The sequence below is a fragment of the Diabrotica undecimpunctata genome, chromosome 7, assembly GCF_040954645.1.
Source record: "Diabrotica undecimpunctata isolate CICGRU chromosome 7, icDiaUnde3, whole genome shotgun sequence".
Taxonomy (NCBI): Eukaryota; Metazoa; Arthropoda; class Insecta; order Coleoptera; family Chrysomelidae; genus Diabrotica; species Diabrotica undecimpunctata.
In genome coordinates, this window is record NC_092809.1 from 46,918,836 (window position 1) to 47,207,193 (window position 288,358).

General features: G+C 33.2%; 1 protein-coding gene across 2 annotated transcripts; it reads right to left on the reverse strand.

The window, feature by feature from the left end:
• Nucleotides 1–22,653: 22,653 nt before the first annotated feature.
• LOC140445292 (D-2-hydroxyglutarate dehydrogenase, mitochondrial-like) lies at nt 22,654–233,630 on the reverse strand. Of its 2 annotated transcripts, XM_072537230.1 has the most exons (10): nt 233,328–233,630; nt 144,562–144,661; nt 80,446–80,646; nt 62,108–62,258; nt 49,302–49,499; nt 43,937–44,130; nt 37,909–38,077; nt 33,635–33,921; nt 28,627–28,792; nt 22,654–23,465 (listed from the first exon to the last, which is right to left on the reverse strand). In XM_072537230.1, exons 3-10 carry the CDS (start codon nt 80,590–80,592, stop codon nt 23,212–23,214), a joined length of 1,566 nt encoding a protein of 521 aa, XP_072393331.1. In that variant the 5' UTR covers nt 80,593–80,646; nt 144,562–144,661; nt 233,328–233,630; the 3' UTR covers nt 22,654–23,211. The 2 variants fall into 2 exon arrangements, with proteins under 2 accessions (XP_072393331.1, XP_072393332.1); XM_072537231.1 differs by lacking the exons at nt 144,562–144,661; nt 233,328–233,630 and adding an exon at nt 86,397–86,538.
• Nucleotides 233,631–288,358: the final 54,728 nt, after the last annotated feature.

A 288,358-nucleotide genomic window follows, 5' to 3' on the forward strand; every position in this document is an offset into this window, starting at 1 on the left:
CAAATGATCTACGACCTGTATTATATTTATGTTTCAAAAAAGAAACAATTTTCTACATATTCAAAATGCTTTGTTTTTGATTGATTTTCTTTAAATTTCTTTGAAATTGTTTACAGGTTTTGTATCAGCAGTTAGGAGCGTAAACGAATGATTTGTAAATAAGTATTTTACATAAATAATTGATGGATTCGACCGTTACTTGATGGAAATTCATTTTATGTAACAATAAAACACTGAAAACTTTGTTTTGAAAACAAAGTTTTCAGTGTTTTATTGTTACATTTTACATAAAATTTAGTTTCTCAGGATAATTGTCAACTTAGTATTCTATGTTTATTAATACAGAGTAGTTTGTTGTATTCAATTTATTTTGCAGGTAGAAGAACATTACCTTAAATAGTGTTGCATTCAATTAACACAAAATTGTATTTGGTACGTACTTTTAACTCTTATTAAATTGCGGTTTCACATTACTGCAGAAGCATAATACTGCGGTTTTTAGTTATCATTTTTACTTAGTTAAACACAAATGGATTTTACTGACGACTATAGTAGAAACCCTCAATTCAGAAGAGTGATTTCACAGTTTAAACGCCGAATATCCTCAAATTTAAATGTACACAGCGGCCCTCGAAAACTGCCTGTTTTCTCGATTGCAATTTGCGTATCCTCATAAGAAATTACAGAATATATAAAGTAGTATATTTATTTGTGCTTCTCTATAGTAGACTTAACCAGAAGTTGTCGTACAGTGTAGCCAAATCTTGTTCACAAGTAGTAATTATGGTCATACAAAACCTGTATTCTTCCACGCAGCGATTATTACCGTCATAAAAATACCAAAAAACATGATTTTTTCAATAGTAAAAATTAAGCACAAAATTGTAATAAAATAAATTTTATTTATATGTTCCGTTTCGTTACGTATTTAAATTTATAAAATAAAAATCGATATTTTAAAACATTATTTTTCAATCGTTTGGCAATGTTGGAATTAGCGAGGGAACTCGGTTTTACAATTCGGATCCAGACATGCAGTAAAACTAGTTTTTATTATTTTTTGCCGAAGAAATGAACGAAGAAAACATTGGTGTTTCTATGGGTAAATAGTGCATGTGTTTTTGTGAGTATATTTTATGTGATAAGTTTGTAAACTTATTGTTGTCAATACTGTTTTATCAATACTGTATTGTAGTATTGATAAAACGTGTTATTGATAATAAGAGTGTTATAGTTTGTCGTTTTATAGTAAATATTTAGTTATATTCTTTGAAATTATTGTATATATAGTATATATCCAGATTATTGAAATACAATGGACGAAAAACCGAGTTGTTCCAAGAGAAGACAGCAAAATTCTGATGTTGATTCCAAGAATGAAAAGCCGCAAAAGAGACGGAAAATGTTAACGTCCGAAGAGAAGGTAATGATACGAAACGTTTATGAAGAAATTGTCGGCAGAAAAATGGCATTAAACGTTAGCCAAGCGGTCGACATTTGTAGCAGTTTAACAAAAGTATCCGTTAGCTGTATTTATCGTGTACTTAAAAATACATCGGAAAATAAAAAGCAAGAAAAAGGTAAAACTAGAGGTAGGAAAAGCATTGTTTTGGATGACGAGACAAGGAATATTATACGTCGAAAAATTCATTCATTTTATTTTCGGAGTGAAATTCCAACACTGAAAAAAATTTCTCAAGAGCTCGAAAATGATGACTCTTTACCCAAGATATCTCGTAGGGTCTTAATCAGGACCATGCACGAAATGAACTTTCGATACGTAAAACGCAACAGAAAAAGTATGCTATTAGAAAAAAATGAAATTATTCTGTGGAGAAGAAAATATTTAGAAGAAATACGAAAAATTCGCAGCACTGGATGCAAAATATATTATTTGGATGAAATCTGGATTGACGAAGGTCATACAGCTGGAAAAGTTTGGCAAGATTTAAATGTAAATAGTAAACGCGAAGCATTTATAGAAGGCTGGTCTACAGGATTAAAGGCTCCATCAGGAAAGGGACGGCGTTTAATCATCACCCATATAGGAAGTGATACAGGGTTCCTTGATGATGGTTTGCTTCAATTTGAGTCGAAAAAAACAGGTGATTATCATGAAGAAATGACTTCTGAAGTATTTGAGCGCTGGTTTAAGAGAATCTTACCAAAATTGGAATCTGGGTCTGTGGTTGTTATGGACAATGCGCCATATCATAGCCGCAGACTAGAACAATTACCGACGACGGCATGGCGGAAAGGGAGAATTCAAGAATGGCTTACAGAAAAGGGGATTGCATACGAAGAATCAATGCTCAAAATTCAACTACTTGACATTGCACGGTTAAGGAAAATTGAATATCTTAAATATGCTGTAGATGAAACTGCAAAAGATTATGGTGTCAAAGTTCTGCGTCTACCACCTTATCATTGCGAACTTATTCCCATTGAACTTATCTGGGAGCAAGTGAAAGGAGAAGTAGCACGCAATAACAAAACGTTCAAATTAAACAAAATTAAGAAACTTTTGATTTAAGCAATCCTCCATGTAACTCCAGAGAAATGGGCTAAATGTATAGGCCACATAATTAAAGAAGAACATCGTATGTGGGAACTTGACACTCATATCAAAGTTTTACTAGAGCCAATTATAATTACACCAGGTGGTGAAGATAATGACAGCGATAGCAGCACTGCATCTTCAGGTTTAGACAGCGAATAATATTTTCTAATAGTTTAATAAGAACATCAGCATAAAAAAAAAACTAAAAACAAAAAAAAACGAGAAGAACATAGTAAGTGTGTATAGTGTTTGTGTTTAAACACATCAAACATTATTTTTATTTTGTTTTTATAAAATTTTATTTTGTTTTATAGGATTTTATTTTGTTTTGTTTTATACTGTTTAAGTGTTTTGTTCATTTTATTTAATAAGACAATATGGCTCTTGGCGATTACCCATTTAAAAAAAGTATCGCGCCACAAGACATACCTCTGGGGTGGTGTCTGTCTTAAAAGTTGTTTTAAAAAAATTTCATTGTGTAACTCTTTAAGGACGGGTCACGTCAAAAGACGTTTTAGCGTAACTTCCGCGACAGCCGGTTGGTATCAGTAAACTTTCTGCAAAATTACTTCTTTTTTATAGCTTTTTGTTTGTGGCATTCTGTATTTTTAGGGGAATGTAGGGAATGAGCCACAAACTATTTATTCATATGTTTATTTATTGACGTTTCGATCTCTATATCCAGAGACCGTTTTCAATTATACAAATGATAGTACTATTTATTTTCTATGGCTTTTCGCTTGTCGTTCTGTATTTTTAGAAATAATGTTGGGAATAAGCCACAATATATTTATTCAAATGTTTAATTTACGGACGTTTCGATCTCTATAAAGAGACCGTTTTCAAACATACAAATGACAGATATATTTATTTTTCTATAGCTGCTTGTTTGTGGCATTCTGTATTTTTAGGGAGAAGGTTGGACATAAGCCACAATATATCTATTTACATGTTTAATACATTGACGTTTCGATCTCTATTCCGTTTTTAAAGATAGAAAAAAAAAGAAAATAAACAATATAAGATTATAAAAATATATAATAATAAACAAATAAAAAAAATATTACTATCATTTATATCTTTGAAAGCGGTCTTTGGATATAGAGATCGAAACGTCAGTAAAAACTTGTAAATAAATATATTGTAGCCTATTTCGAAAATTAATATTTGAAAAATAAAATATAATTAACGTTAAAATAAAAGTAAGTGTACGTCACTGGATTTCCAAACGGCTTTCCGCATTTCTGGGTCTTTAACCGATGACTCGCTCTCTCAAATAGTGAAATTATATATGTATATAATTATATATATATATTAAATATACTTTAGACTGTATTAAAAAAAGTAAATACTGGGTGTTTCAAAAAGGTATGTCATAAATTAAATCACGCATTCCGGGAACAAAAATAAATTGATTGAATCCACCTTACCTTAGTACAAAAGTGTACACAAAAACAGTTACAGCTCTTTGAAGTTACAAAATAAAAATTGTTTTTTTGCATTATCTCCTAAACTACTTGACATTTGGTAATAAAAATGAACACCTTACTTTCTTGTTCTGAAAGCATTTTTCATAAAAAAGAAACAACAAAATCTAAGCGCACAGAAAAATTTTAAGGGTGGTGTGCAGCCCTAAATCCCCCCAAACTTTTGAGTACGTTCAAATCAAATGAATTTTGTGATATGATTAGTTTAACACATTATTTTTAAAACTTTTTTGTCTCTTATCACTTTTTTCAAAAAAGAGTTTTTATTGAGTTACGACCCTTTTCATTAACCTTTAAAAAATTACGTGCAACTAAATAAATGGCTTAAATGAATTAACATGTACAAAAAATGTCTATAACCTCTATAAATATGATATTACAATAAATGTTCAAAATGACCCCCATTTTCTTCAATACACATTCGGTATCGTTTTAATAAGGAAAACCGAATGCGCTAAAAAATCATATTTTTCTGACGAAATTGATTTGCAGCTCCAATTATTCTAACCCTCAATTGTTGTTCGTCCTCTATTGTTACAGAATATACTTTCTCTTTCATAAACCCCCAAAAGCAAATACCAAAGACCAAAGACCTGGACTTCTGGGTGGCCAAGAAATAGGTGCGTCACGACTCCTTCCAATCTACCGACCAGGATACTGCCTGCAAAGGTATTCTCGGACTTCATTACTGGAATGCGGTGGAGCGCCATATTGTAGAGACCACATATTTTGCCTTATTGCAATATTCACTTCTTCCAAATACTCTTGTAAATCGTTTGCCAAGAACTGCAAATAATTATCACCATTTAAATTGTTGGGAAGAAATACTGGGTCTATTAGATTGTTATCCACAATTCCTGTCCAAACATTAACTTTGAAAGTCCTTTGGTGATGAGTCGTTTTTTTGGGTGAGGATTTTCGTCGACCCAAATGTGCTCGTTATGATGGTTTGTTATTCCATTTCTACTGAAGGTAGCCTCGTCGGTAAACAAAATATTTCTAATAAAATTAACATTTCGAGTGTTTTTCATTAACAACCAAACGCAAAATCCAATCCTTTTAGGATAATCTTCAACCAATAACTCTTGAACCGTTGTTAAGTGATAGGGTTTAAGCAGCTGATCCTTCAAACGCCTCCAAACCCTTACGTCAGGGAGTTCTTTAATGATTTCTAAAATATCTTCATCAGTTGCATCCATTATTGGACGACCACTATAGCCAGCAACTTGCGGTTGAAATGTACCCGTTTCCCGTAAACCACGATCAATGGTCAGAAATAATCGTCTATCGGGTGTATTTCGATTGGGGTATTTTACTGCATAACGCCTTGCGGCTGCTGCACTATTTCCTTGACATTCACTTACGTTTTTCCACACCAGCATACTCTCCACTGTCATTTTTATGTTGAAATGCATTAAGTATAGAGAAGTTCGATATACACAGAGTTTTGCAAAAGAATTTCTGACACACCTGTTGTTTAGAATCTGTTTTGGTAAAAAAATACGATTTTGCATTACTCCTTTGTTTAGTCTGTTCTCCTTTTCTAGGTGTACGAGTTTGTACTTCTTTTAATATTACATGCATAAGTATAAAGTCTTTTCGTCTCTGATAGGTTAAATTCCAATATGTTTGGCATAATAATTTGCGATCTTCCTCAAAAAATATTGGGCACCTGTATTTTCCCATTGGCACTTTTGTACGGTTGCCCTGTATTTCTCTTTTTCTTTTCCATATTTCTTTTCCACGTTGAAGGTCTTTCTGTATTCCATCTACGCCTTTTTTTGTGTCCCGTTCCTCATTATCTCGATCATTTTTTTCACTACCTACAGAACCCTCGGTTTCATGTTCTGGTATGTAATCGCAGTCTTTGACTGAATCGTCCGAATCATAGTACCTTCTTCTGAACAGGTCTGAGAAGTGGACACTGTAAAAAATTAAGAATTGATATATTCAATATAAAAAAGTTACATGTGATAAGAGCATAACCCTGTGAAAATTTGTCTACCATAACTGCTGTTACCTACTGAATGATGTTCATCTCTCATAACTGCTGGTACTGAAGGGTGTTCGTCTACCATAACAGCTGTAAATGAAGGACATATCTAGAAAACCTTAACAGTTTGTAGTACAAGGGTTGCCTTTTAAGTTTTTAAAATCGAACAATAGGAATAACAAATTGCCCGTATTCACCCGATTTAAGGCCCAAAGACTTTTTCTTGTGCGCGGACACAAATAAAAGATGCGCGGACAGCTATTTCCAAAATTGGGGTTTGAATGTATGCAAACATGTATTATAGACCTTAAAGGCGAATATTTTTAAAAACAATAAAACATTTTATTTTGAACTTGTTCGTTTCTGTTTCAGTCTTTTTAAAAATTTAAAAAGCAGTCCTCGTATATAGTGTGAGCTAGAAATGTTATAAATTATTTCTCCTATTTTCTCTTAAAAACATTTCCTTAATCTAACAAATACTTTGTACAACACAAACAGAATTCAACCGACATTGAATTGGTAATTTTGTTCTCTGGAAAATTATCCTTCATATCATAATTTTTATTTTTCATGTTACCATGAAGATAAAAAATCAGATTGTCAGTCTTATACTCCATTCGGTTAGCTCGGGCATATTTTGACAGATTCATTGTCGGAAACCTACAACACAACAATTCCTACTTCTCAGTATTAATAGCTCAAGTATCCTACTATTGCAGACTTCTTTCTTTAAAAAAAGAAGAATTATTCTAAATAGTGGAAGTGTATACTAAACCCATCAAATTTTGGGTAGTATATATTTAAAAAATATATGTTAGTTGTTATAATTTAACATAACTATTTATTATATGGTGCAGATAAATAAATATTGATTGTCGGTAATTCGCAAAGTTCTATTTTATTTACTATTCAGTTTGTTTACTATTAATATTGGCTATGAGTACCTGTGCTTGGTTGCATAGTAATTTCCAGCCACTTTTGGTCTGTCAAAAAGTAACTAACTTCGCAAAAAAAATTACTAAATTTACTAGACAGTTCGGACTGGGAATAGCGAACCGAGTATACATTGTGGAGTATAATCTGAAATTACAGGTGTTAATAATGTGCAATAACTTTTACTACTATTGTTAACTTCTAAGCAGATCTGCGTAGTGGTTTCTGAAAGAAAAAAAACTTTGATTGTATTAAAGTAGAATGGATCATCATTTTATATAATTTTTACAGTGTAAAGATCCCAACTTAATTTTTGCTTATTAAGGACTTTAACTTAAAGTATCATGGATCATTATTATTTATAATTTTTACAGTGTAACGATTATATCTCTTCAATATAGCTATATTTACTATCCGTTTAATTATAACCAGAACAAAGGGGCTACTGATAGAAGAATGTGATTTTTTTTAAATCAATCATAACACTAATTTTTCCTTAGATCAATTTAGCTTTTGACGTCTTCGATATATATTCAGAATTGTTTTTAACCTATTAAATTTGAAACAATTTTACTTACCTACTACACAACTTTGCTGTTTCTTCTTCATTATATTAAATATTTTATCCGCACGCTTCATTTTGCGATTTACTCTAACACTATACAGTTTACAATACTGAAAAGATGTGAAATCATAATTTTTTATATACCTATATAATTATTGTTTCTGTAGGCTCAGACCTGTCACAGTCAAGCAAAATCCACTAACTCGCAATTCGGGCTCCGTTGTTTTAAATTTTCGTTCAAGTAAAATCCACTAACTTACTTAATGTATTTTTCCTGAACAGGAACATCAATTTTTGATTTAGTGAAAATGTTAATAATCATAACAACTCGGTAAACAGTTATCTGTTGACTTAGTAGGTTTTACTACATGATCTGGAATGCTAGTAAATGCTATTGGTATAAATAAGTCATTTTTACAAAAAAAAATAACTAAGTGTGTTTTGCTTGTAAAGGTAGGTAAAAAAATTAAAACTAGGAGAATAAAATTTTTTACGACTATTTACATCGCGTTTTACTAAATTTTTACGATTGCCAAAATATAAAATAAATAAATATAATAAAATTTAAAAAACGAAATCCTATGTCAATTTTGCAGGCCTTATCTATCCTAGCGCCGGGACTGCACAAAACTTTTCAACAACCCGGTCTTATAATCTATTAAGTTTTTAACTTTTATATACTTATTTTCATCAACAAACTCAGTTGATAAATTCTAAAAAATTAAAGACGGATTTTTGTCATTAATATAAAGCATTATTGTATTATTTACGTAGTGCGTATAAAATGGCTACAACCCGTTGAGCGAGCGCCATCTAGTATTAGTCAATAAATGCTGACACTGTTCAGTGGGTGGTTCAGAGCTTCAGACACCAGACAGTCCTTATTTTCTTATAGTTCGTTTAAAAAATTGTGAAGTGTATATCAATATCAATTAAAATAGAATATAAACAAAAGAAAAAATCAAAAAAGGATCCAGGTCTAGCTGTATTGGTCGGGCTGACGCAGAACTCCCACTCCCAGGCGCGATCCCACTACTGCACGACGCGGAGACTTTTGGCTGCTGAGTTTCCTCCCTGGCCCGGTTCGCCTCTCCTTGGCTGACCTGGCCATCCCGGACTCCTCCAGGATGCCCATATCGACGCCATGCTTAGTGTGGACACCCGGTCGACGTAGGATATCCTACATCAGAGCTCCCGACCTCAAACCATCCGCTGAACCCGGCCTCCAAGTAGCTGGATTACAGGAGACGCCACGCTCCCGGCCAACAAACCTTGTCATATCGGGGTTTATATAGTTAATTTTTTCTAGGTCAATGAACAATTTCTATGTTAAAAGATGAAATATACTAAAATCGTAAATAGTTAAATGTAAATACATATCAGATTATTTAAAAAATATAAAAATATATATATCCTTATATTGATTATTATAATAAGCAAAATACTATAAAAAAACGTCACTCACGTGACTTACTGTGATTGCATTATTTGGAAATGAAAGAACTTTTCTGGCAATTTTTTAGATATAAAGTAGTTTTTTCTAGATAGTAGCGTCAGAAAATATTAAATACGTTTAAATTTTTAAGTATTTATATTTATGTATTTTATTGAAAATTTATGAAGAAATACTAAATACTTCGTAAATGTATTCGTAACGTATTTTGGACATTTGCATTCACTGAATACGACGTATTTATTTAATGAAGTATTTGAATATGTATACATATTTGCATATAAAATAATGCATTAAGTAAATTTCCATCAACCAGCTGTAAAGTTTCTCCAAAAAATCACAATGAGTGATCACCACAAAAAATTCCTTTAGAATTTTATTTTTAGAATAATACATGTAGGTGTAGGTAATAATTATAATTTTATATTAATTGTCACATTATATAATTATGAGCTATATCTTTGTTTTAGATAAAGATTGATATTAATATTTGCACACTTTAATAGCTAGCTATAGGTTAATAAGTTAAAAAATTGGTGTAGCAAATACACGTTTTCTCATTTTATAAGTGCTTGTATCCTCCATAAATTTACAGAATTTCGTTTGTATTTAATGTTTTTTTTTTTAAATAATTGTATTTGTAGAATGTCAACTTTCTGTGTTTGTATCTGGTTTGTGTGTGTATTATAGTGTCATTTTACTTACATTGAATTTTATGTTATATTAGTTTAAGAATCGATGCTTTAAGAAAATATTAGGCAACCCTGCAAGGATGACTGCAAGTTGCCTACATTTGGCGCAACTCAGACAAATTTATAGTGTCCGATAACTTTTCATTATATCATTGTATGCTGCTTGGTAAAAAATTCTTCTAATAATTTAAAAATAATTTTTCTAATAATTTAATTAAGTTTCCGTTGCTCGTATGTCTATTTTGTTTTAATGTTTTCTCTTATATATTAAGATTTATCCATACGGCTATGACTCCCTCTACGGGGAAAATTCACTCATCCCAGATACGGTATCAAAAGGATTATTATTATTATTATCTAGATTTAGCCATACTGCTCACACTCCCTCTGCGGGAAAAATTGACTCATCCCATATACATACGGTATCAAAAGGATTGAGCTCTGGTGGGACTCTTTCCGTGTTATCGAGCCCTAGGTGAGTTGGTATGCTGGAGTATCTTCCAAAAATTTTCGTACACACGTAAATTATTAATGTTGGGTATCACCACATCAATGTGCTGTTTGCCTAGTAGGTTTATTAACTAGTATGAGATCCGGTCTATTATGTGCCACTGGTTGGTCTGTGAGCACAGTGCGCGGTCCCAGTATAGTTTGTAGTTGTCCAGTGGCGCACCTAGAATTTTCCTGTGGGGGAGGGGGAACCGAATTTTTTTTTATGTTACCTCCATTTTGTCATTAAAATTTGTGAGTATCAGTGTCGGAATAGTGCCATGGGAGGGGTTTTAACACCTAAATCCCCCCTGAGTGCGCCACTGTAGTTGTCATTTTCAAGCATTCTGTCAGGGACGTATTGATAATAAGGAATATGGTCGGTTTGGAGAAGTCCCAGTTTGTCAGCTAGTTCTAGGTGAATTATCTTTCCTACTGAGTCATGGCTTTCTTTATAATCAGTACCGACAAATGCCTGGCAGCCCCCGGTAAGATGTTGGATGGTTTCTTGGGCTTGGCATCCATATCGGCATTTGTCATTTTGGATTTAAGGATCTTTAACAATATATTTCAGGTAATTTTTAGTTGGAATAACCTGATCATTAAACATTCTTCCTGATATCAACCAATAGTTGTAGCAGTCGACGCTGTTCTGTCGAAATATTCTTGGCTGATTTCATGAATATGTCGCCCATGCAAAGGTTTACTTAGTTTTTACAAAGGTTTCGAGTGGAAGCCATTAGTTTCAAATCATCTATACAACAGATGATTAAGCTTCGCGACTACAGTATTGTCGTTTTTAATGCCAAAACCTGAGTCAGTGGACATTTTTATTTTAATTATTATATTATTATTATTCGTTTGTTCTTTTAGATTCCATTTTTCTACTGCAAATACCTTTACAGATCAAATGGAATACTTAATCATTTTTTGTCCTAGTTCTATATTTGTCTACATTTTGAATGCTATTGCCAGAAATTTTGTAATTTAATAAAATCAAAGAATGGAAGAGAAAAATATTTTTGAAGTGTGTAAACATTATTTCCTAGCTGAGCTTCGGCTTACAACGTCATCCTCAGAGCTATGATCGAGTTTTAAAAAGTACCACTACTTGAGATATACCATTTTGGTGGAAAAATCCAAAATTTTGCTTTAAGCTATTTTTATTATTAAGTTAATATATCTCTTTTAAAAAAACACATAAAAGATTGTACATTGGACTCAACAAAAAACATATTAATTTTTTTTATTATGGTACGGAAACCTAACCCGACCATTTGTTGAAGTTGAAGTAGCAGATTTTTTTTCCATTTTATTTTTTATGTTTTGTCTAAAGAAATATATTAACTTAAACAATGGCTTACAGCAAAATGGTGGATTTTTCACCAAAATGGGATATTTCTCAAGTAGTGGTACTTTTTAGAACTTGACCATAGCTCTGAGGAGGACTTTTTAACCGAAAGCGTTAGCCTTGAAATAAACGGTTATACACTTCAAAAATACTTTTCTTTTTCATTCTTTGATTTGTCGTAAGTGCGTACAAAAAATATATCAGTCTTTTCATTTAATTAAATAGAACCCATAGTCCGTTTTAGTCATGATAATTCGTGACTCTGTTCATTGCGACGATTGTCTACACCGACTTCTTCCATCTTCACTGGATCTCTCCCTTATAATATATCTTCCTAGTTTATCTATCACTATTGAGTTATCAGATTTTACGTCTGAAAGCACGCATATCTTCCTCTTAAGCCTTAGGAATATTGTTGTGAATTTATTAAAAGGTTCAATATTTATAACACTTACGGATTTAATTTATTTCTTTATTTATTTTAACTTATCTTACAATAATTTATTATATCCGTACGTAACAAATTCGCGTGCGCGGGTCTTGAGAATTAACTGGCCCTCCATATAAAAATGTTGTATTTATATACGAAATCCTGATATACTAGAACAGCATCGAAAGATCGCATTGTCTTGCATCGAAAAATCGAGAAACATCTAGTTGGAGAATTCACCATAATTCGAAATCTAGAACCTCCGGCGAAATTTCTACAACAAAACAGAATATTAGTCATCATATATTTTACAGTAATTTTTAGGCCAGGATTTTTATCGTAACATTGCCCCCCTCTTAAAAGATGGTTCCTCCTGGAACCTTGTCGGGACTGGAACCGGAACTGTATGCTGGTATCGGCAACTGGACCCTCTTTTACAACTTCCAGTTGTATAAAAATGACAAGGGACGGTTTTCTCTCCGCACCAGTAACTATGCGGATTGCAACAGACTAACACCTGGACTTCGGTGTCTTTGAAGATCTCCTCCACCATATTTCGGATAACCCTCCAATCTAATTGGCGGCACTCCAACTTTGGCATGGCTAACTTTTGCACGTCGGACTCTAGTACGTGCTCTCTCAATTGAAGTAAGGCTTCCCATACATCTCGGTAGGTAGGTTGGTCACGGGCAGTGTCTTTTGTTACCAGGTAGAAAAGGTAACGTGATGCATCTTGGAGTTTCAAGGTTTTACCGGGAGCTGGCACCTGGCATTGAAGTTCTGCAACTCGACCAAACTTCCTTCGAAAGACGGATGCCAACCCTGGTGCGTCTTTGATACTGGCCGGGATGGTGAGGGCCAGCGAGTAGTCATCGGGGAGCGCGAGTAGATCTTGCTTTTCTTCAGTGGTAACACCATGTCTCGCTTTACCGGTACCTCCATAGGCACCCATGAATTCCTCAAACGTGAGGTCAGACACATCGTGGACTTGGTTTACTTCCACTTCTTCATCTACGTCGTGGTCACCTTCGAAAGACGCCAGCCGGTTATGGTGTACTATCATCGGCTTTCCCTTCGGAATCTTGCTTATTCGGTAGATGACATCGTTGATCTTCTCCATAATGAGGTATGGACCTTCCCAAAACTGCTGCAATTTGGGAGAACAACCTTTTCGCTTCTTGGGATTATACAGCCATACTTTGTCGTTCTTCTTAAAGCAACCCTTTTCGGCTTGTGTATCGTACCGTTTCTTCATTCGGTCGCTAGCGATCTGAAGGTGGGAACGGACCAACTCATGTACATCGTCCATTCTTCTTCGTAATTCGATCACATAATCTTCACCTGCTACATCTTCTCCAGGTCGACACCCAAACTCTAGATCACAAGGTAGTCGCATTTCGCGTCCGAATAGGACTTTCGCTGGTGTCTGGCCTGATGATTCGTTAACAGCAGATCTGTAGGCCATTGTGAAGAACGGAAGGTATTGGTCCCAGTCTCGCTGATGATCGGACACCATCTTTGTCAAATATTTGCCAACTGTCCTATTCATCCGTTCTACCATACCATCAGATTGCGGATGATATGCTGTAGTTCTTGTTTTCTTCATGCCTAGTCTATCACATATTCCTTGGAATAGATCGCTTTCGAAGTTCCTGCCTTGGTCACTATGGATCTCCAAAGGCACTCCAAATCGGCTGATATATTCTTGGATCAACTTATCTGCAACGGTGGCGGCCTTCTGGTCTGGAAGTGCGTAAATCTCGACCCACTTACTGAAGTAATCCATTACTACCAGCATGTACTTGCCTCCATTTTCACTTTCTGGAAATGGCCCAGCGATGTCCAAAGCTATTCTTTCAAACGGGCTTCCAACATTATATTGTCTCATAGGAGCTCTCCTTTTTCGGTAAGGCCCGTTACTCGTGGCACAAATAGTACATTTCTTACACCAGTCTTTTACATCGTCGGAACTGTTCATCCAATAAAACCGTTCCCGAATTCGCTGAAGGGTTTTCCTTACACCAAAATGCCCTCCCGATGGACTGTCGTGTAACTGACGAAGTACTTCGGCTATTCTGCTCTTTGGGATCACCAACTGTCTTCTCTTCTCTGAACCGTCATCATTTTCCAGGACTCGTTTAAGCAAGCCATCTTCGATGATAAATGAGTCCCACTGGGCCCAATACGTCTTAACTACTGAGCATAGGTTTGATATTTCCTGCCAAGGTGGTCGACGGTTTTCCTCTTTCCATTTTCGGATTTTCTGTATAACTGGATCTCTCTCTTGTTCTTCCCTGATCTTAGTAGGCGTCCAGTCGTCGTTGACAATCGTCGTTCTTAGCACTGCTGCTTCCTTGGATTCCGTTTTGTTGCAGTGGGAACACTCTGCTGAGCATGGCCTTCTGGAAAGAGAATCAGCGTTTCTGTGGCTAACTCCGGCCCGGTGCTCAATCTTAAAATCGTATTCTTGGAGTCGTTCGATCCACCTGGCTATCTGACCCTCTGGATTCTTAAACTGCATCAACCACTTAAGGGCGGCATGGTCGGTTCGGATTAGAAACTTTCTTCCATAGAGGTATTGATAGAAGTGCTCTACTGATTTCACTACTGCCAGAAGTTCTCTTCTCGTGACGCAATAATTCCGCTCAGGTTTTGAAAGAACTTTACTAAAATATCCGAGGACTCGTTCCTGTCCTCCTTGAATCTGAGACAGCACTCCTCCAATTCCCACATTACTTGCATCTGTATCTAAGATGAACTCTCCTTCTGGCAGTGGATACCCTAAAATTGGTGCTGTTATTAAATGCTTTTTCAAGGTCTCAAAGGCATTTTGGCAGTCTATATCCCAGCGGTATTCTCTTGCTTCCTCTGTAAGTCGCGTTAATGGCTTAGCGATATCTGCAAACTTCTTAATAAACCTCCGGTAGTAAGTACATAGTCCAAGAAAACTTCTCACTTGATGTTTGTCAGTTGGTTTTGGCCATTCCTTAATGGAATCGATTTTCCCCTTATCCACGGCCACTCCTTCTTTACTGACTATATGACCCAGATAATTGACTTTACCTTGAAATAGCTGGCACTTCTTGGGGTTTAGCATCAATTGGGCAGCTTTAAGTCGATTAAAAACGTTTTCTAAATTCCTCAAATGATCTTCGAATGTCTCCCCCAAGACGATTATGTCATCTAAATAAACCAGGCATGTTTTCCAAGATAACCCTCTCAACACATTTTCCATAAGCCTCTCAAATGTCGCAGGAGCATTACAAAGTCCAAATGGCATAACGTTGAATTGCCACAATCCAGATCCTGTGGTGAAGGCTGTCTTTTCTTTATCGACTGGGTCCATTTCTACCTGCCAGTATCCAGACTTTAAATCTAAAGTAGAAAACAATTTACTTCCAGCCAATGTGTCCAATGTGTCATCGATCCGAGGCAGAGGATAACTATCTTTCTTGGTAACGTTGTTCAGCAAACGGTAATCCACACAGAACCTCGTCGTTCCGTCTTTCTTCTTAACCAGGACCACCGGAGAGACCCATGGACTCGTAGAAGGTTCTATCACCCCGTCTTTCTTCATTTCCTGAACAATCGTTTCAGCTTCCGCTCTCTTCGCCTGTGGTAATCGTCGAGCTGTTTGACGAATTGGCTTAGCATTACCAGTATCAATTTTATGCTTAACAACGGTAGTTCTTCCCGTCTTTCCTCCTTTCGGTACGAAAATATCACGATACTGCCGAAGAAATTCCCTTAATTTCCTTTTCTCCATCTGATTTAGAGACTGTCCTGCAACTGCAACCATTTGGTCGAATTTGTCGTTGGAATTATCAGATGTTGTCGCCTGACGGATTATGGATGTCACAGGTACACAAGTTCCTACCTTTGTCTCTTTCTTGATGGTCACTGGGTAGTCGTTGACATTGATAAGTCTCACAGGAATTTCTTTAGCCGAAGTCACCAATTCCTTTCCAATTATGATTCCACGGCCAACCTCATCGTCGTGGTTCCAAGGCTCCATCATAACAGGTCTCCCTTCGTCCACAATTCCCTGTAGCCGCGCTACTATGATCGTTTCGCTTCTCGCAGGCACGACTGTATCTTCTTTAATGGCTGCTTGCACAGTGTTGTCATTATGTGGATGGAGAAATACCTCCTCGTTGCCAACTTTGATTACCTTATTCTTAAAATCCAATTGGAATCCATGCATATTCATTACGTCCATTCCTAATATAACATCCTCTTCGATGTCAGCAACTATAACAGTATGGACAAACTTTTCTGCTCCAATTCCCAATTGTACCTGGATTTCCCCATGAATGTTGGCATTTTCACCTGTAGCGGTCCGAAGTCGCAACCTCGTTGGTAACAGTTTCTTTCGGCTGTTTATAACTGTTGGACGTATAATGGTTCTGGTCGCTCCGGTATCCACCAACAACGTATGTCTTTTACCATTTATTTCTCCATCTACATATACACTATCTTCACGACATTTCAAAGAAGCTATTAGTATAAGAGGGTCTTTGGAAAAGTTCCGGGTCGAAGCTGCTCCCCTAAAGCCAACTCGTTCTGGTTTTCCTGATGGTGAGTTTCTTGATTTTATGGTCTTCGTTTTCTTGCATGTAATAATTTTCATCATATTAACGAGCTGGTCAAGTTTATCTTCATCTCCTTCCTCTTTTACAGTCCTAACTTTACTGTATCCTCCAGAGGCCTGCGTAGCTGACTCGTATTCGAGGGCGGCGGATAAGACATCAACCAGCGTCTTGTGACGAGCTAATCGCAGTGTTCTCTGCATTTCATGATCACGAAGACCATCAATAAACGTTTGAACGGCCAATTTTTCCATCATGTCTTCGGGAGCTGTTGGATAAGCATATCGTACTAATCTGGCAATATCTACCTCATATTCTTGAAGAGCCTCATCTTTCTTCTGTCTACGATTTTTAAGCTGCGACTGATATACATGCTCCAAATGTTCGTGGCCATATCGCATATTTAACCTCTTCTTCAGTTGTTCGAAATCATCGGTCTCCTCTACGGCTATGGTCTGAAGCACATCTAAGGCATCTCCTCGAAGAGCGATAGTCAGGTTTACAGCCTTTTCTTTTTCAGACCATCCATTTGCTCTTGCGGCTGATTCGAACTGTTTCATGTAGTTGTTCCATGATGATTTTCCGTCGAAAGTTGGGACTTTCACATGGACAGAACCTCCACTTCCTTCAAATTTCGGTCGTGTTTCCAACTTACATTTCGTCTCGTCTTCTTTTGTCTCCACTGTAATTGGATTGTTTCCTCTCTCTGCTGTCCCTGTTTCCTCCAGCTTCTTTTCTATCTCTTTCCATATCTTTTCTTCGAAGGCCAACATATCGGCAGCAACTTGGTTTTTTAACGAAGACATTCTATCGTCCAGGGCAGACATCTCAGAAGTGACTTTAGAGATTTCCAAAGAGATATTAGCAGAGACTTTGCTTTCCAGCGAAGAAATCTCGTTAGAAACTTTGTCTTCCAAAGAAGCGATGTCGCCGGAAACTTTGTTCTCTAATGATGCGATGTCACCAGAAATTTTCGAAATCGACGAGAGGACAGCATCATGTTTGTCTTCAAATATATAAGTCTCTGGATCTAGTCCTTCTTCTAGCAAAGCGTTCTTTAGTCGTTGGACTAACTCAGCCTTTTTTCCGGTAGAAGCTAATTCTCTGTCTTCAAGATGTCTTCTTAAATTAGTCACTGTCAGCTCATAAATCGTAGCCATTTTCACAATTTATTTTATATTCACTTGTATTATTATTATAAGTCTAATTTATGTTCGATCTCACTCTGACACCATTTGTTGTGAATTTATTAAAAGGTTCAATATTTATAACACTTACGGATTTAATTTATTTCTTTATTTATTTTAACTTATCTTACAATAATTTATTATATCCGTACGTAACAAATTCGCGTGCGCGGGTCTTGAGAATTAACTGGCCCTCCATATAAAAATGTTGTATTTATATACGAAATCCTGATATACTAGAACAGCATCGAAAGATCGCATTGTCTTGCATCGAAAAATCGAGAAACATCTAGTTGGAGAATTCACCATAATTCGAAATCTAGAACCTCCGGCGAAATTTCTACAACAAAACAGAATATTAGTCATCATATATTTTACAGTTATTTTTAGGCCAGGATTTTTATCGTAACAATATATTTCATTATTAAAAATTTCCTTTATTTTTCAGTATACCGTTGTTGCAGACAAATATCAAGTCATACCGCTCGAGTAGTCTGCTCCGAAGCATGTCTAAGCTTTTGAATAACTTCTGTTGAGAAAGAATAAACTGCAGCCTTTTTAGATGCCTCTCAACCTTTTGAGAAAGTGTGGCACACAGGACAACTGTACAAGTTAAAGAAAAACCTTACAATTACTTAGGTACTTACCTTACTCTACGTGATATATACTGATAAATTGCCAACAAACCTAACACTTGTAGATGATACTGCTTTTCTAACCTCTCATACAATCAGACAACAATCAATTTACAACAGTTTTGGAAGAGGGTTTTCTCGAAGTTTCGCCCTTGGTCGGGGTGGCTTTCTAAGGAAACACCAAATTGGCTAAAGAATTTTTATTAAGTACCTCTGTAACGGTAGCAGATTTTTGATTTGCTATCGCATAGGCCTCAGTCCATTTCGTAAAATAATCCATGGCTAACAGGACTTATTTATCTCCATCATCTGTTTTTAGAAATAGACCTGCAATGTCGATTGCTACTCTTTCCATAGGACTACCAACATTGTACTCTTTCATGGGTGTCCTCTTTTTACGAACTGGACCATTACTGGTTGCACACAGTTCAAATTTCTGTCACCATCTTCTTACATCATCTTTACAGTTCACCTAATAAAACCGTTCTAGAAACTTTTGTAGTGTAAAATCCACAAGGAAAATAATTCCTGTAGCTGGCTGTATACCACGTATAACAAAAGAGGTTAGTCTTTGTATGTGGGTATATTTTATTTTAAAATTATTTTATTTAAAAAAAAAAAAAAAAAAAAGTAAAATATACCCACATACAAAGACTAACCTCTTTTCCTTTTTTGTAGTGTCTTCGTAATACCAAAGTGCTCACCTAATGCACCGTCATGCAACTGACGCAATACTTCTGATACTTTACTTTTAGGTACAATCAACTGAAGCTTAGATTATGTATGTGTACCATCATCATTCTCGAAGGTTCTGTACAGAAGATCATCTTTTAGTACTTGGCAATTATATTGGCTCTACTAGGACTTAACTTTTCGACTACATGCACTAATGTCTTGCCAAGGTCTCTCACCTCGACGCATCCAATCCACTACTCTTTTTATAAGTGGATTATCGGATTGGGCGTCTCTTAGCTGTTAAGGCTGCTATTGACCATTAATGACGGTTGTTCCTCTCACGGGGCAAAGTCGTTCCTCTAACTTAATACAGCGATTACAATTTGCACTGCATGGCCGTCTCGAAAGAGCATCAGCATTTGAATAAACTCTTTCAGCCCTGTGTTCGGTTTGTAATACTTTTCCAACTCTTGTATTATTGTCTTGCAATTTACGACGAATGTGGCCTACGTCGCCATCATTCCGACATATACGCTTGCGTCTCTTCGGCATCGTGTTACTACTCTCCGTACGATTTCCTCCAGACGTTTATCGTTTTGTTCGTTGCCTTCTTCAGAGGTTCATACTCGATTACTCCGTGAAGCTTAACTAGCTGTTTCGTGTTAAAAGGTAATAGCGAGAGCTTCATCTAAAAGTTTCGGTCTTGCTTGTCGTAAAGCTTTCTGTAGTTCACTATCTTTCAATCTATTGACGAAGGTATCTACAATTTCTTGCAGAATATTTTCTGGTGCCTCTGGATAGGCCAACCGCACTATACGAGCAACATCTGGTTCAAATTCTTGCAAATTTTCACTTGTTCGTTTAATTCTACTTCTTAGTTGTGCTTTGTAGATTTGTTGTAGATGGGCATCTCCGTTACGTTTTTATAGTCGAATGAAGGTTTGGTAACATTTTTCTTGACCCTTAGGAATCGATGTTAGGATATCCGCAGCATCACCTCGTAAAACAGCAGTCAAGGAAACTGCCTTTTCTTGTTCGGTCCAATGATCGGCTGTCGCAATAGCTTCATTAAGGTATATGGACTAAGAAGACTTCCCATCAAGTGGTGGCAATTTGAATCTGATCTGATGTTTCGTTTAGTTTCTCGGTGATTCTTTTTTTAGTACAGGATATAAAAATACTGCATTTATTGATTGGTGATTTATTGATGATAACCAATACTTTCGTATTGGTTATCATGCTCTCTAATTTTTTTATCTTCTCTTCTTCGTCGTCTACATTTTCTGTATCTTATCGAATGTTCTAGAAACTTATTCAATTTTTCATTGTTCTGTCTACAAACTTCTTTAATATTTCAGAAGTTTCATCGAATCTTTTGGAAACATTTTAAAATTTTCCATCGTTTTGTCTAGCTGCTTGTTTAATGATTTGAGAAGTTTCATTGAATCTTTCATCCTTATTTATAGAAGTTTCCTCAATTTCAATTCAAACTGATTCTTCTGCTAATTGAAAATGGATTGCATCTGAGTGATCTCCATTCTTGTTGAAAACATCTCTCAGTCGTTCTTGAAGGATCTTCTTTGACTCGCTGCAGTTTTCATCCCGTTCTTCTAGTTGTTTACGTAATCGTTTTACCGAAAGTTCTACAAGCCGCTTTTTTGTCCTAGCACACACGTACTGTTTAAAAGTTCTTTTAAGGAACTACATGGATGTTCCCGATCAACAATTTTTTTTAAAAGTTCAAAAGTATTTTCAAGAGTCACTTAATTTATTTTTAAATTAATAAATTATCTCACACCGTGACACCACTGGAACGTGTTTTAAAATAAGACGTGCGGTGTTGATTTATTTAAGACTATTATTTATTTACAAGGTTAGTATCATATTGTGTGGAACTTTCTGAAGCCTCGTGGGATACCAAACATGGAATAACAACTGCAGCAGCATAGCAGATACCATGCAAAACTCAATGGCTGCTTGGAACCACAACGGGTTCGATCCCAGGCATCTCCACCAACTTAAAATCTACTCATTTAGCTACAATCTATCCAACCAGCATCTGAAGCCATCAACAATTTATCCTGCCGACTACATGAATCCATAAGTATCAATTTCAAATTTTTTGTAAAGCCATAGGCAGGATTTGCTTTGTTGACATTAAAATTTCATTTTTTTCTTCTTCTTCCTACTTTATAAATAGGCAAAAGGCCTGTTTTACTTCGGTTTTTAGCCTCAATTGACGTTGTCTGACCATCTTTTCCTCGGTCGTCCCAATGATCTTCGTCCATTTGGCGATTTGTCTCTTGCTGTTCGTACTATTCTATTTTCTGTCATTCTTTCGATGTGTTGATTCCATTCCACCTTTCTTCTTTTGGTCCACGCGTTTATTTCCTCTATACCACATCTCGCTCGTATTTCCTCACTTCTTACTCTGTTTCTTAGAGTTTGGTTTGTTATTTTTCGTAAGACTTTCATTTCTGTTGTTTCCAGTAGTCTTTGTGTTTTCGCCGTGTCTGCTCTTGTTTCCGCTGTGTACGTCATTATCGGTCTTATTGTTGATTTATATATCCTGGTTTTCGTTTCCGTTGTGAGGTATTTGTTTCTCCAGATTGTGTTGTTGAGACATCCTGCTGCTCTGTTTGCCATGTTCACTTGTTTTTGTACTTCTTCTTCCACTTTTCCGTAGCTTGACAGTTTTATTCCCAAGTATTCAGTTTCCATCACTTGTTCTATTATTTTGTTATTTACGACTAGTTTACATCTTCTCGGTTCCGCTGATAACACTATCGCTTTAGTTTTCTCTGTTGATATCTCCATGTTGTATATGAGCGCCGTATCTTCGAATTCTTTAATTAATCTTTGTAGGTCATCTTCATTTTCGGCTGTTATTACGGCGTCGTCGGCGTAGCATATTATCCTTATTTCCTTTTTTCCCATTCTATATGCTCTTATTTTTTTAACTTTCTTTATGATTTCATCCATTATCAGATTAAATATTAATGGGCTCAGCGAATCTCCTTGTCTAATGCCAGTTTCATATTTGATAGGTTGTGATAGTTTTCCTTTACATTTCATTTTTTTTAACCTACAATATTTGTTTCAGCCAAACTCATTTTTCAGATTTGGAGTTAAGATAAGACGTTCTCACATCTAAGAAACTGAGCGACATGGAGCGAAAACAATTGCCCTCCAAAGAAGGTTATTATATTGTTATAGGTTCTTAATTTATCAGATCTTCATCTCACCTATCGCCGAATGATATCTGTTCTATCGTCTCTTGTCATAGATGATGTAACGTAACACTGTTAACGTAACACTGCCGATATGTATGCTCTCAGCCTGTTCCATTTGAAAAATAGACATTCAACCCGTTACACATTCGCTTATTCAACGTTTGACGGTGTATTAGAATGTAGTAGGGACAATTTGCATTCTTCAACTACATACCACCCTATATTTTGCGCTAACAATGTTTTGTTTTCATTCCATCAATATTAAAATGACAATTACACAACAAATTTTCTACTCGAATATCACTTTATTCAGTGATACACGAACGTCCATTCCATTTTTTTTTTAAATGTTTACAATTTCCACATAAATAATCAACTACAAAACATTTAAAATATATTTATTTATTTTTTATAATCAACTTATATACATATAATATCATTAACAAGGAAGATGTTTTCAATTTTCACAGCCTCTTAATATAGTTCTTTTAATATAAGTTTATTTAAGCTATTAATAACGAGGAGTAGGAATTGTTGTGTTGTATGTTTCTGACAATAATTATGTCAAAATATTCCTAAGCTTAGTGAATCGACTATAGACATTTGTCAAGAGCGCTTTCCTGTAGAATACTAGAAAATAACTATTTTCTAGTATTCTGCAGGAATTGCAGAAACTATTGACAAATAACTTTCTATAACCAGATTATAGAAAACATTTTTTGGCATCATTTTGGTACCAGTAATTCTTACTGTCATAAATTTTATGACAGTAATTGACGATACAATAGATATTTGTATCAGTGATTGAATATTTCTTGACTTCTTTCATTAAGCCAAATAAAACTTTTACCTAATGCTGAATCATTCCCATTTTTGTTATATTTAAATCAAATACTCCAGCCAGCCTACACCAACTAATCATAAATAAAAAATCAGTAATTATGGAGGCAACACTTTGTACGGATTAAGTATACCGTTCGGATCCATTAAAACCTTTAATTGTTTCATTAGAGCTATTGCCTCATTGGTTTTAGAGTAATGGATATATTTCGGTTTTCTGAATCCAACGCCATGCTCAGCACTTACACTGCCCTTATATTTGGCTGTCACTTCGTAAATGTAGGGCTCAATTCGCTCTAGAACTTCTTTTGTAAATTCATGTACTGAAATATTAAGATGAATGTTTCCGTCACCTACAAAAAAAAAAGAAATTGTAGATAATGCCTGTAAATGTTTATTAATTTTTAACTGTGAACTAGATTATTTAATAAATAGTGTCTTTCAAAAAAGAATCTCAAAAAGTTTGTAACTATTTTCATAAAGTTTGATTCAAAATTCAAGTTATCACGATATGATCATAAATTGGGAATAGGACTTTGAAAAACGGGCCTTTACCATTAATAATGACGAAAGAAACACGGTACGGCAAAAATTTGAATTAAAGCACGTAGGAAAAAAAAACATTTGGCAGTTAGTTAAATAGTTATAAATAGTGTAAATAATACTAAATTTAATAAGATACCAATATGTTAAAAAGTAAATGCAAATAATACTGTTCTTGTTCTGTACCGCAATTCAGTAATTATCGTTCGGAAGCAATAAGTATGTACTTTTATTCCTCAAGATAAAAATGTACAATGTCGTTAGGCTCGTGAATTAAAAATTGGGAAATCAATAACAAGTGGTATGATCACAACCATTTTTTATCTATAATTTTTATTTTTAAGTAAATTTTCTGAACATAATTGCAATATTTATTATACAGTGTGTTCGTAAAGTGTGGAAATAGTCTATTATCTCATGACTTAATTATTTTCAGAGTTAAAGCTCTAACAGGTCAATTTTTATTTTTGTTTTTTAACTTTTTTGAAAAAAAGAAATAACTTTTAACCCCACTATCTTAGCAGATGTGACGTCATCGATGTGTTTTAAACAGAAAGGGCATATTTTTATTTAAAAAATTAAAAGCCCATATTTTTCTGAGTACAACCGAACCAGACAAATCACATTGAAACTTCAGTATACATAGTGTAAAGAAAACCAGTGATCGTATTTCTTAAAATTCAATTCAAAATTTATTTTACGAAGAAAATTATTAAAGAAGTCATAAATGTTCGAATGGAGTGGCCTATTGTTGTACGATACAGAAGGTAGATTGTTTATCTATTATGGATAACCAATTCCAATCAAATGATAATGACTTTGTAATGTACTGTGTAGATCAACAATACAATAAAATAAAGTGGTAACGACTATGCTCAGTATATTGCAAATTTTAAGTAGGCTGTGAAGACATGTCAAATTGCTTAGCAACCAGAGAGTAGGTTCATAGTTACCATTGGATATGTCAATATTAAATTGATTTGTTGTGTCACATCGATGTAGTAGTGCAGTTGTATCTTTTTGAGAAATATTACCGTAATGGAAATTATTTGAAATTACGATGGTTCTGTCAAAAAAACAGCGAATAGCTTTTGTTTTGTTTTGATGATCTTACGTTACGACGATCGTAAAAGAAGTATTGCGGAAGTAAGCGATATCTTACATGAAAAATATCCTGACCGAGTACCAATAAGTAAAGCAAAATATTGCATAAATTTAATTATATTGGCAATGTTAGAGATAATCTCAAGAGTGGCAGACCCACTGTTTCCGACGACAATCAATTAAATGTATTACTTGAAATTGAAGAAAATCCTCATTCTTCAATTATACCTTTATCAACTAACAATTAGATCTGTTGTGGTGCTGTTCATAAAATTCTAAAAAAGGCCAAATTACATCCATATAAAATTAAACATACATGAACTCAATGAAGAAATAATGGATTTGAATAGAATATCTTGTTTTTCGACGAGGCCACTTTTTGTTTAAATGGTACCGTTAATAGTCAAAAGTGTCGTTATTGGGCAACAGAAAATCCCAATTGAACAATGGAAGTTTATACCCAATATCCCCAAAAAGTAAATGTATGGGCTGGATTGTTAGGAATACCATGGCAGGAACTTATTTTTTGACGGTACTGTGATGGGTGAAAGGTATTTAGAGATGTTGCAAACCTGCGTAGTTCTATTCTTAACCGCAACATTTCCAGATATCAATAATCCTAGTCAAATAGATCCGACCATTTGGATTCACCGGGATGAAGCAAGTCCACATTATGATGTAGTGGTTACCCAATCGCTAAATTGGACGACGTGGCCACATTGACTGGTCTACTAGATCGCCAGATTAAAATCCCATGGACTTTTCTATGTGGGATTATTGGAAAAGTAAGGTATACGTGAACCGACCTATCATCTTGGTAGACCTCAAACAGAGAATTCGTACTGAAATGCAACAAATTACACCAATGATATTGTCAAACTTAACTCAAGAATTCATTGGACTTCTTGGATACTGTCAATTAAGCCAAGGAGCTCAATTCGAGCATTTGTTGTAATTATGTTATTTGTTTGTCTTTAATATAAAATGACTTCTTTAATAATTTTATTTCTAAAATAAATTTTTAATTAAATTTTAAGAAATACGAGCACTGGTTTCCTTTACACTCTGTATACTGAAGTTTGAATGTGATGAATTTGGTACGGTTGTACTCAGGAAAATAATAGCTTTAAATTTTTTAAATAAAAATATGCTCTTTCTTTTATAAAAATTATCGATGACGTCACATCTGCTAAGGTAGAGGGGGTAAAAGCTTTTTTTTCAAAAAGTTTAAAAAATAAAAAAAATCGACCTACTATAGCTTTAACTCTGAAAATAATTAAGTCATAAAATAATAGACCGTTTGCACACTTTATGAACGCACTGTATATGTACTTTATATAATATATTTACACTAATAGAGATCTTAATTGAAATTTCTATTAAAGCTGTAACATTGAAAAAGAAAATTTCAAGGAAAGGTGTTGTTCCCTCTCAATGCCTTCCTGAAGAAAAACATGAAAGAAAAATGAATAAAAAATTGGTAAATGCTAGACTAAGGCGTAATAAAACAAGGGAATTATTACAACGTCTCGCCTTCTGTTAAAGGTCTTACTGTGTTGCCTTCATATTTAAAAATATTCAGAAGACGAACTTTAATGCCTTTATTTTTCATTAATAAGCAAACTTAAAAATAATAAAAGGTAATAAATACATGTTTAACGTGATACGGCTATGACAGCTTGGTTAGTTTTCCTATGTGCACGATCAGCTGAGCACTAAGATCCTTATAGAGACTACGTCTCAGAACTGGCAACTCCAGTTTGGAAATTTTAACGTCCTCTAAAATTATCAGCAACAATGTAATATGAAATCAATGTAATAACATTTAAAGGGTTTTTACCCGTATATTTAGTGGCTTTACACATGTATACTTAGTAGCAGCACTGATGATGGAATAGTCATTCCGAAAATGTTCTGTGTTGTAGCCCGATAGGATTGTTAAATAAATATACCTTTTTTAATTATATTATAAAGCCATTGCATTGATAGCAACTGATAGCAACTGATAGTTGTAGCGATAGCAACTGATAGTTGCTATCAACAAGTCCTCACAGATACTTCGTCTAAGGACTACCAACCCCAGTAGGGGTTTACCCACATATTTAGTGGCTTCAGACATGTACATCCAGATAGCACTTATGATGGAATAGTTATTCCGAAAACGTTCTGTGACGTAGCCCGAGAGGGTTTTTATTATTATACGTTTAATAAAGGAATTTATTAAATAAAATTGTTTTGATAACTTGAAACTTTAACTTTCGAAACGTATGATTAAATGTTACATATGGTCGGTTATCTTATATGTTCTCGAAGCATGCACCTTGAAAATATCCACTATTAACCGCTTAGAGACTTTTGAAATGTGGGTGTCTGGACAAACAATAAAAATATTGTGGACGGCGAAGCAAGCAAACGAAGAAGTTCTTGGAAAATAGCATATCTTGGATATATGATGCGAGGACAGTAGTATAATATTGGAAGGATGCAGGGAAATTGGTAGAAAACAGGCCTTGTGATTGAAGAATATCGGAGAATGGACCAGAATACGGAGTGTAAACAATTGTTCAGCATAGCACAAGACAAAGAGAGAGTTGCCATGTCAATCGCCAACGTCAAGGGAACTTAATAAGACATGTCAATAAGAACAAAGTTGACACTTCATTATATTTTTCCAATTTGAAAAACTGAATATCGTGCAGGGATAGTTTTTTATTTGGTTGGTACAAAAAAAACTTGACCAAATAAAACTTGGTTATGTTTGAAAGTCTATTAGGCCTCTTCACATTTAATTAGAACAGTAGAAAAGTGAGTTTAAATCTGGTCGTATATGTCATAAAAACTAAAGTTTTGGATATTAAAAAGGTGGATACACAATTGGTGCTGCCTTCGCTAGTAAGAAAATTTAAGTAAGAAAATCGACTAAGAAAGTATTTTCATCAGTTTTTTGGAACTCCAACAGAAATTTTATTCGTGGATTATCACCAAAAGGCTCAAGACATTTGAGTATTAATTATTAGAGTCCTAAGACTTCGTAGAAGTATTACCAAAGGCCATAATAGACTTTGTTAAAAAGGTTGGACTGAAAGGACAACTTTAACCTAAGGATGAGCCAAAATAGAACTTTTTGGTCGAATGGAAGTGTGGTTAAGCGCCCACTCATATTAAACCTAACCTAACTTAACCTCCAAACTGTTAAACAATAAACCCAGATTATTTGTTATTTAAAAATTCGTGGAAAAATTAGGTTTACGTAGGAAAATATTTTCATCAACCCTCTCATACATCTCTCTCATACAACTCATCTTGTCGTAACATCATCCCTATTCGCCAGATTTAGCTCGCTCCGACTTTTCATATCTCAAAAAATTCTGGTTTTAATCTAACGAATAAGCAATTGTAGTTGTGGAAGCATATGTTGACAATCTTTCAGACTCTCACTTCAGGAATGGCATCCATAAATTATAAGATTACTAGATCAAGTGCATTAAAGCTCAGGAAGATTATATCAAAAGGGTTGGTAACAAAAGGTGTGTCAAACCATAAAACCATGTTTTTCGTATCGAACAACAAAACTTACTGAACCAACTAAGACATTTTTTGTCTATCACTGCCAGGTACAAGTGTTTTTTCTCCAATTAAAAAAAAACGATCTGCAAATACTAAAATACCTCGTCCCTAGATTACTGTCCCAATAATAAAACAGTCCTTAAATTTTGTTTCCCTATAACTTAAGCAGATCAATAACGACAGCATGAAACTAGTCCTTAACTGGTAGAAACTTAAAACAGTAGGAAATGGACCAGATCTAAGATTGTTGATATACCTTGTTAGTACAATTTTGTACTTACCGCAAAAGTAGATACTTACCAACGTGTCCGTAGCCACATACTCTAAAGGATAGATCCCCGAGTCTTTCCCTCATGATGGGAACTAGCGAGTAAAAGTGTTCCGTGGGAAGGGAAATGTCGTACTTAAACACATACCCATCTCTTGTAAGCGATTCTGTGATTCTCTCCCTCAAATCCCATATGGACTAAAACAGATTTAGACTTAGATTATATTTAATTTACCTGTTGTTATTGATTTATTACGGTATTTTATGATTCATCCATATTTTTAAAGAGATGGGAAGAATGTACAACCATTAAAAGTATGAATTTCTACAGATGGTACTTAAAGCCAATATGTTGTAGAAAAAAAAACTAGAAATATAAAATATATCAAGATTTCGTGATTAAGATAAGCGTATAGTATTATACTAAACGTGGTTTAAAACCACGTTTAGTATTTACATGTCTTTATTAACCACACTGTCTCTATTGGATGCTGTTAGAAGTTGGCGATCCTTACCACTATCCACTAAAGCGTAGTATGCAAAGGATAACTTATATTATCTCCCCTCTTAAGGTTTAAATACAATTTGGTCCTACCTATTATTGACAATAATCTAAGACAAGGAAAGAGACGGAACAGGTAACGCTCATTTAATAAATCTTCGCAAAGTGAGTCCGGTTTCGATGTGACCGGCATATTTTGGTGCCTTATTTTAGTACCCATTACTACCTCTGCAGGATTACGCGGTCTACTGATTTTTCAGTAGATCTACTGATTTCAACTTCAATTTACTGATCTACTGAAACACTACATCGATCTACTAAAAAATCTGTAATGATAAAATCATGTTTAAAAAGTGATCATTATATCAGTATCCAATTATAAATTTTGGAAAAAATCCATTTATTGATTATATATATATATATATATATATATATATATATATATATCCATTATTCTCAATCTACTAAAGAAATAAAATATGATATGGCAACTTCTCTGGTGCCGGTTTAGGCATCAGTCAATTCTATACGATTACGTGTCCACTCTCTTTCCTTCTGACAATAATGAACTAATCTAACCGAACATAGCTATGAATTTATAGTTTCAATATGAATATATTTAATTATTTTGCAGCGAATACATACTGTTCTAAATATTAGGGTTTTTTTTTTAACAAACCTAGCACAATTTTACAAAAAAAAAACGACTAAGCTCTGACATTTTTTGGTGTAGGCATTTGTTTAATGGCTTTTAAACTTATAACAAAACAAATTCATTATACTTAATTTGCCTATTATCACTAGCTACATTAGATATTTCATTACTGTTATAAACCTAACAATATTTCTTTAACAAAATTTGTTAAAATTTTTATACTTATAACAATGCGTACATTGTTTTCCCATGGGAGGACAGGCATTAAAAGCATGTGATCTTCCGCATCTGCCACATTCTTGCTACTGGTTTGATCTCTGATAATTTGTTTTTTATTGACTATTAAACTGATATTTGTTTTGACATATGTTTAAGTTTCATTTTTGGCATCACCTATTGATAATTAAATCTGTGGAACAAATTCTTCCTCACATCTTTCAATCAACAAATCATAACTATGTTTTTCTGTTTTTGTTTGTTCTGTTTAAATTACTTTGTACTCATTTCTGGGTTTGTAGGTTCACTTTATCAAATATCACTGCGCTATGTTATGATTGTCATTAATCAATTAATAAATGATATAAATATATGATGCTAATTAATTGAAACCACGTCTCTACATGTCTTTATTACCATCTCTACCGGAAGCTGTCATAAGCTGGCGATCCTTATGCGACCCACTTTAAATTAGAGAAGAGTTTACAGAGGCCTAATTAGGTTTTTATTTTAAGCCATAATCAAACAGCTCTTGGAATGGAGCTCTTCGTTGGTTTGCTTGACGTTTACCATGATGAGGTGACTAAAGAAATTACCAAATCAAATTATATAATAGCCGTAATTGACGATGAAACTATAGATATCGCTACCGTATATCAGTTAGTCATTATATTACGATATATTGCCTCCAATAAGCTAGTAGAAAGATTTTGGAAATGTAAATCCTCTATTACAGAATGCTATTACAATAGCAAATTGTATTTCAAATGAAATTAATCCTTTAATCAGTGATGTGCCAAATAAGTTAACAGCGCAAAGTTATGATGGAGCGTCAGTAATGAGCGGAGGTGTAAATGGGGTACAAAAAATAATTAAAAATAAATATCCATTTGCAAACTATGAACATTGCCATGCACATCAGATGAATCTGATAATGAGCAGTGCGGCTTCAATTAACGCATCCGGATTTTTTTCGCCTATTTAACTGGAATTTGTTTTTTTACTACATCAATGAACAAAGGTATTGGATGAGAGAGTTCATAAACGAGTCAATACAGTTTATGAATACCGAAATGAGCTGATACAAGTCATGGATATTTTAGAGAATGACAAAAGTATTAAATTGAATTCAACCATTGATCAAACCGTTGAATATAAACTTTGATTACAGAATAAAGATTTTATATTTTGGTTAACCGTTTTTTATAAAATCATGCCACATGTAGAAATAATTTTTAAGCAACTCCCATTAAAACTATACAATATCTGCAAACATTTGAAAAGACAATGCAAAAAATTCGTGATGAAATGGATACAGTTATTGACCAACTAGATTCGGAGCAAGTAGAAACCGATGAACCTTTTCCTCAGAAAAGACGCAACTCGATGAAAGAAGAAAAGCTAAGTGCATTGAGAATTTTATCAGCTGATAAAGTGTTTCTCAACAACATTGAAGACTTTAATAATAAACGAGTTATTGACCGTTTTGCTAGTAAAACAGACCGAAGACTAGATTTGAAATATGTTTCAACAGTGAAAATTTTCATTTTAATAAAAACTTTTGAACTGCCATAAATTACTGCTTGATGCGAGAGAAGTTTTTATTATTGTTTATGATTTAAAAATACTAAGTGCGCACGTTAACCATAAAATGTTGAGTATTTTGTATGTCTTGTTCTTGTTGTCGGTTTGTTATGACACAATATCGTTATTCCTTGCCTTATTTTCATAATTCTTTATCCATGCGGTCATCTAATTATACATTAATGTTAATTTTAATGAAAGTGTGCCAAAAAAATAAAAAAAATCCTTTTTCATCGAGTACCCGGTAAATTTATCTATTTGTGCACTGCCTCTTTTATTAGTCACTAGCTGCCACTGATTATAGGTAGCAAGAGATCATATTTGAAGTCCTTGACAGCTTCATATCAATATGGCAGCTTTCTTCATTAAACAATGAAAGATTGTTTTGTTTACGGTCTTGATGTGAGTGTGGTGCAAAGGTTGCTGACAAGGGACAACTCATTAAAATTTGAATAAACTAGTCAGGAGGCAAATTATGAAATGTCTACATCAGGATCCAGACTAGCCTTTTCACGAAGTTAAGGCACCAAGAATGTCAGTTTTAAAGAAAAGTCAACCAAACTTCATACAGCATTAAGTTAATTAAACAGTCAACCAACTGCACAAAATAAAGTAAGTAAGGTACAAAGAGATTGTTTTCGATGAGAAAGATACCATGTATTGCAAAATACTGGAAACGAATTTCAAGTAAAAGTAAGATTCGCTCATTTATTTAACGTAGACGGAAATCCAGATGAGCTCTTTATCTCCAGCACTAAGTAGCTTGTTGTCTGTTGCATTATTTCTATAGAACCGCAGGATCGGGATCATGAAGGAGCTGTTAGGTCAAGTGGTTAGGCATCTTAGCCCTACGAACCATTTCGTCAGCTTGACACAAAGGTACATAATTCCAAGTAGGTTCATGTATTTCTAGTTCTACTTGTTCTTGCGATATTTACACCTGCTTTGTGGACTACCAAAAAGCATTTGATACAGTTCAACACCAAAAAATGATGGATACTCTAACAAAAGTCCAAATGGATGATAAAGATCGGCGTATAATACAAAATTTATACTGGAACCAATCAGCCACAATAAGAACGAATTTTGGAGGTGAACCAACGGAAATGATCCAGATTCTAAGAGGCGTTAGACAAGGTTGTATACTTTCACCTATATTATTTAATCTATATTCAGAGGAAATATTTAGTGAAGCCTTGGAAAAATGCGAACATGGAATACTTCTAAATGGAGAACGCCTAAACAACATCCGTTATGCAGACGACACCGTTATTTTTGCAGACAGTTTGAACAGTTTACAGCAACTAATAAACAAAGTAAATGAAGTAAGTGAAAGATTTGGACTTCAAGTAAATATAACAAAAACTAAATTTATGATCATTAGCAAAAATAAAGTCAGAGACGCTCAACTACTTATCAATAATACACCAGTGGACCGAGTAAAACAGTATAACTATCTTGGAACAACAGTAAATGAACAATGGGATCACTCACAGGAAATAAAATGTAGAATAGAGAAGGCTAGGAGTGCATTCAATAACATGGCCAAACTCTTTAAAAGCCACAATCTTAATCTGGAGATAAAAGTAAGGCTCCTACGATGTTATATCTTCTCAATATTGTATTACGGAGTTGAATCCTGGACACTAACTGAAGCAATGAAGAAAAAACTTGAAGCCTTCGAGATGTGGCTGTATAGGCGAATTCTAAGGATATCATGGACAGACAAGATAACCAACGAGACCGTATTACGAAGAGTGGGCAAAGAAAGAGAGGTGATGTATACCATTAAAAGGAGAAAGTTGGAATATCTCGGACATATAATGAGAAACAGCACTAAATACAGATTACTGAAGGTAATCCTACAGGGTAAAGTATTCGGAAAGCGAGGAATTGGGAGAAGGAGAATATCATGGTTGAAGAACCTGAGGAAATGGTTCTCCACAACAACAACGAATCAATTTAAAGCATCAGTCAATAAAATAATTATAGCCAGAATGATTGCCAATATTCGGAACGAATAGGCACTGAAAGAAGAAGACTTGTTCTACCCTAGATATCCATCTTTCTAAATTAAACTTACCTTCATTTTATTTACTTCATTAGTGGTTGTTCCGTTCATTACTAACCCCTCTTCCATTATATTTTCTAAGAAGTTGTTCATTTTTTCTTCGTCGTGTTCAGCATTACTACCGTGGGTTTCGATCAACATGTGAAAAGGATAAGGTTCAAATGGTGGTTTAACATTCAGATGAGTGGTTACCAGATCTAAGCTTAAGTCGTCTATTAGTTCACATGATGCCAGGATTTCTCCCAATTCTTGTCGGGCTTTTCTGAGAGTTTTCAGAACATCTTCAAAAGTATTTAAACCTAAAAAATGTATTAAACATAAAGTAAGATTAGAGGAATATATCTTTATTTCACAAAAGCATTAATGCATTGATGAAGTTTTACAGAGAACAGAATAAGGTATGACAAACAATGCTGAAATTAAACAGTATTTAAGAAACTCTTGCATTAGCTTACTTCAACAACAACAATGTAAGTACAAACGCAATTTTCATAGAAATCACCATTCTCTTAAAAAACAAAACGATTTGCTAAAATTAATTAAATAAAAAATCGATAGAGATTCTCTAGTACTTAGCCAGGCTGATAAGAGAAATTGTGTTGTAATCGTAAAACAAATGCAATACATAGAGAAAGTAGAATCTTTCCATTTCGATAACAGTTTTGTAAATTTTGGAAAAAAATCCAGTTAACAAATTTATTATTAAAACAAAAGCAATGGTTAAATTGTTTAATGATGATACTATTACTAAATTTAACAACACAAAAGTTAACTGTATCTAATCATAGAACACCTAGGTTATATGGACTTCCTAAAATCCATAAACATTATTGTCCCATAAGGTCTGTTGTAAGTTTCTATAACACTCCAGTTTATTTCCAACATAATTCAGTTTATCACTAATTTTAAACTTTAGTTTTTCATTACAAATTTTTTAGAGCTAATAGAACGTTTAAATAACATTAAAATAGAAGGTAGTTTTTATTTAGTTTCTTTTGATGTTTCCAATTTGTTTACTTCTGTACCAAGAGATGAAACTTTACCTTTAGTACACAACCTTTTAAACAATTGCAACATATCAGTAAAAGACAAAGATGCCATCTTAACTATGCTTAAATTTTGTCTTGATCAGGACTTCCTCCAATTTAATCAAAAAATACATAAACAACCAACAGGTTTAGCGATGGGTTCTCCATTATTACCTTTTTTTACTGATATTTTCTTAGATAGCTTATAACAGAAATTTGTCAACAACAACAACAAAATAGTTTTTTGGTTAAGATATGTTGATGATTATATAGCTCTCATACAGGCAACCCAAGATGATGCCTTACAGATTCTAGATGATCTTAATAACCTCTATCCTAACATCTCTTTTACATTGGAACCAGAATTTGACAATAGGTTGAACTTCTTGGATATGACTATATCTCGTAAAAAAGATTCTCTAGAGTACAATATTTACAGAAAACCTACTCAAACAGATCATGTTATACATGAAACATCTAATCATCTAACCCTACATAAAATGGCTGCTTTTAACAGTTACATTATAGGCTTCTCAAATGTCCACTTTCTAATGAGAACTTTAACTTAAAACTTGATACTCTCAAGCAAATTACTTTCAATAATGGTTATGATCCCAACATCATCCATAAGCTTCTAAATAGAGCAAAAGTTAAAATTGCAGAAAAGCTTGCATATTCATTACAATGTTTTCTTCAACCTAATACTTCAAACAACATCAGATATTTCTCCTTTATTTATATCAGCAACATTTCCAAAAAAATATCAAAACTTACTTCTACAATTGAAGACATCAAAATTTCCTTCACACAACACTTTAGGTTCCTTTTTAATTAACACCAAAGATAGTATGAACACTCTTGACAAAAGTGGTATTTATAAATTAAAATGTAATGAGTGTGATGCCTCTTGTGTAGGTAGAACCATTCGAAAGTTATTTACTAGAATCACAGAACATTTGAACAGACCAAACTCTTCAAGTTTTGGTCACCATTTATTGTCCAGTAAACATAATTTTAATATCAATACTGGTTCATCTATTTTATATGACACTAGTAGAAAGAAAAACCACATGGAGTTGGATTTATTGGAAGACTTGTAAATGACAAGGGAAACAAATGAAAACTCTCACTGTCTTAATACTCAAATTAATTTAAATTGTACTAAATTTAAACCTATTTTTAAAAATTTTATTGCAGCTTCACCTCGTACGGAACCCAGCTCGATTGTTTAGACTTCCTACACTGAGTATACCCATTAAGAGTTTATTAATTTCATATTTTAATCAATATTAATATTTCATTCTGCAATAACTTGCAAAACAAGCTTGTTCGTGATCAATTGATCTATAGTTGGGGTTTATTACACCCTCCATATTTTCGTAATTTAGATATACCATCTGCGCAGTTGTATATTTTAACATCTCCCACTGTTGGCCAGTTGGTCTTGAGTAATGCTTAGACATTTTTAATTTTATGGTTCTCCCATTGACTGTGGCTTTAACTGAACTAGTGGTATTATACTCCATTTATACACTTTGTTCTCAACTTTGATTTCTTATTCTAAGTATTTCACTTTGTCCTTTTTGAAGAGGAGTATTTGGATGCTTGGTCGTTGAACTCCATTCTTGAGGAATTTTATTTTGTTCTATTATTTTTTGGATTAGTTTTAATTGTTGTTTGGACAGATCTGGTCCTCTGTACTTCAGGAGTTCTTTCGGTATTTTGTCATCTGCTAGTGATTTTCTATTTTTTAATTTCGTTAATGCTTCCTTTACCTCTTTTTCCTCAATATTTATTTCTTCGTTTGAAGTCACCTTTAGTGTTGCTGGTTCATTATCGTCACATTTAGCAAATAGGGATCGAAAGTAGTCTGGCCGTGTTTCCTTCTGAATGTGTTTCGTTTTTATTAGTTCGTTCATCTCTTTTCTTTGTCCTATGCTCATTCTCCATATTTCTTTTTGTGTTCCGTAGAAGTCGTGTTCCATCTGTTTTGAGAAGGTCTGCTAGGGTTCTCTTTTTATTTGTCTAACTAAAGTATTCAATGACCAAATTCAATCATACAAATTAAATTAAAAACATTGCAGAGTTATGACATCACTGGCTTCAATGTCGGTAAGCATTGGATCTGCATTACCGGCCGAGATAGCAGGGTTCACAAGCAGTTACTCAGGACCAAATCCGATGGCGTTATAGTGGCTATGAACTTGTTGCCTCAGAATCGTTCTTCTTCTTTTTTCGTATGTGTATGTGTAAACATAACAGCGTGCATAAAGGACACATAGATGTATCTTCGTTCCTTTTGGTCTAGTGGTGATGTGCAAAATGGCATATTGTAACGGGATTTACGAATAGAACACGATGGCAGAGAAAAAGTAAATTTTTCTGTGTGCCAATGGGTCCTTAGATTTACAGTAGCTAAACGGCTTAACAAAGAGGGGCATCGAGTTGCCACGTGATAGGATTTTAAAGATGACATAGAAATAACCAACATGGCGGTATGCCAAAGGAGACCTTCGTTTCTATTGGTCTAATTTGACGTAGAGTGTATATTACGTAACATTTGACGAAGACGTATATTAGTTGTTAGTCGTCTTCTTTTCGTCCGTCAATTGTTACGTACAATATGACATTGTATCACCACATAGTATACAACGGTCTAAAACGAAAACATTAACGAATAATCGTAGTTTTATTTAGCCTTATATTATTTCATTTACAGTTTGATATCGAGATTCAATTCTTTCGTACTAGCTTATACAGGACCCCGTTCTTCACGCAAATATCTTATCAATGACGCAGCTCACTTAACGTTCTACAATTCTCTCTATGACGCAAGGAGCTCCTTAATATTCTGGCTGGTTGCTGCTAGTTGCACTTAAGTTCGAAGGACCGTGAAAACAAAATACTGGTTAGCACGCTTAAAAAAAGTAACAATTTTTAGACGATCTGGACCGGTTGAATGAATTCAACAAAGCAAAGATGTGGATGACGACGTCGTATAAGCGACGACGTCGTATAAGCGACAGTGTGTAGTGGCTGTCTTTGTTATAGCTGTGAAGAGTGCTTTTGCTTGGCGCGTCACAAATCTAAAATTATTTAAAATAAAATTAATAATCGAATCAGTTCATAACACTAGTTAAAAATAAAAATTATAAAAATAATAATGATATACTTAAGTGAAAAAAACTAAACAAATTTTTTTAAACACACATATTGTTTTTTTTTCAATTGCTCACGAACAAATATTTTATTACGTACCTAAAAACGCCACGTTATAAGCCTTGGGTTTAGGAGGGCAATTAATTGCAATTTTAGTAACGATTCCTAATGTTCCTTCAGATCCCATAAAAAGATGTTTTAAATGATATCCCGTATTGTCTTTCTTTAATGTACTTAAACAGTCCACGACTTCCCCATTAGCTTTAACCTGAAACAGACATACACATTTTTAGTAATAAAAAAACAATGAAACAAAACGTTACAGTTTTATTCCTACTGTTGTATCACTTTTAAAGTCCGTTCTGTATAAAGTATTTCAAATTACATTCTGTATAACCTAGAATATTACAAATTTTCGAAAAATAACCACTTGAATTTCGAACGGGAGACATAATTATAAGTGTTTGTTTATACGGTGTTAATTGCACATAATAACGCTTTTAGAACTGCGTTTCACAACTAAGCACAGTAAGTGTTTGTTTAAATTTGCCAAGATAGACCAGCGATTGGCAGATGCTTTACTACGCGTAAAAGACATAAAACTCTCAAAATTGACCTTAGCGTGGAATTAGTGAGAAGATTTTTTTTTTCCAAAAGTCACTTTTCGTCTGGTCAACGAAGAGACCGGTCGGCGGAGCTATTCGCTGATCTTAGCCAGTTTTTTTAATTTAAAAACATCTTTGGAGATCAAATGTAGTGCTATTTGGCGATAGTATGCAGTTAATGAAATAGTACGAGGTATAACAAAATATGTAGTGACCCAGCAAGTAATGATTAAGTTAGTGAAGAATGGGTCATCCTTAATTGCAGGATACATAGCTAAACAGCCCACATGTCACTGTAAGTCTTTACCTTTTTTTATTTATCCTGCAACAGCAGATTAAATTACAATGCTGAATATTTCAGTGGTGGTGATCTATGCAGGAAGAAAATACCTGTTACCATTTATAATTTTTTTTAACATTTCATGTACTTAGTGTCAGTGCAGTGTTACATTGTTTTTGAATGGGGTATTTCCCCTTAATTTTTTTGCATGTTGAATAATCATTTTTTTTATGTAAAACACTAAATGGATATGTAGATATTAAGAAGCCAAAAAACTACATATCATAATATGACCCAGGTAAATTTTGATTTTTAATTTTTTTTAATAATCTTTCTTTTTGAGGTCATCTTTAATATAAATATTTTTACCACGTCATAGGAAGAAATTAATATTTAAAATTATATAAAGATATAAGAAGGTATCAAATTATAGTGGACATTTTTGTTTGTAAGATGTAAATTATTATGTCCAGTTTAATCCATGTTTCAGCCAATAATAAATATAGCTTGTATTTAACAACATAGTATTTTTGGTTTCTTTAACAATCTTCTTTTGTCTTGAACCACATATAAATAATTAATACTTTACTTTACTTAACGAACATATAAGAAAAGTGTGAATGTTTCTTGGTATTTGTCTATATATGCGATGGTACATCGCAAAAAAGACAAAGTGGCGCCATTGTTCCTTTTTATTTGTTCCAATTTTATTAATGTTCTGTCCGTTAGTAGGATTCATTTTCTTTTTTCTTTCTGATTTCAATATCCGTCGTTCTGAATAAGAGACCTGTAGAACCATGTCACAAATCGCGTAGCTGTCTCCCTCACAACACCTGAGTGCCGTACTTGGACCTGGAATTCTTCATCCATCTTATAGTTTCAATACGAAACTTACCCTTGGGTTAATTTTTATATTACTCACCATAATACTCAACTTCTGGGCATCCTTTATTCCCTACCAGGCCATTGTTACACTGTTAAAAAACCGACCTGTTAAATTTTATATGTAAATTGTTAAACTATGAAATGTCCCTGTCTGTCGTATATCTCTCCCTGTAATATTAATTGAAGCAGTCCATATGGTAAACATATTCCAATATTTATGGTTTTATTGGTATAAATTATTATTTTTTTGTTTCAGTGGATCGTTCAAATTTCTGTATGCTAACTCAGCAAAAAGCGTGGCCTTTAAATAGATAATCATGACAACAATATTTGTTTGATCCAAAATTTTGAACTAGTTAAATAATAAATAATATTTTATTATTATTTAATATTGATCTACTTAATTAATCTTTTTAATACATTTTTTATTTTTTATTTTTTTTTTTAATAAACATCCCGTTTAATTTGCAATCTCTCAAATTTTACAATAGGCAAATGTTAATGACAGTAACAAAACATTTATGAAAACTGTCCAGTGTCAGCATTTACTTATATAAGGTTGGATTTGGGAAACTTAACTCCTACACAACACTACACTATAGAAAAGTACTAAGGTTCGAAAAATCTAACAGGCAGGTCACATGGGAGATGCCTTCTTAAGTTTCGCTGGACGGGACGTCTCATTAGGGGTTGAGCCAATGCGTTGGGGTGAATTTCTATGTGCTCGTCATACTTCTGGGAGAAGTAGGATATTTCTTCTTTGACAGATTTCATTTTAAGATCAAGAACAATAACAATCTTAGTTATGTACCATGGAGCGTTTACGATAATCCTAAGTACTGGGCTGGAATCTTTGTAGGATTTCGATATTTGAGTGGGATGCTGTCCCCCACAATTAAATTCCGTAGCTCCATATCGGTTTTAGAACGACTTTGTAATTTAGCAATTTGTTGGTAACTGTTAATTGTGATTTACGACCTAACATCCAGTATAATGTGCTAAATTTTAGACCCAGTAGCTTTCTCTTAGTAAATATATGTATCCTCCAAGTTAATCGTCGGTCCAGATGGATTCCCAGATATTTTGCATCCTTTTGTTGAAAGAACAGACCATTTAATGCCACAGTTGCACAGGCAACTCTTTTTAGGGTGTAGATCACATGGATAGATTTACTTTCATTTGCTTTAATTCGCCAAGTTTTTAGCCAAGAGGAAATAGCATCCAAGTGAAACTGCAAGATTTGAGAAGCAAAGACATTATCTTTGTAAGATGTCATAATAGCGATACCATCTTCATATGTTGCAATGGTTATATTGTTACTAGTGAGAAGATCAAATGTGTAGATTATATAGAGGATTGGATCAAGTACACTGCCCTGAGGCATACCAGACCTTATTGGGTCTAGAAATATGGTTTTATCTTGATATCTTACTTCAAAGTGTCCATTTTAAAGGTAGAATTGGGGATAAGGAAAATGTTGTTCAGTAAGCTTTTGCTCATTTTGTATAACAAACTTTGTCGAAAGCTTGTGCGATGTCTAAAAAGGCAGCAGAGGAGTATTCTTGATCTTCAAATAATTTATATATATTTTTTATAACTCGGTGGACTTGTTCCAAGTGGGCATGATTCGCTCTAAATCCTAATTAATAGTTAGAAAGTAATTGATTTGATTTCAGAATTGGTTCTACAAGTAATTTTAATAGTAACTTTGCCATATAACTTTGCAGGGAGTAGGCTAATAGGTCTGCATATCTCTTTCTGTATCGATTTTGTAAAGTGTTCCACCATGTTCTCTATTTCATCATTGGTTTTTAGAGGAATATAGAGATCCACAAAGGTATTAAGATATTCACGAAAATTATTCCAATTAGTATATTTGTTGCCTAAGCTTGGTGCTGGTTCTTTTTGTATTATGTCAGTGCTGATTGTAATTAGAATTGGAGAATGATCAGAGGATAATTCAAGACAAGAGTTTGCCAACACGCAATTTTTAGGAATTTCCTTGTAAATTCCAAAGTGAACAAGACCAGGGATTTTAGTCTGTAGGTTGGTCAATAGGTAGGTACTTTTTGCTGTTATTAATCTAGAGTCCCATTGTGTATGTTTGGCATTATAATCACCAGCCGCAATAAATCTGTTGCCAAGTGTAGTAAACAGCTGCTCATATTGTTCACTAGTTATTGAGTGCCTTGGTGGGCTATATATTGCAGAAACTGTCAGTGAACCATGCAAGTCCTCTATGCTTATGTTGGTTGCTTGTATGTGATCTTTTGAATATTGGTTTAATTCGTGATGCTTGATTGTCGACCTAATAATAGGTTCCTCCATGTGCCGTGCCATCTGGATGATTTGTGTAGTAGCTTGTGTATATTTGCGTACTTTGAATGTATTTGAAATATAATATAACTATGTATTTTCATCCCTTTCTTGACATTCCCACTTTTATTCTCCATTTTTCCAGCATATATTCTTAAGGCCTTTCTTTTCTTTGGAAATTTCTTCTAGAATCGTCTTTTCTTCTAAAATAAGTACAGCTATTGATTTATCTAATATGACTTCTACTTCTTTCAATATATCTGCTGAAACTTTCCTTTATCCACGTTATTTTCTAGTTCCTCCAAAACTTCTTCCTCTTCTTCTCATGGATCTTGTATGATTTATTTTTTCTGTATTTTTTGTAATATTGTTATTTTTTCCAAATGTTCTATTGTCATCTGCTATGTCCCCGAAAATAATCTTTTTTTATTTCAACAAAAGTTTGTATAACTCTTCGGTGCCCCTTTTGTCTGTTATTTTCTGTCTTTCTTAAGTTTCCTTCAATTAATTCTAGATGTTTTCCGGATTTTTCCATTTTTGTCTACATATTTGTTTGACATCCCCTATTGATCGTGATCATTTATAATCAATGGGATATGACAACAGAGATCAAATCCAGAATTAAAACGGTGAGTTGTGTTTTATCAAAATTAGGCATATATTTAATAACAGGGACCTTTAGCTACCACTAAAATTCCTGTTTTACTGTATGATATGGAAATATGGTCCATGACAGAACACTACTAAAAAAGCTATCTGCCTATGAAATTTGGTTCAATAGACGAGTTAACGGTTTTTCAGTTAATCAGTTGGCGTACCAATACGTCACTGGTAAACTGGAAACTTTTAGACGTGTCCAATCTCGTCAACACTTTTGAAGGTAAATTCTCTTTCCTGCGCTTTTATATATCCTTAGCACTAACGTTATTATTGATAACTTCTGTGTAATTAAATCTAAAATAACTATTATTGTCAAATAAACCAATTTACGATAGTTTATAAAAAAATATGGGGGAGAGTAATTGATAGACGGATACGTGTAAATAAGTTTGATTTTACGCAAGGCAGATCAACAACAGATGAAATTTTTATTAAAAAGCAGCTGATGGAAAAACACAGGAATAAACAAACGGACGTTCATGGTATTCATTGATCTTAAGAAAGAATATGATAGAGTTCCCCGAGAGATTCTGTTGTGGGCACTTAATAAGAAGGGAGTCCACGGTAAATATGTGAAGATTTTACGAGACATAGACGAGACATACAGTTTATATTATCGTATTTTATATATCTTAAGCTATAACGCTAGGAGTTAGTAATTTCCAGGTATGCAAAAGAACATTTTTTGGATTTTATATTAATGATAGTAATAGGTACGATTAGTTTGTAACTTTTACAACCTGAAGAATCTAAATATAACCAACTGAAGAAACATCTTAGAGCAGCCTAAGATTCATAAAGATTGTTGAGTCAAAGATAATGATGATGTCTATAAAACTACAGAGAATTGCAGAAAACGAGGAAAATTAGAAATACACAAAAGAAAAATGTTTAGCACCACGCAGTCCGATAAATGAAATATAGTAGTACCAAATCTATTTTTAAAAGTGTTTACTGTCGTTGCAAATATAGCGTCTCTATATTGCAGCAGTTTATACCATCAATTTGGTATAATCAGCGCAAATGGAAACCTTACTGAATATATTGAGCGGTAGATTGCTGGTGTATACACAAAAGAGTAGTGGTCCAAGTACTTATCCTTGTCTGATCCCCTCTTGGCTGATTCGTCTAATGAGTAGGCTTCTCCAACACGACCACGGAAGTACCTTTCGATAATTTTCAATCCAAAAGTTTAACTTCCCGAGAATACCACAGTGATTCAATTTAGTTAGAAATAGACGTTTAAAAACACGATCGAAGATTTGGTCGAAGTAGACTACATTAACAGGATGTCGATTGTTTAAAGACGCCGAACAATCGTTGACACAATGGAAGTAAAGTGTTCGACCTTTGACTTAAAACAATTCCTGACCTAACTTACCGCTTCTATGCCTAAAACGCTACCGTGCAAATTTCCATATCGTATTAATCTCAAGCCACCTGCGTTGGTCGAAACATTTCCGCCAATGTGACAGGATCCTTTTGCCCCCAAATCGAGGGGAATCATTAGACCTCGCTCTGATACGTAGCTTTCCAAATTTTCTAATATACATCCAGCTTGACAAGTTAGAACACCTACAACAGAAAATTATTTTGTATAAGTAAATTTCAAACTTGGAAAGTCGAGTTTGGAAAAATTGGATTGGCACGTTTAAAAATTAACATAATAGTCACTAGACGGTATTGCTACAAAGATTTTCAGTCGAAATTGAGGGCGCAGGATTTGGTGTACAGAAAAAGTGTGTAAAATTCTACAAATTAGAGAAAAAACAGATTACTTAAGAAGTACAAGTAAATGGAATTACACAAATGACATGGACTACTTAGTTTGAAAACTTGTCAAGAATCATGTTAAAAAGCTTCCACGTATTTATTCATTTTCTGTCTATTTTTCTAATTTCGTGAGACAAACCTTATATTCAATTATTTCTCCGCTGTGATTTATCAGGATATCTTTTTAATATTTTTATCACCACTCTAAAAATTTTATATATACATATAAAAACTAACAAAAGTTTCGTTAGTCCTAAATAGGTATTTTAAAATATTCTAAATAATCTAGTCATTTTCCATCTGGCGCTAAGGAAGATATAACACCACTTTTCTTCGTCGAGGGATCTCTTTTTTTAATTGGGATAATATTTAATTTTTTTTTAAATATCTGTTTTATTTTTATATTTTTCGATTCTACAGGGTCTTAATTTTGATCGCTGTTCTACAAATTTTTAACGCCAATTAATTACTTGTGGACTTTCTTTGGATTTGAAGCTGAATAATATTTATGGCAGTATATATATATATATATATATATATATATATATATATATATATATATATATATATATATATATGTTCGGAAAGATTTCCGCGGTTAGTACAATTAAACTTAGAGCTAAGATTAATATTATTATAAAAATTAATATTAAACTCACCAGTCTTCCGGGTTGAACCGCGTCGATATCCATTTTGCCGAGCTTTCGACATCCTCTCTGATGTCTTCTTCAGGGCTTCCGAGGTCTCAGTCTCCCGAGCCCCCAGACACTACTACACTCACTAGTCACTTCTAGTTCACTCACTAGTTCACTACTACGACTGGGACCAGGGGACGGTTCATTTATACCGTCGATGGTGACGTGGCCTAGGTGGGGGTTAGGGTGGGGATTGGCGCGAGAGTTGGCGCGAACATTTCCGACAGTGGGATTTTGATTCGAAGATGGAGGGGGCGATATTTTGTTTATGAGAGGTCTCCATGTAGAAGGTAACCGTATGGCGTCATCTCTTTTATTAAGGCAATTTGGTCTTTTTTCTATTTCTATGGCTTCTCGGATAATTCTTGGTTTATAAAAGCGGATGGGGGCTATGGTTCTGGAGTTTTCGAAATCAATTTTGTGACCTGTATGAAGATGGTGTTGACCGAGAGCTGAAATTGAATCGGAATTGCGAACAGAAATGGAATGTTCATAGTGAACTAGTGAGTGAACTAGAAGTGACTAGTGAGTGTAGTAGTGTCTGGGGGCTCGGGAGACTGAGACCTCGGAAGCCCTGAAGAAGACATCAGAGAGGATGTCGAAAGCTCGGCAAAATGGATATCGACGCGGTTCAACCCGGAAGACTGGTGAGTTTAATATTAATTTTTATAATAATATTAATCTTAGCTCTAAGTTTAAATATATATATATATATATATATATATATATATATATATATATATATATATATATATATATATATATATGTATATATGTTTGTCCGGGATGATATCTCCTAGCGCCACCTAGTGAAGAAATCTGAACCACCAACTGACGTTTCAATCATATTTTGTTCTTGAAACGATACGGTTGATTTATTGCTAATTCATTCTACAAATTCGTGATTCCAATATCCAATATCCTTACTCGGAAAATTTACTACTTCATAGTAAATAAGTAATATTATTCAAGTAATAAATAATAAGTAAATGGAGTATATCGTTTCTGCCCCATTTGCCATGCAAAATCCTATAATAAAACGGTAAGGTTGTTCATTTTGCACATTTTTGAGCGTTTTGTGGTGGGGGTAAAATAGTTCGTCGGATCGTGACACATCATTGGACAGAAGAGGGTTATTAAAAGGAGACTATGCCGTATCTTTATTATTAATGAACGTATAGTTGCGTAGGACACTAAGGAAGAAAATAGATTAGCTATAAGACAGATTTTAATTTATTGACTTAAAAAAGACCTCTGACTGAGTACAAAATAAACAACTGATCGAATCCTAACATACGCCATACCAAATGAAAGGAGAGGATATAAAGAATATATTAAGATAGAAAAAATAAACAAGGCGACTACCAAAAGTGCACTACACAATATCTTCGTTATTAATGAACTTATAACAACATACGAGATATCACATGAAGCTATGGATGACAATGGACAGACTGTAAGGAAAATTTGCTTTGTTGACTTAAAGAAAGCCTGTGACTGAGTACAAAATAAACAACTAGCCAATTCCTAGGATATAACACATCAAATCAAATCAAACGAAGTGAGACGTATAGTACATATAATGTATATAGCGTACCATCAAAAAAAAAAAAAAAAAAAAAAAAAAAAAATATATATATATATATATATATATATATATATATATATATATATAGGGTATACTAAAAAACATTATGTCAGGTCAGAAGTGCACCAGACCATACTTTATATTTACTTGGTTTACGTGCAAGAAGTTTATTATTTTAGCAACAGAGATGGAATGCCTGCGAAGATGCTGCAGAGTAACAAGAATGGATAGGAGAAGTAATGACGAAATAAAGCAAAGAACATCAATAGAAACAGACATACTAACATACATAGAACGAAAAAGACAAAAGTGGTATGGACATGTAAGAAGACCTAGTGACAGCAGATGGATAAAGAGAATAACCGAATGGGGCCCCATAGGAAGGAGGAAAAGAGGACGACCCCCAAAATCCTGGAGGAACGAAGTAGACGACGCCATGAGTAAGACAGGCCTAAACGATGGAGAATGGTACAACAGAGAGACATGGAAACGGTTGAGCGAGGGAAGGCAGTGAATACTGTAGAATCTCTGAATATATAAGTTTATTATTTTAAAAATTTAATAAGTCACTGTAGATGGCAAATATGTGACTGGCAAAATCAAATATATATATATATATATATATATATATATATATATATATATATATATATATATATATATATATATATATGTATGGCCTAGTTTGTTAAGCGTATCCCTGCCTCATCAGACACTCGGGCTGATACAAATTCAAACTCGGAGAGTCCAACGAATCTCTCCTAAAACTTGAACACTGCAGTGGTTAGCCTACAGAGGTACCACCTGCTTTGGCGGCCATGAACGAAAACGATTTAATAATATCGTTTTCTGTCCTCTGGACTATACGAAATGTGTAAAAGATTAAATATTTTAGCAAAAGCTGCTGTCGCTTTGTTGATTTGTTTAAAGAAATTACCATTGAACAAAAAGATGTTAGAGTCAAGTATAAATGTTAAAATTCTTATGAAATCACTTTGGCACTCCACTGGGCAGCAAAATATCCCCCATACTATGTAACTTTGTTTTGGATGAACTTATAACAACGTGTAAAGAAAAGATACCTTTTTTAAGAAGACAAAGTAACTGATGTTTTAAACACCTTTAACGCCCAATGTCAACACCTAAAGTTTACGGTTAAGAGAGAGGCTAATATGATTCCTTTTTTAGACATGCTAATCCATCGTGGCAATGATGGCATGCTACGGACGGAGTGGTATCGTAAACCTTGTTTTAGTAACTACTGTTTTATAAACTTTCATTCTCAACATCCATCTAAGATGAAAACAAATTTGGTTTTGGCCCTGAAAACTAGGGTTATCAACTTGTCACACATCGAGTTCAAAGGGACTAAAAAAGCTGAGATCTACATTACAAGAGAACTCCTATTCTATAGGGCTGTTAAATAAACGCATTTTCGGTTTTCCTTTTCCTTTGCAATTTTCTGACAACCAAAATTTTCATAACAATGAGGTCTGACAATTGACATTGACACGTAACACATCAGTGATACCATCTAAAATAACTTATGGTTGCCTATCCTACATTCCAGTTCTGACACCGAAGCTAATGAACATCTTCAAAAATATTAGTGGTTTAAAAATTACAACCAAAAATGTGAAAACGGTATCGAAGTTATACACAAAAACAAAAGATCCTATCACAATACAGGAGTCATCGAATGTTGCTTATTCTATACCGTGTACCAATTGTAACAAAATATACATAGGAAAATCATCTCGTAATTTTCACAGTAGGGTGATCTCACATCGTAGTGATATAAAAACCAAAAAAAATAAATGCATGTGCACTGACAGAACATGCATTAACGTTGAAACATGAATTTAATTTCGAGGATTCCTGTATTTTGACAAAGGAAAAGAACCATTTAAAACGTGTTTTCTTGGAAATGTGTTCCATAAAATCTAGTACATCTTGCATCAATAAAAAGTCTGACATAGATAAACTGAGGAACATTTATTTTTACTTACTGGAAAAACGTCCAAAATAAAATAAATATTTACCTGTACATAAATTACACTTCTATGCATAACATGTTGCATACCATTAAGAGGTTTAAAAATTAAAAAGTAAAATCACCTAAGATGGGCCTCTAGTATTTCTTAAAAAGAAATATAATATTAAGTACACCTAATTACTTTTTAATCATAGGGTTTTTACTTTCTGTTCTCTATGTGTCAGAGTTAAAACACACCAGTAAAAGATGCCATAAACTAAGTTTTACTATTTTTACCTAAATTTTAAAAATTTTAGAATGTATTTTCTCCATTATTTTATATTTTATATTTGTGGTATTAATGTTGAGTGTCAATGCTTTTATAAATAATCTCAACGACTAGTAAGTTGCACTGAAGAATTGTGATATTTTATTAATATTTAGGTACATATTTTTCTTATTACAGTGTCTTGAAAAAGGAATAAAACCATTCCGAAAGCTAGACAAAAAGTCAAAAGAGTGTTTCATTAACATCCCGGCCAATTTTCTGGCCAATTTTCTGACTGCAACCCTAATAAACTGTGTTGTTTGTATATATATATATATATATATATATATATATATATATATATATATATATATATATATATATATATATATATATATATATATTATATGATTTCTAAAACTCTAAAAATTGCATTCAATAACATACCTGAAGTTTCGTCTAAATTCACAATTTCGTTCATAAGTCCAGTCCACAAAACCACTTCATCAAAAACTGGAACAGATCCCCCAACAAGCCCAGTATTACCTCCTTGCGGACAAACGGCGATTCGGTGCTCATTACAATAAGATAGAATTTTTGATACTTCCTCGGTAGTTTTGGGTTTAAGAACGCACTGACTATAACCTGAAAAATAAGGTGTTAAATATAAAAAATCTAAGTAAGCAACGGGAATATTCAATTATAATTACTAGACAGCTGTATTTACTAACAATGCTGAAAATTACAATACTTAATACTCTCGCTCTCTTTGTCTTCTTCTTCCCTTCTTGTGGCTATCCGTTTCGGATGTTGGCGACCATCATGGCAATCTGTATTTTGCAAACTGCGTATGTGAGAATCCACGACTCAACTCCGTACGACAGTATAGGAAAGATATAATATCGTAGTAACCTAATTTTTATGGGTACTGATAAATTGTGTCATCGTGTACTGAAGTATATTACATATAACTTTAAAAATCAAGATTATTCTGTGCTATGATCTGCATTTAAAGAGTTTAGATCCTTTAGATATGAGTGAGATCTCATATCGCTATGAAATACAAAATTATATCCAGATGTATCGAAAATTTTAGTACCGACCTGCACCAACCGACATATCCCGTGTACAATGGAAGGATATAAATAAAGCACATCTTCGAGAATCACTCAGTAGAGCATAACAACACAGACAATAGCAATAAAACTGCGTGGGTCTCATTAATTAGGATTTTATTTTCAGGACATATTTGCAGGACATCCTGCCAAAAAAAATTACAAATAAAAAAATGCTTTGGTCGCCAAAAAAATTAAAAAAAAGCCACCAAAAAAATTAACAAAACCTAAAAAATCCGGGCACATAGGACCCAAACCCTTGAACACCAAGGAGGCTGCGTCAAGTTCAGAGGCTTGAGGTCCAAGCAAGCAATTTCAGTTTCGCGGAAAAGTCACAAGAAAATAACAGGAATAAAGCTCTTAACGATAGCCTGAATTTGAATCGGTTAGGGAACCATATTGGAGTTCTATTACCCAGGACTTCCATCTGAAGAGCATTTGGCTGATAGCTGTGTCCCTATCGCGCATCAGAGTGCTATAAGAGAGAAAATTATAGTCTGGAGCATTGGAGCGCGGTTTTCTGCTTACACACGAATTAATACACCTCGCTCCAATGAATTGTTACACCCGAACGTAATTTCAAGGGGTGAATAAGTCTCTTAGGCTGGGTTTAATTAAATTGCTTGCTTGCTTGAATCACCCTCAGTCAGGAAGAGAATTTCGACCAATATCGCATCGCTTCTGTTAGCTTTGACTGTTTCGAATTATTATTTGACATAACAAAGGAACTATTAAAAACATTCTAATGAAACCATAGATTCATTTCATTTTAATAAGATTTCATTTAGAACTGCATCGGCACTGTATCCACCGCATCCAACGTGATTATCATAATATGTTTTACATATGCCCCAGATGTGTTCGATGGAATTAAACTGACAGTGATACGACAGTAACTATAGTACTTGATGTCCATAACTGGATACAATTTGGTTAACTATATAAACTGTTGGTTTTTCATTACGTTTCGAAATTTCCAGTAACTCTGATTTGAAAGCGTATTCCGGTTGTTTCTCCAAAATCTCCGAATGGTAAGGTCTTCTTCTTCTTACGATGCCTATCCGTTCCGGATGTTGGCGATCAACATGGCTATCCTAACTTTGCTTGCTGCTATTCTGAATAGTCCGGTTGTCGATGTATTAAACCACTTTCTCAGGTTTTGAAGCCAAGATATTCTTCTTCTCCCTGGTCCTCTCTTTCCAAATACCTTGCCCTGAAGAATGAGTTGCAACAAGCCGTATCTCTGTTCATTCCTCATAACATGGCCAAGATATTCTAGTTTGCGCTCTTTAATGGTGTTAATAATCTCGCATTCCTTGCCTATTCTACGTAGGACCTCAACATTAGTCACAGGATCCACCCATGAAATTCTTAAAATACGTCTGTAACACCACATCTCGAATGCCTCGAGTTTTCTTAAAGAAGCTTCGGAAAGTGTCCAGGCCTCTACTCCGTATAATAACGTAGAAAATACATAGCATCTAATGAGAGAGATTTTGGTAGCAAGTGGTAAATCGTGACTTCTGAAAAGAGACTTCATCATTATTGACGCCGATCTCGCTTTTCCTATGCGTTGTTTTATTTCACTGGAGTGATCCCATTGGCTGTTAATGTTGGTACCAAGGTATGTGTAGCTGTCCACTCTGTCAATTGGATATTGGTTAACCAAAAGCTGTGTATTTAATATTTCGCGCTTACTGACTACCATTTACTTTGTTTTCTTCGTATTAAGATCAAGTCCGTGTTCTCTACTTATATCTGATATACGCGACATTATTCTTTGCAAACCGTCCAGACTATCTGCAAAAACTACTGCTATATATATCTAATGTTGTTTAGACGTATTCCGTTGACTAATACGCCTTCTTGTAGTTCGCCTAGCGCTTGCTCGAAGATATATTCAGAGTATATATTAAATAACACCGGGGACAGAATGCATCCTTGCCTCGCTCCTCTATCTATGAAGACTGCCTCTGTCAATTGGTCATCCACTTTAATATTGGCTGTCTGGTTGTAGTATAAATTATAGATGATTCTTAAGTCCCTATCATCTAACCCCACTTCTTTCAAGATGTTTATAAGTTTATCATGCTTTACTCTATCAAATGCCTTTTTGTAGTCGATAAAACAAGTATACACATCACAGTTAATATCCCTGAATGGTAAGGTGCATTATCTAAAACTATAACTGATGGTTCACTCAGACTAGGTAACGATTTCTCCTCAAGCCATGTAACAAACATATCTGCATTCACGTTTTCATGGTAATCAGCAGATTTTGATTTTGAAGAAAAAATCAAATCTGCGTTTTCTATAAAGCCTTCTTTCCCTCCTGCATGAAGAATGATGTGTCTTTTGCCTTTGCTATCTGTGTGTTTTATTAATTTTATGCTGTCGTCTTGCCAAATTCTTTTAATTCCACCCTTTGCAAATATCCATGTCTCATCTAAGTATACGAATATTGCATTTTCAGATTTAAGTCTAGTTTATTCTCTCAAAAATTTAATTCTTTTGTGAACCACACTACTCCTTTCGCATAAAAGTAACCTATTATTTTCTTAATTTCAGAAACTTGTCTTTCTCTTATTTTGGCCAATAAAGTATCTAAACTGACATGTTGATTGTTTTCACGCATTAAATTCAAAATATTGCGAATTTCAAATTTTTTTCCATCAGGTAAGTCAATGCTCCTAGAATGTTTACGAGTTGTTTTCTTGTCTTTGTGATACCTAGTCATAGTAAGATCTTCTTGAGAATCTCTGACAGTCTTCATTACAGTTTTTAGCTTACTTTCACTTATCCCGAGTGCGTCACAAACGCGTTGATTTATACATAATAATGACTTTTAAAGTCCACCATTGTCTATTTCCGTGGTGAAGTATTTATGCACATTTGCCATTAATTTATCAATATCCAACATACGTCTAGACATGATGGTCACTTGAATTAGAATATACTAAGTTTAGATCAATATGACAGAAACTTTCTAACTGTTGTGCTTGAGAGGTAAAATATAATATAACCGCTTACAAAGATCCTAAACACATTAAGCAAATTATCCTAATGATTATTGGGAATGCCGATTGTAATTTAATTATGTCTGATAAAAAGTTTAGAAATGGTTGGAAACCGTACATAAACAAATTAAAATGTTTCCCACAATTATTTTATTTTTAGTACAAGTACACTCAGGTGCAAAAAAATCGATCCATGGGTATTATTATTCGTTCCACAGATAAGGAGTATCTGTTACAACTTAAGACAAATTTGGATTTACTATTTTTGCCTGGTTTTTTCTTTGGACTTTTTATCTGTGGTTCAGAGGAATATCATAATCAGAATCGTCAGAATTCCCAATCACCTGTATTTCATATGTACCTGCAATATCCGATTTTATTGATGCTTCACAAATAATATTATTATCAATGTCTTCTACATTAGAAACTTTCTAATCTAATCTCGGCGGCAAATAAACCACATTAAGTGAGTCAGCATTTTCACAATCTAACAAAGCTATTAAATCTTTAGTAGTTAGTGCCATCTTAATTTCATAATTCGAGAATTTACTGAAATAAACAAATGCACTACTATATACACGCATTCACATGATAATAGTTTAGCTTACTTCATTTTAATTTATATGAACTTCATAATATATTTTTATATTTATATAAACAAATAAACACAAGGAAACTTTCAAATTAAGTAAAAAACAAATATAACGTTTAGAGCACACAGTAATTTTATAAATAGAGAATGATTTGTAATGACGAGATCGTATGTTAAAATTTTAGATTGTTTAGCCTATTAAAAAAATAAGTATTTTCCAAAGTTTTCTGTTTTTTTGAAGTTCTGTATTAGGTACTCTCTAATAAAAATAAAATTTTACTTTAATTTGTTAAACAACTATGTATAAGATACCTGTCAAAAGACACATGATAATTTAACAATTATATCGGTCTTAGATTTAATTTTTACGTAATTACTTATGTGTTTAAATAAATATTTAATTTTTTCTTGGTACGCCTCTGCAAAATTGATAAGTGGAATATAATTTCGTTGAAAAGTTATCGTTAAGGGCTTCGTTAAGTGCGATGTTGCCAAGTAATCACCTTCAAATAAAAATTGTTTTAGTATAACATAAAATCGGTTATTAATGTAATATAAGTTACATAATATAATTGATGATATAATAATATATAAGATGTAATAGATTTTAGTAAACTAAGCAAGTTAACGATAATTTAATTACTACAAGAATTTATTGACCTCTTTCATGTATCATAAATTCTTATTCTCCCTGTGGATGTTTACATATATTATTAAGTTGTAGCCCTGGTAGAGGTAATGGATTTTGACAAGAGCTATGAGTCATCCCGATGCAGTACACAAGTTTACCTGTAATTTACAATGTCAAAATCCATTACGTATAGCCATTATAGCTACTTATTTTCTGTCCGTCCGTCTAAACACAGGTTTCTTTTGGGACAAAGAAGAAACCTATTGAATTTGGGGTCAACATGTACTCTTTTTCTGTTATTATTATGCCTTTTTTCTTGGAAGAAAAATCCTCAAATATTAAGTACACCTTGTTGTAAGGAAGAACCCTATTGACTTTGAGGCAATAGTTCTTCGTGTTCTCATATCTCTTATCACTACTAATTTTGTCAAATTTACCTACTCATTATACATTGTCGAAGGAATTGCCATAAAGCACGAAGTATTATTCGGAATTTCTTATCGTTTACTACCAGTCAACGACGAAGGAGATATAACTACTGGAAAATCACAAGAAAAAGATATTCAAGAAACTGTAGCCTTTTAATTAGTTTGAAAGCATGAGTGAACAGCATAAAAAAGATAGTATCTAGTTTTTAATTATAAAAATAAACACAAAACCAGTTTTGTATGTCTTGAAATATAGAAGCACACCCAAGTTATCGAAAATTTAGTCGTTATAGCTCGTAGAACAGAAAGTATTTCTCGGTAACTGTGTAGGAATAAGGGGATTGTATATCAAGGGGTCATCATATCTCTCGCCACTCCATAGGGCTGTACAAATTAAGTGCCGTTGGTAACGACGCCGATGTGGCGTAAACTGGATAATATAGGGGATATTGCTTGACACCTTAATGGTGTAGCCGATACAAGGATGCCTTTTATGACCGAAAATGTGCAATACTCTTTTATTAGTTACCATAATGCTCGTTTCATATATGGGCAAAAATGGAAATTTCGGTGCTTAATTAAACAAAAGGTAGAAATAAAAAAAAATACTATTATCATCAATATAGGAGAGTAAAAATTAAGATACAAGAGGAAGACCTAAAGCTATGTGAGTGCCGAGTGAGTGAGTGATATGAAGTAGAAAACATGACAGAGAACACGTAGTTCCACGATAAAACTAGAATAACGATTTAAAGCTCTGTTAAATAAGAAAAAGTTTGATAGTATTTAATATTACCTGAATAATTTATCAGCAACGGAAATCAAATGGTAAATTTTTTGACATCGCCCACTCAGTTTGAAAGGCAATACGGAAGCTTAATCGGCCTCAGCTAGACTGGTCAATTTCTCTTGTCAAATATAAGGGGTTAAATTTCTTTGTCAAAAATACAGGAAAGGGTACAATTAGTATAAGCAAGGGCTCAATTAAAAACATTGACAAGCAAAGAAATTATATTGAATATAGTAAATTTTCGTCCTTCCATACAAAAGCTTATAAACACCATAAAGAGGAGAAAAACAGAATACTTCGGCCATATAATTAGAGGACCTAAATACCATCTACTTCGCCTTATAATACAAGGAAAAGTGGAAGGAAAGAGATAAATTGGTCGAAAGAAACTTTCATGGCTGCGTAATATTAGACAATGGTGTGGTTCCACAGTAGAAGAATTATTTCGCGCAGCAGCCGACAGAGAAAGGTTTCAGGAAATTGTAAACATGATGACGGCCAACGTCTGAATACGGACACGGCACCCAAAGAAGAAGATACAAAAGCTTCCCAGCTATTTGAAATTGATATATACAAATAATAACAGCACCTACTGCTCGAGGTAAACCTTTTAAAATCCCTATATCAACTTAATTAAACACAATGCTAGAAAATGCTCAGAATATCGATTAATTAGCCTAATGTGCCACGCTATCAATGTTCAATATTGATACCTTACGCCTTACAGAGATTTCAATCAAAAATCCCCGCATCGTTACCAATGCACTTTGATATTTGAGTGACAGTCACAGGTCACAGTGTAATATCGAGGAGTAGGCTGATTGAGACCTCAGTGCCGTTTGACGGTTCTTGTATTTTTGCAGAACAAGATACCGGTACGTCACGAGTGAGGGGAGTAGGCAGATTGAGACCCCGAACTCGAACGGAACCAAATCTCTCTTGATAATGGCTCCAAAATGGGTGCCGAACGTGTCGAATTTCAAATTCTCAACGCGGTTCTTTCCGAGAACTTAGTAATTTTCATTTACCTGACCGCGGAAATTTATCCGAAGATAATATATATATATATATATATATATATATATATATATATATATATATATATATATATATATATATATATATATATATATATATATATGTTCAGAAGCTATAGCCAGCAGCCCTGGCACTGGACCCGGGTGCAATAGGCCGATAACCTGTTCACCTTAAACTCAGCTATCACGAATGATACGAACAATGAACTAACCGGACGGACCAACGGACAACGACCAAAGCTACGGAATAAGGACTTAATGATGGATTTGCGACTGGGAACCTGGAATGTCCAAACCATGCTGCAGGCAGGCAAAATGCAAAGTATTGCACAGGAACTATTGAAGTACGAAGTAGACATAGCAGCTCTCCAAGAAATCAGATTTAAAGGGCATGGTTGCATAAATAAAAAAGAATACAGTATGTACTACTGTGGAGCAGAAAGACAAGGAGACTTTGGAGTGGGTTTTACGGTAAACCATAAATGACGCAGGTCAGTATTGGGTTTTACTCCAGTTAATGAAAGAATATGCAAAATACGTCTAAGGGGAAAATTTCATAATGTTACAATTATTAATATCCATGCCCCAACAGAAGCAGCAGATGAACTAGTAACCGACCAATTCTATGACCAACTACAAGTAGAATGTGAAAACGCACAGAAGAGAGATGCAGTTATAGTTCTGGGTGATATGAACGCGAAGCTGGGAAAAGAGAAAATATATGCAGAATCCTTTGGTAAGAATAGTTTACATGATATTACCAGCAACAACGGTATGAGAGTGGCACAGTTGGCAATGGCAAACAAACTAAGAGTTGTTAGTACGTGTTTTCCTCATAAAAATATTCATAAAGGAACCTGGATGATACCTGGTACTAATAAATTTAATCAAATTGATCACATATTAATATCTAAGCGGTGGGAAACCTCCGTAACAGATGTTAGAACATATAGAGGCGCAAATTGCGATTCGGACCATTTCTTGGTTATATCGAAGATAAAGTTATGGTGAGAATAGATGGAGATATGACGCAGGCATTTGAGATTGAAAATGGAGTTAGACAAGGGGATGCCTTATCAACAACACTTTTTAATCTAACTTTAGAAGCTGTTGTTAGAAAACTGGATGTAAACGGCTGTATTAATACAAGATCTATGCAAATATGCGCATAGGCGGATGATGTTGCCATAATAAGCCGCAACAAAAGGGTATTGAGCGAAAAAGTTATAGAACTGAAACGAGAAGCTGCTACGTTTGGTCTATATATAAATGAAAGTAAAACAAAATATATGGAGTGCACAAAATCGAATGAACATGAGAATCTGAAGGTAGACAACCATACCTACAAATATGCCTCCACTTTTCCCTACCTAGGCTCCGATCTTACTGTATGGTGTGGAGGCCTGGACGCTGACGGAGACGCTCACGAGAAAACTAGAAGCATTCGAAATGTGGGTGTACCGACGCATTCTTCGTATATCCTGGACCGAACATGTCACCAACACAGAGGTAATCCAAAGAATCGGAAAGGAGAAAGAAATCGTGAACACAATTAAACAAAGAAAGCTTGAATATCTAGGCCACATATTGAGACACGATAAGTACCGTCTACTGCAATTGATTGTCCAGGGAAAAATAGACAGTAAGCGAGGGCCAGGCAGGAGAAGACACTCGTGGCTCCAAAATCTGAGGAAGTGGTTCGGGCTCACATCGGTCGAACTATTCAGAAGCGCCGCAAATAAGATCAGAATTGCCATGTTAATAGCCAACGTTCGCAACGGACAGGGCACTTGAAGAAGAAGAAGGCTCAATAATAAATGACAACAACAACATCAGTCAAGAAATACAAGCACGGATTCTTAGCGGTAATAAGTGCTTTTATGCATACAAAGACTTAATGAAAAGTAAGTTACTGAATCGTGAGTCTAAGCTGAGAATCTACAAAACAGTAATTAGACCAGTGGTCACATATGGATGTGAAATGTGGACCCTCTCAACCACTGATGAAAATCAATTGAGAATATTTGAGCGCAAAATACTAAGGAAGATATTTGGACCAACCCAATGCAGCGATAGTTCGTGGAGAATTAAAATGAACCACGAGCTGGATGAACTAATGCAGAGCGCAGATATTGTCAGTTTTGTAAAATCACAAAGACTAAACTGGCTTGGTCACCTAGAAAGAATGCCAGATAATCGAGCTGTAAAAGTAGTCCAGAGATGGAAGCCCCAAGGAAACAGGACAAGAGGAAGGCCCCGTAAAAGATGGATACACGACGTAGAGAGGGATCTTAAAACCATGAACATCAGGCAGTGGCGAAGGAAAGTATCCGACAGGGCAGAATGGAAGAACATTGTTAAGCAGGCCAAGACTCACAAAGGGTTGTAGCGCCATTAGAAGAAGAAGAAGATATATATATATATATATATATATATATATATATATATATATATATATATATATATATATATATATATATATAATATATATATATATATATATATATATATATATAATATATATATATATATATATATATATATATATATATATATATATATATATATATTGTGACGATTGGGGTTTATAGAAAATAATTTATAAGTTATATACTACATAATATTAGATATAAAAAAGTATTTGATAATTTTAATGAATTTTATAAAAATATATCTATGTGAGGGCAATTTTTAAGAAATTAGCATATAATAATTGTAAAAAGTTGTATTTTAATGTTGTAAATATATTTAAGTGAGCCATGTGCATAGGCAACCAAAAATACTCTCGAAGTGACAGATAGAAATTAAGAATTATAGGGAATATAAAGTGGGGTTATAATAATATATTGTTTGAAATGTGTATTTTATTAAATTAGAGTGTTAGTTACTAATTTGAATGTTTATTCTGATCTGAAAAGCCTAAATGTCAACAAAATTATCAATGGAACATTAACGAATTCTCCAGAGTGCAGAGTGTGACCATTGTTTACGGTCGAACATTCTGGAATAATGATTATGTCGGTGGATGGAACAGATATTTTTTCGAGAACATCCATATCGAAGAAATAGAACGGGATGGAACATGATCTCTTGCCAGATGATTCTGGAATATCCAAAAAGATATAAATACCCGTGATTTGGATTCAAGATGGAAGTTTTTAGTCAGAAGTCAGGCCAGTTCATTATGAAAGTTAGTAGACACATTTAGTTAGTGAATAGTGAAGTAAATTGTTCAGAATTTTCAAGAAGTCAGTCAGAAAAGTTTAGTAAGAAATATGAAAGTTAGTTGGAGTCAGTGAATCAGGTACAAATAGTCAAATTGTTTAATATAGTGAGTTAAATGAAGATTAAAAATTATGCATATATTTAATGCACATTTATAATTATACACAAATAATTATTGAAGATTATAAAAGTATATTAGAAGAATATTTGATGGACATTGGAAGGAATTAAAATTATATTATGATTGGAGATTAGTATAAATCAACTTATAATAATTGGATATTGGTATATTGAAAAGAAGAATAAATATAAATGGTGTTTGCTGGTTTGGTTGGTGGTGTATAAATGCTGGTGAAGAAAACTATATCTTAAATTGGTAGAAGCTGATAATTGGAAAAAGTAATTTCACAAAAAAACAAGGATAACTGAAGTACGAAGACATTCAGTGGTGATTAGAATCTATATACTTAGTGGAAAACAGTTCATTTAGGCATTCAGTGAAAGAAAGGTACAAAATTTTGTTAATATAATTTAGTTAGTGTCATAACAATTTCAATTTTGAAGATAGTTTGTTTAAATTTAACATTGTCTATAGAATTTAATTAGTTTTATAAGAACATCAATTTAAAGATAGTTTATTTTAAATTTGAAGAGAACCGCGATAAAAACCCTATATTATTAAAAATACTCATTGCTCATCATTCAAACAAAAAACACATCATAACAATATATATATATATATATATATATATATATATATATATATATATATATATATATATATATATATATTATATACCTTTTTCTTGTTGTTTGAAACGTTCTAGACGTTTGGCAGGTTTTTCAGGTAGCTTAGCTTCCTCCGTGGATGTTAGTTGTTGCTCTGGAAACCTCAGAGTCTTGTAACATTATTACCACAAATTGGTCGCATTGCTCCTGTAGTGACCCTTTCCCAAGTTAACACGCTCCTTTTCTAACTTGGCTGCACTGTACTGAAGACGACCAATAGTAAGAAATACGTATATACGGTTGCTTTCCATCTTATACGCATATTTTATTATATTTGTTTCCTTTGTTGCGAGCTATGCCGATACCTTTTACGTTTATTTTACTATTAACTCGCATTAACCTTTTCTTTTATATAAGTATATATATATATATATATATATATATATATATATATATATATATATATATATATATATATATATATATATATATATAAATATAAACTAAGGTACACTCGAAGAGTGGTGGGTTTTTCGGTCAAAGTGGAGAAATAAAAGACAAAGAAGGTGGCTACTTCATCTATTTATTGAAGACGTTTCGCTTTCTGCTCAGAAAGCATCATCAGTTCATCTAAAAAGAACAATATGAAACCAAACATCCATAGAGAAGTTACAATAAAAGTGTGTTACCTTACAAAGACATGTAGCAGTCAATGATGTTAAAAATATGAAAAAGCTTACGAAACTGGACATTCAGAGTTAACGTTGTATAAAACAATTAATTGAAACTTGGTATAGTTTGCAATTTAACAAAATTAGCACAGCAAAAGAACATGTGAATAACATACATGTATATAAAAAAGTTATTATAAAAACTTAAGTAAAAAACATTAAGGTTTATTTTAAAGTGTAAAGAACTAGAAAGATCGTGAGAAAGCACTTCCAACAATTTATTTAATAAATTAGATTTTAATTTTAACTTTAGGTAACATTATAAGTTATTTAAGATTAATATAGTAATAAAGATTTATAAAGAAAGATAATAAACTTTATTACTATATTAATCTTAAATAACTTATAATGTTACGTAAAGTTAAAATTAAAATCTAATTTATTAAATAAATTGTTGGAAGTGCTTTCTCATGATCTTTCTAGTTCTTTACACTTTAAAATAAACCTTAATGTTTTTTACTTAAGTTTTTATAATAACTTTTTTATATACATGTATGTTTATCACATGTTCTTTTGCTGTGGTAATTTTGTTAAATTGTAAACTATACCAAGTTTCAATTAATTGTTTTATACAACGTTAACTCTGAATGTCCAGTTTCATAAGCTTTTTCATATTTTTAACATCATTGACTGCTACATGTCTTTGTAAGGTAACACACTTTGATTGTAACTTCTCTATGGATGTTTGGTTTCATATTGTTCTTTTTAGATGAACTGAGGATGCTTTCTGAGCAGAAAGCGAAACGTCTTCAATAAATAGATGAAGTAGCCACCTTCTTTGTCTTTTATTTCTCCACTTTGACCGAAAAACCCACCACTCTTCGAGTGTACCTTAGTTTATTTTGGACTGACGGTCGTACTCCTTTTCTCGATATATATATATATATATATATATATATATATATATATATATATATATATATATATATATATATATATAATAAAATATCACACCTACCTCTTACTCCTTTGATCCAGTCGACGTTAAAGGCCTCGCATTCGTCACTATCCGTGATGACTCGATTGGGTCCGAGAAGATCCTTGAAGAATCCCACATGCTGTTGGTCTAAGTTGGCGTACTCTCCCCTTTTCACGTGTGGGTATCGATCCTGTAATGAGAATTTCGGTCGTTTCTTTGTGCTTTGTACTTTCATTATATTGCATGGGCGGACACAAAATAATTTTTGGTATTATTCGGGATTTAATATATTTTATGTCATACTAGTTTAATATGGTGTTTTTATTGCTTAGTTACCAATTACATACTAGTATAGTTTATGCCAGTGCGGGCATAAAGTACACTTTATGACCCCACAGACATAAAGACAAAAAAAAATTGATAACTTCTTAACAACATTTATTATAAAAGTTACAAAATATAGAATTAAATTATTATAACTGCATAACATTATTTAGTAGAATTTGCATGAAACTGACAATTCTTGGAAAATCCGGTGATAAATAGATCTGACATTTTCACTTTTTAGGTTTGACAGTCGCAGATGTTCATTCATTACCTATATGTTTGTATGCACCGTGGGCATTAATAGATGTGTATACCCTCGGGCGACTTACAAACACTCGGGCAAGAGGCCCTCGTGTTTGCAAGACAGTCGCCCTCGGGTATAAACATCTATTTAATGCCCTTGGTACATAAATAACTATTTTAAATTAATTTTCATAGTATTTACATTTTTTAGATATTACATTTATTTGTTACAATAATGTACTTTCTTATTATATACCTACTCGCACAAGATATTCTCAAATATTTATTAAATAAATGATTTAAAAATTTGTTGTCTCTCGTGTTGCAGTAATTGTGATAAACAAATAATGTGGGTACATGCATAATATGTTTAAGTTTATAAAATATCATTAAGAAGCACAAAGTTTCTGAGGAATGATTAAAATTTCAACATAAAAGTTCTCATTGTCAATTATTTCTGATCAGATTTACGTTTGTGTCTGTTTAGACCTTTAAACATAACTTACAGGTTTGTTGTTTGTTATAGAATTTTTCATATAAAAATGATTGCACGTCATTCAAGATTTACGACGTCATAACCCCACAGCGTTGCCAAAACATCAGAATAGTTAGTAAGTGAGGAATTTTTAAAATGTAATTCATATTTATTAAATATATACAAACATATAATATAACAAATATTATAAATATAACAAATATTTACTATTTGTCAAACTGTTATATTAATAGTAAATATACTTAGTTTAAGACTACTGCAACACACTAAAATACTTAAGAAAATATTTTAATTCAAAATGATATATTCTAAATGTTAAACTTACCTCTTTTAGAGTATTAATAGTAAAAACGTCCCGCCATTATTTCTTGTTCAAAATAATCTATCTTATATGAAAGCTTATCAGCTTTCTACAGACTACTTATTTAGTTGTTTTGGCATAGCACAATCACAATACACAACAATAATTAGTTTTTAAAGCTATTAATCTAAATTTAATATGTATTTATAAATAGAATTTATTAATATATAATATATTATGATCAAATTGTGTAAGAAATCAAAACATAAACAAAATTCTTACTCTAAAAAATCGGCAATACTTTAAACCATTTTGCCACACGCTGAACTGTCATTAAAATTTGAAGTATTCCCGTATCAGTTGCGTACAATTGTCTAATCTATTTAATTAAAATTATTATTTTGTGGAATATTAGACTTAAAGAGTTATTTTATAAAATTTATATTATTAATAATAACAAACGTTTTTGGTTATTTAATCAATATACCCTAATTCTAAAATTCCCAATATAATAATGATTACATTTTTCTGATTATTACACCATGTTGACGCCTATGAAAGATCGAGCAGATCCATATGGGTTTCTTATTATTAGCTGTGGTAGGAAAATTTGAACTCTAAGGTTGACGTTCTGGAAATTTTAAATATAAGTGACGTCACTTTATATAAATTGTGACGTGCAACGTTTTTACTTTGAAAAATGGTATAGTTCTATTCTAATAACGGCAAAAACAATATTAACCCTTAACTACCATGGCCAAAAATAGTAACATTTGTACCATGGCAGGGTCAAATTTAACCGCCCATTGTTTTTTGTATCAAAAAATATTCTTTTTTTAACTTGTTTTATTTTAAATTATTTTGTTGACAGCTACTTTTACATTTATATAAAAATAAACGAATTTGGTTAATTAGATATAACTTTATTTAAAAAAAAAAAACTTTTGTATTCAGTCAAATTAACATAGCTATGCCTTTCTCGAATTATAAGAAAAATAATAACAATGTGCAGTTTTTTTATATCCAATGGTGAAATCTAGGTATCATAGCTCCTACCTAAAATAAAAAAAAATCGATTTAGATTTCGTATCTCAAAAATGACAAGCATGATTTTACCTTAATTTTCAACAAAGCTTATGCATAACGTCTGTATGCGGGAATGATTTTTGCAAATAAAATCTCGACGTTTATCGCACGATGAGCTTTCTTTCTTTTGGTTTTTGGAATATGGACATATTTTACACCTTCCCCTCTTTTTTCGTCGTTGTGGCTCTGGATTTGCGGCAGGCATTGGTTCCTGAAGTCCGGAAACTTTAAAAATGGCACTACGAATTTCTCTCGGTAAACAAGTTCGTTGAGCTCTACGAGTTAAATGGGCCTTAATAAGTTCTTGACCTAAAGTGGTTAGAAACAATCTTCTTTCCATTATTTGATTTTGCTGAACTCCATTAAAAATTACGTTAGCATTTAATCCTGCAATGTCCAAAATGCGAAACCATATTACTTGAGGCCATCTATGAGTTCTTCTGCCAGTTTTATAGCATGCACATTTCTTATCCAATGAATCCACCCCATCTTTTGTCTCGTTGTAAAAATTTATAATCTCTGGCTTTCCATTAACCATTGTATTGGAATGATGCATAGTTGACACTAACAACACTGCACGATTTTTCTTAGGAACAAAAGATACAAGGCTCTCGCAATTATCTGCTGTTATGTTTCTATTTGTACCAGAAATTGGTGGAATAAGTGTCAAAACATCTAGAGTGGGGATGGATAACTTTTTTGGATTTGCTCTGCGTGTATCTTTTCCAATATATATAAAACCAATTAGCAAATAATGTGTCTTAGAGTCTACCAAACACTGCATTTTCAGACCGTATTTGTCTGGCTTATTTTTGAGATACATCCTGAATTGGCACCTTCCTCTAAATGCAATAAGCATTTCATCTATTGTGAGATATTCACCACAGCTATAATTGGACTGGCAATTAATTATAAACATATTAAAAATATTGGATATAGTTGCCAGTTTATCTCCGTGCGCAATACGTTCTTGTCTAGGAGCTGGGTCATCAAAACAAAGGCTTTCAAGCAAAAAATAAAATCGGTTTAGTGACATGGTTGCTCGAAATATATCACGTCCAGTACCATTCGTAGCAAATAAAGACCTTAAATCTTCATTATTGGATTTAAATACCCCAGCTAAATATAATAAGCCTAAGAAGGCCTTTAATTCAATTATGTCAAGATGATTGGTATATTGACACGATAAATTGTGTAAATTATATTTAGAAGCCATATTAGTTATTCGTTCATTGGTTTTCTCAAGAATTTCTTGCAATATATCGTGGCTAATAATACATTCCCAAGCATCAACTGGTTTCTCTGGCATACTAGCTCGAGCTTTTCCAATAACACCAGGTAAATGACTAATTAAATTATGCTTACGTGTACGAGAAAAGGTGGGAGAAGTTTTAGACCACTTGTACCTATTTTTGCCATAAAACACATCCCTTGAGTCAGCTATATCACTTTCTTCACCAGAATATTCACTACCAGTTTCGGAATTATTAATTTGCCAATTTTTTTCGTCATCATCGTCCCATTCCTTTTCACTGTCTGTTTCGTGATCACTGTGTTCACTAGCCTGGTCTAAAAACTCACTGTCACTATCTAGTCCATTGTCCATAATTTTTTGTCCCTCCTCTTCAAGTTCTTTCTGTGTCAGAGGACGTTTATTGCGACTACATCCCGCCATTTCAAATTACTCGTTAATTGCACTAGAAACACTTATACCATAAGCGGGTCAAAATTGACCCTATGCGTGTCTAACTCTGCAGTAGTAACCGATAAACTAACGGAATTTTCGTAGATCGATAAATTACCTACCGGTCGAAGATTAGCAGAAAGCGCGCAATGCTCAATCTATGTTTCGGTAGCGAAACTTGGCATTAAAAACGCGGGGGGTCAATTTTGACCCCGCCATGGTACTTAAGAGTTAAGTGATATCGTGCAATAAAAATGACACAAACGTATAATTTAATTCCTGTAAAATTTAAGTGTCTTTTATAAGTGCATTTGAAGATGGTAATTTTAAATCTTAAAACTTCAAATTAAACTTATTTTACATGCGTTGGATTTTAATTTAATTCAATGCCAAACCTTATATTAGAAATATAATTGGTAAATAAGAGAATGTAAATGTTATCGTAATCCAATAGATATTTACTGTTTCTAACTTTGTGTAAAAAATGCAAATGTTTCAAAGCGAAAAAAGTAAATACACAGTTCATATTTTTCAATTCAGTAGTATTGCTGACGCCGTTTGTAATGTAGTTTGAGACCCGACCTGAATCAACTGTACGTGTATTAAGTCTGATAATAAATTAAAAGTTCAATACGTTCAATTCAGTTGGGTTATTGTAGCGGGAGCCTAGTCTAAACCTAGAGAAAGTCTTACATCATGACAAGAGTTAGAGAAGCAACGATTTATTCTTTTTGAAACAACGAAAGCAAGGAACTATAAAAGAAACGCCGAAAAAACCTACTTTGGAAAGACTTTTCTTCTTCTTCTTCCTATGCCGTCCCCATTAACGGAGGTTGGCGACCACATTTGTAAAAGCTTCTCTGTCTTTTGCAACGTGGAATAATTCGTCTACAGTCATGTTTGTCCAGTCTCGAATATTTCGCAGCCTTTATAAAGACTTTTAGAAGACATTAATAGTGACGGAATTTTGCCAAATATAACAAGTCACAATTTATGAAAAATTTTGCATGAATTAGAGTTTGTTTGGGAAAAGCACGATAGAAAATCACATATCAAGAAAGTTATCATATATTATAAGAACACAATCAATTTCAAAGCCCTCTTTGCGTGGATAACTGTATACGCAAATAAAACATAACATGCAATTAAATAAATACCAAAAAGAAAAAACAGATTTTACTGTTTCGTTAATTCATTCCGATTTAAACATGTTTAATAGAGACCTGCACACAATTATTATTTATTTTTAAATATGTAATAAAGAATCATTAAATATGTATATCAACATATATAACAAAAGATTGAAAAAAATAACGTCTATATCCAGTCTCTCGTATTATTGTGTAACTTTCTTAATTGGAAAGTACCACCACTGGAATCGGCTGACATTATAAGGACAAGTACTCACAATAAAGGTCTCACTATATTAGGACCCACTTTGTTTCTTATTTATCTGAACAATTTATGTCACTATACGTTTCCTTTAAAATGTGTATACTTTGCAGACTCTTACTTACAACTCTCATTAATACTAATATGAATCAACAAAATTTAAAAATTTAAATATGATAGTGATACTCATAAAGCAAAAAGCTGGTTTTTGTATAATTGACTGAAGCTAGATGAAAACAAAAATCAGAATTTGATTTTTAGTTTCAATTGGAAGTATTACTTAAGTTCTAAACTTGCCACATGTATATTTTAAATACGCTAATTAGATTATATGATTTCTAAAAGTACCCTTAGAATGTACTACTTTGCACTATTCCATAGCCATGTATAGTACGTAATAACTGGATGGTTCTTGCCACGCAGAAAGAAATTTTAAACTACAAAAAAGACATAAACTCCAACCGCCATGACCACGTTACAATAGTTTTGTGTACATAGGTATAACTTTTTGCCAGATGAAGTAAAAAGTCTTCACTTATTATCGTTTAAGCTCAAAATCAAATCACACTTTTTAAAACATTGTTTCTATTCAAAAACAGAGTACCTAAGTACAACTTTTAAACAATAGCACTAGTTTGGTCAGGGTATTTGCCTATTATGACAATATTTCATGTTTTTATAGTTTTATTTAGTGTTTGTTGTTTCTTAAATTGTTAGTACTAAATATCTGTTTGTAATATTTAAATTCGAAAAATTTTACTTAAATTTTATAATGTATGTATGTAATTATTGTCACTATTCCTTTGACTTGTCAAAAACAAAACTATTTTTGTAAACGACCAAATAATTGAGTTGTAAGACAGATCAATGGAATGTTGACCTTCGGTGCCGTCAAATTACACTTGAATACAAAGGCTTCAGATATGAGAGGAACTGTGATTAAAACCTGGGCTAGACTGGGGCTTAAACTTATAATAAACTTGTACTAACACTGGACTTCCAACGGGATCCTTAAGTATACTTAGGTTACCTACTTAAAATTACCTGAGATACATTTGAACTCTCTTTGGTAATCTAATCAGGGCGAGCCTCGGATTAACTCAGACAAACTGGGACTTTAATTAGATGGAAAAAATACAAAGTCAAATAGGCGAATAAACATAAGATAAAAATATAAAGAATACAAAAAGATACAAAAAATATCTTACTCTTTGACAGGGGTCTCGAAAACACAAATAGATCTTCACTTACATCTGGCACAGCAGAAAATGAAATAGAAATGAAAAGGTATTCCTTTTTATAGAAAAATATTTACATAGAAAATATATCGTCACTTCGTTTGTGGCTGATTGGGATATTTTTTGGTAAATCCTTTACATGGATTGTTAGTTAGCAACAGCTGATCGAGCATTCCATTGTATTATTTTGAGTTTAGCTATGAAAGTAATTAGACTAGTTATTTTTTTAAAATATTATCTAAAACATTATTAATACCTTTTTATAACTTATTGATATCAATTGATTTTGTCTGTTCTAAACAATTAATATTTTGAATAAAATCTGAGAAAAGAATTACTAAAGAATCTACTAATTTATTTTTATTATTGTCTACATTTGAAAAACTTTCCTTGTTTAAGGGTGGTAAAGGTTGAGATGGTCCAAATCTGAAAGGGATGTGAGGAGATGTAGGATATTCCGAAGTTGGAGATGATACTTTTCTTTTTTTATTTTCCCTATAATCAGTGCTTGATTTACTACAACTTGGTTGACTAATATTTTTGGTTTTCTGTAAATGAGGCCTCAATAGGTTGGAATAAGCAGGTATATTAACTTCAGATGTGTTAGTTAATTTTGGAAATTATTTATTTGAATTTGACAATATTTCAAATCTGTTATTACAAATAAGACCAGAAAAAGAAGAATCGTTCAAATTTTTGGCCTCCAAATATGAAATTTTATGTTGAATCATGATATTTTTTATTTTTTTTTTGATGTTCGAAAAAAGGACAGTTTTTAGAGATCGATATATGCTTATCACTTTTACAGTGTATGCAATACATTTTTTTTCATCACATGTATGTGTATCAGTTTTAATTTCTCCACATCGGATGCAGTATTCCTGTGTACCTTTACATTGTCTAGAAATGTGTCCAAATTTGAGGCATTTATAACATTGTGTAACTTTACCTAACAATGTTTCAACTTGAAAATATACATAATTAATTACAAAATAGTTTGGCAAACAATTGCCTTCAAATGTAATTATAACATTACGTCTATGTACATATTCTGTATTTCCATCATTTTCTATTTTCCTGTGCATTCTTTTAATATCAATAATTTGTGAACTAGAGGTCATATATTTTTTCAAATATTCAATGTTATATTTTGTATCGACATCACGTATCAGCCCTTTGATTTCTAAGAGGTGATTGGGAATGTACGCCTTTAAATTATCGTCTTTTAAATGACTATTACTGACTAATTTATTTGCATCCAAAATAGACAAAAACAGCCTTCTCAACTTTTTAATAACCGAAGATATTGATATAGCTTTAATAAGTGAAACCTGGTTTAAGCGGGATGTTGTTTATAGTTATAGAGGTTATAATGTAATACGCGAAGATCGGTATGACGGCTATTCCGGAGTTGCTATTTTAATTAAAAGTGGTATTCCGTTTGAAAACATAAAAATTTTAAAAAATTATAATAAAGAATTGCTTGCTTGTGGTATTAAAATCAACTATAACAAAAGTCATTTAACTTTACTCTCTGTATATAGGTGTCCGAAAGCTAAAACTAACACCGAAGATTGGGATAAGTTATTTTCTCAATTAAAACACCCTTGTATCATTGGAGGAGCTATGAATGCACATAATTCTCTGTGGGGCTCATCTAAAAATGATAAAACAGAATTCAGAATCTAGATTATGTGGTAATGAATAATGGACAACCAACTTGCCAAACGAGACCAGGAAACACAGATTCCGTGATTGATGTCACATTTTGCTAACCTTCTACTCTTTGATAAAATTTCGTGGTCTGTAGATACTGATACTTTGGGATCAAATCACTTCGTTATAAGGGTTGTAATCGATATCTTGGGAACTGATGCGAATATCATTTATCCCAGTAGTAAGTGGAACATTAAAAAAGTCAATTGGACATTATACTCTCAGTTAATTGAAACCTTATTAACTAACAACCCTTACGCCTACTCAGACACGCAAGAAAAATATAATTTCCTTATTGAGTGTATTAATGAAGCTTCTAAACAATTAATTTGCCAATATAAATCATTTAAATGTAAACGTACTCCCCCTCCGTGGTGGGATTCGGAATGTGATGAATCCGTTGTGGAAAGAAAGAAAGCATTAGTAAACTACAAAAAAAATCCTTCTCCAGAAAATTTTTGTAAATGCAAAGAAGTGAATGCTAGTGTCAAAAAAGTCCTGAAATTAAAGGCCAAACAAAGTTGAGTTGAATGGTGTTCAAAATTAAATAAACAAACTCCATCTAGTTTTATTTGGAACCAAGCAAGGAAAATGAACAGGAAAAAAGTTAACTTTCCACTGCCTCTAAGTAACTCATGGGTAGACGACTTTTTTGATAAAATAGCTCCACCTTACGTAAATAACCAGATAGATGTAATGCCATCTGAAACTCTCTCATCTGATCAGAATCATTTTCTCTTAACACCTTTTTCAAGAGCTGAATTAGAGTTTGCCCTTGATAATCGCGTTAGTACCTCACCAGGATATGATGCAGTCAAATATCCTATGATACAAAATTTGCCAGATAACGCAAAAGAATTACTTTTAAATATATTTAACTAGATAATTATTGAGGGTAACGGCATAATCGATTTTAAGCATATTATAGTTGTCCCTATTCCCAAACCGGGAAAAAACCATAAATTAGCTGAAGCTTACCGACCTATATCATTATTATCATGTATATTGAAGACTCTTGAACAGATGATTAAAATTAGGTTAGATTGGTGGCTAAGGGATCAAAGTCCCTTACCCGCTAACCAACATGGCTTTAAGAAAGGTTATGGAACTTTAGATTCCTTAACAACTCTTGTTGTAGACATTCAGAATAGTTTTTCCAGGAACAGTTATGTACCTGCTTTATTTTTAGACATCGAAGGTGCTTACGACTCGGTATCTCTTGCAATTCTCCAAGAAAAAATGATTAAATTTTTTCATATTCCAGCACAGTTTTCTTCTAACGTTGTGAACCTGTACACAAATAGGATAATTTATTTAAAAGACAATCATACTCTTATAGGACCTAGACTTAATAACAAAGGATTACCTCAGGGCTCCGTTTTGAGTCCTATTTTGTTTAACATGTACACAGCAGATCTACACGACATCACTATTACTAATATTGCATTTAATATTGTACAATATGCTAACGATTTCTGTTTGTATACAGAACACAAAAAATATCAGCAATCCATTAAAAACCTGAATGAAGTGTACGGATTCCATCAAAAATGGTTTATAGAAAATGGTTTCGAATTATCCTGCAGTAAATCACAAGTTTGTTTATTTACCAAACATAACTTTCCTAATGCCAGTACAATCAATTTAGGTGGCACCAATTTTCCCTTAAAAACACAATTAAATATCTGGGAATGATACTCGACCAGAAATTGACCTGGAAGTTACATATTGATGACATGTTGAACAGATGCAATAAATATCAATTGAATGAACAAATAATTGTTTAAATGGTTATCTAAAATAAGATATAGACTTAATACTAATTCTTCATCCAATCCTACTCTACATCTATATCAATCTCCTCTAAACCTGTCCTAACACTAGTTGTTACTCCCTCATACAAGTCTCTCACAATATTCACATACTCTTATAATTACTACTTTAATATTGAGTGTTCACAACAAAATCTTTCGTGGGACTCGATCATATGCTTCCACAAGATCGATCGTAGTAGTTTAGTTTAGTACTTTCACAAAAATATCGATTAGTAGTTTTTCGCTACGCCAATGGAAGGTGAAAAGCGTGTTAGAAGACTAATGGAGGCAATTGTATTAAGAGTGCGTGGGGTTTTGGATTTCGGAAGGGTTCATGCGGAAAAATATAACAAGGAATAATAAAAGCGAACGAGCCGTTGTTGAAAGTAGGTTTCTGATAGTTAACGGGGCGTGTGCGCGACGTTGTTGAAAACTTTGACATTTAACACATTGACAATGCCAAAATACTATTATACTCGATTTGGAAATGTGTTGCGATAGCCCAGTTTTTAGGACAGAAGATTACGACGGTCAATTGTTACAATTATCTCGAGCTGTATGTGAAGCAGGACTAGCATTCCGTAAATACAAGAATAATAGGACATTAAGACTAACACAATTCGTAGAACACAAACTCGAGCATTTTACAGGAAAGAAAGAGAAACTACAAATAATATATTTATTTTAAGAAACAATAGGAAAGAGTAGAGACAGGGGAGAAATCGTACAGGGTATTAATGGAGGTCATACTTGATCTCCTTCCATTACATATATGGATGGGGAAGGAGGCGAAGGTAGGAGAATTCAGAAGGCGGCTAAAACAGCAGAAAGCAGGCCAAAGGATACTGGGATCAAATCTGGAGAAATAATTAAAAATCACTAGAGTTAGTAATGGTACCAGATAGAATGCAATCTAAATATAATTTCGAAAAGCCGGTTACCGTCCTCTTTCCAGGAACGGCCGAATGAGAATCGAATAAAATGAATCTTATAATGGCAGATCAATGATGTTATGCAGAGGGCAGCCGAGAAAGAAGTTGGAGCTGGAGTATACGGAGGGACAAGCGGAAATTTATGCTACAGAGATGTGCCTGCAGGAACTAAAACAAAAGAGCTGTACTGGAAAAAAGTAATAAAGGAAAAAGTAATAAAGGAAGTTTACTCTGGATGCCTCGACATACAAGTATTAAAGGAAACGAAAAAGTGAACCTCCTTGACAGGCGAGGGGCAAAAGAAACATTTATAGGCCTAGAACCTTTCGTTGATCAAAGACAACCAGAAACAAAACAAAGATCTACTAGATAGGAATAGAAATGATCAGCGAATCCTCATAGGTCTTCCTAATTGGACACTGTCGCCTCAAGGGGCACATGAACAAAGTCGGACTGACAAAAAGTACGAATTGCAGATTCTATCAGGCTGATGACGAGAAGGCGGAATACGTTCTGTGCAACCGCTCAGGGTTGGATAGGATGAGGCTCACTACATTAGAGCATTATCAACTCGAGCCCTACGACTTCGTAGAAGTGTCACCTAAGGCTATAATAAATAGACTTTATTAAAAAGGCTGGGCGGAAGGGACAATAACGTAGAGGTGAGCCACAATAAAACTCCTATGTCGAGTGGAAGGGTGCCCACTCGTATTGAACCTAAACTAACCTAATAAAGAAACTTTTGATGGGATAGATAGAAAGATACTTTGGAATTGCCTTAGAGGCTTAAAGATGTCGGAATACTTGCTGTAAATTATGAAAGTACGACAAAACAAGAAACTAAATAAGCAGGCAGAACTTACACCAAGAACTCATAATAAAAGTTATTGAAAGAAACGAATTAGGGTGGTATGGCTCTACGTATGGAGGAAATTAGATTGGTCAAAAGAATTTTTGGTACGGCAGATATTCAAGATCAAAGAGAAAGGAGGAAAATCGATAGAAGAAATTAAACATTTATCAACGGACAGGAAAAATGGAAAGAATGGATAAAATAATAGCTAAAAGCAGCTTCAATGTCTTTTATAGGGCTTGAGAAGAAGCTGAAACAAAAAGGATGGAATATATGATTAGATTAGGTTGGACGAAATGATTTGTGATGATAAAGACGAAATGACTAAAAGGTTTATAAATTTCAGACGAGCTTCGCTACGGCTTTGATGAATTGAGACGCCGAATATATAAAAATAAACGGCGAAAGGAACACATTTCGTCAAACTTTCCGTGTATGAATTGGTATCAATAGACTGTGATAACGTTACTTCTGTATGTCCTAAGTCTTCAGACAGTCAGGAAGATACAAACTTAAACACGGAAAGCCAGAGAATGTGTCCTGCTATTTTACATTATTCTAGTGTAAGCGTACGTGTAATAGTGTACCTATTTTGATATATATATATATACATATATATATATATATATATATATATATATTATATATATATATATATGTATATATATAATATATATATATACATATATATATATATATATATATATGTATATATATATATATATATAAATATATATATTATATATATACATATATATATATATATATATATATATATATATATATATATATATATATATATATATATATGTATATATATACAGGGTATAGTAAAAAAACATATCAGGTGAAGTACATCAGATCATACTATATTTGCGACAAGCAATATCACTAGTATCAGTATAAGCGTATTACTCTTACTATTACTTAAGTATATGTCTTTTCTTTTTCTCTACACCAGATCCGTGTCTTCCTTGAAGAACTTTCAAATGTATGCTGATTTAAAAATATTTCAAATAGACTAATTTAAACCACAAAGGGACTTATTATAGGTCTTATAAGGTCTCATTCTTTCTTACTTTTTATCAAAGAAGAAGTATCGACATAACTAATTCCGTCAATTCAGATAATCGTTATATTCTTCCCTCAGTTCCCAATTCTCCAATCATTATCAATAAACCTACAATCCGATTAAAGATACAGTTCAGCAGCGTTGCCAGTAGTCAATGAAGTTCAGTGAAAATTAGATTATATTATGTGGTTCGTTTCAATTCAGTTCTTATAACGATGAAGCATGTTTGTTTCCATCTTCTCCTTCTTTCTTCCTTCCAATTAAAAATGTAACTGGGTAACAGGAATGGTTTAAATACTGAAAAACTTACTTAAATAGTTAAAAGGATGACAGAAGTCCTTCTTTTCCTAATATGTAGGTTTTAGCAGATGTGTAGTGATGATGAAAGTTGGTGTTCTTTCAAGGTTCTCTTTTGATAGTGGTTCTATATATTTCTCTGGTATGTGTTGATAGTAATGCACTCGTTAAGTTTATATCTTCTAGTTTTTTCATTGTGTCAGTACATATGGATATATGATATACATGTTGCTCTCTACCACCCTTTTCCTATAATTTCCATGGATCATTATCTTCGCGCCACATTGCCGATACTGGTAGTATCGCTAAAGAAGGTTGTTAACCTCAAGTACTTATATGTGTGGCCTGTTTTCAATATTTTGTCAATATTCTGCCTCAAATAGGTCCATTATTTTATTACCTGCTGTTCTAATGATATAGGTTTCAGAGCCATAAGTGAATTTTGAGAAGTTTTTCCTCAGGCGGAATCTAAACCTGAGACATAAAATCTGAATACTATGTTACTAGCTGGAAACTCTAACTCTTGCTAAGAAAACCCATTAAAAATTTCGAAATCTACCATTATATGACAATATTAAGTATTTTCTGGACCAAGAGATAACAAACACCGAAGTTCTGGATGGAATGTAGGAGGTACATCGGACACCTAATGAGAGTAGATGGATACGAGATACTTCGGTTGATCATCGAAGAAAATTTCATGGAAAAGCTCAATAGGAGGAAGACCGAATTCCTAGCTCAAAGATGTAATTCGACAGCTCGGCATAATTAATAATATCAAAAATACTTATTGTCTAGCGGACAGAATATGAAAGAAATGATTTCTTATCAATTTAAAAGAAACATAGTAGGCTATGTTTTTGTTAAATGTCATTATTTGTTTAGTAATTTATTGATGTTCTGTGACAGTTTAGTACTACAACATTTTTGGTATTTGTGAATGGTTTAATTATTGCTTAGATTTAATTTGAAGTAGAAATGGAGTTAAGTGTAAAGCAAAGAATTAAAATACTTATGATGATTGGGTATGGAGACAGATCGCGAACTCAGATGAAAGTGTGCAATTTGTTTAATGATAAATATCCAGAAAGACCTATAACGCGTTCAACAGTAAGATTGAAAAAAAATTTCGAGAAACTGGTACGGTTGAAAATGCACGGAAATCAGGTCGTCCCTCTGCAAATGCTGATACAGCATTAGATGTTTTACTTAGTTTTGAAGAAGATGCGCACACTTCTGTGCGTAAAAGTAGTCGCGATATCGGTGTTAGAAAAACAACGGTACACAAACTCTTAAAGCTTGAAAAATGGCATCCTTATAAAATCAAACTTGTGCAGGAATTAAACGAAGATGATCCCGATAAAAGAATGCAATTTTGCGAAGCAATGATGGATAACTGCTACCAAGACCCTCTCTTGGTACAAACCATTATTTTTTCTGATGAGGCCACTTTCACGTTAAATGGCGAGGTTAACCGTCAGAATTGTAGATACTGGGCAAAAGAAAACTCCCACTGGATGCGTGAGCATCATACACAATACTCGCAAAAGGTAAAGGTATGGGCTGCAATTGGAAGAAATCGAATCATCGGACCCTACTTTTTCAAAGGTAATTTAAACGGGGCAACGTACCTTGAGTATTTAAGGGGTATCTCGTACTTGCTGTACATAATTTGTTTCCCAGCAGACGTAATCCTGGAGGTTTTGATGAAAGTTTATGGTTTCAACAGGATAGTGCACCTACACATTATGCTGTAGATGTTAGAAGGTACCTAGATGAAATTTTTCCGAACAGGTGGATTGGTAGACGTGGACCTATTGAATGGCCAACGAGGTCACCAGATTTCAATCATTTGGATTATTTTATGTGGGGCCATCTGAAGAATGTTGTGTATCAAACGAAACCAGCAAATATTCAAGAATTACACCAGAGAATGCGGACAGCAATAAACAATATTTCTCAAGAGACAATAAACAAGGTTCAACAAGAATTTGTACAACGTTTGGGTTACTGTCAAATACAGCAAGGGCTGCAGTCCGAACATTTATAAAGTCATGTATTTCATCATATTCTGTCCGCTAGACAATAAGTATTTTTGATAATATTGTTAATTTAACTAACGCGTTACTTTATGAACACACACAAAATTATTGTATTTTTGTCCACCCTGTACCAATTTGAATCAACATGTGATACATTTTTGGAATCAGCTCAGCTAGAGTAATCCGAAAATTGAGACAAAATGGGGGTGTTCCATTAAAAAAAATGACTGTGACGTCACTACTCGAAAGTAATTCATCCTGTATATTAGAATATTATTTTAAAATACGGTAAATTAAAATCAAAATCGACGTGTTTCAGGATTATTTCTTAAAATGCTCTATTTAGCTAAAAAAGAATTTGTTCCATACTTTACGGACACAGTATATATATATATATATATATATATATATATATATATATATATATATATATATATATATATAAGGCAGACGGAGCAATAAGAAGAAGAAGGACTGTAAGACTTGTTCTACTACTGTTCTGCACCATACAAATCACATTTTCTCTATAGTATATAGTACTTAGTGTAATCTTATTAAATATCTGTCTATACTTAAAGCCACACTGAGAGTGCAGTACGGTTAAAATAGGAATGCGCATTTGCCGGATTTCACGCAATGTACTTGGCAGCAAACAGGTTCAAGTATTGATCAGTGGTATAGGTCCTTCCAAAGATCTTTACGACGGGGCTCTATTAAGACTAAAACTACCTTTTTTATTTTATTTTGTAATTATGTAAATATTATAATGCAAATTAGAATAAAACAGAGAGACTTTAGATCTCTATTATAAAATATATATATTTACAAATACTTTTATTTAAGTAGTCAAATAAGAGGCATAAATTTTAATTAAAAAAGATTTAAATTTTTAGCGGGAATTTTATTTTAAAATTGAATACTTTATTAAACTAACACATACATATATTTTAAATTACATTTTTTGATAGTTATATAGAGTGGGACCTCCGGGTACGACTGCATCTATCAATTATGGAAAAACTATAGTTTCGGCAGGTAATAGATTTCGTGTATCATGTCTAATTCAATTGTTTTTTAATTATTGACGTTTGTTAAGTGGCCATTTTTACATTTTCTACAGTTGTGTGATATCCAAACTGTTTGACTTGAACAAAACAGTTTGCACATTCCTACTCCAACGTTTCCTAAGCTATCGAAAAGCTTTCCAACGAAAAAATACCTAAAAATACTCGATTTCTATGCACCCAGCCCAATACCCGGAAAGCTTGTACTCTGATTGGACTGATAAATGCATTTCATTAGTTATAGAATAATCGAAGTTACTCAAAGATATTTAATTATATTAATGTCGCCCTCTACATCCGAGATGTCGCTTTAGCTACTCTCCCTTGTGTTCTCGTGTATAATCAATTGGTCTACTTTTTTACTAATAGGTGGTATTATGGGTAGTTACATATCGCTTATCTTGGTTCCACACCATTTCTATAGGATTTAATTCGCAATGATACATAGGAAGCCTTAAAATAGAAATATGTTGTATAACATATTCATCAAGATTATGCTTACTATAAATCTTTAAAAGCACGCGCTGCTTCTAATATCACTCATCATCGTCTCTTTCCACTAGCCATTCCTTTTTAGAACGATTAAAATTTGTAACTACTCATCCTAAGAAAAGATGGAACTAATAAAAATAGGTATTTGTTGTTTCCAAGTAAATCCTGTATGTATATACAATTCAAGATACGTAATAATGTTCTTTTTATTAAATTTGCATTTTTCCTAAAGTCCAACAGCATTTATCTAGATGCACCTACATTCCAGATTATCATATACTGCTGCACTTATTCATATTAAGTTAGTGTTTGTGATATTGAAGCCACTTATCTACTTCAATCAAGTCCTATTCCACATTATTTTAAACATAAAACATGGATTGTAGTTGTTAAAATGGATCTAGAATTCATATAAATCAGAAAAAGTGTTGGTCTCAATATAGATCTCTCAGGAATTTCACATACAATATTTTCTGTTATGTGTTCCAGAAATGAATAGTTTAGAACAAATGAATTGTTTTAAAATATAAAATAAAAATGTAATTCTTTAGACTTTTCTTAGTGTAGAATAACAAGAATAGTCACTTCATCAAGTTTGTTCGCGACACCCGACTGACTGGCGTCTGACCCTCTTAAATATTTTTTCACACCTAAATAAAATAGGAGTAATCTTCACGTTCACGCATCAAGTAGTGATTTATCAGTTCAAGTTCACACATCGCCATCGAGACATCGAGTATTTAAAAACTCTCAATTCACGTATTAAATATTTCTCTCCGCTGAAATCGGGCATTTTCTCATACCGGTTTTCTTTTACGTGTTATAAAGAAAGAATTTTTGATATTGTATAGTAAGCTACGGCCGTGTTGGGCCTCTCTACTCTTAAAAGATTTAATTATAAATCGATAAACTCAAAAGTGCTTTTATTTCTCTGGAGCTATATTTGCTCATATTAAGAATCCTTATCCTTCAACGGTCACTGAAGAACCAAACCTATAGAGATACATCCATTCACAAGTCCTTTGAAGTAAGGCTTGGAATCCAAAGATTTCCAACCCTCTTATGTAGGTAGCCAGTTACAAGGCTCCCTCAGTTATGAAAGTTAGATTTTTCTTCTAAAATATTGATTGCGGATTCTTATGTGGTGTTCGGTATTGTTGTCATTGTTATGTGAGCAGGTTTTCAAAATAGTGATATCGATTATTGAGAAGAATAGTTTCTAAAGTAGATGTTATTTTAGTTTTTTAAAGTCCTTATTGAGGGAATACAAATTTAAGGTAGAAACTTGGCATCATCGCAGCGCAGTAACTTCGCTGTCTCATACATACCTTAGTAAGTTGCGGCAGCGAGCCCAAACTGGCGAGTTGTCTGCGAAAGTAGAAGGGCCGCCCTGGCGAGGGTCTTGCTGGGAAAGGGCGACTCCCTGGGGAACGGGAGAGCAGCCCGATCAACTGACGGGCTCCCTTGACGAACATGTGCTCTGCTGCCGTCGGTTAGAGGAAGGGAGAATTCTGGATTAGACGCTGAATCTGGAAAAACAGAAACTTTATTAGTTTTGCGTGCGGCGCTCTTTTGTTGGATGAATACCAATATTAACTTGGGAGGTTCTTTTAATAAAAAAACTATATTAAGTTTTAATTCTCAAAAGAATTACCAATACATTATTATAAAGTAAGATAATAATAATTATATATATATATATATATATATCGAGAAAAGGAGTACGACCGTCAATCCAAAATAAACTAAGGTACACTCGAAGAGTGGTGGGTTTTTCGGTCAAAGTGGAGAAATAAAAGACAAAGAAGGTGGCTACTTCATCTATTTATTGAAGACGTTTCGCTTTCTGCTCAGAAAGCATCATCAGTTCATCTAAAAAGAACAATATGAAACCAAACATCCATAGAGAAGTTACAACAAAAGTGTGTTACCTTACAAAGACATGTAGCAGTCAATGATGTTAAAAATATGAAAAAACTTACGAAACTGGACATTCAGAGTTAACGTTGTATAAAATAATTAATTGAAACTAGGTATAGTTTGCAATTTAACAAAATTAGCACAGCAAAAGAACATGTGATAAAAATACATGTATTAAAAAGTTATTATAAAAACTTAAGTAAAAAACATTAAGGTTTATTTTTAAAGTGTAAAGAACTAAAAAGATCATACGAATGCACTTCCAACAAATTTATTTAATAAATTAGATTTTAATTTTAACTTTAGGTAACATTATAAGTTATTTAGAATAATAGTAATAAGATAAAATGAAGTTACCAGTCTTTTGCTTACTGAGACTCGCCGATAAATGAATTTACAAGTTTAACACCCACGAAAACACGTGAAAATAGATGGCCTTGAGGTCAGAGTGACATAAACAGCAAGGCAACCTACCAACTTCTATATATAAGGCGGTATATTCAAAATTTATGATAAATTTGGTTGACAGCTTGTCGTTAAAAAACCAAACAATGAGAGCAAAAGGTGGTTAAAATCACCACTCACCCCAACAGTGATTGATCTGTCAACAAAGAACAAAGCATGCGAAGTCAATCCAAAATATCACATATTATAATATTATGACGTCACTAGTTAGCCAGCTAACAGGTGAAGATTAATACAACTTCCACAGTCCAAAGGTTCAAACATTTAGGACCGTAATGAGAAAGATTCTATGAATCAATTTCAGTTTAATTTTATCAAACAAGTTTATCAAAAAGAACAATTACTTAATTATGTAAAAGTGATATTGACAAATATTAATAAAATATAAGTTGATAAAACTAAGTTAAGGAAGGAATAATTTATTTTATTTTATTTTTATTTAAATTTATTATATGAAAATGTAATAACAAAACCCCAATGTGGGACAAAATTTAAGTAAACAACATATCAAACCTAATTCTGTAAAATTAATGCATGATAAATTTGACTCAAATTACTAATGTGGGTTCTCTTATTAAGGGTATTAGGATGTTTTAATATTGAACACATTTCTAAAAACTGTCTTTTTACGAGATTGCGTTCAGTGCCAAGAATTTTAACTTCATTAAAATATTGCTAAATTTTTAACTGACATCTTATCTAAATCTTATAATTATAATAACAACTTTGATATTGTTGATTCTTTTCATTTTAGTGAATTTATTAATAATTTTGAACTTCCACAAGGTTACATTTTAGTGAGTTTTGATGTGGTATCTCTTTTCACTAATTTACCTCTTTCCAGCGTTATTACCTCCTTAAGAAATCACTGGAACTCCATCCAACCTAACTGTCCTGTATCCTGGGATGTATTTGCAGAACTTTTACAATTAGTATTTGACACTAATTTTTTGGTCTTTAATGACAAATATTACCTTCAAATTTTTGGGACACCTATGGGTTCCTCAATCTCTCCCATCCTGGTTAATTATGTACTGGATGATTTAGTATCTGACCGGCTTGGTCGTTTAGATTTCCAAATCCCTTTTATTAAACGGTATGTTGATGACTTATTACTAGCCTTACCTCCAGACAAGATTCAGGCCACCTTGTCTTTATTCAATGAGTTTGATCCTCATTTACAGTTCACTGTTGAACTTGAGGACTCCAACACAAATAGTATTCCCTTCTTAGACATGCGTGTCATTAGAATGGGAGATAACACCCTTACTACAAGTTGGTACAGGAAACCAATGGCCTCTAATAGGTTTCTCAACTACCACTCTTGTCATCCCTTTAAATATAAATTAAACCTTATTAAAGCTTTAAGCTGCAGGCTAAATAGACTGATACATCCGATTAATCGAAGGGAATCCTTTCAATTACTTAAAAATATTCTGATTGAGAATTCCTATCCATCCTCCCTTATTAATAAATACCTTTATACTCAAAGTTATGGTTCTTCTTTAAATGACATACCCAATGGTGACAAACTCAGAACAATATCAAATAATTCAATTAATAACACTGTTCTGCCTAATAATGTACTTGGGAATCAAACTACCCATTACTCATCTTTACCTTATTTTCCTCAAGTTACTGAGAAACTCGTTAAACTGTACAAAAATAACAACGTACCGGTTAAAATTGCTATTAAGAATGCTAAGACTGTCAGGAATTTGTTTTCTAAAACTAAAACACCTCTGTCCCTTCTGGAACAAGTTAATGTAATATATCATATACCTTGTGCTGAGTGTGACTCATGTTACATCGGTCAGACAGGGAGATCACTGAGAGGGCGTCTCACGACTCACCGCAGTGATATTAATTTATCTAAGCATACTTGTGCTCTTGCCCAACATGCTATCAACACTAAGCACGAAGTAAACTTTAATGAAGTTAAAATTCTTGGCACTGAACGCAATCTCGTAAAAAGACAGTTTTTAGAAATGTGTTCAATATTAAAACATCCTAATACCCTTAATAAGAGAACCCACATTAGTAATTTGAGTCAAATTTATCATGCATTAATTTTACAGAATTAGGTTTGATATGTTGTTTACTTAAATTTTGTCCCACATTGGGGTTTTGTTATTACATTTTCATATAATAAATTTAAATAAAAATAAAATAAAATAAATTATTCCTTCCTTAACTTAGTTTTATCAACTTATATTTTATTAATATTTGTCAATATCACTTTTACATAATTAAGTAATTGTTCTTTTTGATAAACTTGTTTGATAAAATTAAACTGAAATTGATTCATAGAATCTTTCTCATTACGGTCCTAAATGTTTGAACCTTTGGACTGTGGAAGTTGTATTAATCTTCACCTGTTAGCTGGCTAACTAGTGACGTCATAATATTATAATATGTGATATTTTGGATTGACTTCGCATGCTTTGTTCTTTGTTGACAGATCAATCACTGTTGGGGTGAGTGGTGATTTTAACCACCTTTTGCTCTCATTGTTTGGTTTTTTAACGACAAGCTGTCAACCAAATTTATCATAAATTTTGAATATACCGCCTTATATATAGAAGTTGGTAGGTTGCCTTGCTGTTTATGTCACTCTGACCTCAAGGCCATCTATTTTCACGTGTTTTCGTGGGTGTTAAACTTGTAAATTCATTTATCGGCGAGTCTCAGTAAGCAAAAGACTGGTAACTTCATTTTATCTTATTACTATTATTCTAAATAACTTATAATGTTACCTAAAGTTAAAATTAAAATCTAATTTATTAAATAAATTTGTTGGAAGTGCATTCGTATGATCTTTTTAGTTCTTTACACTTTAAAAATAAACCTTAATGTTTTTTACTTAAGTTTTTATAATAACTTTTTAATACATGTATTTTTATCACATGTTCTTTTGCTGTGCTAATTTTGTTAAATTGCAAACTATACCTAGTTTCAATTAATTATTTTATACAACGTTAACTCTGAATGTCCAGTTTCGTAAGTTTTTTCATATTTTTAACATCATTGACTGCTACATGTCTTTGTAAGGTAACACACTTTTGTTGTAACTTCTCTATGGATGTTTGGTTTCATATTGTTCTTTTTAGATGAACTGATGATGCTTTCTGAGCAGAAAGCGAAACGTCTTCAATAAATAGATGAAGTAGCCACCTTCTTTGTCTTTTATTTCTCCACTTTGACCGAAAAACCCACCACTCTTCGAGTGTACCTTAGTTTATATATATATATATATATATATATATATATATATATATATATATATATATATATATATATATATATATATATATATAGGCCGAGAAACTTTAAGAACGAGGGGCCTTTTCCGAAGCTTATAAAAGCCACATCTCCCTTCGAACGCCTTAGTATCCGACCAGTGCCTTCCAATACCAATAACCGGTTATTCTTACAGTAAAAGATGAGTATTCTTTATGGTAATAAACAATTTAAATAACTTATGAATGGTGTTTAAAACATCTCAACATACTCAAGGAAATGGTCAAAAAGAGAAGTTGAACTTTACTGTCCGGAAATCTATTAACTGGCCTATAAATCACATAAAACACCCATTGAGACTTGGGAACAATTCGTACCACTTGCGTTGCATTCCAATCGTTCATTGTTATGTATCCCAACTAAGTGTACGCCGTATAAAAGAATGTTCGTGCTCACACGTCGATTTCTGAATAGGAATACAATACCGTCATGGCTAGCAGAATTAGAACATGTCTTGATTAAAAGGCTCGACCGGAAAAACAAGTACCAGCCTATCGTAGAAAATATAAAGGTAGTAGAGGCAAATCCTGAGTACTCTTTTGTTAAATTGAAAGACGAACAGAAGACTACAGTGTCTAATCGCCATCTGGCCCTAATTGGACGAGGTGAAGTAGAAATATTAGATATACCAGGTCAAGAATCAGTGTTGGTAAAGGACCCACATGAGTTACATTCGAGCCTCAATGATTCCTCATTCAATTATCTTCTTCTTGCAGTACCGTCTCCTATCGGAGCTTGGCTACCATCACAGCAATCTTTACTTTGTTGGCTGCAGCTCTGAACAACTGTATTGAACTGCACCCATACCACTCCCTTAAATTTCGCAACCAGGAAATCCTCCTACGTCCCACATTTCTCTTTTCCGAGATTTTTCCTTGGATTATGAGTCTAAGTAGAGAGTACTTTTCTCCTCTCATTATGTGGCCCAGATATTCCAGTTTTTTCGTTTGTATGGTTTTTATGACTTCGCATTCCTTCCCCATCTTCAGCAGAACATCTTGATTTGTTACTCTTTCTGTCCATGGTATTTTCCACATTCTCCTGTAACACCACATCTCGAATGCCTCAATGTTTTTGATGTTTATCTTTTTCAGTGTCCAGGCTTCCATGCCGTGCCGTGCCGTGCATTCAATTATACGACCACGCAAATTCTCCTCCAGATTCACTACTTCTTGAAGGACTACGGTATTTGGAAGACGTCTCATTTAGTACGGTATATGAAAGACTATAGTGTGGAAGAATATTGTAGACCACTTTAGCCTGTAGGTTTGTAAGTGTTTGGCATATGAGTCAGTGTCACTTCCAAGTTATTCACCTATTGTTTTTGTTGGATTATGTACAATATGTTGATTAAAACCTTATCACATAGATTTTGCTTTCTAATTTTAATAGTCTACAATGACTAGTTCACAGATTTAACAAAAGAGCAAACCAATTCAATGTGACTATCTCAACTCAGAAAACCAAAACAATAGTAATCAGCAAATAACCAACCAGATGTAAACTAGAAATCGATGGCATCAGTATTGAATAAGTAATGCAATCGGTAGCACAATTAACTTTTAAGAAAACAATATATTAAACTTATATTTACCTGTTTACAAATCACACCTTATATTTTACAATTCATATATTATACCATTTTAATAAATAATTAAGCACATATACGACTAAAAATTTTCGACATCAAACGTTGAACTCTTGAAGGTCACACTGATAAGATAAAGAAGAGATTAACTAAATTGTAAATAACATTAGGTAGCATGTAAATAATAATATAGCATTAGTGTTAATATCTGTGTTGATAAAAACTTTGACATAATGATTGATAAAAATGTATATACAGGGTGAGTTTTTAGTGCGACATTAGTCGATAATTTCATTATGATACATAATATCTAAAACAGTTATTTAGAAAAAATAGACATTGATATTCTCCAGACATGGATAATATGCTGAATTCTACAGGGTGATTAATAACTACATGGTAAGGCCAACATACAATTTTTTTAAATTAATAGGATACCCTGTATATTTTCTCATATTTAGATTTGTCTCATAATCCATGTTCTTACAATATGGGGTTTTACACTACTATACAGGGTATTCAACAGTTATCGAGTTAGGTTAGGTTATCGACAATGACGACCAATTATTAATAAGTAAAAGGCCACTCGTATTAGTTCTTCTTCTTAAAGTGCCTATCCGTTCCGGATGTTGGCGATCATCACGGCTATCTTTACTTTGTTTATTGCAGCGCGGAACAGTTCAGTGGTAGTCGTGTTATACCACTTTCGTAAATTTTGAAGCCAGGAAATGCGTCTTCTTCCCGGTCCCCTCTTACCATTTACTTTCCCTTGGAGAATCAGTTGGAGAAGGCCGTAACGTTCTTGATTTCTCATTACATGTCCTAGATATTCCAACTTTTTAGTTTTGACGGTCATGAGAATTTCACATTTTTCCCCATTCTACACAGGACCTCCACATTTCGTATTAGTTAACTACTGTAAAACGGTAGGCTTTAAAAAATACCAGAACAGTTACAAAAATAGAAAGTTTTCATATTATCACCTTTTAAGCAGTCTGTGTGACTTGTCTTTAGTTTTAAAAATGAATTGTTCTGTAGAAGAAATAACAGATATGATCTGGGTATTAGGAGAAAATTCAAGAAATTGCCTATTTGTATTAACAATATATCAATAGCGATATCCTGAACGGAGGAAGATAAACGTAAGAACTTTTAATGTTCGCACTGTGTCAGTTGCATATAAAGCGTGCCATATGCAAAACGTTGTAAGTGCCACTTTGTCGCAAATGCGGATTGTAAGCTAAATAGGTAGTATGTGTCATGCTTTACTTGCCCAATAAAATTTATATCGATGGCGCTTTGCCCAGCGGCGATATAAGGAATTAAATATCAAAACGTAGTAAGTGCCCAAGAACGGTTGACTACATAGGATAGTTCCATCGCCCAAATTTGTCTGTCACTGCAACACGCAGCTGTGTCGTAGGTGTGGGGATGACAAGCCATTATCGACCTTATTGTTACTATTAACTTTTACGGTATATGAGCTTAATTTGAGATTAAAAAGTTTAAAACGAAAAATTTACGTTTTTTTTCTGTAAATAGATGGCAGATAATCAGATTTTTAACAGTACCTAAGACATTCATACTTATAAATTCTTAATTATCTGTTTTATATGGCAAATAAAATTTATTTTCGAAATGATTAAATTAATAAATGTCAGTTTACTCTCAAAATAAATATTTCTGGTAAATAAAATCTATAAATCCGTGTTTTACTTACGTAGTCAGAGCACAAATTGATATCCAAAAACATTTGATGATAAATAAAACTATTCAATACTGAACCATTTATTTCATAAACATACCTACATAGGTAAAACTAAACAGTATACAATACTAGGAAAGTTTAGAAACATTTCTTACCGAACAATTTTATTTAATTTTCTAATTTTTGACCTAGTTGAATCCAACACGGATAAGTTTTTTTGCTTCAAATTTTCAGCTTCCTTGAATTTAAATTTCTATAATTTATTCTAATTAATGTTCTAAGTTTACAAAAGTTTTTAGTAAGCGCATATGGCAAAACTTTTTCTTTTTTTTTAAATCCTTTTTGAAATGTCTCAAACACACTCTATATTAATCCAACATTATTTTTCCTATAGGATCAATATATTTTTAATAATATTTATTCCATAATTTTTTTTTTATGAACTACTCATCTGTAGGCTTGATAAGACCTCCATAAGAGAGTTGCTGCACCCATGATGGTAAACTATAAGTTGTGTTTACGGAGACAGTCCCTGACTAGTTCACTAACTGTGTATGTGATATTACCTAAATCAGGTAAACTATCCTTAAATTTTTTGCTAAATACCCAGCAATGTATTCTAAGGCATCTTCTGTAGTTTCCTGCAAATCACTGACAACACAATATGAGGTGGTAGACTGATTAGAAGATGATTCTTGGGAAGAAAAAGAACTACTATTGTTAGATACATCAGGTTCTTCTATTTTTTCTTGAGGAATTTTAAGATTGGTTTTTTGGAATACTTTTGGACTAATAAATTGATCTACACTCAGAAAAAAGTGCAAAATTTGGTTTGTGGTTAACACTTTATTTAACAAAATTTTAGCAAAAATTTCAGATTTTTTTGATTTTTTCTGAACATTCATATTTTTTGCTTTAGAATACCTCAACTTACTTTGAGGGTCAACTGACTATTTTCAGTTGACCCTTTTTCTTCAAATTGGAATGATCAGCTATTAATTTTTCATATTTGTTTAATATATAATTCGTTGTATTTTGCTTCAAAATCTACTTCAGGCTTTAAATCTATATTGTCACCAGTTTGTTCAAATCAGTAATATTATGTTCATGTTGATTAGATGCAATATTCAAAATATTTGAATCAACCTTTGTAATTTCTGCTCCAAGTTGCCTTCTGTTTCTAACATCTAATCTACCTTCACGAGTAGAGACAGAAGGTGTATCAAAGGTATGTTTATATAAACAAAGTGTTAAAACTGCAGTTTTCTTTAAAAGGCGTTTAGTAGGTAAACCTAAAATACATTAAAAAATTTTTATAGACATTTTATTGCTTAATCATTTTACCTAATAATTCATTTTGAAGATCTCTTTCATAGTCATTCATAGCATATTGTACTCTTAGAATCAAGATTAAAATTATCAGCTCTTCTGCATCGGTTATCCCATTCAGCTCTTCTTTTGGAAAACTGTGAAAAATAACAGGCATATTCTTGGTTTTCACACTCTTAAAATTATTGTCACAACCATATATGGCACATCTATTAGCACCCATTTTGTTTATACAAGTAAATTGATATAGAAACAATAATTAAATAGTCTTAAATTAAGGCCGTTAAATCGCTAGTACAACAAAAAAATTGGCAGCAGGCACAACTATTTTATATAAAACAATAAGAAATGTCAACCATTTCTTACATTAGAGCATAGGACAAAATCAATCCTATCTGTGTTTAGTGTCCTTGGTAAGTGCCTACGAACAGTTGCTTATTTAACTTTGGAGCGGTATTTGGGTGTACTGTTTTCGAAAAAAAAAAAATGGATATTCCTGAAGAAATACGTGCCAAAAAAAGAAAAATTACTGGAAATGTAAGAGAAGACGTAAAACGCAATAAAAACTCTGGAAGTCCATACCTAACTTTAAAGCAAAAGCGAGCAATACCTGGCAAAGTTTTTTGCGAAGAGGTAAAGTAAAAAGTTTCAATTTTTTTTGAGAGCGTATAGTGCTCAGTTGCCCGAAGGGAATTGATAAATTTTATTAAAATATTCTTCTAGCAGCTACCAGTACCCTTGTAAGCTAATTACTGTTGTTGCAAGAAAAAGAGTATTTAAGCAGTTTTGGAAACTGGCAGATTATAATGAGCAGCAGAACTTTTTACGTTCCCTTATTTGACCTACTTTAATCAAACGTAGAAGACATGGAAATTACGATAATCACAACCAGAGCAGATGACAACACTCATTTAAATATTTTCTACCACTTCCAAAAGAATCTGAAGTTCAGATATGTAAAAGTACTTTGTGTTTCACTTTGGCTATTACACAAAGAAGATTGGAGGTACTTAGTCAGCGATTACTCTCCTCCGGCATATCTGTTCAAGACAGACGAGGTGGTAAACGTCCTACCAGAAACAAAACCCTATGGAAACAAAAAATTATTGATTTTATTGCGTCAATTCCTAGCAGAGAAAGCCATTAGAGTCGAGAAAAAGTTACAAACCGAAGATACCTGTCTGAAGATTTAACTGCTCGCAAGCTATATAATGCCTTTCTTGAAAAACATCGGCTTGATAGAACAAAGCCCCCAGTTTTCCGACAATGGTTTAATGAAATTTTCAACAAAGAATTCAGTTTAGCCTTCGGAGCCCCAAGAGTGGACATCTGTCCTACTTGCGACCAGTACAAAAGTTCATGTGTGTGTGTGCTGTCTTACAATATACAAAAGCAGCTATATATTCCAGCTTTGATTCATACGTAGATGTACTATAGTCGGCAGTTTACTTGTATTAATCTGGGAATACATTTTGAAGAGGAAGGAAAGGTTTTATGTACCTATGGGATGAAACAGCTGGAAAACGAGGTTGTAACGAAATCGGTAGTTGTTTGTATGATCACGTTACAGCTCAGCTTAATATTACAAAGCCAAAATTGGTTCTATGGTCCGATAACTGCGGATGGCAGAATAAAAACCAGGGTATTTTGGCTGTTTATATTACCCTGGTAGCTAAAGGGTATTTCGACGAAATAGTGCATAAGTTTCCACAAAGTGGCCACACATTCCTATTATGTGATCGGGACTTTGGCTGCATTGAAAAAGCCAAAAAAGGTCTTAAGCCTGAAGTACCTACGCATTTGGTGCGTATAATGGCAAGTGCGCGTTTAAACAATCCATTTGTAATTAAATTCACTACTAGATTTTTCATTACCATTCAATCCATTTGTAATTAAATTCACTACTAGATTTTTCAACTGGATGGAAATTGCAAAAACTACCCAAGTAACCTCCAGCCTGGGCATCTCCCAAGCTGTTATGATGAAAATATCTAAGGACAACTTAGAGCAAATTGAAGTTAAAACGTCGTACTCGGAGGTCGCATCATGGCGCAAATGCGTGTGTTTGATCCAAAGGTTACACCACAATATTTTGAAAATTTAAACATTGAATTGGTGGGACAGGCACCCCGTAAATGGAACAAAGAAAAAATTAAAGAAATTAGGAGTATGATCCCTTTCATTTCACCCGCCAATCAAGAATTTTATCAAAAACTGGTGGAGAGTCAGGAGGCCCTACAAAATGAATAAAAAAAGTTACAACTTATAAGTTTATAATAAAATGTGTTGTATTAGCATTATAATATTAACATTGTATTTAACTGTTTTGTATAGTAAAGGCATCAGAAAACCAATACATGTTCATCTTTTGTTTAAAATACGATTTTTACCATCCATTATACATGTCCAACTTTATTGGCACATACTAGGTTTTGATAATTAATGGCAAATAGTAAATGTATTACCAATGTTTCCAATAAAGTATGTGTTTTATTACTTGCCTATATGTAAAATGATATCAGAAATAGCTACAAATATTTTGTATTTCTTAGTAGGGGAGAGTTGTCAAAAAGGGGGACATCAGATCAAACGAGGTCAGGCGACCTCTGTCAAAGGACGTTACAAAGAGAGGCTAAAGTTGGTATTACTAGCAGCAGGCGTTCGGCGTTCATATTGCCATTACAAGTTGGTTTTCGAACAGTTAGTGACCTCTGCTTGGTTCAGCGAGTATTCGGAAGTTTTTCTAAATTTATTTAACTATTTTCTTGTGTTTTGTGGGTTTTGTAGGCGGTTAATACAGGCAGGAGTAAACTCGGTAAGTACTTCTTTGAATTTGTTAGATTTTAAGCTTTCAATTTCACATTTATGTTGCTTGGTAATCTCACGAGGAGTGCGCTGAACGCCATGTTTTTACAATGTAGCACTGTCGGACAAAACGGGGACATTTGAAGTTGTTAAAAACGGTGACGTCCCCGTTTTACCCGACGCTAGACTATAAAATGTGTTGATTATTAAATAGTTTTACATCAATCTATAATAATATTCTAAGATATCCTATGTCTATAAAACTTTATTTAAGTTATGTGGTTTTTTTTTCAGACAATGGGCCGGTACAAAAGGACGACGAATAGACAGAGCTGGAATGAAGAGAGCATAAAATTCGCTGTGCAAGCCGTTTTAGATGGGCAAATGGGGTACCGAAAGGCTTCTGCTATTTTCCACGTTTCTCAGACAACACTTGAGAGACGCATAAAAAAGGCTCGTGAACTTGGGTTGTCAGATAGTGAATCGTCTAGAAAAATTGTTGGACGTTATAAAAGTGTTTTTTTCCAAGGAACAGGAAGAAGAATTAGCCCAACATATTGTCAATTTGGAAGAGAGGCTGTTTGGCCTTACACTAATGGATCTAGGCCATTTAGCGTTTGAATTAGCTGAAGTCAATGGAATTGATCACACCTTTAACAGGAGCAAAAAAGCTGCTGGCAAAGATTGGCTGTATGCATTTCTAAAAAATAATCCAAGACTTTCGCTGCGCTCTCCGGAATGTTTGGAAACTACATGCCCACAATATTTATATTTCCACGAAAAAGAGAAAATCCTGCATTAATGGACGATGCTCCAGCAGGATCCTTTGCTTTTTTTTCCATGAAACAGAATGGATTACAACAGAAAGCTTTTTAGTTTGGTTTCACATACCTTTTAGTAAGCGATATGGTAGATGATTTGATTTTATCGGTCCCTGAAAACAAAGTAACTGATGTTTTAAACACCTTTAACGCCCAATGTGAACACCTAAAGTTTACGGTTGAGAGGAAAGCTGATAGTATGATTCCTTTTTTGGACATGCTTATCCATCGTGGCAGTGATGGCATGCTAAGGACCGAGTGGTATCGTAAGCTTTGTTTTACTAACCGTTTCATACATTTTTATTCTCAACATCCATCTAAGATGAAAACAAATTTAGTTTTGGCCTTAAAAACTAGGGTTACCAACTTCGAGTTGCACATCGAGTTCAGGGACAAGGGACTAAAAAAGTTGAGATCTATACTACTAGAGAACTCCTATCCCATAGGGCTTTTAAATAAACTCATTTGCGGTTCTCCTTTTCCTTCGCAATTTTCGGTATCTAAGTTATACACAAAAACAAAGGATCCCTTCACAATACAGGACTCTTCGAATGTTGTTTATTATATACCGTGTACCAATTTTAACAACGTATATATCGGAGAATCATCTCGTAATTTCCACAGTAGGGTGATCTCACATCGTAGTGACCTAAAAACCAATAAAATAAATGCGTGTGCACTTACAGAACATGCATTAACTTTGAAACATTAGTTTAATTTCGAAGATTCCTGTATTTTGGTAAAAGAAAAAAACCATTCAAAACTTTTTTTCTGGGAAATGTGTAAAATCTAGTACGTCTTGCATAAATAAAAAGTCTGACAGATAAACTGAGCAACATTTATTGTTATTTACTGGAAAAACATCAAAAATAAATTAAATATTTACTTATACATATACACTTCAAAATACACCTGTGTGCATAACATGTTGCATACCATTAAGACAGGTTTAAAAATTAAAAGTTACCCAGTATGGGCCTCTTGGTTTTTTGAAAAGAAATACAATATTAAGAACACCTAACTACTTTTTAATCTTATTGTTTTTTCCTTCTGTTCTCTATGTATCAGACCTCTATGAGTTAAAACACGCCATCAAAAGATGCCATAGAATTAACAAAATTTTTACTATCATTACCAAAATTTTAGAATGTATTTTGTCCATTATTTTATGTTTGTGTTATTAATGTTGAGGGGCAAAGATTATTATATATAATCTCAACGACTATTAAGTTAAACTGACGAATTGTGATATTTTGTAAATATTTACATATTCTTTTTATCTATATTACAGCGTCTTGAAAAAGTAATAAAACAATTCCGAAAGCTAGACAAAAAGTAAAAAGAGTGTTTCTTTAACATCCCAGCCAACCTTCAACTGCAGCCCTAATAGATTGGTTGTTCGTATATATATATATATATATATATATATATATATATATATATATATATATATATATATATATATATATATACATATATATACATGTGTCATGTTTTGCCTTCAAAGACACTGTCTTTTCAGGTGGTAGCTATGTGGATCTGAAATGTGCTTTCATTTGCCAGGTATCTCCTGATAGCATTGGAAGCTTTTGTGGTAACTTCATTACACCTTTTATATTACTAATAAACTCTAATCTTTTCATGTTACCTAAAGTAAAAATAAAATTAAATTAATAAGTGTGATCTTATGATCTTGTTAATTCTCGGCAAATACTTATTTTTTACATAAGTTTTTTACATAGTTTTTTAAATTACATGTAATACAATAACCACATAGTCTTTTGCTGTGCTATGTTTGAATCAAATTGTAAACTGTATCTAGTTTCAATTTATTGTTTATACAACTAATTATTGATGTCTATTATCTTACGCTTCTTTACATTTTACACCATTGACTGCTACATGTCTTTTTAAGGTAACACATTTGTATTGACTTGTCTATGGATGTTTGTGTTTTCATATTGTGCTTTTTAGATGAACTGATGATGCTTTCTGATTAGAGAGCGAAACGTCTTCAATAAATAGATGAAGTAGCCAACTTCTTGGTCTTTTTTCTCCACCCTTTGACCGAGAAACCCACCACTCTTCGAGTGATCCTTATATATATATTGATACGATTAGGGTTTATAGAAAATAATTTATAAGTTATATACTACATAATATTAGATATTTGGTTGTTTTAAATAAGTTATATACTAGAGAATTTAATAAAAATATATTTATGTGAGGGCATTTTTAATAAATTAGCATATAATAATTGTAAAAAGTTGTATTTTAATGTTGTAAATATATTTAAGTGAGCCATGTGCATAGGCAACCAACTATACAGTGAGTGATAGACAGATATACATACTCTGAAGTGACGTTTAAGAATATTTACGAATATAAAGTGGGGTTATAATAATAATGTTAGTTTAAAATGTTTAATTTATATATATTTAATGATTTAAATGTTTATTCTGATCTGAAAAGCCTAAATGTCAACAAAATTATCAATGGAACATTAACGAATTCTCCAGAGTGCAGAGTGTGACCATTGTTTACGGTCGAACATTCTGGAATAATGATTATGTCGGTGGATGGAACAGATATTTTTTTCGAGAACATCCATATCGAAGAAATAGAACGAAATTGGAACATGATCTCTTACCAGATGGTTCTAGAATATCCAAAAAGATATAAATACCCGTGATTTGGATTCAAGATGGCAGTTTTTAGTCAGAAGTCAGGCCAGTTTATTATGAAAGTTAGTAGACACATGTAGTTAGTGAAGTAAATTGTTCAGAATTTTCAAGAAGTCAGTCAGAAAAGTTTAGTAAGAAATATGAAAGTTAGTTGGAGTCAGTGAATCAGTTACAAATAGTCAAATTGTTTAATATAGTGAGTTAAATGAAGATTAAAAATTATGCCTATATTTAATGCACATTTATAATTATACACAAATAATTATTGAAGATTATAAAAGTATATTAGAAGAATATTGGATGGACATTGGAAGGAATTAAAATTATATTATGATTGGAGATTAGTATAAATCAACTTATAATAATTGGATATTGGTATATTGAAAAGAAGAATAAATATAAATGGTGTTTGCTGGTTTGTTTGGTGGTTTATAAATGTTGGTGAAGAAAAATATATCTTAAATTGGTAGAAGCTGATAATTGGGAAAAGTAATTTCACAAAAACAAGGATAACCGAAGTACGAAGACATTCAGTGGTGATTAGAATCTATATAGTGGAAAACAGTTCATTTAGGCATTCAGTGAAAGAAAGGTACAAAATTTTGTTAATATAATTTAGTTAATGTCATAACAATTTCAATTTTGAAGTTAGTTTGTTTAAATTTTACATTGTCTATAGAATTTAATTAGTTTTATAAGAGTATCAATTTTAAGATAGTTTATTTTAAATTTACATTGGCTAGGTTAGATATATATGTGTGTTTCATAATAGTTATAATAAAGAAAATTTAAAAAAGTACTTACAAACTAATTCTTTGAGAACCGCGATAAAAACCCTATATATTATATTATTAAAAATACTCATTGCTCATCATTCAAACAAAAAACACATCATAACAATTTGGCACCCAACGCGGTGGCTCTCTATTTAAAAGAATTAGTTTGGGAAGATAAGTGCTCTCATATAATTAAATTAATTATCAGTAGAAAGGAAAAATTATAGATTTTATTTTTAATTATATTTGAACAAGTAAAGTCTCAAAATGTCTCAAGGAAAGAAAGGTACAAGAAGCAAAAAGAATGAAGAAGATGTGGAAGTAGAAACACAACCTATACAAGAGGAGAGTTTAGTTCAAGTTCCACAAGATACTGCAGAAATGAATCCAGAAAGAGAGGAAAATGTCAATATGGCAGCTTTGATGTCATTAATGATGCAGATGAACAAGACAATGGAAGAGAATACGAAAAAAATGGAAGAGAATACGAAAAAAATGGAAGAGAATTCAAAAGAAGTCAAAGAAGACATAAAAAAAATAGAACAGAAAATGGAAGAGAATACGAAAAAAATGGAAGAGAATTCAAAAGAAGTCAAAGAGGACATGAAAAAAATGGAACAGAAATTGGAAGAGAATTATAGAAAATTAGAAAAGAAAATAGAAGATAATAATAATAAAATTGTAAAACAAATGGATAAAAAACTTGAAGCTGCAGAGAAAAAAGTAGCAAATGAAATAAAAAGTATACGGAATGACTACAAGAAAAGGATAGACAATGAGAGGACAGAAGTAAAGAGGATTATTCAAGATAATAAGATATATATAGAACAGAAAATAGAGTTGCAAAAATGTAACTTAGAAGTAAAAATTAACGAAGACAGGAGAAACACAGAAGAAAAATTAGACGATATACAACAAAATATCCAAATAAATTGTAATCAAATAAGAAATGTGGAACAGAGAATAGATGATATTTCACAAATGAGAGACATAGGGAGACCTTACTTAAATTTAACAAATGAGACTGGGATTAAATTCTCTGGTAATATAAAAAATTTGCATCCTAGAGTATACATAAATAGTTTAAAACATAAATTAAGATTTGTGAATAATATTAATGATATTAAAGATTATATTAGAATGACATTAAATGACAATGCAGCAACTTGGTTTGCTAGTATTGAGAATGATTTAGATAATTTTCAAACATTTGAAAATAAATTTTTAAATTATTATTGGGGTGAATTAGAGCAAGCCAAGTTTAGAGAAATTCTATATTTTGGAAAGTATAATCAAAATTTAAAATCAAATATGGTAGATTATGCATTGAAATTGATAACAGTTGCAAAATATTTAGAACCACCACTTAGAGAGGATGAAACAGTCTTAAATGTATCTAGACATTTTGATGCTGATGTTGTGCAAACCGTAACTGTACAAAATATTCAAACAATAGATAGTTTTATTAATTTTATTCAAAGAATACAAAGAGGCAATATGACAAGTAATAATAACAACAGAAAAAACAATAATAACTTTCAATATAATAAAAATGATAATCAACAATATAGACAATCATATAACAATAATACCAGGTATGGTGATAGTTTACAAAATTTTAATAATAATAACAGTAATCCAAATAGACAGAACTTTAATAATAATACTAGTTATAATAGACAAAATTTTAATAATAATACTAATTATAATAGACAACATTTTAATAACAGTACTAATAATAATAGACAAGATTTTAACAATAGAAAAAATACAGAGCGACCTAACTATAACAGACAGGTAAATTATGTTCGAAGGAATAGAAGCTGCGAAGACAGGGAACGAAGTAGTACAAGGCAGGAAAATGTGAGTAGAAGTCATAGTAGGGAAAGACATAGGACATCAGATCCAAGTGGTCAGATACAATCTGACAATTCTAATAATCAAAATTTTGTGCAGTAAGCTTTCTGAATTACAAGTTAGGCCATTGCTATTATGAAAAACCTTCTGAATTTATTTCTTTAGATGAAGATAAAATTATTGAATCTATTAATTTAATTTATATAAATGCTTTGTCCAAAAATAAAATGATTAAAATTATGATAGATACTGGTTCAGAAAGTACTTTAGTCTCGGAGAATTTTATTTTTAATACATTAAAACTATCAGATATAATAAAGATTCCAAAAATTAAAATTGTTGGTGCAAATAATAAGAAGTTGGGTGAAATTGATAAACTAGCCAATTTTAAAATTAATATTCTTAATAAAGAAATTAATATGCAAGGATTTATTGTCAAGGATTTATGTGTTGATATATTAATGGGAAATGATGAATTGGAAAAGAAGAAAGTAAAGATAGATTTTGAAGAAAAAATGGTAACTTTGGAAGGGCAAATAATTAAATTTATGCAGAAAGATGAGGTAGAAGAAGGAATAAGAGTTGATAGGATATTATTAAAAGAAAATAATGATGTTTATGAAGAAGAAATGTATTTTGATGATAGGGAAATGTCCCAAAAGAATATAAAGAATAATTATTGTAGTGAATATTTAAGGAATGGAAATTTTAAGCAGATGGATGCCTACGAGGCGGAGTGCGTAAAATTGGAAGCAAGGAATAATGAGTACATAATGAAGAATAATTTTATTTGTAAAGAAGAAGATATGATGAAAGTTTTAAATTGCCTTGAAGAATATAAATCAATAGTCATTTCCATATTGCAGCAACACAAGGGACTTGTCAATAAAGAAAATAGAATTGCACAAAATTATATCCATAGTATAAAAGTTAAAGAAGAAAAAGATTTTAAAACAAAATCATACCCAATACCATATAAATACAGAGAAGAAGTAAACAAAACAATTAATAATATGTTAGAAGATGGGATCATTGAGAAGGCAGACACACGTTTTATTAACCCCATAGTAGTAGTACGAAAAAGATCAGGTGAAATCAGGTTATGTTTGGATGCAAGGAATATTAACAAGATTACTGAAAAGCAATTTGAAGCACCAATGAGTATAGATGGAATATTAGGAAGAATTACAGGAATGTCATTTTTCACTAAAATCGATTTACAGCATAGTTTCTGGTTAATACCTCTAGAAAGAAAAAGTAGACAGTATACAGGATTTCAGATAGATGGAGTAGTATATCAATTCAAAGTAGTACCATTTGGACTTCAATCATCTTGCAGTGCTCTATGTAGATGTCTTCATGATATTTTGGATCAATATGAACATTTTGTAATTCACTACATTGATGATATATTAATTTTTTCTAAAACGGCTGAAGATCATGAGAAACACCTAAAAATTATAATAAATAGATTAGACAAAGTTGGACTAAAAATAAATCAAGAAAAATGTACATTTTTTCAAAAAGAAGTCATATATCTAGGTTATAAACTTAACACTAAGGTAATCGAAATGGATCCAGAACGGACACAAGTCATTCAGGAATATAAAACACCACACAATTTAAGAACTTTAAGAGGATTTATTGGAATAATTAATTATTATAAAAGGATGATACCAGATCTAAGTATAAAAGAAATTCCATTACTTGAACTACTGAGAAAAGGTGTAAAATGGAGATGGGATCAGAGAAGAGAACTAGCATTCCAAGAAATTAAAAACATTTTTCTGTCAAATTTGAAAATATACTATCCTGACTACACACAGCCATTCATATTAAGAACAGATGCATCAATAGAGAGATTATCAGGGGTATTATTACAAATACATGATGGGGTCGAATACCCAATACAATTCATTTCAAGAATTACAAAGCCACATGAAAAGGGTTACTCGGTTTCATAATTAGAACTAGCAAGTATAATACACTGTGTCACAAAATTAAGATTTTATTTGTTGGGTAATGAATTTACAATAGAAACAGATCACCAAGCTTTAACGTCTATATTAAATAACAAATATGGAAACAGTAGAATACATCGGTGGAGTCTAATACTTAGTGAATACTGCTTTGAAATCAAATACATTTCTGGAAAATCCAATATAGTGGCAGATGCTTTATCAAGGTTAGAAAATACACCACAAAAAGGGCAGCGAACAATAAAAATTGGATTAAATCAATTAGTAGAAAGTACTGGATTATATTCTAAAGAAGAAATTATAAGAGATCAGATCAATTTGAGTGAAAAACAAAAAGTCCTTAGGAAAGATGGGGTATATTATAAAATAATAAATGGCATAGAAGTATATGTAATAACTAGAACTTTAGCAAAGAAAATATTGAAAAATTTACATAACAATTATATGCATATTGGTTCAAGAAAGCTATGGATGCTATTTAGGGACAATTATTTTGCAAAGAATGACATAAGTATAGCAAAAGAAATTACTACCCAATGCCCAATATGTCAACTAAACAAAGAAAAGAATTTCAAAAACCAGAACACATATAAATCTAATGTTGTATATGAAAAACTAAATACAGTTTCCATGGATTTTATTTCAAATTTAGTTCTCAGTCCAACAGGAAAAAAGCATATACTAGTGATAGTTGATTTATATACAAAATTTATTAAACTATATCCCTGCTCCAGAACAAATGTTAAAACATTAAAATTATATATTAATCAATTTTTCGAAGAAATAGGACCATTTAGAAATTGCATAATAGATAATGCTACATATTTTAACAACCAAAAATTTCGGACATTTTGTGAGAAAAAGGGAATCAACATTCATTTTACAAGTATCAGACATCCTCAGGCAAATCCTGCAGAAAGATATATTAAAGAAGTTATAAAATATTTAAGGATACTGTGCCAAAATCAACACGAAACTTGGCAGCAACATATACCACAAGTAGAGTATTTTTTAAATAATACACATAATTTGAATACAGAGGAAGTACCAGAATATTTAATGTTTGGCCATATAGGAAACAGAAAGTGGATTAGTGAATATAATCAGGAAATGTTAGAACAAGTAATGCAGAAAGTGAATAACCGAATTAGGAGGAAAGCTGAAAAATATATCAGAAGACAAAATCGAAATATAAAAAAACCAATCACATTTCAAAAAGGAGACCTAGTGTTAATTCGTTCACTTAGAAAAAGTAATGTTAAAGAAAATCGCTGTAAGAAATTACAACCAATGTTTGAAGGTCCATATACAATTGAAAATCAAAATGGACTAAATAGTTATGTGTTAATAGATGCAGAGAACAGACTAAGAGGCATATTTCATATCAACGACATTTTTCAATATCATGAAGAGATTGAATAATGTTTTCTATACCTTTAACACAAATATAATAACACTAATAACTTACTGATAGATCCATTTCATAGATAGATGGTAGATTTCTTTGTTGTGAATAAATTTGACATCATACTTGTTGAATTTTGTACATATGGAAATTGTTTGGTACCCTAAAAATCATAATTTGGGGTTAGATACAGAATTGATTGTGTAAATGTCTTTATAAAAAGTGTAAAACTTACCAATTCATATGGAGGAAAGCCTGTTGAATGGAAATAATTCCTAGATTTTGTTTATAAATAAACAATAGATGATTAGATTATATGTTTATTTTCTGATAGCCTCCATTTTCAATTGCTTTATTTGACATGACAGTTTGATATAGACAGCGAACAGGGATGTATTTAACACATTTTAATTTAAAAAAAAATTTATCTATTAAATTTAATAAGGTATGAGAAAATTAATATTTAAAAAAATAATAAGTAAATTATTTATTTTAAATATTATTTTGGGGTATTGATACGATTAGGGTTTATAGAAAATAATTTATAAGTTATATACTAGAGAATTTAATAAAAATATATTTATGTGAGGGCATTTTTAATAAATTAGCATATAATAATTGTAAAAAGTTGTATTTTAATGTTGTAAATATATTTAAGTGAGCCATGTGCATAGGCAACCAACTATACAGTGAGTGATAGACAGATATACATACTCTGAAGTGACGTTTAAGAATATTTACGAATATAAAGTGGGGTTATAATAATAATGTTAGTTTAAAATGTTTAATTTATATATATTTAATGATTTAAATGTTTATTCTGATCTGAAAAGCCTAAATGTCAACAAAATTATCAATGGAACATTAACGAATTCTCCAGAGTGCAGAGTGTGACCATTGTTTACGGTCGAACATTCTGGAATAATGATTATGTCGGTGGATGGAACAGATATTTTTTTCGAGAACATCCATATCGAAGAAATAGAACGAAATTGGAACATGATCTCTTACCAGATGGTTCTAGAATATCCAAAAAGATATAAATACCCGTGATTTGGATTCAAGATGGCAGTTTTTAGTCAGAAGTCAGGCCAGTTTATTATGAAAGTTAGTAGACACATGTAGTTAGTGAAGTAAATTGTTCAGAATTTTCAAGAAGTCAGTCAGAAAAGTTTAGTAAGAAATATGAAAGTTAGTTGGAGTCAGTGAATCAGTTACAAATAGTCAAATTGTTTAATATAGTGAGTTAAATGAAGATTAAAAATTATGCCTATATTTAATGCACATTTATAATTATACACAAATAATTATTGAAGATTATATCATTTAGGCATTCAGTGAAAGAAAGGTACAAAATTTTGTTAATATAATTTAGTTAATGTCATAACAATTTCAATTTTGAAGTTAGTTTGTTTAAATTTTACATTGTCTATAGAATTTAATTAGTTTTATAAGAGTATCAATTTTAAGATAGTTTATTTTAAATTTACATTGGCTAGGTTAGATATATATGTGTGTTTCATAATAGTTATAATAAAGATAATTTAAAAAAGTACTTACAAACTAATTCTTTGAGAACCGCGATAAAAACCCTATATATTATATTATTAAAAATACTCATTGCTCATCATTCAAACAAAAAACACATCATAACAATATATATATATATATATATATATATATATATATATATATATATATATATATATATATATATATATATTGTTATGATGTATTGTTTGTGAATGATGAGCAATGAGTGGTTTTACTAATATAGGGTTTTTATCGCGGTTCTCAAAGAATTAGTTTGTAAGTACTTTTTTAAATTATCTTTATTATATCTATTATGAAACACACATATATATCTAAACTAGCCAATGTAAATTTAAAATAAACTATCTTTAAATTGAAATTCTTATGAAACTAATTAAATTCTATAGACAATGTAAAATTTAAACAAACTATCTTCAAAATTGTTATGACACTAACTAAATTATATTAACAAAATTTTGTACCTTTCTGTCACTGAATGCCTAAATGAAATGTTTTCCACTATATAGATTATAATCACCACTCAATGTCTTCTTCTCAGCTTCGGTTATCCTTGTTTTTGTGAAATTACTTTTTCCAATTATCAGCTTCCACCAATTTAAGATATTTTTCTTCTTAAGCATTTATAAACCACCTAGCAAACCAGCAAACAGCATTTATATTTATTCTTCTTTTCAGTATACCAATATCCAATCACCAAATATATTATATAATTTTAATTTTCAATTAATACTTCTTGCATTATCCAATCACCATTTATACATAACATAATTTTTAATCTTCAATAATATTTTCTTTATACTGTTTCTTAATCTTCATTTAACTCACTATATTGAACAATTGGACCTTCTGTCTTACTGATTGACTGACTCTAACTAACTTTCATACTAAAACTGGCTTCATAGTAACTGTAACTCATAACTGATAACTGATGCCTTGAATCCAAATCACCGTGTATTTATATCTTTTTCCATGTTCCAGAATCATCTAGCAAGAAATCCTGTTCGATTTGTTCCATTAAACACATGTCTGAATTCTCTGGAACAATCCATTTTGCAACAAGACCATCTTTGGTGATCTAGAGAATTCCTTACTTTTTAATCGAGAATTTTGTCGACATTTAGGCTTTTCAGATCAGAATATACACTTAAATCAGTAACTTAACATTCTAATTTAATAAACTACACATTTTAAACAACATATTATTATAACCCCACTTTATATTCGCAACCATTCCTTAAATGTCACTTGGAGAGTATGTATATCTGGTTGCCTAATCACATGGCTCACTTAAATATATGTATTTACAACATTATAATTATAAAAAAATACTTTTTATATGCTAATTTCTTAAAAATGCCCTCACATAAATAATTTTTCTTAAATTCTCTAGTATATAACTTATTAAAATAACCAAATACTTTTTATATCTAATATTATCTAGTATATAAATTATAAATTATTTTAAATTATTTTCTTTAAACACCAATCATCTCAATATATATATATATATATATATATATATATATATATATATATATATATATATATATATATGCTTGTTATGTTCTATTGATTTTTCGGTCAATTGTCTTACGACAAAACTGACATCTGTGCAAGCTCAGCCTGATCCGAATCCTTGTTAGATCATTAGGTTAGGTATATAAGACCATTAATCTTGTTTGTTGTAACCTTTGTCGTAAGTTTTAATGTTGTACTAAGTAAGTTTATGCCTCTAGAATTCTAGAAGAATTGCTTATCCCCCCTTTTAGACACGAGTATGGCGGTGCTACTTCGCCACTAATATTGGATTCTAGGTAGGTAGAGTATTTTCTGAATTAATTACAAGGAAGACACTAATAAAATTTCGCTCGTAATAAAATTTCTTCTGCATCGTTTCGTTTATATCGGAATAATTAATAGAAATGATACAATAAACTATACAATTTGAATAACAAGATCGTTAAAACACACTACACTTTCCAATTATGACGTTAGAAACCAAATTCTTACATGTGTACTTTTGATGGTGATCTAAATTGACTCACATTAGGGGCGGTCTTTACAAATGAGCAATTCATTCGTCAATTAAGAACCCTCGAAACCCATTAACCCATTTCGGAAATATAGGCCAGGAGGATTGATTTGCTTACGACTAGACGAATACGATTTTTGACGGGGAAATTGGTCGCATTTTCACGAGGGTTGGGGTTGGTCGCATGCGAGGGTAGGATTTGTTGAGTTTACAGGGTGGCTCCTACGTATCTTATAATGTAGTATAGGCAGTGATAATGGCCGTATAGCTGCAACATTATCAAGCATACGCGGTTAACAAAAAAAAAATTAAATGTAAAAATGTTTAAGAAAAAAATAAATAATATAAAGAAATTTAACTTTCAAAATGGTTATTGCTGGACAAAAATTCATTCACGTATAATATAGCAAATACGTTGGTTGAAGCAATAACAGGCAACAATAAAACCGTTTTTTATTTTTATGTAATGTTGTGTTAAAATATTCACTACTTATAGACATATCTTACTAAAATGGAATCCCGAAGATTTTAAAGAACATTCAAAGTCCAATTTGCTACATACTACAGTCATTACGAAATTCGTAAATCTTAAAAAAATGTGCGTGATATACGAACTATAAAATTTAGAAGTAACATAACCCTAAATACCAATACTATTTTTCTAACACCACTAACCATTAATGAGGCAACTTATAAAGAGAACATTCACAGTGCTTGACAGTCTGTCTTATCAGACAATCATCAGTAATATTTAAAATTAAGTAATTCCATTTTAATTTAAAGAAAAGGGGTAAAATTTTGACTATTAATAAACGCATGTTATATTATTACTTACTTGAATATTTACAAAAAGCCACTTAACCCTTTCGCCACTATCGGGACATATATGTCCCGACATATATTTCAAAATAACTGTTGGACTATATTCTCCCAAAAATACGTAAAAGTTGATGTATTCAGTGTTTCTAAGTCTTTGTGGAGGTAGGCAATATAAAATACAAAGTATATTATGATTCATTTTCAGTTATGGCGGCAGAAATAGTACACGTGTTATATCGCTGAAGTATAAAAGTGAGATTTTTGTAGAAATTAAACTGCTGACGCTTTGAAAAGCCAATTCTATATATTGTACTATTTTTATTAATCTAATTTATTGCCTTTATTTATTATCAAAGGTTCTACATTTATAACACTTACAAGTTTATTTAAAGTCTTTATTTGTACAATATAACTAATTTATTTCACACTAATAATTATATAATTTATTTACATTTATTACAATACGTGCGTTACATTTTAAAAACTCGACGCGATGTTATTTTCGGACTAACTGTTTCCAACAAAATTCCCTCATTAAATATAAAATACAGTTATTCGAGAATCCCTTCGATTTCGGACGGCGACCTTCTCGAAAATTCAACAGGTGTTTCAGTTGAGCGGCGAAATTACTAGAATAGAATAGAATTAGAAATAATATATTTACAGTTTTATGCGTCATAATATTTATCGTAACAATATACTAGTGGATTTAACAGTTACAGGTAAATGTCACTATAGATAAAAACATTTGGTTCTTTGTTGTAAATGTAAGTTTTTCTGCATAATAATGTGTGTGGGACATATACGTCCCAATAGTAATATTAAAAGGGATTATTTGTCCCAATCGTAGGGAAATATATTAAAATGATTTCTACATTTTTGCTGTTATTACGTGTTTTGTTGATTTGTTCTTTTTTAGGATGAGCCGCAAAGCATTGACAGAAAAAGATTTAGTGGAAATAGCTGGGCATTTGAGTGATATCTCTATATCCGCTGAATCCGATGAGCCATTTGATTGTTCTGCTGAATATAAAAATCCTGGGTTAATCGATAATAGTATAAAAGGCCCGGTTTCAGGTAACAATGGTTTACCTGAGGTACAATGTCTTAACAGTGGGCCAAGTCAGATAAATTTAATAATATTTACGACCGCACTAATTGAAGTCAACCATTTTCTGCTAAACAAACTTTACAAGTCTCAATTAAACATGTTTAATCGGAATAAATTAACGAAAGAGTAATTTTTTTATTCTCCTTTGCGTTTTATCACTGTTTTCATATTTTATTTTAGATTAGATTAGCTCTCATTGTTCCTTATAACATCTGATAAATTTACTGATATGTAGAGAAGGCAGCTAAAATTTGATTTCAGTATATTGCTTCGCTTATACGTATTTCGTCCTATCAGGTCTCCTCAGAGCGACAAGAGCTTATACTTAGTCACTCTGAGGAGTCCTGATAGGACGAAATACGGATAAGCGAATAGTGAAACACTAGACTGAAATCAAATCTTAATTGGCTTTTCTGTATTTTTATTTACTCACGTTTAGAGTGTACGAAATCAGTTCACGAAAGGTTCTTGCCTAGATAAATTGATATGTTGTGGAACCCATATTGTAGATTCCCCATGTCAGTCTATTTATCGTCTCTTTTGATTTGAAATTTGTAGAAAGCACAGATGTGGGCAATTGTCTGAATTTTTGCTGTTCTCACCTCTATGAACAGCCCCGCTCATAATCGACCGGTACTGAACAACAAAGCCTTCTAGCCTATTATTGAAATTTCCTCTTTGTCGGGTATCAAAAGAAACTAAGTATTACGTAATATTCACAGATAGATAAATAGAAAAGTGCAGTCCAAAAATTAAGTATAATCAATAAATGTAAAAAATTATTTTCCATATAAAGTATTAGCCTCCTAGTGGCTGGAAACAGGCAACAATATATTGGCTTATAGGGTAATGTTTATAGTAGGGATCCTGGTCTGTACAGAAAAAGTAAGCGGATGTGGGATAATACTGCACTTTTGTTGCATGGATAGTGTGTTAGAGAAATCGTGCAATGTGTAATGGGCATAATGCTGATAGTAAAGGTAAATGCTCCTAAAGTAAAATATGGAAGCAAACTGAGCTTCTGTTTGGATTTTCGGCTGAGGACTATTTCAGGGGGAACAACATTACAGGTTATAAAAATCAGAATAGACTCTTGAAATCACGAAGTTGTACAGCTAACTGTTAGGTTAAAAGAAGTATGGAAAGATTACATTCAAGAGACGACGTGAAAAGGATAAATGGCAAAAGACCTACTTAGGTGAAGGATACAAATTGTAGTATGTAGGTAAAGGTAACACTAGGGAGTAGTAGGGAGTTGGTATAATTGCTGATAGCGAAATGAAAGATAACGTAGTAGAAGTTGTAAGAACGACTGAACGAGTTTAGACGATACTTAAAAATATCCAGAAGAGACATAATTGGATATAATGACGTCAGACAGCCTACGGGAGTGAGCAGCTCATGGATCGTGAGAGCAATGGACAAAAACAGGCTGCTGGAATTGACCATACAGTGGATATCAATATACCAATTTACGGTTTTGAAACCGATCCAGATTTAAGCGATACGGCTTTTCACTCTAAGGAAAATATTTACTCATCCCAGATATCTAGGGCATCAAAAGGATTGAGCTCGGGTAGGGCTATTTCCGTGTTATCGAGCCCTACATGACTTGGTGCGTCGGAGTGACTAGCAAAAATTTTCGTACACATCTGAACGACGAGGATAGTACAGCTTTCTGCGTAATTTTATAAAGATGTTCACTCAGACCCAGCTATTTTATGTTTTTAGGAGGTTTTTCGGGATAACACCAGTAGTAGGGAAAATAATATGTACTGATTGGGTCTTTTCCATTCTACATTTTCTCCTTATTTGTATTTCCAGATATCTGTACTTGGCGATCTTTTTGTTGTATTTAACACGCTGATTACTATTGTTAGGCATCGCCTCATCAATTAGTATTGGCTGTATAGTTAATTGATTAACTAGTATAAGATCTGGTCTATTATGTGTCACTGGTTGGTCTGTAAATACAGTGCGGTCCCAAAATAGCGTTTAGTTGTCACCTTCAAGGATACACTCAGGGACGTATTATGGGAGAAGTTTGGTTCGAACAAGTCCCAGTGTGTTAGCTATTTCTTGATGAAGGAACGTTCCCCCTGGTAAGATATTGGATGTTTTCTTGTGCTTGACATCCATATCAGCATTTGTCATTTTGGATCTGAGGGTCTTTGACGATAGGTCATTTTTGGTTGATATCACCTGATCCTGAATGGCGAATAAGAAACCTTCTGTTTCAGGCAACATCTTTCCTGATGTTAACCAATAGTTTGACGCTGTATTGCTGACATAGTCGGCTGACCTCATTGGAATGTCGACCGTGCAGAAGTTTACTCATCATAGTGTCCATTTTTTCGTCCTTAGAAAGGTGGTTTATGTTTATATCAGTTTAAGTGAAGTTGTGTCATATACTGCGCAAATCGCCTGATGTGAAATAGATGTCTTAGCCTGCATTCAAAACTAAATTCTTAAATTAGCAATCTACTTTTCAAATTGCTCACATATATCCATTCCCTAAGAAGTCCTCTTTCCCTTAAAAAATACCGCGGTAATGTTGTTCTCTCCACTGCACAACGAGTATGATGTTTTGGGCCTTTGTGAAGTGTGTTCGTACTTTTTTACCAATCTATTATTATTATTAGATAAAAAAACGTTCCTCCTATTTATTTGTAATGGAATCAACATGAAACACAACATTTTATCAGCAGTGCCACTCTGTACAAAAGTACCTTTTTTCTTCTCCCTCCTCTCTACTCCCCATCGCACGCGCAGGGTTTCCCTTTATATGTGTGGGGGTGAGATTTACGAGGGAAGTTTTGGGGATGCTTGGAGTTCGAGTGGTGATTTGACGTTTTACTGCAGTTGTAAAATTGGAGAGGGTAGTTGTGAATTGGGTTTTCGATGGGGCTGTATGCAATTTGTATACCTATTGAGGTGATATTCCTTTAAATTTTATTGGATTTATATATCGGTACAAAAACCAATGAAATAAAAAGGGAAAAGCCAATTCCGCTCATTTAATTTTTTTAATCATTTTCAATTGTATATTTTTTAATATTGTTCTGAAACTATTTTTTGTTGCATTAATTATAAGTCTAGTTTGTAAGTTGTATGTTACTACAAAAACTAAATATAATTGATGAAAATAAGAATATTTAAAGGTATTACATTTGTTGATTAATTTGTTGATGATACAGTTATAACTGCAAAGAGCTCAGAAGCATATTCAACAGGATATCAGCTGGAAAAGTTCGATGAGGTGTAAAAATCAATACCGAAAAAGCAGATATTAACGGTTTTTTTCTATATACCCGGGTACAATCATCAAATGGCACTAACCGCTTAGGTTCTACCACGAGATAGCATGCAGAATTTTTACTGACTAAAAACCCATTAATATAGGGATGAAATGGAATCATCTATCACGACATATACGTCATTTATCCTGGACAATTTGATGATAAATTTAACTTTTTAAGGCTCTCTCTTTTGCTTCTTTGTTTTTAATTAGCTTCGATATTAATTGGTACGCTCGTTACAAATTTTACCAAATCTTTAGCATGTAATTTATCAATCCCTTATCTGAGTGGTAACCCTCTGTTTCAATAATAAAATCCTGTCTGTCTTTGGCCCATCTATCGCACTCAAAAATCACGTCACAAAAACTGCGTAAAATGATAACTCAGGCCCATGTTTGTACCCTATCCATTATGTGATGACCGGTATCAACTGCCGTCTTCACTGCCCCTTATCGGTGTTGTTCCATAAATTCTGCCATCTTTTCATGGCCGCCTATATGGCTTATTTCCTATTTTCACCACCGCTGCGCTGTTCAATATTTCTCCAAGTTATGAGTTGTAGAGCCGCCATATTGTGCTAAATCCACTGACTATACGTAACATTATTTTTCTTTAAGCACCCTCGAGCTTATTTCTATGTGACTTCGAGTGCAGTGCTCTTGACCACACTGAGGCTCCATGTCGCTTACTTGATGTTCGTCCTCCTACGTTGGGTATAACTCTCGAGAGTGTTTTAGTCTTAAGGACTTTCTTTATTACGCTGCTTATATTTTGTCTTAAAGAAAGATTGATATCTATATCGATCTCAGGTACTTTACAGAGGATTTTGGCACTATATTTCACTGCTCTATTTCAAATACTATGTCTTCTCTGCCTCTCCTACTTGAAAGAATTACAGCCTCCGTCTTTTCGGGTGACACTTTCAAGCCATCCTGCTTTAGCCAGTGATTTATTTTCCACAGTATTTACAACAAAATACTTTTATATAAACAGATTCGGCAAAATTTGTATAGGCATGGCATCCAGCTGTGGGGTTGTGCTCATAAGAGTAATTTAGACATTATCCAATAATTCCAAAACAAAGTACTAAGGAGCATTGTCAACGCTTCTTGGTACTATAGGAACAGTGATCTCCATAGGCACCTAGAAATGGATACTGATAACAAAACTATTGGAAAGTTTGCCAAGAGTCACAAACAACGACTTCTTTAACACGTCAATGTTGAGGCCATTCAGCTCCTTGACGACACAGATCTAGTTAGAAGGCTCAAGAGGAAGCAATCCTTCGAGTTAGGTAAGTGAAAAGTAGCAGAGTATAGTGCAAGTGATGGTACAGGTTAATATTTGTGGAAATAACTTAAGGGACACTAGTGAGTTTGCCCTTAGTCTCCAGTTTTTAGCAATCATTTAGGCTAGAAAAAGTTGCTCATTGATCATATTGTTTGATCAGATTGTAACGGCCTTAAGCCTCTTACTGGTGTTTATTTAAAAAATTAGAAAAACAACATATACATGGATTTTGAGTTCATTGATAAACAGAAGGTCAGAATAAAGTGTTAGAGACGAAGATATTTGCACATATAAACAATATATCTATTCTCTGTTTTTTTTTGTGAGAAAAACCATACTCTTATATTTTACGTGCATATCTGTCCTGTTTTAGTTAAAATACAAAGTGACTTAAAAAAAGAAGAGTTCAGTATGATATAAAACGCCGTCAATCCACTGATAATATAGATAAATAATAATGATGGAATGTAAAGGCGATTTTATCTATAATCGCTTCCCTCCACTCCATCAGCCATCCACCAGACTCCAACCGAGACGATGTGACAGGCCATAATGAAAAAATTCTTCCATATCAAATCCCCGCCTGCCATTTCCGATTATACCACACATTAAATTCAACGCCATATCGCCATATACTGTATGCAAATATGATTAATGATACCCCGTGGGGTCTCGGCTGCGCCATATGTCACAATCACAGACGTACGATCAATTTACCGTTTACCAGGGAATGGGTAATAGCGTGTCAACGGTACATGGTATATACGATACGGAGCGGAGAATAGTCTCTCCCTATCCTATATTAATTCTTACTGGGAATAACACGTCAAGCTCAGAAACTACATCGCTTTACAAGCTCTAGATAATTAGGAGTGGGAGCAACATCGGCCACAGATAATTACTGTAAAGGTACAAGACTTACAAGATTTATAATATTGTATTAAAAGTACGTTAGAATTTTTTTCTGTGAAAATTATAAAGGCATAACACTTTTAAATGCCGTCTATATTATCAGGAATTATGCACCGTTAGGGAATTCAATATCCCACTATACATTTGTTTTATCGGTTATCGCAAAGCGTTCGACAGTGTCAAATGGCAACACTTATGGTAGATATTAAAAGAAGTAGGTGTACCACAGTACTTAATTTCGCTTATAACTGAACTAGAAGAACACACTACTGGAGCTTTACACACTCTCAAATGAATTCTATATATAACACGGTGTCATATATGGGGAGCATATTATGAGAAGAGCGCTTGAAGGATGGGAAAAGGTTATCTCAATAAATAGCCAAAAAATAAACAACCTACGGGCCTGCGTAGCGCAAGCGGTAGGATGCTTGACTCGCAAGCCGGTGGTCCGGGGTTCGAATCCCACCGCCGGCAAGAACATCTAGACATTTTAAAAATGTCTATAGGCCCCAGGTCGACTCAGCCTGAATAAAAATGAGTACCTTGGGTAAAACCAGGGGTAATAATAGACGGTTGAAGCGTAGCACTGGCCATGTTACCTTCCTTGTATACCGTAGGCCCTAGATATAGCAGACTACCCTGCTATACTCCCAAAGCCACGACAGCGGTATAAAACGGGAGACTATTATTATAAACAACCTACGTTTTGCAGATGACACAGCCCTTCTTGAAAATAGTTAAGAAGAGTTAATTGATCTCATACGGGCGGTTAAAAAAAAAGAGCGGATCATTAATTACAAACACAGGGTCACTACAGGAAGAAATACAACGTAAAGGTGATCTAGCAAAAGTAGTCGTAAGAAAGATGGCCAAAATATGGAAGGACTCTCAAATTTCATGAACTGTAAGAATGAGGTTAATCAACTACTTACCATTCCCAATACTGACAGATGGATGTGAATCTTGGACCCTACGACAAGCAGAAAGAAGAAAGTTAGACGCCACTGAAATGTTTTGTTGGAGAAGAATGTAACGAATTTCTTTGGACCGACCACAGGACAAATATTTCAATTTTAAATTGTACATGTTATGAGAGCCGACACAGAAAACATGGAAAGACTTATTATCCAAGGAAAGGTAAAAAGGCCGAAGATCACCAGAAAGATCCCAACAAGATGGATCGATCAAATTACAGGAATATGCAAAAGACCTATGCATGAGTTAAAAGAAATAACCAGAGACAGAGATCTTTGGAGACGGACGATACACGACATCACGATGACCACTACACTCCATTCGGGGGGCCAAGATTGAAGGGAACACCGTTAACTGGAGCCAGGACAAAGGATTAAATATCATCTATTTATATCCTCACAAACAAGGAGCTACTACCAGATATGAAAACTACCGTACATTGTCACTAAAACACATGCCAGTAAAATCTTGTTGCATATCATGAAAACAGATTAAAAACTTACCTACAGTATCAAATACTGCAGGAATAAGCGGGGTTTGTAAAAAGAACAGGTACACGTGAGCAAATACTGAAGCTGTGACCACTCATCTCTATCTCTTTAATAGTTTTAGTGTTAGAAGGGAGTAAATAAATTAAAAATAAAATATTACACAATATTTATAGATCTGAAATATGCGCATATATCAATCATAATAATATCATTTCTTGTATGCTTTTTATTGCTTTATGCTTTTTATTATAATTCATTCATAATGAATTATAATGAATTATAATAAAACGAAAATTATGACAATAGGGATGTTCACTAATTTTTAAATATTGTTAAATTCAATAGGTTATAACATATATAAAAACATAGCAAACATAAAATTGTTTAAAAATATATATTTCTTAAGATAAATCAATTCTTAATTTCAATTCTGATGGAGGCTAGAAAAACGGCTCCTCGCAGCGAGGCTACAGTGTGTGACGTCAGCAGTCGTATCGACAACTTGTTTTGTATACGTATTTACGAAGTGTGAGCAGTTCTTTAAGTATTTAATCACTGATAATGAAGCCAACTAAGTGGTGTTTTGTTCCTGGGTGTCTAAATACATCTAAAAACAATTCTGAGAATATTTGTATTACAGTTCCAAACAATTTAACACCATATTCACACACCATGACACAAATTGTCAAACCACAGGTTTTTATATCTGTACCTCGGAGGGATACAACACTATGTCCATTTTTTCAATTTTGACACTTTTACAGACTAATAATTAACTTTTATAACTTTATTTAAAGGAATAGAGCACTAAGTCCTAAACCATTTGCTGATAAAGAAAGTGATCTTTAAAAGAACACCAAGTCCATTTTTACTTAGAGGGATAAAACACCATGTGGACTTAATGTTTTGTCCCTCTACGCATCTGAATTACCGCAGCGTATATCTCTATGATGAGGGGTAGACTGTTAGTGATCTAATAATAATACTTTTGCCATTTATGGTGTGTTTACAGTGGTTTGTTACTAATAAGAAGAACAATGAACCATAATTCTCGTAGGAGAAAGATTCTTGAAGTACCTACTAAAAAGTTCTGCGAATTCTTCTACTGCATTTTCAGGTAAGCTACCTTTTTGCTCATTATTTTTAAATTATCATTAAATCTTTTACAACAAATATTATACGCCTTGTTTAATTTCAGAATCAAATAATACACCAAGCAATGATGTTTTAAATGAAGAGCATATTATTAGAGATGCCTTGAGTTTTGATAACGAAGATCAGTCTGATATAGACAAAAGTTTTGATAAACTATTCGTAGTGGAAATGAAATAAGATCTGCATTACTAAAATGGGCAGATACCGTCATTCCTGATAGTAACATAGAAGAAATCATACTACGGTCTTACAAATGTTACGGCCAGAATAAAAATGTTAGCATTAATACTTGTTTAAAAAAGTAAAAATTATCATCCAGAAGTTTCTACTAATGAGTAATACCCACATGGAGGTGGACACTGTCCATGCGCCGATAGAGCGAAAGAGAAAAAACTTAACATTTCTATTTACACGCCCTGGGACTGGTAGCAGTTTGTCAGTTAAACCTCAATGAAATATACCGTACATACTATGGAACTAGAAGAATTTAAAAATTTAAGGTCTTTGTATGATGTCAAAACATCTTAAAATCCGCCTTTGATTAATAGAAAAGAGACATTAACAAACAACAAGTTCTTCTGTCAAACTGTGTTTAACTGCAAGTTAAACAAAACAGCATTGGAACTCTGTTTTTAAAAAGTATTTTTCATGACGAAAACCAGAAGATTGACCTTGTTAGGTTTCGAAGGCGACACCTTACATTGCCAAAAGATTTGCAACTGGTATCACAAAGTCCAATACTTATATCACAACAAAAGTATAACGATCTATTGGCATTACTGTCAAATGTTCCTACATTTTGCCATGATTTTTATCAAAACTTAAAGCATACCTACTAGTAATACTAATAGTGACTATCCAGAAGGAGACTTACTTGAGGATGACTGAGTGGTTTGTACCTAAAATGCCATTTTTACATACATATTTGTATTTGTAAAGGTAAATTGTATGGTTAAATAAATTTTGTCAGTAAAAGTCAAATAGGATTGTAGTTGTTATTGAATACCCCATACTAATTCTTACAGTACAATAACTTTATTAGATGGATACAACACCATGTCCGTTAAAAGGGTTAAAAAACACAGGAACAAATTTGTTTTTAATTATAACAAATGTATATGTAAATAACAATAAACAGAATGTTGTAGTAAAATATTGTTTCGATATCTCAATAAATAGGTGCAGCAATAATACTTTTTGGTGAAAAAAAGTTTAAAACTGCTCTCCTGTAAAGTTTTAAAAATGAACATAGTGTTGATTCCTTCCGAAGTACAGATATTTGCATTTATTTTTTTTCTAACTTGCATAATAACTGCCTTTTCTAGTTTTTCCCTCTCTTTGTAGTAAACACCACTTATTTGGCTTCATTATCACTGTATAAATACTTAAAGAACTGATTACACTTCGTAAATACGTATACACAACAAGTTGTCGATACGACTGCTGACGTCACACACCGTAGCCTCGTTGCGAGGAGCCGTTTTTCTAGCCTCCACCAAAATTAAAATTAAGAATTGATTTATCTTAAAAAATATATATTTTTAAACAATTTCATGTTTACTATATTTTTATATATTTTATAATCTATTGAATTTAATTGAATTTAACTATATTTAAAAATTTGTGAACATCCCTATTGCACAAACAACTATATAACAAGTAAAAGAATGTGTCTATTTGGGACAACTAGTTAAATTAAATAAAGAAAATCAGACCGAAGAAATAAAGAGAAGGATACGGTTGGCTTGGGTATCCTTCGGAAAACTTGCCTATATACTAAAAAATGGAAAATACCCCCAATATTTAAAAACAAGAGTCTTCAACCAATGTATACTTTCTGTTCTCACCTACGGTTCTCAAAACTTGGACGTTTACAAAGGAAAACATGGAAAAAATAGCAAAGACCCAAAGAGCCATGGAAAGGCAAATGCTAACCATCAGGCTATCAGACAAGAAAAGAAATACTTGGATCCGCAACAAAACAAAAGTGACCGATGTATTAACGCAGATAGCAAAACTGAAGTGAAAGTTCGCTGGACAACGTGGAAGAAGGAAGAGGAGGCCTATGTCCAAATTTGGACAGCCAGGGCTGTATAGATAGATAGATAGATGCTTTTTATTAGACTTCTTCTCAATCGTTGATTAGGTGATAGGTAGCGTGGTGTCAAGTATTGGTATTTCTGATATATCTCCATTGTTCCCAGTCTTTTGTCATCCTTGCATATTCTGAAATTGAAGATCAGATGGTCACAACGATGCGGTCAGCTTATCTTATAAAAATATCTGCCTCAACTTCTTTTATCTTCCAGTTTTCCCTGTATTACAAACATTTCAAGACTGGGTCCTACAAAAAATATACCAAAAATGGTTTCTGTTTTGTATATCTTTAGCACCCTTTTAATTGTTAACATAATTCAAGAATTACAGTATTTCATATATCTAATACATTTTCAAAACATATCTAGATAATAATTCATCTCCATCATTTACAATCAGTAAGCGGTCGTTAGTCATCTTAGAACCGAAGGGTATAGAGAGCAGTGACATCCAATTCTGATTGCTTGTCATTTCGTATCCTCCTATTACGAAGGATTGCATTGTGTGTATTTTACAGAAGATCGATGTATCTGTACTAAGAAATACTTCATGATTTTGATTTGTTGTGATCATAAATACTTTATTGTATAGGAGACGTAGATGACTTTTAATGTTTAAGAGGAGAAGAAAAAGAAAACAGATAATTTTTTGTAAAGGCTTGTTTTTTCTCATGTTTGTCGTAATCGTCTCTTCGTTTTCTTAATTTTTACTTATACTTCCAGCGCTTTGTATTTGCCATCATTTCGAAGGGTTTTTACCTATTTAATATCTTTTCTCGATAAATTATAATGCTGATTCAACCTGCATAATTTCCTTTGTTATCGTATTTCTTAAGATATCCCTGTTAAAATATCAACATACTTTTTTGCTAATTTGGTTTCCCCTCGTAGTTAGTCAAAATTTCGTTTACCGAAAAAACCGTCCACTATCGAAAAATAGACTTATGTTGTTGAACAATGAACAATAGACAATGAATGTCGTTTCGCTGAAAATGCAGATACGTGGGCAGTTATGATGTCTGGACATCGCTCGTCTCGATATAATCAAAATACAGACCCTCTTTGTAAAAGAGTTAACTATTAATTAGAAATAATTATATATTGATTCATTATTTCACCGCCGTTCAGTCAGTACATAAAATCAGATTTAAATACACTCTCGCATTTTTACACATAAAGATAACTTGCGTTTTTGAATAATATATAAGTAATATATTATAAGAGTTTTAATTAGTTAGAACAAAGATTAGTTTGTTTGCATTTTGCATCTGGTGCTTATTAATTTGGAGAATTCGTAATCGAAGAACAAATATTTCAACCCATCTTATGTCTGTGAGAGTAGAACAAGGTTTCCGCACAATCCCTTCTGTAACTTTTATGCCTCAATATGTTTGCTATTATTGTTGCTTGTGTAACATTGTTCAAATTTACTTTTTTAATTTTAATGTGTAATTTTTCCAGCTCCACTCACTACCACTACTACCATAATTTTTGTGATATTTTTGTTTAATGCCATTCCACATCCCTTAAAAAGTTCTGTAGACACTTCTTTCAATAGAGAATGGGCTGTATGCTGGCTGAAATGCTCTTTCTGCAATACGATGGTGTTTCAAATTAAAGACAATATAGAAATTACTATAAAATGTCCAACCAGTTTGTTTGAAACATCATATATAAGTTTTACTATAGTCGGTTTTAGTTTTCTGCTGGAATTAGTCACTCACAGATTTGCGAGTGACTCATTAAACATATCTGCTCCATCACGTTTCCATGTTATACAATTTTTTGTGTTTAGTGATCATATTTTAGATATTCCTTCTTCTAGGGTATCTATCTTAGATATTCCTTGATATGCCATGACAAGAAAAGAAGATATACGTGAATGTCTGGATTGCAAAGTAATAGTTAGTGAGACTTTAAGCCAACAACATCAAACTCACTTATGCTGTATATCAAAGTAAAAGAGCGAAACTTAACAAAAATATCGGAAAAAATCACAAAAAAATCAAGTGGTTGATGTTAAAAAATGAGAAAGGAGGTTTTATTGAAAAATTTCTGTCATACAATATACCACTTGCCCTTCCATTTCATTCCATTCATTCCGCTGTCACTATATTGCAAGCGTCTCCATCAATTTCTCCATTACTCTGTAATACCGATTCTAGGTACTTAAAACTATTACTTTTCATTATCATTAGGCATCATCTAAAGTTATCATTGTTTTTGTAGTAGTATCCCAATCTTTAAATGAACATAGTCCTATTAATTTTATTCCTCAATATCCACTGATCTAGTCTTTGTTCAAAATGATATAGTGTTAGTAGGAAATATCATAAGCATACATTACCACAGAATTTTACATTGTAGTTTTCCTGTTATCCGATCTAACACTAATGAGAGTAGCTAAGGACTAAAGGTCACGGCATATTATCGTGCTCGTAGCGTTTCGGGCACGTAGCGTTTCCACTCCAGCAATTGGGCTGCGCGTTCACATTTTCATACATCTGTACATAGAACGTTTCAGTTTGGTTCGGTGAAGATATGATCTAGCCTTTCTCGACAAAAATTATGTGCAATTGCTCTTCTACTTAACGATGAAGAATGAAAAACTGTGTTAAAAAGAAGGCTTGAAGTACATCCAATACTAAGAGAAAGGAAGAAGGAATGTGAATACTGGACTTTATACAGAGAATTAATTGATGACGATAAAAAATATTATGGATATTTTAGAACGAATAGGATTCAGTTTAAATATGTTTTAAATTTAATTTCACCTTCAGTTAAAAACAAAATACTACATTTAACGAAGCCATACATATCAAACCAAAAAGTATTTTTAAAAAGAAGAGGTATCACTTCCGTACAAAAGTCCTAATTGTTTATCACTTCCGTGATTAATTGTCACAAAGCAATAAAAACACATGCATAAATGACAAAATAGCCTCGAAAATTATTTTTTTAAATACTCTGTATCAAAATCAAACAAATACCTAAATAAACAAGGGGAAAACGACGGACATCTAATTCACATTATCCTTACCAACCGGTTACAGCTCGTTACGTAGCCGTCGGCATCAGTAAAATATTGTTTTCAAATATACTGAACGGAAACGTTAAGTGTCTGAAACGTTATGTTCCGGACAGTGTGCGTTGTTCATATTTAAAACCATTTAAATTATAATTTTCGGAAACTAAACGCTATGTGCTGGAAACGCAACGTTCACGATAATATGCCACGACCTTAAGCGTTGAGTTGTGATGCAATCCTACTTTCACAAGAATTTTATTAGTTTCGTCCACATATATCCCAACACTTGTCGATGCTTCCTCTTTATTACATATCTATTATAATCCTAATATTCACCGAGAATTATTTTCGTATTGAGAGTTCAGCACAGAAGCGCTCGAGGAACTCTATCATACGTCGAAGTCTTATGACGAAAGAGCAAACCACATTAAATGGGAAATATATTGTATTGGTACCCTTTTTAAAACTTTATTTAGAAATCACAACTCCCGACATTAATTTAATAGCCCTTATTTACATGAATTCCCAAACAATCAACACCCTCCAACCAATAAAAGCCCAATTCAAAAAATAAAAAGCAATGTCAACACTCTTAATAACAACCCTTGATTAACCTACCCCTCGTTTCATTCATACGCAATCTTCACCCCTTCCACCCCAAATCTCAAAGGTCCTTCATAAAGAAGCCAATGCTCGTTGATCCCTTAGGGCGCGTACTCACTCGCCCCTCTTACGTCGCTTCGTTCCTCGGACGCCTTGCTTTTCACGACCCTTCCATTGGCCTTACGGAGTATTGAAAACTCCGCCACGTTTTGAGGGGAATGCGGAAGTCGGGAGTTACGTGTTTTTTGATGAATGAAAGTTCCGGATAGGCGTGTTTGAATTGTTTGGGATTTATTTCCCTTTGTTATTTAAAATAGAGATAGAGAATGTGAGACGAGGCTTCGGGTATGAAAAATGATATTTTAGTTTTAGTTTTACGCGATCGTAAACACGACAACTTCTGCAAAAATTATTCAAAAAATCTACAGTGATACCAGCACATTTTATCAATGAATAGTTTAGATTGAGACTCGTACCATCTATTCGGAGGGACACTAAAAAAAATAATACTTAGAACGTGATAAAAATATTGAAATCCAATATGAGGTTGAATATTGTTGGAGTTGGACTTAATGAGTCTTCCTGTTCCATTACAGTTGTTATTTCGATGTGTTCTCTTGTTGCTATCTGAACCTTTACAGCAGTTTTGTTTCTTACGTCTTCATTTTCTACTATAAGTTTTATTTTTATGGTATCAAACGGTACTTGTCTATTCTATAGAAGATGTCGCACTCTGTTGAATGAATTTTCTAGATCGACGAAGCAAATGTTTGAAATGAAAGAACATTTGAAAGAAGATATGATATATGAAATTATATGATACAAAGGTATGATATATGAAAGAAGAATAACATGAAAAGAAGAATACAGAGTATTGGGTAAAAGGGAACTAGAAGAAAGCACAAAATTGAATACAAATATAAGTAAAGAGGAACTTTTATTAAACATTTAAAAGAAGATGAGTATCAGTGGAAAATACAAGTCCTAAATGAACCATACACAAAAGGACCCATCCAAATCATTGAAATATATTATTTCCAAAACCAAACCCAACAACACACACGAGAGATTAAGGAACTTCATTTATAAAATACCTTGTAAATGCAACAAATTTTATCTGTGAGAAACTTCAATACCACCAAGTGTTAAGATAAATAAGCATAAATCATGCATTAAAAGCAGGATGGGTAATAGAGATTAACCATAACAGCCAGGGTTTTAAAACTAACACAGCACCAGACCACAAGGAATACTCTTTAAATATAGCGAGGTAGGTAAGCAGTGGATGAGAATTGCCAAGAGTAGAAATCAATGGAAGCAAATGGAAGAGGCCTATGTCCAGCAGTGGACGAATACAGGCTGAAGAAGAAGGGAACTGATAGTCAACTTCACAAATACAACTACTGCTTTAATATCGGACAAGAGGCCCAAAACCTCATATATAAGAGGAGAATATTGGGATGAACTAAGATAAAAACTTCTCTGTTTATGATAATGTCAAAACTGGTTGAGAAACTCTAAAATATTACTTGAGTTAGTATGCATAAAACCTTAATAAGATCTGACGTAAATCTCTCATATGAAACAAACACGTAATCTCAGGACAACAAAACGACAGCACACAGTTCACGGCAGAGGTAGAACAAAAAAAGCATAAGACGGATCAAAGACACCTCTTGAATGACCACTAAATCATTATCATCCAAGCAGACTAAAGTCCCGGAAAAAAGATTGATTTTTGAAAAAAATCAAGATTCGTCCCCAAAGCACCTGAAACGTGCCGAATAATCTATGGCAAACGTCAGCTACAACAACACGTTTTGTCCCTTCAGAGGAAACGACTGCTGGACACAAATTGCCTTACCCGACATGGAGAGAGCTAAACAGACTTAGAACTGGCATCTCATGTTGTTGTGCTAGTAACCCAAGAAAAGTAGTCACCACCTACTAACATACACAAACAAAAGAGAGACCTGCTCAGATAAAGACCTAATTTAAGCAAATGGCAGGGCCATTTGCTTTCTAGACCTTCCAACCTTCCAACGATTGGAAATATAGGATTTAAGTTGTTAGTGTTCCGGACAAGGAAAGTTGTAAAGTAACTTTGCCTGGAAGGAATACTGGGGATTTAAAGTCAAATAAGAATTCCAGCTGTAAGTATGTTCACCTTGCAAACCGGCGCTCAAGTGTTTTGAAGGACACAACGATGAGCTTTGGGACGTGGATCCTGCATGGGGGATATTTAGATCAAAAATAATTCAAACGTACCAATGGAAATAGACACCATTTGGTACAAAAAAAAAAAGGGGAAAATGAATGGTGCCACCTTGTCCTTTTTCGAGGGACGAAGAAAACTCGAAATTTGACATATGAGAAAATTGTTTTAAGAAAGATACTAAAAAAATGACAAATATCCTAACCTCTCTTTAAAACCAAAATGTATACTACATAGTCAAAAAAAAAACGAGAAACCAACACATGTACCTTATATGGTCGCTCTACAGTCCTGTCAGAGTTATCTTATTATTTCCCAAAAGAAAAGAAGATTATGAGAGAATAATAGATAAATAATTCCTACTAATTAAGAACTGTTATTTCTGATATGATGGAAAGTTTAGCCAAGTAAAAGTTAATATAGAAATACCAACATATTAATAAAAATTACCTCAGATATTAGCCCATAATGATATGTAAGTATGACAATATATTATCTAGTAAATCATACCTACAAATATAACCGAACAAAAAGTATAGTAATTATCCTTTCATTACTAGAGTATTGAACATACAAAATTTTGGGTTGTACATTAAAAACAAAGGTTATTCTGAAATACATAAAGATTGGGGGACATACTCTATACAAAAAACGAACCACTGCACTGCACTAAATACATATGGAACAAAAATTAAAAATAAAATCAAGCAGGTATATTTCCTTCGTTCGCCATAAGAAAATATTCAGCCTTGTGTTTCCAACTGTTTTTACAGTTGAAAAGGCTTTCTATCTCGGCCGTTCAAGGCAAAATGACGCAATGTAAAAATTGATTCTCTCACGAGAATGAAATGGAAAATCCTTAAGTGGATTTTTATTTATTCTAAGCGTAAAGAGCTGGTGTGATAACTCAGCGTTTAGTTTAAAATCTCTATAGCCGAAAAAGAGACAAAACGAATTGAAAAGTGAGACAGTTAATATTTCATCTTGGAAGCAGCACTTGGCTAATTATAAACAGACTCCAACTGTCCAACATTCAGCTCCGTACATCATAGCTGGTCTTATGGCTGTTTTATAGAATTTTCCCTTCAGCTTCATTGCTCTGTATATGCCTTCATCTGTTCATATGCTTTCCATCACTCCGTAATACCGATCCTGGGTACTTAAAACTATTACTTTTCACAATGTTACTAAGGTAACATGGAATACACGAACCCTGTACCGAGCTGGAGCACTCACATCTTTACTAGACATAGTGAACACGTACAAAGTAGATTTTTTAACTTTTAAATGAAAGTCAACACATAGTATGGGGTGGAATTTATTGTAAATCAAAGAACAAAAATTCTTTTGCCCAATTGACTTTAAAGCCCAAAGTCAAAGAATGTGCTATTTAAGTTAAAAGGGAAATTCTTTAATTACAGTTTGACCCACATGCCCCAACTAATGGCAAACCAGACGAAATAAAAGAACAGTTCTTCGAAGTCCTAGAGCAAGTCTACAGAAGATGTACCAGACATGACACTAAGATTGTGTTAGGTGACATGAATGCAAGAATAGGACGAGAGCGAGTTTTCATGCTTACTATAGGAATGCACAGCCTACACAACATCAGTAGCGATAATGGATTACGACTGATAAACTTAGCAGCAGCACTAAATATATCAGTAGCTAGCGCCCATTTTAAAGACAAGAATATACGCACGGTAACCTGGACTTAGATGCAAATACTAAAAGAAGCAGGAATTAACAACTAAGATCTGAAAATAATTAGAAATCTTTACTGGAATCAGACAGCAAATCTCAGAGTTGAAGGTGAACACACTGACTATGTGAAAATCATGCGTGGAGTGAGGCAAGGCTGTGTTTTGTCTCCTCTAATCTTCAATCTGTACTCTGAAAGAATATTTATCGAAGCTTTGCACGAAACTGAAAAAGGTATTCTACTAAATGGTCTACTAAATTAGCAAGAAAAGGATAACAGAGTGTCAACTATACGTCAACCAATCCCCTGTAGAAAGAGTGACGCACTACAACTACCTTGGCACCATAATAAATGAAGAATGGACCAACAACCAGGAGATTTGAGCACGCATCGGAAAAGCTAGATCCACCTTCAATCGGATAGGGGCCTTCTTCAAGAGTCACAACCTCTCTCTTGATACAAAAGTAAGAATGCTACGATGCTACGTCTTCTCTGTCCTTTTTTATGGTGTTGAATCGTGGACCTTGAACGAAGCTTGGGCCGAAAACTGGAAGCATTTGAGATGTGGCTATATCGGAGAATACTTAAGATCCCGTGGACTGACCGAGTCACAAATGAGGAGGTCCTCCGAAGAATAAATAAGAACCGAGGGGTACTGACCACCATCAAATCTCGAAAGTTACAATTCTTTGGATATATTATGCGAAATGAATCCAGATATGCTCTCCTTCAAGCCATCCTGCAAAGAAAAATATTTGGAAAACGAGGTCCAGGAAGAAGAAGAACATCTTGGTTAAAGAACCTCAGAATCTGGTTCAATACAACATCTGTGCAGCTTTTCCGCGCTGCTGCAGATAAGATAAAGATTGCCATGATGATCGCCAACATTCGTAACGGATAGACACATCAAGAAGAAGAAGAACCTGCACCTCCCCTGATCGAAGAACAACGAGTCAAATTAATCACATCGCGAATTGCACATCGCGAATGTGCAAAGGCTGAGATGCGAATAAAGGAAAATATTGAGGCAGCAGCAAAAGATGAAATATGAACAGAAAATTGTGTCCGTAAAAATCATTGGTTTGACGATTAATGCAAGAATGCAACAAAAGAAAAAAAATAAGCCTACAGAAAGATGCGACGAACTACAATAAATGTAGAGAATTGCCAGACAAAGAGAAGAGAAGAAAAGAGAATACACAAAAGAAAAAAAAAACAAAATCACTTAAATAAGGAACTTAAATATATAGAAAACCTCAACAGAGAGAAATAATTCAAAACATTCTATAAGAAAGTTAACATGAACAGAAAAGAATTCAAGGCAACCACAAGAGAATGCAGAAGTCAGAATTTCGACCTATTAACAACAAGTAAAGATGTATTGAATAGATGGGTAGAATACTTTAACCAGGCACTTAATATGGGGAAGAAGAAGCAAACCTAGAAGACGAAAGAGATGAGGTAAGCGAAACAGACAAGAGGGGAGAGGAAACACCAATAAATCTTGAAGTTTAAGATGCTGTTAAAAAACTATGCAGAAACAAATCACCCGGAATAGATCATCTCCCAGCTGAACTATATAATGAAGGTGGCCACGATACGAAATATGGACAGAGAAATCCCTCCCCAGCGATTGGAATACTTTGCACCATACACAAAAAAGGAGATATCTAACCACAGAGGAATTACGCTTCTAAATGGAGCGTATAAAATATTTTCCACAGTACTAAGCCACCGTTTGGCAGCATCTGCATAATGAATAGTAGGAAGATACCAGGCTGTAACCATCAGATTGTAACCTTTTATATCACATATTTATAGACTACAAAGCAGCCTACGACTCTGTGAATAGAAGAGAAATGTTCAAAACAATGAAAGAGCTAGGAATACTAAATTAGTTGGTAAATTTAACAAAACTAACTTGAAAAAGTTAAGTGTAGAGTACGAATCCACAGGGAACTATCTTAATCTTTTTAAACAAACAACGGGCTGCGCCAGGGAAATCCTCTCTCCTGTGTACTGTTCAATCTGGCTCTGAAAGAAGTAATAGTTAATTAGGTATGTCACAAATCACAACCACCGGTTCAATTTATAATAAATCAGTGCAAATCCTTGCCTATGCTGATGATATCAATATTGCTGAGAGAACAGAAAACGGTATACGAGAGGCGTATGTAGCACTAAAAGAATCAGCTACAAAAATAGGTTTAATAATAAACACCAACAAAATGAATTAAGTGTATGAAAATAAGCACGCAACCACAAATTCTACGACCACTTGTTATAGAAAATGAAGTCATCGAATGACTGAACAAATTTATACACCTGGGAGCGCTCCTTAACACTCATAATATAAGGAAATTCTAGAAATACAAAAGTAAAACTCTACAAAAGAATAATGCCCCGTCCTAACATATGGTTCAGAGACTTGGACTCTAACAAGAAGTAATGAAGACATATTAGGATGTTTCGAAAGAAAAGTACTAACACGAATCTATGGAGTGATGTATAACAATGGAGTGTGAAGTAGCCTTCAGGCTTTTGAGCTATGGTCATACAGAAGGATCCTGAAGATACCATGGACAGACAAAGTCACCAATGAAGAAGTACTGAGGAGGATGAACATAACCACGGATTTGGTCAACATCGTGAAGGGCCGTAAGCTGCAGTACTTGGGACATATAATGAGAAATCAAGGAAGATACGAGATACTTCAATGCATTTTGCAAGGTAAAATTGAAGGAAAAAGGGCCCCAGGACAAAGAAGAATATCCTGGCTTGCTAACCTGAGAGCATGGTATAGAAAGACCTCAACACAGCTATTTCGTATAGCAACCAACAAAGTCATCATAGCCAAGATGATCGCCAACGTTCGGAACGGACAGGCACCCTAAGAAGAAGTGAAGTAGCCGATAGAATTTCATTGAGTATACCAGGAACCAGATATAGTAAAACATATTAAGATCGGGTGTCTAAAGGGCATGTTATGTGGATTACCCAACTAGAAAAACGTTCCTTGATAGACCCATTGGTTAGACAAGAAGAGTAAGACTCAGAACAAGGTATTGTTTCGCCTTCCCTGGTATTAAGTTGATCGTATAGATTTATATACGTTCTGCTTTAGCTACTTTTGCTTCCTTTTTGGCGATCGCCTAGTTTCTAGTAAAGACCTGTGCCCGATCAATTTTCTTGCCACTGTTTATATAATTTTCTCTTCTCTTTTTTCTAGTATATCGTTTAACCACCATCAGGTCATTTGAAATGATGAAAGAACTGCACGTAGAAGCTGGAAAGATAGGTCTTAATATGAATTACAGCAAGACCAAAACAGCATAGATAAAAAGACTAGTTAGACTGGCGTGGGCGGCATTTGGCAAACTAAGCTACATTCTTAAAAACAAAAGATATCCACAGCATCTTAAGACCAAAGTATACAATCAATGCGTACTCCATGTTCTCACTTAAACGTGGACATTTACAAAAGCAAACATGGACAAAATCATAAAAACCCAAAGAGCAATGGAAAGACAAATGTTGCACATAAGACTAATGGATAAAAAATAGAGACAGACATAGAAGAATGAAAAAGGATTGGGGAGGCCTATGTTCAAAGATGGACCGAAAAAGGCTAATTAGATAGATAGACCATCAGGTCTCTTTAATTTCAAACGTCTTTCCTGGCGATTTTCGGGAAGTATTTCAATAGCAGTATCTCTAATGATACTGGCCATTTTCCTCCAAATTGTATAATTCCTTTCATGTTCCAATATATTTGTTCGACTAGTCTTGCCCTGAATAAACCTTCTTTCTTATCTTTTAACATCCATCACTTGATTTTTGTAGTTCCTCTCCGATATTTTGGTTTAGCTTCGCTTTTTATTTCGATGTCCAGCACAACTGGTTTACTGTCTCAGTAACTATTACCTTTCAGTCCTTACATTCATTTAGGTATTTCTTCTTTTGTTATCATGAAATAATCTATCAGGGAGTGATTTTGTCCACTTTGCCAAGTTGGGTTTCTCTCTTCTGAAAGAATGTGTTAACAATTGCCATATCTAATGATGTTGCTAATTCCAGCACATCATCTCTAGCTTCATTTCTAGTTCCAAAGCAGTATTCCATGTATTAATTCATATCTTGTATTGGATTGGCCCACTTTTCTTCTTCTTCAGCCTTAAGTAATCCAACTTTGGACATAGGCCTCCCCCAAATCAATCCAGTGTTTTGTATTTTGCGCCACTTGCTTCCAGTTGTCCTCCGATCTTCTTAATGTCATCAGCCCATATCATTTGTGGTCTTCCTCTGCTTCTCTTTCCTAACCATGGTCTCCATTGTTGTATTTCGTGGTTCCATCTTTTATCCTTCAGTTGGGCATTGTGTCCTGCGAAGCTCCATTTTAATTTGCCTGCATGTTCTCCTGCGTCTTTTATTTTGGTTTTGCTTCTAATCCGTTTGTTTGTTTTTTTGCCAAGGCTCACCCCGATTATTGATCTTTCCATCGCTCTTTGTGCCTTTACTATTTTATCCATATTAGACTTGGTGAGTGTCCACGTTTGTGAACCATACTTGAGTATAGGGAGGATACATTGATCGTAAATTGATGATGTGTGATTGGCCCACATGTGCATTAAAATCACCTTCTATAACTTTCTCCTCCGATGGAATTTCACTCAATATGTCTCCTAATTGATCATAGAAAACTTTTCTTTGATTCTCACCCAGCCCTGTTTGAGAAGCATACAAACACAACATTTAATACTTCTTTATCACTTACAAATTTCACTGACATTATGGTATGTCTGGTACCTATATAAAATGTTAAGAACTCGTCCAAACCACCTCTAATCTATCTCAAATAGGAGTATCTTTCATCCTGGTTAAGTTGCGTAGTGTAAACTTATTTTCTTGACGCTTTATAATGTGCTTATTTTATTTTTTCTTAGACGTCGTTTGAGAATCATATATTAGGTACGTCAACTATTCGACAATCATATATAGACGAAATATTTTATATAAATTCATTCTAAAATAAAGATCAAAGAACTGCATTTTTGTTTTGCTAAGGTTAAAATATTTTTTCTTCAAGAGTTTGTTTTCACTGTTCCTGTCTTTGATCTACCTTTAATTTTTTTTACTTAACCACATATCATAATTAATAATAATAATACTTTAATTAACATATATAATACCTAAAAATGCCTTCATTAAAAACACCTTGTATCCTTTGTATAAGTATAAATTTCTTTCCATAAAAGGTTAAACGTACCGATACCTATATACAAACACATACACAATCTAATCAGTGTGTGCATATAAATTACAATATCAACATGGTGACTATTATCTTAAAGATGTTTTCTTATAGGTCCCTGTCACAAATGAATATCCTCCAGGAGTGGTCAAAACATGTCAGGTAATTTGTGTTTGTGACATTATCCGATCCCAACATCCTCGCACGCCCAATCATATCAATCAGCCATTAGCAGATAATAATAAAAGAGAACATACACTCATTCTTTCTCGCGATACACCCTACCCCTTCACAGTCTAACCGCCCGCATTCCTCAACGAATTCCCACGGATGTGCTTAGACTTTAAAACGCGGTTCTTTTCTCGCTATCGACTCATGCGCGGTCGGTTGCCCCAATCGGTCGGCGCTGGTGATGGAGCGCAAGCGCGAGTATGTCAACAGCCATGCTCGGGCGTTGTCTGGGAACCATTTACGGGGATACGCAACATCTGTCGCCAAGTTGGCAACTATTGGTTGGGTCTCCCCACTACTCCATACAGCGGCGGAGGAATTTTAAGGGTTACGACAGGGAATTTCAATGACGGGTTTGGAAGTTGCACTTTTATATAGTATAAAATGGGTTGGTATTCGTTAGAAGGGAAAGAGGAGCTTTATAGCCAATGAACACAAGGATTATATCTGACAGTAGGATTAATATTTACCTCTATTGTGTGTTATGTACAACGATTCTATATATTATTATAACTTTGTACACTACGTAACGAAATATATATTCAGATATTTATTCAGTAAAATAATTTTCTTCTCAGTTACCTACAGACTCGATATTACGAAGCATTGGGGGACTTGGAGAAAGGTAAGATATCTGAATGGAAATAGGGACTGTTGACGAAATCTCTTGGATGCACTACGCATCTTAGTGAATTTAACTTTCAAGTTTGTTCTGAGAAATTTAAATAAAAACCTTATAAGTTGTTATCAACATAATGCAAACAAAAACACTTCTGGACTTATTATTATTGTGACAGAAACATTCGAATGTTGAAGATGTATACTTGACTATAGTTTTGTAGCGTTACCAGACCCAACCGTCTTTGAAAATAGGATAAATTAAAAAAATATATTGATTTTTATATGATAAAAATACATTTTTTAAAAGTACTTGTGTGATAAACAAGAATTCTATATTGTAATAAAATAACTGGGTGTAAAACATCGTATAGGTTAATAAACATCTGTACTAAAGAAGAAAATAAATATTTTATACTGTATAATTATAATATATCACAAATTTCTTCTATTCCTAAACATAATCTCCATCATTTTTCTTCTTCTTCTGGTTCCTATCCGTTTCGGATGTTGGAAATCATATTGGCAATCATGACCTTGCTCGCTGCGGCTCGAAACAGCTCCGTTGAGGTTTTCTTAAACCATGTTCTTAAATTCCGCAGCCATGATATTCTCCTTCTACCTGGTCCTCGCTTACCTTTGACTTTACCTTGCAATATAGACTGCAGCAGGGAGTAACGGTGCTGATTTCTCATAACGTGTCCCAGATATTGCAATTTTATGCGTTTGATCGTAAACACAATCTCTGGTTCCTTCTTCATTTTTTCTAGAACTTCCTTGTTCGTGATCCTTGCTGTCCATGATATTCTCAGCATTCTTCTATAAAGCCACATCTCCATCTAAATCTCCATCATAAGAACTCGATATGTCTGTATTTCCCTATTATATGCCAAATTCCTTCAATTTTTCTGTCATATCGGTATAGTTGTGGTAACATAATATATTGTTGAACGCTTTAAATGCGGCGACGTTTGATCCTTTCTTTTTTACAACCGACCGAATGCCGTTTAGTAAGATAAGCGTTTTAGTTGGGAAGCAGTTCTTTAGTAGTGTGTAGATTGTTTGCCGTAATTTAATTATTTTCAATAGTGATGTGACGACCATGGGACAATATGGTTGAAAATATTGTGTACAATAACAACACTAATTTTGTAGAAAGTATCAGTGCCACTGCCGCTTTTAATGTAATTCTAAAAAAATTGTACGCGTAAAGAAGATTCGAATGCGTTTAAATGCTGAAACACAGCAAGTATGTTTCAATGTCTAAAAAAATCTACAAAAGAAATTCGCAAACAAGCAGAAAAGCAACTTCTGATTTAACAGAAATTCCACTTTCATCTATATACAATATAGTTAAAAATGAAGTCTATCATTGGAAGAAGCAATGGGACTACAAATTTTTAAGACCTATAGATGTTTCACTTATAAAACTATTGAAAACTACAATATACGATTGCGAATAAAAATATTAAGAAAAAAATTGGAAACAACCGGTCGGAACATGAAGTGCTGTGAGAAAACTCTTCAAAATTGGATAAAGAAAATGGGCTTTAAATTTAAAACTATAAATAAACGTCAAGCAGTTAAGTAAAGCCAAAGAACAGTCAACGGACGTAATACTTATATGCTTAGAACAAATTACTAAATATAGACAAGAAAGCAGGTGAATTTATTATTTAGACAAAAAATAAAGGATGGCTGCTAATTTTTGTACATTGCGGAGAAAGTAAGAGATGGGTTCCGAATGCTTTAAAATTATGTGGGAAGAAAATAGAGAATTGTTACGTTTGTAAAGATTGGTTTGAAAACTTACTATCTCAAACTTGGAACTAAATATTGTGAAATAGTGCTTGACAACGTTTCCTATCATTCCTGACAGCTCACTAAGATGCCAAATAGGAGAGAGTGGCCAATATTGTACCACTTAACATATTTTGAATTTTAATTCAAAATAATATACGTAATAATATACGTCAAATTTTAATACAATTAAATACAATTTTAATACAATTTTGTTTAATACAATTTATTTTCCAATATCAGAAATTATTCAGTTTGAACGTATAGTTTATTTCACGAAAAATGGTTGAGTGCGTAATGATTCCAATAAAACCCGACCGCAAGTACCCCAGCTTAGTCAACATTGGTTGAGCAGGTACGTATTCAGGTAAAATTGAAGCTACTGTGGAATGTCGTTATCTTGTTTGTATAATAAATTCCTGGTTAAATAATAAAATTATAAAAACGATTAGAATACATTTTATTTCATAAAGTTGTAAACATTTGAACAGTGAGTTTCACTATCAATGGTTGATCTTTTAATGACCACAATAAATTTGTTGATCGTTAAATATTTCCTGGAATAATTATACAGGTTCCCTCTATTCTGTATAATTTGTAAAAGTATATAAAACCGATAAGAAATTTTTAAATATACATTTTGTTTCATTTAGTTGAAAGTGTTAAAAGTGTTACCAGTGTTATACCTATTTATACCTATAAAACAGCATTATGTGGCGTCCGTGGAAAAACATTGATGGTGCTTCTTCCAGTGTTCCAGTAAAGAAAAAGCATTTATCTGCTGACGCTAGAGAAATCGTAAAAACAATATATAGTTCTTTACTTACAAGAGGACTTACTGCTAATACTGCTGCCAGTGAAATATCTGATTTAACGAAAATACCTCTAACCACAGTGAAAAGAATTACATCAAATCCCATCATTAATTCCCATCCTTACGCTTCCTTAATTCAAGAAGGAAGCGTAAGGATGCCGGTTCTACCAAATGTATTGACGAAAGTGATAAGGACTTAATAAGACGAAAAATTTACACAATGTACGAAGAGCAACGGATACTTACATTAGATGCTTTAAAACAACGGCTTACTAATGATCATACACAAATAAACTGTAGCCGCATTAGTCTTTGGAGGATTTTGTCTAAAATGGGCTTCAGATATCGTACAATGGACAAAAGGCAAGTGCTTATGGAGTCCCATCGTTTACAAAAGTGGCATACTGAATATATAACTTCCATAAGAAAGTACCGTACAGAAGATCGACCAATAATTTATCTGGACGAGACATGGTTTGACACTCATGAAACACCATCCAAAGGATAGTCCGATTCTTCAACAGGTGTCAAACAAAAGTTCCATCAAACAAAGAGAAAAGAATAACAATTTTACATGCAGGATCAGAAAATGGTTGGGTCCTAAATGCCTTATGGCTTTCTGCAAAGAACATTAAAGACTCCTGCGTAGACTACCATGAGGATACAACGGCAGAGCTTTTTGAGCAATGGTTTAAGAATTGTCTTATACCTAACCTTCCTCAAAATAGTGTGATAGTAATGGACAATGTAAGTTACCACAGTCGTCAATTACATAAGTCTCCAAGTGCAAATAACACGAAAATTGAAATTCAAAACTACCTCTTACAAAACGATATATATTTTGAAGAAAGTTATTTAAAAAATGAACTGTTAGAAGTGTTAAAATCATTTTCTATTAAAAAAGTATATGTTTGTGACGCATTGGCCGAGGACATGGGACATACAATGTTACGGCTTCTGCCCTACTATTGTTTATTTAATCCCATAGAGCATATGTGGCACCAACTAAAGTCAAATGTTAGGTCACAGAATGTTTCTCCGACTTTAAGTGGTAGTGTAGTCGAATTAATCAGGAAATGTGTTGATGATATCTCCCCAGAAAGTTGGAAAAATTCAGTACGCCATGTAATGAACGTAGACAATTCATATGCTACTTTGAATCGCATAATTAAACCAATTGTTATTAATCTTAAAGAGGATAGCGACAGCGAAACAGAATTAGGTATTTAGGAATTCATAAATATATTTTGGTTATTTTGGGTATTTTTTTTTGTAAATATTAACTTGTATATATTTTTCTATATTTTTTTTTTCAATTCATCTATTTTTTGTACATTATGTATTCGTTTGTATGTATATACTGTAAATAGAACTATTATTACTGTATATTTTTAACCATATCCGATAAGGAAGAGCAAAAACTTTTAAAAACGCCAGTTTTTTGCTGACAGTCCTAAGCCTGTAAAAAGTGTGAAGGAAAGTACCTTTCTAAATTTAGATCCATATACTACAATTATTCACGTAGAACAAAAAAACTACTTTCTTCATGTTAAAATTATTCAATTATCAAGTATATTCACTTGAACAACCTGAAAATACCATATGAAATAATTTAATAAATTTTTATAATCGTGTATTACACAGCTACCAATGAAATATATTAAATAACAAACTTTCTGAAGTGCGACCCTGTGTACTTCGGTAGTTTATTGAGAGACTCTTGTATACACAATAGGATCAACTCAGGTAACCATTAAGCAATCAACCATTTTTCATGAAACAAACTTTACATAATATTTTTATTTACATTCAAAGCAAGGAGTTCCAGGTTGGACTCCAGTACAAAGATCGTGGCTCTATGAACGGCATTTGGTACATTGGATCATGTCTTCAATTCTTTTTTCCTCGTAAATTAAACAGAATCACTCATCAACACACATCTCTATAACAACGTCAGGTTGATTTGAGCTTGAAGCGGCATTTAGAAGAACAGACTGTAGGATTTCACCTTTATTTTAAGTTTTTCTTGACAGCTTATTTGTTCCTTATAAGACTAGTTTTAGTTTCTAGTTTTCTTTTTGAAGCACTTACAAGTTTCTTGGACGACTTCGGTTTAACCTTCCCCAATTTCATTTTTATTTTGTTTTGTCAGTTCCTGCGCTAACTGTAGCTGTTTAGCTAATTCTAATTCATTTCTATAGGGACTTCCCGTCAAAACCATTGATTTTGTTCTATTCCCTTCTTGGATTTTGGATGAGGCTTCGGTATCGGGGAAATTGAATCAATTAAAATATTAAATTTTGGACTTGCTTCGCGAGTTTTTCTAATAGGGCTAGTGGGTGTAGTAGTCGTAGCTAAACTCTATTTAGTTGTTCAGGCCAGATTATTTCGTACTCTACATTAGCTCGTAATGTAGACCTAAGCGTTTCCTTTATTGTCTCATTAGACTCTTCATTTTCACCATCTTCCCAAGTTTCACTGCCTTCATGGTCATTTAAATTTTCAGCCGCACGAAAGTCAGGATCTTTGAAGACGATGAGATCAACAGGCTATACTCCACTAGTTCGGAAACCATTGACTGTAATTTCAATGATTACTGCTCTCTTATAGGCTTCAGAAATCAAGCCAGCTACGTGAAGTTGTGTAACACATAATCCGGGGTTAGAACGAAGCCACTTTTTAACTAAAAAAGTGCCAATTTTCTCGTTTTAATTAAAACAAGAAAATTGGAATATCTCGGACATATTACACGTGGAGAGAAATACACCTTGCTCCAACTAATTATGCAGGGAAAGATCCAAGGAAAGAGAAGCATAGGGAGGCGTAGAATGTCATGGCTGCGCAACCTGAGAGAGTGGTACGGATGTACATCAATGAACTTTTCAGAGCAGCCGTCTCAAAAGTCCGAATAGCTATGATGATTGCCGACCTCCGCCGCGGAGATGGCACTTGAAGAAGACTTTTTAACTGATTGAGTGTAGTAGCCTTTGAAAGGCTTAATGAATAATCTACCCAAAGGCGGCACGCGATGGGTCGTATGCCTAGGCAATTGTAGCATTATTACACCGTGCTCTCTAGCATGTAAAATTGCTTTAAGATTCTTGGAGTGCGTTGTATGTCCATCCGGTACCAAAAGAACTTTTTTTTCTACTGTTGTGTTTACAGAATCAATCAAATGCTGGAGCCATTTTACAAAGAGATCACTAGTCATGTAGCCTGATTCATATATTCATATTTATATATATCTCAACTATAGGTGCATAGGTGGAACGTAAATTCCTGAAGCACTCGCACAGCAAACAACTGTCGTGTTGACTCCACGTTCTCCACTGGACACTGACCCAACCTTCCTTTTACCTTTTTGTGTGAGAACCTTTTAGCATTTGTTCTGCACAGTGCTGACACCCGTTTCGTAAAACGTTAAATATGCGAGTTGCATCAGTATTATTCTCATCAAAATTTTTTTTCCAGAAGGTCGAAAAAAACGTAAACATTGCTTTTATTGAATCCTTTTACGCGCATCATGGACGTTGCTTGACGTTCTCTCAGTGAGATTATGTCCTTATGACGAGCTCTAAAAGCATAAAAGCACTTCTTTCCTGTCATTTGGGATTCTTTATTAAAATTATGTAGTATTTGATTTCTCTCGACGATTTGAAATACAAGCCGTCGAACATTATTGATCGTGAAGCCAAATATCAACGTCTCCAGTTTTAAAATGTGATCAACTAGCTCCTTCTCAACTGCTGTTTGTAACACACTCCTTCGGCCATAAGCCTTCGTTTCTTCATTTGCCTTGACATTGATCCAGTTAAGGTGACGGAGCAAGGTAGGCTTAGGGACTCGGTACTGCCTGCAGCATTCATTTAAACCCATTTGAAGAGCCCGGCTCATGTCGTCCACATTTCAAGTCCCATATTTTCCCTTGGGCATCTAAAACACACAAGAACGGTGTGTGTTATTTATTTATTTTTGAAAATAAGTAGATCTTAAATACCCATTGGTATCTAAAATTATACCGGTACAATATAGGCAACTCGGCGTGGAACAATATGGGAAACTTGCACTTTATGTAAATAAACTACGATTCCTAACCTAAAAATGGTCCGGCAAAGAGAAACAACTCAGTTTTATACACCTAAATATATGGTTTTCTTGTATTTGTGAATCAAAATTGTTTGCACATACCTTTACAGGTGCTGTAACCTGTAACTGTATGGAAGATGATTTGTATTTCATAGATTTTTTTACAAAAAAAAACAACTTATTAAAGTACTACACACGAAACAAATTATACGCCCCGTATAGAGACTAGTGTTAAGTTGGCACAGACCTGGGATAGCGACGAGAGCCATTAGACAACTACAAAAATATAACATGGATATAACAGCAATACAGGAAATAAGATGGACAGCAACAGGAATTCTGGAAATGGAAGATACTATAGTCTTTTGGTCGGGTAGTGAGAATAGACATGAATACGGATGTGGCTTTGTCATTGCAAAAAGACTAAAATCAGCAGTGATAGATTTCAAGCCAATGAATAAACGAACGAATCTGCTATATTAGACTCAAGAGTACGTGGTTCAATCTCACAATATTCTCAATATATGCCCCAACAGAAGATGCCGAAGAAGATAGGAAGGATGAATTTTATGAACTATAAAGCTGCCACAAAACACGACGTAAAAATAGTGATGGGAAATTGCAACGCTAAACTAGGTAAGGAAGATTATTTAAGAGAAGTAATTGGTAAGCATAGCTTGCACGACACAACAAATGATAATGGACACCTGCTAACACAATTCGCAATATCTAATAACATGATCGTTAAATCCACCCAATTCGAGAGAAAGGACATTTACATGGTCACATGGGCTTCAAATGATGGAAGAACACGAAATCAAATAGATCATGTCCTCATTGACGCAAGACACTCTAGTAGCATTACTAATTCGGGAAGTATGAGAGGAGCTGACAGCGACAGCGATCACTTTCTGTTGAAATCTAAGTTAAAAACGCGATTATCAATACAGAAACTGGAACAACAAGAAAAAAAAGAAATATGGAACATAGAAGCCCTACAAACACCAAATAAAGAACTGGATTATCAAGTGGCAATAAGCAACAGATTTAAATTGCTGGAAGAGGAAGAGCATAATGTAGAGTTAGAACAAGCATGGCAGCAAGTGGCATCAGCTATAGAACAAGCAGCCAAGGAAACCATTGAAAAAAAGAGGATTCGCCCAAAACGGAAATGGTTTGACAAAGTATGCGAGGAAATTCTGGAAATAAAAATGAAAAAAAGATTGAAAATGCTACAAGACCCCACAGATAAGAACAAAGCAGATTTTAACAGAACAAGAGCACAAACAAGGCGACTATTTAGAACTAAAAAGAGGAGCTACCTAGAACAGCAAATTCGAGAAATGGACAGAAGTGGCGAGAGGAATCAAATAAGGAAATTCTTTAGCGAAGTGAAGTCAGTCAGAAAAGGTGCAAGTGTTGGAGTAACACAGCCTATGAGAAATGAAGCAGGTGAACTTACAATGATAGAAACGGAAATCGTCGAACGATGGAAGGAATATTTTCAGAATTTACTAAATATTGAAAGTGAGAGGGAGGAAGCAGATATTACTTTTCTTTCTGCAGATTTTACACCAAAAATTGTATGACATAATTTTGAGAGTATGGCAACAACAGAAAATGCCTAAAGATTGGAAAGGAAGCGTTATAATTCCCATATAGGTACCTATAAGAAAAGAAACAAAGAACAATTCCGAAACTATAAAGGCATATCACTTATTAGCACATCATATAAAGTGCTATCAATTATCTTGCTAAAGAGACTCACACCATATTCGGAAGATATTCTAGGCAACTACCAATGCGGCTTTCGTGCTGGAAGGTCAACTATAGATCAGATATTTACCATCCGGCAAATATTAGAGAAAAACTGGGAATTCAACCGCGATGTGTACCAAATTTTCATAGATTTCCAGCAAGCATATGATTCCATAAAAGAAGCAAATTGTGGATAGCAATGTTAGAAATGGGAATACCAAGAAAATTAGTTGAATTAACGCAAATGTGCGTGACAGATTCATATGCGCAAGTAAAGATAGGAAGCAGAATATCGATGCCATTTGGTATAAATTCAGGACTTAGACAGGGGGACCTCTTGTCACCGTTGCTGTTCAATTTTGCTTTAGAATATGCAATAAGTAAAATATCGTCTGAGCTGACAGGAGGATTTGCTGATCAAGGATCAAAACTGTTGTTGGCCTTTGCTGATGATATAGATGCAGTCACGCATCCGACAAGAGACGTGAGAGAGGTGTTTTCACAGCTCGAGGAGGAAACAGGTGGTCTGGGTCTACGAATAAATGAAGAAAAGACGAAATACATGGTAGTAACCAAAAATTCAAGACCAAGAGTTAGGCAGAACATCAGTATTAATGATCACAACTTCGAAGTAGTAAAGAAGTTTAAATACCTGAGGACGATAATCACAGCGGACAACCACATAGAAAAAGAGGTCTCAGCAAGGATAGCTGCGGGAAATAGAGCATTATACTCCCTTTCAACATTATTAAGATCGAAGCTGCTGAAAAGAAAATCTAAATTAACACTGTACGTGTGGATTATTCGCCCAATTATTACATATGGCACTGAAACATGGACTCTCAATCAGCGGGAAATCAATAAGGTTCTAGTATTTGAAAGAAAGGTTCTCAGAATAATATTTGGCTCTCAAAGTGATGAATTCACAGGGGATTGGAGAAGACGACGCAATTCTTAATTGATGACTCTGTATGGAACTGAAAACATAGTTAGACATATCAAGGCAAACCGAATAAGATGGGGAGGTCACGTGGTACGATCAGAGGATGACAGAGTGTTAAAGACAGTGTTTTTTGAAACACCAGATGGTAGATCAGTAGGCCGACCGAGAAAAGAAGGATAATGTTGAAGCCGATTTATCTAGAATTTGGGTACAATAATGGGAAATAGAAGCGCAAGATCGTAGAGGATGGAGAGCGATAGTGGATGCGGCGAAGACTCACCCCGAGTTGTAAAGCCAGTGAAGAAGAAGAAGATATAGAGACTATTGGCGAAAAACATGGACCCCTATTTTTGTTTTTTCAATGCTATAGAGTTAATTAGGGGACTTGATAAGGCTCTTTTGCCTACTTCTCTTCGGCCTTCTATTTTTCCTTCAATTATTATTTGTAAAAGGTTATGATTGTCATTTCTCATTATGTGGCCTAGGTACGAGGTCTTTCTTTTCTTAATCGTTGTTATAAGTTCTAATTCTCTATTTATGGTGTTTAATACTGTTCGATTCGTAATATGTTGTGTCCATGATATTCTGAGCATTCTGCGGCAAAGTTTCATTGCAAAGGCTTCTAGCCGTCTCATGGTATTTAATTTTAATGTCCAGGCTTCCACTCCATACGTCCAGACGTGCAAATACATTTCCTAAATTTAGTAAGAACAAATATTTCTCGAACAAAAATAATTGAGATTTCTGATCACTAGGATCAATAACAACCGACTTAATGTCATGAATATTTAAAGAATAAGAATAAAACTACACAAAAAAGAAAAAAAATGACAATTGTCATGGTCTTTACCATCTAGATCTGAATATTATACACCTACAGAAAACAAAATTTCATGATAAATGGGATAAATTTGGGAGCTATAAAAAACAAGTAAGAAATGTTATAAGAATAAGTATTAAGTAATCTAAGAATTTAAATCTATGGCTATTTGTCAAAAAGACATGTCAAGTTTTGGTTACCAGCTAACAGATAACAACCTAATTTTATTGCGCATTTTACTAAAATAAAGTGATTCTTTGGTTCTTTAAGAAAACTATTGGTAAAAAGTATGTCGCGTGGAAAGCTGTTAGTTGATATGGTTATTAGCCAAAGTGAAAATTCGGCGGTTCTAGTAAATATCGAAGAAACAGTAATATAAATAATAATAAACAGAATAGCCGTCTCTGATGATCCATATTAGGGTGAAATACGTATAAGCGGATATACAGACGCACTATACGTGAAATCAAATCTTAACTGTCTTTTTCCTTTTATTCCGGTACACTCTTTATGAGTACTAGAAACCAATTCGCTAAGGATTTTTGCTTATTTGAGGAGATATGTTGTGGAATGCAATTTTAGATTCCCCATGTCTCTAATAACATCTTTATCAACGTCTGTTTTGCCTTTGCAATTTTTAGAAGGCACAGATTAAAGCAAAAATCTGAATTTGGTTTCGAAAAATTAGTTTACGGATTTATTATAAGATGTCGCTATTTGCGTCCATTCAAAGCCATGTTAGAGTTGCTTCCCAAGACAGGAAAGATTTATTTTCAAGTTCAGGCGTCTAAGAATATCTAACTCTGATGATCCCTATTAGGGTGAAATACGTATAAGCGGATATACAGACGCACTGTACGTGAAATCAACTGTTAACTGTCTTTTTCCTTTTAAACAGTATTACACTGAAAGTGAGGATTTTAAAAAATCAGAGGGAAGTGATATAAGAGGACTGAAAAGATGTTTAGTTGATGCCGCAATTAAAGAAATAAGTTCAACTTCTAGAGCAACTGGTCATTCTAAAGAATTAGTGTCATATTTGGATAGTGATAGTTCAGATGTAGATGAAAATTATATTTCTTCGGACACTTCATCTGACACAAGTGACAATGAGAGGCCAGGTAAATATCAAGCAATTCAATCTAAAAAGTGTAAAATAACAGCTACTACCAGTAATAATATGAGTGACAAAGTAAGTAATGATAATTTTACAAATAAAAGTGATAATAGCAAAGACCAAACAAATAACTCTAATGTTTAACCTAAAAAACCAAAATATAACAGAGTAGACATGAAAGAAAAGAAGGTGTTAGCATAAGAACACATTAAAAGAAAAGGTATACAAAAACCTGCAAAAGTATTTCAAGTGCTTACTACATGCTATCGCAATAAATGTCACGAGAAACTCTCCCTAGATAAACAAAAAGAAATTTTTTATGATTTTCTTAAAAAAAGTGCAAGACAAAGACCAAGTAATTTCTGAAAAAATGAAGATACAGTCAAAGAAGACAGAAAGAAAAGATAAAGGAGAATGCGGAAATAATAGAAACAGACAAAATGTGGTTTCATATTATATCACATATAACGACCAAACATTAAAAATTTGCAAAGAAATGTTCCAGAATCTACTAGTATCACAACAAGAAAAATATTTTGATAAAGATATTTTGATAAAAAAGAAACAAATATCACCCACAGGTTTTATAGAACCTAATGGATCTGAAAAACGCAAACCACATAACGCTCGACCAGATGAAAAAGCTGAAGTTATAAAACATATAGAATCTTTCCCAAAATATGAGAGCCACTAGTCTCGAAGACACACAAGTCGACTTTATCTAGCTTCCAACCTAAATATTAAACTCATGTATGATCTTTATGCATCAAACAGAACTGTGTTAGAACTGTCCCTGGTAGAAAGAAATATTAAGTTATCGATATGCAGAGGAAAGATTTTCTAGCGTATTCAAAAATTTTCCAAAATGGCATGATATAAAAGTTTTGCGTTTTGGTAAAGAGTTGGATGATATAGACATTAAATATTAACATAACGGCTTTAACGTTTCTAAGCTTAATATTAAACGCAGAGGACAGCAGATGGATCCTACATTAGAAACTGTTTGTAGTGGACCTAAATGCATGAAATATCAAAAAAAAGACTTGCTTTTCCTGCTGCAATACCTTGATCCAGTATACCATCCATTTTACCAAGAACTCAACACAAGTGAGTTTTAAAGTCCCAAGCGGCCCTGGGAGGGACCGTACCTGGTTACTAAGAAGATAAATGACCTTGCATATAGGGTGCCACTAACGGCACGAAGTAAGCTGAAGGTCGTCCACCTGGAGAGACTGTGTAATTACGATCCTGTCCTTCGCGAAGTTCTTTTCTTTCGAGATAATTCCAGTCAGCAGTTTTCGGCTTTCAGTGTAATCGACACGCAAAAACTAGAAATTAGGATCTAATTATTTAAGGCGGTGATCCAGCGTTTGAAGTTAGTTTTTATGCTAGCAGCAAAGTGTTTACTTTGTAAAGCGATATACGATAATTTATTATTAATGAGATATTTGTTATTTAGTTATTATTAGTTGTTTTTTTTGTAGTGAGTTAAATAAAATTAGTTTAGGTACGTGTACTTCACTTAATCCATGAACCCACAGAAAAACGTAACAATATTATATTTGTCCCAGCCAAGCTCATTTTTCAAATTTGCAATTAAGATAAGACGTTCCCACAATTGAGAAACTGAGCTAGACGAAGCCTTACACAATTGACTCCCAAAGAAAGTATATTGTTACAATATCTTAGATTAGATTAAATAATCTTAAGAAATATGCGGGAATAAGATGGATAATAACAATACGTAGAAATATTAGAGGTCTGGAAATGGATGTAGTGTAAATTTATAATCTACTAAATAGTCAGTTATTAAAAATACTAGTTTTTTGTATCTTAGCTCTAAAACTAGAGAGGGACTAAACATTAAGAATGATATTATGATTAAATAAACAGGTGTGACGTTGAAATCATTATTATATTGCAAAAAGATCCAGAAGTCGATTGCAAATTAGACGTAGCGATGATAATTTAAATAATAAGTTAAATGTATGAGGAATTATACATTTACTCCTATCCATAATATATGTAGATAAGGGGATATAGATAGATATAACTTTTGCTTTTAAAATAGATGTTTGATTTACCGTATTTAGGGCTTTCTTCCTTGATAACTCTTCCTTTCGGTGCTATGGTCCACAAGTTCAGGAAATGTTTATCCAAGTTTCCAATTCACTGAGAAGTAATCTATAACAAAAAGAAACACTAAAAAAATAATATGTATGAACAAAAATGTTACTAAATCTTACAGAAATATATTACTAACTAGAGATATTAATTGACCTTATATCCCGACAAGTCCTTATAACGTTTCTCTCTAAAAATATTCGATGAACTTTAAAGCAGACAAACTGCGCATTTTTTCATTGTCCTTCTTGTTTGTCTCGTCTTTTAACTGTCATTTTTTTTTGTTATTATTTTGTTAATTTTTAATAAACCTGTATACTTAAAAAAAACTCAGGCTATGATACTTAAAAGAAAATAGAAAAGTAGAAGCTTCCATTTGAAACTCTCACAATGTCCAGCGCTTCTTGAAAGGAATATAAATGGGCGAGGTACTATAATATAAAAAATCTTACCTGAAGTACATATCATACAAGACACAACAAGCGTACGAAGATTACAAGAGAATAAGAAACCAAACACATGCACTTCTAGGAACAATTAAAAACTAGCACTGGGAAAGCTTCTCCAAAGAACTGGATCATGATTTTTCTGGTTTATAAAAAGAAATATGGTGCTTTCTAAGAGTCAAAGAGCGGAGGTCAAGGAATTAATAGACCCGAAAAGCAGAGGAACAACAAATGACGTTGGAACCACAAACACCAGAAATTACCATAAACGAAGAAGTTCACATAAGAACGGAAAAGCTCCAGGTAAAGATGCGACACCAAATAATTTATTGAAATATCGTGGAGCAGCAATGACGGATCAACTGACAACGTTAACAAGAATATTAGACACAATAAAATACCAGAAGAATGGAGGACAAGCAAGATAATCTTACTATTCAAAACAGTGATAAGAAAAAACTAGAAAATTACAGAAGTGGGTATTAATTTGCTAAATACTACCATGAAACTTACAACTAAACTTTTGTAAGAACCAATAAATCAGCTCATAAACTTAGCAGATGAGCAACAATGTTTCCGTAAAAAAATTGTCATAAAACGGATTACAAAGAAAGAACTAGAATACTTCTTCTTCTTTAGGTGCCGTGTCCGTATTCAGACGTTGTCCGTCATCATGTTTACAAGTTCCTAAACCTTTGGCTATCGGTTGTTGCGCGAAATAATTCTTCTAATGTGGTAACCATATCATTGTCTAATATTACGCAGCCATGAAAGTTTTTTTTTCGACCAATCCACCTCTTTCCCTCCATTGTTCCTTGTATTATAAGGCGAAATAGAAGACATTCTGAATTCATCATTTTAAGAACATCTTCATTGGAAGTTCAGAATCAAACAAGAAGACGTTTACACAGATTTAAAAGAAATTAAAGCAGGAGTCCTTCAAAAAAGTGTATTAGGTCCGGTCCTCTACCTGTTATACACATGCGACATACCTGAACTAGAAAATGATGATATAGACACCTTTGCAGATGATACTGCCATTCTAGCAGTAGGTGATACCAGTGAAGAAGTAGCAGAAAAATTACAGTTGTCAATAGATAAAATCCATGAGTGGACAAAAAAAATGGAAAATCAAACTAAACGAGTCTAAATCAATTCATGTTAATTTTACAAACAAAAATATCCAAAACATTCCAATTAGAATAAATGATGCCCAAATACCGCACGCATCTACTGCAAAATACTTGGGTATCACACTTAATGCAAAGCTTCGCTAGAAAGCCCATATCCGTTACAAGAAAATGTATTGGCTGATGGGAAGAAATTCAGTTTTGTCCACACATAATAAACAACTGATATACAAGCAAATACTGAGACCAGTATTTATGTATATGTATGGTTGCCAACTCTGGGGCTGTGCTAATACAAGTAATATCCTGATCATCCAGAGATTCCAGAATAAAGTACTAAGGAACATCGTTGATGCCCCTTGGTACATCAGAAATGTCGACCTCCGCAAGGACCTTGAGATGGAAGATGTAAATTAAATTATCAAGAAGATGGCAGGTAGTCAGGAACAAGGCTCCATAAACACGTAAACATCGAGGCCATCCAGCTCCTCGATAATACTGGGTTAGAAAGAAGACTTAAACGAACAAAACCATTTGAGTTAGCGTAAGGTGTAATTAGTGTTAAAGCAGAGCATAGTGCTGTGTTGTGAATTTGCATGTTAGGTATTAGTGCATAGCTGTTAGATAAAATAAGAGGACGCCATAGGGTAAGCTCTTAGAATGCATATAAAAATTGATAATTGGTCATCTTTGACCAGATTCCAATGGTATAAACACAGTAGGTGTTTAATATAAAAAAAAAATCTTCATTGGAAGTGTGAATATATTTTTAGGATCCGTCGATAGCACAATTGGAATACTTCTAATTTGTTAAGCATTGTGGTTTTTAATGTCCATGTCTCACAACCATATAATAGAATAGACTACACATAACATTTCAGGTCCGTCATGGGAATATGCATCGACAAGTTTCTGTTACATAAAACTGGTTTCTAGGTTATAAAAGCCTTACGTGATATTTCGATCCTGGTTATTATCTCTTCATTAGAGTCACAATTTACATTTAACCAGCTATTCTATTTCCTCTCCCTTAAGGGAAAGCAGACCTTGATCTATATTAATCTTTCCAACCGCCATCCACTTTGTCTTTGAAATGTTAATTTTAAGACCTCTCCGATAACTTGCTTCACTTACTAGATTTACTAATTTCTGAAGATCTTATAAATTTTCTTTAAGAACATTTGTATCGTCAACTTATCTGACATTGTTGATTACTTCTCCGCCTAGTCTTACTCCCTTTTGTCTGTTATCCAAAGACTCCCTAAAGATTTCTTCGGAGTAAAAATGACTGGGTGACAAAAGTTTAAGGGTTAGTTAAAAGGACTGGGTGACAAAAAACAACCCTATCTTACTCAATGTTTGATTGGTAGTTTTTCAGTACGACTATCTTCAATTTGGTTAGAGGCTACTTGATTGCTGCCCGCAGGCAATCGAAAAGTGTATCGTGTTGTACTCGGTCCAATGAATTCTCGAAGTCGAAGAAACAAACATAAACGTTCTTTCGAAACTTACAGCTTTTTGTAAGAGAACGCGTATACAAAATAGTGCCTCTCTAGTTCCTAGACCATTCCTAAATCTAAATTATTTATTACCCATTCTACTTTTGAATACTCGGTTTAGTATAATTCGTAAAAGTATCTTAAGTGTGTGGCTCATCAAACTGATTAGTCTAAAATCGGTGCATTTGGTGGGCCTCCTTCTCTATGGTAATGTTATAAACGATTACTCCAACCAATCATCTGGTATTTTTCCTTCGTTGTAAATTTTGTTAAAGAAAGTGGTTAAGTACGTAATGTTTTCCCCGTCCAAAAGTTTAAGTAGCTCAGCAGGGATTAGATCTGTTCCAGGTGCTTTATTTGTTTGCTTGCTGTATTGCTTTTCTGTCTTCTGATTTCAGTATACTGGGACCTGTGTCTAACTGGTTGTCACAGGTAGTATTCGTATGTGTAGCATTTTCTCGCGAAGCATCACCAGGAAGGTCACTCAGGTATCTCTAACATTATTTGCACTGTTGTTCGTGATCGTAAATTTTTTCGTCTGCATTTTTAAGTACGTGAGCATTTTTCAGTTTCCTAATTCGGGAGGTAGGTAAATATAATCAAGTTTCTTGTGGAGGTTGAAACTGTCGTATTTGTTTTAGATGTCTTCCATTTCTATATATAAATTTTATAGTCAAGATTCTTTGGCTTGCTTAATTTTTCTTTTTATGTGTTTATTAATTTCGTTTTATTTGTTAATATTTCTATTTTTATGTTTCCGTCGAACTTTCATCAGGTCTAGGATTTCCTGTGTCATCCACATATTTTTTGCCAATATTGTAGGTGTTTTCAAAGACTCTCTTACTTCCTCTAAAATCGAGTTTTGTTGTCGTACCTACCAACATTGGTATACAATAGACCCATATTCCTATCTTTGATGGACTTGAAGAAGGCATTTGACAGAGTAAGATTTAAAGACATAATAGACCTCTTGTATCAAAGAGATCCCGCTGGATATTATAAAAACAATTGAAAACGTGTATCTAAACAATAACATGGAAGTCAGAATAGATGTATAACTTACGAAACCTATAGATACAAGGAATGTAATAAGACATTATTAATGTAATTACAATGAAATTAACATTCTCTGTTAAGAATAAAATGCAATATTGATAGTCCAAAAGGAAGATAGCCTTCAAAGATTAGTTGACAAATTTAATATAAGAACAAGAGCAAAAGAATTTAACATGACGATTTCAACTAAGGACACTAGAAAAATTGTAATCAGTAAAGAGTCAATAAAATGTAAACTGGAAGTCTATAGAGTAGGTAGTAGCAAGTAATGGAAATCAAGTAGGGATTACATTGTCCAGCTAGTTGATACATTGAAAAAGAAGTAAGAGATCAAATATACAGAGACAATAGATTAGCGTGATGCCTTAATCACACTATATAGGGTAATCGACATATTAACTGTGAGATGACATCAAGTATTTATAAGGCTGGTATAAGATAAATAATGACGTACATATCAGAAACAAGACCCGACACTACCAAAACACAGAGAGTGCTGGAAACAGCAGAAATGAAAATACTCAGAAGAATTATAGGAAACAACTGAGAGACCGATAAGGACGAGATTAGAACAATGTGTAAAATACAAGCTGTAAATGAGTGGAAAATAAATAATAAAAGAAAAGAATGAAACAATCATCATCATCATCATCATTTGGCTCTACAACTCTATGTGAGTCTTGGCCGCGTTTACTATTTCCCTCCATTGTTGTCGGTACTGAGCAGCTATTTCCCATTGCTGTATTCCCATTTTGCGTAGATCACTGGCTACTGCGTCCTTCCATCTCTTTCTTGGGCGACCAACTGACCTTCTACCATCGGGAATTTCCCAGAATGTGGCGTTCAGGAGTCTTTCGTCACTCGATCTTAGTACGTGACCCGCCCATCATATTCGGTTTCCTTTAATGTAGCGTACTATGTTTTCATCTCCATATACTGTCTGGAGTTCATCATTGTGTCTTCTTCTCCATTCTCTTGTTGTCTCTTCTCTGCAAGGCCCATAGATAGTCCGCAGTATCTTTCTTTCCAGTACCAGTAATTTTGTCGTTTCCTGCTGGTTCAGAGTCCACGTCTCGCTTCCATACGTTATTGTGGGACGAATTATTGTCTTGTACACTCTTATTTTTGCTGGTATTGAGAGTATTTTTGATTTAAGTACGGTCATTAATGAGTAATATGCCCTGTTTCCTGCAATGATCCTGGCTGCCACGTCCTTTTCATATTTATTTTCAGATGTTATGATCGCTCCCAGGTACTTGAATTCTTTGACGACTTCAAAGTTGTATTTATTGATTGTTACGTTTTGTCTAACCCTTGGTCTTGGGTTCTTCGTAACCATCATGTACTTGGTCTTGCCCTCGTTGACCTTCAGACCAACTTCCTTGGCTCCGTTTTCGAATAGGGTGAAAACTTCTTTTGCATCTCTGGTGGATTGTGCAATTGTGTCCACGTCATCCGCAAACGCCAATAATATTTTTGATCCTTGGGCGGCAAATCCGTTTGTCAGTTGTGGTTGAGCATTCCTTAATGCATGTTCCAGTGCAAAATTAAATAGCAGGGGGGCGAGAGGATCTCCTTGTCTAAGCCCGGTGTCAATGAGGAATTCCTCCGACGTGGTGCTGCCAATTCTGATCCGTGCGGAAGCGTTCTCTGTGCTCACCTGTGCTAATCGTACCAGCTTTCCAGGTACTCCCATTTCTACCATGGTCTCCCACAATGCTTCTCTGTTAACAGAATCGTAAACTTGTTTAAAGTCCACGAAGATTTGGTGTACCTACATCGCGGTTGAATTCCCAGTTTTTTTCCAACACCTGGCGTAGGACGAATATCTGGTCTATGGTCGACCTTCCCGGTCTGAATCCGCTTTGGTAGTCGCCTATTATTTCCTCTGCGTATGGAGTTAGCCTTCTAGACAGTATTATGGATATAATTTTGTACGTTGTATTGATATTCCTCTATAGTTCCGACATATTTGTTTGTCTCCCTTCTTGTGGATAGGTACTACATGGCTTACATGCCAGTGTTTCGGTATTTCTTCTCTTTCCCAGACTTCTCTTATAAGATATATCTCAAGTTGGAGCTTTTCTCCCCCGTTTTTTAGTAGTTCCGCCTGGGCCTGGGGCTTTATGGTTTTTTAGGGACGAAATTGCGGAGTTTACTTCAGCTAGTGTGGGCCCTGGTATTTCAATAGAACACTCACATGAGTATAATGGTGGAGACAAGAGTCGTTAAAATAGCAAGGGACAAATCACCACTCGGGAGAAGAAGTATCTGCCGACCGCGCAAGAGATGGAGTGACAATCTTCCATAGAGGCAACAACCCGCCAACGAACAAGCACAATTGCTTATGTAAAAAGAAGAAGAAGAGTTACTATATTCACTGCGAATTTACCAGAAAAATGGTACTGAACTGCTGAACATGTCCTTCCATTGAAATCCAAAAAACTTTAATGTCATAGACAAACTGCGCCTTAAGAGTTATTTCAAAAATTAGAAAATATTTAGACTGGATTTCGTACAGTATAATATAAAACAACGACCATTTACAATGTTTGAATTTCATGATGGTATTTCCGGAAAACATTTGACTCTGTGCAACTTATTACTGACCACAGATATACCCAATGCACTTATCATCATCATCAGTTGGCGCTACAGCCCTTCGTGAGCCATGGTCTGCCTCAAAACAGTGTCGGTCTTGACCGGAAGAGTAGTTTAAAAATGGACAAAACTTACCTATTCTTGAAGAAATGTTAGTCGAACAAGCTGCAAGAATACCCCGTCTTATCGGTAAAGATGGAACTACCAGGTGACGAAAATATCCTGTAACAGCACGGAATGTTCGAACACGCGCTGAAAATATTTACAACCATTTACCTGGACTTAAGGTATAAATAAAGCTTCAGAAATTTGGGAATGCTTCTTCCCACCAAACATAATGGAAAAAATTGTTACACCAACAAATTTATAGAAATGCAAGCCTATGACATTTCGCAAAATCGTTCTTTTAGACCAACTGATTTATTAGAAATAAAAGCATTATTTGGAGTTTTATATATTTCTGGTGCTAGTAAAAATAATCGGAGAAACGCTGAAGATTACTTTAGGACAGACGGAATGGGTATGGACATATTCAGACTTACTATGTCCCGGATACGATTTCAGTTTTTGTTAAAACATATTCGTTTCGATGATAAAGCTACCAGGCAAGAAAGAGTACAAGTCGACAAATTGTTCCAATTAGGGAAATTTACGATGAGTTTGTATCCAATGTTTCCCAGCATTACAGTATGTCAGCATACACCACTATTGACGAAAAACTGCGAATTTGGTAGTTTATATAGGCAAACAGCATGCCGGACCATTTAAACGGGATAATTCGAATTTGGCATTAGTGCCCCGTCTTCGTTCACCTATCTTGGGATTAAATAGAAATGTCACGCTTGACAACTTTTTTACCAGCTTACCTATGACGGAGATACTAAGGCAACACCGTCTTACTACAGTTGGGGCATTACGTCAAAATAAACGTGAGATACCTTCTCAAATGTTATTAGTAAGACCAGAAAAATCCATTATGTTTGCTTTTAGAGATAAATGTACGCTCGTTTCGTATTCTCCAAAACGAAAAAGAAATGTCCAGTTAGTATCAACTATGCATTATGATGGTGCTGTTGACGAGAAAACTGGCAAACCAGAAATAATCATGGACTACGACAAAACGAAAGGTGTCGATGTTGTTGACAAAATGTGCGAAGCCTACAACTGCGCTCGTGCAACTCGTCGTTGGCCGATGGTCATTTTTTATAGTGTCATGAACGTTGCTGGAATAAATAGTTACGTCATTTATACCACGAATACCCAAACAAAAATCGATAGAAGAAAATTCTTAGAAAATTTAGGATTTCAATTACTTAACCCACATATTCTTCGATGAGCACAACAGCAAAACATTCCCAGGAAAATCTGTTTGCGTCTTTCTGAAATATGTGGAATAGAAACTGAGAATGTTGCTCCCCAGAATCAAACTCATGGACGATGTACTTATTGCAGCACTAAAAAAATTCGAAGAACAAGATATTCTTGCAAAAACTGTAAAATTTTTTTTTGTCTAGAACATCTGACGGGATTATGTAGGAATTGTTTTGAAAATCATGATGCTCAAAATTTGGAAAAGTTCCAGTAATCTGTATGAATTTCGAGAGTAAATTTTGATTTTTTCTGTTTGTTAACATTCAAGTAACTGTTTTATGCTTTAGTGGAACCAGTGGGTTTTTTGTTAGAATTATTTTGATTTTATTAAAAGCCTGTTCATAAAAATGACACTTTTTTTAATACCCCCTTAAAATTGTTAAAATAACAAAAATTCAATAACATCAATTAATATGTGTATAGAGAATAAGGTACACAATGATATTATTACAAATATTTGTCACCTACAGCTAAATTTCTGTTTTTTTTATTTTAGAAAAAGTCAGTTTGTTAGACCGACGTTATCAAAAATTTAAAATTTTTTCACGTTATCTGCGGAAGGTTAATGCCAGAAATAACACCATACGAAGTCAAAACAACACTTTTAGAAATAAAAAATAACAAATCCCCTGGCGATGACGAAGTAGAAATCGAGGCGATCAAACAAGGTGAAAATAAAATTATCCAGGCTTTGGCCAAACTTTTCATCGAGTGCATTTAGCAAAGAAAAACCCCTTCTTCATCGAACAATTATTTTATAACACAAGAAAAGAGACATAACAGATCTAAAAAAAACTACCATCAGTTTGCTATCACACATTTATAAACTTTTCACAAAAATTATGAAAAAAAAAGACTGGAGGCTAAGTTAGACTTCTGTCAGCCTAGGGAACAAGCTGGATTTAGATCGGGATACAACACTGACAGAATACAGAACGACCACTCACTAGTGATAAAGAACCTGATAGAGAAGTCTGCAGAGCACAACAAACCATTGGCACTGATATTCTTGGCTACCAGAAAGTATTCCATACCATAAGCCAGCAAAAAATGTTAAAATCATTAACAGAATGCCGAATAGACCATAGCTACACTAACATAATCAAACCAAAATGTCACATCTAGCGTAAGATTATGTGAACAAGAAACAAATAAATTCTGTATACAGCGAGGAGTACGACCAGGGGACACCGTGTCTCCAAAGCTAGGTACGACGCTTTTGGAACGTACCTACTTGTAAGAAGGCAGATCTAAACGAGTATGGTATCAACATAAATGGAGAGAAGCTCAGTAATTTGAGATTCACAGATGACATCGTCCTTATAGCCAAACGTATGGACAATGCAATAATAAATGAAAAAATTATATAACGCTTCCTTGGAGGTCAGACTAAAGATTAACATAAACAAGAGATAAATAATGACTAATCCGGTACTATACTGATGGATATTGCTGTTGATAGAAGGGATATTGAGCAGATTGCATCGTATAAGTACCTAATTAGAACATGAAATTTGGTTGTGCAGAGATAACCAGACATGTCAACTCGCTCCCACGTCGCACAGGACTAGCCTGGGCAGCGTTTGGTAAATTAAACTATAGAAACACTACAAAATAGCATTACTTTTGGAAAAAGAAGATAAAGTGGGGTCTCGTCGAGAATGGGTACACAAAATATTTTTATCGAGGAGAGAAGGAGATTTCGCAAAACTATACCCACAACTAGTGGACGATGACACAAAATTCGTACAGTACTTTCGCATGTCGCATTGTGATTTCCTTAATTTTCTGTCTCTGATTAAAGACGACATAACGACGATGGACACTCACTATAGAAGAGTAGTATGTCCAGCCGAAATGCTTATTAATAGCTACCTTGTTTTAGTATTTTCTCAATTTCCTGCCATGTTTTTAATTTTCGCTGAGAATCAGACTATAATGGATGTGATAAATCCTAGAGTTATACCATACCAATACTTACTTATGGAGCGGAAATATTAACTCACAAAAAAGGTAGTTAATAAGATTAGCGTGACTCGGAGAGCTATGGAGCGCCAGATGTTGGATGTATCTCTGAGAGAACGAATCCCTTATGAAGAAATACGTCGTAGAACAAAAACAACAGACGCTATCGAAAAAATGGCGTCGCTAAAATAGAATCGGACAGGACAGGTCGCCAGATCATTAGACAACCGATGGAAAAAACGTATCGTCGAGTGAAGGCGACTACACAAAAAGCACTACGGAGCAGAGGAAGTCCACCAACAGATGGATTAACGACCTGAAGCGTGTTAGCAGTAATTGGATGGAAGCAGCGCAAGACAGAGACAGATGAAAAGAGCTGAGGCAGGCCCATGTCTAGCAGATTCAACGTCAATATAATATCATTATCATGATCTTGATCATGATTAATCAATCACTATCATGATCAATCAAGATATATAGGCATGTTTTATTGACTATAATAAAGTATTCGATAGAGTACGACATAAACATTTAATGAATGTCCTGAAATCAAAGAAGATTGACTACAACGACCTCAGGATCATATCAAATTTATACTATAAACAGCGAGCAAAAGTACGTGTTAACGAACAGCTGTCAGAAGAAATTGAAATTAGATGTGGAGTAAGACAGGGATGCGCATTGTCGCCAATTCTTTTCAATGACTACTTCGAAGAGGTCCTGAAAAAAGCTCTTGAGGGTGAAACAGCTGGAATAAAGGTAAATGGAGTTCCCATTAACAACATTAGATATGCGGACGACACTGTGATCTTAGCCGAAAACATTGAAGATCTTCAGAGACTGGTGACCAGAATAGCGGAGTATGGAAAAGAGTATGGTCTAACAATGAATGTCAAGAAGACGAAATTTATGAGAATATCGAAAACTCAAAGAAATAACGAGAATCTTCTAATAAACGAAACCAACGTCGAACAAGTGGACAAATATGCATACCTGGGAACAATGATTAACTCCACAAATGATTACAATCAGGAGATAAAAATAAGAATAGAAAAGGCTAGAGCAAATTTCAACAAAATGAGAAGAGTTCTATGTACCAGGGATTTAAAACTGGAACTAAGAGTTAGGTTGGCGAAGTGCTATGTTTTTTCGACTTTATTTTATGGAATGGAATCTTGGACCTTGAATGCAATAAAAAAACTGGAATCATTTGAGCTGTGGGTGTACAGAAGAATTCTGAAAATATCATGGACAGAACACGTCACAAACAAAGAGGTTCTGGGAAAGATGAACAAAGAAATGGACATTTTAAATTCAATAAAAACAAGAAAATTAGAATATCTCGGACATATTACACGTGGAGAGAAATACACCTTGCTCCAACTGATTATGCAGGGAAAGATCCAAGGAAAGAGAAGCATAGAGAGGCGTAGAATGTCATGGCTGCGCAACCTGAGAGAGTGGTACGGATGTACATCAAATGAACTTTTCAGAGCAGCCGTCTCAAAAGTCCGAATAGCTATGATGATTGCCGACCTCCGCCGCGGAGATGGCACTTGAAGAAGAAGAAGATCATGATCTTCATACTGTTTGTATGAAGAGTTCTGTGTTTATATTGTCATATGCGCTTTCGAAGTCTATGAGAAGATGATGTGTGTCGGTGTTATATTAACTTGTTTTTTCGTGAATGTCATAAAACAAATATCTGGTCTATCGTTAAAATCTGTCTGCAGAAGCCACATTGGTATTTTCCAAATGTTTTTTTCAGCTTATGGTCTAAGCCTTTCATAAATGACGTTGAACATTCTTCTGTATACTGCATTTAGCAGCGTGATTCCACGGTAGTGTCCACATTCCAACTGGTCCCCTTTTTTATTTAATGGTACAATATAATGAATTTTTAATTAAAATTGTGATTTATTCCCATTAATGATAGTAAATACTATAGAAATTACATAATCAACTAGTTTCAGAATCAGTGAAACCTTTGCCTTTCTAATAATGTTTGTGCCTGTGCCATGTTACCAATATTTACTTGTGTAGATAAATCATAAATGAAAAAATGGTAGTATGTCAAAAACAGTATATTATAAAAAGGAAGTAAAAATAAAAAACCCACAGTACAAAATGTATTCAATAACAGAAAATATTACAACCTTATTCTAATAGTTGTAAAAAATGAATAGGTACTATAAAACATGTCTACATTCTTCTTGCATTGAGTGGAGTCTTCTGTGGAGGTTGATGATCAACATGGATATTTGAACTTTCGAAACTGTTGCACAAAATAATTCGATCTTTGTCATCCCGAACCATTCGCGAAAGTTTCGCAGATAAAAAATTCTACATCCTTCTTCGTCCATTTATTTTTCCTGCATTATGAGCGGTATTAACTCATAACTTGTGCCTCTAGAGAAGTGACCAAGGAATTTAAGTTTTCTCTTCTTTACAGTAAATATAGTTTCGGGTGTTAAATATTCAGTCTTTTCAGCACTGTCTGATTTTTGAGTTTATCCGTCTAGGACACTTTGATTACGTGTACGTAGACCCACATTTCAAAGGCCTCTATTCTTTTTAAGCAGTTCCTTATTTAGTGTCCAGCTTTTCACACCGTAGAGCAGAAGGATACAGTTCTGTCAATAGTTTTTATATTTTGACGAACGCAATTCGTGCTTGTTCAATGCGTGAACACATTTCTTCTGAATGTTGGTTAGACTCGTTGACAATAATTTCAAGAGATTTGTACCGAGAAATACGAAATGACCTTTCGATTAAAAACTGGTTGTCCACAATTATTGTTAACTTTTTTTGAAACGACCATCATTTTGGTTTTCCTGATAGTGATTCATACTAAACATAGATACTTTATCAAACAGTCTCTGGCAATTATACATAATACGTATACGACACACAATACATAAACATATAATACATAAACACGCAAAACAACCTGAATTTGATATCATCCTGAGAGTACAAACATCACCCTGAGAATTATCATTTAAAAACATAGCTGTATGCCTACAAGATCGAGGCTAAGTAAGTCAATCGTCAGTTGAAAAATAATGTCGGCTTCCGGAGTGGAAATCGAAACGTCAAATAACAATTATAAAATGTAATTTTCATTACAATCAATTGTGGCGTATTCCCTTATAAACATAATATTTAATTGTCTCTCAAATTGTAGGCTATTATAACTGCATCGTCTGCATATCTGATGTAGTCCGGTCGTCAGAGAGTTGACCCCTAAAAATCATACGAACAAGCTGAATTTTGCCGAGAATATTAAGTTTACCACTTTTTACCCCCCCCCCCCCCGTAACACAAAAAAAGAGAAAAGGTATTAAATATATAGTAATATATAATATAATATATAATCATAGTAAAATTTCCAGTTTTAGAGATCAATATTTAAAACCTATGACATTAAATTTCAATTTTGATTTCAATTGAGATATGAATAAAAAACGCAGAATTTAATGTTTTACATTTTAAACGATCGCATGTCACGGGAAATGTCTCTACGAACACGAATTTGGCTGTAGTTTATAACAGAAGTTTGGTTCTTTTGAAAACCGTACTAGTTTTATTGAAAAAAAAGTTTTAAACGTTTTAAATTGTTTGTTATGTGAAAGTTTAAATCCAGCGTTTTTTAAGCATATTTCAAATGCGTCACATTTGTTGCCAAAACTGAAATTGCATGCTATATGTTTTGAATGTTAGGCTCTAGTAATCGAAACTTTATAGTGGCCAGGCAATAAAAGGGATATATTGTATTGATCTCAAGAGAATCATAAAAAATGGCAAATATTGCGCCACGTTTATTTAATTAACACCAAAAAATGCGTACTAAAGCTGAACTCTCTGACTGTAAAACGCATTTTACATTTTGTTGATAGGACACTTGGATCAAAAGATATCGAATTTTTACTGTTGAGCTAATAAAAATTTTATTGAACATTGATTTCGCGCACGTAACTGACATTTAAAATCGACGGTCGCTTCAAGCGTTGTTTCTGAGAGAACGGTTAATTCTACACAAAAAGTGCTAATAAACATTTTGGTTTAAAATTACCTCAGCTACATTTTTATTTGGTTTTCTGTGTGTTTATTTTTAATCCCAAGTATATGTATTGTACTAGATCAGGCAACCAGATACATAGACTATTAACTGATGATCTGGAACTGGAAAGTGTGGACACCTTCATCTACCTGGGCTGACCACAGACAACAATGTCAGCGAAGAAATTAAAAGAAGAATAGTGCTTGCCAATAAGTGCTATTATGGCTTGAGGAAACATATGGCCCCAAAACTACCCAGAAAAATTAAAGTTACCATATATAAAACACTAATAAGGCCAGTGTTAACATACGGGTCTGAAACGTGGTCACTTACACAGAACGACCAAGAATTGCTTAAACGTTTCGAGAGAAAATTCTAAGGAAAATATATGGAGGAATCCAAGAACAGGGTTTGTGGCCTAATCGCTACAACTTTGAGTTATATAGAAGTTTTGGGGAACCTGACGTTGTAAAATGTATTAAATTAGCACGCCTTCGATGGGTAGGACATGTAATTAGGCGAGATGAAGATGCAACGATCAGAAAAATTTTCGACCGAAGAGGACCAGTGGGAAGACGAGCCAGAGGAAGACCAAAACTTAGGTATCAAGATAACATAGAGGATGATCTAAAATCCATCGGAGTTAAAGCATGGAGAAGAGTTGCTAGAGACAGGGGCGAATAGAAGACTGTTCTGAAGAAGGCTTTGGCTCATCTCATAACGAGCTGTAATGCCACTGATGATGATGACATTTTTTATTTGAAACATTTTTTTCTACGGCGTACAGATTCTTGGTTAATCGATTTTTTTTGCTATTTTACCACCCTACGAAGGAGGTTTTAGGGGGAGCCCGGGGATGAAAGTGGTAAAATTTTTTGCATCTTTTTTGGGGTCACAAAATTAATATTCTCCTCAAAATTCAGCTTGTTTGTATGATTTTTAGAGGTTGAGTGGCATTCTCGTCTCTGACGACTAGAGTAGATGTTGTTGAGAAGAACTCCATTTATCGCTGTTCCAGTCGACTCATCGTCTAATGTTACACGAAAAATATATTCAGAGTATACATTGTTATCATTGGCGAGAGAGTGCATGCCTGTCATACACCCTTCTGAATAATTATTTCCTCTGATATGATATGGAGCCTTCGTCTTTTATTCATGCTGTTTGACCCCAGCATAATCTTGATATTATTTGAACACCTTGATAATCAATGTTTAGTTTTTGCAAGGTTACCAGTAGCTTTTCCTGCTTACATTATCAAATGCCTTAAAAATTCAATAAAGCGGACATAAATATCTTGGTTGACATCTGCGCATCTCTGTGCTACTACATTAAAGGCAAATAGGTCATCTCTGGTTCCCAAACCATTGAGGAATCTGAACTATGTATGTGATGTATTAAATTTATTGTAAATTCTGGTATTTAGGTATAATTATTCTTAGGAATTCTTTTAATATATGACTCATTAGGTTTATAAGCCATTCACCATCACAGTTGGTAGGGCGAGACGAAAAGTGGTGATGAGGCATTCTTTTCCTTCATTCATCAATCCTCTTTTAATAATTTTCTTATGATTCACTTCCTGTTTTGCCCATCTCTATTAGCTTTCTTCTTTCTCTCATTAACATTTTCGTTGTATGTATTAGAAATGTAGTTTTCTGAGGTTTATCTTTTTGTGCTTCTTTTTCACAAGCCTGCAATAGGATATTTGTTACTGCGGTATTAAGTTCTTCGATATCTGTTTATTCTGTATCTATTGCGGTCAGTTTCTTCTGAATGGTTTTTCTATCCTCATTTTATTGTTCTTTTAATTTCGCTATGTCGAACATTTCTAGTTTGATACCTTGCATCTGCTTTTTTGTGGAGTATAACTATAAAAATTATAAAATAGAGGTAAAACCATAAGAAACAAAAAGGGAGAAACTCTATAAAGAAGGGTTATATGCCACAAACCTACATAGTGAAGAAAGTGCTGATCTTATTACTTTGCCAAACAGAGATAACCAAAATTTTGAAAGCCTGCAAAGAATAGGTACTTATATTAAAGACCAAGGAGTACAACCAACATCGTAAGTAGAATATACCAGAGAGCAGAATAACGGATATAAATTTCAGTACCAACCGAGATTAAAAAACCAACCCAATGGTAAGAGAGGACCGGGAAGAAGACGCATTTCCTGGCTTCAAAATTTACGAAAGTGGTATAACACGACTAACACTGAATTGTTCCGCGCTGCAATAAACAAAGTAAAGATAGCCCTGATGATCGCCAACATCCGGAACGGATAGGCACTTTAAGAAGAAGAAGAACAGCTAAAAAATAGCAAAATTCCATAAAATATGGAGAAGAGCAGTTGCATGAACCGATATAAAAGATAATTATTTTGCTATTTTATTGATCGCTAAACATAAAAACTAGGTGCTATTAAATATATTAAGTAGAATACGCATATGCAGAAGAGAACTTCTAGGAGTACCAGTGTAGCTTACTGATGAACAAACAAAGTTCCAAAGGTAGCACAGATATTACTTCATAATAGAAATTGTATTACTTTAATTAATTTTTTATTTTATTTCTCTATACCTATATATTTGATAATTTTTTGGCAGTGTAGGTATATATGTATATACCTATATATTTGATAATATCTGTTAAGAAATTTCACAACTTAATATAATATATTTCTTTGAATAATATGTGTACATTTTTATCTAAAAATCCAACAATCTATTTACGGATTTATTACACCATTTTGAATTTAAAAGCAACACATCCCTACTACAATGAATTCCCCACGGCGCGCCACTGACCTCTTCATTCTGGAAGCTCCGATTCCCCCTCTCGAACTCCCTCTCCGCTCGACTCTGACTTGCTGACCACGCCTTTACTTGGACGACAAGCTCTAACTCTACTGGCTGCGTTATCAACCAATAAAATTTCCCGACAGTCTTCAACGAGAGGGTCTTTTTACAGGGCAAAGACACCAAACGGTTCGCGTACGGTATATAGCTTCTATACCGTAGAAAATCTATTTGCGCAAGTCCAAATAGTATCGCTAAGACCGATAGTGATGTGTTGAATCCTGTATTAATAATTTTGGATTATTTTCGAAGCGGTTTTGGCCGAAAAACTTGAGGAGATCGGTGAGTAAATACTGAATTTACTTGTCACAGTTGGGTATCAGACAGCCATAAGCCGAACAACAGGAAAAGGGGGCCGTGTTAACTCGGACGAGTCCATTATCAATGAAAACTGGTTCGACGGGTGTGGTTGGTAGGTTTATTCGGAACACGTGACGCTTAGAACGTTAACTTCCAAATGTTTTCGCTGAATATACAGTTTAGTCTAAGCGTGCATAGTAGAGTCTAGACGTCGCCTAACTTTTTTTAGGTACACAAAAGTTTGGATCACATATTTTTGCATGTCGAGATTGTCTAACAAACACGCAGAATCCATATTGTAAACAGCAGGAGGGTTATGATTAGTTAATAGGCAGGGGGCGTTAGGTCAGGTGACCTTAAAGACGACATTCGCTTGCTCGCATTTTATTTGCAGATTGCTTTATCATATAATGTGTTGATACATGTTGATGAGGCATGGCTGACTGAGTTTTTTGTCCTCGTACCTATTCGCTAACAGCGTTTATGCGCATTTGGGTTTTAATTTTATGAGTTTTGTTATAATCTGATACTGGTGGCTCCGTTACTAGGGTTCATTGTATGCCATCGAGTGTATGTGTTATATAAAACTACTCTTTTGAAAACAATTTCGTCAAACGGAAATTTTTAATGAAACTGGTGAAAGTACTTATAGGCTGTGGAAGAAAATATTTATGTTTCGTAATGATCACTGATAAAATATTTGTAAATATTATTATTTGATGTACTTACAGAACATTTTAAATTTGCTAAGTATAGATATATATTTTATATCGATAGGTTTAGAGTTGGTCCATTAATTAAATTGCATTGGAATATTAGTTACTACAATACTATACCAACACGGCTAAAAAATATAATATAGAACCTTAGGAGACTGACAGATGAGGTTTAAACTAAAACCAAATTTATGATAAGACCACGATCTTTACAGTAGTTTTCGGTTTAACCGTATAATATGTGGATAACGGATAATTTTGTTTCGCTGTTAACCTATCTTAATGTTATAGACTTTTCTTGTTCTTTTATTTGTGTTTAGTGTTGTTCTTTGCAGGTGACATCATTTTAAATATTTTTCAGATATATTATCGTGTGCCTTTCCTTCTCTTATTCCTGTCACCTCTTTTTACATTTAGTGTTTTGATAATTTATTTTTAGTCTAATGCACTTGTACCGTTTAACCTTTGTTTTTTCTTTCGATGTGTTTTTCTATGCCACCTATATCGAGCCACCTTGCCTAAGCATATATACCACCTATTTCAAGTTCATTTTGTGAATTCTTTTTATCGGTTTTATATTATATACGTCTTGAGCTAAAACCATCTAATTATCTATAAAAAGGTTGTATACATGAATTTGTACACCTATTCTCATTAGGCTGCATTTTTTGGTCCAGTATTGTAAAGGCAAATCTTAAATAGGGCTGGCTAGAGACTAAAGAATCCTTGTTTTACAATGAAAAAATTGTCATTCATAGACTTAACTTTTCGAAAATAGTATTATGATACACGATGTTCGTGATTTTTAATTTGTTCTCGGTAGTGAATTGTTTCAAATTTATGTTCTTTATTATTTAAGTGCCGTTTTCTATTAGTTCACAGTACTTGTAGGGTTGGTTTCGAGCATTTAAGTAACCTTCAATAAGGATATGGCCTGTTTTATTGCATTTGCTAAATATTTTGAAAGTTATTTATGTAGATATATTCTTTCTTTTTTTAATGTGTTATTAATATACAGAAGTTGTTCTTATAAATATTTTAAACAAACAAACAACAAAAAATGCACCGATGAAGTTGTAGGACTGACTGTTTGTCTATAACTCAAGAATACATAAACAATTAAAAAAAAAAACCTGGTATCAATGTAGGTTAGTGTAGTGATTTTTAGATGGCAGACGATAATAATAATTGGTTCAATGGGATTACGTATTGAAATACGCTTAAAAATAAATTGATTCAGACTCATGATTCAGATCTAGAATTCCTTGATGTTTTAGATCTAGAACGCCATCTATGGTAGGTTCAATTATGTAAATCACCACTGGATCAAAAAACAACACAACAAACATTCATTCATTGAAAACTTCGCTGAAATTGTTCAAAAAGTGTAAACACAATCATATAGGTATAACATAAAACAACAAAGCATGAAGAAGAGCAGATGTGAAATAGCAACCGGCAACAGGTGGCGCATCTGTCCCTTACTAGAGAAACTAAAAAAATAATAAAAGGCGGGGTAGGGATGAAGTATCAACCGAAATAAACAATAACATAATATACGGAAGGATCAGACTGAGGTGTCTTTTCAGACAATGATGTAACACAATGGACCAAATTTTCCTGTTGCGACAAAATCCAGAAAAACCTTCGAATAATGGAAACTACGGGTAGCCGTATTGAATGATTTTAAACAAGCATTTTTCACACAGTTAAAAGAAAAAATATATATACTTAGCAGTAAAAAAATGAGTATTAGTAAAAAGTTCAAAGAATGGCAAACTTACACTCCAAAAAACAGTGAACACAATCAAGATATGTAAATTAATTGAAAATTCAGTGGAAGTGTGCGACAAGAACACTTAGTGTCGTCACTGTGATTTAATATTCTCTTGAAAAGATAAGAAGAGAATCAGAAATTAACAAATCACGTCACATATTACAAATCACATCGAAAACACCAATGCCTAGGATTTGCTATACTCCATTCGTAAGATGAAAATGCCACTTGTGCGGAAATCTTGTTCTAGTCTAGCACACATAAGATGGGTTGAAATATTTGTTCTTCGATTGGGAAAACTGCTACCAAATTAATAAGTACCATATGTAAAATGCAAATTACCAAATCTTTATTTTGACTAATTAATAACAAACTATTCACACTTCATTATACTACTTTACAATATATACCTTTTAGTCAAAACGAACGAAAATAGAGACAAATTTATCTATGTGTGAAAAAATGTGAAATTATGGATTGAATGTTCCATTCTTTTTAACAAGTAACCTTTCAAAGAGAATAAGAGGGTCTATGTTGTAATTACGACGCAAGGTCTGGATATCATAACTGCCCCCGCAATCTGCATTTTCAGAGAAACGACACTCATTGTCTATTGTTCATTGTTCAACAACTTAAGTCTATTGTTCGGGAGCCGAATGTTTTTTAGGTAAACAAAAATTCTGACTAACTACGAGCGGAAACCAAAATAGCAATTAAATTTATATCAACTCGACGGTAAAAATTCGATATCTTTAGATTAGAATGCCCTATCGAAAAGGTCAAAATGCATCAAAATGGTAAAGAATGCAACTTTCGTATAGAATTTTTGCATTTTACCGCAAATGAAGTCAGTCCCTATAAAGCTGTTACATAAATAAACGTTGCGAGATTTTTGCCATTTTTTACGATTCTCATCATTAAAATTTATGACTTCTATTGATCAACCTGGTCATTGATTCAAAGATACCGAATTTTTACCGACGAGTTGATACAAATTTTATTTAAAATTGATTTCGCGCGCGTAACTGACATTTAAAATCTCCGGTCGCTTTAAGCGTTGTTTCTGAGAGAACGGTTACTTCGAGATAAAAAGTGGATAAACATTTTTGTTTAAAATTATTTCAGCTACATTTTTGTTTTCCGTTTTTCCCTCCTACGAGAGGAGTTTTAGGGGGAAGCCTGGGAATAAAAGTGGCATCTTTTTTGGACTCTAAAAATGGACGTTCCTAGCAAGATTCAGCTTGTTCATCTCATTTTTAGAGATCAAATCTCTGACGACAGGACTATAATAGAGACTAGGGACAAATAAGAAATAAAAACAATAATATAAAGACAGGAAGAAAGGGCAATAACAATACATAATTAAAGCAAAGACGAAATTAATGGAGTAGAGTCCCAGGAGTACATATAAGGATAAAACTTAACGATAACAACAGTAAAAGGAAAAACCTACAGGTTTAGAAGAGGTAGAAATATTTGAATATTTATGGTCAGTGTTTATAAGGACCTGAAACTATTTTGTTGTGGCGTTTCTATATTATCTGCTAAAATTCTTGTTAATTCCTTTTTAATAGGACATTAGATAACTTATAAGAAAGCCTGCTATGCGAAAAGTAATCCAAAAGGGAATTATAACCGACAATCATTGCACAATTGCTGTGAATAATATATTACTAAGAAGTAAAACGAGTGATAACAACTCTAGTTTTAAATAGTGGCGAAACATGGACAATGAATAAATAAGGACACATCTTGGTTCAAGTCTATAAAAGAAAAATCTTTGGAGGAACACTCGTAGACAGCATAGATAAAAAGAACAAATACAGAGTTCAAGAAGATATGAGAATTGAATATTTCAGAAGACACAAAAATACAACAGTTGGTTGGTTGGGACGTATCTAAACAATGCCAGAAACAAAATTACGTAGAAACTAACTGGGGAGTTAATTGGAAAAAGAAGAGAGGTAGAGCTAAAACCCGGTGATTGAAAATTACTAGAAGAACTTACATTATAAACGCGAAAAATAAATCAAGAAACAAGAGAGAACGAAAAAGAATATTCCATCAGGCCATCGGGTAACTAGGTCTGAATAGTTAATTTATATATAACTTGAAACATACGGTTCTCCCCTTCTAAATCAGTTCACCACTGACCCAATAATAATCGTACACATGTTGAAACACATCACTTGTTAACAGATCACGGCAGCTGCCGTGAGTTTGATATTATTTTGTGAAAATTAAAAATTCGTACGCGTTAGTATTTATTCTATTATGTTATAAATAGTTACACTAATATAATATGTATTGCTGATACAAAATAATTTTATAGCCATATAAAGATTTACTATCACTGTTTACAGTAAGTTTTTAATAAGACATTCTTTCTTTTATATTTATGACACAAAATTGTGATCACGTCCTCTCCTTCCCTCATATAATAGGTAATTTTATTATTTTGGAATAAAATAACACTAGGACCTTGATAAAAAAAACCTTAAGAATTGTCACTAATGGATGAACTTATTGACATTGTGCCTCATCGATTCGCTGCATTGATAAACCAGCACCGGGCCTTATTAGTCATTAATATTGGACATTTATCCACCATATCGGACATTTTTGTGGATTTGCGGGTAATACGGCTTTATCTACACCATTCTAAAATATCTAAGTTACGAATTTATAAGCTGCAATTCCACCTTCCACATAATCCCAATCTAGTCTGTAGTCTATCATTATACTTCTATCGTAAATGGGTATAGTGTAATGTTACTGTTAGAGTTTTTATAGTTAAATTTAAAATAACACAGCCGATATGACTTCTACCAGGACTATACTTTTGCAAAATGTGCATATAGTCCAGTCATCAGAAATTTTATCTTTAAAAATCATACAAAAAGCTGAATTTTGCTGCGAATGTAAATTTTGAGACCCCAAAAAAGATGCAAAAAAGTTTACCACTCCTACTCCCGGGCTTCCCCCTAAAGCCCCCCCCCTCGTAAGGGGGGAGGAAAAAAAATGTTCAAATCAAACAAGAAATATAGCTGAGATAATTTTGAACAAAAATGTTAATTAGTACTTTTGTGTAGAATGAACCGTTCTTTCAGAAACACTTCTTGAAGTGACCGGTGATTTTAACTGTCATGAAACAATTTGTATGAACTCGACGGTAAAAATTCGATATCTTTTGATCAGAATGTGCTATCAATAAAAATTAATATGGCTTTTAAAGGTGAAGAGTGCAGATTTTGTATGCAATTTTTGCATTTTGCCTCAAATGAAGTCAGTTACTATAAAGTTGTTAAATAAATAAACGTTGCGCATTTTTTACGATTCTCATGAAATCAATAAAATTCATACTTCCATTGACCGGTCACTATGTAATTAAAGCCATTTTTAAAGCCCAATCTTCAAAGCTTGTGAACATGAAACATGAAATTGTGATTTTGAGTTTGTAACACAACAAGCTATAGACAGGCACACAAAATGAACGAGGTTGTGTTGCTCAGAATCGGAAAAGATGTGGGTGTCCTTCTTTGGATCAGTCTTACTATAGTCCAGTCGTCAGAGCGTTGACCCCTAAAAATCATACGAACAAGCTGAATTTTGCCGAGAATATTAATTTTGGGACCTCAAAAAAGTTTACCACTTTTACCCCCGGGCGTTCCCCTTAAACCCCCGTGAAGTGGGGTAAAAGCGCAATAAATCGATTTACCAAGAATCTATAAGCCGTAGATAAAAATGTTGCAAATGTTGTAGGGTGAGGGGGAGGGAAAACATCGGTTTATCAAGTATCTGTACGTAAAAAAATTTTCTAAACAAGAACTGTAGCTGAGAAAATTTTGAACAAAAATGTTTATTACCACTTTTTATGTAGAATGAACAGTTCTCTCAGAAACAACGCTTGAAGCGACCGTCGATTTTGAATGTCAGTTACGCGCGCGAAATCAATGTTCAGTAAAATTTGTCAGCTCGACGGTCAAAATTTGATATCTATTGATCCAAGTGTTTTATTGACAAAACTCAAGATGCGTTTTAAAAGTAAATAGTGCAGCTTTTGTATTTTGCCGCAAATAAACTCAGTTTTTATAAAAATGTTAAATAAATAAACGTGGCGCGATTTTTGCCATTTTTGTACGAATCTCGTGCGATCAATAAACTTGATCACTTTCATTGACCAGTCGTAGTAAAACTAGCATTTTGAGAGATCAATCTTTAAAAAATTTGACACGGAATTTTAATTTTGAGTTGTGACAATAAATATAAGGCATTTGAAATATGAATAAAAAATGCAGAATTTAATGTTTTACATTACAAACGATCGCACGTCACGAGAAATGCCTTCAAGAAGACGGTGTTTGGGTGTAGTTTATAGCAAAAGTTTAATTCTTTTGAAAAACGTACTAGTGTAATTGAAAAAAAAAAGTTTTAAATGTTTTAGATCGTTTGTTATATGAAAGTTAGAAGAGCGTTTTTTAAGCATATTTCAAATGCCTTACATATACTAACAAAACTAAAATTTCATGCTATAGGTTTTGAAGGTTAGGCTCGAGTAATCGAAACGTTATAGTGGTTAGTCAATGAAAGGTACAGAATGTATTGATCTCATGAGAATTATAAAAAATGGAAAAAATCGCGCCAGGTTTATGTATTTAACACCTTTATAAAATCTGAGTTTAATTGCAGCAAAATACAAAAATTGCATACGAAAGCTGAACTCTTTACCTTTAAAACGAATCTTCATTTTTGACATTAGGGCATTTAAATCAAAAGATATCAAATTTTTACGATCAAGCTGATACAAATATTATTCATTTCGCGCGGCTAACTGATATTCAAAATCAACGGTCGCTTTAAGCGTTGTTTGTGATAACAACGTTCATTCTACACAAAAAGTGCTAATAAACATTTTTGTTTAAAATTATCTCAGCTACATTTTTTATTTAAAACATTTTTTTACGGCGTACAGATTCTTGGTAAATCCATTTTTTTGCGTTTTTACCCCACTACGAGGGAGGTTTTAGGGGGAAGCCCGTAGGTAAAAGTGGTAAATTTTTTTGCATATTTTTTGCGATCCCAAATTGAATATTTTCAGCAAAATTCAGCGTGTTCGGATGCTTTTTAGAGGTTTAGTGGTATTTTCGTCTCTGACGACTGGAGTACTAGCACATAAATAAAACAAAAATTGAAAAGAAGAAAAATTAGCAAATATTAGCTACTAGAGCTAAACCAGAAATATTGAATAAACAATAGAAACAAAAATAATAAATAATAATTTGTCATAAAGGGCTCCACTTTGTCTTTTCTGCGGGGGACAAAGAAAACTCTTAAATCCAAAATATATACATAGCAACAAAAAAAAAAACAGGAAACAATCACGCCTACCCTATATGTTCGTTTAACAAACTTATTAGCAATTATTTATATATGGTCCAAAAGAAAAAAAGAGTTATAGAGAAATCACAAATATTATGCTATTGCATACAAGCTATATTTATCTTTAGCTGAAACAGCTTTAAATGGACATAGCTAGACATAATAAATTATATCTTACAATCAAAAATGTCCATTACAATTTGATACTTTCTTACATCTTTAGAAAAAATTTAATATAAATTTCTCCCGATGACCTGGTAAAAATATTTAAAAATGATCTTAATATTAAATGTTATTAAAAAAAAATAGAAAAATTAGAATTTAAAATTAATCTGGGTCATAATTATATCATGTTATGTAGTTTTTCGGTTTTTAAAATTTACGCACAAGTTCAGTGTTGTATATAAATAAACAATGATGGTAAAATATACAAAAAAAATTACGGGATGTACCTCTTTTAAAAACATTAACACTGCACTGCACTGGATACATGTAGAAAAAAAAATATAAAAAATAAGGTGTGTCCTTTTTCATATTGACCATTAAACGAAAATATTCAGCATAGCTATTGTCTGTTGTTGCAGGATACATAAAAAGGTAAGAACTTACAATGACTTGTGGGCTTGTTTAATATATCCACTGCGATTCTGCACTTAATGAATCTTTACTTCTGATTTACCTCGTATTATTTTATTGACTGGACACTGTCACTAATACTACTGGCAAAAATGCTTTTTATCTCCAAAAATGAGCATACATCGCCCTATCGGTGAAAAGGCAGTAACGAATTAAAGCTAGGTACAAGTTTTGGCAACAAATATGAAACATCTAAAATATGCCTTAAAAAACGCTGAATTTAAACTTTTACATTCTCACATTCTTACATTCTTACTTTTATAAGGATCTCACGTCACGGGAAATACTTCCACGTAGACGGCATTAGGTGGAATTTGAAGCTGAAGTTGTGTAGTTTTGAAAAAGGTACTTGCGCAATTGATAAGAAGGAGACTTAAACGATTTAGACCGTTTGTAATGTGAAAGTTTAAAATTCAGCGTTTTTTAGGCATATTTCTAATGCCACGTAAGTATTTGTTGTAAAAACCCAAAATCGAATCTTTCGTGCTATAGGTTTTGAAGATTAAGCTCTAGCAATAGAAATTTCATAGTGGTCGATCAATTAAAGCGATACCTTGTTTTGATCTCAAGAGAATCGTAAAATAGTTACTATTTTAAATGGAATAAGCCACAATTGAAGGTTAAAATACGCTTCAATCGCCACTTCGGAAATCGTTCTCAATATACAAACATTAATAAATTAAACATTTTTTTTTTTAAATTAAATTAAACAACAATGAATATTTTGCGTTTTTACCCCCCTGCGAGGGGCGTTTTAGGAGGAAGCCTGGAAGTAAAAGTGGTAAACTTTTTTGCATCTTTTTTGGGGTCTCAAGATTAATACGCTCGGCAAAATTCAGCTTGTTTGTACGATTTTTAGAGGTTCAGTGGCATTTTCGTCTCTGACGACTGGAGTAACTCTTTGTATGTTCGACAAATTCGCAATAACCCAATGTAAGATTTGATAATGACACTACTCCCCTTTAGTCAACATTTGACTGGTTAGTTAGATTTGACCTTTCACGGTCGATTTTTACCTTTGATTTATAAATATAAATATAAATCGTGTGACGCTATGAGACTATGAGTGTGAGTTCACCACTACTCTATGCAGGATAGATTGGGTAAGGAACTGTTTATCCTCGACAAGGCGAACTTCAACCTTTCTTGCGTATCATAGCAGACTACCCTGCTATGCTCCAAAATTAGACTAAGTGGTATAAAGAAAGATGTGACCTTTATCACGTTCTGACATTTTAAAGTTACGAATAATGTACCTATTCTAGTAGGTACAAACATTTACGTAACTTGCTTTAAATTTGACAAGCATGCCCTCTTGGTGGCAATTTTTTTGATAAAATAAGCACAACAATTATAAATTTAATACTTCAGCTGCTTAAAACAAAGTAAAAAATATTAAGATATTGAACCAATAAGAAGTTTTCTGTGAATTTTTTATATTTCATTTAAAATATACAGTTTTATGGCCAGTCACAATATGAGTACAGAGGAAAATACAATAATTAATGACAATATTTAATAAATACCTTATTTACAATTGTGAGATCTCTTAATGTTTAATTATACGTACGAGGGCGGTACGCTAAGTACTTAGTCCACAAAAAAAAACAAAAATTTTGGAAAAGCGGCGATTTATTTCTCACCATAGTCTCCTTTTAGCTCGATCCACTTGATTCAGCGATGCTCCTGAACTTCTTTAACCCTTCTGAAAAATACGTTGTCTCGAGATCGGAAGAGTAGGCCTCCATGGCGGCGATGACCTACTCATTCGACTCAAATTTCTACCCAGCGAGTGATTTCTTCAATCTTGAAAACAAAAAAATCACACGGAGCCAAATCTGAAACATACGGTAGATGGAGCTGCAGTTCGTAGAAGAATTCGACCAATTTGGCCATGGCGACGGCGGAGGTGTAAACCTGTACTTTTTCATGGTGAAATAGCACTTTTTTGTTCACCAACGGCGGCCGTTTTTTTTTCTGCAATTCTGTAGAGTCCTGTAAGTGTTTTGCTCTTCGGATCGACAGAAAACGGTAACCATCACCTTTCTTGCCGATAGGACAGTTCCTTGGACGGTGGTGTGTACCAGTACATCAAAGTTACATCAAAGGTTATGAAACGACACATAAACTCCTTATAATTGCGCTTAAACAGCTTCAAACACTGCTCTGAAGTGATATCACGGTTGCGTTTGTTGTTCGGGGTGATCAAACACGGTACTTATCGCGCCGACAGCTTTCTCATGCCCAACATTTCTCATGCACCTTCAATCTACGGCTTGCCAATAAGAAATAGTGGATTTTGTCACGTCAAATCACATCCAAGTTCTCTTTGATTTCGCTGTGAAAAACAAGAATCGAATCACCGACCATTTGCTCTTTTTCCGATTTAGCTGCAATTTTGACAGTAGGCGTCTACGAGAATTTACTATACATACAGCGTTCCACATTAAGAAAATAACATTGCGGAGGTAGGGCCATGTATTTCTTATGGACGATAGAAGCACAGCGATGCCACGATGAACGCAAGCACGATTCAGGGTTGTATAATTTGTATTTTCGTTTTCACAGACATGAATTAAATTAACGTTTTTTAACGTAATTGACCAAAAGTGCCCATTCGAAACAAGAGATGAAAAGTAGGGAAAATGATTTTAATTAAATAAATAGATTCCCCATGTCTCTCTTAACATCTTTATCAACGTCTGTTTTGCCTTGCAATTCTTAGAAGGCACAGATTAAAGCGGAATTCTTGAATTTGGTTTCGAAAATTAGTCTACGATTTTATTATTAGACGCTACATTGCGTCTATACGAAGCCATGTTAGAGTTGCTTCCTAAGACAGAAAAGATTTATTTCACGTTCAGAGCGTTTGCGAAAGCCGTTCTGATGATGCCTATTGGGCTGAAATACGTATACACGGATGCGCAAGCTCCCTATACGTGAAATAAAATCTGTCTTTTCCTTTTTAAATAAATAGGATTTACAAAAGATTTGTTTTTCGGTAAGAATATCATATACCATGAATCATAGAAATCAGTAGAAAATATTGCTTAGTTAAATCATGCACTTTGCCGGCTATTAAAGATTTAAAAGCAAATAAACGGACCGCTTGGAATGCATATATCTAATTACTAATTGCAACTTAAAATAATACGGTGTGCGTATGTCAGCGATTTTATGTCGTTCTCTGAGACTACATAATGATAATAAGGCTTTGTGGTTCTTCAGTTGTTATTCTGACTTTACAGTTAAATGTTAATTGAAAATGGAAATTCGAAAAATATATCGACAGTCGAGTAAACCGCATTCCTGAGAGTTTTGGCAACACTGATCTCCATAAGCCTAATGTTATTTTCTTAACGTGAAACGCTCTATACATGATAGTAAATTTCTTTTGCAAGAGTGACGCCATCGGGCGGTAAGGATAAGTACTTATCGGACCGCCCTCATATATATATATATATATATATATATATATATATAATTCCGGTGACAACTGTATGTGAAACTAAAATTATACATTATTAAAAAATTACAAATATGAACTGTTAATATTAGAACCTCTAATTTGAAGTAAGTTTTACTAATATGTCAGTCTAATTTGAATCTTATACCGCAGTTATGTCTTCCCACCTTGTATCCACATTCAAATTTAAGACAGATAGTAAATCGCGAAAGTAGAAATCCGAAAATTTCTATTGAAGAAACCAAAATTCAGATTTTTGCTTTAATCTGTGTCATCTAAGAATATTAAGACAAAACAAACAGACAGAAAATCATTCCTGTTAGGATGAAATACGTATAAGCGAATATACAGAGACACTATACGTGAAATCAAATCTTAACTGTCTTTCTTTAAGACAGATACTTTTCTGACACATAACTCGCCTCTATGTATTAGTAAAATAATTAAAATGACTTATTACATAAGTGGGACAAGTTAGGTTATTTTATATAATATTCTTGTGTCACTAACCTTCTAACTGAATAAAGGTTTACTGCATAGCCTACTCTAATTACGTTTTTTTTTGTTGCTCGATATTAAGGTGCAAATGTAAGCAGCATTTCAAATGACTTTGTAATTGTCGATTACATTATTTCTAATAAACATATTTAGACTCACGTTAGGATTATGTATCTCACTAACGATTTACAAAAAGCTGTAAATTTCTCTTACGGTTTACATATCAGGGATAAGGCTTTCTCCCAACTAGCGGTTATTTGGCAAACAAGAAATTTTAAGTTTTAGCTTATGAAGAGCTTATCGTTAATGTGTATATAGGGTCGTGTACGTTTTAGGAGCTTTGTATAGTTGTTTAGTTTGTTTAGGGTTTAGGGCCAAACATAAAATCGTGCTGAAACGTTGTAAAATGTTATCTAATTCCCTGTGCCTAATTCCAAACGTTGGCCGACGCAACGGTTGAAATGTCTCACGTTTGTACCGATTATATCCCCTTCATGTGGAACTTGAAAACTAAAAACCCTAATTATAGGCCACACATACAAAATATATCTTTTAGAGCATGGATGAACAAGCCTTTGGAAACAGAAAAGGTGAAAAAAAAGACAGTTTTACGTATTATTTAGACTATTCATAGTTTCAATTAGATTTGTGCAATATTTAATAAATATATAGGTATATGAAGGTGGTTTGACATTAAGCTAGCTTCGTATAGATGGCGAAACACTAGAAAAAATTGTTTCCGCTGTGACATATGCCATCCAACGCATAGCACAATTTCAGTTAAAAAGAACATTCAACAAAATTATGTATTATGGACAATCTACATCATCATTAGCAATAATATTTGACATTCAACGTCCTGACGCTCCAGATTCACTACTCCAGAAATGATCATTTAAATTCCCTGATATAACCATGAGAGATCGTACAATCAAAATTCGCTCAAAGTATCGCATTTGCTCATTTCCGGAGGATTGATGGCGACTGTTTTCTGGGATGCGAATGGTATTACTTATATTGATTACATAATTGCTCGACCGTCCACCGTGCTTACCAGATTTAGGCCCATGTGACTATTTCCTGATACACAGCTTAAAAAATGGTTCTGAGTACGCCGTTTTGCAATTAACGATGAGACATTCCAAAACTTCAGGGGTCGAAAAAAATCATTTTTCGAAAGTGATTAAAACCTTTGAAAAGTGTTTTATCGAATGTATTATGGCAAACTGTCCTCCTATTGGGTTTAAAGGTTTATACAAAAGTAAAAATTTTAAGTAAATTTAGCAAATAAATTTTCAAATTTTCGCTTTCCTGATCAACTATTATAGCATTATCTGGTCTCAAAAGTCCACTGCTGAACATATGCCTCCTTGTATTTTTAACTCCGTCTATCTTGAGTCACTCTCATCCAGTTTTTATCTTCTTAAATCGTCAGCCCATCGTGTAGATGGTCGACCGACGCTTCTCTTGTCTTCGCTTGGTCTCCATTCCAATAACCTCTTTGTCAACTTGGGTTTTCTCCTGATCTCTTTGTTTTTTACTCCTCGCAGAATTATTCCTAACATGGATCGCTCTATTCTTCTCTGTGTGACTCTCAGTTTGTTAGCTAAGACTTTAGTTAAGGTAAGTGTTTCTGTTACGTATGTCAACACTGAGAGGGCGCATGGATCAAACACTTTTCTCTTCAGGCATGTGGGCAGCTTACTTTTAAAAGTTGCTCTCAGTTTTCCATATGCTGCCCACCCAAGACCGATTCTTCTCTTCAGTTCATGGGTCTGATTATCCCTGCCAATCATAATTTCATGTCCTAGGTATTTATATTTATCTACAAGTTCTATGTCTTGCTCACTAATACTGATGTTCTGGTTGGGTACCAAATTTGTCATTATTTTTGTTTTCTAGATATTTATATTTAAAGCTAAATTTTATGTAGCCACAACGAGCATTATTGTAGCATTATTACATGTAGACGATTATTGATTGATTTCAATAACAGACCTAGTTAAAGCTATAACTAAAAGATAATAATAAAGATCCTAGATAGGGTAATCATCGATATTTTTAATACGATCCATATTGTAATTTTAACGAAACTGACTTATTATAACTACTTATTTATTTAAATCGTCGAATTAATGTTATGATATTCTACAATCTACGGCGTCAACACTATCCGCTATATTAGAGTGAAAAAATAAATTTAAACTTGAGTTTTAGATCATTCATCCGGACGATGGACAGGTCTAGACTGGCCACAATATGTTACTATCTTGTATAAAGTCAAGATTGATCCCCATTATTTTTCTTCTCTGGAAACAGTCTATTCTACAAATGTACCGCGGTCAATTGGTTTATTGTAGATATAGAGATACTGTAGCGAAAACTTATGCCTGAACTATGCTGAAGGTTCGGCCGTAAGTCACTAATTAAGTCATTGGTACCTATTTGGGGCAGAGTTAGAGTCCGCAACCAAGGACTGGACCATATTTTTTCCTTTTATCGTCTTATCCATTTTATTCTCACGAGTTCTGACGAAATGCTGGCCTGCCAAGGCTATAGAGTTCTTCACCTCTCTGAGACATCACTTAATGAAAACTTTTTCTCCTGTTTCTTACATCCACTAGGTACGATGGTGTTATAACTCGGGATTGGGGTGAACTGTATGATAAGCAGTTGAGGTGCGGCTGTCTAGTGATGCCGATTGAGCATAGCTTAGGTGTGCATGCTCATATGTGTATTTTTGTTTTATTTTGATTTGTTTTATTTAAATATATAGTTAATATGACTTTCATGTTCCCAGTTGATTTACGGTCACATTCACCATTCACATCCCATTGTATATCTTGCGCGGAAGACTCACAATGTCAGACCAAGTCTTTGTTCCATTGTCTCATATATATCTACATATTTTCTCCATGTTCCATGTCTATATATATATATATATATATATATATATATATATATATATATATATATATATATATATATATATATATATATATATATATATTATTTATTATTTCCTGATCGTGAATGTTTAAATAGAAACTATTAATTCCTGGGTTTGTCGGTCTGTTATAAAATAAAACACTTAATTGTTGCTTAAACGTTTCGGCTATTTGCCATTTTCAATAAGCACTTTAACTATTTAACATTACGTTGGGTACACAATTATATTTTATGTCTACACCATTTGGTGGTTCTACATGAAATGCAGAAATGGTATCTGACCTTAGAATACATATGGCAGGTACTTCAAAATAAGAGTGGTTCTGGGTCGTATCTTATAGTTTATTTTTATAAACGAGAGAGTAATTAGCATAATTTTAACTGGTAGCTCCGACCACTCCATGGGCGTGCTCAAGATTAATTGAAAAAATACTTTGAATAATTGTAAAAAATAAATGAATTATTTCAGTGTTATAAAGTGTTATGTGTATGTAAACAAAAGTGACCTCTTTTATCACACACTATATTAGAACTGACTGGCCTACATTAAAAAGGGTTTTTAAAAAATTCACATTTTTTTTAATTTTTAAAAATTACAAAAGAGAAAAAGAGTTTTTAAAACCGTCTAAGGTATGTTAAATAGATGAATAAAAATATTAATATAAAACTTACAGCTACTTGTTACAAATCCAAATCAGATTCAGAAGATGAACTTTCAGAACCAAGATTTATAATAACTGGCTCGATCATTTTATCAGTAATATTGTCCAGCTTCCACATTTTTTCCTCTTCTTTTTTAGTGTGATTTACTGCCTTTTCCCAGTTTTCAGGTTTTACATTATTTACGGCCTCCAAAAACAACTGTTTAACATCATGAATTTTAAAAGTGGTATTTTTTCTTGAAACTTCACTCTTTATCTGTGCCCATACCAGTTCAATCGGGTTTAATTCACAATGATATGGTGGGGATCTAAGTACTGTCATTCCACGATTTTTGGCAATTTCATCAATTTCGTATTTTTTAAATTTTTCTTTATGAAGGGCACACAACGAATAAAGTTCCTTTCTTATAGATCCGGGATGGTACGTAATATTTTTTGAACTCAGCCAATTCTGCAAGTCTTTTTTTAACCACTTGGTTGTGGGCAGTCCTTCTATAAGTCTGGAGTGATAACTTGCATTATCCATTACTATTACACAGTTCTTAGGAAGAAGATCTATCATTTGTTCGAACCATTCTTGAAAGACATCAGCGTTCATGTCTTCATGGTAGTCACCGGTACGAGTTGATTCAAAAGTTAATAAACCACCTTCAACAAAACCGTCTGAACTGCCAATGTGTACTATTATCAGCCTGCGTCCCTTTCCTGATGGTGGGTTTAAACCAGTAGATAAGTTATTTACAAAAGCGTGCCTTTGACTTGTAACAGTTTCATCCTGCCAAAATTTATTTGGTGTATGACCCTCGTTGATCCATGTTTCATCAAGATAAAATATTTTTCTTTTTTGGTTTCTCATTTCCTTTATGGTTCTTAGAAAATGTCTTCTCCATATGACAATATCGCTTCTTTCTAATAAAATAGACTTTCTGGGATTCTTTTTCCAGCGGAAGCCTATTTCTTTTAAAAGTTTCCATAACGTACTTCGACTCATTTCTGGGTAATCCTTATCATCTCGAACTGAGACAAGAACTTTATCCAATGTTGGAAATTCTTGTCTAAAGAAGAATTCATGCACTTTCCGTCGAAGTCCTTCTTTAAAATGATATTCTATTTGAAATTTTGGTTTCCCTGGAGCATTACGTGGCATTTGAAAACTACTAAACACCAAGTGTACTGCTAACTAACTCAACGGTCTCATCAACACTTTCACATAAACGTTTGTCTGTAAATGATTTAAAACAATTAAATATTAATGTTTTTTCATTAACTGTTGTAACTATTGTTACAATGTTGTTGTACTAATTAACTAGTATACACAGTAAACTGCACCTTGCAACTGAAGTACCTACTTTTAGTGAACTGTTAAGAATTTAATGGAAAAACCCACTATCACATTTTCTGTGGAATAAGTTTAGAAGGTAATTATCTAGTCAATTACTGTCGTAGATTCCTGGAATTAAAGAATTAAATGTTTGATTGTTGAAACCCTTACTTCGTGGAATGCACTCATTTCAGATAAAATAAAACGTTTTATTTTATCTAAAGAATTAAACTTTATTTTGCAAATAGGTAGGTACTTATTAAACTTTTATTGGTTATATATAACCAATAAAATAAACATCTTACATTTCTTGCAAATTCATTAGTACCTGTTAACCTCCATCACTCCGACACTGGCAACCTTATTTAGGGATTAGTAATCCTCACAACTATTGTATTCTATTCTGCTCCAACCTTTATACCTGGTGGTCATACTCAATTTAAAATTGTTTTCCTATATACTTCGGTAAACTTGTTGACAAATATCTGTTTTTCATTGAGTCACCCGTATCAACAGTTTAGGGATTTGCATACATAATTTATTGTTTTATTACTCTCTCATACATAAAAATACACTATAAATATCTGCCAATGTTGCATTTAAAAAACAATTCAATTTATTATATTATGATTCGTATTGGAAAGATCTTTGATATACGTCTTATTATTAATAGAATGTTAATGTTTTTTTTGTGAATTATCTCCAATATGCATCTTTTGTTGTAATTTTGTTCTTTTTCCAAAATCTGTACATTTTCAAAATCAAAAGAATGGCTATTTTCTAGAGAAATCGAAGTCACAGTGGTTTTGTAACGTCATCTATGACTATTACGTCAGCTGTTATAACTAGTTTCCTCCATCAAAATTGCACTATTATACGTATAACCTTTGAAAAGATACGAGGGGAGGAGAGGACTTATGCTTTATGGAAATCAATAAACACCTATACTAAGGGTTTGTTATATTCCATAGACTTTTCTATCGGACATATCCGTTTGCTTTTGCTTGAAGATGATCATTTACCTCGTACCCTGACAATAAAATCTGCTTGTTCTCTTAAAGTTCAGTTTACCTTCCGAGCGTTTGTAAATGATTTTGGAGAAAAAAGCTATCTTTTTCTCCAAAATCAGCTAAAAAAGGTGAAAAGAAGGCTTATCGGTCACTAGTTCTCAAGCTCGACGATATCGCTTTTTATGCACAATTGTTTTGACTTTGTTCTACTGAGATGGGCTTATTCCATTTTCAAAACATACGTTAAATAAGCCTTTAATCCGTTTTAATAATGTTTCTCCTCCAAGTTTTACACCTTCTATCACTAAGCCGTCCTCGCCCGGGCTTTTTTATTTTTTATTTATCGTGAAGAGTTTCTGATTTCTTCTCGAGTTATATCCGGTGTAAGCTCTGATCTTTGGTTGATTATTCTTTTTCGCCGATTCTGTTGACTGTCCCGTATTTGTTGACTACTTGTATATAGTTCAGCGTAGAAGTTTTCTGATATTTTCAGCAGTTTTTTTCAATTTGTTGTTGGGAAACCTTGGTTATCTTTTAGTTTACAAATATGTCTCTCTTTCAATTTAACAGCTTTCTCAGCAACACCTTCATATTTTTATTCCCTTCTAGCTTGTTTTATACTTTCAGTATTGAATTTTCTTACGTCTTTCCTGATTTGTTTCGATATTCTTTTGTTCGGGTGTTTTGCGTTGTCAGAGTTTCTGTCGTTACCTTTTAACATTTCCCGTCATAAAGATATCATATTTTTCATATTTTGAGCGAGTTTCTTTAATCTTTATAAACTAAAGTACACATCTCATCACACCATTCTTTAAAAACTTATAATTTAAATTTTCTCAGGAATCAATACAAAGAACATAATGATTGTTCAGTCATTAGCAATCAACAACAGTTTATACAGTAGCTCAGAAAATGATAATATCGAATTTCATAAAATCATGTCTGCCGAAGCGGAAGGTACCTCTTAAGCTGTCATTATCTCGATCTCCTTTTATACTTACCTACACCCACTAATTCTAAACGATTAGACATCCCAAAACTGAGCTTTTGCCAAAAAATAAAAAACGAAGAACCAAATTTCCGCAGACCTGCAATTTATTGCTACCTACCAGCTATTTCAAAATCTATTACGAACATAATTTACGATAAAAACCGTACAAATTTTGATGAATTTCCAATAATAATAAGTTCTGGTCAGCTACCTTAATCGAAGTTTCTCTTCATTGCAGTTATTTTACGGTTACCGGAGCCAATCTACCGTCAAGGCAACAAAATAGTAATCAACTATTTTTTGTGCTTTTTCATGCACCAAGAAAGAGTAACGGTGGAGTTGTGAGAAAGGTGTACGCTGTGATAGGAAAGTGCTAATCATGTACATTTTTTCTATTGTCGTGTGTTTTATACAATAACTTAATAGGGAAAATTATTTTGCTCGTTATTGACAATGAAACGTTAAAATTTATATTGTTCTGAAGCTATTTTCTTGTGGCAACTTATTTTAAAGTACAATTGTAGCTTATTCACAACAAAAATAGTAAATTGCGTTAAAACTTACTGGGAACTGTCACTTTATCGTAAATTCACGAATCTCCTTACTTTCATTTCAAGTTCACATACTGCTTTACCGACTTATTATACCCATCAAGGACGGAGTTTTAAAATTTTTTAAAAGTAATTTTAAACAAATTTATTTTGTAAATTATTAGTTATGCTTAAAACAACTAGAAATAATTATGTTTTTTATTTAATTTTCTCCAAACAATATGCTGCCATATGGCAACGCTAGTCTCCTGTAGGGTCAAAAAGCACATTTGTATTTAGTACACATTGTAGGCATGATGGGTTTGCAGTTTTTAGCTGTACATCTCTTCTTTTTTCCATTAGGGTGTTTGATAATAAATGTCCTATATTGTCAAAAAGCACGTCAACGAAAACTCTGCTAAACGATCTTGCCTTGCCGGATTCTGTACCCTTGTCAATTAGCCAAGTAAAACACCACCACCACCATTTTTTCCATGGATATGTTTTCTCCCATAAGATCAGTGCCTTCCATTGCGGAATTATATTTCTGTTATCTGCCCAACTTACTAATATTATCCCGTTTTTCTTTTCAACTACTAAATCAAACTCATCTCTTCTCGTTTTTTTTTCATCATCTCGGCCTTTGACATCAAAGGGCAATTTTTCGGATGACGATTATCTCTAATGGTACCTGTAGCAGCATACCCCATTTATTTTAGATGCCAAAATGAACTGAAACCTGTAACGAGATTGTAAAAGTACAAGGAGTAGCTCAATTTTTTTTTCTCTTCAGGCAAATTTTGTAGCATGTAAATTAGAGGAGAAATTGCTTTACCAAACACTGGGTGATATTTAGGATTAATGTTGGGATCAGTTCCTTGGTATGGCATAAAATTTATTAAATAGCCAGATTTTGTATTTAAACTACAGACTTTATATCCAAACCCTATAGGTTTGCCCCTAATAAATTGTTTGCATGAATGCTTTCCATAATACTTTATCATGGATTCATCGTAGCACAGTTTTTCTTAAGGAACATAATATTGCATAAATTTATCCTGCATCTTTTTAATTAGGGGTCGTAGTTTGGCAAATTTGTCACGAGGATTTAAATTATCATTAGCCGCACTGTGCAAGTACCAGAAAATAGTCAAAAATCTGTCTCTCCGCATAGCTTCTTTGATCAACATGTTACCGAGATCTCCAATGGAGTCCCAATAAAATTTTTTACCAGGAAGAGTATTGTAAACTTCTTCAATGCTGGTCTTGAGATCGAAAATATTTTTTTGTTTTGCATGCCTTTCAGTTTCCGAAATCAAAAATTTTACCAAGTCATCGTCGAAAAATAGCTTGAATATTTCCCTAGGTGTTAAGTTTTCATAAGTAGGGTGTGGAAAAGGTTTGTCAAATTTGTCAAATCAACTTTTAAATATTCCTCATCCCCAATACTTTCAGAATCTATCTCCTCAAACGGACCATTTTTGATCACATTTGCTCTTCTTCTGTATCATTCTTGCTAGAAAGAATAACTTCGGCCTGTGCTCGAAGTTGATTTTTTGACAAGTTTTGACCACCGTCTTCGTCGCTTGAGTCCCCATCTGTCAGTTTATCCTCAAGAGGCTTAATGTAGATTTCGTCCACTTCTATATCATCATCATACGCAATTTGTAACGCGTGTGTAAAAAGTCGGTAAAAGTGCGTCCTAGGGTTGCCATATGGCAACACTCATATTTAGGATATAATATGACAAGTAAAAACTAAAATAATTAGTCTCACAATATGGGATATCTTAAACACGTTATTTTGACTTTACATTTTATAAATATCAAACACTTTAACGAATTTTTAGTATTATTATTTTACTTACGCAAATCTGACGTGTCTCTTGAAGTAACAATTTCACAAAAGCTCTCACAAACAATTGATTTGAAAAACTACTTTCCGTTTTAGCGACACCCTAAATTAGACAACCAACCTAACAACGTTAAAGTACTAACTAGTAGTGCCATCTCTGTTTTCCGGCAACAGTGTTTTGCATCAGAACAATTAGAACAATTCTACCTAATATATTGGAAGAATTTGGCATACCATCAAAATTAATACGACTAGTGCAAATGACAATGACAGAAACACAAGCACAGGTATGTATTCAGGGACAGATCACTGATGCGTTTACGATAACGCAAGGACTGAAACAAGGCGACGGACTGGCCCCAACGCTCTTTAATCTTGTTCTTGAATATGTAATTAGACGGTTGACGGTGAGCGGAAATAACATACTTACAAACAAATCTACCCAATTAGCAGCATACGCAGATGATAAGTATAAACATAATGAGCAGAACAGTGAATGCAGCGGAAGAAACCAACGTTGAGTTGAAACAGAGTGCAGAAGCAGTAGGGCTAGCAATAAATACAAACAAAATAAAACTACTCTTACAAACCAGATCAAATAGACCGGAGCAACAACACTTTATTGACGATACAGAACATGTGAATAGATTCATATACCTAGGAATGGATCATATCTATATCACATATTCAAATCACGAGACGTACACCTGAAAACAAAACTCCGGGTCTATAAAACAATAATCAGGCCCATAGTAAGTTATGGTTGTGAAACATGGGTGGTGACACAGGAATCTGCCAATGCATTAGATGTGTTTGAAAGAAATATATTACGTAGGATACTGGGCAGAATAAGTGAAAACAACAACTGGCGAATTAGGTATAATAGAGAAATATACGAGCAATATAGCGAACCAACTCTAGCACAATACACTAAACTGCAGAGATTACGGTGGGCAGGACACGTGGTCCGCATGCATGAGAATAGAATCTGCAGAAAATTACTAAATGCAAAAATGCAGTGAAAAAGAAATGACGGAAGACCTAAAAAGAGATGAGAATACGAAGTCGATGAGGATGCCAGGAATTGCCTGGGAACGCGTCCATGGAAAAGAACAGCGGTAAATCGAGATGATTGGAGAAGCCTGTTGAAGGAGGCCAAGGCCCGATTTGGGCTGTAGTGCCATTGGATGAATGAATGGATGAATATTTGTTGTAAAACTCAAAATCGAAATTTGATGCTATAGGTTTTAAAGATTAGGCTCTAACAATGGAAATTCTACAGCAAAAGGTCAATGGAAGTCATAAATTTTATTGACCTGATGAGAATCGTAACAAATGCCACAAATCGCACAACATCTATTTATTTAACAGCTTTATAGAAACTGGCTTCATTTGCGGCAAAATGCAAAACTTGCATACGAAAGCTGGACTCTTCATCTTTAAAACTTTTAATTTTTGTCGATAGGACACTATGATCAGAAGATATCGAATTTTTACCGTCGAGTTGATACAAATTCTATTTAAAAAATTGTTTTCGGCGCTCCTAACTGACATTCCAAATCGCTGGTCGCTTTAAGCGTTGTTTCTGAGAGAAAAGTTCATTCTACACAAACATTGCGACGTAACATTTTTGTTCAAACTTATCTCAGCTACATTTCTTTAGCTTACTATTTTATTGCGATTAAAAAAACTTCACACAAACATCTGTTTAACTATTGGCTATATCCAAAAATATCCGTATTGGAAAAATATATCAAAAGCAATGTTAATTTTCTCTAATGGAATGACAGATTAAAATGATCTCTAATGTACAAATTTATCATTATAATTAATTAAATCAAAATTAAATATGTAATGTATGATTAAAGGCTGAGATCAAAGCAATTTTTACACAGTCTAGATAAACGGGACAAAGTTGTAGAACAATTTAGTCCTTTATGTGGATTGTTGTCATAACTATTGAAGGGAATGTCAGGGTTGATAATTAATCATGACTAAAATACACCAACGGTAGCCACTTTATGATAATTGAGCATTCTATAGTTGTTTGTCATTGGATCACTTTGATGATATCATAAAGAGAGCAAGGTTAAAAGAAATTGAAATTATACTAAAAAGAATGTTATTTAAATACAATAATCGATATAAAGAAGCCAAAGACAATATATTTTGTTAAAGACGTAAATTAAAACAAATAAGAAATTTCTACTTCTCTTTATTTAGGACTATGATCAGTTCATGCTTATAACTAAGTCTTGGGACTCCGAAAGATATTCAGCTCTCGTAACATCGTTTTGGAGGTTTCCCAGACAGTCTCTGTGTATTGGGTTTTTCAGAGCTTGCAATTTTTGCGAGCATCTCATCGTCCATAGTACTGATTTGGTCTCTCCTCTCTCTACACCTCTGTCTAGCCCATATTACGATATCCCGGACGTATAATTTTTCATTTTAGAAAGTAATTTCGTCATTATGCCCCTAAGTAACTAAATAGCAATGGATCTCAGCGTTTTCATTTCAGTTGTCCTTAGGAGCTTCTTAGTTGTAGCTGTGTTCGCTCTAGTTTCGATCGCATAGATCATTACTGACCTCACGCAGGTCTTATATTACTCCAGTCGTCAGAGACGAAAATGCCACTGAACCTGTAAAAATCATACGAACAAGCTGAATTTTGCCGAGAATATTAATTTTGAGACCCCAAAAAATAAACAAAAAATCGGTTGCCTGTAAAGTCGGTTTTACGGGCGAAGATTTTACGTGACAACGTCTTTTTCTCGGTAGAATGTTTATTGATATGAATATTATTAAATTGCACAATAGGAACAAGGAATTGAATGAAAATAAGAATTGCATTACCGATTTATTAGGTATTTTATATATTATTTATATTTTATATATTATATTTTTATATATTATTTTATATATTATTTATTTTATATTATATTATTGATCTTATTATTTTCTACAAAATTTATTTGAAAATTTTTTCGATATATCAATTAGTTGCGGAGATATCGATCATTGAAGTTATTGTTTGCTACCAGTATTTTATATATTTATTTTTTTCAGTTATAAAAAATTACTATTTCCAATTGTGTCTACCAAGTATGGTCACATGTATTTGCCTACATATTAAATAATAATAAGTACAGATAATGTTATGTGACGTTCACTTCTGATTATATATATTTTAATATTTTTAATTTTAAAGAATCCATTTGAATTAAATTCTAACTCCGCGCGTGGTGATTGGTCGGTTTAGTTCGTTTGTTTGGTCGCCCTGTTTTGACAGGTTAGAAGTTATAATTTGTTATTTTAAATGTTTGACTAGCAATACGCGCTGTTTCTTCTCAATCGACTGAATTACGATTGATTGCAGAGTGATTTAAACTAATAATTTACTTAACACTATCAACATTTGTCAATAGTATGACATAACCTATAAACTCAGTTTCTCAACTTTTGTGTCAATCTAACAATTAATCAATCAATCATAGTTTACGATAATGAAATATTAGTGTACAATTATTTACCTTTATTGTTATAGTTGTTGTAAATGACGAATCTAAGCACTCCACATTTTCACTACAGACACAGCTGACGATACTTTCAACGATTTTCAACTTTAGCGATTCAACGCGCCTAATTCTCTAGTGCCGCGCGCAGCGGACCGATCATATTTGAGTGGGAGAGAGACGCAAGGCATTCGCCGGTCCGGCGGGCCTCTCTCTCGTTCGGCGACTCACTGTAACAGACGTGAGCGGGCGTTACACTTTTTCTTAAATGACTCCGAGCCACAACCTAATTTAAGACGTTGTCAGTTTAAGAATGTCAGTTACGCGCGCGAAATCAATGTTCAATCAAATTTGTATCAGCTCGACAAGAAAAATTCGATAGTTATAGTTATTATGTTATAATTATTTTAAAGTGTTTAGTATTAAGTTTTATAGTGTGTAGTGAACTTTTAGTATCCAAAAACAAAGTATTTGTTAATCAAAAGTAAAAATAGTTTGCGGTAATCACTTTAATAAAGGTAAGAGAAACCAATATTTTAATTTATTGATGTTTCGAAAAGTTTTATTTCCTTTTTAGTCCATTATTTATTAACGGTTTTTGCTGTAAATATTAAAAGAACCGCTTGGATTGACATGAAATTTGGCATATACATAGCTAACGGCAAAGAAAAAAAGTTATATTGTGCTTTTGCCATGGGGGTGAGTTTCACCCCTTCTCAAGTGTGAAAAAACATGCGTTCAAAATAAGTCCAGAATTGAATAAACTGACTAATTCTAAGCAACCTTTGTTCTATAGAGTTTTTTCACTGAGCCAATACTTTTCGAGTGAATATGTTCATTTTTCAACAACAAAAAAACAAGGTTTTTAGACGGTTTTTGCAAATAACTCAAAAAGTAAATATTTTATCGAAAAAATATTCTTAGCAAAAATATAGCTTATAAAAAAGTTAAAAAAAAAAAATGATGTACTTATACCTGTATGAAGTCTGTAGACTCAGTAAAAGCGGAGTTGTAGCTAATGAAAAGAAATTCAGATTTCAAATCGAATATTTCAACCAGAAATATCAAAAAAATGAAGCACTTTTCGGGGAAAACTCGCTGTCGGGGAAAGTGCTTGTTTTTTTTTATTCTTTCACGTTAAAATATTCGATTTGGAATTTGACGAATAAGAACCTACTTTTCATTAGCTACAAATGTTCTTCTAGCTTTATACGTACACCACTTTTTTGCTATTTTATAAGCTATATTTTTGCTAAGAATATTTTTTCGATAAAATACTTACTTTTTGAGTTATTTGCAAAAACCGTCTAAAAACCTTGTTTTTTTGTTGTTGAAAAATGAACATATTCACTCGAAAAGTATTGGCTTAGTGAAAAAACTCTATAGAACAAAGGTTGCTTAGAATTAGTCAGTTTATCCAATCCCTGACTTATTTTGAAAATATGTTTTTTCACCCCTGAAAATGGGTGAAACTCACCCCTAGGGCAAAAACACACATCGGCACAATATAACTTTTTTTTTTTAAACATGTTAGCTATGTGTATGCCAAATGTCATGTCAATCCAAGCTGTTGTTTGGGGAGTTTTATCGTAAGTGAATGGAATATTTCTGGACTTGAAAAAGTATACAGAATGCAGTTTCATAACTTTACCGATATTTTCGATGATGCTGGTTTTTTACAATACATATTATTTTTCTCTAGGCTATTTTGACATTCCCTCAATCAACTAAGTCCATTAAGTTATTGAAGATAAATAGAATAAAAAAAAATGTCAAGCACTGATACAGCCGATGAACTCCTTGATATTGATTTAACTCTCACTCCACCTAAAAAAGACCAGTAAAGGGACATTTTGACGTTAAAACGAAGGAAATGATTATAAATGTATTTAAAACGGAAATGCAGGAGAACCCTACAATGTCGAAAAGTGCGATTTCTATTAAACTAGCAGATAAAACAGGTACTGCTATTGTTTCTCCATTATTTATTTTAGAGTGCGCATTTTCACTATATTTAACAAATATTGTTACTTTTTATCTATTGTAGGCGTGTGTAGCCGTAGTATACGCAATGTGGTTCATGAATATGAAATTACGGGAACATTGTCGACACCAAAATCAGTTGAGCATCGTAAAAGTATTGTTAACTCGCTGGATGAATTTGACAGAGAAGCAATAAGAAGAATAATCCATCAATTCTTTCTTCGAAATTGAAATACCCACAATAAACAAAGTTCTGAGGGTGGTTAATGAAGATCCGGTTTTGCCTAACTTCAAAAGAACTACGTTTTTTAAATTATTGAAAGAAATAAATTTTAAGTTTCAACGTCGTCAGCGAAACAGCATTTTGATGGACAGGGACGAAATTGTCTTGTGGAGACGAGAATTTCTGATAAAAATTAAGTCCTACAGAAATGAAAACCGCAAAATTTACTACTTAGATGAGACTTGGCTAAACGCTGGTCACACCAAATCTAAATTATGGGTCGACAATTCGGTAATGTCTTATAAACAAGAGTTTTTAGATGATTTTTCTACGGGGTTAAAAATCCTGCAGGTAAATGTTTATGTGCTTTTTCACTTCAAGTAAATTTTAAAATAATAAAATTTTCAGGAAAATGAAAAAGACTAATAATCTGTCACATTGGCAGTGAAGATGGGTTTGTTCCAGAAGGGCTGTGGGGAAAAAAGTGGGGACTACCATGAAGAGATGGACGGGAAATCTTTCGAAAATTGGTTCAAAAATATACTGCCCCGGTTAGAAGACAACTCCATCATCGTATTGGACAACGCGTCTTATCATTCCAGAAAATTGGAAAAAATTTCAACTACTGCTCCTAGAAAAACTGACATCCAAGCGTGGCTGAAATCAAAAAATATAGGGTTTGAGGACTCCATGTTTAAAGTGCAACTGCTGGCTATCGTTAAGGAACATAAGGGGCAATATAATAAATATATCATTGATGAGATGGCAAAAAGCCAAAACAAAGTAGTGTTAAGGTGGGACCATTGTGAGCTCATCTGGGCAGAAGTAAAAAATTATGTAGCAGCCAAAAACAATACTTTTAAATTTACAGATATGAAAAATATTCTTTATGATGCAATACATAATATTAGTCTAACTACGTGGCAAAAATGTGTGCAACACGTTCAACAAAAAGTCGAGTCCAAAATGTGGAAGTTGGACAATATAATAGAGAACCATATCGAACCCATAATAATAAATCCAGACGAAGACAGCAGCACATGTAGCTCCTCAGACTCTGAGTAATTTAAATGGTATGTTTTTATGCTTTGATAAACTTTATTCATCACTTTATTCAAAATGTTCACTTTGTTATGTCTCTCTCAGTTAATGAATATTTTATTTTAGCACATTTTTCTTCAATGGAACATTAAATTTTGCTCACAATGATTAAATTTCAAGAAATTCTTACACTAATAGCTTCAAAAGAAAATATTTTTAAAAATCATATGATACACCTCAGTACGACCCTGTTTGGCTTTCACGTGCGTTTGTTGACAATTGGGAATATGTAAAATGAATGTAGTTTATACTGTATTTTTAAATTTTAAAAATTTTTAAAATTTAAAAATGTTATTACCTATTTATTATTTATATTTTAAACAAATTATATAGGTATGTATATACTAAAGTAATATTTTTAAAATTCAATAAAAGTAATTTTCTTATATATTTATTATTAAGATTTTAAACAAATTATATTGTATTACTTAGAATAATTCAGTAAATTATTGTGTGCTCCTAACGCCACCTGCTAACGTATCGACAAAGCATACGTTGTTGACTTCTGACAGATTTTTCAAAGTCAGACTAAATATTAAATTATTAATAAAATAGAAATACTTATCATTTGATAGTAAATTTAATTATCATATAAAAAAAGTGGGTATATTTAATTCGATTTTCTCTATAAATCAAAAATTGACAGGTATTCATTATGAAAATATCAAATTCATGTCAATACATGTAAAAGCAACTCTTGAACACTAATATTTACACTAATAATGCAATCATTGATTTGTTTTTTACGTTCCCTATAAACTTTAGAACGTTCAGCAGCAGTTTTTGTTGGTGTATCTTTTTTAAGCTTTTCACATGCTTTATCGCATTCTAGTTAGTAAAATCTTTTTTATGTTTCCTGTACAAAAAAGATAACAGTTCAAACAAAACAAGAACAAAAATCAAAATAAAAAATTATGGTCAGTTTTGACATTTTGTATAACGGACACTCCCTCGTTATGTGCATAAATGGACTCTTCCGCTGTCACTGTATAAATATGCAAATTTTTAAAATGTTTTAGTAATAACTTTTTTTTATCGCACTTTAATACAACAGTCGAACTAATAATTGCAAAAGACCAAACATTGAATTTATATAAAATTTAATTATTGTACATATAAACTATAGTGTATTTTTATGTATGAGAGAGTAATAAAACAATAAATTATGTATACAAATCCCTAAACTGTTGATACGGGTGACTCAATGAAAAACAGATATTTGTCAACAAGTTTACAGAAGTATATAGGAAAACAATTTTAAATTGAGTATGATCACCAGGTATAAAGGTTGGAGCAGAATAGAATACAATAGTTGTGAGGTTTACTAATCCCTAAATAAGGTTGCCAGTGTCGGAGTGATGGAGGTTAACAGGTACTAATGAATTTGCAAGAAATGTAAGATGTTTATTTTATTGGTTATATATAACCAATAAAAGTTTAATAAGTACCTACCTATTTGCAAAATAAAGTTTAATTCTTTAGATAAAATAAAACGTTTTATTTTATCTATTTGCAAAATAAAGTTTAATTCTTTGCCTATTTGCAAAATAAAGTTTAATTCTTTAGATAAAATAAAACGTTTTATTTTATCTGAAATGAGTGCATTCCACGAAGTAAGGGTTTCAACAATCAAACATTTAATTCTTTAATTCCAGGAATCTACGACAGTAATTGACTAGATAATTACCTTCTAAACTTATTCCACAGAAAATGTGATAGTGGGTTTTTCCATTTTGTATATAGGAAGGTCCAAGTGGCGTATTCAAAATTCTTAACAGTTCACTAAAAGTAGGTACTTCAGTTGCAAGGTGCAGTTTATTGTGTATACTAGTGTTATGGAAAATTTGGAAGTGCCGTGTAAACGCCGAAAAATTGGTCCTCTAACAGTTAATGAAAAAACATTAATATTTAATTGTTTTAAATCATTTACAGACAAACGTTTATGTGAAAGTGTTGATGAGACCGTTGAGTTAGTTAGCAGTACACTTGGTGTTGGGAAATCTACGATTTACAGAGTTATTAAAGAAGAGAAATGTGATAGTTTTCAAATGCCACGTAATGCTCCAGGGAAACCAAAATTTCAAATAGAATATCATTTTAAAGAAGGACTTCGACGGAAAGTGCATGAATTCTTCTTTAAACAAGAATTTCCCAAATTGGCTAAAGTTCTTGTCTCAGTTCGAGATGATAAGGATTACCCAGAAATGAGTCGAAGTACGTTATGGAAACTTTTAAAAGAAATAGGCTTCCGCTGGAAAAAGAATCCCAGAAAGTCTATTTTATTAGAAAGAAGCGATATTGTCATATGGAGAAGACATTTTCTAAGAACCATAAAGGAAATGAGAAACCAAAAAAGAAAACTCCAGACTTATAGAAGGACTGCCCACAACCAAGTGGTTAAAAAAAGACTTGCAGAATTGGCTGAGTTCAAAAAATATTACGTACCATCCCGGATCTATAAGAAAGGAACTTTATTCGTTGTGTGCCCTTCATAAAGAAAAATTTAAAAAATACGAAATTGATGAAATTGCCAAAAATCGTGGAATGACAGTACTTAGATCCCCACCATATCATTGTGAATTAAACCCGATTGAACTGGTATGGGCACAGATAAAGAGTGAAGTTTCAAGAAAAAATACCACTTTTAAAATTCATGATGTTAAACAGTTGTTTTTGGAGGCCGTAAATAATGTAAAACCTGAAAACTGGGAAAAGGCAGTAAATCACACTATTAAAGAAGAGGAAAAAATGTGGAAACTGGACAATATTACTGATAAAATGATCGAGCCAGTTATTATAAATCTTGGTTCTGAAAGTTCATCTTCTGAATCTGATTTGGATTTGTAACAAGTAGCTGTAAGTTTTATATTAATATTTTTATTCATCTATTTAACATACCTTAGACGGTTTTAAAAACTCTTGTTCTCTTTTGTAATTTTTAAAAATTAAAAAAAATGTGAATTTTTTAAAACCCTTTTTAATGTAGGCCAGTCAGTTCTAATATAGTGTGTGATAAAAGTTTACACTTTTGTTTACATACACATAACACTTTATAACACTGAAATAATTCATTTATTTTTTACAATTATTCAAAGTAATTTTTCAATTAATCTTGAGCACGCCCATGGAGTGGTCGGAGCTACCAGTTAAAATTATGCTAATTACTCCCTCGTTCATAAAAATAAACTATAAATACAATACGCAAAACCGAAGAAAGGAAGTCCGAAATAAAAGAAAAAATATTAGCAGCGAATAAAGCTTATTTTGCAAACAAAAGATTACTTAAAAGCAAAACACTGACTAAGAAAACTAAGATGAACATTTATAATACCATAGTTATGCCAATATTATTATATGCAGGAGAAACAATGACGATGGTCAAAAAAGATGAAGAAGACTTGAGAATAGCGGAGAGAAAGATTATGAGAACCATACTGGGACCAATCAGAACAAAGCAAAATGAATATAGAAGCAGAACGAATGCAAAGCTTAAGGAAGAACTTAAGGAAGATATCGTGACTAAAACAAAGCAATGCAGAGTTAGATGGTTAGGTCACATTTGGCGAGCAGGAGATGAAGTAGTGACATACGAAATTAAAGAATGGAATCCAGGGGTAGACCAAGATCAAAGAAATAGAATCTAGAAAGCATTCGCGGTTTAACCCCACGCTGGAGGTGTATAAATTACAAAATATTAAAATAATTTAATAAATTATTATGTTTGCTCTTAACGCCACCTGGTAACGTATTAACAAAGCATACGTTGTCTGCTTCTGACAGACCTGTCAAATTCAGACGAATTATTAAATTAATAATAAAATAGAAATAAATATTATTTGATAGTAAATTTAATTATTTAATTAAAAATAATAATTGTATTTACATGAAATTATTTTAAACGGAGAATTTAAACAGATTATTTTTATTAATTGCATGACATTTATGACTTTTAGATTTTGATAATCGTTGCGAATTGAATCTTTTATTAACAGATTTTTCATTTAATGTCTGTATGTTCTTAGTTATTTTTCATATAGTTTTTAATTGAAACTTGCTTAGACTAAATATATGACTAGAAACGAATTGATCGAGAGTAGTAAATCGATGTGAAGAACCGCTGACTTTTGTGACGCTACTCGTGACGATGCCATCTTGTGGCTCTACACCATCTCGTGGCGCTAGTTCCGTAACGATACTTGTGACGATACCACCTTGTGGCGCTAGTTCCGTGACGATGCCATCTTGTGACGCTAGTTCCGTGACGCTCGCCTAAACATTTTACTATAGAGAAAAAAAGTAATACAACGATAGTATAGAAGCTTCACTTCAAAAAAAAAATAATTTTCGTTGATTCGAACTGAAGATAGTGCGACTTTTAAAAATTTAAATTTATGATTTCAGTTTTTGAAATAGTAAAATCGTTCCACTTTTAAACCCTCTATCTTTGGAGCATCATGGACGGCTCATGTTTAAAGAAATCGTATTTAATTTTTTTTTGTCTAAACTTGAACTCTTAATCTTTCAAATGGTTTTTTAATTTTTTATTGTTTATAAATAAAGAACTAACTGGGGTATTAAGGGTCGAGGACATAATGTTTTTTTAATTCATGTAAATGGCGAATAAAAAAAATTGCTTCTTACATGCTTATTTTAAAATATTCCTATTTTAAAATATTTAATATAAACTTTTAGTAGTTAAATTATTTAATTTGATACAATAAACTTTTTTCTTCAATTTCTTGCTTTCAGAATTTATGTAGAGCCCATAGTTGACGCATAATAACGTTGTAGATAAAAGCTTTTTGGGATAAATAATTAAATTTTTGGAATAACTATGAAGTGAAGCTTATTGAAATTTTTAAAGTTGAATATTTATGAAATTGTCCGTATTCTCACGCGAAATCAAAGTGTTTTGTACATTTTTAGAAAAGTTATTATTACTTTTCAAAAAATCGACTTTTGAAGCTCTTGAAGATTTTCAGTAAATTTTTCTGTTTTCAGTTTTCTGTCAATTAAGTTTCACGGAACGAAATATTGATGTTGGCGGTGTTGACACGTCCTTATAATGTATATGTTATAATTATATGCTTCAAATACAAAGAAAGAAAGCTTTTATAAAGGACTAAAGGACTTATATTTTTATTACACTATTACACTATTTTATGGATTCTGCAATTTTATAATTTATATAAAACACAAATAAATAAATATTTGTTTCATTCGATATTAATCGCATTTAAATATTAGAAATTTTTTTGGCAATTGTCCTTTGAGAGGTTTGCCGATAGATTTGGCAATAGTGTCAGAACCCTCAAACCACCAGTTGCCATATTGCAACAGACGTATTTTTAACTTTATTATTTATACTGACATTTTACTTACTATTTACTTTTTAAAAACTGTCTTATTTACTTTTTCTTTTTTGATATTTCTAAACTATTAATTTGTATATATCTTATTGCTTTTGGTTGCATATATTACATTTTTAATGTAAATTTCAACACTTCCAAACATCAATATGTCGTTCTGTCACACTCATTTGAGGCTATCTTCATCAAGATCAAATGTGACAGATGTCCGGATTTTCTATGCTTTGTCTGTAAATTTATGTCAATTTTCCCTATAATTTACCAGTATTCACCTTTAGTATTTAAAATCAAATAGCGATTTTACATTGTTTTTATATTGTTTACAAGAAAAAAATGACGTTTAACCTTTTGCATATTTTGTTTATTACATATTGATATCTCCAAATTTGTCAAAAGCAGTTGTTAGATACCTGTATCAACGAGTGGCATGGAAAAATAGTTTGTTTTCTAGCCTATATTTAAACTTTAATCAGACATTTCTGTATCACCATCGTCATTTCGTTTTGTATTCCCTCTTCTTCAGGGGTATTATTTTTGTTTCTAATTTTTCTATTTCTTTTATAAGTACTGTCTTTTTCTTTGCCATAATGATCAAATCATGTATATGCTATCATTTGATGTCGTTCTGTGATATTTTTATGCACGAGGTTTGCTTTTCTTCCATTTCTTCCAAGATCAGATTGTGAATACTGACGTGGAGACAATATGAATTTAATGTATCTAAAACACTATCAGAAACTTTTCCTAGTGTCAACTATTTAATTAAATAATATAAACGGAATTTATATTGTAAGTTTTCTGCTTTTTGTCTGAAATTCAAATTTAAAACTGATCCTTTTTTATATACACCACTTTTCTAATTTATTTTTTGTTGGACTTTACAAATTGCGGTAATCATTCACAACTATTATCTGTGCAAAATAGTGGACAGCCTCATAAAAGCAAGGTCACATATATACGAGGAAAAATGGTGCCAGTCGTTTACTTTATTAATTGTCATAGCTCCCAACAGGTTTCTAGGCCAATTCCAGGTAGAATTTTATAGAAATTTCGTACCCGGTTTTAAAGATCCGCACAGGGTCATAACAGATATGTGTAGGTGCGGCAAGATATAATATTCGCCATTAATAAGCATCCAATAAATTATACCAGATGATTGAACTGCATAATAAATGAACGAAGACACATCAATAGCAATAATGAAAAATCTAAATAAAGGATTCAATCTTGTATTTGAAAACACGAAAATTTCTATTATCTTATGAAACATTGTATATAGTATGGTGAAGAAACATATTGTGGGAAAACATAAAATTCATACATTTTTTGTTTCGAATATTTGTTGTTTGTTTCGAAGAAGCCAAGGTAATAATCAACTCTTTTGTTAGCAGTTCTAGTCACGATTTCCAGTCTATCCAGTCCAGATTTTTCCATTTAATTTTATTTGTTGGATGTATAAAATTATAGTTTATTTTTATGAACGAGAGAGTAATTAGCATAATTTTAACTTTTAGCTCCGACCACTCCATGGGCGTGCTCAAGATTAATTGAAAAATTACTTTGAATAATTGTAAAAAATAAATGAATTATTTCAGTGTTATAAAGTGTTATGTGTATGTAAACAAAAGTGACCTCTTTTATCACACACTATATTAGAACTGACTGGCCTACATTAAAAAGGGTTTTAAAAAATTCACATTTTTTTTTTAATTTTTAAAAATTACAAAAGAGAAAAAGAGTTTTTAAAACCGTCTAAAGTATGTTAAATAGATGAATAAAAATATTAATATAAAACTTACAGCTACTTGTTACAAATCCAAATCAGATTCAGAAGATGAACTTTCAGAACCAAGATGTATAATAACTGGCTCGATCATTTTATCAGTAATATTGTCCAGCTTCCACATTTTTTCCTCTTCTTTAATAGTGTGATTTACTGCCTTTTCCCAGTTTTCAGGTTTTACATTATTTACGGCCTCCAAAAACAACTGTTTAACATCATGAATTTTAAAAGTGGTATTTTTTCTTGAAACTTCACTCTTTATCTGTGCCCATACCAGTTCAATCGGGTTTAATTCACAATGATATGGTGGGGATCTAAGTACTGTCATTCCACGATTTTTGGCAATTTCATCAATTTCGTATTTTTTAAATTTTTCTTTATGAAGGGCACACAACAAATAAAGTTCCTTTCTTATAGATCCGGGATGGTACGTAATATTTTTTGAACTCAGCCAATTCTGCAACTCTTTTTTTAACCACTTGGTTGTGGGCAGTCCTTCTATAAGTCTGGAGTGATAACTTGCATTATCCATTACTATTACACAGTTCTTAGGAAGAAGATCTATCATCTGTTCGAACCATTCTTGAAAGACATCAGCGTTCATGTCTTCATGGTAGTCACCGGTACGAGTTGATTCAAAAGTTAATAAACCACCTTCAACAAAACCGTCTGAACTGCCAATGTGTACTATTATCAGCCTGCGTCCCTTTCCTGATGGTGGGTTTAAACCAGTAGATAAGTTATTTACAAAAGCGTGCCTTTGACTTGTAACAGTTTCATCCTGCCAAAATTTATTTGGTGTATGACCCTCGTTGATCCATGTTTCATCAAGATAAAATATTTTTCTTTTTTGGTTTCTCATTTCCTTTATGGTTCTTAGAAAATGTCTTCTCCATATGACAATATCGCTTCTTTCTAATAAAATAGACTTTCTGGGATTCTTTTTCCAGCGGAAGCCTATTTCTTTTAAAAGTTTCCATAACGTACTTCGACTCATTTCTGGGTAATCATCTCGAACTGAGACAAGAACTTTATCCAATGTTGTCTAAAGAAGAATTCATGCACTTTCCGTCGAAGTCCTTCTTTAAAATGATATTCTATTTGAAATTTTGGTTTCCCTGGAGCATTACGTGGCATTTGAAAACTACCACATTTCTCTTCTTTAATAACTCTGTAAATCGTAGATTTCCCAACACCAAGTGTACTGCTAACTAACTCAACGGTCTCATCAACACTTTCACATAAACGTTTGTCTGTAAATGATTTAAAACAATTAAATATTAATGTTTTTTCATTAACTGTTAGAGGACCAATTTTTCGGCGTTTACACGGCACTTCCAAATTTTCCATAACACTAGTATACACAATAAACTGCACCTTGCAACTGAAGTACCTACTTTTAGTGAACTGTTAAGAATTTTGAATACGCCACTTGGACCTTCCTATATACAAAATGGAAAAACCCACTATCACATTTTCTGTGGAATAAGTTTAGAAGGTAATTATCTAGTCAATTACTGTCGTAGATTCCTGGAATTAAAGAATTAAATGTTTGATTGTTGAAACCCTTACTTCGTGGAATGCACTCATTTCAGATAAAATAAAACGTTTTATTTTATCTAAAGAATTAAACTTTATTTTGCAAATAGGCAAAGAATTAAACTTTATTTTGAAAATAGATAAAATAAAACGTTTTATTTTATCTAAAGAATTAAACTTTATTTTGCAAATAGGTAGGTACTTATTAAACTTTTATTGGTTATATATAACCAATAAAATAAACATCTTGCAAATTCATTAGTACCTGTTAACCTCCATCACTCCGACACTGGCAACCTTATTTAGGGATTAGTAACCCTCACAAGTATTGTATTCTATTCTGCTCGAACCTTTATACCTGGTGGTCATACTCAATTTAAAATTGTTTTCCTATATACTTCTGTAAACTTGTTGACAAATATCTGTTTTTCATTGAGTCGCCCGTATCAACAGTTTAGGGATTTGCATACATAATTTATTGTTTTATTACTCTCTCATACATAAAAATACACTATAGTTCTCCTATCCTAACCTATCGAGACTTTATCCATCATATCACTAGCGTACCCTTTTATCTCACCTATACACAGATCCCTGAATATTTTCCTCAAATTATTATAATCAGGCGTCTCGCAGAAATCCAGCTGCCTGACATATCAAGTAAGTTGCCGGTTTTCGCACAAGATCGTCATGCGTCTTTTCGTTTCGCAGATTTTTTAATACCGCTCATTTAGTATCATTTAAAGTATCAGTATAAAAAAAATTAAAAAAAAATTTGGATTCCGGGAGGGATATGGAACTCGCGAAGCATTATTTGGCTTTAACATCTTGACACAGAGGTGTTTGGATGTGAATCAAGATGTATTTGCTTGTTTCATTGATTACAACAAGGCGTTTGATAACGTCAAGCATGACCAACTTTTAGATATCTTGGAAGCTGAACAGTTAGACACTCGCGATATAAGAATATCTACTCTGTATTATAATCAGAAAGCAGTCGCACGCATCGAAAATAGCACAACAAATGAAATTCAAATTAAAAAAGGAGTTAGACAAGGATGTGTGCTGTCACCAATGCTATTTAATCTCTATTCGGAAGAAATTATGAAGAAAGCATTGGAGGAAGAAGAGATTGGGATAAAAGTTAACAGCCAACCAATTAATAATATTATATACGCAGATGATACGGTTTTAATGGCGGAGACAGTAGAAGACCTGCAAGCCATTTTAAACAAGGTAGTCACAGCTAGTGAAGAATGTGTTAACAATGAACGTCAAGAAGACGAAATTCATGATTATTTCAAAAAAACAAACATTGAATGCAAACCTGTACATTCACAATACCGAAATCGAACGGGTGCACAAATATAAATATTTGGAAACAAGCGTTAATAACAACAATGACATCACAGAAGAAATAAAAACTAGAATTGGAAAGGCTCGAGCTGCTTTTGTTAATATGAAGGACATTCTGGGAAGTCATGACATTAACTTAAACCTGAAAATGAGATTGGGTAGATGCTACATCTTCTCGATACTGCTGTACGGAGTAGAGACTTATACTTTAAACAAGAGCAATACCGATAAACTAGAGGCCTTCGAAATGTGGATATACAGAAGAATTTTAAAAATACCTTGGACAGACAAAATAACAAATAGTGTAGTTCTTCGAAGAATAAACAAAGAACGGGAGCTGTTGATCACCATCAAGAGAAGAAAGTTGGAATATCTTGGTCATATGATGAGAGGAAAAAAGTACCGATTTCTCCAGTTAATTATCCAAGGAAAGATTCAGGGCAAACGAAGCGTGGGGAGACGACGTATATCTTGGCTGCGCAATTTAAGAGACTGGTTCCAGTGCACATCTAACCAATTATTTAGAGCAACAGTTTCAAAGATACGAATAGCAATGATGATTGCCAAACTCCGTAGCGGAGAGGGCACTTGAAGAAGAAGAAGAAAGTATCAGCTTTAAGGCCCTTCCTCGGAAGCGAACCCCTAAAAAATTAGGTGAACATGTGTCCAAAATTATCTCGACACATGTGGGTGTTTATGCTCCTGTAGCGGGCTGTGCCCTTTAATTATTATATTCCTTAGATGGTATATATCTCCCAATAAAAGCATCTATATATTTCTTTGCCAAATCGAAACCAATAGTATGAATACAGTTATCCTCCTCCGTTTTCTATCGTCCGATAAAGAACTTTTCAGGCTTAATGGCACGAAATATCAGTCGTTTGGTGTGAACATACTTTAAGCGAGCCATTAACTGCTTACCTATAAGTTGTAGTACTGTTTAAATCGTCTGCAAAGGTGTAACATACATATACAGTGCTGAGTCGTTATAGATGATGGGCGAGGTCGTTTAGAGAGGTGAGGAACACGTGAAAACATAAACAAGAAAACAAAAAAGAAAAGTAAATGAATAATTGACAAAAAAAAAATAGTCGCCACCGTTTTTAAATACATTTTAAATCACAAAAAAAACGGAAATGGGATGCTCGTAATACAAAAATGAAATGTGAAATAGCAGAGGTTTGATCGGTCAATTATTGGCATATGAAAGATGTCAACTACCCCATTAGTTTAATAGAATAAGTTTCATTTTTTTTATTCTTTAAAATCCTCAGTTCTCTACAAAAAGTAATGATGTAAGAATATAAACGAACGGGGTTCATACTTACATAACAATTTGTAGGCTGTTGTGATGTTATGGCTTTTGTATCAAGCATATATATATATATATATATATATATATATATATATATATATATATATATATATATATATATATATATATATATATATATATAATGCATTTTACTGAATGAAAAACTGCATGAAAAAGTAATGACAGTTTGCTATATAAGCGTATGTCCGCAAATGCTTCGCTTCGAGATACGAGGTGTTGAAATTATTCTTACAAATTGATGATTTATTTATTATTCTGAAACCGATTACTTAATATATGCAATTTGGTGGGTTTTAAGAGGTAGTTATTGCGCATTTTTAGACATACGAATTTTATATTCATCATTGGCACTCATCCGGTTCCAATATATTTAAAAAAAAAAATTTTTTTTGAACTCCTCGTTAACTTGTGACAAAAAATCTCTATTCTCTTTTTCCATATGATACGCCGTTTTTATGCAAGAAAATAAAACACTTATACACGCGTATTTTTCATTTCTTTAATATATTATCAAGAACTGTCTAATACAATAATATTAAACCAGAACAATGACAGAAAGTAACACTAATAAAATTTTAAATAGGCGCATAGAGCTACAACAAAAGTTCAAAATGATCTACTTCAGGCATGACACAAGATTCAGCACTTCGCCCTCATTTCATTGTAATACTCCCGCTAATATTCCTAGTGTATTTCTTATTGTCTCACAGCCCGGCTATAATTAGATTCCAACATCTATTCAATCAACCACAAATGCAAAAATTTCGAAAATTTAAATCCGGCAATCGAGCAGGTCAATGTTCCGTACCTCTCCTATCTTCTAACAATAATGTTATAGCAAACTGAAACCTTCGTCGAAAATAAGTACCTACTTGGAAAATAAACGTTCTTTTTCTTGATGTCCCACCCGTGACGAATGTTGGCGATCATCATGGCAATCTTTATCTTATCTGCAGTAGCGCGGAAAAGCTGCACAGATGTTGTGTTAAAACCAAGTGTTGAGGTTCTTTAACCAGCATGTTTTTGTTCTTAATGAACTTAGCTTTCTAAATATCTTTGCAGGATGACTTGTAGGAGGGCATATCTGGATTCATTTCGGATGTGTCCGAAGTATTGTAACTTTCAGATTTGATGGTGGTCAGTACTTCTTGGTTCTTCATTGTTCTGAGGACTTCCTCATTTGTGACTTAGTCCACAGGATGTTAAGTATTCTCCGATATAGCCACATCTCAAATACTCTCAATCTTCTGCACATGTCTTCGTTCAAGGTCCACGATTCAACACCATAAAAAAGGACAGAAAAGACTTATCATCACAGCATTCTTATTTTTATACCAATTAGTTGTAGTGCGTCACTCTCTCTACTGGGGTTTGGTTGACGTACAGTTAGCCTTCTGTTATCTTTTTCTTGCTAATTATCATGATGTTGGTCTTCTTTACGTTTATATTGAATCCATATTGATTATAATACGTGATTTTGTTCATAAGGACTTATAGGTTTCCCAGGTTGTCCGCAAATATTATGGTGTCATCTGAATATCTGATGTTGTTTAGCCGGTACCCATTTAGAGGATAAACCCGTGTAAAATGAATGTTGCATAGATGTAATAACTGAAGAATTAAGGATTAATAATATTGTAATACGTGTTGTTTAAAATATACAAAAATGTTTTTAATGCATTGTATTTATTTTGTATATATCCGCAACAATTTGACCCATTGTAAATCATAAATATTTTTTGGAACGCCCCTGCTTCGTTAGGCTAGGCATTACTGTTCCGAGAAATTCTCGCCACTGCATCTGAAACCAGCTATAGCTGGCAGTCAACGTCAAAATTATGACTACAGCATTAATATCGGACAAGAACAGCCCTAAGGCCTAATATAAGAAAGTATTTTATTTTTTATTGTATAATTATTGCAGTATTTTTATTTTTCGTTATAACTTATCATAATAATAATTATTTTTATTTTTATGAAATAATGATTTTGTGTACTGTGTATGTAGAATAAATACCTTGCTACTCAGCAAAGTCACCTCAAATATGAGAATAGGGTATTGAGAAGATGAAGATGCTTCTTTTTAAATTGTTTTTGACTCTTTAAATTCTCTATATTAAATAACGGCACTCAAATTTGTTATATTTATTGATTCCTTTATTTTTATATTACTTTATACGACTAAAACAATAGATCTTGCAACTGTAACTGAGAAGTCTAACAAATCAACCACAAATGCCGCCCTGAACATAAACTGACTAGTGTATTCTATTAAAACCCCGACCAGATTTAGCCGATTTGCATATTCGTTGTTCGGAATCAGAAATCGTAATGCTAGGATGACCGAAGCCTTCTCCCAGGAAGTTCCCAGGTTAAAGACCCTAAAGGTGTTTATGGCTTAGATACCTTCGACAAAAACACCATTTGAATTTCAATTCGGGCTTTGATCCATCTGATTAGGAGGCCATTTACATAACCCACGGTATCCACCATTGGAATTTAATTGTTGACGGAAAGGTTGACATATAGATTTGAAGTAAAAATGTGTATTAATTTAAGTTACTCTTTGTGTGTTAATTTTTTTATTAAAATAAGCTTAAACGGCATTAGTACGGCAACAATAAGTGACGAATGGAAGTTTAGTGGCTTTAAAGTGAGAATAAACGAATCAAGACAAACATAAATATGAAAATTCAAATATAATTTCGAAATACTATAAGGGGAGGTAAATGTGTAAGAGACAACAGTAATGACAAGACATAAGAATAAAATATGAGTCTCAGATAAAAGATCTTCTTCTCCTTCTTTTTATGTAGACATTACTGTCTGTTTTTCAATGTGCGTCCAGTAAGTTGTCGTTCCATCGTTTTCGTGGTATTCCTACTGATCGTCTTCCTATTAGGGAACCGTCTCTTGTCGTCTTTACTACTCTATTTGTTCATTCGGTTTATATGATCGTTCGATTCTACTCTTCTATTTCTTACCCAGTTCTAGATGTTTTTCACCTTGCATTTACGTCGTATATCTGTACTTCTAGCTCTGTCCCATAGTGTTTTATCAATTTTTCCAAGTATTATCATCTCTCTTGTTTCTAACAACCTTTTTGTCTTCTTTGTGTCAGCTCGTGTCTTTGTCGCGTACGTCATTATTGGTCTGATGAATATGTTGTAAATTCTGCCGTTCATTTCTTTCCCGATATTTTTATTTTTCCATATTGGTTCATTTAAACAACCGGTTGCTCTGTTTGCTCTATTCCCTTGATTTTACACTTCTGTTTGAAGCTTTCCGTAGCTAGGTAATGTAATGACTAGATATTTAAACATCACTACTTGTTCTATTACCTGACCTTCCAGCTCCAATTTACATCTAAGTAAATCTGCTGTTATAACCATGCATTTCGTCTTTTTTGTTGAAATTAACTTGTTAAATGTTTCCTGCGGTTATATTAAATTGGTGCAGCATACGTCGTAAATCATCTTCACTTTGAGGGAGTAGTATTGCGTCGTCTGCATAACAGATTATTTTAAGTTGTTTTTCTCCCATTTGGTATCCTCCTTTAGTTCTTACTTTTTTTATTATTTCATCCATAATCAGGTTGAACAATAGAGAACTCGGGGAATCTTTCTGTCTTATCCCATTGCCAACTTCAACAGGGTCAGTTAGTTTTTCTTCTACTTTTACTTTTATTGTGTTGTTTTGGTAGATATTTTCGATCGTTTTGATTATACCTAGAGGTATCTCTCTTCGGTACAATAAGTGGATAACGTCCTTTAATTTTATTCGGTTAAATGCCTTCTTAACAACATAGATATGCCAGTTTGTTGTATTCTAATGATATCTCTTGAACTTGCCTCATTAAAAATATAGCGTCGGTGCAGGATCTTCCCGACCTAAATCATTGTTGTCCTTCTGCTGGTGTTATAATTTCATTCAGTGTATTTGTTATCACTTTGGTTGTTAATTTTAGTGTTGTGTTTAATAAATTAATTCTTCTGTAATTTTCCGGGTCTGATTTGGCTCCCCTTTTGACGAGAGGTATTAAGATGCTTGATCTCCATTCTTGAGGAATTCTGTTTTGTTCTATTATTTTTTGGATTAGTTTTAAGCTGTTTAGTTAGATCTGGTCCCGTACTTTAGGAGTTCGTTCGGTATTCTGTCCTCTCCTAGTGATTTTCTATTTTTATAATTTCCCTAATGCTCCCTTTACCTCTTCCTCCTCAATATTTATTTTTTCGCTTGCCGTCACCTCTGGTGTTGGTGGTTCATTATCGTCGCTTTTAGCAAATAGGGATCGAAAGTAGTCTGCCCATGTTTACTTCTGAATGTGTTTCGTTTTTATTAGTTCGTTCATCTCTTTTCTTTGTCCGCTGATCATTCTTCATATTTATTTTTGTGTTCCGTAGAAGTCGTGTTCCATCTGTTTTGAGAAGCTCTGCCAGTGTTCCTTTTTATTTGTCTAACTAAAGTATTCGTTTCACTTCTGACTCGTTTATTGTGGTAAGAAGATAAGATAAGTTAATGTCTGTTGTGGTTTTATTTTGGTTTTTCTTCGTGATGAAAAAGCAAGAAGCTTCAAATAGAAAACTAAAAGGTATTTTACTCTGAAACTACCAACGAACTACATGATCATGGAGTTTGTATAATGGTCAATAAGAAAATAAGCAAATTTGTAACGAATTTCTCCCCCATAGTTAAGTAGGATCATGACTGAATTAGAATTAATTTGTAATTTCAGGATACTTGTTTAAGACTCTACTTAGTGACAAGGCATTTATTTAACACACACATCATCTTTTAAAAAGGTTTCCTGGTAATCTGGTTTCTCTTGTTATTCGTACTAGTCTATCACTATTCATTCGTGTAACATGGTGGTTTTTTTGGCTAATTTCTATTAAAAAGGTAAGATCGGAACAGATTGGTTACGTTGTGGGATAATATAAACTTTGACGGTCACTTTTTCGTCAAATAAGATCCTTTTTCCCTCCAGTGCAAAAACTATATGGTCTCTGGCTCTCGGAAACTTGAGGATCATAGATTCAGTTTTCTCGGTCGCCAGTCGCCAGTATGAGGTCCTTGCTTCCCATCCAAGTATTCGCTTTGCTGAGGGCTCGGTTCACTCTATGCATGATTGACCAGTTTTTGTTGTGCTCCACCAGTACCACCAGGTCGTCCTCATAAGCGATTTCCTGTATACCAATGCCCAGGTCGGCCTCCAAAATCTCGTTGTAAAGAACGTTCCAAAGGAATGGCACGAAGACGGGGCCCTGCGGTACCTCCGCCGTGGTCCTCATAGAGTTACCCCTCGCAATATTGATGCACCTATCCGTGAAGTAATTCCCGACCAAGTTCTGCAAAAAGGGAGATATCTCCAAGTCGCCCAGTAGTCTGACGATAATTTTCTAGCTAGCACTATTAAAAGCATTTCTTATATCAGGTAAGAATGTCATCATCCACCTGCTCCTACATATAGATATCTCCCTCTTGAGCCTACTTATAGCGTCTACCGTAGATTTTCCTTTTCTGAACCCATACTTGCGGTCGGATATGCCATATTTCTCCATTATCTCCCTCTCCAGCCTTATCTTCACAAGAATCTCAAAGACCTTACTTAAGGTATTTAACATGCATATAGGTCTTTGTGCCCCAGGCTCCTCTAATTCCTTTCCTGGTTTCAGGATAAGTATGAGATTTGCCGTTTTCAGAACTCCTGGTAACTCTTGCCTTCTTAGAATGTTGTTCATAATATCCTGTGCCCATTGCACTTTCTCCTCTATGATTATTTTTATTATCTCCGGTGCTACCTTATCAGGTCCAGGCGCTTTTCCTGCTTTGAGCATTTTGCCAGCTTCCGTCACTTCTTCCTTCGTAAATTCAGTTACGTGTGTCTCTACTTGGAGTGGCGTAAAGATTATTTCCTCCCTCTATGGAAAAAGAGCCTTGGCCAGTTCTTCTCTTTGACTCTCCTCGATTTTAAAGAAGCTTCTTGTCTCTTTAAAATATTTGACAACTATTCCCCACATATCCCTTTCAAAATTATCGCAACAAGGATAGTGCTGCTACGACTTCTTTTCTAATGTACTGTTTGTCTGAATATGTCATATATCATTGAATTAAATTTTTCAAAACTGTCTTACTGTCATTTTGTTCAAGAAAAAATATCCAGTATTGATTTTATTATCTTCTTCTTTGACACCAAAAATTAAATATTTGGAAAAACCACGGGAAATAAATTTGAAGTTGTAATGGCAAACGAAGTTCGCGAAAACGTCTAAAAGGTGTTATGAAAATAGGTTTAAGAAATATATTCAAAATTATCAAGATTACGGAAACGCGTATAAAAATCTAAAACTTCGCATATTTTGATACATAACCTTTTGCAAAAGTTATACCGTCGCCCCTTACACTATTTTTATGTAGCATACTACTTGTACATTCCTACATTGAATTAAAAAAGCTAACGCTAGATAACGGCAGCTTAATTTTCACGGAAATATGTAGATGTGTCTGCAGTGCGAATGGATTTAACTTTTATCAGATTTCTTGTTAAAAAAAATCACAGGAAACGGCTACCAACTGACATAAACATAAAAAAAGAATCGTGTTAAATCAGCGGATGTACTTGTTGCATTCAACTGTTTGAATCTATAAAACATGCTAAGTAGGCAGGTAGGTAGTTGCGCTTTTGTTTTATGAACCCGTCGTGGGTACAATGCTCGGGCATGGGCATGGGTTGACGAGTGTCACACTCAAATGTCTGTTAATTAATCTTGAGGCGAGGTGACAATGCTTATTTTCCTTTAGTTGGACACCGGATGTTGCCTACTCCAATTATGAATGGTGTACATAATTTTAGAATTGCATGGTTGGAGATGTTTAACACGATATTCGTAGATTAAGAATATTTCTACAATTGGGGGTACATTTAACACAGGGAAAACTTAACCTGGTGATGTATAGTTTATTCAAAAACTTTCGGTCAGATACAGTATTTACCAAGATTCGGAGGGATTCTAAAAAAGCTATTTAAACAGTATTTTTTAGTTCTTCTGTTTGTTATTACGGATACAAAAAAGAGAAAGGAAATGTAACATTAAATACAGAAAAATAATACAAGATAATGCAATTAGTATTTTTATTGGGAATAAGTCACAATTTAAGTTTATAATAAGTTTATTGACGTTTTAATTTCCACAGCGGAAATCGTTTTCAAAATACAAAACATTAATGAATTTAACAAATTTTGTTTTTTGTTACTTGGTGAAAAATTCTTCTAATAATTTAATTTGAACTGATTCATTCAGACATGTATTATACGTTTTAAAGTAGACGACTTTAAAATAATATTGCTAATAGTGCTGAGTTGCGTTCTTGGGGAGACTTTATTGTAAGATAGACAGTTCATTCGATTACATGAAATCAACTATAACTTGAGAATAACTGTCAGAAAAATCATATCATGTGATTCGTTTTTAAAAAGACAACCACATGCAATGATGACAGTAAAATTCTCCTGTTAGTGATTCCATAATCATAACATGAGGAAAAGACCAGGAAAAAAAACTCATAATACTATCCAGGCATGGTAAGTATTTGGTCTTACTTTTAGTTTACTCTCAAAAAACACCAAACTCTGATTTTATATTATGTATGTTATTTAAAAGCATAATTATATGATTGGCAACCTTGATATGTTCATTTGCCGAAGAATTTGCAAGGCAATTGGTCTCATTTAGAGCAACTACTTTGATTTTTCTCTTTTTATCATCTGTTTCTTTTAGGACTATACTTGAATCGTTCCATTGAACCCTATGTTCATTTCCCATGCGTGTTTACTTATTTGAGATCTTCAAATCCTCTATTTGTAGTATAAGATTAATGTTCACTTATTCTAACATTTAATGATCTTGATTTTTCACCTAAATAAAAACTATCGCATTAACCAGGCATATATACAATTATTTGTTCTTTCTTCTTCATTGTTAGGTTTAGTTTTAGATAAAATAGATCTCCATGTGTTTGTGTTTTGAATGTTGTTGAAATGTTGAATCTATTTCCTATCTTTTTAAGTTTTTCTGATAATCCTTTCATTGTTATTTGGTATTGTTATTTTCCTCATTTATTCCTTGTGTATGCTGTAGGATCTCGTTCTAAGTTATTCTGTCCCATTCGGCCGATTTTTGAAAATTCTGTATTAATAAACGATAAAGGATAATCAATCATTTTTTAATAAAATAGATGGTAACGAATGTTTTTCCTCTAAGAACTATCAAAGATTAAAAAAAAATAATTTAAAAATAACTTTAATCACTAACTAACAAAGGATCCAACGAAACCTTTGGAAAACAGAATATATAGAACTTTATTCATATTTAAAGATTACTTAACAAATTATCAAAGACGATTAATTACAAATAATTACAGTAAGACACCTCAGTTTTATGGACTACCGAAAGTTCATAAAACAAATACACCACTTAGACCTATTTGTAGTGCCATGAATTCTTCTTGTAGTGAACTGTTAAAATTTTTATTAAATATTATACAACCATTTGCAAATAAAAATGACACATTTATAAAAAATACACAACAGGTATAAAATTAGAGAATTTTGATACATTGGCAACGCCATCATCAGAACAGGCTATTTTCCGAGTCAATGGAAAAATTCACAGATTATCCTGACACCAAAACTTGGAAAAACACCAGAAGACCTAAAATTCTATAGACCTATAAGTTGGCTGCCTATTCTATCAAAGGTATTCAAAAAGCTTCTATTGACAAGATTGATTCCAATCTTAGAAGAAACTAAACTTATTCCTGACCACCAATTCGGCTTCAGGCTAAAGCATGGGACAATCGAGCAGGTGCTCAGAATAGTAAAAAAATCTCCTACGCGCTGGAAAATAAATCCTACCTCTCAGCAGCCTTCTTAGACGTCATCCAAGCCTTCGATAAGGGGTTTGGCTTATAAGATAAAGAAACAATTGCCACATCGTTTCTTTCCACTCCTAAAATCCTACCTATCAGATAGATGCTTCCTGGTAAAGCAGTAGAAGTTGCCATTTTTGCAGACGACACTGCAGTACTGGCCGTGGACTCTAATCCCACAAAAGCATCAAAAAATTTACAAGAAAACCTAAATAAAATAGAAACTTGGCTAAAAAAATGTCGAATTAGAGTAAATGAGACCAAGTCAACACATGTAACCTTCACAATGAAACGAGGTGAATGCCCTCCGGTCACACTCAATGGCAAGCAATTAAATAAAGCGAACGACACAAAATACTTAGGTATCTTGACAGGTATCTATGATCTTGACAAACGACGAACCTGGCAGAAGCACATCTTTACCAAAAGAAAACAACTGGGCATTAAATTTAAACATATGTACTGGTCGATTGGTCCAAACTCTAAATTAACATTGGATAACAAACTGCTTACATACAAGGTGATCCTCAAACCCATGTGGACATATGGTATTCAGCTATGGGGCACCGCTAGCGATTCTAAGCTTGCAATTCTCTAACGCTTCCAGAATAAAGTGTTAAGGTAAATAGTAAATGCTCCATGCTATGTTACATCCTCCTCTATAGAAAAATATCTGGAAGTGCCTTCGGTAAAAGAAGTTATAGCAAGTTACAGTGTCAAATATGGTGAACGGATAAAAGTGCACCCCAATGTCTCGTAAAGCGGTTATTCGATGACAATAATGAAGTGCGTAGGCTGAAACGTTTTAAACCAAATGACCTACCAAACAGATTTAATAATTAATCAAAACCTGGTTTTAACGTCAATACCTATACAATTAAATTTAATTGATGATATTATTAAAATTATAACACTATTCCAGTAAAAATGATTGTGTATGAGTGTAGGGGTTGACAATGTTATTGATATATATGTACTTAGTTGATCAATCAGGATGACTCTGGATTATCATATTTAATCAATAAAAATATGGTTCTGAAGCTATTTTCTTGTGGCATTTTAAAGTAATTACTATTTAAATGGGAATAAGCCACAATTAAAGGTTAAAGTACGTTTATTGACGTTTCAATTTCCACTTCCGAAATCGTTCTCAAAATATAAACATTAGTAAATTAAACAAATTTTGTTTTTTTGTTACTTAGTGAAAAATTCTTCTGAAAAATAATTTAATTTTATCTGACTTATCTATATTGACAATTCAGACATACATTATACATTTTAAAGTAGACGAGTTTAAAATAATATTGCCAATATTGTTGAGTTGCGTTCCTGGGGCGACTTTATTTATAAGTTCATTCGATTACATGAAATCAACTTTAACTTGAGAATAAAAATATTAATACTTTGAGAAAGGACAAAGAATTGCATTTATAAAATACCTTGTGAATGCGATCAGTTTTATTTAGGTGAAACATCAAGGCCATTAAATGTTAGAATAAGTGAACATCAATCCTATATTAAAAATAGAGAATTTGATAGATCTCAAATATGTAAACACGCATGGGATAATGAACATAGGGTTCAATGGAATGATTCAAATATAGTCCTAAAAGAAACGGATAGTAAAAAGAGAAAAATCAAAGAAGCGGCTCTAATTATGCTAAATGAGACCAATTGTGTCGCGAATTCCTCGGCAGAATTTAGTAGGATCTGGTTACCCATATTGAAAGAGGAAGTTATTAAGAGGAAAATACCAGTATTGGTAAGTCAGTAACATATATAGGATACATCATTTATGTTTTTTAAATAACAAACATATAAAATCAGAATTTGGTGTTTATTGAAGGTAAATTAAGTGCACAACCAAATACTTACCATGTCGGGATAGTATTATGAGGTTTTTTCCTGGTTTTTCCCTCATAATTTACAATGGAATCACTAACAGGAGAATTTTACTGTCATCATGGCATGTGTTTGTCTTTTTAAAGACGAATTACATGCTATGATCTTTTCTGACGGATATTCTCAAGTTAAAGTTGATTTCATGTAATCGAATGAACTATCTTATAAGTAAAGTCGTCACAGGAACGCAACTCAACAATATTGGCAATATTATTTTAAAGTCGTCTACTTTAAAATGTATAATGTATGTCTGAATTGTCAATATAGATGAGTCAGATAAAATTAAATTATTAGAAGAATTTTTCACTAAATAACAAAAAAACAAAATTTGTTTAATTTACTAATGTTTATATTTTGAGAACGATTTCCGAAGTGGAAATTGAAACGTCAATAAACGTACTTTAACCTTTAATTGTGGCTTATTCCCATTTAAATAGTAATTACTAATAAAAATATGAACCTACAAAACGATAATGAAGATTTTGGTCCATGTTAGACTATGCAGTTAATTATCTGACAACCCTCGTACTCATTGTTTTTAATAATTTTAAATAAACGCTTGCTCATCCACCGTGAAGCCAATTTCTGTATTAATTTGTAACGACTGCAACAATCACTCTATTTATAGATGTTTACTGTTAACAATTTATTGTACTCCTAATTAGATCTACTAATGCTAATATTAAACAAGTAAATTGGTTGAACTTTCTCCATATCTCTAGTTGATTTATAAACAAATCTGATTTATGTATGATGTATATAAACGACGGGTGGAGCAAACATCATTAAGACAAAAATTCCTCAAAACAAAAACATCTAATGATAGAATAGTTGTGGGAAAAGTAAACATAAAGATCGTATTTTCCTGAAGATACTCACTAGATTGTTATTAAGAACATTAAAAAAAGAGTTATAGGTAGAAAACTGTACAGAAAATCCCGTTGAAAACGGACATATTTTAATGAGGCATATCGTCTTCTGCATGTATTTATGTTGTGTATACTTAAATTTACATTTTTTTTAATGTAAACTTTTTCGCCAGAGATAGTGTTTTTAATTGATTGGTTTATTCTGAACAAAAAGGAGGTATCGAACTCTTTATCTTATCGTTTTCGAGTTAAGTTTTGTACAAATTAAAAAGTGTAAAATACTCATGATCAAGGCTAAAATAAAATTTTTTTTTAAATTCATGTTGCGCCAAAGATGAAGGGATCAAAAGCAAAGCAATTTGCACCCTCGATTTTACTTTTCTTTAATTTCAAATAAAAAATTAATTTTTATGTAAAATTTATTCTTAAAAGATATTATTGATAACTATAATACATACATATTTAAGTTACCTACCATTTCATAACCTTTTCTACTAATATTTATTTTAAATTGTTTAAAGAAATTACTAGGTTCAATAAAATATTCACAGATTAACTAATTGCACTTTTATTATAATCTATGCAATGAGGTAGGTACCCCAAACTAAAAAAATCGTCAATATTCATTGATTAGAACCGGAGTTATGCGGCTTTTATAAATTCGAAGATATGAATTCAGTTTTTGAATTAGTAAAATTGTTAATAGCTACTATAGTTTATTTTTATGAACGAGAGAGTAATTAGCATAATTTTAACTGGTAGCTCCGACCACTCCATGGGTGTGCTCAAGATTAATTGAAAAATTACTTTGAATAATTGTAAAAAATAAATGAATTATTTCAGTGTTATAAAGTGTTATGTGTATGTAAACAAAAGTGACCTCTTTTATCACACACTATATTAGAACTGACTGGCCTACATTAAAAAGGGTTTTAAAAAATTCACATTTTTTTAAAATTTTTAAAAATTACAAAAGAGAAAAAGAGTTTTTAAAACCGTCTAAGGTATGTTAAATAGATGAATAAAAATATTAATATAAAACTTACAGCTACTTGTTACAAATCCAAATCAGATTCAGAAGATGAACTTCCAGAGGAACCAAGAATTATAATAACTGGCTCGATCATTTTATCAGTAATATTGTCCAGCTTCCACATTTTTTCCTCTTCTTTAATAGTGTGATTTACTGCCTTTTCCCAGTTTTCAGGTTTTAAATTATTTACGGACTCCAAAAACAACTGTTTAACATCATGAATTTTAAAAGTGGTATTTTTTCTTGAAACTTCACTCTTTATTTGTGCCCATACCAGTTCAATCGGGTTTAATTCACAATGATATGGTGGGGATCTAAGTACTGTCATTCCTCGATTTTTGGCAATTTCATCAATTTCGTATTTTTTAAATTTTTCTTTATGAAGGGCACACAACGAATAAAATTCCTTTCTTATAGATCCGGGATGGTACGTAATATTTTTTGAACTCAGCCAATTCTGCAAGTCTTTTTTTAACCACTTGGTTGTGGGCAGTCCTTCTATAAGTCTGGAGTGATAACTTGCATTATCCATTACTATTACACAGTTCTTAGGAAGAAGATCTATCATTTGTTCGAACCATTCTTGAAAGACATCAGCGTTCATGTCTTCATGGTAGTCACCGGTACGAGTTGATTCAAAAGTTAATAAACCACCTTCAACAAAACCGTCTGAACTGGCAATGTGTACTATTATCAGCCTGCGTCCCTTTCCTGATGGTGGGTTTAAACCAGTAGATAAGTTATTTACAAAAGCGTGCCTTTGACTTGTAACAGTTTCATCCTGCCAAAATTTATTTGGTGTATGACCCTCGTTGATCCATGTTTCATCAAGATAAAATATTTTTCTTTTTTGGTTTCTCATTTCCTTTATGGTTCTTAGAAAATGTCTTCTCCATATGACAATATCGCTTCTTTCTAATAAAATAGACTTTCTGGGATTCTTTTTCCAGCGGAAGCCTATTTCTTTTAAAAGTTTCCATAACGTACTTCGACTCATTTCTGGGTAATCCTTATCATCTCGAACTGAGACAAGAACTTTATCCAATGTTGGAAATTCTTGTCTAAAGAAGAATTCATGCACTTTCCGTCGAAGTCCTTCTTTAAAATGATATTCTATTTGAAATTTTGGTTTCCCTGGAGCATTACGTGGCATTTGAAAACTACCACATTTCTCTTCTTTAATAACTCTGTAAATCGTAGATTTCCCAACACCAAGTGTACTGCTAACTAACTCAACGGTCTCATCAACACTTTCACATAAACGTTTGTCTGTAAATGATTTAAAACAATTAAATATTAATGTTTTTTCATTAACTGTTAGAGGACCAATTTTTCGGCGTTTACACGGCACTTCCAAATTTTCCATAACACTAGTATACACAATAAACTGCACCTTGCAACTGAAGTACCTACTTTTAGTGAACTGTTAAGAATTTTGAATACGCCACTTGGACCTTCCTATATACAAAATGGAAAAACCCACTATCACATTTTCTGTGGAATAAGTTTAGAAGGTAATTATCTAGTCAATTACTGTCGTAGATTCCTGGAATTAAAGAATTAAATGTTTGATTCTTGAAACCCTTACTTCGTGGAATGCACTCATTTCAGATAAAATAAAACGTTTTATTTTATCTAAAGAATTAAACTTTATTTTGCAAATAGGCAAAGAATTAAACTTTATTTTGCAAATAGATAAAATAAAACGTTTTATTTTATCTAAAGAATTAAACTTTATTTTGCAAATAGGTAGGTACTTATTAAACTTTTATTGGTTATATATAACCAATAAAATAAACATCTTACATTTCTTGCAAATTCATTAGTACGTGTTAACCTCCATCACTCCGACACTGGCAACCTTATTTAGGGATTAGTAATCCTCACAACTATTGTATTCTATTCTGCTCCAACCTTTATACCTGGTGGTCATACTCAATTTAAAATTGTTTTCCTATATACTTCTGTAAACTTGTTGACAAATATCTGTTTTTCATTGAGTCACCCGTATCAACAGTTTAGGGATTTGCATACATAATTTATTGTTTTATTACTCTCTCATACATAAAAATACACTATAGGACGATCTTGGTCTAGGAAAAAATTTCCCAACCCAACGTTTTCGCCATGTCCAAATAACGTTTTTACGTTATCAAAGTTTCTTTCTCATTTTAAGTACTTCTTAAAAAAAAGTACAATTAACAGTTTCAAACAAAGTAAAATTTCACAAAAATACTCCGTGTGAATTTTCTGGTCCAGTTATTATTAACATAACCGTAAAACATTGTCGCACCACGACAATGTAAGTGTGGCTCTGACTGTGGATCTGTGACCGATTCCGATTACATTTTTTGCGCTGCTACTGTTTACACGTCGCCGGAGCAAACTGGGTCAACACATCGAGTTGGCCTTGAAAGTAAGGAGCGACGGTTTGATCGTTCCGGCAAACATGGATTGCACTGGTTCAGCTGAACATAATCCGATAGATCGGATATGATTGTGCAATCATAATGAAATCTCCCAATCCACTTGTTGCTCATATTCTTCCGCTAATTAAAAATCTGATGTACAGCTTATAATTAACACGTCATAATTTTTGTTATTTATATATTTTTGTTTTTTGGTCAAAAATTTTTATGATAGGTATTCTAATGTAATTTTAAAATGTTATTTACTACAGACTGATCCTTATGCAACAAAAAATGATAATAATATACAGGATCTTATGCAGTTACTCTAATTTTAAAATTAACGTCTTCTCTCGGTGTTCCTATCGGAGATTAGAAATCATCAAGTACCTTGAGGTTATTTAGAGATGATCTAAAGAGCTTTTTTATAATGAAGCAAAACTATGCTGACAAATTTTGTATTCTCAACTTTCTTCCATAGCTCGAATTTATTTTTACATTCTCCTTCAATTTTGCCTTGCGTGCAATTTTTCATTTCTATACATTCTATACATTTCTAATACATTCTCAAGAACTATCTAATACAATTACATTAAAAATCAAAAAATGGGAAGAAGGAAAGTATTTTTGAAGTGTGTAAACATTTAATTCCTAACTAAATGCTTTCGGCTTACAAAGTCATCTTTATCTTGTAAGCAGAAAGCACACAACTAGGAATTCAATGTTTACACAGTTTAAAAATACTTTCCTTTTTCCATTTTTTGATTTGTTATAAGTGTGTACAAAAACATATTAGTCTTTTCATTGAATAACATTAAACCAGAACAATAATAGAAATTACCTTTAAAGACCCCCTGAATAGTGACACAAGATTCAGCTCTTATCCTCATTGATTGTCGTATTCGTGCAAATATTCCTGGTGTATTTCTTATGACTAAAACTTTGTAGAGAGGTAGCTTTGGTCATATTGATTAAACCCTATTCATTTTACAAATTCCCAGTCGTCAATAGAACCACGTGTAAGCCAAACAGGGTCGTACTGATATACGACCTATGTATCATATGATTTTTAAAAATATTTACTTTTGAAACTGATAGTGTAAGAATTTCTTGAAATTAAATCATTATATCACAATTAAACTAAACTCTAAAAAATAACACGACCAGTAAATAACTTAACAATAACTAATAACATAAATATAACACAATATATTAACTTAAAAATCAACACGATACAATTTGAATTTAAAATGCTCGCAAGTTGGGATCTGTAACATGAGAATCTGGCTGGCTTAAGGTAATAAATTATATTTAATAGCCTCTTGGCGAATGAGATGGCGAATATCAACACGTGCTCATATTTACTGATGGGAATTTGCTAAATGAATGAACTTTAGTGTTGTATCAATCGCGATTGATTCGTTTGTTTTGATTCAATCACTTCAAAGTATTGAACGACCGAATCCCGCTAGTTCATAACGATCCAATCGTACGGTGAAAAAAATCTATTGATCGACCGACGATGGCGCCGATCGAAATCGAACCAAAACAAAATCCCACAGCCAATACTCATTACTTTCGGTCCTCGGTCGTTTCTCACTTGCGACGAAGACCGATATATGCCATGCGGCTGAATGATTGCGTTCATGCAGCACATATTTCTATATAAATTTATAATTTTAGTGCCCCAAGACTCAGAAATCAACTATTTATAGAGTTATAGAGCTTCAGTGTCGGTTTTTACTCAATTTTTCAGAATCATAAATTTTGGAACATATCGTCCCATACATTCAATATACGGCATCTGAATCCCAATAAACACGAATATGGGACCTGAATAACTGTTTTCGACAGTGAAAACTTAAGAAATGTCATTCCGATATGCGGAATAGGTGATACACGGATGCCAAAAACGGGAATAGAAAGAAACATCAAGGCGAAAATGTTCAAGAAGATTTTGGGAAACTAGGAGTGAATAATTATAGAGAAAAAGCAACAAATAGTGCAGAATGCACTAAAATAGTGTACCAGTTCAGCAGTTAAGGAGCAAGACTTGGTTAGCAGATTTTGAATGAAAAGAAAGTATGTAAGAGTATATTAAATGTATTCAGTTTATGCCAAAAGTCTAAATAAAAACAGCTGACTTCTAACATAAAAGAGAGAAAAACTTCATACATTGGCCATGCTATAAGCAACAGTATTGCAAATATTTTAACATTACTTATCGAAGGAAAAATACACACAATAAAAAAAAGAAATCTTTTTTTTTAAGTATTGTACGTTTTTATTAAAGATAGTTTTTTTTATTTAAGTAAGTAGGATACAGAACTGTTCTGCAAAGGTTAAATAGAACACTCAGGTGCAATTTTCGTCGACCCAACATCACTCTCGTCTACTCTCACCCTCCCCGCGCGCCCCTTTTTGAATGTATACTGTGATTTTCGAGGACGTTGACCCGCGGATCACTTTAGAGTTGGTAATGACTTTCGAACCCTTTCCTTTCCGACGTACTAGGCGACGGCGAAGAGGTTTTTCTAAACTTTGTGACATTTAGAAATGCTCGACGGGCGGGAGCGATGAGGCGGCCTTGAAAGTTTCCCGGGAAGTTTTATTTGATGTTGTGAGAGATAGGTAACTGACGTCGCGGCTGGCAACTTGCTTGAATTTAGTACTGTTTACTTAAAACTTCCTAATGAAGAAAATGTGTACACGCCTGGATTGATATTAAAATCGAAAATCGTTCAAATAAAGTAAAGAAATGTAATCAAATAAATACTTAATTTAAAAATTTACAGATTTTAGAAACTTTCACTTCATCTTCCAAAATTCCTTCACAAGATTCTCTAGCTGTAATAATTTAAAATATCTATAAGACTGATACATTATAAAGGTATAATTTTTCATCAAAGATGAAGATCGATCGAGAAGGCCAGTTTCCTGGAAGGCCTAAGAAGTTTCGTGTTCAAGAGTCTGCTCGAAAAGTTCTTGCTTCTGTGATTGATTTTCTATATGAGGGTAGAATGATTCATTGGGAATTACTATTCGCCTATACTAACCCTGTACGAGAAAAGAGTATGGAGAAAAGACGTGGAAAGTTGCCGAAAGATATTTGGTTTTTGCACGGCAATGTTCCCGCACTCACATCGCATGTTGCTATGCAAACAATTTCTGATTTAAATCGGGCTCCGTTAGAGTATCATGCCTTTCGTTAACTGAAAAAAGTCTACAAGATTGTAAATTTTCTGACAACGCAGAGGAGGAGCTGTGGATGCTTGGTTTGCAGAGGAAGTGATAATGAATTTGTATTGGAAATTTGATGGTCAAAAGTAGGGTTAGTTGTGTATGTACAAGGAGAATAATTAGAGTTGTAACCTTTGTAAAATAAGGATTATTTAAATTTGCTTGAAAAATTAAGGTTTTCTAGGATTATTGATGGTAAGAGTTATAAGTTGGTAATGTAAATTGTGAAATGGAATGAAAATTAATTAAAGAGAAAAGAAAGAGTGGTGAACATAAAGATTCCAGAAGTTAGGGTGTGTTAGTAAAATGTATGGATGCGAAAACATATTAAGTGATTGGATATAATTTCATTAATGGTCTAAGAAATTGTGAATGGAAAGAAATTATCTACTTATTGTATTATGAAATTTTATGGATATGTATTTTTAGACGTTTTTATGAAAAGTGTAACAGATATTCAGTGTAGGTAATAAGATAAACTATTAACGAAATTGAGAAGGGTAAGAAGAAGATCATTAATGAGGACTGGGAACATTTTTTTATTTGAAAAAAATTATTAAGATTTGTTTTTTATTAACCGTTTTAAATATAAATATGGTTCATGTATGATTTATTTTTATATTTAAACTCATAGGTATCTATAATTAGGTTATTTCTAAAATACCTTTACAAAAAAATCAGTGAATTTTCTAGCAACATCAAATAACACATTTTCATTCTCACAAAATTATATTTTATGTAAATGGATCAATTATTTTAACCACATTTAAAAATTTTTATTTCAAAATTACAATACGAGAAACAACAGCATGGCAACGTCCAAGCCAATGCATGGACATAAAGATCCGAACTATTATGACATTAAGATAAGACTGTTTATGTTATTGTCACATTCATAAGAACTATTATCTGTTATCTGAGGTTAATTGGCATTTCTTTTTTTAAACTACTCAGTCCATCCCATTCACAAAATAATAAATATATGATCTCTTGAGACACAATCTATAATGCAAATCGTTCGCAGTGAACTAGTTAATGTTAATTAATATTATATAATTTCTTAGTTAGAAAATTAATGAACTAGTTCAATTAGTTCAGTTGAAAGAATCGTTCATTTGAACTATTTCGATGGTGAACTACACATCTCTACTGGGAAGAACTGCATAAGTTAAGTACTATGGATGACATTAGTATGAGGTGGGTTGTTAGTTTTCGTTAATGTAAGAAGGAATACGGAAATAAGAGGGAAAGTTGATGATGAAAAATTATAGAAATGTAATTATATGTAGTTATCAAGAGATTAAGAAGAAGGAGAGACACGGTGTAGTAACAGGAGAAATATATGCGAAGAGTTACCGTATACATGGCCTATTTTGCCCAGAAAATGTCAGTTCTATTTAAATATTTCTTTTCTTAGCACATATAAATAAATACAAAAATTATTTTGAAAACTCGCGAGATATTAACAGAAAATGGACTTCTATCATTTTTTATCACAATCTTTAACACAGCCGAGAAAAAAAACTAAATACAAGGTGGGCAAAGTTGCCCGAAAAGTTCAACATTGCCCACCTATTTTAAATTCACTGTACGGCAAAATTGAAACGTAATAGGAGTATTTTGCCTACGGCATACGTTTTGATTTGACTACTTTGCCCACGATATACGTTTTAAATTTTATTTTTTAATAAAAACTAGAACAAAAAAGCTCTCTTTTTCTGAGTTTTTTATTAAAAAACTTTTATTACAAAAATACAAGAAAGATTATTACACTTTTATTAAAAAAAAAGAAACATACAGAAAAATTATAACTGAAAACAACTTAAATTTTCTTTAAAAGAAAAATATCCTGTTCTAATTTTGGAAGGTTCCTTTAATATTTTTCCAATGTCTTCAAAATTGACGTCCGATATCTCTGATATGTTTGGATAAACAAAACCATTTATATTTTATTCTTAAAAATTTTATGGTATAGTATGTATTGCCGTCATCAGTGGCGCACCCAGAATTTGTTTGAGGGGGGATGTTTTGAAATTTTTTTGTCTCTTTTCTACTACTAACACATGCAGAGGATCACAAGGCCAGCCGCAGATTCAGTGCTGTAGGCGCATGCTTCTCGCAATAGAGTCGTTCTGCCTACTTTTGTCATAAGCCTAATATTAGGTATTTATATCTAAATATAATGAAAAATACTATTAATTATTGTGTATTGATACAATAATTATTGTGTTCTACATATTTAAAGTGGTAATTTAATTATTTAATTAGCGTTTTGGATTTTTTGTATTGTGTGTGAAACACAAGTTACATTTTCCTACTATTCTTTATATATTCTTTACTTTATATGCCCTGGGGGGGGGGGGGGGTTTAACCCCCCAACCCACCCCCCCGGGTGCGCCAAGGTCGTCATTTATTTCTAGTATAATCCCGATGAAATGCTTAACTTTTTTTGTAGGAAATTGGACCACCACAAAAGTATCAATTTTTAGATTATTTCCATCTACTTCGATATTTTTATATGGACTTATCACTGTTATTCATCTCCATTTCTTCTACAAAATTTTCGTCGTCATTCGTCTCCAGCTCTATTTCTCTTTCTAAATCCTCGTTCCCACTTCCCTCTTGATTCTGATTAAATTCTTCAAATTGAACTGATTGACCGGGTTCAGTATTAAGCAACTTTTTCTTTCCTTTTTTAATGGTAAGTATCCCCTTTCTTTTTTTGTTGTAACAAATTTAATAATGCATTATCAACTTCAGAGCTTACTCTTTTCGCAAACCTCCCATTCGGCATTTTTTTAACAATTCATATGGGTCAAAGGGACAAATTCCAGTTGCGCGAAATGAACTTTGAAGATTTTTTTGAAAGTTTGGTTCAATCGCGTCTATTAGTTTGGTTAGCAATTGAGGAAAGATGTTTTTTTCAACTGAATTTAAGTTAAGTTGACTAGTTTTAAATCAGTAAGAATCTTTTTCCAGGCTACTTTTAAAGGCCGAAAAAATCCAACATCAAGTCGTTGTGTAAGCCCTGTAGAATTAGGTGGCAGAAATACAAACCTTATATTTGACCTTATTATCTCAATATTCAGATGTTGTTGTTGATTCATTTCGCATAATGTGTCCGAAGTATTTTAACTTTCGAGATTTGATAGTGGTCGGTACTTCTTGGTTCTTCTCCATTCTTGTAAGAACCTCCTCATTTGTGACTCGGTCAGTCCACGGTATCTTAAGTATTCTCCGATACAGCCACATCTCAAATGCTTTCAATCTTCTGCACATATCTCCATTCAAGGTCCATGATTCAACACCATAAAAAGGACAGGGAAGATGTAGCATCGCGGCATTGTTACTTTTATACCAAAAGAGGGGTTGTGGCTCTTGACGAAGACCCCCATCCGGTTGAAGGTGGATGTAACTTTTCCGATGCGCCCTTTCATCTCCTGGTTGTTGGTCCATTCTTCATTTATTAAAGTGCCGAGGTAGTTGTAGCGCGTCACTTTTTCTACTGGGGTTTGGTTGACGTACTTCTGTTATCGTTTTCTTGCTAATTATCACGAGATTGGTCTTCTTTACGTTTATATTGAGTCTATATTGTTGACTGTAATACGTGATTTTGCACAGAAGAGTTGACATATGACCTCATAAATTTCAGAAATAAGTATTTTATGAAGAAATACCTTAGCTTTAGGACTAGGTTTGTATCGGTAATCTCTAAGTTTGTACGGTAATGTTTAAGTCTATAATTAGCAAAGTGATCAGCAAAAATAGCTACAATATATTGAGCATTATCTTCAGACTGATTAGGTACATTTTATTTGGTATGATACTCAATTTTGTAGAAAGTTCTTGAATTTATTACTAGAATCGTAATCTTTGAGTGTATCAGAGAGTTTCTTAAAGATCTTTGTATTTGCATACCTTCTTCTAAGTGCCTCGTGAGGTTGAGAATTTGGTTGGTGCATGATTCACTGATCTGGACCTAGTTTGTGGTATGAGATTCTGGTCGACTATGTTTCCTATGCGATTTAGGATGAATCTTTCATATATCTTGGGAAGCTGGCATGGACAAGTTGTCCCCAATCAAAACCTTGGTGCTGTTATCCCATTTTGACCACGGTAAGACAACTTTAAAAAACAGTCTTGGAAAGTTGATGTATCAAACCATCCATTCCATCGCAAATTCAGTTAATACAATACTAAATAAGACGTACAAACAAAAATTTAGTCAATATTCCTACTACATATTGTATACCCAGCAGTGCTTAGCTTTTATCATAAAAAACTACAAAAACGTGTTCAAATTCTTACCTTACTACCAGAGTTACACTTCAGTCATGCAGATTAGATCACACTGGCCTTGATTTCCCCATGTGCATGTTTCTTAGTGCGCGCGTAAACGTCTGTGGTACTTTGCTATGTTGCCAAGTATTTTTTTTACAAATATTATAACCTTTACAGTGTTGTACAAAGTTGAACCCACTGGGCAAAGTAAGCCATGTTTACTGTGATACGGTTAAGATTAATATACGCTAGGTACCTTAATTGTAGTTAATGAGGTGAAGGAGTATGCTGGAAATAGAAGGAGTAGGATGAACAATCGTTGGTAGGTAGATAAGCAAAAGAAGATATGAAAGGTTAGTGAGTAAAATTAAGAATGTATGGAGATTATCAAAACAATTCGATGGATGAGAACAAAGTTACGGTTGAGGGAAGTCTGTCTTGTGACAAGTTAGGACTGTTCTTTATATCTTTAATGATCTCTAAATCTTCATACAGGTCTAAACGTAATATGTTTCTTTATTGTATATTATAAATTAATTGTACCTCTTCAGGAATCTTAAGTTGATGTTTGTTGACAATCTTAAGATGGTATTACAGTCTAAATGATTAAAAATAATGGGGAAGTTACAAAAGAAGTTCTGCATATCTTAATGATAAAGAACTAAAAAAATATACCTAGACCAATTACTCTACTTCAGGTTATGTCTAAACTGCTAACTAAAATAATAAACAACAGACTAACTTATAAATTTGTCTCAAGGCTAATAGATAGGTAGTTAGTTAGAGATTGAACCTTGGAGATAATATGCAGAACTAGACTGTGCCTTTTCTAATCTTGCACAATTCAGACATAAAGGAAGATTCACAATACAATAATAAACTGAGGACACATCGAATAGAGACAAGGATTACTCTTGTTGGAGGTAATTCAAGGATGGTATAACACTATAACGGGGATTTTATATACGATATACGACGTATTTTTTAAGATAGTTTAATAAGATAAAACAAGATTAGACAACATATACCAATCGACATTGACACGTTATAATGTTAATAAATATTTGTCAAACACGTTATCGAAGACTTTCTCGACATCTATGAAAAAGGGATACATGGGGACTTTATACTATTCTCTTGGTTTTTCGATAAATCGTTGTAGATTCAATATTAGAACTTTTGTTCTTCTTGTCATTACGAACCGAGTTTATTCAGATGCTATTTGACGAGTAGTAAATTGATCTAACCTACTGTATATTATCTTTAACAGGGTGTGGTGTATCTTTCTTGTGTTATCGGTGAAATTAGTCTATCGTTGTTACATTCTATAGATTGTTTCAATGTGACTAGTCTGTACAGGGTAAATGCACAACATCGATGCCATACTTCTTTGCAAACTTGTATTAAAATAAACGTCACTTCTTACTACTTAGCCTAATCCATCTTTTGTGTTGAGGGTGGCTTAACTACTAATGCCCACTAACGACCCTGCCTGACATCCTTCTCCCAGTGGTTCTCAAACATAAATAATATTTGCTACAACATACTTGGGTTAAATTAAAATAAAATAGAAATTAAGAAATGCCTTTTATTTATGTCACACAAGCCGTTTGTTTTTAATTCTACAGTATGTGCTAGCGATACAAACCATTTGTTTATAGATTTAAATAAAATCGAATAAAATAAAACTAAAATATAAAGAAACATTTTATTTATGTATTGTTCCGTTCAAAAGTTAAGGGGGAAGGACTTGTAAAAACCGCACTGTATATGTTGGCAGTAACAAAACGTAGAAATATCCGAAAATAAAACTAATAAATAAGTTGAACATAAAAGAAGTCATTGTATTTAATTTCGTGTGTAATTAATCGTAATTGTACACCATTATATTTAGTTCCTTTTTCTGTCAATCGCTGTCACATTTAGTTTCTGCTTCACTATCATCATCATCATTATTATCGTCACTGTCATCGCTATCTCCGTTATTTATATTTATAATAATTGGTTCGATATCATCCAACAAATTGTCAATTTCCCAATTTTTTTTTTCTGTTGCTATTACGTGGTTTACGTAGTTTTTCCCTTTCTCTGGCGTAATGACCTGGTACGCTGCTGTAATTAAATTTCGCATTTCAGCTTCTTTAAAATTCGCGTATACCGTTATATACGCGATATAACGTTATACCGTTTCACTTCACTCCAAATCATTTCGATGGGATTGAGTTCACAGTGATAGGGTGACAGAAGCCATTCTTTAATATCTTTTTTTAGTGTTGAACTGTTGGGAATTTGTTCTGACTTTCTGCTGTGATAGGAGGCATTGTCCATTACCACAACAGTTTTTTCTGGCAAATTTAGCATTAAGTTATTTTCGAACCAATCTTCGAAGGTCTGTCCATCCATTTCGTCGTGGTAGTCCTGAGTATTTTCTTTGCCAAAAACGTGAGCTCTGCTCCATCAACAAATCCAGTGGTAGATCCTGCGTGCAATAAAACGAACCGTGCACTACGAGCTGTTGGAGCATTTAATCCTGTTGTCAGACCACGAACAAAAGCATCGCGATGAGATTGTTTTATCAACCAATTCTTTTTAGCATTGCATATCTTACCCTGTACAGATTAGTCACTTTGAGACGATGTATAGTGTACAACCTTTTTATGGATCGTCCAGTCAACAGTCCATTTCAGGGTTATCCATATGAGTTGACATAAGAAATAATGACTTCTAAAGCAGTCTCCTCTACATTTTTAACACTTCGGATGTAATTGCGCCTATATCGTGAGACTTATTTTGCGCTATTGTCTTTATAGTAGCTTTAGTTTCTTGTAACATGATATCCGGTTGTGGTTAGTAATTATATTGATCACATCAATTAAAAAATTCAGTAATAAATACCCACCACATTGTTTTCAAAGGCCTATTAGTTAATAACCTTTATAATATTCGATAATTTAAAAAAAGTCTTACAAAGTAAGGGTTTTTTTATTTAAAAAGCAGTTATATATTATTATTATTAGTTAATCAATTAATTAGTATTATTATTAACAAATTATTAAAGAATTGTGATAACATTCACACGGTATCTGTCAACTAATTTTCATTTATTTGTTACAGGCTGAATCGTTAATCATAAATTGTAAGTAAATTATTAATTATATAGGTATGTATATTATCCTGTTGTTTTTTTTTTAATTGATTTTTACGTAGGTATTCTTGTGGCATAGTATGTTTTAATTGTTATATTTTCTTGAAATTAATCACTTATGTAATTATAAATGTATTTCATGTGTCCACTTAAGTTGGAAAATCATTTTCAAATTTTTAATTAGACAGAATGTTACTGTCTCCGGCTTCTGCACGCAATGTAGCTATTCTTCAATAATTTTAAAGTGTTTGTTTGTCCTTTTGTAGTGTAGTGTGATGTACAATTATATGTTTATGACATTTTATTCTTGTCGGATAGGCCGCAATTGACGAAATGCCCCTGAAGATGATCTAGTGATCGAAAGTACTTGGGCAAGATTAAATTAAACTGTGCTCGATATATGCCTTTTATTTGATCAAAGTTCATTTATTCGAGCATTCAACCTTATATTTAAATAACATTAAACTTTTCGTCAAAGTAAGTGTTCGATATGTCCTCCATTTTCTTTAATGAATTTATCAATAGGTTCCATAAAAGATTGTCTCATATTAAATAGCATCATTGGTTTAAAAGAAACTTCTGCAGTATTTATTTCTTCCCAAAGTTGGTTGTGAGTGTTTATGGGATTCTTTTAAAGATATTGCGCCCCATACACCAAAATCGGGCGGGTTAAATTTTGGGTTTCGTGATGGCCAAAGAAAATGACTAACACCAATCCAGCGTTCAGGAAAGTTGTGTATTTAAGTATATTCTCACTTCCCTCATATAATATGGGGGTGCACCATCTTGCATGAACCACATATTTTGCCTTAAGTTTAATGGCAATTCTTCCAACAAATCAATAAAATAATTTTGTAAAAAATGTAAATATTCTCTACATTTAAATTACGGGGTAGAGATAGTGCAAGCACTCGTTACCATGGCGCAGTAGACGAAATTTGGTTAAGTCCCCACTTCCATGCGAAACGCATTGTACACTTGTACAATGTACACATTGTACACATTGTACACTGTATAATTCCACTTACAATAGAACCTTTCTGCCTTTACGTGAATTTGACTCCGCCTTCGCGCAGCTCCATGGTGAGGAGTGTTTGAACTATCTTTAACTCGCATGGCAATAAAACATGGTTATGATTCCGCATCATCCGTTTATTTTGAATTCATGTTGGAAATATCTTTCTCTCTTAACATAAGGGTTTTCAGTGTCCTAGAAATGATTGTTCCTTAAATTAAAACACCACGGGGTGTAAATGCAACTTCGTCCGTAAATTTCTTCTTCAAATCTGCATGTTAAAGGTAAATCTGCTGGCAATAGATTTTCCACAGTTGTAAAATGGTAAGGGTGAAAACACTCACGGTGTAGGATTTTCAAAACTAAAGTTTTGCTGATTCCTAACGCTGAAGATAAACGTCGTATACTTACTGGAGAATCATCGTCAACGCGAACCATTACTTCATCTGCTTGATCAGGCGTAATGATTTTGCGTCGGCATAAGTTGTCACGTTTAGGACAAAATAAACTATTTTCACCTAAATTCCGAATATATGTTTAAGTGATTGGGGATTAGGTTGCAGCCTTTTTGGGTATCTGCTTAAATATTCCTTTTCCGCTGCACGCCCGTTAAAATATCGCTGACAATAAATAACAAGAATATCTCTCATATCGATATTAGAAAAATTACGCTCAGCATTTTAGGCTTTTCTTTATTACTTAAACCAAAATAAACTAGATACTTAGATATTACAAAAGTCATTGATTAATCGAAACAAGCCTTATTTTAGTTGTCAAAATCACTCGTGACATCAGCCTACTATGTTAAGATTTCCAGTAATACATTAAATAAGATTGGGGTTGGCTAATGATGACATCAAAACTGGCTTCAAATAAAAAACATTTAGCAGCCGTAACAAAGCATTTTGTGGTGTTAAATACCCATCTTTGAGCTCTGTTTATAAGAATAAACTATTAATTATGTTATCCACATGTATTCAGTGCTTTAGCGCACAAATATCACAACTAAGAATTATTATGCAGCTGATTTTTAAAATGCGACTATCTCGAAAACTGTTAAGTTTTGAAGTTATTACTTAACAGGTATATCTTTTTTTTTAATAATGAATCGTTAATATTTTTTGACAAAAATAGCGCTAATTTAAAGATCAACAAAGTTAGCGCAAATTTATACCACGTATGTGGCGTCCCCTATTAGCTACATTAAAGTATGCATCAAATTATAATTCCTCATACTCAAAAGCCACCAGTTATAAATTTTTATACATAAATAAATGTTCACAAACACACAAGTTATAGCGAAAAATTAAATTTTTAACACCCTGTATCTTTCTTAATATCAACATTTTATTAAAGCAAGTTGGTTGAAATCGTAATATTTTAAAGTGTAGAATCTACTGCTTCTTTTTTTACAATTATTTAAGGACCACCCTGTATATTCAATTCTCTTCTGACGTCCTTATTTCTCTATCTATCGAGTCTTGCAAATCTTTCACTCTTCTGAGCAATCTCATTTCGCTACATAAGAGAATATGTAAGTATCCTTTCTTTCATAATTTCAAATAATTTGTGTCATTTTAGTCCAGTCAGTCCAGAGGGTATTTGGTTCCGAATTCCGTCCTAATGCATCAATTTACTTGATATTTTCACAGTAAATAGAATGACTTAAGAATCAAAGTCTACCCTATGCCAAAATATGCTTTTATCTAGGGGGTGCTTCCCACCCCTTCTCGGAGGTAGAAATTTTTTGGTCAAAATAACCCAGGGCGTCCTTAGAAGACCTAATTCTAAGCAAACAATATTCTCTAATTTGTTTTTTGAAAACTCGATACTTTTTGAGTTATTTGTGATTTAAAATTTGTTATTTTCATTGAAAAATGACCTCTTGTTAGACGGTTTTTTGTAAGAAACAATTTTGTAGCTTATGAAAAACAAAGAGAGATAAGGTAGGTGAACAGAGACTTTTTTGTGAATGCTCGAATCTGTGCATTCAGCTTGAAATAGCAGAAAAATTATCAATTTTACGGGTATTTTTATAGTGCTTGAAAAGACCTTTAAAATGAGCACTGTTAAGTGTCGATTGCCTTCAAACTGCATATTTTAAGAAGAAATGAGCAGTAACAATTTAAATACATCGTTTTCCTTCTACAATATCTTTTATTTTAGTGTTATTTTATGCTCAAAAAGTTGAACTGGTTTAAAATGCATGATTTTTGAAAAAATAAGATCAAATTATAAAGCGTGCATCACTTTTAAAATTTCGAAAAGAGATACGAAAAAAAAATGATCCAGTACAAAAATGTTTTTTTTTGTTGACAAAAATTTTGATTTTTTCTTTACAGTAGCCACTACTACTACGTACTCTGAGATACCTACCACCTTTCTTGCGCCCTTTAACCCTTTACCTTTTAAAAACTAAATATTTTGAATTCATGTGATCAATGTGATTTTATAGTCCTCCAAATTTCCTTTCAAATATTTTTGGAATTTATACTGTATCTTTAAAATTAACAGTTATTGTAAAAAATCCAAACAACTTTTTTTTCGACACATTAGAGACAAGCACATAAGAAAGCTTATTACCAAATTTAAATTTGGCTAGGTGATAAAGCTCTCACTCCAATTGATTGGGGATGGAATAATGCTAATGCATATTTGCAGCCTACAAAAATGCATAAATCACCTGCGCTGCAGGAATTAATAGAAATAATTTTTTGCAACTCCAAAAAGGATGCAGTGCGTCATGTACCTGCAGAAAGATCAAAGATGAGGAAGGAACAGATGACAGTGGCGACAGTGATACAGTTGGAATAAGTTAGTGACATGAGTGACTGACTGTTTTTCTTTAAATGTCTAAAATTTTTTACATATTTTTCTATACATCTTTGTATAAATTTTATTATTTTTTTTTCTGCAAAGATAATTTTTTTCTCTACTTTTATATTTTCCATCATGAGGGGTCTTAAGGGATGTACAATTACAAAAAGATATTTTTATTGTAAATGACAAAAAAGTATCAATGTCATGTAAATAAAGCGATAAATAAATTATATGTTCAAATTTATTTTTTTTTATAAAGATAGGGGTTGTTTTTTGGGGGTTGAAAAATGAAAAATAACATTGACCCAAAATACTTATATAAATTTAATTAAGTAAGTACTTAAGTAAATTAGATATTAAATTATTTAAAAATATTAATAAATCACTTTTTACACATTTTATGGTCAAGGGGGATGAGCTATAAGGGTTAAATTATTCAGCCTATCAACAATAATGTCTTAAAGTATAAAAAGTCCTTTATTTAATTTCATCAAACTATCAAACGCTATTAAAATCTAAAAAGTACTTTGATTTATGTTACAACTAGTTTTATTCAATTTTGTAAATACGGGTTAGATATTATTACCCCTAAAAAATAATAAGCATATATCAGCACAAGGTAGACTTTGAATTGGGAGGTAAGTAGACTCATTGTTTAATTTTAAACAATGGTAGAGCCTATTCCCAAAATTTCATCAAAATCGATGCATTAGGATAAAAATCGGATGTAATATCCTATTTTTGCTCTCATTGATTGATTTATTCAATTCAATTCAATTTATTTTGAATTTGACTAATAAAATTTTCTCATGATTGCTAATATGTCTCTTAAAATCCTCTTTTTATCAATACCATTTTATTACAGTATCATTGTACAGAAAACAATAATCATAAAAACATGTAACGTCGTGGCATTCTCGAGCAATGATTTTGTTTTACTTTCAATTGAAAAAAAAAAGAGAAACGACTACATCGATGATCTAAAACTGTATTTCATGATATGATAACCGTGTCTCGGTAGTACCCAGAATTAAATTTTATCACAGAATAATGCAATATAAATATAACGAACCTTCTTATGTCATTTGCTTTTGTAACTGAAGTTACTGAAGACAGAATACACAATGAAATGAAAAACAAACAATAAGAAAGATTGAAGAATAATTGTTCATAATCATGTCATGGAATTATTAGGTTTCGTGATGAGCTTTTTTGATTGTAGTTTGTTTTTGTATTATAATGATCACAATTCACAATGTTCCTAAATTCATACCGTGTGTACCTTTATCCATATTTTTAGATTTTTTGAAGAAATTTAATTGCAAAATTTTTACCAGTAAGTAGTTGTCTTGAGTAAATTGGCTTTTTTAGATTCAGACATCAACACATTCTTTAAATATAACTATTCAAGTATAACGGTATCATGAGATACAAACATATTATCGATAATCTATGTTAATTATCTGAATATGAACATAGCAATTAGCATAATTAACGCTATCTTTCACCTAAAAAATAATTTAATACAAGAGACTAATTTGCTTTTGTTAAGGTATGCCTGGTTGCATATCTCCGTTAAGACTAAGCATAATTTTCAAAAATAATTAATAAAATACATACTGAACGCTACTTTATAATTGATTTGAATATATTTATTATACAATAAAATAGATAAGACTGTATTTTCTATCGAAACTGAACAGAAAGGCCTTGTTCTAAAACTGTTAAAGGTCATAAGGGTGAGATACAAATAAGGAGTCAACACATATTTAGCCGATTTATTGATTCGAAATCTACCTACCAAGTATTCAATATCCTTTCTCTCTATTCGAGGAATAACTTAGTTTTCACAACACAAACTTAATCAATCTAAACAACTACACAGTACACACATAACCTCACTATCGTGGAGAACTTAACAGCACCAAAACACGCCAAGTTTACAGTTGCAAGTTATTTTTGTTGTGAATTGAGAAAACCGTCAGTTCATCACGCAAGTTTGCAATCGCATTTTGTAATCACATTGCTCGTACTTCGATAAATACGGATGTATTTCGCCGAATTTGTAACTAAGTTAAGTTGTATGGCGGGACTGTTACTCGGGTCTCGGGTTTTGTTTGCTCCGAACAACGCGGCGGTGTTGCCAAACACGTAATCGTAATAGTAGGAGTGTAAATTATTTCTTTTGTTCTCGTTCTCTTTCATGTTTGGGGCATTAATCAAAATAGTTGGCTTAAATAGTAACTGTTAGTATTTGAATACGTGAGTTATTTTATTATTTTCCTATAAATTATTAAATTAAATTACTGGATTATAGATTATCCAATTTTAATATATTGTTTATTAGGTATAGTGTGGTGCAAAGTATAGGAGGTGGGATTCTCAAAGGAATTTAGAGTATCTTTCTGTACCATTTTCAACCATTCTGTTTATATGTTATTGAATGCCGTTCTTCATTATCTCATTGATCGACTAAATATATTCAACTTTTGTGTTAGCTCTTCATTACTCTGGATATAAAATCTACTTTTACCCTTATGAGACTTCTTATTTTGCTAGCTTAGATCCTAGAGAAATCTCCTTACGTCATTACCCAGGGTTCAGATGCATACTTTGTTCAGCATACATAATGAAACAGGCTAAAAAATTAAACATAATACAACAATATTCAATTGACTTCTGAAGTCGCTAGTGTAAGTTTGGACAGAGGAATCTTTAACCATAGACAACGTTTTATTGATTAATTTTGTGGAAAGAAAACGTCCGAAGGTATAAAAATCTTACTATCATATCGTTTCTCAGCTTTTTGTAATCTTTTCAAATGTTTTGGTACATTCTACTTCGTGATTTATTGGACGCACCCAAAATCATCTGTTTCGCCTGCGGTGAAGTCGTCTGTTTCTGAAATAATAAATTTATTCCATACTTTGGCATCATACTGTATAAGCGACACCCACAGAATTTCACTCAAAATATTGCTTAATGTCTGTAAGATAGAGGCCAAGTAAGTCAACTGTCAAATTGGTATTACCACCCGCAGGAAGTTATAAACACAGGTTAAGATCTTTCCCATCCTCATCCTATGCTATGGCTCTACAGCCTAATTCGAGCCCTGGCCTCCCTCATCAAACATCTCCATCCGTTATGATCAGTAGCCATTCTCCTCTATGATCGACTGGCAAGGAGATTCCTAGCGTCCTTGTCCATATCTTCCTCCCATTGCTTTCTCGGTCTTATAATAGGTCTCTTTCCCTGCATTGTTGCATTTAACAGTTTTTTGCGAAACCTGTTTTCTTCCTTCCTTTATACATGGCCTACCCATTGAAGTCGCGAAGGCGGACATACTGAGATAAAGATCGTTCTTATCTCAGTTCTGATTAACTGCTATTCTATAACGATGACAAAAGTTTAGAGGTACATTCGTGTACATACATATAATAATATGTATTCATAATGTGAATTAATCAATCTTTTGAAAAAACTGTATTATAATGGTTTGCTTCAAAGCACATTGTTGCTGCTCAGACTGCTCAATAATTTTTTTTAAGAGAAAAAGTGCCTCAATTGCTTTTTCATCACTTTCGTTTTGTAGACAGAAGGTTTGTAAGGTATCGAATGAGGATCTTGCTTCCTTAACTGACACCTCTGCCAAAGGTTCTGATGTATCGTACTCATCTTCATCGTTACTTTTTTCATTCATATCTGTCGCAGATAAAATTTCGCCATCGGTTAGTGAACCTGAGACAGCAACATCTTCATCCACTTGAATAAAGTCAGAAAAACTCACACCGCTGATGTCAACTAATGGTTCAATTGCTGCTTCTTCATCATCCATAAGTGTTGGAAACCATCGCTTAAGCAAGCTTTGTAAGTGTTTTAAATGATTTTGTACTTTTTGTGATGCTACATTAGGGTCAATACTGTGCCCACTGCCAAGTTTCCCGTGTCTAAGTTCCCTGATTTAAGTTCCGTATACGTATTCTCACCTGTTACTTTGGTTCTGCCATGATATTTATGTCGTCTACATATGCTGCCAGTTGGACTGATTTATTGATAACTACCTTCTGATGTTTTTCTCATTACGTATTCCAGTGCTAAATTAAACAATGTTGGTGCCAGCCCATCACCCTGTTTTAATCCTTGTGTTATTTGAAATGGGTCTGTCATCTCATGTTGTATCTGTACCTGAGCAACTGTGTCGGACATCGTCATTCGGATGAGCCTAGCTAATTTAGCCGGAGTATTTCAAATTCACGAATATTTTGTATCAGTGTGCCCTGTTTATTGAGTCATATGCCTGTTTAAAGTCGACGAAAATATTATAGACATCGGCCATGTTCCCAGGCTTTGCTTAAGGCCTGTTTAACCGTAAATAGTTGGTCAATGGTTGATCTTCTCTGCCTAAATCCTACTATGTACTCGTACTACCCTATTCGTAGTCACTCATTCATGCCGTGTGACCGTAACTTTGCTGTAGCAAAGACAATAATAAAAAAGGCTGATAGGATTTACACATTAAAAGAGTATGTAGAACTCATTATAACTGCTAGTACTAAAAGAAGTTTCACTGTCCATCTGATCGAGAATGATAATAGTATTATCGAAGATTATAAGTCCTGGTGAACTAGATCTTACAAAAGAAATGTTTTATCACACGGATCACTAGGTAGGCAGGCATATGCCCAAAGAACAAAAAGTTTCTTTTTCTATCAGCAAGTTCATGCACTTTTCTTGTAACTCTCAGGCAAAAGGTCAAATTGTTGCTCATGAATTTATTGATGGAATTGTTCACCATACAATTCATGTTTCTACACGCACCAAACTAGAGTCACTACCTGTTAACTTGGCCTATCCTCAAGTCAGAGTTCCGATTAAGAAAAAGAAATTAGAACATCTATTGAAATTTGCACCCTAATTGGATGGGAACATTCCTGGATGCAAGATATTTTATGATTCCTTATTTACATGGCCAACTGCAAAAGGTGAAGATGAATCCGAAAAACTTTGATTTATTCCTTTTTATCTTGGTATTTTGTGTTGTATTGTTGATATCATAATAAATAATCCTAAAATAATAATGTCTAAAAACCGGATATGTCCAAATGGTATTTTGTGTTGTATTGTTGATATCATAATAAATAATCCTAAAATAATAATGTCTAAAAACCGGATATGTCCAAAAAATAAATATTTATTTTCTGTCCTCTGATAGTTGCCTTCAATAAATTTTGTATCAATATTTATCAGTGATGGATTGCTCCATACAGTGGTAATTAAAATTATGTTAAATACTGGATAGTTTCAATACAGGAAGTTTTTTCTTCCCACTGATTCTCTTCTCTTCTTTCTCTTCCCACTGATTCACATATCCTTTTCGTTATTTCTCTTCCTCCCAATTTGAACAATTCTGCGGGTATTATATCACATCCAGGGGCCGTGTTATTTTTCTGCAGGTTAATTGCCCTTTCAACCTCTTCTATCGTTGCCGGTTTTGTTATTTCATTCTCTTCATTTTCTGCCTGTTCCGCTAGCTCATGTTCTGTGTATTCTACATCATCATTGTGAGAGTTTTCGGTCAGTAGTTTTTCAAAATATGTTTTCCAAGTTTCTTTAAATTCTTTAGTGTTTTCGCGTTACGATCAGTTGTGGTTTAACCCCATATAAAATATATAATTAATTGAAATTCTTTTAAAACTGAAACATGTGTTTCAAAGTTGTAATAAATTTGCAAACAATAGAATGTTTCTTAAAATATAGTTTTAATAATCAAATGATGCTTTTTATCCATTTATGGTATAATACACAGTACATTATGCACTAAAATTTATTATACTCCCAGTACTACTTGTGTTAACGAATCTTAGTTCTCATACAACTCATATTTCATTGTAGCACGTTGCTGATATCATTTAGGCTCCGCAAGCACGAATAAATTGTTAAAAATTGCACGCTAAATCTATACCATTGATAGCAGTGCGTGATAACACTCAAGTTTTGCTGTAATACCGAAGTAAAATGTAAAGTATGCGGTTATAAAAAATACTAAGTCGAGCTTAGGAATGTTATTAAGGTTGTAGATCTCTTTTTTCATTGTTGGCGTGTGAGAAAATGTGCTTTATAGGATGGTTCAACAAAGGTCCATCAAAAATAATAGAATATTTCTGGAGAACAGATCTGAAGTTTTAAAGTTTAATACTATCATTAAAAAATAACTACAGAATTTTATAGATAACTTTATATATAACAATGATAAAGAAATCAAATAGGCAACAGTAAAACACTGAAAACTTTGTTTTCAAAAACTTCCACAAAATTTATTATAAACTCTTATCACTACAGCTGTTTCGGCTGATTGCCTTTCTCAAGTGATCTATTTTTGGCATACGTTTACACTTTATAGTCTTTAATGAAATAGGTTGAGGAGGGGAGAACTGTTTGTCTCAAGTTGGTCATTCAGAATTATATTTGTGTTTTTTAATTTGTTAATTTCCGTAGATTCTAACAAAGATAGTTTAAGGCCTTTATTTTGAATGTGAAGAACTTTAAATTCGTCATTAAAAGAATGATTATGATCTAGAAGGTGAAGTGCGTATGTAGAATCTGTTTTTCTATTATTGAAAGCCCTTTTATGTTCTGCTATTCGTTTATTAAAATTTGTACCAGTTTGACCGATGTAAGTTTTTGGGCAGTCGCCACATTTAAGTTTGTATATGTTACGAGCAAAGCCCGAAATTGGACAATCCTAACATTGTACACAAATTATTGTCCACTTCTAGCATTGTACCCCCAAACTGTACAATGTCCGAAATAATCAAAATAATTGTCGAAACGCTCATCGGTTCGAATCGATTATTATTGACAAGCTACACACCAAATCAAAAATTGAAAAATCGAATCGAAGAAGAAATTGTTCTACAATAGAGATATTGTTAGTGAAACATTTCAAAGCTTCAAGAGATAGATACATTACTATAATATAGGGAAGATGTTTGTAAAACATCTTAGATTTTCAAGAGATATGTATGATAATTTAAAATAATTTAATTGTACGAATCCAAAAGTCAAAAACGCTGATTAATTATGGATTGATGTTTGTTTGTGGTTAATAACAAATGGGGAATAATCGTAAAAATCGATATGAATCGATATCTGATATATTATCTCAAACTTTGACTTATGGCTACTTATTGAAATTCGAACATTGTACAGCAATTCTTTTATACAAAGTCCGCCGATTATATATATTTCGGAGATTGTACAGTAAAGGGGTACAATGCTAGAAGTGGACAAGATTTTCTGTACAATGCTAAGATTGTCCAATTTCGGACATTGCTCGTAACATATACACCACTGTGTAAGTGCTTTTTACTTTGGCTCTTGTTGTTTTTAATATTTTTGCCTAAGTTGTTATTTGTTCTGAAAGCTGGTGTTATTCCTTTCTTTTTTATGTGTTTGGCTATTTTTGTTGATATTTTGCCTGTATATGTAATCGAGCAGCAGGTACTGGGTTTTTTTCTCTGGTGGTGGAAATACTAATTTCAGGGCTTTCTTGTGTAGTTTTTGATTTAAAAGTTTATTAATTGTTTGTACGTTGTATCCATTGTTTACTGCTATTTGCTTAATGATATTTAATTCTGTCTCGAAGTTGTATTTTGACATCGGAATTTCTGTTAATCTATGTAAGATACTATGATAGGCAGCCAGTTTATGTTGTGTGGGATGGGATGATGAATTGTGTAATGTTCGTGTCGGTATGGGTAGTCTTATGAAATATGGAGAAGTCATGTTTGTCTATTGTAAATTCAATATGACTATGGAGTGAATTAATATACGATAAAAATGGGTCGAGATGCCTGTTAGTTCCTGTGAAACATACCAGTACGTCGTCTACGTATCTCCATCAATATAAAAACTGTTTGAATATGGGATGTTTTGAAATCTTTGTCTCTAGATGATCCATAAAAATATCTGATAGTAATGGGCTTAGAGGATTGCCCATTATAAGTCCTGCACTGTTATTTGTATATATTTGATTATTAAATTCAAAGTAGTCCTGGTTTATGCAAATTTCAAGAAGATGTAAAATTTCAGATGTAATGATTGGATTTGTACTATTTTGGTCTAAAAGGTTTTTTACTAGAATAAAAGTTTCTGTAGGAGGAATACTAGGAAATAGATTTTTTACGTCAAATGAAATTAATCTGGAGTTGTTAGGTAATTGAAAATGTTGTATTTTATAACCTAGTTCTATTGTATTTTTTATGGTAAATTTAGGTGAACATTTAGTGTGTTCTAAAATAATCTCTAACAGTTTTTTTGAAAGTTTATATGACGGAGCTGTCTAAAAAGAAACTACAGGTCTTATTGGGTAATCCGGTTTGTGTAGTTTAATAAAAGAGTATAATTTAGGAGGCTGTGGTTTTATGCTCTAGAGGTATTTCTGTTCCGTTGGATTTACTATCGATTTTGAATTTTCTAACGCTAGCTTAATTTGTTTTTGATACTTTTCTATCGGATCTTTGTGTAACGTTTCAATATTTTGATTATTTAAAAATTCTATTGTTTTGTTATTATATTCTATTTTATCTATAGCAATAGTAGTGTTACCTTTGTCTGCTTTTGTAAACACTATGTTGTTTTCTATTGATTAATTTTTAATTGAAATGGCTGTTTTATTCTCTTTGTAACAGGAATTTTTGGTTTCACTACACACATCTGTAATAGATTTTGCAATTATACTTTTTTCGATATTGTTAGCAGTTTTGTTTAATGCTACTTCACCACTGCCAACAATATCGAAAAAAGTATAATTGCAAAATCTATTACAGATGTGTGTAGTGAAACCAAAAATTCCTGTTACAAAGAGAATAAAACAGCCATTTCAATGAAAAGAAATTTTAATAAACGAATAGCAGAACATAAAAGGGCTTTCAATAATAGAAAAACAGATTCTACATACGCACTTCACCTTCTAGATCTAGATCATAATCATTCTTTTAATGACGAATTTAAAATTATTCACATTCAAAATAAAGGCCTTAAGAATCTATGGAAATTAACAAATTAAAAAACACAAATATAATTCTGAATGACCAACTTGAGACAAACAGTTCTCCCCTCTCAACCTATTTCATTAAAGACTATAAATTATAAACACATGCCAAAAATAGATCACTTGAGAAAGGCAATCAGCCGAAACATCTGTAGTGATAAGTGCTTGTTTCTTTAATATAAGGATAAGTTTTTATAATAAATTTTGTGGAAGTTTTTGAAAACAAAGTTTTCAGTGTTTTGTCACATAAAATGAATTTCCATCAAGTAACGATCGAATCCATCAATTAAATCAAATAGGGTTAAAAACCACTGAAAAATTTTGGAGTACGGTCACAAGAGATCGCAGAAATCACTACTACGATACGGTGACCAAATCATAAACTTAAAAAGACGGAAAACAACCAAAGAGAGCTTGGGGACGATACCCTCCACCTAAAATGGGGCAAGAGAGACTTCCTTTTAGACGTATCATTGAAACATGCTCTTTTAGTTAATTTGAGACCTATAAATATTTTTCAATTTACCTGTGAATATATGTAATTTAAACTGTGAGACGTATAGTAAATAAAAACAACAATTTTGTAGCGAATACTTATTTATTAATACATACTTCAAAACATACTTTAACAAGATAATTAAAATTGTGAGTCAAAGTTATGTTAAAAATGTTTAGGATTTGAATTGGAGATATTTTTCGTTTGTTCCAACTAATTTTAAAACCTCTTTCTTATCTAAAATAAAGTGGTAAAAACTAGAACAATCCATTTTAAAATTGTAGAGTACCTGCAATATTGCAGAAAGCGTATCTACTCCCATCTTGTTCCTTTCGTCCGTACATTAATGTTCATGAGTGAAAAGATTCTTTCAGTATTACCATTATGCACAGGGATCCCAAACAGATACTAGCATATATTCAAAATTCCAAAGTGCTATTCTGGCCTGGTATGCGTTTTAAAAAATCAAAATCATTTTTCGTGACACTAAGATGGTTTTTTTTTATCTCCATCAGTTCATTCTTTAATTTTTTTATCTACACTATCCACTAAGGGTGTCAGTTGATCAAGTAGCCAAAGTATCATTTATGTCGGTACTTTCTACGTTGAAGTAACAAATAATTTCTTCAGTTTGTTCCCAATTGGGGATCTCCTTCAAAACCAGCCATTTAAACTTAAAAAAAGCAGACAACGGTACACTCCGTCTTTCCAGATACTGTATGCAAGTTTCATAAAAGTCATTAAATTCAGTTCAGAAGTTAATTTTGTCTTGTTGCATAATACTGCCTACGCTTGAAAATGGATTTTACATTAAATGATCAGAACCGTTTCTCTTTTCTTCTGGTCAAAGCTGTGAGAATAGATTCCAATACATCATTAACTTCCATAACACTTTTTGTATTTCCTTCAATCGTTTAAAAATATTAAATTGACTATGGACACACCATAGGTAAGCCTCGGTTAAGGGATTATTAAGAAATGTTATGCTTGGACCTTTTTTCCTGTTTAACCTTTATATTACTGAGAAGGTACGCATTTAACTATAGCTGTTTAGTTTCTATTTATTTGGTCTTTAAAAATGATCTAGGTGACTGATTTCTTAGGAGAACTCAAAATAATATAAAACAGATTTGAATAAACATTTTTAGACTTTTTCATTTGGTCCAAAGTTGCAAAAATCTTGGATGATATTTTTTATGGACGTGAATTACTAAAAAAGTACAGATGTAACTTGGTATAGTATAGATTGAATTGAATTAAAACAAGTTTATGTGAACTATTCCTTTTTTTATTATAAGTACACCAATTCTAATGCACAGCTCAATTTTAATACAATGGTTGCATGTTGGTTATTGAATATTGATCACACACTGGCTTTGAATAGAATTTGCAACTTTTTCTTGTCATTCGCTGTTTGTGCGAAAAGCGTTTCGTTGTGGCCCTTTTTGAACTTGTTATGTAGTAGCAATAGTTGATGTACCTACAAGACTTCTATAGCACTTTTTGTAAAGTAATTTTCTACTACCTTTGAAATTATAGTAGCGCGGGTCTAGGAGAGTTAGGATTATAATATATATATATATATATATATATATATATATATACTTACTTTGGTTGTATTGTAATACAGAATTTTTTCTTATATCGCAATGTGTTTTATATTTTTGGAGTCTTGTATATTGGTGACAGCAACACCACCGATTTATTCTTTTTGGGAATATAAGAACAAACTGTGACCTCTTTTGCATATGCAAAGTTACTTCGTTTACAAAGTGTAGAAATAAATGTTTCGAGTTTTCGAAGATTTGAAGTCTCCCAAGAATTCAATGTATCAGCAATTTGGAGTGTTTTCTAAGAATCCAAAAAATTTGTAATTTTTTGTTTTATTTAATTCAGAAGTCATTTTATGTCAACTTTGTTTGTTTCAAATAATGTAAACATTAAATTTGTGTTGTTCAAACGATCCTTAAGGTATAACGGAAACTTTTTCTAGAACTTCTTTTTTTTGGTCGGATTTAATCATATGCTGACATCATTTCGATGGAGAAATGATGCCGTTCGTGGCGGAGCCGCCGTTATTCTGTTCGAGACTACATAACGAATCACGAACGAATGTGTTGTTTTTCACGAAGATTTCCGTCAGGTGAGCCGTTATAATTTTTCTCTAAGCTATATTAATAAAAAGAAGAGTAGAATAGAACGATCGTATAAGCCGAATGACAAATAGAGTAGCAAAGACGGCAAGAGATGGTTCCCTCAATAGGAAGACGATCAGTAGAAAGACCACGAAAACGATGGAATGACAACTTACTGGAGGCACATTGAAAAACAGAGTTATGTCTACATAAAAAGAAGAAGAGATTTAGTTAGGTAAGTTCCAGGTCATTTGCCTGTTGGCTGTTGGGGTTGCGATGCAGTTCATCATAAAAATAATATTAAAATAATAAAACCATTTTGAACTTATATAGGTACAGGTATACGTTTTACGTAATCTACGTGTAAAAAAAATGTTAGTAACATAAAGGTTAAAAAGAAATCATTTAGAGCATCAAACAGTTTTAAAATCCGTTCTCTTTCAGACATCAAACGAATATATAAACGCTATATTCCATGGCGACCATTTCACAAAATTCTTTTAGTCTCTCTGTTCACACCGTATATAGAAAAATAAGAGAAGAGTTTTACAACACCTGCGATGTCACGATGTTTTTAATACATGAGCAGGGCAACATACACCTTCAATGCCACCATGTAATCATCATCATCATTCTGGCTTTACAACCCTACGTGGGTCCTAGCCTCCTCAAGAATTTCTCTCCAGTCGTCCCTATCCATCGCCTTTCTCCGCCAAGCACTTATTCCCATATTGTATTTTCATGTCTTCATCGATGTTATCAAGAATCCTTGTTCTAGGTCTTTCTCTTCTTTTCTGACCAATGAGTTTATCAAGAAGCGGTTTTCTAGCTGGATCATTTTGTTCCATCCGCATTACGTGCCCTATCCACCTCAGACGTCCTATCTTAATATATTTTACGATATCAGGTTCCTGGTATATTCTATAAAGTTGTATCGTCTTTTCCACACTCCATTGTCATTCACTGCTCCATAAATTCGCCTTAATACTTTTCTTCAAGAAATCTTCAAGAATCGTTGGTGGTTTCTCTTCCCTCTCGTCTGTTCCCGTTATCTCATATATTTCCAGATTTTCTTCTTCTTACGCTATATTAAGTGCTTGGTTAAAGTATTCCACCCATGTATTCAATGCATCTTTCCTTGTTGTTAATAGGTCGCCATTCTGACTTCAGCATTGTCTTGTGGCTGCCTTGAAATCTTTTCTGTTGATGTTAACTTTCTTATAGAATGCTCTGAATTCTTTCTCTCTGTTGAGGTTTTCTATTTATTTAAGTTCCTCATGTAGGTGGTTTCGTTTTTTTTTGTGTATCCTCTTTTCTTCTCTTCTCTTTATCGGGTAAGCATCTTTCTGTAGGCTTCATTTTTTTCTCTTGTTGCATTATTGCATTCATCGTCAAACCAATGATTTGTACAGGCACAAATTTCTATTTCTATTTCCTCTTTCGCTGCTGCTTCAATGTCTTCCTTTATTCTGGCCCAGTAGGAGTCTATATCTGTCTGGCATTCTTCATTTACAGTTTGATTCCTTAGCCTGTTGGTGATGTTTTCCGAGTACCGTTCTGCAATTATCGCATCTCTCAGCTTTTACACATTCCATTTTTTTGTATCCATTTTATTTTCTATACTAGTATTTGAAATTCTAGCCCTTTATGTTGAGATCACTAGGCAATGATCTGAGTCTACGTTTGCGCCACTATAACTTCTGCAGTTTATTACGTCTGTTCCATTCCTTGAATCTATTAAGGTGTGATCAATCTAACTCGTTGTTCTTCCATCAGGAGAGGTCCAGGTTACCTTGTGTATGTTCTTGTGTTTAAAATAGGTGCTAGCGACTGTCATATTTAGTGCTGCTGCTGAGTTTATCAGTTGTAATCCATTATCGCTACTGATGTTGTGTAGGCTATGCTTTCCTATCGTACTATCGTGCTTTTTCTATCGTATGCCACCATGTAAAGTAGTTTTTAATTTATGAAATACGTTGTTTTGTCCCGCTCTGTTCAAACCACAAAAATTTGTGTTTTTATTATCACCACAAAACGCAATGCAACTGTTTTTATTTGAATTTGAATTTACTTGAACTCATCAATACAATTTAAGCATAAACCAGATATCTCGTCTGATGTTTCACAGTGCAAATAAGCAACTTTAAATAACATTGAATTTGAATGTATCCCTTTCATTTGTGTCAAAAACTGAACCACAAAAGGAGAGATTTTTACAGCCTTGTGATTACTTTCATTAGTTAAAATGCAATAAAAGTGGAATTATTTATCTCTTAAATACTAGTTTTCAAGTTGAATGGAGCTAAAACACTATAATTATCAGAGCTGACTGACGATAACAAATGCCAAAACCCGGAATGAAGAGGAATGAAAAAACTTGTTGGTACCATAATATTAGTATTTGTTAGTGTTTAATTTCCTAACTATATAATATGTAGTTAAAACTGTCAGAAAGGTTTTGATGCGTAATAATATAAAGTATAACGAGAACTGATTTCCATGGAAGACCCTTCGTTCATGCGAATGTTATTTATCATAGTTATTAGAGAAAGTATGCGGAGCTCGAAAGGGATGCCAATGAAGTGAGGGGGTGTGTATTGATCGGCGAGGAGGGCATAACGAAACCGACCGGTCGGGAACTTCCAACGTTGTCTATTGATCACATTGAGCTTCAGAGAAAAGAAATTTATACAGTCATTATCGAAATTATTGGATTTTTTTATTTTTAAAGTACAAGGAACTAGGGGACGTGTACCTTAAAATTCCTTCCTTATCGGAGGTTGAAGATCATTATGTCAATTATGAAATGTTCTTCTTCTTCTTGTGCCTATCCAATATCGAATGTTGGCAATCAATCTGGCAATGATAATTTTATTTGTTGCTGCTCTTATTATAATAATATTTCTGTAGTGGATATTGCAAAACAGGTTCTTATACTTAACTTGTTTATAATTGTGTCCACCCTGTTCTAATAGAAATAACAATACAAACCTGTCGATTATATACCTAACAGGTATGAAAATCATAAGTCAGTGTTGGAGGATCGAAGAGGGACAGACTTATATGTTAAATAAAATTAATGTTAAAGCGGATACATCGTATTGATATCTAACATTTAAACAATGTGAATAAATTAAAAACATACTGATTGACGTACAAATTATGGATTTTCATACCTTTTATAGTACGATTTATGTAGCCTCGCAATTTGTAATAATTATGTTTAATACATAGTCTCATCATACGGTATCATATGGTTTTGCTTTGGAGCCAATCAATTATATCTACTTTTTTCCATAAAATCCTCAGTAACTTTTCCACTAATTTTGAGTGATAGCTGGCGTTATCGCAAATAACGACTCGAATAAGAAAAGTAATCCTCAAAAACATCGGAGTTCACTTTTTCGTGGTAATATTTAGTGAATTTTGAAACGAACTCAAATAAACCATTCTCCATAAAACCATGTTCGTTACCAATGTGCGTGATTATTAATCTTTGACCCTTTCCTGCGGGAGCATTTAAACCAGTAGAATATCCTTCTAGAAAGGTTTGTCGAGAACTTGTAATATTTTTATCTACCTATATTTTTGAAACGGCATGATTTTCGTTTAGCCAGGGTTCATCTAAATAGAAAATGAATTTTCATTCTATCTAAATCTTTTTATCGTTCTCAAATAGTGTCAATATATTTTGCGCATCCACGTTAAAATCAAAATTTTCCTCTTATTCTACCTTATTACACTGCTATCTGCTTTAAATATGATTACTAATTCAAATAAATAACATAAATTTAAAAATATATATCCTTAATAAATATAAATAACCTTACATACCTAAATTATTTTAATTTATAATCTTGGTTGTTAACATTACTCTTCTCCTTAAGAACTGTGCCAATATTTGCCAATAGTCCAATAAAGCCAATGATCGCCAAGTTCCAGCTAGCCATAACCGAGCTTTAAGTATGCTTCCACATACATTTAAGAATATTCCTTGTATCGGCTTCATTTAATTTGCCGTACCGGAGACCTGAGGATGCATAGTAAATAGTAGTATGCGAAACCGGTCGTCCGTGGTAGAATAAATTGATTGTAAGTCTTTTTTTATTTTTTTTATTTATTTCTCTTTATCTAAATTTATATAATCTTTATTTGAAAACATTGGAAGATACCAAACAGATTATCAAAAATAATTACATATTTTATAGTAGACGAAACTACTGATTCTTTCGGACGATATATTGCAATTCTTCTAATTGGTGATTTAATAATAATTTCTCTGCAAGTAAATCACATTTGATTGTCTGCAAGCAGCTGGACAAAACGAACATTACGTATTACAATTACATATTACAATTACATATTACATATTACAATTTTAGGGTTAAAGCAGGCGGCCAACATCTATATCTGTATCTAAGAGTAGGGAGGGCGATTTAAGTCCCACAGCGCTTAGGCCACAACTGACCCATTGTTCATCCTCCCAGGGAGCTGTCGTCCTTAGCTGATTGTCCATCCTGTCATTTCTAGGATAGACAAGTAACCAGAGGACATCTCCCTTATGTAGGAAGGTGTATGCAGGGCTCGCCGAATTCATACTCTCGTATTAACGAAAACTCCGGGCATTCACATAGGAGATGCTCTACAGTTTCGTCTTCTCGTTCACACTTCCTGCATCTCCACAATCTCAATTCGTATGTTAGGCCGTAAGGCTTGCTTTTTCAGGTCTGATTTAGCAGTATTTGCAATGTTGCCTGCCAGCTATCTCTCCATCTTTTAGGGGGTCTGGCTTGTGGTCTTTTACCTTCTGGTTTTTCATCTCTTACTATTTGGACAAGTCTCCCTCTTACCATTCTGATAATGTGTTGGTTCCATTCTCGTCTTCTTTGGCGTCCCCATCTGATGATATCATGTACTTTGCATGCGAGTTCCTTCGGAGATGTTTCCATAATACGATATTTGCGTTCCCAGATAGGTGAATTTCAATACTTGCTAAAAAGATACTAGCTAACTTAAAAAACCAACTGTCAAGCGTAGATTTTTTCCGGTTATTCCCAAGTACCTACTTCTTTCATGCTGAATTTTCAAGGTTACTTTGTGTTACCCTAACAAGTCTACAGCCTTGCCCTTCTTTTCACGGTTTGCGCATGGGAGTGACATTTGACAATTTCCGCGATTGTTGTAGTTGACCAACCAAAAAGATCCTCAGGTCCTAAGAGTCTTACGCCTGCCGCCTTCATAGCCAATTGGTCAGCAATGCGGTTGCCTTTATTCCTATTGTGTCCTTTAACCCACATCAGGATGATGTTATTACCATCAGAAGCTTGAATTATTGACTTGTCACTCTCCATTCCTCCATATCTCTTTTGCAGATATGGAGATACCAGCCAGTTCTGTCTGAACTACAACTGCTGCGGCCAACATCTTAAACTAGATATAATTCATGTAACCTGTGTCGCTCATGGGTTAAACAGGGTCGCAGAGGAAGAGTCCAATTTTCAGATGTCAATTCGTTAATAAATAATGGCAAAGAAATTTTTCTTAAAGCTCTTTTGAAAATTCAAGTGTACAAGGAAAAGTTACCAAATGTTCCTCTGCCACCCGAACCGGCAATTACACGATAGGGTTCATTACTCAACGCTACAATTTTTTATTCTAATCATTTCGTTTCAGTAAAATAACAATGGATTTTGACGAAGAATCTAACATCACCATAAAAAATGTCAAGATTAAAAAAAAAAACTTCAAAGCAAGTCCGATTTAGCATTTAAGTCTAACTACGAATTCACAAGCGATATTATTTCAATTTTGGAGGTACAAGGAATGCCACTTACTGAATCTATGGAATTGCTTCAGAGATTTAAAAATGAAATAGACAGAATAAAAGTAAATATTGGTGAAATTGTTAAAAAATGTAACAATGTATTTTAAAAAAATTATGGTTATAATATATATAAATACATATTTGACAGAAAGCATAATTTTTTAGTAAATCATCTTGGAAAACATCTTTTTGTAAGCTACAACAGTATTCTTAATTCGTGAATGTACGTTATGCATGTTATTGTCATTAATTTTATGAGTATATACAAAATATTTGTTTGTAAATGTTTATTTATGGTCAAATTTTCATATATATATATATATATATATATATATATATATATATATATATATATATATATATATATATATATATATATATATATATATATATATATATAAATGTCCAGTCTCCAGTTATAACTTATACATATCAATGCGTCATTATGGTACAATTGGTCCAAAAAAAGGCGTAACCCCGACATCCAAAGTAAAAGTTTTCCTCCAACACCAATTTGTTCTATATGGTCCATATATTGTTCAGTAAAAAGTTACGCCATTTTGAGCGTAGGTTTTGGGGGGGAATATAAGGGAGAAATCGGTAAATTAGTAGTTTTTTACGTTTTTTTACTAAAACTATGCGGTTTAGCGTGAACAATGTTCTATACAAAAATGTTCTATATTAAATTTGAAAAAAAAAAAACAAAGTTACGGAGGATGTACATGTAGACAATACTAGTTACATAAGATTACGAGAAATTAATAAGCAAATCAGTTTTGAAAACCAAATGAAGAATGTACGCTCTTCGTAGAAAACTTCTAGCCTTCAACGCTGACTCCAGTGCAGTAGCTGGCGCCGGAAAGCATTTCCTTCTTGCGATGTTTTGTGCTAGGAACATGGAAGCTCTAGATTGTTGTCACTATCAGTATTACTTGAAGGCTATTGCAAAGCAGCTTATACATTCTTTGCACAAGTTAGCTGCACTACCCCCCACTTCAGAAGCTTCCAGTCAGAATTCGTTCAGAACCTATCACCAGGTACTGCAATGGCTGAATAAGAAGAAGAATCCGCTTGAGTGGGGTTGGTAGACGATTAACACACACCTGAGACCAATTACAACAGTACGTGCTGCAGCTCCCGAGGAATTACTTTTCCTCATAGTGTGTACTTGCAAATATGAATCCATCCGTAACTGTGTGTGTAGAAAGAGTGGTCTAAACTGCTCAACCATATGCAGCAATTTGCTCAGGCCTAGGATGTGATTATATGGACACAATCGTCATAGACGAAGATGTAGAATAGGAGAGGATGTTGTATTTGAAGAGGACTGAAACTGATGAATAAGTTTACTTGAACTCATGAATAAGTTTAATTGAAACTCATTGCATTATGATCATCATTATTATGCATGAAATAATTTGAGTATTTAAAATTATTTTGTTGGAATTTACTGTTGGAAAGATATTCATTCGACATTGTCCATAGAAAGTTTAGAGCGGGTTTCTCCGTACCACAGGTTTATATGGCCTATGCCTCTGGAAGCCGGAAGCCTCTTTTCCCTTAAAAAGTAGCACTACTTGAAAAGATATGAAAGGGCTTATCATTAACATACCCCAGCCACTGAAATAGCAAATTAACTTTACAAAACAAAATTCTGTTAAAAAATAAGTTTCTTCAGTAATAATATTATAGTTTTCCCAAAAAATTTAAAAAATATGGACAAACTCCACTTTTACACCCTTCTACAACTCCGGAACCGTTGATTTTAGAACATTTATGCATCGGACATTTCTTGTTTTAAATTTTGCGTAGAACATTTTTGTATAGAACTTACTTCGCGCTTAACCGCATGGTTTTCAAATTTTTTGCGAAAAACGTAAAAAACTACTAATTTACCGACTTCTCCCCCCACTCCACCCCAAACTCGACGATCAAAATAGTGTAATGACTTTTTTCTGAACTATATGCGGACCATATAGAACAATTTGGTGTTAAAGAATAACTTTTACTTTGGATGTCAGGGTTTGGGTCTAATTATGCCATATTAATAGATGGAAACGTCACCTATAGAAAAAGAGTTGCAAGCAAGATGTGTAAGCAACAACACATTTTTGTACAACTATAATTTTCTGATCTTCTTTGCTGCTTTCTTTACAACATATTCCAAATATATTATTTACTCCTCTGATTAACATATATTCTACGGAAAACTTTTTAATGCAAAAGATAAGGTGCAGCCGACAAAGCTCCCCTCATTCCATACATTTCCATACCGTTGATGCCTTCGAAATATTATCTGCAATATACAACGTGATAAACGAGGAGAAAAAACGACTTTCAGCTATTTTATTAATGAACCGTAAAAAATGTATATGCTCAGAGGCTCGGATCTTGTCGCCGAAAATGTTCATCAAAGTTGCAGGAGGCGAAGAGCGAAACGCGAAATCTCCTGCTGGGGTCTAAATCCTGGGCTGTGAGTGTTTGTCCAATATACGGATTTAAATTTAGAAGTACACTGCAAAAATGTATTTATTCGGAACCTGATTGTATAGTACGAATGTTCATCTTTGTCATTGTATCGATATGTTTAATGCAGTAACAATATTGAATGTGTCTATGCAGTGAAAGTAAACTAAATATGTTTTTTTTATTTTTATGACTGCTCATTCTCAAATACTCTCTATCTCCCTTGTTCTTTCTCCATTACTAAATGTCGTAATTTACTCTAATACTCCTAACAAATTTTCTTCATTGGTCTCTATCTTTAATTGCTCTAAGAGTTTCGTAGAATAAGTGGCCTGTTAAATTCTGAAATTCTTAGTCTTCTCCCCGAAAATGTTTACCCAGAAACAATTAATCTTTATAAATTCTCGTCATGTCTGGAAACTACGTCACCAAACAGCTGTAGAATTTAGATATTTTGTGGGCCGTCATTTTTTAGTGCAAAGTTGGTTAAGAATGGAAAAGTTTGTCCGATGACCTGTCCAAGGGATGCGCAGCATTCTTCTGCAACACAACATTTTAAGGGCATCAGTTTTTTCGCTTTCTTGTGGACGAAGAGTACAAGTTTCTGCCTCGTATCCCAGAATTTGTTATCCGCAGAAGTTTGTTGTCCTGGGTTTGACGAGTTTACTGATTCCCTGGAAGGTTTCTGAAGTTTCCATGATGAATAGGGAGTATGTAAGGCAGTAGAGACAACATATCCTCCTTTTTTTTAAACTCGTTTCCCTTCTGATTGGGTGAAGCTGGCCCTGCTGTACACACAACAAGGTTTGCACTTCCACAGGTCTTTCAGGCCTTTTTTACTGGTCTTTTTCGAGATATCCAAGGTTCGGAATTTTGAAATTTTACTGAAAGATTCATTTATTTTTATTTGGGAAGGTGCTCCTTTTTTAAACCTCAACCACCGTATCTTAAGCCAATTGATTTGCCGAATTGATTTTTCAGTATCCTTTTTCCTGTTTGTGATTAAATTTTCTAGGGGTTTTGTGCTCAAAAACTCTTCTGGTTGTAGTTTTACAACTTCAAACTGAGGCTTTTTCACTTTTGCAGTTTTAGTGATGTTGTACCAGTCATCAGGTACAATGATGGTCCCATATTTATTGGCTGCTCTTTCTATTTTACAGAATTCAGTATCATTGGGAAGAAATGAGTAGCCTGGCATTGTAAATTTTAAATCAATTGTTTCTTGGTAAGAGTAAGTAAACTGTAAATGAACAGTAGATTATGGCTAGTTTTTATATTCCTTTTTTACCCAGTGCATGAGTCAGAAAACATAAAAACGTGTTTGAATGTCCTAGCATGTTCATACAAATGTTTCCTAGAAACATACAAAGACATGAAACTAGATCTGCGAAACCTCTTCCACCATTAGTTTTATCCCAAACGTGCATATAGGCAGTGTTGTTATTAAAACAATGAGTGCCAAAGTTGTAGATATAAAAATTTCTCTATTGAAGTTGTGAGTTTCGGGAATGGCAATGCTTTTTGAAGGTCAAATATTAAGTGTCATTTGAAAGAGGTTTAAAGTGCAAGTTAAATTTTTGGTTGAAGACTTGTTAGTAATATTTCTCTTTCACAGGATTTCTATTCTCACTTTCACATTTGTGTTTTTGTATAAATTATACATTTTTTAATATTCAAATCTGGACACAAATATTTTTTGTTCTTATTGTCATTTCTTGTGTAGTGGCTTTGGTAGCAGAAAAGTGACTTTATATTGTCAACGACATCTGAGTCGTCAATTTTAAGCGACACTGCCTTTCCCTTGCGTCAATAACAGCAGTAACTTCTGTTTTATTTAAGCATCTGTATAATCTTCCTTAATTTGTTTATAAGATGGCAAGAAACTAAGTCTTAAAATCCCTCTGCTGATTATTATGTTCATCTGGAATAACGCACTGGTACCCCTTTGATTTTGCTTCTCCTGATCCGTCTCTTGTCCGACCCCTACTGACAGTTAAGGCGTTAACTAAGCCCCGCAAGAAACAGTTTTGTTTTGAGTAATCTGTCAGTTTTCCAAATTAATTAAAAAAAGATTTCAATGTATCTTCAGAAGGGAACTTCTACGGCACTTTTTGGGACATTTACAGTTATATCCACAGGGAAATATTTTCGCTTGCGTTACCTTCTTACTGCTAGATGAATATCTTTACAGCTTTTATGATTTTACTTTTTCTACAGTCCATTGTTGCCCAATACGCCTTCAATATTTTCGTTGATGACCCTACTTTGACGTAATCTACTAGGATTGCGACTCCATTTGTAGTTGCATGATCTGGTTCTGAAAAGTAGACGCACTTGCCAGTAGTTATTTTACAATGACCTTTACCTCTCCAGTGAATTTCTGAGAGCCCAAATACCAAAAGATCCTGGTTTGCCATTTCTTTTTCAATTATTTGTAGCTTTCCACGGTTTTGGATCAATCCCTGAACGATCCGTGTTCCAATTCTTTGACACTTGAAAATACAGCATACCGAAAATATTGCATGCCATATTTTCCAAGAAGACTGCATTAAGATCAGCCATTGAAATTTACGAAGCTCTTACATTTCTTTAGGTTTTGAAAAAGTTTTTTTGTGGCATGTTTAAGTTTATATTGACTATATATTTATTTTATATGGGTTAAACGACAGTTGATTGTAATAACGTTTCGAGTTCCAATCCGAAAATCGTTTCAAATTGTTTTTTTAAATAAAAGTTATTAAACATCTTAACCTATAAATATTCTGAGTGGTAATATCAATTTGACATTCGACATACTTGGCCATGATCTTGTAAGCATTAGCTATGATTTAAATAAAAAATTTTGAGGTATTGTTGGTAAATACCTGACCTGCTATTCACTCGTTAATGTTGGTATATTCTTATTGCTGACTTCTTTCAGTCTTGGTAACCAGAATCTGCTACATTGTATTGGTGTAATTGTTACACATTTTTTTTCATTTAGTAAGATGAGGGCTGATCTTTTATTTTCCTCTTATTTTTGCAGTTTTAATATATGATTCATGCTCATTATTCCTAACACTTAGTGGTTTGGAAGTTTCTCCCACATAAAAATTATTGCATTCACATTGTATTTTATAGTAGAAAGGCAAAATACAGTTTGTCTATATTGTCTAAATATTTTCGTTGTGTATGAAAAATTAGCATTCTAGGTTATCATAAATATAATCTTAATTACATAGATTCCCAGAGCTTTTAACGGCTGCTACTGGAAAATAAAATTTTTGAACATATCGAGTTCTAACTTCTAAAAATATTAGAATGACTCAATGACTGTAATATATTCCTCTCATGAATATAAAGGAGAGTAGGTTACTGTTAGACATTAAGAAATGCGTTGTAACAGAATTATAATTAATGGCGGTCTAACTATTTTAAGAGTAGAAGACAACAGAACAATAATCGATGCTATCGAGAAGGTTAGGATTAAATATTAGAAGTTCAAATCTGTTTAGCGTGTCCTGTTGTAATGAAATGTAGGCACCAAAATATCTCCAATTACCTAATTTTTAAATTCCCATTATTACGAAAATGTATGCAGTGTAGTTTTGCTTTTGTTCTTACATTCCACCCTCATACATTTTATAATGGACCAATTAAGTGCGGTTATTTTCCAAAAGTTATCCTCGCAAACGTTACGAAGCAAACAGAACTTTGTAAACACGCCTTGAATACTTGATCCCACTTCTGAAAACGGGTAGAATTTCTAAATACCCTCGAATTTCTATATTTTTGGGCCAATTATAATTTCTGGGGTTTTCTGTGTGTACTTACAATGCGTGTTTGTAGAAAGGAATCCCTACAATGATCAAACAACGCCATGGTCGTCGGAGATAAAAGTTAGGGCTTCAAGAATATATATATATATATATATATATATATATATATATATATATATATATATATTCTATTCTATTCTATTCTATATATATATATATATATATATATATATATATATATATATAATATATATATATATATATATATATATATATATATATATATATATAGTAAATTAGGCGTGGGTAGCTTCCATGGCTATTTGCCGATATTGTTCTCGATCTTGCGTGGCATGTAACAATCCCTCGAAATTTTGTAATCGGCTCATTGTTGTAATCGTTGACAATTAGTTGCATAGGGCCAACGTCTTGTTTACTAACTACAAGTAATTTTGTCTTTGGTGTATTTATGCCAAATCCGTTATTGGAGCATTTTCTAGTGACTCGATCTATAAGGAATTAAAGATCTTCGATATTTTCAGCCATGGGTGTGTAATCTGCATATCTGATGTTGTTAATAGTGTCTCCACCAATTCGAACTCCACATTGCCTTTCCACTTTCCAAGGTTTCGTTAAATATTATTTCCGAGTACACGTTAAACAAAGTTGGGGACAACACACAACTTTCTCTCTCTCTCTCTCTCTCTCTATATATATATATATATATATATATATATATATATATATATATATATATATATATATATATATATATATATATATATATATATATATATATATATATAAATATCATCATAAGTGGCTCGACAATCCGTTGTGGATCTTGGTCTGCTCACAAAGAAGTCGCCACTCCTGTCGATTCCTGGCAACTTCCCTCCATCTTCTAACCCCTAGTATCTGTAGGTCTTCTTCCACATCATCAATCCATCTCATTCGTGGTCGTCCTCTGCTTCTTGTGCCCTCTGGTTTTGAAAATGTTAATCTCTTCGTGTATTCGTGATCTGACATCCTAGCAATGTGTCCAGCCCATCTAAGTCTCTGCACTTTAACGAATTTCACAATATCTGGATCGGTGTATAACTGATACAGTTCAAAGTTGTATCTTCGACGCCATAGCCCATTTTCATTTACGGCCCCAAAAATCTTTCTAAGAATTTTTCTCTCAAAAATACCAAGAAGTCTTTTATCATTTTGAGATAAGATCCACGTTTCAGCCCCATATATCAAAACTGGTCTTATTAAGGTCCTGTATATATTAAGCTTTAGTGCACGTTTTATATTTTTATTTTTTAAATGTCTCTGGAGGCCGTGAACAGTTCTGTTTGCTATTGCTATGCGTCTTTTTATTTCGTCGCTTGTCGTGTTTGTTGCGTTTACTAGCGATCCAAGATATGTAAATTCTTTGACTTGCTCAAAGGTATGGTTGTTAAATATATATAAATATATATATATATATATATATATATATATATATATATAGCTTTATGGAGTTTCTTGATAGACGTGTAAAAATGGGATGGGCAGCATTCGGAAGACTCTCATATGTACTTAAAAATAAAAATATACCTCAAAGACCACGGACCAAAGTGTTTAATTCCTGTATCCTACATGTACTTACATATGGAGCTCAAACCTGGACATTTACTAAAATAAACATGGAGAAGATCAGAAAAACTCAGAGAGCTATGGAACGACAGATGCTGGGTATCTCACTCAAAGACCATAAAACCAATGAAGACATTCTTAATAGAACAAAAGTAAAAGATGCTGTCGAATAGGCAGCTAAACTGAAATGCAAATGGACTGGACATAACTAACGTTTTGAGGATGGCGGATGGAATAAAGAAATCGGGAATTGGCGGCCATATGAAGCCAAAAGACCACGAGAAAGACCGAAAATGCGCTGAAACGACGATATTAAAAGAACTGCAGGACCAATGTGGAAACGTCTCACAAACAACAGAGATGAATGGCGAGAGGCGAGAGAATTGAGGAGAGGCCTATATTCGGCAATCCGAATAGAGAGAAGGGCTTAAAAAAATGGGGTTTCTTGAACCATACTATATTTAATATAAAGTTAGTATTTCTTTTGTTTAGGTTCAATAACTAATATTAAATTTGGAACTAGATTTTATTGTCCATTGAAATCAACGTTTCGGCAGGAACCCCATGACTTTGTCAAGATTCTAAAATGTACAAGATTAGGAACAAAAAGTTATTGTAAAATATATAAAAAAAACTTACCAAAACGTAAAACGGGACACTGACTTTAATGAATTGACAGAAGTAAAAATTGATATCTGATATCTCATGGTTTTCTTGGTTATTAGTATATAAGTATTTTGTATTTTAGAAAAAGGTAAAGTGGAGATATGTTATGACGTGATTATATATATATATATATATATATATATATATATATATATATATATATATATATATATATATATATATATATATATATATATATATATATATATATATATACACTTGAACATAGAAGTAAACCACCCTATAAGTGAGACCAACAGGTATCCAGACCAATCAGTATAATTATGTTGTATTTACGTCAGAAGAAAACTAGGCTTCCGAAAAAACTGTTGAATTCAATAATGCACAGGAAGAGACCTATTGGAAAACTGAGAAAGTGATGGGAGGATGGCCATAGGATAGAATGGGATTTGTAGATATAAGCTTGACTTTGGTACTGGCTGGGCTTTTTGGTCATTGGTTGGAAAAATTTTACGGATGGGACACCCATATGATCTTCTTGTTATTTGGTGTATTGAATGTGTGACAGGCTGTAGATTTATCTTCGAGTCCACAATTATGGCAAGTTAGACTTTTTTTGGAATATTCGACATATTTACATGTCTGCTTTGGTAATATTTTAAGCAGTAAATCTTCCTAAGGAAAGCTTCATTGTTCTCTTTAGTGCAATACCTTTTGCGGGATCTTTTAGAGTGTTAATTTTTTAGTTTTTAGTCTTAGAGTTTATAAATATCCTATAGAAAATTGTGTGCTGATTTGCTTTTGATTTAGACAATTCTGACAATTTTGGTAATGAAAATTGAAACTCTTCGAGACTATCTACGAGATATATTAAGTGGTTAGTTATCTTTTTACTCCAAAGATACTGGGTGATAATTGGATTGGGCTTACGTCATGTTTCAATTCTGTGTGATATTATTCCGGATGGCGAAAGTCTTGTGGTAAAACGAGTGTTTTCAAATTACTTTTCATTTTCAGCAGGTCGTTTGCTTTTAATATCTACTAAAACTTTTTCTGCTGACAAACTGCAAACTACACTTGTATTTGAATTATCAAACTTTGTACTTTCTGTGTATATATGAACGTAGGAGAAGGGGGAGAGTATATTTGAAGTAAGGATTTCTGTAATTGCAAATATTTTAAAGGACTGTTAACATGGCCCCCGCTAAGGTATGGGCCTCCCGTGTGCAACTTAATATTTGCCGCCCCCCTTCCAACACTTTAACATACATACTATTATTTAAAGAAATGTGCAGAAGATGCATAATATAACAATAATAATTTGTAAATAGATAAATACTTACTTGAACATTTAGACTAATCTCCATGATCCAACGTCCATATATTATCCTAATGTATATCCTAATATCCCATCCTAATATCCTAATTTAAACGTCCATTATCCTAATTTAATAACCATGATCCAACGTCCAGAATATGTATATCCTAATATCCTAATTTAAACGTCCATTTAATTAAAATAAACCGTGAATAGAAACATAAACACATAAAAAAACTAAAAAAGCACTTTTCGGGCTTTCGTCTCAGAAATTTTTTTGACAATATATTTAATGTCCAATGTAGCACACACTTCATGTTCTATAGATAACATTGCAGAAAGCAGAAACACATCTTACTACAATTGTTATTTGTTCTACGTGCGCCCCAATATTCTTTCTCCATTTCATATAATTTTTGATGAGCACAGTCAACTGTTAATCCTTTTTTTAATGTTGTAGATAGTTCAAACAGTTTTTGAGAATATTTTATATGAGTTGCACCGGATTTATGTCTTTTTAAAATAATAGCTAAATGTTGCCAGATTTAGTGATAATGAGTAAAGTAACCACGGGCGATGAATTTGGTCTTGATTAGGTAATGTGCGATAATAATAAAATTTCTGAAAATTTCCTATTATTTGTATCTCTGGGGAAGTTATTTTTGTAATTTTCTGAGCAAAATTTTCAAAAACAAATTGAACTTCACTTGGATTCATATTTGCAGGCCATTTTCTACACTGCAATCCAGATTAACTGGAACATTAATTGTTCTGTCTTGGTTGGTGGTTTCAGGTTCAGGCGTTTCAGCATCAGCACTCGCACTATCACTATTATTGTCATCAAATCATCCGTCTCTATCCGCAGGAATATTCAATTGTTTGGTACTTTTTTCTATGGTTTGAACTTCGCTTGAAGTTGAAGGTCCTAAATTTATATCCGAGCCTTCTATATTTTCATGTATGTTTTTCATCAAAAATGATTCCAGTGCATCGCTAAGTTTTTTTTTCTCCTCAGTTTTTGCCTCTTTTATTTTTCTATATTAAAAACCTGAAAGTCATTATCTTTTTCTTTCGGACATTTTGAAATTATCACTTAAGAACGAAGCCGGGCGAATTTAACAAAATAAATCCAAAAACATTGCAGATAAGTTGTCCAAATAATGTTTCTCCAAATAATATGTAGCCGTAACGCGTATACGAATAAAATTGCTCTGATCTCGACGTTACTTCGAAATACAGTACCTACTGTGCAAAAGAAACGGGTACACTACTATATTTTACAAACAAAATGGTTTATCAAAAGCGTGTCTAAATTCATCGAAGTATCAGCTAAGACTGAACATAAGACATAATAACCCATCTATAAACATAACCATAGGAACAATATTATAACAGAAACTTCACAAACACTTGCCTAAATTCTTGTAAAGTATCTACGTGTGAAATCTCAAATAACTGAAGTCCGAAAGCCGCCAGCCGCTTTGAATTAAAAAGTATTCCGAAACTGCTTTACGACTGTACCTGCAAAAGGGCGGCAGTTCATACAATAAATAATATTTTCTGACATTTTTTTTTAGATTGGGATGAAAAAAAGAAGTATACATGATAAATGAAACGCATTTAAGTATTATCACGTACTGAATAATTATTATTGTTTGGAATATTAGAGTTCACAGAATTATCTGAATCATTACTATTTAATTATTTGAATTTATTTTCGTTTTAAAAAAGTATTATCATCAGTGGACTGCTTTTGGCCGCCCCTATTGTTGGCCGCCCGTGTGCGATGCACACTTGGCACACATGGTAGCGGCGGCCCTGTTTTATGTTTTGGAATGTTCTGCATTTGGCTTACAATAGTTTTAGGGGTTTGGATGCTAATGCATGCAAGGTATGGGATTGTTGTGACCTGCTGTCTTTCTTAACAGGTTGAGACAGGCTTTTTGACATAAATTTGTTGTACTTGATGCCTCTTGAACAAGTGATGGAGTGTTAGCTATGGCAAACAGCTATTTGTATTGTCTTGTGTAACTGACGCATTAGCAATTTTACTGACACCGCAATTTAAAGGGACTTAAACTTACTTTAACTCAACAGTAGTTGTTAAGGTGGGTACCTGTGGTGCAGTCTCTATATAGGGGGAACATGTAGCAATGTAGACTTATATTATTAGAAAATTAGACCTATTAGATTGATGTTAGATAAGCGTCGCCTATCTAGTGTACTAACATAAAATATGGTAATTATGTCAATTATATGAAATATGGCCAAGATAATGAGAAAGTATTTTGGCAGCTAAATATGTCACAGCTTGGAGACCTTTTGACTGGTTTTAGATCATGCTGTCAAATTATTTATTTGAATTTTAGGTTAAGGTTAGTCTTTTATTAACATGAATGAGTTTGGAAATTTTGCCATAAAAAGGATCAATAAACATCAGGCAAAAAGAGGAAGAGATCACCGGGTAATTGCTTGACCTAGTGGTAGTAGTTGGTAGTAAGTCAAGTTAGTCTAAAACTGATCTTAAAAGTAGCAGTTAGTTAGGAAAGCAATGCATTTTTAAGTCTCCAAATTTATTTGAGAATTGCACAGTAACGTCATTTCAATCATTGTGTAATAAGTTGTAAACTAATGCTTCATTTGAACTCCAAGTTTTAACAGTGAATGTTTGACTTTCTAATTCTATATCTATTCTATATAATGTTTGACTTTCTAATTCTATATTACTTTTTTATTTTGTTATGTTCCAACTAGATGTGAAGTCCAGGACTCACTGGTGATGGTAATTTTTGTAGCTATACGTATAAGTTACTAAAATCGATCAACAAATTTTTTACTTCAGTTACATTTTTCATTTGTTTCCCCCGTACACGCCATCCCTGACAGACAGGAACAAACACTCCAATTACGGTCCTTTCACTCCATTTAAATATTCCTGCAAAACCTTATATTTAAGCTCGACGCTTTTACATAATTGAGAAAGTACGTCGGCGCATCTTGCATGCGGGAAAAATTTATGTCGCCGCAAATTTCCCGCCGACGTTCTCGCGACTTATGGATGGCTTGGTGAGAGATGAGGTTGAAGAGAATTTATGGGCCAACTGTAAAGCCCTAGTGATGTTCTAGCTGGTGTAATAAAATGTTTAAACAAGAATTAAATGTGAAACATAACATTCTTAAAATTTTACGAAAATTATAATTAAAAAAAACTTCATTATTGTAGATTTGTGAAAGCCACAGTCATTTCTTTTGAGAAAATTTCTTAATACCGATTTCTTACCTTTCTTAACAATATTAGCATTTCATTTATGATTTCCTTCGCTTATTACACTGAACAACAACATTTTGAAACTGGAATGTTCTCATAAACCAGACCATAATTTCTAAATGATTTTTGGGTAGTAGAACACAAAAATGCTGTCTAAATTGATTAAAATGACAAAAATTGATTTCCGAAAAAATCGTTTTTGGACATTTTTATTGCTTTTATTGTTTATGAGTTTTGTGATACTTACAACATTGTCAAATATTCATTAAACAATCTGTTTTCTTATGTTTTCGAGTACGATGAAAACGATCCCGATGTTAGCTTTTTCAGATAAAAATAACATTTTTTTTTAATTTTGGTTTTTTTTGTTCTACAATGCATATTAAAACTATTTTATTTTTAAAATAATAATTTTAATATAAATGTAAGAATCACATAATGACTACCAACTACCAAGCCAAGAACCTAGAAAACCTATTTTTGCTGTACATAGATTATGGAGACACCAAAAGGATCATGTAACACACTGTTATTTTTGATAAATTTAATTGGGTATTCTTTCAAATTAAAAGTCGGGTCAAATATCTTTAAGTGTCATCAGTTACAAGGCCTGTTGTCGGAGTTCATGTACACTTACTTATTAGAGTTGTTATCAACAGGTCCTCGAAGACCTTTTGTCTCAGGACCAAGTAACCGATGTAGAGCCATACGTTGCCATGTTACCAATTCCAACGGTGACTTAAACATCCTAATTTTTAATAGTATATAATGTAACATATCTGTAAATTTATAACATTTAAAGGGTTTTCACCCATATATTTTAGCGGCTCAGAGCATGTGCACTTTGTTACACTGATGATGGAATCTACATTCCGAAAACGTTCTGTATTTGTGATATAGCCCGTTTGGGTATTTTATTTATACCTTTTACTAAAAATTTTGAAATAAAATTTTTTTTGTGATACATGGTATACAGCCAGCTACAGGAACTTAGTTTCCTAGTGGAACTTACTTATTAGCTTCTTCAGTGCAGAAGACAACGGCAGGATCACAAAAGTCTGTTGAAACTTAACATCTTTCAAAAACTAAAGCAGAAATATTACCTTCTCAATTAAAAGAAAAGTATCTACTCGTACTGGAAGGAAAAGTTAAAATCAGTTTTCCGACTCAAGAAGAAAAATTCAGACCCTATCTTTCTGAAAAAATGTGAATTTGTGACCAGTGGCGTCTTATTATTGATTCTAATAAAACAAAAACAAAGGCAGGACCTTGCGGTTTGATATGTATTTTTCATGCTTTTATTTACAGTTATTATACCAAATACTTCGCAAGCAGCTTCTCTTACAATTCTTTCTTCTTATCTTCTCTTCTTTACTACGTTCTAAATATTTTTATTTACATTTTCGGATATCCTCCACTATGTTTTTGGTAAAGTGCAGAATTGCTTTGGTCTGATAACAGAAGTATTAGCACCTTTTTTAGCAAGACTATCGGCAATATCACTCGCAGAAAAGTACTTTGTTGTGCTCTGCCAGAGCAGCTTGACTCTATTGTTATATTTTGGTTAAACCGAGTATTTCTTAGGTATAGAGTACAAGCCCTTGGGTTATTTTTAAGGGGTCATTTGTGAATCATATATAAGTCAATACTACAATATGTAATAAAAACTTTAGAATTCTATGAGAATTATTATTTTTCAGATTGCCAAGTCCCTAAATTAAAAAGCAGTTTTGAGAATGTCTATTAAATTTGTTTTGTTCATTCATTACCAAAAAAATTATCTTAAGATAATTAATAATAATATGTTTTGTGGTGGCAGAAAGTGTCGATAATAAATCAATAATAATATACGAATAATGTTAAGAAAATGATAAATTTATTTAAAATGATATGAATAAAAAATATATAATAGAAAACGAAGTCTAATGGTTTTTATCGTATTCTTACGAGCAATCAAGAACCCGCTCAACTTCGGAGCGCTGTAATACCCAGAAAAATTAATGAAATTATTTTTAATGAAAAATATTTCTATTAAAAAAAAGTTATAAGGCCCAAAAGAAATTTTTTTCAAAAATTTTTAGTTATTTTTGTTAATAACTTTTTTATTTTCCATTTTACACTAAAAAGCAATAGGAATAAAATTGTAGACAACTTAATTTGCTACAAATAATCGCGAAATCATTTGTACCCCTTATTCCAACATGGCGAATATTCAAGAACCCGGTCAATTTTGGGGAGCACTGTGAAATCCAGAGAAATTAATGAAATTAAACAAATTTAAATTAAAATTATTCTTTAAAAAACTCTCTATAATATTGCTTTGATGTAATTTTTGTTTGTAAAATTACCACAAAAAAAGTTATAATGCCCAAAAGAAAATTTGGTATTGTTTTTTTTTATTTGTCTACTTTTAAATAACTAATAACGGCCACAGTATTTAAAATATAACATTACATATACCCCAGGGTACTTTACATGTAAATATGTAATACATATAAATATGTAATACAATTTTAAATTTTTTTTTGTTTTTTTTTCAAATTTTTAATTTGTACCATGTATTATAACCGGCTGTGAATTAGTTTCATAGTTTTTAGTTATATTTTGTGAAAAAAGTGACTACCGTACAAGAAATAATTATCTTAGCGAAAAAACAACAATTCTATGCCCAAATACAGATAACTGTTGATAAATAATTTGCAAATTTTCGTATGTTGGAACCAACTGACCGCAATGTAGCGATTTGCACAAACTCCTTATCATCAATACAAGTAATCAAAAACATGTTCTCAGATCATCCTCTGGTAAATTTAATACATGACATATATAATAAACTTACGGATCATGGAGTAATTGTCACTATTGTCTGGGTACCTTCACATGTAGGAGTTGTAGGAAATGAGGCTGCAGATGTAGCCGTAAAAGAAGCTTCTACTTTGGATATACCTATATCAAATATCCAGTTGCATAATGATATTAAAAAAAATGTTTAAAAAGCGTATATATGACAAATAGCAAGCTAATTGGAACACAACTCCGAGTCACTTACACAATATACAACCAGTTATACCTTCCTTAGAGCTACCACCTATGCCCAGAAGACACAAGGTTATTCTAAGAAGATAGACTTGGACACACTCGTCTTACACATGGCTTTCTAATGGCATCTACCGATACACCTGCATGCGGCCATTACAGCAGTCCCTTAACAGTCAGACATTTTCTTATAGAATGTCCGCATCTTTCTGCTAAAAGAAAACAACACCAGTTGGGAGATAATATTAAAGAAATGTTAAGTGAAACTCAGAAATTTGTAAACCTGTTTAAATATTTAAAAGACATTCAAGTGCTTAGTAAACTCTAAAGTTTAATAATTATGTGTAACGGTTAAATTTGTAAAAAATAAGTACTGTGTATTGTCAAATCTAAAATTGTATATACCTTATATTGTATTATACTGTCATCGTGTCAATGACCTCGTAGTCGAGACACGTTAATTAAAATAAAGATAAAAATTGCAAATACAACTTTTAGACGGCATAGTTACCAAAAATTCTTTTACGCATCAAGTAATGCCGTACATTTTTTAATGACCTTTTCGAATGGGGATTACAATCAAATGTGCGCCCTAGATTTCTCACCCCTGTACGTGCCTGTACCACCTGATGTACGGCACTGTCAAAAAGTAATCTAAATAACTGTGCTCCGAAACTATGTGTATGAATGCCGTACTGTAATTACGGAAAATGGGTTCAAAATTTTCGGAAAATCAAAGATCAATATTTTTTTATTACCTACCTAAGTTATAAATGCCGTACAAAAATGTTTGACCAAAATACCCACCCTTGAGTGGTAAGTTTACATTACCTTTGTAGCCACCTGTACCGATAAAAATTGGCGGCATAGTTTCTAAAGTTGTTATTATATATTGTAGTATTGATTTATGTGATTCATGCTGGGTCAAATGACTCCCTAAAAATGTCCCATGGGCTTATAGTCTTGAGCACAAAAATATATTTCTAGTAGCTCTACTTGAAATATTGTAGGAAAGCTTTCAAGTGCTGTTGACAGTGTGATGTTAGAACTAGTCACCTTGTACCTAGTAATCTAGATTGTGATAAAGTAATCTTAAAATACCGGTACACAATATGCTCTAAGGAAGCGTTGCTCAGTCCGAGTAGATTATTTTAAGTCGTTCTTAAAGGTGAGAAACGTAAGGAAGAAAATATACTAAACAATACAGAAAGGGAATTAATAAGGGAAATCGATCTAATAGTTGGATTTCGATTACCTAAATAGAGAATAGAAGTAACGTTCTGCGGCAGTATGATTTTTTGTTGGGAGATGGCTCGAAATAAAAATTTTATGGCTTCTTGATTATACCGACATGGAAACATCCAGTGGTTAAGGTCGTCATAACTGCCATTACATTCACATATAAATTCACATGTGAAACATATCAGTTTCAGAAAGTTTTATTTTATATAGGTAAGCGTTTACTGTAGCATGTATCGTAGCATATATCGTTCGAAATATAATGTGCTATTAATTATCCAATCCAATGCCTACTACCAATTCAGCTGTGAATATTGAGCACTCTGATTTTAATTTGTACTGAAAATAATCTTGAATATTGTCTATGTAAATGGCACAGCCAACACCAGCAGGCGATTTTGAGCCATCGGTATAAATTTTACAAGAATGACTACAGTCTTCCAGCTTGTTCTGTACTACTAAATCTTCGTGAACAATTGAAATAGACGAAGGAATTACTACAGCAGGTTTATATTCATATATTATGTCATAATTGGAACCAAAGAATGGAATCCCTTCTCCATTGAATGAGTATTGTGATAAATTGGGAGAAGCAACAGCTAGAGTTGGAGAGTTTTTATTTGCCCACCATTTGTTTGTTAGATTTTCAACAGAGAGACAAGATATTTTTTGTAATAAGCTGTTTTGATTATTAAACTGGCATTTAAGAATAAATTTTTCTGTAAAAAATAGACGTCTTAAATGTAAAGGTGGCTCGTTACATTCTGCCAAAAGGGCTGGTGTGGGAGTAGATTTGAGTCTAGACTCCTAGGACTAACCTTAAAGCTTTGTATTGTATTCGATCCAATTTAATTAAACGAGATTTTGTCGCTGATCCGTAGAAAAAGCTTCCATAGTCCAAAATTGATCTGGTATATGCTGTGTAAAATAATAAGTTTATTTTTGGGTCTGCTCCCTAATCGTATCGATTAACGGCCCTAAGGCTATTAAGGCTTTTTTTCATACTTGGTAATGCAATTATTAATATGCTCGTTCCAGGTTAATTTTGAATCCAAGGTAACACCTAGGCATGTAAAACTGTTATATACAAGAATTTCCAGCTGGGAGAATTTTAAAGTACTAACTTTTGGTAATCTGTGTCTCGAAACAGATACTACACCTGATTTCTTAGGTGAGATGTTACCACTTAATTAAATTGGGTAATTTTACCAACAGATGCGGTGACAAATTGCAGCTTCTTCCGCAACGGGCGAATACGGATTTTCACAACTCAATTTCTAACGGAAACTAAAAAGGATAGGCCTATTTATAGGAAGAATATTCAAATAACAACGTAGCGTTTGGTTGGTGGGTGGTCTAAATTTTGACGGAACTATTAGGGCGGTCGGAAATGTACTTAATCTAACGGAACCTTAGATCTGTCGGCCGACTATAAAAGATTCAAATGTACTGTTCATCTTTGAGAATTCATATTCTATATTTGCAAACAAAAGCCACCGACAACAACGAGGTGGGTTAACAATCCCCAAAGGGCAATTCAGATGTATTACGGTATTACAGTAAGTGCTGTTGGACCTAACGGTTACTCAAAATAAATTAGTTTTAAACTATTTTCATGGGAAGATATTTATATCAATAAAAATGTATGTACAGGGTGTGTTTAAATTCAAATAGGGTTGTATAAATTAATCATTACATTTTTCCTCCCCTGTATTCATCCGATCCTAATAGTACCGCTGAGGCTCGGAAATACATCTCGCAAACACAAGAGCGTAAGTCGTTGAAAAGAACAGACGCATTTGTTCGTTGTTGGAATCATGGCAATTAGCGGTAAGTTCTTCACCTAGTTTTACCTCAACCTTTAAATTGTTTTTGATTGTTTATTGCAACCATTTAAATTTTAATAATTATTTGCCCCTATGAGTAAAAGTTCATTCATCTTGCCAAAGCTGTCGAAGGAATAGTTCGTGTTAATTTAATTACTATTAATTCGTAATAGTACATTTGTTTGTTAATACCCCACAGGGTGATTTAAGATTTCTTTATTTTATAATAATAACGAAAATTGGACAGGATATTACAACCGGATTGTTGACACGTTACAACCTCTATTCTTATTAGCTCTTGTTTTGACCCATGTATAAAACGTAAAATAATATCACAATAGACAACTATACTATCGAACGAGTGGATGCCTTTACATATCTCGGCACAGAAATCAATCAGAATAACTCCGTAAGTAGCGAAATTAATGCACGTATTTCCAGCGGGAATCGTACATACTATGCTAATACAAAATTGATGACATCGAAATTATTAGACAAAAGAACCAAAATGACTATCTACAGAACACTGATTAGACCCGTAGTAACCTATGGATGTGAAACTTGGGTAATGACGAAAAAAGATGAAGCCCAACTCAGGACATTCGAGAGAAAAATACTGAGGAAAGTATATGGCCCGGTACAAGAGGAAGATGGCACATGGAGAATCAGGAGAAACGACGAGGTTAATGAGTTAAATAAAGGTTATGACATTGTAAGATTTGTGAAAAGTCAAAGACTGTCATGGCTGGGACATGTGCAGAGACAAAACGATGCAACTACAACAAAGAAAATGTTACAATGGAAGCCCATAGGAAGGCGAAAAAAAGGAAGGCCCAGAACGAGATGGTTGGATGACGTGGAAGACGACCTGAAAACAATGAACATAAGACAATGGAGAAGAAGGGCACAAGAGAGATCTGAATGGAAGGACATAGCCAGACAGGCAAAGACCCATCCAGGGTTATGATGCCAAAAGAAGAAGAAGATAAAACGTAAAATTCGACTAAATTATTATTTAGAGCTGCTGTCAAGAAAGTCAAGATAGGGAATATAGTAGTCAACATAAAATGATATACGTGATACATATATGTAAATGAAGAAGTTACGAAAAGTATCAAAATTGAAATGTCTGATGTGAAACAAGGCCTACAAATAAGAACGAGAAGGGTACCACACAAGACGGATTTCTAAACAATACATTTCACTTGAATTCATTAGTCCAGTCGTCAGACAGTTGAGCCCTAAAAATCATACGAACAAGCTGAATTTTGCAGAGAATATTAATTTTGGGAACCCAAAAAAGATGGAAACAAGTTAACCACTTTTCCCGCCAGGGTTCCCACTAAAAAACTAAAAAAAAACAGGGGAGTAAAAATGTAAAAACGTAAAAAAAATCGATTTACTAAGAATCTGTACATCGTAGAAAAAAATGTTTCCAATAAAAAATGTAGCTGAGATAATTTTAAATAAAAATGTTTATAAGCATTTTTTGTGTAGAATCAACCGTTTAGAAACAACGCTTCAATCAATGTTCAACGCGATTAATGTTCCATAAAATCAGCTTGACGGTAAAAATTCGATATCTTTTGATCCAAATATCCAAATTCGATATCTTTTGACAAGGCCGGTATTGTCATATCCCAAAAATTCCTTGTCAAAATCCTTGTATATACAGGGTTACGCAATTGAACTGTTACCATGTTTACATCGATATATCTGGCAAATCGATAATGACAGCTACGTCAAAGTTGGCCTGATAATACTTTAGTATGATTATAAGCCGTCAAAAGCATTTGAATTTAAGTTTTATACATACAACAAAAGTTATTTGCAATGGAATTTAAACGTAATAGTGTTATTGCGTTATATTTGGCTGGAAAATAACAACCAGCTATTGTTCGTCAGCTCAAACATCTCAAAGGGAATAAAATCTTTGTGTATCGCACCATAACTCGTTATAATGATACTGATAGCATTGCCAAACGTTATGGCGGTGGACGAAAAAAAAACAGCAACATCACCTGAAATGGTTCGAAGCAGCGAACCTCGTTTGCAGCGAAGCATGCAACGAATATTGAAAAAGGAGCTCAAGGTCAAGCCTTACAAGTTCCAAAAAGCACACAATCTTACACCAAAGCAAAAAAAAAGTTCGGCTTGAAAGAGCAAAGGGGTTGTTACGATTGCGCGAACGTGGCGAATTTTCGAACCTAGTGTTCTCTGATGAGAAAAATTTCCCTATTGAGCTGTTCATAAACTCTAAAAATGATCGTGTTTACTTGACCGAACGCACCTACGAAAGTTTGAGCTTACGAACAGCCACCCGAAGTAATTTCCCATTTCAAGTAATGGTATGGGCAGCTGTAACCGCCGATGGATGCTCTCCAATCGTTTTTATTGAATCGGGTGTCAAAGTCAATGCAACTTATTATAGGGAAAATATTTTAGAAGCTGCTTTAGAGTCGTGGGCACGCAAACATTTCGGTTGTAGACCATGGACGTTCCAACAAGACTCGGCACCGTCTCATAAAGCTAGTGTGAACCAATAATGGTTAAGAAACCATGTTCCACACTTCATTTCATCCACACAATGGCTTTCGAATTCGCTAGACGCAAATTCGATAGACTATTCCATGTGGTCTATTTTGGAGAGCAAGGTGGGACTAAAAAATATGCCAGTATGGATGCGCTGAAGAAAGCAATTATACGTGAATGGGCCAAAATACCGGAAGATCACATTCGTGCAGCATGCAACTCGTTTTTTGATCGTTTGAAGGCCATAGTCAAGGCAAAAGGTGGCCACATCGAGCTAAAGTAAGTGGATTCTGAAATTGATTATTTTCACACATTTTTGTCATGTGAATCAATAAAAAATAATTTCACACAAAAAAATTATGGTCGTTTGAATAGGTAACAGTTCAATTGCATAACCCTGTAGTTACGAAGTTAAAAATCTCTAAATAGAATAAAAAAAATTACTATTTAAATGGGAATAAGCCACAATTAAAGGTTAAAATACGTTTATTGACGTTTCAATTTCCACTTCGGAAATCGTTCTCAAAATACAAACATTAGTCTCTAATGTTTGTATTTTGAGAACGATTTCCGAAGTGGAAATTGAAACGTCAATAAACGTATTTTAACCTTTAACTGTGGCTTATTCCCATTTAAATAGTAATTAGAATAAAAAAACTACAAAAATTAATAATCAACTCCAAGATTTACGTACACAAGTAGCAGACTTGATTTTATAAAAACTTTTAACAGTTAATTATAGCCACTTTAGAGTTTCCCCGCAGGAATTTATCGCTCTGATAAAGTGCTCCACCGAAATAGGAAAAATTAAAAACTTTTCGACACCCAACACTTCGCCTAATGTCTTTTTCGTTCGATACCCTGCTTTTGCTCTGTTTTATACGCATCAATGGACTCGGATTGTCAGAAGTGACGTTTTTCCTTTAACTTGAGTGAGTTTTCCGGGCCCCTAACGGGAATTTATAATGGCCTTTCAGTGAAAAACTAGCGACGTATGTAGAGGGAAAAAGGTTATCAAAAATTAAAGGTGAAAATGCTTCGCTCTCCATATATTGTCAAACTGGCGTAAGATAGTGGTTTAGGGGAAAATATGTAGAGAAAAATACACGAAAGCTTTTTGGGTAATTCTATTTGGGATAACGGTTTTCATAAGGTTTATGCATGTTAATGCTCGTGAATGTAAATGTAAATTCTAAAGTAATTTTCAACATAAAGATAGTAGAGTAAATCATGTTATATTATGGTGACTATAATATCTAATATACGGAGTGATTCTAAGACAGGTATTATTTTATAGTAGCGGTATCCATATTTGTAAAATTAAAGGCGGTATTCCTTAAATCAAGTGAATGGGAACATTTGGGAACATATAGAGGTACTGAAAAAGTGATTGATGAAATCCCAAACCATTATTTAGGAGAATATCTTATATAGTAATGTCAAACTCCATATTGTATGAACAGGGATTTTAAGGGAAATCTAATCTGTAGAATTCGGCATATTTTCCAAGCCTACATATTTTCTAAATAACTTTTTAGCAGCATAATAAGAGAGTGGGACAAAACAATACGGACGGGTACACAAATTATTCAACATACACAAATAACAATAATATTTTTTGCAACGATCACCTCGCAATCTAATATTCTGAACATGATCTACAAAGAGCCATTAAAAAAAACTATCCTACTCTTATATTTAATTTTCTTTAAATGTCTATATCAAACAAATTTCCATGTATCAACGTGTTGGTGCATTTCGTATACACGATGAATAGTAAAGACTGTGAACTCAGGATTTATTATCCAAGTTAGGAAAATAGTTGGATTCAAACATTCCGTCTGTACAGAAAACAGAGAAAGGGTTAGTGCACTTATTTCCTTTCTGTTTTTTTTTAACTCCATTCATCTGTCAAATGTCTAGCAAGTGATTTTAAAAAGAAACGAGAAATAAACAAAGAGTGTAACTTTAAACCAGCTTTGTCATGGCACTGGATGCATCAGTCGAGAGAAAGATGTCGTTTGGTGGTTTTCGAGTTTTTTCATTTACGAATGCCTCACGCTAAGATGTCTCGAGTACGTTTTTATAACTCCATCAGGAGGTAAAGTATGCTCTGGGTCTTTATATGTCTGTCTGTTAACTCTTGATATATTTTTCTTGGCCTGATATCACGTTCTTGTGCGCTTTTATGCATAAGAAGAGTCAATTAAAGTAAGAAAACAGATATTTCTTGAGAAGGTATGCTGAAATGTTAAATTGGAAATTATTCGATGGACGAAACAAACACGCAAATATTTGCAATATGTTAATTTGCTTGTTGTATTGAATCCTTTTATATTATATCACTCTGTAGAATGTATTTATTAACAAAATGGCTGTTTCTTAGTAGTTTCTCTTTAAATAATATGTGCCTATGTGATTTATTTTCTGCATTTTTGTGGATATCATTGAATCTTTGCTCTAAATCAAATATTACATGTATATATATATATATATATATATATATATATATATATATATATATATATATATATATATATATATATATATATATATATATATATATTTGGAATATATTCAATGGTTGAATAGCAGAGGTTTTATCGGTCAATAATTGGCAAATAAAAGACGTCAACTACTTTATTGCTTTATTTGAATACGTTTCGCTTTTATTTTTTAAAAGAATCATCAGTTCACTACAAATAAAAAAGATTTTTCGTATTCAAGATGCATTTAATCTCCTCTGAAATGTATGGTAATTACGAAATCTTTTTTTTTACCAATGGTGATAACGGCATATCTATAAGATTATTAACAAAATTGTCAAGTTCAGTATTATCACTGTTCGAAAGAGTATTGGCACTGGTGGATGGTTGTTTTGTTGTTGAATACTTATGCAAAACGCGGTGTCGGTAGCGAACCTTCCTCTTCTTCTTCACTGTATTTTTTTGGTACAGCAGTAGCGGGTAAATATTTTGCATTTAGATGATTTCATCCAAGTGCAATTACTGCATAAAGTATTTTCCACCTAAGAAGACCGCTTTGCAATTAAATGCTGGTAACTTTATTACTAGCATTACTACACTACCTTTATGAATACCATTTTACTGCTGTGTTGTTGCAATCAGCACTGCTCAACAACACGTTATCGTTTATTGGTTTTAATATTTTATTGCAATAGGATGAGTACGGAATATTTATTTAAACAGTCAATTTATTACATGTTAATTTTGTTTTAATTTTTTCTGACGTATCGTATAATGTAGGTTTACCCAATAATCAAAGTTATGCCTTTACAGGAACATATTATTTGAAAAATAAGGAGTACCATGCCTCGTAATAATTGTAATCTCCTTTATACACACTTTAAAAATTTGTTTGGTAATTTATTTCTTAAATCCACACAATCATTGAAAAATGATTCATGCTATTTAAAAATATCTTTCTGTTAACGACACTGTTATCGACAAAGTAGATCAAATTCAAACTTGTCATCACATTACACTTCTGTTTATCGTTAAAAATTAATTGATGGTCGTGGGTTGTATTGGTGATATTTAATAATTTAGCAAAATAAATAATCAGCAAAAATCTTATTTAAAACATGCGAATGGTTTTTGCAATCACAATCAATGCAGTGTTTATGCTTGTTTAGCATCGGGTGTTAAATAATTTGTGTTCGATTGTTTCGTCTGTTGTACAACCCTCGTCCTTTTTAGGGTGTAGTAGTTGTATAAAGGCACCTATTTTTTTATAGTAGTGTAGTGAAACGGTACTTTAAAGTAAAATGAGTAATTTGGAAGAAAATAACATACAGTCGAAAAGTAGAGTGTTATCTCTAGAAGAACGGCGTTTTGTTCTGAAAGTCGAAAGTTATTTCAATTTGGAAAAAAATAATATGGGTCCATTGACATTTGTTATGGCAGTTCAGAAACGCATATGCGATGCTTGCGGTATCTCAGAAAGGACATTCCGAAGAATTAATAATATGAGTGAGGATGAAATAAAGTAAGCAAGAGAAATCGTCGACATCCAAAAGCTTTAGATTTGCACCAGTCAATTAAACTTGCAATTAAAAATATTATATATAATATGTATAAAGCCAAAGAACATGTAACAATTAATGCTGTGTTACAAAACATAAAAGACAAGGAATTGTGTGATATTAGTTTAACAAGTTTGTGGAGAGTGCTGAAACATTTAGGTTTTCGATATAAGAAGACAAATAATAGACAAGTATTGTGTGAACTCTCTAATGTTGTTTCAAAACGGTGGCATTTTTTAAGAAAATAAGTACATGAACAATAAAACGTCTGATAGTCCGAGGCAAGTTGTATTTTTAGATGAAACTTGGATTTTCGCTAATGGAAATATGTCAAAATCATCCTGGCAAGATGGCACCACGAAATGTTATTCTTCTAGTCGTTCCGGTAATGGTAAACGCTACATTCTACTTCATGCTGGAAAAGATGAGGATTTTATTCCTGACGCTAGTTTAATTTTTTTGTCCACAAAGAATAGGGTCCAGGTGATTACCATGGACATATGGATGCAAATATTTTTGAAGAATGGTTTGAAGAAAATTTGTTAAAAAAATTGGAGCGACCATCCATAATAGTGTTGGATAATGCATCCTACCACTCAAGAGTAGAAGAGAGATTTCCTTCAAGCAGCTGGACAAAAGAAGAAATAAAGTTGTGGTTGACAGAAAAGAAAATTTATCACAATGACATATTTTGAAAAGTAATTTACTTCAAAGGTATGGAGAGCACAAAATTCAAAAAAATTTGTTACTGACCAAAATTTCTCTTAAATATGGCCATGAAGATCTTCGACTTCTGCCCTACCACTGCCACTATAATGCAATTGAGTTAGTTTGGGGTATAGCCGAAAATTTTTATGATAAACCTGCATCCAAAACAACAGATGACGCTAGCGTTCTTAGTTTATGGAAAGAATCGCTAATAAATTATAATGGCAGAACAATGGCAAAATTGTATTAGATATACGGAAGACATAATTGTTCAGTATTTTCAAACCGAGCTAGTTATAGATGAGGTCCGGCCTCTAATTATTCGGATAGACAATTCAGATAGTGACGACTCTGATAGTGAAATATCAGACAGTGAATAGGACAAATTGTTTGCTAACAAGAAGTAACAAAAAAGTGTTTCGGGAATTCAATTCGGACTTTGTGGTGTGTTTTAGTTAAACGATAAAGTAGCTTAGGTCTAATTACTGGACTGCATACTCTCAATAGCTTTGGTATTAATTACTGGATTACACGTGTTTAAACCTTTTGTTTTGCTGAAAACTCGGAAGTGATTTACTGCCAAGATTATATTTAATACAGTGTCTTCAGAAAGTAAAGTCTTGGATGTATTTTATTCAAATTTGGACATACCAGCAACTTGGCAAGTATTTTCCAATTTTATTGCATGCACAACCATTCGTATGAGACGATAATTTCGAGTATTTGAAATATTCCGTCCCACTTCTTTTAACACGCCCTGTATATACATATTATATTGATTTTATTTGCCTTTGATACTGTAAAATCCAATATTATTACTGAACATAAAATACAGGAAATTAAATATTTTTACTTTTCAAGCGATCGGAGTTATTAACGCCCCACTGTTTGAGGCCCACTGATCATATCTTAATTGCATATCGGTCGTCATAGGGTAAAAGGACTTTATCTTTTTTTTAATCCACTAACTGCAGACTTTCTAATGAAGCATTACCTATAACAATATTAACATTAACACGACTGAAAAAAAGGAACTTTCTGCACAATAAAGTAAAAAAAAACAATTTAAGTTCTGTATTCAAAATATAAAATAACTCGGCAGTTATGAAATATTATGTAATTATTTCGCAGTGAAAAGAACACTCAGTACCAACCAAAATAATACCTACTACAATTTTTATGATTTTTATGGATTTTTGTTCGGTATTCTTTATTTATCGGAAAATTTATTTATCAAGCATTTAAATATAAATAAATCATTATTTATTATAGAATGTGTAAACATTAAATATACACCACGTTTGTATGTATCTTTTCAATAAATAAATGTTGATTCTGTTACCATTGTTGAAAAAAGCATTTCTTTTTTAAGCAATGCTGTTACGGTTTGAACTCGATTCTCCGTTATGGAAGATCTTTACTTTCTATTGGACTAAAAGCCTTTGTCTTGATAAAAAAAAGTAGTAGAAAGGGCCTCACTTCACCACACTTTGACCTTTGATCCCATTTTTCGGTGGAGGCGTTTTTCGCTTTAGGTGTACGTCAGGTCACGTCAGGTGTACGTCGGGTCACGTACGATGTTAAATGTCACGAAATTCGACATAAAACGTGACCCGACGTACACCTAACGTGACCTGACATACACCTAACGTGATATAATACACGCCTCCACCGAAAAATGGGATCAAAGGTCAAAGTGGGGTGAAGTGAGGCCCTTTATACTTATGGGATTAACCCACAATTATTGGATGTAATGAAAATCACTTTATTAATTAACAAATGTTTGACGTTTTGATTTCAACTCCGGAAATCGTTTTCAAAAAAGATTATTATACAAATTCTGGGAAATGTATAACCAAAGTTTTTGTTATTGTTTATGTCATTTCCATAAAGAACGAAATAATATCGTTGATTAAAACTCTTAAATCAGTGGTATGTACAAATAACAGAATCTCTCTTTCATTCAACGACCAATATGTTGATGATTAACAATATGGTAGATAACATCCCGTAAGCGCAACTAGTACTTCAAGCTGCTTATCAATGCCTCTTTTTTTCCTTCTTATATATAGGCTCCTAAGACCTGGTTCTTTTTCAATATTAACCTCCTGCATTGTTTAAATTATCACACCATCTCTTTCTTGGTCTTCCACACTCTTCGACCATTTGGTAATTTGTTTCAAGTTATTCTTACTTTCCTATTTTCTGCTACATTCTGATAATGTGTTCCCTTTGTTACCGATGTATTTATGTCTCCTGCATTACATACCCTTCATATGTTCTTGCTTCTTCCTCTATCCAGTAGGCTTTCACTTATATTAGTAGATGTGGGACACTATACAACAGGGCAGGGCAAAGACCATAGACTAATTAGTTTAATGAGTCATTTGCTTAAAGAATTTTTCGCATCCTCTACACAAGAATGTTCAGAAAGCTGGAAGAGCAAAGCGGCGAGACACAATTTGGGTTCAAGAGAGAACTGGGTACACGTGAAGCAGCTATCTGCTTGAATAATCTTGTACAAAACTGCATGGACCAACGAAAGGATATATTCATCACATTCCTCCATTATGAAAAAACATAGAGTTTAGTACACGCTGAAAAAGAATTTTTGTTTTTTCAGCATAAATATTAACCACAATATTAATTTTTGAAGTTGCATGTGTAATATGAAAAATTTTTCAAAAACTTTAAATATCTCAAAAACGGCTATTTTTTCGAGAATGGTATCCCAATAAAAATCGATCCAGAATTTTACGTAGATTCTAAAAAAAATAACAAAAAGCACAGTTTCTATTTAAAATAAGAAACTTAATGGCGACTTCCGGTACAACCGGAAGTGCTAGAAGAATGCAAATATTTAAAAAATGAAGAATGCTTTGCATAACCCATTATTCCAAGTTTGCAGAAACCAGTGATGACCAGAACTTTGAAAACTTTTAACCAACATGTTGCGTGAATGACCCTGTATATTTCATACTCAATGTTTATCAATTTATATTATGATATTCAATTATTATAAAACATAATACAAAGTTATTTTATTAAAAAAATCCCTAATGTCGTATTGTCAAATTAAGAAAACCGTACATTTTTAATTTGAGAACCGCTGACTACCTGAGGCAAATCTGAACAGACACTTTTACTACTTATGCGACAGGCTAAAACGATCCTACTATATCTTATTTGAATATAATATCACAAAATAATAATGGACTTAAGCTAAAGTGAATCATGATAATGAAAAAAACCTGGTTTCAGAAAGTAATTTAGCACTCTCGAAGTTCCAATATTTTTAGTTTCGTAATAGCCGCAATAACATAAAAATATCTCAAACTTGTTCAAAATATATTGTGTTCTATCAGTTGATTAATATAATTGCCAAAACGCCGTTGTATACAACCGCTAAAAATTTCATATAACAGCTGCACCGTCTTTGGAAGAATTTAATAACTTCACGGTATGTACACAAAAAGTGGTCCCTTTTGTAACCTAATATTAAGAAACTGCCACGCTGGTGGCTGCCATGTAGCCACTCAAACGATCCTTAATTTAGGGACATGTGGTTGCGCTTATTTATAGTAGGATTCTAATAATAGTTCTTTGTTTGAATTCTTCAAAAGTCACGAAACTGTTAAAACTTATGAAAATCTTTATCTTTACTTATGAATACTTTACTCTGAATATTCTTTACGTATTAAGTACCTTTTAGTTTTCAATTCTGAATTGATAACTTTTTATATAATTTTCTTCAATTGTCCCTAGAACATTTATAAATAATTGCATCTTCATTTTGGTTACTGCTGCACGGAATAGTGATCGGTTGCATGGGTTCCTTCTTCTAACTCGTCCAGGTTTGCGTTTAAATTTGCCTTCAATAATTATTAGCTGTTATTTTCTTTTAATATCTTGATACAACGATGCTTATACGTACACTAAGACAATTGTTTGTTTTCTAGACTATAACAAAGCGTTTGATGCAGTGTAACATAAATAATTGCTGCAGATACCTAAAAATAAAAACTAAACAATCTTTATTATGAACAAAAAGATACAATGTGAATAAATAGCCAGGTATGAGATAAATTAAAGATCAAAAGAGTTGTTCGAAAGGGCTATGTGTTGTCCTCAACCTTGTTCAATGTCTACTCAGTAGAAGTGATTTAAAATTACTTTTAGAATGCAATAGACGGAATAAAGAATAATGGTTATCTCATTTGTAATATCCGATACGCTGATGAAACCTCACTCATTGCAGAAAATATCGTCGACCTACAGAGAAACTTAGACATGTCACAATAAAACAGCTTCAGGACTCAGACTAGTAGAAGCAAGCGAAGAATTTGGTCTATCACTGAATAAAAAGAAAACCAAAATCAACTCTTATAAGTGATAATGTAGGGAAATATTAGATTTAAGCGCAGCATAGGAAGGAGAACGATATTTAGATTGAGAAACTTCAGAGAATAATTCGCTTGCAATTATATTCAACTGTTTCGAGTAGTAGCCGCCAGGGTCTTGATGCCACCTTGCACCTCGCCTAATGCTTTTCTGAATATAAATTCCGAATACAGATTAAATAATATCGGTGATACAACGCAACCTTTTCGTCGGATTCGTATATCTTCGAATGTTGCGTGCTCTATTTCAATTGTTGCCGTTTGGTGCCAATATATTTCTGAGATAATTCGCAAGTCTTGTTCGTCAATTCCAGTTGTTCACAGAATTTCGATCATCTTTTGATGGTTAACACAGTCAAATACTTTTCAATAATGAATAAAACATTATACATCTAAATTAATGTCACTGCATCGTTGTGTTAACATATTTGAGTATTTCGACATTGATATTATCTGGAGCGGTGACTTTTTCGTTCTTCTGAGCTTTTACTGCATGAATAACTTCTTCTTTGGATGTTTCTGGACCTTTTTCATTTATTAGATCATCTATGGATGAAAGAAAACAAGGTCTATCGTCGTTACAAAGTGCCTGGATGTATTCTATCCATCTCACCAGTTTGTCTTTTGTACATATAATTATTTTGTTATTATTATTTCTTAATATTGTTTCGTTTCTCTTTCTGTGTCTATCTGTCATTTATTTTACTTTTTGTATGAACTTTAAAGGTGTCGTATTTTTCCGGAAGTTGTTCAATTTCTAGACATTTTGTTGACAACCAGTTTTCTTTAGCTTCTCCGTACTTTTTACTTCAACGTCTATCTGCCATAAGTTCTTTAGCGTTTTTATTTCTTTCTCAACCTTAATACTTATTTCATTTTTCCTCTCAGGGATGTGAGATGTTTATTTTTTTCTTGTACTTTTTCCATTTTAACTTTCAGAAATCTTTTTAGTCTAGAATCCATTATAACTGGATTGTGATCGCTATGAGTGTCAGCTCTCCAGGAGATGTTTTAGTAGATTTTATGTACTTCTTGTAGTCTATGTAGAAGTTGCTATCGAGCAAAATGAAGTCAATTTTATTCCTAACAATTTTATCTTCTCTGTCTGCAGGTGATTACCAAGTGTATAGCTTTATAGGATGTTTTTTAAAGAAGGTGTTGGCTATTAACAGGTTGTTCTCTACGCAGAATTGTAGTAGAAAGTCTATCTCCCCTATTGCTTTTGTTACAGAGACCGTATGTTGTTTCTTCTATGTTGTTATAAAACTTTTCTAATATAGCCGTTCGATATTGATGATCTGGGTCGGTTCCTCCTGAATAATAGATGTATCCATTTTTTGTTTCTTTGTTTTCCTGAATCAGGCCATCTTACTTCACTTATCCTCAAGATGTCTATTTTCATTTTTCTTATCTAGGCTTAAGTGTTTCTCGGACATAATAATCTGCGTACGTACCAGGTGGCAATTTTACGTACCGTAATCCCTTCGACAGTAGTTTCGGGGGGATTCTTCGCACTTTCTCCCCATTTAAGGACTGCCCCAGACTGAGGGCCAATTTCTTGTTTCCGTCTGTCATTCAGGTTCGAGGGAAATATAATGGGTTAATTTTTCCGTTGCCTTCCCCATCGCTGTACCACAAAAGGAATTGAGAGCAAAGCGTAGTAGCAAAGTAGGCCTATTCTCTACCCGGATCTTAGAAAGTGTCTACCCGGCTACCCTGCCATAGGTACATAATGGACTAAATATATACACTATATACATACAACAAGATAGCTCATAGCTAATCAGGGAATCTCTGTAGTGAAGAAGAAGTTTAATAATCGAATTATTTTCGTTTTTTTTACGGCTTCGGCAGTTTGTCATACAGCCGGTTACATGATCTTTTAATCTCATTAGGCACAGTAAAAAGTTTTTGAATATAAATTTAAAGTTGGGAAATCAGTACAATTAATAAAAAGAAGAGAAAAACTATATATACATACATATAGGAGAACTAGGCCACGGTAAATAGGATTAAACATATAAAGGAGAGAAAACAAAGGTAAAAAGTCAAAACAAAAATTTTTTTTTTGAACTAATGAAAAATATTACATTTGGTCAAAAAATCGATTATGCAATCCTAAATTAATCTATTTTGAGTCACTAATTATTTTCGTTAGACATTAAATAAACCTCTTCTGAGTTATTAAGCAGATGCATACTGGGCCTTCATATCGAGCAATCGATGCTACAAAATCACAAACAACATGCTTAAGGTATTTCTAATAACTCTTTGTTCACAATAATTAAACTAAACTTATATGTGCCCATGTAGGTTTAATTGGAAATAAATTTTCTCTCAGATAAGAGTAACCTTGAAATCATGTCCCAAAAGAAACACCATGAAGAAACCCACGCGGATGAAATTCTTTTATGACAAAATTGTAGAAGTTTATTATGCCAAACATAATATAACGAGATGAAAAGTTTGGAGCAACTTTCGATTCTATTCTGCTCTGTTCATTTTCCGTACAGCAAAAGACGCCAGATTTGTTTACTTCCGTGGTTTTCTTCTAAAGAAGGGAACTTCTAACAAACTTTGTGTGTTTTAATGAAATTTCGTAAGAGAATTTTTCTCCTGACCTACTTGTCTTGCGATTTTATTAAAATTGTTTAGGATTGTATAAATAATAAAAATACGTATATTGAGATGGTTATTCGTCTTTCCCTCGCTTGTTTGTATCCTGTACGTTAAATTTTCTTCTAATGTTTTCACTTCTCTTTCGGTCTCTCATCGTATTTCATGTCACTCTTGTAAGGATGCTCATCTCCACCGTGTCCAATAGCCTTTGTTTTGTGGCTGTAGTGGATTCTCTTTGTGGCTGTAGATGATGCTTCCTGCACATACGACGACCTTTATATAATATATAAAGTCATCAGAAAGTGAGGATTTTTATAAATGTTCAATCTAGAACTCGCTGGTTTCTCCCTTTCGCTTTGGGTATGTATATTACCACAGAAAAATAAAAGCAAGAGGACTACATGAAACTCTATTTAAAAACAAGTGAAATCACAAGACAAATATACATAAACATACATACATTCAATTATAATGAAACATAAATAGGTACAAATTTTAATATTATGTGATACGAAACCATACTAAACCATACGAACCACCAATATTTTATTTATAGTTGAAATGAGTTTACAAAAGGTATTATACAAACGACAATAACAAAAAGTATTAAGTATAACGCGACAGAACTATACAATGGACCGTGGAAGTGATGACGTAGATTTTATTGACATCTGTTAGTTTCACTTTCCAAACAAACCTTGTTTAGTGTAGATAATTTGTATTTTTCGTTATTTTTTCATTTTTTTTACAGAATCTTTCCACTTTTTGCAATATCTAAGTATTCTAATAGTAACTACAACAATTTTACAAGGTTGTGTAAATAATAAAACATGTTGTTTTATAAAAATAGCAATAAAATGAATGTATCAATAAAGTAAGGTTAGAATGTCTTTAATTTAAACTTTTAAACTATATTTCATAGAAATAGAACACTGAATTATGATGGTATTATCGTAAAAAACACTATACTTAAAAGAAAAAGCAGCAGAGGAAGCAAAATGTTAACTTTATAGAAATTAAAAAGTCTTGAGATTGGGCATTTCAAGTTTTGTTTGGTAAAGTAATTTAAAGACAGTTGTGACGTCACACTCCCACTGTCCATAGAGAACCCATCCAAGCTACAAAAACCAGTACCCGTTTACCATTGTATGTATCTGCGCCCCTAGGAAGGTGGGAAATGCACTAATTAATATTTACGGAATTCCAGGATCTGGCTATTGGATCTGAATAATAAACTAGCATTATTAAATTGATAAAAAGCAAAATATTATCTGTGTTTGTTTATTTAGAAGTTTTATATTACGCAGTAATTTGTTTGTTTCGTGTGCAGAGTTTAAATAATTAGTTTGTAAGGTTTCATCATGGGTAAAAAACGCGATCTTTCACGTAAACAACCTGAAGTAAAGGTCCTCGTGAATGCTAAAATATTTTCAAAACGAAGGTTGACGGTTTTTGAAGCTATTGTAAGACTCATATAGAGGAAGATTAAATCAGGGGAAGAATTAAGCCCAAAAAATGCAACAGAAAGCCTATTTTCACTCCAAGGTCAGAAAGACCTTTAAAAAAAATTTGCCTGGAAAACAGATTTGCTACCACAAAATTGATAAAATGGCAACTCCAAAATGTCAGTCTGAATGCATCTGAACGTACTGTGCGAAGGAATTTAAGAGGTTTGGGTTTTAAGGCCTGCCGCCCCGCCAGGAAGCCCATGTTAACATCTGCAATCTGCGTCTGAATTGGGCCAAACAGTGGCATGATAAAGATGTGGACTTCTAGAGAATTTCTTCACAAATAATGCATTTAACCATTTAATCAACAGAAAGACCAGCATACATTTTTTTTTCTATTGTTGACAGATCTGTTTCAGTGGTGAAAGCACATTTGAAATTTTGCAGAACAAAGCTCAGTTTGTACGTCGTCGTCATGGAGAAAAGATTCCACTCTAGGGCAGTCTTTGCGATACTGGAACTATTTTTTCGGAGTGTGTGACCGATCCAACCCCACTTTCTGGACTTAATTTCATTTTGTACCCTCTTTTGTTCGGTCAGGTGTAGCAGATCTTCGTTTCTGATGGTGTTAGGCCAGAATATACGAACAATTCTTCGTAGACATTTGTTAACAAAGATCTGCAGTTTGTCTGTGAGGGTGTTTGTCACTTTCCAGGTTTCACATCCGTAGAGTAGAACAGACATGACATTTGATCGGAATATTCGGATCTTTGTCCTTGTAGTATACTCGCCAGATCTCCAAACAGGGTTGAGCGTGCTGAAAGCTTGTTGGGCTTTTCGTATCCTCATACGAATATCATCTTCTGTACCTCCGTTTTCTGTTATGACACTTCCAAGATACGTAAAGTTTTCCACATTTTCAATCTGCATATTGCCGATAGTAAATAGCGTGTTGTTTTTAATCCATTTATTCTCATGGACTTGGAAAGTGGAATGCATGGACAGGATTAATTGAACAAGCCAAGACCCAATCTGGGCTGTGGAAGGAATGATACTCATGAAGTCCTGTACTGGTGAAGTACTAGCATTAATATAACACAGAAAAAGGGAATTTGAGGTATTATGCAGCAGTTTTGTATCGAGTTACTGGACAGGAAACCAAACACTTTCTCCATTCAGATGATTTTCTAATATACGTTCTGGAAAAAACATTTTTAAGAAGTAGAAAAGAAATTTTAACATTTCTTATTTCATGTCTATACTTTTCAGCTGCATTAAATCGAAACACAAAGTAATAATAAGAAACAATATACCTAGGAAGCTGCCTCTTCGTCTTCCAGTGCCTAGCGGTTACAGAATGTTGGCAATAATTTCGGTAATGACCATTTTATGAGTTATTCCTTTAAATAGGTCTGTGGTAGATATTAACAAGTAGCAAATGATATGTTTTGGTATGCTGATTAGAATGGTACGGCCTCTACCACGAGATTTATAAAATCAACATCAGTCACTAATCTACACGAAGAAACAGGTTTTTTGGACTACTATACCCACAGAAATGTAGTAGAGCATGTTCAGAAGCAGAAAATAGAGAGAACAAAAGAAAAATGACTGACATATAGTGAAATATTCCTTGAAACTATGTAAGCTGAGCCCAAACTATTCTAACCAGCTGAAGTAGTCCAAAAAACATTGCACAAATGGTAAAAGAAAACCGGCCAAACCTTAAACTTTAAAACGTTTAAAACATATTAAATCAGGAATAGGATTAAAACTAGGGTTGTTTTAGTAAAATAATAAAAACAAATATAATTAACTGGGGAAAATACACCAAGATGATGTAAACTGCGATGGTGGAGAAATAGAAATATGGAATATCTTTCCTCGTAATAAAACTGTGCACGCCGGTATTTTTTTCAAATGGAACCAACGTTTCCCGGTACTAGGCTGAAATCATATAAACAATTTGTGAGGATACGATAAAGTATCTACAAAAAAGAAGAACATCTTTGAAAAATCCAACGATACTGGATAAAACTTTATTAACTTGAATATTCAATAGATCTTTGTAGATTATTGAAATTGTACAAAAAAGTTCTTAGAAAAACGAGTTATTTTCTGCAGACCAACCTCGCAAGCTAATACGAAGATTGATGAAATTTGAGGGGCCACCAAGACACTTTTTGATAACAATTACTTTAATTTGATTTAAATCGACAAATCCTTTACTCAACAAATTTTATGAAAACAGCTGTACATAATGAAATGTTTTCTGTTTTTCAACATTTTTTCCATTAACGTTCGTTTTAAACTGAAGTAAGTTAAGCTTCTTTATAAGTTCATGTTCTTAATCCCCTAAATCTTTGGAGTTCAACTTTTCTATTGGATTATGAGATACTTCACTTTCTCGTCGCAGATGCATCTCTATACATTTACGAGATAACTTGAAATTTAGCGAAAAAGAATAAAAGAAATGGTTTGGTGAAGTTTCGAGATCTGATGTAATAGTCTGAGAAAAGATATTCTTACTTTGGATTCTTTTATATTTTCTTAGCTTTAAAAAACAGAAAAAGAGAATTGTAAGAAACTCTGAAGTTAACAGACTTGCACATATGCCAAATATAAGAGCAAGAGGCGAATTGTTATGCTGTGAATTTTTCTATTTTGATTATCGAGACTTTGATACTAAAATAAAAAGAAATCATGCAAACATCATAAACTGTGTATAACTTCTGTATATAACAGCTTTAATATAAATAACACCACAATAATTAAAGCAGGACCACAAAGTTTTCAGAAATACACTCACACCAAGTAGTATTGTAGCATTTTCGTTTTCATTTTTTAAGGTATTTAAATGCAAAAGGAAAGAAATAAATCTTCATATAATTTTATTTACTGTGTGGCATTTATTTTTTCAGAAAGTAGGTCACAAAATCGATATGGTTGATACATTGTTGTGTTTAAAAATAGTAGTTTCAACCATTGCGAGGTTTTGTTTACTTTTGTCGAAAGTTGTTTCCGAAGGGGAGAACTATTACTGTCTGTTTTTAATCCGTTTTTTCCTTGTTCGGCTTACAGATATTTTAAAAAATATTAGCCGAATTCGGAATAAGATTTAACAAAATGCGGGGTCTTGCTTAGTACCTACGCATTAAAAGAAGACTTTATGACCCTGAGATGGTTTAGCGGTTTAAGGGAATTGGTGAACAGAGGACTTCTCGCTGAGACACCACAGAGAAAGGTGGTTAGCAGTCGCCGTGGCCAAGGTCCTCGGGCCTGGACTTCAGGCAGGAGGGTGCAAGAAAAAGCCACTACCTGAGCGAAACCTGCAGCAAAAGATAATACAGGTGAATGATTAGTGTGCCATAAAATAAAAAAGTGAGATTTAGTTCTGGATTCTCAATTGTTATCGTTCTAAGCAGAGAAAGAGAAAGCAGTATATTTTGCATAAGTTAGTGGCAAGCAGAGAAAACAGTCTATTTTGTATAAGTTGGTGGTAAGCAGAGAAGACGACAACAACTTCAAACTGTAAGTCATCTAATTTATTATTTCATTTTTCTGATGAAGCAAGTTACACACGTTATGCTGAATTTCTTGGTGATCCAAAGCTACAAATAAGTTATAGAGATAGATGGGATAGCTGTCGGCCTTATACAATAAAAATAAAAAACTTATCAGTGTTCAGTAGAAGCGTTAAAAATTATTTTGTACAATTTGATTAAATGTTTAAATTTTGTATGTTCAGCTATATTTGTAGGTAGATTTTACTAGATATTAAGTTATCATACCTAAATATCATGATATGCTCGTAACTATTTGATTTAAAATCCGTAAACTAATTTTCGAAACCAAATTCAGAATTTCGCTTTAATCTGCGCCTTCTAAGACTTGCAAGGCAAAACAGACGTTGATAAAGATGTTATTAGAGGCATGGGGTATCTAAAAATTGCATTCCACAACATATCTCCTCAACTAAGCAAAATTCTTAGCGAATTGGTTTCTCGGATTTTATTATCAGATGTCGCTATTTGCGTCTATACGAAGCCATGTTACAGTTGCTTCCTAAGACAGAAAAGATTTTTTTTCACGTTCAGAGCGACTGCGAAAGCCGTTCTGATGAGGCCTATTAGGCAGAAATACGTATAAGCGGATGTGCAGGCGCCCTGTACGTGAAATCAAATCTTAACTGTCTTTTTCTTTTTATTTGATTTAAATATCATTTTATTTAAAATGAAATTAAAACTTTACCTTTACGCAGTTATAAAGATATTCCACATAATTCTAAAAATATTTGTTTAAAACCTGTTTTGTTTTAATTTACATTTTTTATTTTGCTACTTACATATTTGGTTTATGTCTGTTTTGTTAATACATTGAGATTTCTATTTTAACTTTTGCTTGGCTAA

Excerpts from the sequence above, each read along its gene's own strand:
- LOC140445292 (XM_072537230.1), bottom strand. The coding sequence starts at position 80,592 with ATGTTCGTCAAGGGAGCCCGTCAGTTGATCGGGCTGCTCTCCCGTTCC. Across the intron at positions 62,259-80,445 it reads CGCTGCCGCAACTTACTAAG|GATCGATACCCACACGTGAA; the intron begins GTATGTATGAGA and ends TTCTCATTACAG. Across the intron at positions 33,922-37,908 it reads TTATAACGTGGCGTTTTTAG|GTTTAAATACTTTTGAAGAT; the intron begins GTACGTAATAAA and ends TACATTTTTTAG.